This window comes from Salvelinus namaycush, chromosome 27 (genome assembly GCF_016432855.1).
Source record: "Salvelinus namaycush isolate Seneca chromosome 27, SaNama_1.0, whole genome shotgun sequence".
In the NCBI taxonomy this organism is placed as follows: Eukaryota; Metazoa; Chordata; class Actinopteri; order Salmoniformes; family Salmonidae; genus Salvelinus; species Salvelinus namaycush.
This window is the reverse complement of record NC_052333.1, coordinates 23,169,754-23,458,111: the sequence shown is the minus strand read 5'-3', so window position 1 is coordinate 23,458,111 and position 288,358 is coordinate 23,169,754. Positions and strand designations below refer to the sequence as shown.

The window sequence follows — 288,358 nt, the reverse complement described above, 5'->3', positions numbered from 1 at the left end:
CAGGCTCCAGACTGACAGCATGTATATGCAAATCAAAGAGTCTGTCACGTATACCATCACCAGCTCTCTTCAACGCCTGTCCACAACCCACAACTTACTACCTACCTCCACCCATCTTTCTATTATCGTGCTCTTTCCCTCTCTCTCTCTCTCGCTCTCTCTCTCTCGATCTCGCTCTTGTTCTCTTTCATTCTCAATCTCTCTCCCCCTTGCTCTCTTGCTGTCTTTCTCTCTCTCTGTCTATATCTCTCACTCTTGCACTCTTTCTCCCCCTCGGCCCCGTGTGCTTTCCCTCTCTCACACACACATTATGTGGGCAGAGTCAAGGTCAATGGTCTGTCAGTTTTTTTAGTCTTACCTTCAGTCACTGTGATGTAAAATATCTCAACAGCCTCAAACAGCATTCACATTTCACCCATTTCCCATCCCACATGCTCTGAGAACTTTTTAGCTTAGACTGCAATGTACTTTGCAGTGTCTTGAATTTCAGTTAAGTCATCCCGTCAGTGTTTAAGACCATCAATCTACGCCCCTGGAAATGCTCTAACTTGGACAATTTGTCTTTATAATGCAGAACTGTCAACACCTCACATCTCTGTAAAAGAGACTATCCCCAGCCCTGTCTCTTGCTCCAGGGTCTTAGAGAGGCTTGTAGATGGCCGTGGGTTTGGAACAGGGTGCAGGTTTTGAGAACGGCAGGTTTGTGTTGCTGTAGAGACCAGGTGTGTCCACCTGTCAACCATTCACATCCCCTCAAGGGGAACTGTAGTGGAGCGTCCAGGTATCAGCTTACAGCATTGCTCTCGCTCTGTCTGGGCTGTCTGTAGAGGCACGAATCTCTCAGGTTGGGAAGTGAACTGTGAGCCGGGAGGAACGCAGAAGATCTATGATCCATGAAATTAAGAGTAAGGGTTTGAGACCGACACAGAAAGGGGTTTCAGACCGACACAGGGGGTGGAGTGAAAGGTGTAGACTGGAAGGTAGTGGTTGATTGATGGCTGGGAATGGGAAACATGCAGGTAGATGAGAGGTAGGAGGAGGGAGGGAGTGGAGCAGAGCGAGGGAGCAGGGCGGGTTACAGCAGGGGGAGGGAGCAGAGCAGGGAGCAGGGCGGGTTACAGCAGGGGGAGGGAGCAGAGCGGGGAGCAGGGCGGGTTACAGCAGGGGGAGGGAGCAGAGCGGGGAGCAGGGCGGGTTACAGCAGGGGGAGGGAGCAGAGCAGGGAGCAGGGCGGGTTACAGCAGGGGGAGGGAGCAGAGCAGGGAGCAGGGCGGGTTACAGCAGGGGGAGGGAGCAGAGCAGGGAGCAGGGCGGGTTACAGCAGGGGGAGGGAGCAGAGCAGGGAGCAGGGCGGGTTACAGCAGGGGGAGGGAGCAGAGCAGGGAGCAGGGCGGGTTACAGCAGGGGGAGGGAGCAGAGCAGGGAGCAGGGCGGGTTACAGCAGGGGGAGGGAGCAGAGCAGGGAGCAGGGCGGGTTACAGCAGGGGGAGGGAGCAGAATGGGATATACAGTATATGGGTGAAGACAGAGGGATGATAACTATATGGATGTGGGTCAACTGTGTTCATGTTAGTTAAGGCTTCATTTTGTAGGGTTTAATCCCAGATTGAGGAATGGGATTTTATCTCAGAACTTTAAAGAAAATCATACGTAGATGTCCAATGGAGATTTGCGTGCAACTTTTTGGTCGCACACACGTTTCTCAAGCGATGATTCGACTCACTATTTCTACTTAATCTTCAAGCAGTGAAGGCTTTGTTTGGATTATTTACCAAGTGTTGGCTCGTAGGTGTTTATTAAAAGGTAATCTGTGACTATTAAGAACGATCCTGTCCACTTTGTCAATGAGTAAAAGGAGGGCAGCAGACAAGTTTAAAGGAAGCTCAGTGTAAACTTGACATTTTCCAGGACCACAGCTTCCTGCTTTCCCAGGCGGTTAGGGTGAAGTGTATCTGGAGGGTCACCGAGCGGGGTCTAACAGGGGAAGGCAGCCTGGCTGAGGGTCCTTCAAAAGTAGTGCACTATATGGAGTGCCATTTTGGACGCGGTCCAACATGTATCTGAGCAGCTGGAGAGCACATTGTTTTATTAACTTCTGATCTCTGCTCTCCTTTCTCCTCTCTCGCATGCCATCATCCTGCTTTGTTTACACCAAAGTCACGGCATGCTGATGACAGCATTGTTGAGACTCGACTTCCTTTGTGACTCACACCTTAGGGACTCACACCACACCATGACGACAAACACCACACCTGAAACTCTCTGACGACACACACCACACCTGAAACACCATGAGGCAACAAGTATTACAAAGACACAGTTGACAGCATGATGGACTCTTAGGTAAACATCAACCTAATACTGTTCTGTGTTCTCACTGTGTGGCATTGTGACTGATAGGCCAACTTCCTTAGAGGGACGGGCGTTGTCAGAAAAACATGCAAATGTCTGTAGTAAAATGACCTTGTCATATACTGCAGGCAACTAACGACCAACAGGGTGCTAACTGGGAAACCTACAACTAAAACAAAGACAATGTTGCATTTATCAAAACTAAACTGTGAGATTTCATAGTATTTTTTTTTATTTACTTTTGCAATACATTAAAATGCCTCATTGGGAGCTTCAACAGATGCTGGATATAAACAGATACAGTCAAGTCCACAGATCCACAGGATTCCTACTTTCTTGACATTAACAGAAGAGAAGCTCCATTTCCCCCCGGGCTCATCATCAACAGCTTTCCCCCTCCCTCCTCTCTCTTCAAGTTGTCATGGAGATGTAACCTTCTACCAAACTCTGAGTGATACCTGGGAGTCAGATCATTACAAGAACACAACGATCCTCTAAAAGGATTCATTTGTAATTCAAATCGAAAATGAATTTGTGCCGAGGTGCTTTGCATTGGCTGTGGCTAATGCAGCCGAGTTGATTTGATTAGTCTGCATGAAAGAAAGAGCTGTCATTCTCAGCAGCTGTCTGTTCCATGTTTAGCTATGTCCATATTATTAATCTCTCTATATTCATCACTCCAGCTCACCACGGAGGAGGACATTGCTGGAACATGACGATGAAGTATCATTATTACTCATCTTTCAGAGACAAACGGAAATAGATGTTTTTCTTTGACTTTATTTGATATATATAAAGTATGTTTGGCTTCCATTACTTTCACAAGGTCTGATGTTCAACAAGTCAGCACCTGATCCCGGAACAGAGTAGACTGGTAAACTGTCTGCCAGACTGGCCAGTGCCTGAGGATTAAAATGAAGAGCCAACAGTAACAATAATAAGTGTGTGGTTTACTGGAGGTTTCCGGAAGGTTGGATGCATCAGGCGCTTGTCATCTCTTCGTGGCTTTCAGTAGGAGTTTCAGTAGGAGTTTTACATAAAATCAAATTGAGATGGAGAATGAGAGTACTGGAAAATGGGGAACCAATGAGCCTCCTCCATTTAATCTCATTTACAGTCATACATCTGCAGACTACTGTGTATGAGAGAGAATTACAGCACAATCGCCCTATCTTTTTAATATCAGTGTTTTTCTCTGAGAGATACAGTCTGTCTCAAAGTCCCACAGCTTGTTATCAGATCACTGTCTTTATTTGAGTATTCCATCTCCTCTGTCTCACTCTCTCCCATTATCTTTCTCTCTCTGTGTCAGTATCTCCCTTTGGATCTTATTCTCTCTTTATTTCTTCAGAACTCTTATTTATCCCTGTTTTCTCCCTCTGACAATAAGACACGCTGTACAGTACGTTTAAACCATGATAATAAGACATGCGGTACAGTACATTTAAACCAGGATAAGACACACGGTACAGTACGTTTAAACCATGATAATAAGACACGCTGTACAGTACATTTAAACCAGGATAATAAGACATGCGGTACAGTACATTTAAACCATGCTAGAGAGCAGCAGAAGGGGTGGGGAGAAATGAGGCAGCATGTCAGGGGGAGTTAAGAGTGTGCCGTGTCCCCATCCTCTCCCCCTCTCACTGCTCTTGTGTTTACAGCCTGTCATTGAGGAAGGAGGGAATGAGGGTGTACGAGGGAGGAGGGAAGGAAGAAGTGAGGTGTATGGGGGAAGAGGGAGGGAAGAAGTGGGGTGTATGGGATGGAAACCCAAAAAGTTGGCCCCATGACAAGTGACCCCCCCCACCCCTGCACACACAGCAGCAAGAATTGCACCACAGAAAGAAAGAGAGGGACCGAGAAAGAAAGAGAGGGACAGAGAAAGAGCAGGATAAAGGAATGCCCAGCTGTAAGCTCCACAATGCAGACGAGAGTTTGGCAGGAGCTCAAAGCATCTCCAAACCACTGCCTCCATTTTCCTTCTGAATTAAAAGGCTCAGTGCTGCAAAGCTGAAGGGAGGGAGGGAGGGAGGGAGGGAGGGAGGGAGGGAGGGAGGGAGGGAGGGAGGGAGAGCCCGTAGGTAAAGTGAGAGGAGGGGGGAGGCACGGGGGATTATACATTAATGTGTTTCTTCAGCAGCTTAATCCTTATGATTACACCAAAATAAATATAATTTAGGCCTGTTTTATCTGCTTTGGTTAAAGCAGGCAGGTGCCAGCAAGGTCGTGAGGAGAGAACAGAAACAGGGATACCTACTGTTAAATATTTAAAGCTAACACCAAAGTTATAGATCTCTTGTGTATTTATGTAAAAATGTCTTGTCTTTTTTTCTATATTAGGCCTAATACAATTCTAAGGCTGCGCAGAATAACTTTTGAAGATTTGGGGTCCAATGTAGTTCATGACTGGTATGAGACTGTGGGCATTTGTTGAGCTATAGCTTGTGCATTCAAGCCCCTCTGTTGTCCTCACACACGCACGAGGTAGAAAAACCCATTTTTACTCAGCACAGACAGCACAGAGCTCCCACCTAACCCTGACTCTGACACACAGGCAACAGGCACCCACATCTACTGTACAAGGTCCTCTGTCAGATCTCTCTCTCTCTCCTCATCTCTCTGCTAAAGCCATCCATCCCACCAGAAGACAGAAATCTTTTACCTGGTGTTTTAACGGCAGAGTTTAAAGGGCCCCCTGAACAGCATGATGATTTCAGCTGGCGTGTCGCGCTGAAGGCTGGGACACATGTTGAGCTCCGGCCCCTGTAAATCCCCGGAGGTCTCAGTAGGAGATGAACCCCTGGAGGTCTTTGTACATTTCGGTTTGGGGTTATGTCTCAGTAGGGCAGGGCTATTCAACTGGCGGCCCGTTTAGTCATTTAGACTGGCCCTTTGATCAATTCTGAACAACAATAAAAGCTCTGCAAAAAAATCCCTGCCAAGATCCAACATTTAGTGCCAAAATTACGAGCACTATGGTGGTTGTCTAACTCTCTATTGTGGTTTCTAGCGATTTTTGCATTTTCTAGCGCCTATGTGGCAAAGTTGATTTCTTTTTCTTCATATGAATCTGGCTCAAGGGTTTGAAATGTTTAAGCTACAAAATAGAATAACCCCATTGCTGAAAGTTGGGACTCTCAGGAAGCATGCCTTCTCCCTCCCCTTCTGTTTCCCTCTCTCATACTCATTAGAAAGGGGTGTGACAAAAAAACGCACCTAATGACGGAGGGAAGTTAATTCAAAGCATACTTCCTTCAAACTCGAATTTGGCATTACCTGATTTGACATATCGTTGTGTTATTTATTGAGACCCTTAGTTTTCTGATTATTTTAAAATGGCCTAATTACTTTCAAGAAGCTTTTAAACTGTTGCTTGAATAAAAAATATGTTTTGAATTCTGAACAAGTTTTGCTCCTTTTCAATGATGATCACATTTTTGGGTTGCACCTCGACTCACGTTGGTTGAGCGCCCTCCACTTCCTTCCTAATTACTTTCAGCAACATTGCATTTTAAGAAAGTGCTTTATTGGTGTGTGTACTTAGCTTTTTTTATCCAGTTCTTCAAAAAAATTATTGCATGTGGAATATCCCTGCAGTATGAGATGCGTCTCGGAAGTAGGCTGCAACCTTGGAGCAAGGGGAGGAGCCAGCGGGTCAGCGAGCTCTGGGCCCGGTTTCGATGATAGCGATGATGCATCTTTCCTACAACGGCCGAAGATGTATCATGCATTTCCCAAAACACCACGCAGTAAGAACATTCGCTAAGTGCGTCGTTGGAGCGTTTGTCGAAACTGATAGGATCGAAATAAAGGCAGCTCTACTCTCTGGTCAGCTTTCTCCATTCAAATATTACCTTAACGTTATAATTATTCCACGATACTGACGACAGATCAGCTCCTAGAGAGATATCACCTAATGTCGCGAAATATTGAGGATGCTTATTCTAATTCTTACCTTATAATAATGCAGTCAATCACATATTCATTTGGCACGTTTCACACGTTACACATCATTAAATATATTGAGGCAAACATTACAGATAGTGTAGACTACAAATAGAACTCAATTGACTGAAATTACATTTATTTAAGCCTATAGGATTACTGTACAAATGTTTTAATGCACTCATCTCGGTTTCTTTTTAAGCATATTTTTATCCTTCACTTGTTCAACTACAAAGACATTGGCAAATTTGTATTTGTAGTTAATTTCTTCCAAAGTTATTGCTGGTCACATAGAGACAGATAAATAGCTTGATTATATGTTTCCACAGATCTTATGTCTTTAAAGTGATGTGGAAGGGCAAAAAAAACATCTAAGAACACATTTGGCTGTTCTTTGAGTGGTTTGAGGCAGTTGGTAAATAACGAACGTGTACAAGTGCAACTAACAATGGTTTTGGGAAACAGCTTGGAGATTTAATGATGCTCGACTAAGGTTCTCATAATGAACTTAGCCTTAAGAGGCTTTTGGGAAACCGGGCCCTGAGAGGGTAGTCGGACTGTCTATCAACACCTCACTGCTCCTGGCTGCTGTACCCCTCCACCTGTTAGAGGGAAGACAGTGAGCCCCCAGAGAGATCCCTGTTCCTCCTGACCATCACAGAGTGTATGGATGGAAAAGGTTACCGACCCTACTCACAGGCCTGACTGGCCCGGACATTCCTTTATTGTACATGACAAGCCACTTCCCTCTCTGCCTATTCTGTAGCCTGGAGCACGGCGCCGGTTTCACCAGGGAAAATCTGACTTAGGGAGATTCAATCTAATCAAATCCCTGACCAACACCCCATACACACATACACATACAAACACACACACCGAGCCCCCCTACCCACCATGACCAGGAGCTGCTGAACCAAAACCCTGATTGCGGCTGTTCTTTTAATGGTCCTCCTTATTGAAGTTCTTCCAGGACCAGTCAGAATGACAGTATCAGTGTCTCTGTCTCTGCAATTAGGATAGTTGATCCAGTGAGACTGCCAGATCTCCATAGGACCGCCGCATTGCCCCTTTTTCTATTGGTCTTTCCAGACCAGGTGGTAGAGGGTATTGGTTTACTAATCTCTGTTATGTCTGTAGGCCAGCGGCATTAGTGGAAACGATCTGGACTTAGCAGTGTGGAGCAGAGGAAGCACATATGTGTTCACCGTGTAGCGTAGCCACGTGCAGTGTTAATGGTATAGGCCAGGCACACATAGAACCAATCGGGGCTTAAGAATCTCATCCCATCCATCAACAATGTCATATTTAGTCTGGGCCTGTCTTCCACAGCAGACTGTTCTGGCCTAGGCTGGGTTCTTCTCTTCCTGGAGAGTGTTGTGTGAGCTTGTAGGTGTTCAATTAAATTAAAGAGGAAAACAAGACCTGGCAGCTTCTTGACACAACTGCCATGTAGTTCTCCTACAGCTTTTCAACATCCCTCAACGTCCTGCAGTTGTGCTGTTCAGCCACCTCTGCGGTTTTCCTGTTGGTCTTGTTTCTGACCCAGGTAGCCTGAGTTGTAGAGGTAGCCTCGGGACACATGATGAGCTCATTAAAGTTACAAACCCCAGATGAGAGTTCAGACCCAGACGGACAGACCAGAACCAGGCCTCCAGTGGTACAGCATGGTTCACTGTGTCTCCAGCTCTCTAGTGAAGCAACATGCCTGTGTGTCTCTGTGTCACCTTGAACACAGCCAACTGATTAGTTACTACTGCTCCCAGGAGAAAGTTTATTGCCCAGGAACCCCCCAGCATTCCTTTGTTGCCAATTTCCGGACACAAATTTGAAATGTTTGAAAATGCTCTGTCCCCCATCTCTCTCTCTCTCTCTCTCGGCGATTCATCTGTATTAATTGGATTTGTTAATTATCTCCAGTAATAATTGTTAACACCAGAGTGGTATTCTCCTCTCCCTCCTCTCCTCTCTGATGCTGCTGTCTAACTGGGTCATTACTGAAAGACGGACTCATATTTAGATCACTCAGGGTCAATAGATCACTCGGGGACAATAGATCACTCAGGGACAACTCTCAAGACTCTTCTCTTATAGCAGGTCTGACTAAAAAACATGTCATAAATGTCAGTACCCCCTGAAACAAAGCCCCAGTAACCTTAGACGAGGCCGGTGTAACCTTAGAGACAGGGTGTAAATGCGTACATTTTGGCAACAGACACATGTAGTTTTAATTACCTCCCCCCACGCTCTGTCTCGACTCAGGCAACCCCCCTCCACCCCATCTCTCTCTCCCCCTAACCCCCTAACCCAGGCAACCCTTCTCCACCCCATCTCTCTCTCCCCCCTAACCCCCTAACCCAGGTAACCCCCCTCCACCCCATCTCCCCCCTAACCCAGGCAATCCCCTCCACCCCATCCCCCTCTCCCCCCTAACCCTCCCAGCCTCCAGCATCACATGGGGATTATTATGGTCTGTATTTAGCAGGCAGCAGCAGCAGGAAACAGACTGATATGATATTCCACAACAATAGCCCAGTAATCACATCTACTCTGCTCCCATGTCTCAGTTTGTTCCTCTCATCATAAAGTCAAGAGTTGTTTTTCAGCCCTTGTGGGCAATTTGTTCTGCTAGCAGCAAGACACTGCAACACAATTACCAATCAGCTTGTCTCCTCTAATAAGCACTTATCCTGCGTCAGTAAGAAGACTAGTCTTTGTTTATGTGATTGTGTTTCAGGGGGAGGCCACTGGGGAAGATGTTACACTGTTACATGTGGAGGTGGGGAGGTACTCAGGAGCATCTTGTTCTTTGTAATGAAGAGAAGAACTAGGCACCACACTGTAGAGTTTCTATAGAAACAGCAAGAGAATGAAAGTTGATTCAATACACAGTGAATAACTCTGGACTGCTGTAACAAAGAGAGGTTTACTTAGAGTACATTAGAATACACTGGAGGATAACTGCTCTTCAAGCAGTTGAAGATGACGTGTTGTCACTTGTCTAAACTCCCATCAACTATATGGGACCACACATCCTGTCATGAGAGGGAAGCAACCACGGTAATTATTGACAACATGTACCACCTGTTTCCATTCTGCATGGTTGAAACACTCTTTAAGCCCAAAGAAGCATGCTGTTGATCTTCAAAGAATACAGAGAGGCAGTACTCACACGCACACAGAGACATTGGCAGTGTCTTGCAGGCAGGCAAAGAGAAAGGCAGCCAGGCAGTGGGCATGCAGACAGGCAGGGAGACCGGGGGACAGACAGGCATGCGAGCAGAGAGGTAGGGAGGCAGGCACAGGCAGGTAGGGAGACAGACAGCCAGGCAGGATCTAGAGTATAGTAGAGAGTAACTACATCACAGGAAAGAGGTTTCTATGTATCCTGCAGCCATAACCATTTTTCCAGCCAGGCAGAACATGTAAAGTCTGTAGAATTAGTCATCTATGGCAGGTCAATTGTTAATTTGTCTGTCCTCTATAGATGAAAAAGTCAAATCAAATCAAATTGTATTTGTCACATTTCACAGACCTTACTGTGAAATGCTTACTTACAAGCCCTTAACCAACTGTTCTGTTTTTTTTTTTTTACCAACAATGCAGTTTTGAGAAAAATATTTAGGAAGTAAATTAAAGTTAAAAATAAAAGAACAACAATAAAATAACAATAACCAGGCTATATACAGGGGGTACCGGTACCGAGTCAATGTGCTGGGGTACAGGTTAGTCGAGGTAATTACCACACGGACAGTGATTGAGATGGTAATGTAATGAGAGCCACATGGCAGAGGACAGCCAGCCACAGAACATGCTTTACCCTGGGAGAGAGGACTCTGGTGGCAGCCACCCTCAGACAAGCCACACTGTGGGAAACACAGCCTTAAATAAACAGCAGACAGAGAGAGAGAGAAAGGCAGACGTAGAGATCGAGAGTGAATATGCAAGGAAGTACAGATGCAGGATCTTAATTTGACCAGTTTCTCACAGCTGGAAAATAATCCTACAGTAACAGGAAATATGAATAATTGTGTGGATTATAATTAATGGAAATGTTTGTAGGGGTTGATACATTTTTTGTTTGGGCAAATCAAGTCTGACCATTTAAAGTGAAAATAGAAGCCTTTGTAAACCTTAAATACACCACAAGTTTGTATTTCCTGCACACGGTGATCAAATTAAGATCTTACATGATGAATATCCTGAGGGAAAGTTGCACTCTCTGCAGTAGATGTGTCATACATATCAAAGGGCAGGACACTTAGTCACAAGCTACTTCCTTGACCAGCCATACATCTTGGGAAATGAACTTGACTAGAAGGGCAGCAGCTTTCTGGAATAAAGTGTTTTTTAATCAACACCTCTTTGGAAGGCGTTCAGGATCCTTTCAGGGAAGTTGGTGACTTCCTGTTAGAACCTTCATCACACCTGTTCTGTAAGAACCCTCCTGATCATCATCACACCTGTTCTGTTGGCTCCTCTCTCTTCAGGTGGGAGAAAGTAAACTTCCACCGCCAGTCTCCCAAGTGTAAAAATGTTTTTAGTCTATGACTATTCGTAATTTTTGGGGGGGGGATTGATAAAAGGCAAATGTGTGGTAAGAGAATAATCGAAAACTGCTTCTGTCTTCAAAATTGCATTTAGCATCTTATTAGATTTACTGTCCTCACAAAGTTTGAGTTTTTCTGATATGTGCAACAAAACAAATCAACAGTGTTGTCAGCTATTTTATATATTCAGTTATTCCCGTTTCTCTGTTTTGGTTGAGTGTCTGCATTTCAATATCAGCCCAGGCTGTCACAGTGATTTCAGGTGAGGTAGGGAGCTGAACACTACCCAATAACAGAGACTGGCAGGCATGTCATGTCCTTTGTCTCATCAGTGGATATATTGATGTAATAGATAAGAACACATTATATTATATACTTTATCAAGTGATAAAAGCCTGGTACTTGAATCATGTCTAACAATCTAGCTGATGTGTCAGTCATTCGGTGGAGATGTGATTTGTAGCTGTTGGTTTGATGGTGTGCGGACTTGCTGTAAGGGAAATCATTTCAAAGCATTTATCTCTGTTCTTACATCTGCAATGGATTTATATTTTTATTTTTATATAACCTTTATTTAGCTAGGCAAGTCATTAAGAACAAATTCTTATTTACAATGACCATTGTGTGCCACACTATGGGACCCTCAATCACGGCCAGTTGTGATACAGCCCCCTTTATTGAATATTGAATTGACAGGATTTTTCTGTCCTCACTCAGTTACCTTCTAACACAAAATACTGGTGTAAGTCTACAAACAAACTCTCTCTCCCCCCTCTCCTCTCACTCAATTCAATTCAATTCAAGGGGCTTTATTGGCATGGGAAACATGTGTTAACATTGCCAAAGCAAGTGAGGTAGACAATACACAAAAGTGAAACAAACAATACAAATTAACAGTAAACATTACACATACAGAAGTTTCAAAACAATAAAGACATTACAAATGTCATATTATATATATACAGTGTTGTAACAATGTACAAATGGTTAAAGCACACAAGTTAAAATAAATAAGCATAAATATGGGTTGTATTTACAATGGTGTTTGTTCTTCACTGGTTGCCCTTTTCTTGTGGCAACAGGTCACAAATCTTGCTGCTGTGATGGCACACTGTGGAATTTCACCCAGTAGATATGGGAGTTTATCAAAATTGGATTTGTTTTCGAATTCTTTGTGGATCTGTGTAATCTGAGGGAAATATGTGTCTCTAATATGGTCATACATTGGGCAGGAGGTTAGGAAGTGCAGCTCAGTTTCCACCTCATTTTGTGGGCAGTGTGCACATAGCCTGTCTTCTCTTGAGAGCCATGTCTGCCTACGGCGGCCTTTCTCAATAGCAAGGCTATGCTCACTGAGTCTGTACATAGTCAAAGCTTTCCTTAAGTTTGGGTCAGTCACAGTGGTCAGGTATTCTGCCACTGTGTACTCTCTGTTTAGGGCCAAATAGCATTCTAGTTTGCTCTGTTTTTTTGTTAATTCTTTCCAATGTGTCAAGTAATTATCTTTTTGTTTTCTCATGATTTGGTTGGGTCTAATTGTGCTGTTGTCCTGGGGCTCTGTGGGTTGTGTTTGTGAACAGAGCCCTAGGACCAGCTTGCTTAGGGGACTCTTCTCCAGGTTCATCTCTCTGTAGGTGATGGCTTTGTTATGGAAGGTTTGGGAATCGCTTCCTTTTAGGTGGTTGTAGAATTTAACGGCTCTTTTCTGGATTTTGATCATTAGTGGGTATCGGCCTAATTCTGCTCTGCATGCATTATTTGGTGTTCTACGTTGTACACGGAGGATATTTTTGCAGAATTCTGCATGCAGAGTCTCAATTTGGTGTTTGCCCCATTTTGTGAAATCTTGGTTGGTGAGCGGACCCCAGACCTCACAACCATAAAGGGCAATGGGCTCTATGACTGATTCAAGTATTTTTAGCCAGATCCTAATTGGTATGTTGAAATTTATGTTCCTTTTGATGGCATAGAATGCCCTTCTTGCCTTGTCTCTCAGATCGTTCACAGCTTTGTGGAAGTTACCTGTGGTGCTGATGTTTAGGCCGAGGTATGGCAACGGTGTCTAGATGGAATTTGTGGTCCTGGCGACTGGACCTTTTTTGGAACACCATTATTTTGGTCTTACTGAGATTTACTGTCAGGGCCCAGGTCTGACAGAATCTGTGCAGAAGATCTAGGTGCTGCTGTAGGCCCTCCTTGGTTGGTGACAGAAGCACCAGATCATCAGCAAACAGTAGACATTTGACTTCGGATTCTAGTAGGGTGAGACCGGGTGCTGCAGACTGTTCTAGTGCCCGCGCCAATTCGTTGATATATATGTTGAAGAGGGTGGGGCTTAAGCTGCATCCCTGTCTCACCCCACGACCCTGTGTGAAGAAATGTGTGTGTTTTTTGCCAATTTTAACCGCACACTTGTTGTTTGTGTACATGGATTTTATAATGTCGTATGTTTTACCCCCAACACCACTTTCCATCAATTTGTATAGCAGACCCTCATGCCAAATTGAGTCGAAGGCTTTTTTGAAATCAACAAAGCATGAGAAGACTTTGCCTTTGTTTTGGTTTGTTTGGTTGTCAATTAGGGTGTGTAGGGTGAATACATGGTCTGTTGTACGGTAATTTGGTAAAAAGCCAATTTGACATTTGCTCAGTACATTGTGTTCATTGAGGAAATGTACGAGTCTGCTGTTAATGATAATGCAGAGTATTTTACCAAGGTTACTGTTGACGCATATTCCACGGTAGTTATTGGGGTCAAATTTGTCTCCACTTTTGTGGATTGGGGTGATCAGTCCTTGGTTCCAAATATTGGGGAAGATGCCAGAGCTAAGGACGATGTTAAAGAGTTTTAGTATAGCCAATTGGAATTTGTTGTCTGTATATTTGATCATTTCATTAAGGATACCATCAACACCACAGGCCTTTTTGGGTTGGAGGGTTTTTATTTTGTCCTGTAACTCATTCAAGGTAATTGGAGAATCCAGTGGGTTCTGGTAGTCTTTAATAGTTGATTCTAGGATTTGTATTTGATCATGTATATGTTTTTGCTCTTTATTCTTTGTTATAGAGCCAAAAAGATTGGAGAAGTGGTTTACCCATACATCTCCATTTTGGATAGATAATTCTTCGTGTTGTTGTTTGTTTAGTGTTTTCCAATTTTCCCAGAATTGGTTAGAGTCTATGGATTCTTCAATTACATTGAGCTGATTTCTGACATGCTGTTCCTTCTTTTTCCGTAGTGTATTTCTGTATTGTTTTAGTGATTCACCATAGTGAAGGCGTAGACTCAGGTTTTCCGGGTCTCTATGTTTTTGGTTGGACAGGTTTCTCAATTTATTTCTTAGATTTTTGCATTCTTCATCAAACCATTTGTCATTGTTGTTCATTTTCTTCGGTTTTCTATTTGAGATTTTTAGATTTGATAGGGAAGCTGAGAGGTCAAATATACTGTTAAGATTTTCTACTGCCAAGTTTACACCTTCACTATTGCAGTGGAACGTTTTACCCAGGAAGTTGTCTAAAAGGGATTGGATTTGCTGTTGCCTAATTGTTTTTTGGTAGGTTTCCAAACTGCATTCCTTCCATCTATAGCATTTCTTAATGTTACTCAGTTCCTTTGGCTTTGATGCCTCATGATTGAGTATTGCTCTGTTCAAGTAGACTGTAATTTTGCTGTGATCTGATAGGGGTGTCAGTGGGCTGACTGTGAACGCTCTGAGAGACTCTGGGTTGAGGTCAGTGATAAAGTAGTCTACAGTGCTACTGCCAAGAGATGAGCTATAGGTGTACCTACCATAGGAGTCCCCTCGAAGCCTACCATTGACTATGTACATACCCAGCGTGCGACAGAGCTGCAGGAGTTGTGACCCGTTTTTGTTGGTTATGTTGTCATAATTGTGCCTAGGGGGGCATATGGGGGAGGGAATGCTGTCACCTGCAGGCAGGTGTTTGTCCCCCTGTGTGCTGAGGGTGTCAGGTTCGTGTCCAGTTCTGGCATTTAGGTCGCCACAGACTAATCTCTCTCTCTTTCTCTCTCTCTACCACTCTTTCTCTCTTTCTCTCTCTCTGTCTCTCTCTCTCTTTGTCTCTCTCTGTCTCTCTCTCTCTGTCTCTCTGTCTCTCTCTCTCTCTGTCTCTCTGCCTCTCTCTCTCTCTCTCTCTCCCCCCTCTCCTCTCACTCTCTCTCTTTATCTCTCTCTACCACTCTCTCTCTGTCTCTGTGTCTCTCTCTGTCTCTTGCTCTCTCTGTCTCTCGCTCTCTCTTGCGCTCTCTCTCTCTGTCTCTCTCTCTCTCTTTTCCTCTTCCCTCACTCTGTTGAAATCCCTCCTATTGTTCATTAACTTACTCTTCCTATTCCAATGAAACATGTGAAATCATCCTCAGCATTAAATTGTGACATTTACATTCATTTTCCTTAATTTCTTAATTTCAGGTTTATCTGGCTGTAACATCATCGGGAGGGCTAAGCCACTCTGATCCTCCTGCCAATCATAGGAAATATGTTGAATTACTGCTTTTTTATACTAATATACTAATAATCTACCTTATAGTTTTTACAGATGCCCTGGATAATGTTGAATGGTGATATTAATCAATGTACCCACTTTTCAGAGGTGAAATGTTGTGTGTAGTAGTTAATGGTCAGTGTTACCCTGGCGTTAAGGTGTCTGTTGTGACCCTGGCAAATTAAGTCTGGAGAGTATTGTCCTGCTGCCACACCCCCATTCCAGCTGCCACACCCTCATTCAGTTTCATTGGTGTGTGTTGGAGCCCGAACGGCAGGGAATGCAAATGAGACAGGCCGTCTTATTCCAACTGAAATGCATCAGGGGAGATATTATCAGGAAGCCTCTTATGGTTGGACAACATTTCCAACCTCGGTTTTATTTCTATCAGTTAGCCTTTTGCGCTCAGATCACAATCACAACAATCTTCTTCCTGTTGAAAATACGAATGTTTAGCAGACTGTTTCTTTTGTTGTTGTGGAGAAAGAGGGATTACTGATCTTTGACCTTAGTGGAGGGGGTTTAGAGAGGGGGCTGATATGAGCTGATGGGGGAGGGGATGGCTGACCAGAGGCCTGGAGCAGGAAGTGTAAGATGATATCTGAGCCCCTCATTTGGGTCTGAAATAATGGTCTCCCATTTCTTTGGGTCTCCCATCCATGACGCCTCAAGGAACTAAACTCAACTATACACCTCTACAAGCTGTAGCCATGATGACTGGATCATTCAGGTCTCTTTAATCCTCAGGCCTAGTTCCCAAAGACAGGGTGAATATCAGGGTGAATAGGGCTTGTCCAAGCTGCGTGCGTGCATGTGTTCAACAGGCTAGTGGCTGAAATGTGTGGCTCTAAAGCGTTTCTGGAACTCCCAGTCGACCGGTTGGTGTTTCTGATGCCATGAAGACAACATCAGTGTAAGCTAATATCATGCTCCTGGTGGGACATACAGCAGGACTCAACAGATTAAGGCTTGGTGAGAGATGGCAGTTTAAGGAATATAACCATTACACTGTTACTTTAGGATTAATAGCTCTGGGCCACTATGAGGAAAGAAATCGGACATTTTGTAAGAATAATGAGCCGTGTCTCCTTTCAACGTTTAGAACAAGTATTCCAGCTTAGTCTTGTTAATCATCACATACAAAGGGGACTGCGTCTGGCTCGAAGAAATGCAATGTGCATTTTTTACATTTATGTTGATCTTTTGTATATCCAGGCGAGTCCTGATAGAAATAAATATGTTTTACCAGGGAGCCCTGTGCAAGCAGTCTCTCATGGTTAAGGTACACCATGTCAATCGAAACAATACACCGCGACTACAGGTTCAGCATCATGACCCTAGTTACTACGTCAGTGTACTAAAGGTGTGCAGTGTTCCTCCACCCCTGTAACGCTCCAGTTATATACACTATTAACTCCTTACATTGTTCTAGTTGACAAGGCATTCATTCCCTCCCATGCTGTTTGCTTTCAAGGCGTGATGTCTCCCTGCTTAAGTGGTTGCGGGTGAGAGGCTCTCCGCCAAGAGGATAAATGCATATGCTAATATCGGTTTAATGTAAAGGATGAGCAGGTTTAAGCACATCAGGGTTTGTCCTGTAGCGTCCTGACTTCAACTCTGAGTTCAGTTTTCTATACTCTCTCCATACATCACAGACCCAGTAGGCCTCATGAATCAATCAAGCTATTACATCACTATAGAATGTGTAAGCACTTCGCTATCGACTGCTTAGAATGCTGAAGCCCAGTTTTCCTGACTCCAGTGACAGGGCAAGATGTAGTGTTTGACCAAAACATGCCCTGAGCCTGGCTGTTTGTCATGTATATACGCAGTCATTTTTCTGAACTTAGAGTGTAGAGTGTGTTGTATTGCACTGTGAGCAATGCGTTTTTTTATACCAGCGAATTAAAGAGGTAGTAGGTCAATGATTAGGCCAGACAGATAGCTAATGGACCCACCTTGCTTTCTTACCTTAGTCACTATTGACTTTAGGCTGTTTAATATCTGGCAAGGCATTTGTCTACAAATGGACACGAATATGTACATCTTGTACAGTACATTTTTTTAAACAGCTTACACTGTTTAAAACAGCTTGTCCACAAGATAAATGCTCAGGCTCATTGAGAAGGAAAGGTAATCCCATTCACAGGGTTTCCTCTTACGTTGGTGGTCACAGGACATTCTTCTCTCATCTCTGAGGGCACAAAAGGTTGAGAGGTTTGAAAAATTATTCCTTAAAAGGGTCTGAGCATAAACACCAGCTTAACAGGCAGGGTATGTTTTGGCTACTCAGCAAAGATGGATCACACCTGGGTTCAAATAGGATTGTTTAAAAAAAAAAAAAATTATTCTTTGAGCATTTGATTGAGCCTGCCTGCAATGACAGATGGGCCGGTTTTGCACTTTTGGGACAATATCGTTGGTTCAATTGTGCCAGGCAAGCTCATTCAAGAGCAGCTCAAGTGTTTGAAAGAAAACAAATGTTTGAAACCGGCAGTTCTTGAAACGTATGGAGGTGGGGAGAGAGCAGGCCTGATGCCATGATGCCAGTGCCCTAAATGGTTAAGCGCCCTGAGTGCCAGTCTGAGTGCCAGTGTACCTGGCACCATGACAACTGGCACAGCAAGGTGCTTACTGAATTACATTACTGTCAGCGAGAACATTACAAACCCTGACACCGAGACGTGCTTCCATTCAAACACTTTCATTTATCGCTCCAACAGGAGGGTCTGATAAGTCTGTTCTCTGCATATGATTTCCTCTCTGTCTCAGAAATAAGACTAGTTACCGATCCATCCAAGCTTTTGTCTTGTCTTGTCTCATTCAGAGATGTGTACTGTAACGTGATCAACAACAAGACTCTTAAACGGGATGTCCATTTTTAGCACCGCTGATTGATCGCCTTCTTAATGAAGTTCTTTTTTTACTTATTTTATAGTGTGTCTCTAACATTAATTGTGTATTAACTGAGCCCTATAAGCTACTGTAGCATTCTGGCAATTCCATAGTTCTTCATATACAGTTAATCTCATCAATTTACTAAAGACTGAGCAGGCAGCCATTTTCTATCCTTCATTATAGTATAACAGTGAAGAGGAGAGTTCCCTGGTGTTCCCATTCCAGCCTGTGGTCCACAGATGTCCAGTCAAGGATCATTAAGCCTATAGAGTCTGGCCAGCGAGCAGAGTAGAGCGGTCAACTAAAGCCTGCAGCTGTACTCTGACGTGTGACTGCAGGTGTGTGTGTGTGTGTGGACGCGCGTGTGTGTGCACGTTTGTGTGTGATCTACAGGTGCAGGGCCTGGTCTGGACAGAGAGCGAACATTAGCCTCGGGCCACGGAGTCAGAGAGGCAGGAGGGGAACTGTTTCAAATGCAAATCACCACCCAACTCCAAACAAAAACTTCCTCTATGGAGCAGCTTGTCAAATACAGCACCCCATGGCTTCATTCATAGAAACACACACTGGCCAGCCAGGGCCAGAGGACAGAGTGGCCCCCTAGAACTACTCAGCCATATCAGGAAGAACAGGGAGCTCTTTTCTTAGAATATCAGTCATGTAATATGATGACTGAAATCATCTGACTGGTATAAGGCTGTTTCTCAGAGAGCGATCTTCCAGTTCGCGCAGTAATGTCCTTATAGTGATACTAATGTCCATAACGTGAGTCTAATGTCCATAACGTGAGTCTAATGTCCATAACCTGAGTCTAATGTCCATAACGTGAGTCTAATGTCCATAGCGTGAGTCTAAGTGTAACGGTTGTCTGTTGAAGGTGTGGACCAAAGCGCAGCGTGGTAAGTGTTCATGCTTTTTATTGAAACTGAACACTAATAACAAAATAACAAAGAGAATAACCGAAACAGTCCTGTCAGGTGCGAAACACTAAACAGAAAATAACTACCCACAAAAACCATGTGAGAAAAAACTACCTAAGTATGGTTCTCAATCAGAGACAACGATAGACAGCTGCCTCTGATTGAGAACCACAACCGGCCAAACACAAAGAAATACAAAACATAGAAAATGAACATAGAATGCCCACCCAAATCACACCCTGACCAAACCAAAATAGAGACATAAAAAGCTCTCTACGGTCAGGGCGTGACACTAAGGTCCATAACGTGAGTCTAATGTCCACATGATGAGTATAATGTCCACACAGTGAGTCTAATGTCCACACAGTGAGTCTAATGTCCACATAGTGAGTATAATGTCCACATAATGAGTCTTATGTCCACATAATGAGTATAATGTCCACACAGTGAGTCTAATGTCCACATAATAATGTCCACATAGTGAGTATAATGTCCACATAGTGAGTATAATGTCCAAACAGGGATACTAATGTCCATAATGTGAGTCTAATGTCCAGGTAGCCTAGTAGTTAGAGCGTTGGGCCAGTAACTAAAAGGTTGCTAGATTAAATCCCCGAGTTGACAAGGTAAAAATCTGTCATTCTGCCCATGAACAAGACAGTTAACCCACTGTTCTTAGGCCGTCATCATAAGTAAGAATTTATTCTTAACTGACTTGCCTAGTTAAATAAAGGTGAAATAAAAAATAGTGAATCTAATATTCATAATGTGAGTATGATGTCCATAACGTCAGTCTTGTAGACAGTAAACACTCCCTAGGACATCCTCTTGGCGGTGGACTGTCTCAACATGTGTCATATGTGTTACGGCCATGGTATGGTGGAAAAGGGGCCAACGAACGTGTTGAAAAGTGTCTTTAGTTTTAAGAGTCCCCAGAGTCAGCCTGTGGATACATGAAGACAGAAGAAATGTTGAGTTAGACGTTGTGCATACAGTTGTATGACACACAAGCACAGTGTCAAGTCCGGCCGATCCCATGTTATAGTAAGTATCAGAACATGAGGACATAGGGTTACATACACTGGTAATCCTTTCAACTGGGCTGTATAACACAGTGGTCTACAGGGACTATGAACTAACGTAATGGAGTGGGCTACATCCCCTCCCCAGTCAGTCCAGCCTGTTGTTATTTCTGTCAGTATCAGGCCCCTGACAGCAGTATTACAGCAGCCTAGAGAGAGAGAGGTCTGAGAATCAGGAGACTTTAGGAGACTTTCCCAGAGTGCACTGGGAGAGGAATCACCATGGGGCCTGATGGACCAAGCAGATGCTGCTCATATTATAGACGCCCTAAGACCCTGTCATAAAGATAGGGCTGTGTCGATTCACTCCAGTGCACATAAGGAACTGTACATCTAGACCTAAGCCTCTCCCTGAGTCTGGGATTAGTGCACTTAGACCTAACTTAAACCCCGCATTGAGTCTGTGCTTAGTACAATGTCATTGTTCAAAGTGACTCCCAGAGCTCTGTGATATGACGTGTTATCCATTCTGTCCTGCCTTAGCTGGAGTAGTCAGATGCACAGCAGCAGCACCAGATAGGCCTGATCACTATCCCCCCTCATATCTCCCCTCATCACTGTGTTTTAGTCTTTCTGTCTGAAACACAAAACAGAGATCAGTCTGACCGGTTCTGCTGCCAGTCTCAGAGCCGTGACAGAGAGAGACCGACTCGCTCCGGAGGAAGAAAACAAAGAGGAAACATTCAGATATTTTCTTCCTGCTTCGTGACGCTTTTCTCTGCTGTCTCTTTAAGAGGAGAATAACACAGGGGTTGTGTTTGGTTTGACAGGTCAGTCTGGTGTTTAACAGCATAGAGCTGGTAGAGTCAGTCAGTCAGTGTGTGGATCAGATATTCTATTTTCTTACATTCTTCAACCTTTAATGGAAGACTGAAAGCTGTGATATATCCAGACTGATAACCAGCTCACAGCAACATCGGGTCAGATATTGATTGTTGTTCAGATCGTTGTTCAGACTTCCTTACTAAAGCTCCTCCCAGCAAAGAGAAAAGAACATCGGTTTCGTTCCCCTTGTCGGATAAAGGCCCCTTCTGGCTTTAATGAAACAGGCCATGGTTAGATGGCTCAACATGGCTGGGTGGACTACTAATAGAGGCCTCATTGTGTTGGTCTATAAAGAGCCATAGAGTAGTTGTACTCTGGGGTAGTCATGAGACTTCTGGATGAGCATTCCTCTACAGATATCACCAGCCCTCGTTTAGAACTGATCTGCTGTGTCGATTCGCCAGAATCATCTCTAATGTGATGCCTGTCCAGGAATGGCCTCCAGACTAACAGCCGTCTTCTCTACAATCAAACAGAGAGCAAGTTTATAAATACCAGGTCTATCGTCTTTCTGTCTTCTGAGGCCTCTGCTGGTAGGGTGATCAGTCATAATTAGTCACATGGAAGAATCTGGGTTGAAGAATAGAAGCTGGAGCTGAGACCCTCCTGTTTCGTGTTTCTGATCTTGTTGAGTTTTAATATGGCTGACCAGGTCCACTTATGTTCCGTCTGTGTCATTGAGCAGTCAGCGCAGACTTTCAGCGTGTCCCTGAGGTAGCCAGTCCAGCCTTCTGCTAGGCTTTAGGCCTCAGAAGGAATGTTCAAACAGGATCAAAAACAAAAGCTTTTTATTGCTAAACTCCAAACCCCTCTGCTGCTCCTTCAGACAGGTGTGTTTCTGTGGACGACTCTGGAGGGTGATACTCAGGAGGCTGGTCGTCTGTTTCAACAGGCTGCTGCCTGGGGGGGTGGGGGGGTGGGGGGCAGACCCGCTTGGCTTAATTTGGACAGCGTCTCTAGATGAAGGTTATGTGTCTATTTTGTGGGGGTGGGGGGGGGGTAACCCCAGCTACACAGCCTCTGTCTGTAGATCTGAGAGAGAAAGAGAGAAAAAGAGAGAGAGGGAGAGAGAGAGAGTGCAGCGTATCTTGGCCAACATTCAGAGAAAGGAGAGATGAAGGGTGTTGGGAGGAAGAGCTGTCACCATCACTCTCCTGTGTGTGAGATGACGGTTTGAGAGACGAGGCGTTGTGGTTTCTCTGAGCTAAATATAAGAACCTGGAAACTGCTCTTTGCATGTCTGTTTCTCTTGACAATGATTCTCTGGTCACATGCTGATGTACTTTAAGTAGAAGTCACACTCATAGACAAGCATCATAGTGATAATAGTCAACATCATAGTCAACCAATATTTTAACATAGTTTGTGGCTTTTGCAGGACCAAGAACAAAACAACATATACAGTAATCTCGTTCTGCACTACACTGGCATCCAGACCTGTGCAGAAAATAGTTGTAATTCCTAGTTTATTTGAAAATACCAACTTTAATAATATAGTTTATATAGTTTCAACTAAAAGGCAAAAAACATTTTTATATTCAAATACAGGTCTCAGAAAAACAAATCATATTTGAAAGTATTTTGAATACCTCTCAGAAAACCAAGTAATATTTTAAGATATTTGAATATCTGCAAGCTATTTAAAAAAAATATATATATACTGTATATGTATTTGATTGCGGCCAAATATTTGATGATGAACCAAAAACTACAACAGTTAGTTGAATTAGTTAGTCATCTAACTAATTAGTTAGTCATCTCAACATTTGAGTAGACCACTTTTGCAGTTTCAATATGACTAACAAATATATATTTCATAAGGAGTGAGACAAGGTAATACAGTAACACTTGACAGTCCTTCTACATGTGTAGTAACTTTGTGATTATTACAATAGCAACATTGTTGTAACATATGGCTTTGGAAATTGCTTTATAATTACATAATAATGGAGTTATTACATAAGTGGAATAAGGAACAGTCACCATTCCTCTTGTGTACAGAAGTTTTTAAAAAACTCTCAGCTCATTGCTATGCAATTAAAACGCAATAACAAAAAAATTTATTCTGAGTGAACTATCCCTTTAATGATGCTATAGTGTTTGTTTGAAACAAGAACACTTCCCCTCAGATGGACAAGATATTTGAAGTGGATTTAGCTAAGCATCCAACTTGCGGTTTGCAATGTTAGCAAATGGCTTTGAATTACTCTGCAGTATTTTTAATTGTAGCTTTCGACCTTTTCAGTGGCATGTTGAAAGTCATGCAGTAGTCAACCGTCACAACGAATTTATACGTATCTGTATAAAATGTTATTGGTTAATTGGTTTCACTTGTGTACACCTGGGGCAACAGACATTTAGAAAATGTTCAGATATAAATGTATTGTATCAAATATAACTGTCAGATAGATTGAAACGGTGGAAGAGATGGTGTGTGCTCTTCATTCTATGTATATCTTCAGCATGCAGTTCCAGATACAGCTCTGCCATCAGTTGAAAGCAGCAAATCCAATAGTTTCAGGAAAGTACTTGATTTCTCATATCATATCTGTATTCAAATAGTTGAAAAAAGTAGTTACTTTGTTTCCCTTGGAAAAGCCTAGGTCTACTGCTATCCCACTGACATAAATCCATACAGAAAACATCCTAAAAGATAAAAAAAGAAATGCTGGACAGTACTAATGTCACTCCCTGACCTTAGAGATCCTTTATTCTCTATTTTGGTTAGGTCGGGGTGTGACTGGGGTGGGCATTCTAGTTTCTTTATTTCTAGGTTGGCCTGGTATGGTTCCCAATCAGAGGCAGCTGTCTATCGTTGTCTCTGATTGGGGATCATATTTAGGCAGCCTTTTCCCACCTGTTTGTTGTGGGATCTTGTTTGTGTATAGTTGCCTTGAGCACTGCATAGCTTCACGTTCGTTTTGTTCTTTATTGTTTTTTGCCGGTTCACGTAATAAAGATGATGAACCCAAACCACGCTGCATTTTGGTCCGATTCTTACAACAACGCTCGTGACAACTAACCATATATTTACATATGGTTATACTCTCCATGTACAAAAATAGCCGTGATCCTCTAGGACTTATCTCTCGCATGTTAATTAAATCAAATCCATTACCATATCGGCATTGTTCTCAGAAAACAACAAATTAGTCAGGATACAATAATGTTTTATACATTTATTCACAATGATTAAAAAGCATCAAACAATTTTGCTGTTATCCATTTTAAAAATAAAACACATTGTTGTTTTTCTATTTGTTAATTCATGAAATACAATTCATTATGATTACAAAGAACGCTACAGATACCAGACACATTACATGTGTGCAGTGTAATCAGAACTACCAGAACAGAATCCAAATCACCAGTGGGGAAATGAAAACAAATAGCTGTGTGTGTGTGTGTGTGTGTGTGTGTGTGTGTGTGTGTGTGTGTGTGTGTGTGTGTGTGTGTGTGTGTGTGTGTGTGTGTGTGTGTGTGTGTGTGTGTGTGTGTGTGTGTGTGTGTGTGTGTGTGTGTGTGTGTGTGTGTGTGTGTGTGTGTCTCTATGACTGTGGACCTCGGTCTGTTTCTGTATGTCTGCAGGGCATGGAGGGAAGAGGAAGAGAGGCACGAGACCTCCTCAACAGGATTAGTTAGGCCCCTGCAGCCCCTAGAAACCACAACACTTTGTCTCCTCCTTCTCCGACACACACACACACACACACACACACACACACACACACACACACACACACACACACACACACACACACACACACACAAGCTGTAGCTAATGGCTGCTCCCGCTGAAGGTGAGAGTGTTAGATTGCTGTTCTCTGAAGTCTAACATGCCAGCGTCTTACAGAGACCAGACAGCATCTAGCTGCACAACAATGAGCACTGGACTGTTGCTTTGTTGTTGACTGTGACCGACAACTTGTCGTTTTGAGTCTTGTAGTAAACTATTAGTAGATCATTTTGATTTGTCTGTTCATACCGTAACATTCAACATTTCATGGATTTAATTTGTAAGCTATACAAAAATGTCATTTTCCCAAAACAATTAGAATATAATTTTTCCCCCTCTTAATAAAACGCTTAGCTGTCATAATGTATAACATAATGTATGAGTTGTGCATAATGTTAAACTCCCAGCTGTTCTCCCCGGCCAAGATAAGCGGGTGGTTTAATTGTTATGTACACTGCACAGGAGATAACACTATTATAATATAATTGAAACGTTATCCGAATCGTATCTAAGATGATAATTTAAACACAATGTTTCTAATGCATGTTGAATTAGGCAATTACATGTGTTTAAGAGCCGGAGAATAGACTGGCTGAATTTTAAGTGTTTCTGCCAGAGTGTTAGGGTCAGAGGGCACTCAGCGCTTATAGGCATATTAGCCACTTGGTTATGATAAATTATGACTGTGTTGCCATGACTACCAACACACTTCCATTTCCCCCGCCCAGTGGCCAGACAAATACTGAATTAATGAACTTGCAGATAATAGACTTACGGTACTACAGATAGGATAGATGATCTGTACTGCATTTATAGATTTTTTTTTATATTAAAAACTGTAAACTGTCAGGTCCTTTTAAACACCCATTTAAACATCTCAGAAAATCTATTTGTGGGTGTTTCTTCAGCTCTGTGATTCTCCCATGTCTGTGTATTAAGGCTGGATTCCCCTATGTCTTTCTGTCTGTCTAGAACGTCTGCTGTCACTTATTCTATATTTATTCCCTACCAGCTAGAGGTTGAGTTTGGGGTCTGGAAGACCATCGTTGTCACTCAGCCTCGTCCCCACTGAGCCCATTAAGGAAGTGTGCCGGCTGGCTGATTGGCTGTGTTAAAATGCCAGGGACCACCCTCTATTCATGTGTGTCATGTGCTCTAGGAGGCAGTGACAAACCATCATAGAATTACCATATAACCAGCTCCACAGATTCATTAATGTTGTAATTGGAGTTTACTGAGTTGACTGTAATACTGTTCTAACCAAACAAGTGTCCACTGTACAACTACCCAGGGGGCTGTGGGTGAGGAGAGAAAGCGTGAGGAGAAGTAGAGTGAGTTACCAGGCAGTTTCCTCGTGGCACTCTGTACCATGTGACTGTTGTTTTCTAATTACAGAGAGGAATGGAGCAACATCCCCACTGCGTGCCCCCTGGGAAACGCTGAGGATTCTGGGTCAGTCAGCACTGAGTCATCATGATGATCATCCAATTCTGGACTTCAAACACTCAGCTATTATACCCAGACACGACAACACTGCCTGTTGGCTTTTCTCTATTTACTAGTTATGGGAGGTCATTCCAGTTGATATATTAGCAGTTTTCCTACATGGTGTAATATGATTCTAATGATATATCATAACAACTTTCATGAATGGACATATTATTCCTTATTAGATGTGGGCCTTGGGGTGGTAGTGGGCCGTGGGTGAATGGGGACAGTCACATGGTTCTGCTGCTAGAGTTTTATAATACTTCTAAAGGAAGCATGAAGGATGGTCTCACATCAAGGAGTATCACTGTGGTAGTCTGGTCTAACCGCTGTTCTAGCTCCCATCGTTTGTCTCTAATATGTTCATCTCAGTAGGGGTTGGAGAGGAGGCTGGTCTGGTGGGAGGGTGGGGGCTATGTGTGGAGCAGTGGGGGGGAGATGTTAGGGGAGTTAGTTTTATGGTCACACATCCTGTGGCTGCCCATTAAAGCTGTGGCATTTTTACAGTCTCATTCTGTTTAAATGGTCTCTAATACTAGAAGGCCAACAAACACTCCTCTATTTCCTCTGTCTGGCTTTGCCAGCCCTTTGTAGTTGACAAAGCTTTTTTTCTTCTTTTTGCTGAGCAGGAAACTGTCTCTCCCACTCAAGAACAGGGTGAGAGTGAGAAAGGAGAAGGGAGGAGGAAGAGGAGATAGGAGATGGGGGTGCAGTGAACTGCATCACATTGATCACTGCTAGAGCTCAGCCTTGGGAACAGGGAGGGCAGAAAGCGTTATTGTAGAGAGAACACTATTCCACTCTTCCTCTGGTAACCTCGTAGAAAACCACCAGGTCCGGAATGGCTTTCCAGGAACACCAGAGATTAGAAACCTTAACACATAAACACCTTCCGGCCTGCAGGTTTAACAAGCTGCTATCTGGGAGGACAACGGATTACCCACAGAGAGCTGCGGTGTGCTGTATGCTGGACATCTGACTGTGTACCTGGAGGACGTGAGGTGCTGCAGTGTCACAGAAGAGGAGCTAAGCTCTACTGGGCCCACTCAGCTCTGAGGCCCACTGACGCAGAATCAGATTGTTCAGAATCAGATCAGGCTTGTGGGGGCAGGACGCCCCCGGAGGGATCAATGCTATCTCTCTGTTGGGAGCACCAGCCATGTAGCCCCCAGGCCATAGTCTTTCCCACCAGGAGGGCCCAGTCAGTCCAACCATCAACCAGGCCAGTGGAGCCAGCCCGTATGAGCTCCCTACCAGCACCAGCAGCAGGAGAATAGGTTCAACTCAGATCGGAGACCCTTCCAGTGCTCCAATGCAGTCTAGACTGGACTCTACTTTTATACAAGACTGGTATCTATTCTACACGGTGCTGGTTTTACTTATAGTCCAGATCCAGATGCTAAAACAAAGGAGAGGTGGGGTGTGGGTGGGATGAGAGGGCTGTGGATGAAAGGGTGGAGTAAGGGGGAAACCCTCACAGGCGAGGGATTGTGTGGGTTGGGTTGGGAGTGAGGATCAGGGAGGGAGATAGAGGGGGTATTGGTTTATTGACTGGCTTTACAGCTGGCAGGCTTCAGATGAAAAGGGATGTTCTTCAAGTGTTGATTGCACATCTGAGGGAGAGGAAAACAAAAGAACTCCAAGAGACCCCCCAACCCAAAAACAACCCACCCACCCAACCCAACCTCCTCTCACCCCACCCCACCCCACCAATAACCTGAACCCCAAATTCTTCCCCCAGTCCCCCCACAATGAGATCTTCCTCCTCTCAACAGCAGCAGCCTGAAGTCATGAAGTCAGGCATGAAACCAGGGGAAAGTCCAACAGAATAGAATAGAGGGGTGTTGGGGAGGGAGGAGGGGCCATGGACTGACAGCTGTGTGTTTTGGGGCTAATGGAGAGCTGCATCTGCCCGCTGGTCTCTGTTGTAGACCTGTTTCATAGAGTGTCACAAATTCATTCAGGATCCTCAACCAAACAGTCTCCTCTTCTTTCTATTAAAGACACTTCGATCCAAGGACAGCTGAAGAGAGAGACAGAGACATAGAGATTGTGAGAGAATTTACAAAATAACAGAGCAAACTAGAATGCTATTTGGCCCTAAACAGAGAGTACACAGTGGCAGAATACCAGACCACCGTGACTGACCCAGGATTAAGGAAATCTCTGACTATGTACAAACTCAGCGAGCAGAGCCTTGCTATTGAGAAAGGCCGCTGAAGGCAGACGTGGCTCTCAAGAGAAGACAGGCTATGTGCACACTGCCCACAAAATGAGGTGGAAACTGAGCTGCACTTCCTAACCTCCTGCCAAATGTATGACCATATTAGAGACACATATTTCCCTCAGATCCACAAAGAATTCGAAAACAAATCCAATTTTGATAAACTCCCATATCTATTGGGTGAAATACCACAGTGTGCCATCACATCAGCAAGATTTGTGACCTGTTGCCACAAGAAAAGGGCAACCAGTGAAGAACAAACACAATTGTAAATTCAACCTATATTTATGTTCATTTATTGTTCCTTTTGTACTTTAACTATTTGCACATCATTACAATACTGTATATAGACATAATATGACATTTGAAATGTCTTTATTCTTTTGGAACTTTTGGCAGTGTAATGTTTTCTGTCATTCTTGTGTTGTTTATTTCACTTTTGTTTATTATCCATTTCACTTGCTTTGGAAATGTAAACATATGTTTTCTATGCCAATAAAGCCCTTAAATTGAATTGCATTGAATCAACATAGTCAGACAAAGAGAGTCGGAGGGAGAGAGAGAGAGAGAGAGAGATAAAAACCATTCTGCTCCATTAACTAGATACTAACTGCTGGAAGTCCGCCTGGTCTTAAAAGTGTTCCGTGCCACGTTTCTCTAAGCAGGGCAGCTCTCGAGTATCCTCTGTTCTCTTTTCACTGTCGATTTACAGAGTTGACTTTTCTTCCATGAATTTTAATGCCGTTCTGCTGTGCCGCACGTATTTGCCGTAAATATTTAAACTGTAATTGAAACTTCTTCAAATGCCTCTAAATAGCAGCTTGAATTGACACTTTCGCCCAAACTCATTAAAATGTATATAGAAAAAATCGGACCTGTATCAAATCTAAAACCAAGGAACCATTTAACGTACATCTTCAAGTAGGTCTGGCTCTATGGAAAATGTTTGATTGTTATTTTCTCTAATGATACTGTGTCTGATTACAACTCAGCACCCGGTGAAACAACAACAAAAGAATCAGCCCCATGAGGAGATATCTGTCTCGAGTGTTGTTGTAGAGGATCTGTGATGTGTTGTCCGAGGGCCTTTGTTTCGTTCGAGGGCCCTTTTGCCTATTGCCTCTTCCCTCTTGCTCTGTAATCAGAGAGACCGGCGTCTGACTGAGACTATTAGCAGAGAGGATAATGGGTAATTCCCCATATAGGATCAAGGGTCTGTCTCTGTCTGTCTGTCTGTCCGCCAGTCTGTTTCCTATCTTCTCCACAAACCTGATAATCATCCCTGATTCCTTCTCAAAAAGATAGGGACTGATCATGACAAAACTCAATGAATCAACTTGTAACATCTGAATTCTTCAAATCTTCAAAAGCTGCTATTGATGATTACTAGTGATTGTGTTTAGAGTTAGGTTTAGGGTGATGTGTGTTGTGGAGGGCTGTCCAGGCAGTGAGGTGTTGAAACTTTGGCTCAGCTCTTATCCAGCAGCTCTGTGTGTTGAGTGGATAGAGGTCAGGGCGCAGTGACCCCAGTGACCCCTGGTTTTAGAAATATCATATCCCATCAGCCCCTCGGCCCCCCGAGGCAGAGACGGGGTCTGATTAATAAACAGTCCATTCTGCCAATCTGAGCCCTGCCTTCCCCAAAACTCTGGAGGGTAATCCAATTAACATGTTTCTAAATGTTCACAAACTACACCAGAGCAGTGAGTGACCACTACACACAATATAATTTGAATCTTTTAAATAATGGTTTGTTATACTCATTATCCATGTAAAATATTATATATAATGAGTATAGAATCATTATCCATGTTACAATGGCAGAACATTCAGAATGAACACTTGCTCACGTTAGCAGTGGAGGAAATGACTTTCCACAGTGATTCCACAGTCGACACAAACGGATCTACGTAGCTCCATTTGATTCGGGTGCCAAAAAATTCAGCTGCACAAAAGTACGTAGAACTAGACTGTAGAGCCTTTTAGCTGTACAGACTTAATTGTAGAGGAAGCCAGGACACTGAACAAATTGGCTGTTTTACTGTCCAGTACTTTGTGTTTAATGCCTCCCTGCTGCACCCGGCTCTATGGCCGTATACTTTAATGGTCTGGTCTGCTCTCGGCTGGAGGTGGGGCAAGCCAGACCTGGGTTCAAATTGTATCTGAAACCAATATTTAATTTGTGTTTAATTGATCTTGCGTGGTGCAATGGAACCAATGGCATAGTCCCCTAAGTGCAAAACCCCCTGACAGTCAAGGTAGGTTGAAACAAACGCTCTTAGATTTGAAAGATGTTAAACACTGTTTGAACCCAGGTGGGTCGAGGGTCTGGCGTAGGTCTGGTGGAGGCTGGGCTCAGATATGTGGCAGGTCAGGTCCCCCAGTCAGCCATGTGAGGCTCCAGTTAGTTCCTGCCCCGGTCTCAGTAATGTAGATGTAGGGCTCAGTAACATGGGGCTCAGTCAGTAAAATGTGGAGCAGCTTTCAGTTGGCCTCCCACTGCTCCTCGTCTGCAGGCCGAGCCGACCGCTGAGCGCCATCTGTAGACCATTAGACCTTGTCCATCTAGAAGACTGTCCAAGACTACAGGACTTGCTTCAGTGCCAGTTGCATGGCGAAAAACAACATCCCCCTCAATGTCATCCCTACCATACATTATTTAATTAGAATACCCATTCCATAAAACCTGTTATTAACACTGTGTTATTATATTAACAACACTGTATGAACACACAACCTTGTAGATAAAGTGTCACCTCACCACCGCTTGGTCAGAGCTGGCTGGCTGGCTGACTGGCACTCACAGCAGAGAGAGGAGTAGAGAGGTAGAGAGCAGAAACTCTCCCAAGGCCACATGACTGCAGTAGGATTAAGGGTCACAGGTCTCTGTAACCCCAATCAGCACTAAATGGGACCTTTTCTAATAGTTAAAAATATCCAGATGATGACCTTTGAACCATGTTGCTCAGTGATGTGGAAGTCCCCTCTGGGGTCGGAGTCCTGAAACACCTCTGTTAATCTGCAGGATTCTCCCTTAATATCTTTCTCTTTCTCTCCCTTTCTCCATTCTTTGCTCCATAAAACTCTCTTTCCTTCCCTCTCTGTCTTTCGCTTGCACTATCCCTCTCGTTCTTTCTCTTTCTCTCTCATTCTCTCTCTCTCTTCTCTGTCTCTCTCTTCTTCCCGATATAATAGACAATAAAGCACAATACATCTGGTCCTTTATTGAACCCTGTAGGCTGTTCTGTTGGAAAGTTGGCTGGCTCTAACACTTTACGTTGTTTATATTTGTTTTCAGAAAATAAAATGTAACCTCAGGGTCTCAGACAGTCTCAGATAAGAGGCCAAACAAAACAATTAACAGCTCAGAACTGCCATGATCTCCTTTAACAGAGAGAGCGAGAGAGCGAGAGTGCGTGTGTGCTTATCGGAGCACAACAGAAAGTCATGCTGCTGTTCTCTGAAGTACAGCTATTCTCATTCAGTCCGCAGTCTAAATGAATTGAGCAGAATAAAAAAAGAGCACAGTTACGTCTGACCTGAATAAATATTGGACCGGCTCTGGAAACATAATAAATGAAAATGAACACATTGACCTAAGGATAGTGTATATTTTTATTGTGGACACATTCGTGTTGTTATGGTTTCTGCTAACAGTCAGTCAGACAGCAACATAATACCTCTGTAATATAAATATGATGCCGCTAATCCAGCGGATAGGGAGCTGAAATCATTCTGAGCCAGCCAGGCAGGCAGAAGCTCCTAAATATATAATACCGTTAAATCTAATTAGAGTTCAGTGTTGCCGGAACAAAACCCAACGTGTGTCTCTGCATCGAGATAATTCAATAGGAGTAAAGAGTAAACAGAGATTCATTTGGGTTAAAATGATCCATTCTAGATTGTTTCGACAAACATTTCCATCATTTTATTTAATTATATTCCAGTTTATACCAAGGCTGGGTGGAACATGACATCTCGGCAGTGTTGAGGTGTTGTCGAGGATATCATGCCTGTTTTATCTGGGTAAACACATTTCTCTCATTTGTGTTGGCAGATGAATGGTTGTACATGATGCCAGCCCCTGTGTCTGGGAGGGTGGCACTCTGCCTATAGGAGGCAAGGCCGGCCCATCGTCTCTCTCTCTCCATCTCTCTTTCTGTCTCTCGCTCTGTCTCTCTCTCCCAGATATCTGGGTCTGTTTCTGGTCTAGGTGGCTCCGCATTCATTTAAAATACACAAAGATTGAAACACACGTCATGTAGGTACACAGCATCATAATAAAGATTAGCTGTAATGGATGTATGGGTACTTTTATATACAAATGAAAATCCAATAGATTGGTCCTAATGCTAATCATGATACAACCATAGAACTGGACACGTTGTTGGTCTTCATGAAGCTAAATATTTTTCATGTGGAACTGAACTGAATGGAACTGAGTGAATCTGGAATTAGACCTGCGTTCAGCATCAGTATTCAAGGAGAACAATGTCCAATCCCCCTCCTCCTCCCCCTTCCTCCCTCCCACATCCCTGGGGGACTGCTCTTAAGGCCCTGGGCCTCTCCGCTGAACTCAGCTCTTTGTTGCTGAACCGGGCCCCTTCTCCTCTCCCCTCTCCTTACAGAGGTGCTCTCTCCCACCCCTCTTACACACACCCACACACACACTGCAACTGCAGGGTTCTCACGCATACACGCATACACACAACACACACACATAAAATAGCCAATACATCCATTAATTACCAGCCTGTCTTCCTCAGATCTCTGAGCGGCTGGAGGTCGTTGTTTCTGGACAGAGTGGATCTTTTTCACCCACATCATTTAGTTAATGAACAGCGGACAACCTTCTACAAGCTGATATTAAACTCATCTCCATAATGATATTCAAGCTCAACATCATTCACCTACAGACTCTTCAGGTTTGGGCTCAGACACACCAATAGCATTTGCTGGCCAAGAGTACTTAATTTGCGCACTGAGTTCACATCGAATTTACATGTAGAATCGAGTGAAAAAATCATGGCAGTCAGACATCTACAGCGGACACTGAACGATCGGGAGATGAATGCTAGATCCACATTTGGTGCGATGTGTGCAAACCTTTAGGATAACTAGGATGAATGCATGGCTGTTACAGCTCTCCATGAGTAAGGCTCCTAGGGCTGGGGCTGGAGGTGGGGCTGGGCCTGGCCTAGTGGCTGGGGCCTGAACTAGGGGCTGGGGCTTGAGCCTGAACTAGGGGCTGGGGCCTGGACTAGGGCTAGGGGGTGGGCTGGGCCTGGGGCTGGGGAATGGACTAGGGCTGGGCCTGGGGCTGGGGCTGGTGCTGGGGCTGGGGCCTGGACTAGGGGCTGGGGCCTGAACTAGGGACTGGGCTGGACCTGGGGCTGGGGCCTGGGCCTGGGGCTGGGGCCTGGGCTAAATCAAATCAAATTAAATTTGTCACAAGCGCAGAATACAACAGCTGTAGACCTTACAGTGAAATGCTTACTTACAAGCCCTTAACCAACAATGCAGTTTAAAGAAAATACCCCCCCACCCCAAAAAAATTAAGAGATGTGAAAAACAAATCATTTAAGAGCAGGGGGGTGCAAATAGTCTGGGTAGCCATTATTTAAAAAAAATATATAATAATTCTAAGGGGTGGATCAGTTTAATATTGCCGAGAGATTGTTGCTTCCATCAATGTAATTGTCTGCAACAGTTCCAATCCCCATATATTTTTGGGGGTAAATATATATATCCATATACATACACGTATGCCTACATATACACATATATATACATACACATACCTACGTATATAGACATACATACTCTTTTAAGAATATACCTTTATTATTCCTGCAAACTCTACCACCCTTCCCCCATTAATAAACACTTAGGCTTCTACCTTCAGTTTATACATCTTATACACATTTTACAAACACAATCTATTTTACAATAGTTATATTTTGTTTGTTTTTAGTCCTTCCTCTATTTCTGATGTCCATCCAGTTTGATTTCTATTTGTAACTGTGCTATTTCACAAAAGTTCAGAACCTATATACATTTTACAGACCCCGTATGTTTTACATTGGTTATCTTATTGGCCCCACCCTTCAGCTCCATTCACCCCCCCCCCCCCCCCCCCCCCCCCCCATCTATCGCTCAACATCATCCATTTTGGATTTCTATTTGCCATATATTTTTCAACTGTGCTGTGATGCTTCACAAAAGTACTGAACCTTTCTACTCTCATAGCTTCTACAGATTGTAAATTAAAAATAAACATTTTTGCTAAAATAATTATTATATTATTGATTGATTGACTATGGCTTTTCAAATCACCCAGTATTGCTATCTGCAGCGTTAGTTCTAGGCAAATTTGCAATTCTTCGGCCATTCCTGGACCTGTGACCAAAAACGAGCTACATATGGACAATACCAAAATAAATGATCTAATGACTCTGCCTCCTCACAGCAAAATCTGCAGAGCTGGGAAGATTGTATCCCCCATATATATAACATTCTATTGGTTGCAAGAATTTTGTATAGTAATTTAAATTTAAAAAATCGAAGTTTTGAATCCGGCGTTGTTTTGCGTATCAATTCATAAACCATGTGCCATGGAATGGGTACATCGAAAATCTCTTCCCAACTATTTTGCAATTTATATGGCACAGCTGTCCGTTTTTTTGTCCTTAAATGAAATTGGTATATGTTTTTATTTATCACACTTTTCTTTAACCATTTATGTTCTTTAATACAGGGCCGACATACAAGTTCCTTAGTTTTTTCCCCTTCTACTTGCCTCTTCCATTTTTGTGGTAATGCTGCAATTAGTTGTAATTTTGGGTAGAGCAGACATTTCCATATGTCTGTGTTAGCTGCATGTGGGACATAACTCCACCAGTCCTATTTATGATATCATTCACTAAAATTCTACATTTTTTAAACATTTCTTCGAAAAATATGTTTTTTTTATCAATTAGTATATTTGAGTTCAACCACAATATTTGTTGTATTATTTGTTCTGTCTTTTCAGGGGGATTAAACTGAAATTGCAACCAACTTTCTAAGGCTTGTTTAAAAAATAAAAAATAACAGTGTTTTGGAGATGATTTCCATTTCAAACAACCGAAAGTGAGCAGGTGTAATCTGAATAAAGGGAAAAAGGCCATTCTTGAACATAGGATGAGACATTCCTACCAATTTACTAGAGAACCAGTTTGGATTTAAGTATAACTTTTGTATGACTGATGCCTTTAGTGAGAGGTCTAATGCTTTAATATTTAATCATTTCTGCCCTCCAAATTCATATTCGTTATATAAATAAGCCCTTTTAGTTTTGTCTGGCTTGCCATTCCAAATAAAATTGAATATTTTTTGTTCATATAATTTAAAAAGCAGGCCACTAGGTGTAGGCAAAATCATAAGCAAATAGGTAAACTGTGATATGACTAAAGAGTTAATCAGGGTGATTTTTCCACAAATAGACAGGTATTTTCCTTTCCACGGTAGCAAGATCTTATCTATTTTTGCTAACTTTCTATAAAAACTTATTGGAGTGAGATCATTTCTTTCTTTTGGGATTTGAATAACCGAGTATGTCCACATCTCCGTCAGACCATTTAATTGGTAAACTACACGGTAATGTAAAATGTGAATTTATTTGTGATCGAATACGTCATATAGTACACTCTGGTTTAAATCCAGAGAGGATAGCAAAAGTATCTAGATCCTCTATTAGGTAGCGGAGAGATTCTAATTGTGGTTTTAAAAGAAAACATGAATCATCAGCGTACAATGACACCTTCGTTTTAAAGCCACGGCATTTCTAATCCCTAAATATTATTCTTTGATCTAATTTTAACAGCTAACATTTCGATGGCAATAATAAATAGATATTCCGATAGTGGACAACCTTGTTTTACTCCTCTAGATAGTTTAAAACCTTCTGAGATGTAGCTATTATTTACTATTTTACACCTAAGGTTACTATACATAACTTTAACCCATTTTATAAGAGATTCAACAAAATGGAAATATTCTAGGCATTTATATATAAACTCCAGTCGTACTTTGTCAAAAGCCTTTCCAAAATCATCTATGAAAACCAGGCCTGGTGTCCCCGATACTTCATAGTATTCTAGTAATTCCAGTACTTGTCTTATATTATCTCCAATGTATCGTCCATGTAAAAAACCTGTCTGATTAGGATGAATAATATCTAACAATGGTTTTTTAATTCTATGCGCCAAGCATTTTGCTAGGATTTTTGCATCGCAACACTGAAGTGTAAGAGGTCTCCAATTTTTTTAAATGGACTGGATCTTTATATATACCGGGTCCTGTTTCAGTAATAATGATATCAGACTTTCTTGTTGCGTGTCTGATAATCTACCATTTATGTAGGAGTGGTTAAAACATGCTAATAATGGTCCTCTGAGTACATAAAAAAACTTCCACTGGTATGCCATCCAGCCCTGGAGTTTTCCCAGCCTTAAAGGCTTTAATTGCATCAAGAAGTTCCTCCTCTGTAATTTGGCCTTCACATGAGTCTTTCTGTAGAGATGTTAATTTTACATTATTATTAGGAAAAAAATCCATAGAATTAGTTTCAGTTGGTGGAGATGGATGAGACTGAAATGAAAACATATTCTTAGAGTACTTTACTTCCTCTTTCAAAATATAATTTGCTGAACCATGCGTGACTCCATCATTTGTAACAAGTTTCAATATATTTTTTTGGTAGCATTTCTATATTGAAGATTGAAAAATAATTTGGTGCATTTTTCCCCATATTCCATCCAGTTCGCTTTATTTTTATAATATATTACACTGAATCTTTCTTTAATAAGTTCCTCCATTTCTTTTTGTTTTTCTTCTAACTTATTCTGTGCCTCTATGGTACAGATTTTATTGCTATCTAACTGTACTGTTAGTCCTTCAATTTCCTTTTTTACTTCCTTTGGCCTTATAGGCACATTTAAAAGTGTCGCATACAATAAGGGGATCTGCTGTACCTATATTATGTCTGAAAAAGTCTGTTATAAATTCTTCTGTCCTAGTTCTAAACAATTTATCATCTAGTAGGCTTTGATTAAATTTCCAATATCCTCGCCCACGTGGAAATTCTGTAAGAGTAATATATATGCCAATTATGTGATGATCCGACCGCATTCTGTCCCCTATCAACACTTTAAAAATGTTTGGTCCCAGAGAGAATGACATAAGAAAGTAGTCAAGACGACTAGCTTGATTTAGCCTCCGCCATGTATATCTCACTAGGTCAGGGTATTTAAGTCTCCATATATCCACTAATTCCAACATATCCATGACATTCATGATTTCCTTAAGTGCCTGAGGGTGATAGTTTGTAGTGTGATTTCCTTTACGGTCCACAGAGTTATTTAAAACCGTATTAAAATCCCCCACCACAATAATAGAGTCGCTTGTAGAGTTCATCAATTGTTATATATATTTTCAAAGAAGCTTGGATCGTCAATATTTGGACAGTATAGGTTAACAAGCCATATCAATTTAGCCATTGGGTATGGGTAGACAAAGCTGTTCAGGAGTCTTATGGCTTGGGGGTAGAAGCTGTTTAGAAGCCTCTTGGTCCTAGACTTAGCGCTCCGGTGCCGCTTTCCGTGCGGTAGCAGAGAGAACAGTCTATGACTAGGGTGGCTGGAGTCATTGACAATTTCTAGGGCCTTCCTCTGACACCGCCTGGTATAGAGGTCCTGGTTGGCAGGAAGCTTGGCCCTGGTGATATACTGGGCCATACGCACTACCCTCTGTAGTGCATTGCGGTCAGAGGCAGAGCAGTTGCCATACCAGGCAGTGATGCAACCACTACAGCCCCGTCGATGAGAATCAGGGCGTGCTCGGTCCTCCTTTTCCTGTAGTCCACAATCATCTCCTTAGTCTTGATCACGTTGAGGGAAAGGTTGTTGTCCTTGCACCACATGGTCAGGTCTCTGAGGCCTGGACTAGGAGCTGGGGTTGGGGTGTGAACTATGGGCTGTTTCTGGGCTCTGGGCTGGTTATAGACCACTCCTGCTCTGTGGAAAACACAACTGACACTGAAGCAAAATACTTACCCCACAAGGCCATGCTCCAGTTAGATGTTGGATGTGCTGCCATTTGTCCCACATGCCCAGGCAGCTCAGCCCACAAACCTCCAGCCCACCGGCCACCCAGCCCACCAGCACTGGTACCCAGCCCACCCCAGCCTGAGCCCATCCAGGCCTGCTGCCTGCTTTCTGTGGCTTCCCCTCCTTCTGGGTGGTCAACAATTCAAGATGCGACTCGGGATGACTCATGTGTGCTCCACATTCAATCTTCAGGGTGAGGGAACAAGAGAAAGAGAAAAAGACAGAAAGACAGAAGAGGTAGAAGGAGGGGAGAGACACTTGAAACAGTATAGAACTGTCAGACAGAATGACATTGGAGAGGACCATGTAGTGACCTTGTAATGACTTGTAGTGTTCACTTCCTAATCTAGATTTCTCTGTTTCCTGCAGAAACACACAGAGGGACATAATGTTTTTTCTTGCTGTAAATTTTGTAGGCAACTTAGACATGGTTCAGTATTGTACAGACTTGTATCATACTGTATCATCAGACCCGCAGCCCGCGGACCACATAGCACAACAGGAGCGGCTGATCAAGATAAAAGCTGTGTAAAAAAATGAGAAGAGCAGAGTTGCCTTCCAACTGCTCAGGGTAGTAAAGAGTCAGTACGATGCATTCATACCAGGCGCTTCCTACAGACCACACACACAGATACACACATACACACACACACACACACACACACACACACACACACACACACACACACACACACACACACACACACACACACACACACACACACACACACACACACACACACACACACACACACACACACACACACACACATCACTCACAGCACGGCTGCTATTTTATTACATCAGTGGGCGTTTCTTTTCAAATCATAGCGCTAAACCTCAGGAATGCTCAAACAATTCATTTGAGTAGAGTACAGCCAGCAGATCTATCGGAGACTCTCTTTGAAGTGCCTCGTCCAAATTCCATGTCGCTCGCTGGAATGTTCCACACATGGAAGGGGGTTGGGTAAGGGGAGGGGGGGGGGGGTGAAGTCAGAGGAAAGGAAACAGAGGGGAGGGGAGGAGAAGAGGAGGAGTGGTGAGAGGAAGTTGAGGAGGAGTATAGGGGGACTTTATATGGTTCTGGTTATTCTGTTGATTTAGATCTTGAATTATGTGCCAATTGAATGTTACTCATTTAACCACTAAGACAGCTATAATTGTGCATGAACTGACTAAATTTCGATTAAGGTTTACATTGCTTTAAAGATTATATTGAGACAGATCCAGGGCTGAATACCTACATCATTAATACCAATGCAAACCTTTTAAATAGCAAGTAAACATGGCTGAGATGTAGGGTTAGGGCTATATGGGCTTCCACCTGGGTAAAGAGGCTGTGTTGATCTGGGTTGAGCTGTAGGCTATCAGGTTCAGGAAGCTCTGGTTAGGACTGGGAGAGGCCTGTAGGGTGTAGGTCTGTAGGGTATATTAGGTTTAATAAAGATTACACGTGTCATTACATAAAGCACTGACTGCTGTTCTACATTTAGTAATGTAGGGCAACATAAATATTACATTAGTTCTCATACACGGATACAGCGGCAGGTCTGACACTTCATTTAGCCATGGACAGATATAATTAGCTACTGTATGTCTAAAAGGTTAATTATTTTCCCTCCCTCCCTCCCCCCCTCCCCCCCCTCCCTCCCTCCCTCCCTCCCTCCCTCCCTCCCTCCCTCCACGTCTCTCTTTCTCTAATAGTAAATGTTTATTTGCATTTCAAAGAGGAAGTGTTGTGAATTTATTTGAATGATTTACAATGATGCATTTATGCACAGGCAAGACATTGTCCCTGGCCCAGCACACACACACACACACACACACACACACACACACACACACACACACACACACACACACACACACACACACACACACGGTATGGTTATGTCAGTGTGTTAAGTGCAGACTGATTAGTAATAGGGTTTGAACAGCCTGGGGTTAATGGTTAATGATGATTAATTAACGTTGATACAAATTCATTATCTGTGAAAACACTTTTGATCTTCTAAATCACCTCCAGATGGATAAAGGAGTACATATACTGAACAAAAATGTCAACGCAACATGCAACAATTTCAAAGATTTTTGAAAGTTACAGTTCATTATAATGAAATCAGTCAATTGAAATAAATAAATTAGGCCCTAATCTATGGATTCCACATAACTGGGCAGTGGTGCAGCCTTGGGTGGGCCTGGGAGGGCATAGGACCATCCACTGGGGAGCCAAGCTCAGCCAATCAGAATTAGTTTTTCCCCCATAAAAGGCTTTATTACAGACAGAAATGCTCCTCAGCACCCCCCCTCAACCCATTCCCCCTCAGATAATATTGTTTAGCACATGCGTTCACTGCCAAAAGCAGGTGGACACCCTTTCAAATGAATGGATTCTGGCTACAGGTGTATAAAATCGAGCACACAGACATGCAAACTCCATAGACAAACATTGGCAGTAGAATGGCCTGTACTGAAGAGCTCAGTAACTTTTAATGTGGCACCGTCACGGGATGCAACCTTTCCAACAAGTCAGTTTGTCAAATTTCTGCGCTGCTAGAGCTGCCCGGTCAACTGTAAGTGCTGTTATTGTGAAGTGGAAACGTCTAGGAGCAACAACGGCTCAGCCTCGTAGTGGTAGGCCACACAAGCTCACAGAACGGGACCGCCGAGTGCTGAAGAGCGTAGCGTGTAAAAAATCTCCTGTTCTTAGTTGCAACACTCACTATCGAGTTACAAACTGCCTCTGGAAGCAACGTCAGCATAGGAACTGTTCATCGGGAGCTTCATGGTATGGGTTTCCATGGCCGAGCAGCCGCACACAAGCCTAAGATCACCATGCACAATGCCAAGTGTCAGCTAGAGTTGTGTAAAACTCGCCGCCTTTTTGCATTCTCTGGAGTGATAAATCGCACTTCACCATCTGGCAGTCCAACGGACTAATCTGGGTTTGGCGGAAGTCAGGAGAACGCTACCTTCCTGAATGCATAGCACCAACTGTAAAGTTTGGTGTAGGATAAATAAAGGTCTGGGGCTGTTTTTCATGGTTCAGGCTAGGCACGGTAGGTCCAGTGAAGGGAAATCTTAACGCTACAATATACAATGACATTCTAGACAATTCTGTGCTTCCAACTTTGTGGCAAACGTTTGGGGAAGATCCTTTCCTGTTTCAGCATGACATTTCCCCTGTGCACAAAGTGAGGTTCATACAGAAAATGTTTGTTGAGATCGGTGTGGAAGAACTTGACTGGCCTGCACAGAGCCCTGACTTCAACACCTTTGGGATTAATTGAAACGCCAACTGCCAACCAGGCCTATTCGCCCAACATCAGTGCGCAACCTCACTAATGCTCTTGTGGCTGAATGGAAGCAAGTCCCCGCAGCAATATTCCAAAATCTAGTGGAACACCTTCCCAGAAGAGTGGAGGCTGTTATAGCAGCAAAGGGGGACCAACTCCATATGAATGCCCACGACTTTGGAATGAGGTGTTCGATGAGCAGGTGTCCACATACTTTTGGTCATTTAGTATATGTAGAATGGATGGAACTCTGCCTCCTACTGCAGCTTAGCCAGCTATTTAACCTGGTTTGTCTCTGGTTTCAAGGGATAACATGAGAAAGGGTAAGCTTTAAAAAATACATGCATTCTAGGGTAGTCTGTTGTTCCAATACCAAATTACCCCTATAGTTTTGCTCTTGTGCAAACCTCAAATGTGAATATCATTGGAAGTATTGAAAAAAATGTAAATGTACATTCTAAAATGTTCCTGTAATGAATTCCATAACAACAATTTCATTTTATAGAACTCATAATAAGACACTGACACATACACTTTCAAGGGAAAGGTGGGAGAGTTCTTCTCTAGGAGAGAAGGGGAGTGTTTTCCTCTCTAGGAGAGAAGGGGGAGTGTTCCTCTCTAGGAGAGAAGGGGAAGTGTTCTTCTCTAGGAGAGAAGGGGGAGTGTTCCTCTCTAGGATAGAAGGGGGAGTGTTCCTCTCTAGGAGAGAACGGGGAGTGTTCCTCTCTAGGAGAGAAGGGGGAGTGTTCCTCTAGGTTTGAGGCCCTCAGTATTTATTGTTGGCCAAGCCTCCTGCCGGCCCAGAGAAGATGCTGGGTCAGATTATTACAAATCAACATGGCTGCTCTCTGCTTTTGAACCGGACCATGTGTGAATTAGATGGGGGGGACCCTGCCCTCCTGTGCTAAGCCCTTTAAGTCACGTGCGGTTTGTCAAGCTTTGTCAGGAATAGAGAAGAAGCTGAAAGTTGAGGGGATGTGTGTTGCAAAGTGGCTCTGTCTCCATGGTGATGATGCTAGTTAGGCAGAGAGGGCCTTGAGAGACATGACAATACAAGGACTGAGCTGTGTGTTTGTGTGTGTGTGTGTGTGTGTGTGTGTGTGTGTGTGTGTGTGTGTGTGTGTGTGTGTGTATGTGTGACAATACAAGGACTGAGCTGTGTGTGTGTGTGTGTGTGTGTGTGTGCATCCGAGCATGCGTGCAGCGTGCGTGTGTGTGTGACAATACAAGGACGTAAAAGCTCAACTGAGGAGGATGAATTAATGAGATATTTCACAGTTATTATTCCCGGCCTAGTGCGGTGAGCGCACACACGTAGGAGGGTACAGAGTTGTGTTGGTAGGGGGGAGCAGGGAGGGAAGGAAGGGGGAGGAAGGACGGAGAGTAGTAACGGGGAGGGAATGAACAATACAGTTAAATCACATCCACAACAACAGCTCTAACTGGAGGCTTAGAACTAAGGGTCTTCATCTGTCTGGATCTTTGCTTATTTGTTTGCTTATGAAGTGTGTGTGTGTGTGTGTGTGTGTGTGTGTGTGTGTGTGTGTGTGTGTGTGTGTGTGTGTGTGTGTGTGTGTGTGTGTGTGTGTGTGTGTGTGTGTGTGTGTGTGTGTGTGTGTGTGTGTGTGTGTGTGTGTGTGCACCGCACTGGGCCAGGTATAATAACTGTGAAACATCTCATTAATTCATCCTCCTCACCCTCTCCATCCTTGACACACACACAGACACACCCACAGACACACACACATACACTTCATAAACAAACAAATAAACAAAGACACAGACAGATGATTCCCCCCCCAAACCCTGACTATACCCTCCCACCTCCTCCCAGCTCCATCCATTTTCATCAGTACATTCCTTGTGAAACGGGGAATTGGGGTTCATTAGGCCTCTCTGACACCCCATGATCCCTGGAGGCTAGAGAGGGCAAAGGGTACGACCCCTGTCACCGTGGCAATATTGTTCCCAGGGAGAATATTCCCACAGAGCTGCTGTGTGTTCAGGTGCTTGATCTAAACCTGAAACATGGATCCCACTTTAAACCAACTCCAACTTAGAAAGGCTTGATAAAGCACACAAAATCTTCCTAAGCGCTAGATAGTTTCTTCACAAGTCATTTATAAGCTGATGTCATACTCTATAATAGGGCTGTTCATTGTCGATCCTGGAGAGATGATACACTTCTGGTTTTCATCCTCTCCTTCTAATAAGGGATTAATTCAGACCTGGGACACCAGGTGAGTGCAATTAACTACTAGTTAAAACCAGAAACCAGAAGGGTTTCGGCCCTCCAGTCCTGTGTCATGTACAAATCTTCTCCATCTATAAAGTGTGACATAACGGCTCCCTCCATTGGGTGTACAGTATTGCGTGGTCGTCAGGTGGTCGGGGGGGACTCTATCATCATGTCCCTGTTTGATGATATAACACATTTCCGGGAATAGTCACAGCCAATCAGTTACCAGCAGTAACAGACACACTGTACTGTGATGAACGATCTTCTTTCATGTCAGCCATTAGAACAAAGCTATCCACTCTAAGAAAAGTAATTACGCATTTTTCCTCTGAAGAAAGAGCCAAGCAAATATTGAAATCCGATTTCAGTCTAACTATTAATGCTGTATAGGGCTAAAGCAACACATGTAACAATCCCTTTCTCCTCCTGCTGCTCCTCCTTCTTCTGATCATTTTCCCCCACCTCTTCCTCTTCCTCCTCTTCCCCCACCTCCTACCTTCCTCCTCTTCCCCCACCTTCCTCCTCTTCCCCCACCTTCCTCCGCTTCCCCCACCTTCCTCCTCCCCTCAGCACTTGGGTCTGGAGTCAGGGGAACAGATGGACCCACAGGGAGAGAAAATTGTCTCACGACAGTCCCGTTGCGCTCCCTCTCTCTCCTCTCCTCCCTCAGCCCAGACAGGGAGCCACAGCGTGCCTCAGACATAGTACAGACATGTTAGACACACAGAGGTGAAATAGAGGTGAACCCTGACTCAACTGTACAGAGACAGAGAAGCAGAGAGAAACCTAAAACCCAACACTGTTGAAACAACAGGTCAAACCAGAGGAGAATGAGAGGAGAGCATGTGGTTCTGTGTCTGAAGCTCCTTACGCTGTAAATTCTAGAGACTAGAATAGAGCAAATGAGGTGGTTACACTGTCAACTGGGATTGATCATGTTTGTTCTGACTCATCAGGAGCTGAGTGGAGTCAGAGAAAGCAGTCCAGTAGGGATACAGTATGGCTCTTAGTGGAGGAGGTTAAGAGAAGCACCAGCAGGACTGCCACCGGCACCAGCACACCCCGATCACTGATAAAGACTGATGCAACCCAGCACTTAGAGGGCAGAGGGATCTGGCTCCAGCACAATGAATCACAGCTCCAACAGAACTGCCCTGGATCCTTTGTGCTCTCTTAAAGAAGTACAGACTGGGACTCTGAATTCAGTTGTCAATGATTATGCCTGTTTGCTTGTCCATGTCCCATGATGCATTGTGAGATTCCTTCCACAGATAACCCTCCTTTCTTTCTTTCTTTCTTTCTTTCTTTCTTTCTTTCTTTCTTTCTTTCTTTCTTTCTTTCTTTCTTTCTTTCTTTCTTTCTTTCTTTCTTTCTTTCGTTCTTGTTTTTTATCTCATCCCAGGTCAGAGGAGGAATGTAGACGAGTTATGGTAACAGTGTGGGTTGTGTAAATCTGTTTACGTTTCCTATCCGGTATGATCTGTAGTGAAGTGATCTGTGGAGTGATCTGCTGCTGATAACAATGATTGAATAATTGCATTGAGAGTGCCGTCAAGGAGTATTATATTGTCATTCAGATTAGTGGTGTGTGTCTGCTGCCTGGTACATGAAATGATATATCCTGTTGGTTTGTCTCTGGCAGGCAGGAAGCAGCTCTGATGGGTTGTTCCAGCAGCAGTGGCAGCAGCAGCAGCATCACATTGCTCTGAGTGTCTCCTCTCCTCCATCCATCAGAAAGTATTAGATTTTCATCAGTTCCTCAGTCTCTAGTCCGCAGGCTACAGCACTGCTACATTACTGCCGAGGAAGATCAGATTTGACAAGAGCAGCAGCAGTAATGCAAAATGAGATTCATCATTCTGAACTTTCGGTTTCTAAGGCTGCAGTTTGAGTTGATAGTTCTGCCAAAGCTTAAAATCTGGGGAAGAAAATACCTCCGGGACCTGAAGGTTTGGTAATAAATGGATGGGGATGAAGCAGGGGTGGTTTAAAGACTGTGAAGAGACATTCATAATCACTGTTTAGTGATAAAAGTGTGCTCTGTCAGGGCTGATGCCAGTAACCTCTAACCCAGTTTTTTTTTAAACCCTAATGACCTTACTACCGCAGGACAAGAGGAACAACACACAGACACACATCTTCTGTCCCCAAACGGAGCCGCCGTCGTATCATTCTGTCTACAAGGCTGTTCTTATCTTGCTGTTCAGAAGGGAGGAATGGAACTGAATGGTTTAGCTGTGGGTGTGAGTTTGGGGTGGGTGTGTGTTGAATGGAACTGAATGGTTTAGCCGTGGGTGTGAGTTTGGGGTGGGTGTGTGTTGAATGGAACTGAATGGTTTAGCTGTGGGTGTGAGTTTGGGGTGGGTGTGTGTTGAATGGAACTAAATGGTTTAGCTGTGGGTGTGAGTTTGGGGTGGGTGTGTGTTGAATGGAACTAAATGGTTTAGCTGTGGGTGTGAGTTTGGGGTGGGTGTGTGTTGAATGGAACTGAATGGTTTAGCTGTGGGTGTGAGTTTGGGGTGGGTGGGTGTTGAATGGAACTGAATGGTTTAGCTGTGGGTGTGAGTTTGGGGTGGGTGTGTGTTGAATGGAACTGAATGGTTTAGCTGTGGGTGTGAGTTTGGGGTGGGTGTGTGTTGAATGGAACTGAATGGTTTAGCTGTGGGTGTGAGTTTGGGGTGGGTGTGTGTTGAATGGAACTAAATGGTTTAGCTGTGGGTGTGAGTTTGGGGTGGGTGTGTGTTGAATGGAACTGAATGGTTTAGCTGTGGGTGTGAGTTTGGGGTGGGTGTGTGTTGAATGGAACTGAATGGTTTAGCTGTGGGTGTGAGTTTGGGGTGGGTGTGTGTTGAATGGAACTGAATGGTTTAGCTGTGGGTGTGAGTTTGGGGTGGGTGGGTGTTGAATGGAACTGAATGGTTTAGCTGTGGGTGTGAGTTTGGGGTGGGTGGGTGTTGAATGGAACTGAATGGTTTAGCTGTGGGTGTGAGTTTGGGGTGGGTGTGTGTGGAATGGAACTAAATGGTTTAGCTGTGGGTGTGAGTTTGGGGTGGGTGTGTGTGGAATGGAACTAAATGGTTTAGCTGTGGGTGTGAGTTTGGGGTGGGTGTGGAATGGAACTAAATGGTTTAGCTGTGGGTGTGAGTTTGGGGTGGGTGTGTGTTGAATGGAACTAAATGGTTTAGCTAATAACCCTGATAACATCTCCAAGGTATTCACAGCCAGGAGGATGTCACGCCCTGGCCTTAGTATTCTTTGTTTTCTTAATTATTTTAGTTAGGTCAGGGTGTGACATGGGGAATGTATGTGTTTTTTGTAGTGTCTAGGGTGGTTGTAAGGTTTAGGGGGTTTATTAGAGTAGTTGGGTTTATGTTTAGTATAGAAGTCTAGCTGTGTCTATGGTTGAGTGTATGTTTCTAGGTATGTCTATGGTTGCCTGAGTGGCTCTCAATCAGAGACAGATGTCTTTCATTTGTCTCTGATTGGGAGCCATATTTAAGGCAGCCATAGGCATCATGCATTTGTGGGTAATTGTCTATGTTATACGTCTGTAGCCTGTGTGTGCACTACGTTCATAGCTTCACGGTCGTTTGTTTGTTTTGTTAGTTTTTTTGTAAGAGTGTTTCTTTTCGTGTTACGTCTTCGTCATCAATATTAAAAGGAAGATGTATTTCTCACACGCTGCGCCTTGGTCCAATCTCTCTTATCAAGACGATCGTGACAGAGGAGAAGATGCTGCATTAGTTCTATCTCTGCAGTGATGAGTGAAATAGAACTCTGTGGTTGACAGCCAGTCTGCTTCCTCTCTCAGGTATCTACCTACACCAGGGCTCTCCAACCCTGGTCCTGGAGAGCTCCCGTCCTGTAGCTGTTGGCCCCAACCCCAATCTAGCCATCTGAGTCTAAGGATTAGCTGGTTGATAAGCTGGATCAGGTTCATTACAACTGGGGTTGGAGTGAAAACTTACAGGAGGGTATCTCTCCAGGAACAGGGTTGGAGAGCCCTGATGCATCTGATGTCATCCACCCATCAGACACCAACATGCCTAGTGTACATTCCTTTAGACAGAGACCCTGGTAAGATGCTAACCACACTCTGCACCCATCCTGCCCAGCAACCAACACACAGAAACCATCTGATAAATGTGTGGAATATTCTGAAGGAGGTTAAATGAACAAATTCATATCTGGGAAATAAGAAATGATGTTGCTAATTTATGCACATTTCAATAGATGCCGCACTTAGGCGGGAAAAAAAATTATTACATGTGTTGTAACTGTATAATAGGTGGAGGTGGAGGAATAATCAGTCCATTTGAGGTGCAGCTCTTTAAGGTGCATCTGAAAGGTGATAGATTTTATCGTGGTTACAGGGGCCAGACAGACACACAGCAGAAGGAACCTGTGATCAATGTTTGCCTCCCAGCCAGCCAGGCTGTAGGTATTAATTAACAGATTCATCTCCATCCTGAACCAAATGAACTCTACTCTAATACAGATGAATGGAGCTGGATGGAAAACTAGAAACAGACAGAAAGAAACAGAGAGTTGAGAAAGGGCAAAGCTCACCCAGAACCCACAAAATGGCCCCCTGTTTCTATGCACTATTTTTCCATGAAGATAAAAAATATATTTAAAAAACGTTAACAGGTTTAAAGATTTGAAATAACATTGACCGTTGTCCTTCTAAGTGTTTGGTGTGGCTGGGAATTGTGTTTGAAGTTTTTAATCCAGACAGAGTATATGGGAACAAAAGCATGTGTTTTTACAGAGGTAGAGTCTTTTCTCAGCAAGTCATTGCCTGCTCTGCACTGACAGATAAAGGTATTTCTTTCATGACTGTTGCAGGTTTAGGTCTCTGGATAATACTGGTGTGTCTTGTTGTTGTTGTTACACAGGGTGCTTACATGGCACTGTGATCAGTCGCACGTGTGTGTGTGTTGTATTGTGGCACCGTGGTGGTTTGACATATATTTTCCAGAGCAATCACAAACACAGGAAGTGAGATGAGCAGTCTGTGTGTTTAACCTGTTCTACAAAACCCTTCACCACTACAGTATCTATAGTATGGTTTACTTAAGTGATAATGCCCGAGATGCTGGTGTTTGGAGGATATATTGGCACAGCTGGTCATTCGTTCTATCGGTTCGGTTGCTAGAGACGTGACCCAGTCGTTCAGTCTTTTTGTTCTGTATCTATGGATGTGACCCAGTCGTTCAGTCTTTTTGTTCTGTATCTATGGATGTGACTCAGTCGTTCAGTCTTTTTGTTCTGTATCTATGGATGTGACCCAGTCGTTCAGTCTTTTTGTTCTGTATCTATGGATGTGACCCAGTCGTTCAGTCTTTTTGTTCTGTATCTATGGATACGACCCAGTCATACGTTCTAAATGTTCCATTGCCATACTGGCTGGCAACGTTCTTATCCCTTGCTTGCTAGCTAGCCAACTACGGCTAACTTACAGTTACATCAAAGAGTGCAGCCAGAATAGCAGCAAAGTAGCTGCATTTGCATTTGTTTAAGCTGTTTTCTAGTGACATTTATTTGGACACATCCATAACAGTGAGCTAATGAGGCGCGATATAGCCTAGCATAGCAAATGTGTTCACTCGTTAGGACACTGTTGTTCAGAGGAGCTAGCCAACGACACAGCTAACACAATCACTTCAAACTGAAGCTGGAAAGACTGCAAACTAGCTGCACTTTGTTTCATTTGGTCTTTTTTCAATTGACATTTCTTTGTATATATCCATAAAAATGATGCCAGCTGATTCATGATTTTGACTGGCTGAGAAACTCTGCCAGCCTGTCTGTTTCATCCCGACTCCCGACACGTTCATTACTATGGGACAGTTGGAGAAAATATTGAAACAATGTTGCAAATGTCGGAGAGACATTGTTGAAAATGAAATGTTGGTGTAAAAGAAATGCGAAATAATGTCTAGATGCTTTTTATAGTTGAGATCAAGTTTATACGTTTCTTGGCTGGGCTGATGAGACATTTGATTGCTCAATCAGACGGAACAGATTAAATAGACATTTTAACGTCATAGATTTAGCCGGTGGTAACTTGTGGAATAGACACCGGCTGGAATGTGGTTTAAACCAATCAGCATTCAGGATTAGACCCACCCGTTGTATAATGATCTATATAAATCACACATATCCCAGACAGACTAAAAAAAAACACTACAGTATCTATAGTATAGTTTACTTATGTATCTATATAAATCACACATATCCCAGACAGACTAAAAAAAAAAACTACAGTATCTATAGTATGGTTTACTTATGTATCTATATAAATCACACATATCCCAGACAGACTAACTAACTAAAAAACCCTTCACCACTACAGTATCTATAGTATGGTTTACTTATGTATCTATATAAATCACACATATCCCAGACTATGGATGAAGAGGATGAATAGGTGCCCTTGGAAGAACAGAAAGCTGAGAGAGTTTTTATGGGACCGAATGACTTACGTTAATACCATAATAACGTATTAATTCCATTAAATAGTGTCTACCAGATCAACTGAGGGTATTAAGGATAAGCAATAGAATCCCACAACCTAAACTGTTGTCTTACTCTGTATGAAATGGGCTAATATAATGGACATACACTCATCAGTTTGGCCTGCTAACCACACCTTTCTTTGTTGTAACGACATAAGCATTAAATTGACAAAAAATGTGTGCCTTTAAGATGTGATCGTTTGTGTGTGTGTGTGTGTGTGTGTGTGTGTGTGTGTGTGTGTGTGTGTGTGTGTGTGTGTGTGTGTGTGTGTGTGTGTGTGTGTGTGTGTGTGTGTGTGTGTGTGTGTGTGTGTGTGTGTGTGTGTGTGTGTGTGTGTGTGTGTTCTAGACAAAGCAGTATCGGTGTAGCAGAGAGAGGTAGAGAACAGAGGGAAACCTCACTCACTGTCTGTCTGCATCTATCGTTTACCTTGTAGTGGGCCGCTCTCAACAGTGTCTTAAACACACACACGTGAAAACGTAAAGCCTCAGAAGCACCCACATCCTGAGGCTGGGTGGGAGGTGGGCTGGTCTACAGAGGCTGTGTGAATGTCAGGCGTAGGAAGTCACTGTGGTGTGTGCACGTGTGTGTGTGCATGTGTGCGTATGTGCGTGTGTGTGCGTGCACGCGTGTGTGTCTGCGTGTGAAAACTGAGCCTCACAGAGACAGAGTGGCTGTAAGCTTCAAAGGTTGTTTGTGGACCAGCACAGGGCTGCAGACAGAGACAACCAGAGAGGAGGCAGATACACAGAGCAGAGCCAGTGAGAAGGCTGGACCTCACAATCAACATCCCAACCAGACAACATCCTGTTGACACTAACAAACCTCTGTACAGTTAAAGACTGAAACCAGCAAACTAAACCTATAGACTTCACCTCTCTACAGTAAAGGACTGAAACCAGCAAACTAAACCTATAGACTTCACCTCTCTACAGTAAAGGACTGAAACCAGCAAACTAAACCTATAGACTTCACCTCTCTACAGTAAAGGACTGAAACCAGCAAACTAAACCTATAGACTTCACCTCTCTACAGTAAAGGACTGAAACCAGCAAACTAAACCTATAGACTTCACCTCTCTACAGTAAAGGACTGAAACCAGCAAACTAAACCTATAGACTTCACCTCTCTACAGTAAAGGACTGAAACCAGCAAACTAAACCTATAGACTTCACCTCTCTACAGTAAAGGACTGAAACCAGCAAACTAAACCTATAGACTTCACCTCTCTACAGTAAAGGACTGAAACCAGCAAACTAAACCTATAGACTTCACCTCTCTACAGTAAAGGACTGAAACCAGCAAACTAAACCTACAGTATAGCCTTCCTATAAGAGCAGCGTTCTCTATCACCTGTGCATACAGCTATCTCTCTTTACTGTACAGGAGCGCCATACTCATCTAGGCTGGCGCTGGTCCACCTTCGGATGTCCCTGGGTGTGATGAAGCCATTTTGTCATGACTTAAGTCAGGGTAACAGCAGGATAAAACCTTACTAACGACCAATGTCTCCACTGGAACCTACCCTGGACTCAGTCACAGCACTCAATACTGCCTGGATAGCTAATAGCACATGTACAGTATTTCCACAGCACGTTGTCCTGCCTGTGGTGAATGATCCAGACCAGCAGATGGTGAAATGTACAACTGCAGGAGTCCAGAATAACACATGTCCAGGATCCATACAGTTATATGACAATCCAGGAGCAGGATAGGGCCTGGTATGGAAAGCTGGAGGTGTGGGGCTGGTTGCTGGGGCTAAGGCTGAGGCTGAGGCTTAAGGCTGAGGCTGGGGTTGGGGCTGGGAGGGGTGGGGCTCTGGGGGTCCGGGTTGACTTACTTTATGCTGCTGCTGCTAATGTGAACCAGACCTTCCTCGTCCGTCTTCAACCGCTGACACCTCGTAACACTGGACGGTTTCAGGAGGGGGGATGTGTAAAGAAGTGGAGGTGGTGAGGAGGGAGGAGTGAGGGGGGTGAGGGGCGAGTCCATATGTTCCTGCAGGAGACAGAGGGAAGGTGGGACGAAGGAGAGATGTGTTTTTTTTTGTTGAGTCGGCAGACTCTCCCCTTCCATTGCTGGTCTAAACCCCTGTGCCATATGGACTGTTACTCCAGTGGACCCAGCGGACTGCTCTACAGCCTGACAGAGATGCATAGCCAGGCCTCATACCTCACCTCCATGCAAATATACTGCAGATGGTTTGAATATAATGTATAATCTATCTACTTGAATACTTTATGACAATATTCTATGTTGGGGAGCACTTATATTCATAGCAAAGTTGGGTAACATTTTCAATGAGGTCCTGAAGTGTTAATTCGGGAATAAAAAGGGATTATGTTGTGTTGGAGAGCCCTGTCCCCTGCGGCCCCCTGCCACCAGCTCAGCTCAGCTTTGATGGAGTGTGTGTGTGCGTGCGTGAGTGAGTGCGTGTGTGCAAGTGTGTGATGGAGTGTGTTTGGGCCTGCATAATAAAAGGCAATCAGCCAGCAGCCTTTTTAAATGAAGGCAGCCGCTGCACGGCGAGAGAAAGAAAGGAGAGAGAGGGAGAGAGAGTAGGGGGATAAGAGAAAGAGAGGGAGGAGGAGGGGGAAAAGCAGCAGAAGAAATGGGGACATGTTTACCTCTGTTCTCCAGAGGCCACTGCTCCGTGTCCTTACTTGGTGGGGGTGAGGGGGGATGAGAGGCGGGTGAGAAGGGGTGAGGGGACTTTCAGGGGGTTTACTCCTCTACTTCTCCACTCCTCCACTGCTCTTTCAGCTCCTCTCCCCAGGCCTGTAGTGTTCAGCAGGGTTTGCTGTGAAAACACATTAAGAGAAGCCAAGTCATGCCCCACCAGCCTCCCCTTTCACCCCCTTCTACCCCTATCCTCCCCTACACCCCCATTACACACGCACGCACGCACGCACACACCCAAAAACCCCTGCCAACAAAGAGGGATAGGGGGTGGTGAGGGGAGGGGTAACAAAAAAAAAAAAAAAAAAGCAAGAGAGAGAGAGAGGGAGAGAAGGAGAAGAAGGAAAACCTGTGCTTTACTAAGTCCTGCATTCTAGCCTCTGTGGTTCTTTCTCTTTTCTTTGGTTTGGAATAAAAGCAGCATTGTTTCTCTGAGCCTCTGACCTTGACATCCACACACACACACACACACACACACACACACACACACACACACACACACACACACACACACACACACACACACACACACACACACACACACACACACACACACACACACACACACACACACACAGGCACTGAGCTGCTGATCGCAGATTGATGTTGTTTTGGTTCAATCAGGGAGTCCGAGAGCTCCAGCTTGCAAATAAACACTCTACTGGGATCCTGCTGCAGCCTACACACAGCACCCCTTTCTCTCTCTGCCTCTCTCTCTCTCTGCCTCTCGCTCTCTGCCTCTCTCTCTCTGCCTCTCTCTCTCGCTTTCACTCTCTCTCTTACTTTCAGTCCCTCTCCAGCTGACTTTCATGCTATAATCAAATCAAATTGTATTTGTCACATGTGCCGAATACAACAGGTGTAGTAGACCTTACAGTCAAATGCTTACAGTCAAATGCTTAATAAAAGCAGCATTGTTTCTCTGAGCCTCTGACCTTGACATCCACACACACACACACACACACACACACACACACACACACACACACACACACACACACACACACACACACACACACACACACACACACACACACACACACACACACACACACACACACACACAGGCACTGAGCTGCTGATCGCAGATTGATGTTGTTTTGGTTCAATCAGGGAGTCCGAGAGCTCCAGCTTGCAAATAAACACTCTACTGGGATCCTGCTGCAGCCTACACACAGCACCCCTTTCTCTCTCTGCCTCTCTCTCTCTCTGCCTCTCGCTCTCTGCCTCTCTCTCTCTGCCTCTCTCTCTCGCTTTCACTCTCTCTCTTACTTTCAGTCCCTCTCCAGCTGACTTTCATGCTATAATCAAATCAAATTGTATTTGTCACATGTGCCGAATACAACAGGTGTAGTAGACCTTACAGTCAAATGCTTACTAACAAGCCCTTAACCAACAATGCAGTTTTAAGAAAAATAAGTGTTAAGAAAGTAATTACTAAAATAAAATGAAGTAAAAAACTTCAGTTTTTTCAAGAGCAACAATAAAATAACACTAGCGAGGCTATATACAGGGGGTACTGGTACAGAGTCAATATGCGGGGGCACAGATCTCTGTCTAAGCCAAACCCTCCAACCCTCTGTGAGTCTGCCTATCGGCTCTGTCCTTGGTGCAGTAGGCCTGCTGTGAGGCAGGGGTCATATCAACCCCTAACCTTCATATCTTCCACCTCTAACCAAACGAACCAAACTGCTGTCAGTCCCTGTACAGATGACTGAGTTCTATGAAGCCTCTCCACTTAGGGGAGCAGTCTGTTACAGGTTTGGTGTGTGCGTGCATGCGTGCGCGTGTGTGTGTTTATGAAGACAGAGGGTATCTTTTTGTGCAGTACACTGAGTAGATAAGGGGATTTGTTTGTAGCCCCGGAGATGTTTGTCATCATGTTTACCATTACACTCAGCACTGTTTGCTCTGTGAGCCCACACCACCCTGTACAGTGCTGCTCAGACATCTTCCTCTCATCTGTGTCGGCTGTGATGTGCTCAGCAGGGTGGTGTTTGCTCTGCACTGTGTGTCTGCTCCTCTCAGGCTGCACTCGGCGCATTGAATGAGGGCGCCCGCTGAACAAATGAGGCCATAACAATAATGACGATGATTATTATGGGACGCAGAGAGAGAGGACGAGATAGATAACCTAGTTGAAGCAGGCAGGGACCGGGTTCTAGGGTTATAGAGCTGTAGAAGGAGAGGCAGGATCTCCCAGTCTGGTAGTAATTTACAAGAGAGCAGGTAGCAGACAATTAACCTCACTTCCTGATGATGTCACTTCCTGAGTAGGAAGAGTATGAAATGATCAACTTAAAAAACACACCAAGGGGGGGAGAATGGAGTTCCTCTATGCTTTTATACTGCAGCCTTTCAACTCTGCAGTGTGTCGTTAATGTTTAATGCCCACTCTGTTAGCAGACAGACTGCAGAGCTGTGGTCTCCAAGAGATAGACAGAGACAGAGACAGAGACAGAGACAGAGACAGAGACAGAGACAGAGACAGAGACAGACAGAGACAGACAGAGACAGAGACAGAGACAGACAGACAGACAGACAGACAGACAGACAGACAGACAGACAGACAGACAGACAGACAGACAGACAGACAGACAGACAGACAGACAGACAGACAGACAGACAGACAGACAGACAGACAGACAGACAGACAGACAGACAGACAGACAGACAGACAGACAGACAGACAGACAGACAGACAGAGTGGTGCCAGAACCATGGAGTCAGTAACTTCAGAGGGTTTCCATCTAGCGGTGCAGAGAAAGGACGTCTCACGCCACCATGCCTGCTCCCGACCAGGACAGTGGAACCAAAACACAGCAGTATAAAAGTTGATGTTGCAGCAATAGAAATGTGTTGTCAATCACCGCCGGCTCTGGGGGAGGCCGTAAAGTACAGCTTTGCTTACATTGAGCAGCTCCACTCTGTCTCTCCCTCTATGAGATCATGATCATGACTTCTACACAGAGACAGTGTCACGTACGGCAGAACTCCTTAATCAGAGAAACAGAGATTCAGAGGGTAGAGGGATGGAGTGGTAGAGGGGATGATTTGGGAGGTTCCCCCTCCTCCTCCCCCATCGTTCTCATGACTAGCTGGCAGTGGAGTCGTCTAAATACTCTCGATATATTTCCGGATGTTCCTTTGTGATTCAACATGGCCTGATTAGATCTCTTAATCTGCTGGGATTCAGTTTGACCCAGAAGACCACTGTACTCTGACATGTGGTCCAGTAATGGAGAGAAGAAAAGTGGCTTTAAGACTCAGATTGCTGTCTGCCTTCAGGGGCTGTGTCTTTGTGTAACACCGAAACCAGTTAGAGGAAAGAAGAAGAAGAACAATGATCCTCTTCTAGGGAGTAAAAGGGAAAGTTACTGTACTGCTTTCAGGGAACTCAGATCCATTCTTTCCTGCAGCAGGACTGGCCTCCAGCTCCAGTAGCAGGATATGATGTGTTTAGTCTTGGCCAGAACATTGTTGTTTTCTCTGCCTCAGTAAACAGACAGCTGGATGATGTATTACATGTTTACTGTGTAATATTGGGTTTATCTGTTATCAGTTAGGGCACCTACAGAGCAAATAAATAATGTTGTTTAATAATGTACTCATGTAATAATGTAGGCTGGTCCTGTAATATGTGATTGTGATTGTAAACATCTCAGGGCGATGCTACTTCTCTCTTTATTTCTCTCTCTCTCTCTCTTCCCATCCCTCCCTCACTCTACCTCCCTCCCTCCCTCAGTCTCTCTCAACATCACTGTGTTTCTCTGCCTCTCTCCCATGAATGTAAACATTGTTAGGGCTACTGAATTCTAGTGTCAAGGAGAGAGAAGAGAAGTTTTTACACTAATATTGTCCTGTCAGACAGTAAAACACTCTCAGCAGCTACTACAGTCATAGCAACATTCTCAGAACCAGAGAATACTATCTTTTAGTTTTGACCGTTTGACCCAGCAGATGCGTGTGCATCCAGACACTCTTTAAATTAGTCTGATTCCCTGATGAGCTCAGTCTATTTATGTTTCTTAGCTGGGAAATATAATTTGATAAAAACAGATGTTTTGTTTGATTTTACTCCCTTTAACCTTCAGTGAACTCTCTGATGATGTTATTGGAGCCTAATCAGGACTGGGCCAGCATGCTTTGTGATGAATTAATAAACTGAAACGGAGTATTTCCATGGTCTGTTCTGTATGCAGACCAGCCTTCATGTCTTATATAGTTGTAGTGACCTCTGCTGGCCATGTGATATATTGTAATTAGGTTTCATTTTGAAAGGTGCAACAAAAACTACTACAACAAACAGCTATACCTAGCTTTAGTCAATTGATTTAATGTATTTTTTAATGCAACAGGGCAGACGTGTGTGGAGCTGTAAGACCGACCAAGAGAGTGCACAGACAGAGCGGGCTTAATGCAGAAGAAATAGTGGAATTAAATACTCACCCGTCATCTTTACTGTTTAGTTTTGTGTCTAGCAGTTGTGTAAAACACTTAAGTAAAAATACTTGAAAGTATCTGTACTTCACAATTACATTTTTGAAAATGTTTACTTTTACTTCACTACATTCCTAAAGAAAATAATGTACTTTTTACTACATACATTTTCCCTTACGCCCAAAAGTACTCGTTACATTTTGAATGCTTATCAAGAGAACATCCCTGGTCATCCCTACTGCCTCTGATCTGGCGGACTCACTAAACACTTGCTTTATTTGTAAATGATATCTGAGTGTTGAATCGTGCCCCTGGCTATCCATAAATGTAAAAAAGAATAATTATAATGGTGCCGTCTGGTTTGCTTAATATAAACTATTTATACTTTTAATACTTAAGTATATTGTAGCAATTACATTTACTGTTGATACATAAATATATTTAAAACCAAATACTTTTAGACTTTTACTTAAGTAATATGTTACTGGGTGACTTTCACTTTTACCTAAATCATTTTCTACTAAGGTATCTTTACTTTTACTCAAGTATGACAATTGGCTCCTTTTTCCACCACTGGTGTCTAGATACATGCTCTGGGTGAGTAGGCGTAGATTTACTTTGGATTAGAATATCACATTCGTTCAGATACGTCTAGCTAAGGTGTGCCACATTAGTTGTTTTGCAATACTTCAAACCTTCCTGATGCCATACCTGGGCGTTTGTTTTCCACTGCCACCAAGCTCTAATATTTATTCATCATCTACCAGGCACTATTTTTGGACTGCATGGCTGTACTGATACTGGGTGAGGTTCCCTAAAACATAAATATCATCTTTACCCAAATTATAAAATGAGACCATCTGTGCTGCATTCTGTATCAATGTCTGGGCTGGGGCTTCCTATGCCAACCTATTAAAACTGTGGTGCACATGTGCAATGACCTCAGAAGACACACGCCCCTGCGTATTTACTTAGACAGTGAAGCTGAAACTTTTCATTTGACTCTATACTCCAGCATTTTGGATTTGAAATCAAATGTTTTATATGAGGCAACAGTACAGTGTCACCTATTATTTGAGTGTATTTTCATACATATCTGTTTTACCGTTTTGAAATGAAAGCACTTGATGTATCTAGTCCCCCATATGAAGGTGTTATAAGTATTTGGACCAATTCACTTATTTGCGTATTCAAGTAGTCAAAGGTTTGGTATTTGGTCCCGTTTCCTAGCACGCAATGACTACTCTATATCAAGCTTGTGACTTTGCAATCCTGCCTGGATCCATTTGTAGTTTGTTTTTGTTGTGTTTTAGATTATATTGTGCCAATAGAAATAAATGGTAAATAATGTATTGTGTCATTTTGGAGTAACTTCTACAGTAATGTGGATGCTACCATGATTCTGGATAATCATGAATGAATTGTGAATAATGATAAGTGAGAACGTTACAGAGACAAAAAGATCAAACCCCCAAGGCATGCTAACCTCTCACGATTACCAATAATAGGGGAGGTTAGCATTTTTGGGGGGGGGGGTGCATTTGTCCACATTTAGAAACTGTCAGAAGGTGAGTGTAGCTGGTGCATGAAGTCAGGCGCAGGAGAGCAACATGAATGAGCAACTTACTTTACTCAAAAATAAAGTCACAAGGTAAACAAATACACTTGACCAAATACAAACGGTAAATAATACACACGGGGGGAAACAGCACCCGTCGAAAAACCAGCCATCATGAACCGAAATGAACAATGAAACAATCACGCACAAAAACATGGGGGAAACAGAGGGTTAAATACATGAACATGAAATTGGGGATTGAAACCAGGTGTGTAGAAAACAAAGACAAAACAAATGGAAAATGAAAGGTGGATCAGCGATGGCTAGAAGACCGGTGACGTCGACCGCGGAACGCCACCCGAACAAGGAGAGGGACCGACTTCGGCGGAAGTCGTGACAGAAACATATTCTATTCTTATTTACAATAAATTGACTCCAAAATGACACAATACATTATTTACCATTCATTTCTATTGGGCTAAAAATCATCGGAAACAACCAAAACAAACAGAAAATGCACCCAAAATGTTTGTAAAGTCACAACCTTGATGTAGTCATTGTGAGCTATGAATATGGGACCAAATACTTAACTTTTTACTACTTGAATACTTTATTTGAATTTGAATTTGTCCCAATACTTTTGGTCCCCTCAAATGGGGGGACTATGTACAAAAGTGCTGTAATTTCTAAACAGTTCACCCATGTGAAAGATACACATATGCTTAAAGGGTAAATCTGTTACAAAACAGACTGTAATAGTATTTTTTATATAAGGAAAACAAAAAACACACACACACAAAATATACATTTGTACTTTTTTTAAAGGAAAGAAAAATTGAAATAGAGAAGCGAAAATAGTAGATAAGAGTGGGAATAAATTGTTCAGGTAATCTCACTAGTCACATTAGAAGGAATCGTTTGTTATCTATTCCATAGAGGCAGTCTAGGTCAACATCATGAAACATATGAGACTCAAATCATAAAGGAGCTAGCTAAATGTAATTGCCTATAGTCTACTAATTTAAGTGTGGCAGTTTTTCAATCAATAGGAAGAGAAGAGAAGAGAGATCCTCAAAGTATGAGATAAAGGGTTGCCAAAGTGAGTAGAACCTGTCTGTTGATCCTCTCAAGGTGAATTTGATATTTTCTAATTTAAGAAAAAATATAATGTATTTGAACCACACAGGGAGAGGGAGGGACTGAGGATTTCCAACTCAGCAGAAGTCTGTGAAAAGAAAGAAGAGTTGTGAAAATCAATAATATCTGTGTTTGGATGATATAAGCGTGGGGTCTTCTACAGTTCCAAAAATAGTAACATGGAGTGATGGTTGAAGTTGAATAGTTCTGACCTGTGACAACATTTCAAAGACGGAAGTCCAGAAGCTTATCAGTTAGAATCAAAACCAGAATGTGTGTGAGGTTAGCAGGAGAATGTGAGCAATGTTCACACTTGTCTAAATCAGGGTATATCTCTGCTAGTCTGGCCTTGCTCATATGAACTGATGGAGGACCTTAAACTGGATGATTCCAAGTCAAGCACAGGAAGAAGACAAGTTTACTCGTTTTTATAGCGCTTTTCCCCCAGTCCTCCGCAAGTTCAACTCAGCTTCCCACCTCTCCCTAGTTCTGTTAAAGGAGTGTTATGGAAACCCAGAAGACATGAGTATGAGATTAACTTCTGGCCAGGTAGATTTTTAAGCTGTTTGTTCCATGACAATGCCACCGGCAGGTTGGGAAAAGAAGGATATTTTTTATTTAACCTTTATTTAACTAGGCAAGTCAGTTACGAACAAATTCTTATTTACAATGACAGCCTACCCCGGCCAAACCCTAACGACGCGGGGCCAATTGTGCGCTGCACTATGGGATTCCCAATCACGGCCGGTTGTGATACAGCCTGGAATCTAACCAGGGTCTGTAGTGACGCCTCTAGCACTGAGACGCAGTGCCTTATACCGCTGCTCCACTTGTGAGCCTCAAAATGAGTATGAATGCAGTGCCTGACTTGAAAGTAGCAAAAGAGGTTGTTTTAAGTGACAAACCATGTTTGGAACAAAGATCTTTAAAACTGCAGAGGTCTTTGAAGCTTATCAAGCCTTTATTTTTCCAGATAGAAAAGGCAGAATCCAAAGTAGTCTGACATGATAATCTGAGTCTATTCATATTTCTGGGCTGGAAATTAGGATTTTATGAAACAGTAGTTTTGCTTTACTCACTTTAACGTTCAGTGAACTCTCCATGATGGTGTTATTAGAACTTAATCAGGACTGAGCCAGCACGCTTTGTGATGAATCAAAAAAGGTTGCTGGACTAAACTGTAACTGGGTATTTCCTTGGCCTGTTCTGTGTTGAGACCAGCTTTCATGCCTAAATATCTGTGGTTATAGTGATCTCTGCTGGCCATGTGATATATTGTAGTTATGTTTCTATTTTGAAAAGGAACAACAACAACACCAACAATAGCAACAAACTACTGTACCTAAATTACATAAAAAATTAAAGCTAACACTTGCAACGATTTAGTCTCAGAGTTAAGAAGTAGTCTTAAAGATAATATTCAGTTTGTCAAATCTCTTTATTTATTTTTTAGATACATCTGGGTTAACATCTGGAGGCATGAGTTTGGCATGTTCTCAAAGCAGAGCTAAAACCATTGTTTTATTTGATCTGGACAGACTGGTCAAAATCACCCTTCTGCAAGAACAGAGTTGATATTATTCATCAACAATCAATACACATAAGTACTTTACATTTTTGCTCATAAAATGTTCTGGTATCCACTGCCTCTGAATATCACTGGTGAATTGACAAAAAACGTATCCTGCAGATCATTCTGATATCATTTCATTTAAAGGTGCGCTATGCAGAAATTGCTCCTCCATTTCCCGTCTTTTATTTTCGGTTTTGTACATCAGCTTCAAACAGCAGAAAACAAAATGTTTTGAGATATTTCACAGCGGTTTCAACGGTTTTTAATCACATTAATGGAAATTAGGCAAACTCTTAGAACTTTTGCAACCAGGAAATGGTGGAGTGATTTCTGCATTTCTGCTGTACAGGCTGCATAGTGTACTGGCCACGCAAACTAGTCTAATACTGCAGTAAACAGTGGAGTGACTCACATAAATTGATAAGGCATTTGGAGATCACAAACACAACTGCAACTACAGAAAACCTTGCCCCAAGTCCAAAGAGATCAAGGAATGAAATGCTTAAAGTTACTCCTGCCACAACAAGAGAGTAACCGTTGGGTCCATTGATGCAAACGTTGTCAATTTTTCTGGGGAGAAAGAATACAGATTTAACTTTTGATTTCGTAAGCACTTTCCTTTAGTAAGCTATCAGACAGCTATCATGTTCAGATATGTAGATGGGCAGGCAGACAAGCAATTAGGCAGAGTTTATTTTGATTGATCAATAGATAAACAGGAGAGCAGAGGTCTTTTAAAGGAGAGTAAAATGAAAAGATCTTACATGTTTTGTTCTATGAGATAATCTTCATCAGCTAATGTCATTTTTTGTGAATTTTGAAGAATTGATGTAACAAAAAAAGCACATATAGGCTTCATAATTCATGAAGGTCATGTTAACTGCATGCTATTATTAGACCACTGGGAATGGCTTTGATCACATAAATAAACTCTCTGAAAGGTATTGGAAACTCATTCAATGTTATAAATTGTTCATATGTAAGAATATTACCCCTGTTGTCAAAAACATCAAGAACAAAGTCAACATTCCTCTCATGCCAGCTGGGGTAGAACAATGAATTTTTCCTTACAGTTATGTCTGAATTTTTCCACAAAAGAGCATTATATGTGTGTGTGAACACAGGCTGCTATATGTGTGTGTGTAAATGTGACTGCAAAGTGCTTCCTGTTTCAGCCTGTCATTGCTGCACAGGAAATGTAGTCCGAAGCTGATTCTTCTCAACAAACTATAGGACCGAGGCAAGTAGTACTGATGTGACCTCGGGTCCACATCAGGGCTATGTGCCACATCTTAGACAATGTATACTAAGAAAAGTAAAACAGATCTAGACACTATTTTTAGGAAGTAGCGCTAAGTCTGAGCTATCACCAAGAACACGTATCCAGACATAAAACTACACTAAACTAAACTAAACTAAAGATGAATGCATGTACTGTATGGTGACGTATTGCAGACAAAATATTTTCTCTATTACTATTACGAGATAAGATTGTGTTATTAAGAAATGATTCAATAACTCGTTATAACGAGAAAGATCTCATTATTCCAAAAAATATCACGTTACAACGAGAAAGATGTCGTTATTACGAAATAATCCAGTTGCATGTTATTATGAAAACTAGCCTTTATTATGCTGAAATGTTAGCATAGGCTACTCTGCAATCTTGGCATCCTCTCGTGCACAGGTTGGCATTATGGCCGGTTTGCTTTGAGTTGATCAACTTTTATTTTCTCCTCAGTTTGAGGCATTGGTAGATATTACTGTCATTGAGAAATATAGATGGTGTTGTCATTAGTTTACTTACATTGCTTACATTACTAGATACCTTACCTTTACTACCAAGAGGGCAAAGAGGAACAGCTTGAGTAAGTGTCCTTTTTGATTTCACATTTGGAAGGTGCACTGAAACAATTAGCTAGCACAGTGCTGCGAACTTCCAAAGATAGTTTGGAGTGAGATTTTCTACCATAAATGTCATTGCTCCACCCCTGGCCATGAACTGGCCATGACTGACCCAGCAGATCCGGGCCAGCTGCGCGACTCCATCTCCTCCCAAGGAGCCACCATCGGGAGACACGAGGAACTGCTTCGTGGCCTTATGGAGGGGGTACAAACATTGGCTGAACGCCATGACCAGGCATTGGACGGTTTGCTGGAGCAATTCTACTGGTTGTCTGGGAGGCAGCCCACCACGGTGGTAACCCCACAGCCCCTCAGTAACCCAGCGAGAGTCGAGCACCTATATAGCACCTGTCGGGCACCTGTGGAGAGTCGAGCACCTGTCGGGCATTTCTAGCTCAGTGCGCCCTCATTTTGAAGCTTCAGCCCTCCTCCTTCCCCTCCGATCGCTCCAAGATAGCCTATCTCATCATGCTGATGTCCAGGAGGGCTCTCACCTGGGATACTGCTGTATGGGAACAGCAGCCGGCCATATGCGTTAGTCTGGAGGGATTGGTGGCAGAGGTGAGGAAGGTTTTTTACACCCCATTCTCCAGGAGAGAAGCTGCCCGGAGGCCAATTCAGCTTCGGCAGGGCTCCTGCAGTGTGGCTGACTATGCAGTGGATTTCCACATGTTGACAGCGGAGGGTGCTTGGAACCACGAAGCACTGTTCAATATGTTCCTGCACAGCGTCTCGGAGGAGGTCAAGGACGAGCTTGCTGTGGGGATACCAGTCCAAATCTCTCTGGGTTCTCATTGACTCTGGGGCAGAAAATCGTTTTTTGGATGCTACACTGGCGTTCGAGCTGAACATCCCCACAAAAGCCCCTCTCCATTCCTATGGACGTTAGAGCGCCCGACGGGAACTCTATAGGCCGATTCACCCACAACACCATTCCCATCCACCTACTGGTGTCAGGGAACCACAGCGAGGCTATGCAGTTCCTGCTCATCAAGTTCCCTCTGATTCCCGTGGTATTGTGATTCTCCTGGCTCCAATGACACAATCCCCTCATTAACTGGTCTACTGGTGCCATCATGGGCTGGAGCCCATTCTGCCACGCACAACCTGCCCCGGGGCTTCTTCCTGGGGGCTAGGATGGTGCCCCAGACCTCTGCGCCTGCTAGCTAAGATTTTGAAAGTATGATGTTGACATGATCAGTCCAATCAAAGCTACTGTACAAATAACGTAATTTGTAATTTTATCTGTGGCCAATGACCTTGAGCCTTCTTGGATGTGTACTTCTATGGCAGCAGCCGAAGGGCTATAATTTTCAATGTCTCCTCATACACTTGGCAGTGACGTAAAGTCCTCATGAGTGACAGAACACTGAGCCAATCACAGCGCAAAGTTCCATATTTTCTGCTGGCTTGCCCCACCACCACAGAAAGCACTGAGCTAGGCTGAAACACCTGTATTTTGGACCTGCCTTACTCAAGTAAACAAAAAAAAGAGACCATGTTTGTATACGGCTTTATTAACTCAATGATAAATTGAGCTCAAAAAAATAAAGGTAACACTTAAACAACACAATGCCAGTTTGTAGTCCTAAAACCCGGAAATTAGTTATCTCTGGTTTGTTCAACCATCCCTATGGGAAAAATTTATGAGGGAAGAATAGGATTTTGGAATAAACACAGAAAATAAGGTCTGTATCATGACACAAGGCGAGACCCAGATGCAGATACAGGAGGCAGATGGTTGGAGTCTTACAATATTTATTAATTCAATAGGGTAAGGCAAGAGAATGGTTGTGGACAGGCAAAAGGGTCAAAACCAGTTCAGTCCAAAAGGTACCGAAGGGCAGGCAGAATCAAGGTCAGGGCAGGCAGGATGATCAGGCAGGCAGGAAAGTAGTCCAGAGTCAGGCAGGGGTCAAAACCGGGAAGACTATCAAAAGAGAATAGCAAAAGGAGTACGGGAAAAACACGCTGGTTGACTTGACTAACATACAAGACCAACTGGCACAGAGAGACAAGAAACACAGGGATAAACACTGGGGAAAATAAGCGACACCTGGAGGGGGTGGAGACAATCACAGGAACAGGTGAAACAGATCAAGGCGTGACAGTCTGAGGTTAACACAGTCTTAGGATATCTTATATGTTTTGTTATATGAGATAATAGCAGTCAGTTAGCATGACCTTTATGAATTATGAAGCCTTTGTGCTTTTTTTCCAAACATTCTTACAAATTCACAAAAGTGACATTCGCTGATGATGATTATCTCATAGAACAAAACACATAAGATCTCCTAAGCCTGTGTTTCCCACAAACATTATTTTTGGCGCTTATCTGAAAACCCTCCAAATATGCCATTCACTTTCCCCATAGGCTTTGTCCAACGAACAATGGCAGAGTTAATGCGTACAAACAGACGCCATTACAATTTCTCTCTAAAAATGTATCTAAAGGAAAGTGAAACAGAGCTCAACACTTTTTATTTTTTAGGACCTATCACCAGAATGCTTAACTAGCCACAAGGCTAAACTAAACTCAAACTAAACTAAAGGAAGGGTGAGTATTTTGTTCCATTATTTTTGCTGCAATTGATTAATTTGTCTGTGAACGTATTATTTTACAGTGAGTGCAATGATATAACCTTGCCTCTCAGGACCAGCACTTCCCTTGTTAATAAAAAAAATAAATACAAAAATGACAAAATGCTTTTCTGTATGCCCATCTACATATCTGAACACAATAGCTGACTGAAAGCTTTCTAAGAGAACGTGCTCAACTGAATCAAAAGTTAAATCTATATTCTTCCTCCCCAGAAAAATTGACAAAGTTTGCATCAATGGGACTCCCGAGTGGCGCAGAGGGGTTCAACTACAGCCTGGGGTTCAACCCAGCTATGACTGGGAGTCCCATAGGGCGGCGCACATGTGGCCCAGCGTCGTACGGATTAGGGGAGGGTTTGGTCGAAGGGTTTTCCTTGGCTCATCGCACTCTAGCGACTCCTTGTGGCAGGTTGGGCGCCTGCAAGCTGACTTCAGTCCTCAGTTGACCAGTGTTTCCGGGTAAAGCGAGCAGGCGTTAAAAAGCAGCGCGTCTTTTTCCGTTCATGTTTCGGAGGACACATGACTCGACCTTCGCCTCTCCCGAGCCCGTTGCGGAGTTGGAACGATGAGACAAGATTGTAACTACCAATTGGATATCAACAAAAGGGGGTAAAATTACAACAAAAACAAAAGTTTGCATCAATGGATCCAAAGGTTATTCTCTTGATGTGGCAGAAGTAGCTTTCACCATTACAGTCCTCAGTCTCTTTGGACTTGGAGCTGGGCTATCTGCAAGTGCAGCTGTGTGTGTGATCTACAAACGCCTTATCAATGTATGTCAGTCACTCCACTGTTTACTGCAGTATTAAATTAGTTTGCATAGCCAGTACACTATGCAGCCTATACTATATAGCAAAAATGCAGAAATGCAGAAATCGCTTTCCTGGTTGCAAAAATTCTAATAGTTTGCCTAATTTCCATTTATGTGATGAAAACAAGAAATGTATAGTGTAGATAATCATTCTACCATCTAAACCGCTGTGAAATGTATTTTCAATACCCCAAAATATTGTATTTTCTGCTGTTTGAAGCTGTTGAACAAAACCCGAAGTAAAAGACAGGAAATAGCAGAGCGATTTCTGCATAGTGAACCTTTACTTATATTAATTATTTTTGTCAATTCACCAGTGATATTCAGAAGCAGTGGACACCAGACCATTTTATGAGCAAAAACTGAAAGTACTTATGTGTATTGATTGTTGATGAATGATATCAACTCTGTTCTTGCAGAAGGGTGATTTTGACCAGTCTGTCCAGATCAAATAAAACAATGGTTTTAGCTCTGCTTTGAGAACTTGCCAAACTCACGCCTCCAGATGTTTACCCAGATGTATCTAAAAAAAAAAAAAAGAGATTTGACAAATTGAATATTATCTTTAAGACTACTTCTTAACTCTAAGACTGAATTGTCTTAAGTGTAAGATTTCATTTTTTAAATGTAATTTGGTACAGCAGTTTGTTTCTATTGTTGTTGTTGTTGTTGTTTTTCAAAATGAAAAGGATTCAAGGTCTTACAAAAACAGAAACATAACTACAATACATCACATGGCCAGCAGAGATCACTATAACCACAGTTGCTACTTCCAAGTCAGGCACTACATTCGTACTCTATATCCTTCCTTTACCAACCTGCCATTGGCATTGACATGGGACAAACTGGTTAAAAATCTACCTGGCCAGAAGGGGTTAATCTCATACTCGTGTTTAATGGGTCTCGATAACACTCCTTTAACAGAACTAGGGAGAGGTGGGAAGCTGAGTTCAACATAGAACTTGCGGAGGACTGGTGGGGAAGCGCTATAAAAAAAGTAAACTCGTCTTCTTCCTGTGCTTGACTTGGAATCATCCAGTTTAAGGTCCTCCATCAGTTCATATGAGCAAGGCCAGACTAGCAGAGACATACCCTGATTTAGACAAGTGTGAACATTGCTCACATTCTCCTGCTAACCTCACACACATTCTGGTTTTGATTCTAACTGATAAGCTTCTGGACTTCCGTCTTTGAAATGTTGTCACAGGTCAGAACTATTCAACTTCAACCATCACTCCATGTTACTATTTTTGGAACTGTAGAAGACCCCACGCTTATATCATCCAAACACAGATATTATTGATTTTCACAACTCTTCTTTCTTTTCACAGACTTCTGCTGAGTTGGAAATCCTCAGTCCCTCCCTCTCCCTGTGTGGTTCAAATACATTATATTTTTTCTTAAATTAGAAAATATCAAATTCACCTTGAGAGGATCAACAGACAGGTTCTACTCACTTTGGCAACCCTTTATCTCATACTTTGAGGATCTCTCTTCTCTTCTCTTCCTATTGATTGAAAAACTGCCACACTTAAATTAGTAGACTATAGGCAATTACATTTAGCTAGCTCCTTTATGATTTGATTCCCATATGTTTCATGATGTTGACCTAGACTGCCTCTATGGAATAGATAACAAACGATTCCTTCTAATGTGACTAGTGAGATTACCTGAACAATTTATTCCCACTCTTATCTACTATTTTCGCTTCTCTATTTCAATTTTTCCTTCCTTTAAAAAACGTTTTTTTTTTTTTACTTTTCCTAATATAAAAAATAATATTACAGTCTGTTTAATAAAAACATTCCCTTTATGCATATATGTATTTTTTACATGGGTGACCGTTTAGAAGTTACAGCACCTTTTGTACATAGTCCCCAAAAGTATTGGGACAAGTATGTTTGTATTAAAGTAGTAAAAAGTTAAGTATTTGGTCCCATATTCATATCAAATCAAATCAAATCAAATGTATTTATAAAGCCCTTCTTACATCAGCTGATGTCACAACGTGCTGTACAGAAACCCAGCCTAAAACCCCAAACAGCAAGCAATGTAGGTGTAGAAGCACGGTGGCTAGGAAAAACTCCATAGAAAGGCCAGAACCTAGGAAGAAACCTAGAAAGGAACCAGGCTATGAGGGGTGGCCAGTCCTCTTCTGGCTGTGCCGGGTGGAGATTATAACAGAACATGGCCAAGATGTTCAAATGTTCATAAATGACCAGCAGGGTCAAATAATAATAATCACAGTGGTTGTCGAGGGTGCAACAGGTCAGCACCTCAGGAGTAAATGTCAGTTGGCTTTTCATAGCCGATCATTCAGAGTATCTCTGTTCATCCTGCTGTCTCCAGAGAGTTGAAAACAGCAGGTCTGGGACAGGTATCACGTCCGGTGAACAGGTCAGGGTCCCATAGCCGCAGGCAGAACAGTTGAAACTGGAGCAGCAGCACGGCCAGGTGGACTTGGGACAGCATGAAGTCATCAAGCCAGGTAGTCCTGAGGAATGGTCCTAGGGCTCAGGTCCTCCGAGAGAGAGAAAGAAAGAAGGAGAGAAAGGGAGAAAGAGAGAAAGAAAGAGAGAAAAAGAGAGAGAGAATTAGAGAGAGCATACTTAAATTCACACAGGACACCGGAGAAGACAGGAGAAATACTCCAGATATAACAAACTGACCCTAGCCCCCCCGACACATAAACTACTGCAGCATAAATACTGGAGGCTGAGACAGGAGGGGTCGGGAGACACCGTGGCCCCATCCGACGATACCCCTGGACAGGGCCAAACAGGCAGGATACAACCCCACCCACTTTGTCAAAGCACAGCCCCCACACCACTAGAGGGATATCTTCAACCACCAACTTACCATCCTGAGACAATGCCGAGTATAGCCCACAAAGATCTCCGCCACGGCACAACCCAAGGGGGGCGCCAACCCAGACAGGAAGATCACGTCAGTGACTCAACCCACTCAGTGACACACCCCTCCTAGGGATGGCATGGAAGAGCACCAGTAAGCCAGTGACTCAGCCCCTGTAATAGGGTTAGAGGCAGAGAATCCCAGTGGAGAGAGGGGAACCGGCCAGGCAGAGACAGCAAGGGCGGTTCGTTGCTCCAGTGCCTTTCCGTTCACCTTCACACTCCTGGGCCAGACTACACTCAATCATAGGACCTACTGAAGAGATGAGTCTTCAATAAAGACTTAAAGTTTGAGACCAAGTCTGCGTCTCTCACATGGGTAGGCAGACCATTCCATAAAAATGGAGCCTATAGGAGAAAAGTCCAGCTGTTTGCTTAGAAATTCTAGGGACAGTAAGGAGGCCTGCGTCTTGTGACCGTAGCGTACGTGTAGGTATGTACGGCAGGACTAAATCGTAAAGATAGGTAGGAGCAAGCCCATGTAATGCTTTGTAGATTAGCAGTAAAACCTTGAAATCAGCCCTTGCCATAACAGGAAGCCAGTGTAGAGAGGCTTGCACTGGAGTAATATGATCAAATATTTTGGTTCTAGTCAAGATTCTAGCAGCCGTGTTTAGCACTAACTGAAGTTTATTTAGTGCTTTATCCGGGTAGCCGGAAAGTAGAGCATTGCAGTAGTCTAACCTAGAAGTGACAAAAGCATGGATACATTTTTCTGCATCATTTTTGGACAGAAAGTTTCAGATTTTTGCAATGTTATGTAGATGGAAAAAAGCTGTCCTTGAAACAGTCTTGATATGTTCGTCAAAATAGAGATCAGGGTCCAGAGTAACGCCGAGGTCCTTCACAGTTTTCTTTGAGACGACTGTACAACCATCAAGATTAATTGTCAGATTCAACAGAAGATCTCGTTGTTTCTTGGGACCTAGAACAAGCATCTCTGGTTTGTCCGGGTTTAAAAGCAGAACATTTGCAGCCATCCACTTCCTTATGTCTGAAACACAGTCTTCCAGGGAGGGCAATTTTGGGGCTTCACCATGTTTCCTAGCACGCAATGACAACATCAAGGTTGGGACTTGTTGGATGCATTTGCTGTTTGTTTTGGTTGTGTTTCAGATTATTTGTGACCAATAGAAATGAATGGTAAAAAATGTTTTGTGTAACTTTGGAGTCACTTTTATTTTAAATAGACGCCAATAACACCATCAGAGAGTTCACTGAAGGTTAAAGGGAGTAAAACAAAACAAAACATCTGTTTTTATCAAATTATATTTCCCAGCCAAGAAACATAAATAGACTGAGCTCATCAGGGAAGTCAGACTAATTTAAAGAGTGTCTGGATGCACACGCATCTGCTGGGTCAAACGGTCAAAACTAAAAGATAGTATTCTCTGGTTCTGAGAATGTTGCTATGACTGTAGTAGCTGCTGCGAGTGTTTTACTGTCTGACAGGACAATATTAGTGTAAAAACTCTCTTCTCTCTCCTTGACACTAGAAATCAGTAGCCCTAACAATGTTTACATTCATGGGAGAGAGGCAGAGAAACACAGTGATGTTGAGAGAGAGTGAGGGAGGGAGGGAGGTAGAGTGAGGGAGGGATGGAGAGAGCGAGAGAGCGAGAGAGAGACCTATCAACGCCCTGAGGTGTTTACAATCACAATCACATATTACAGGACTAGCCTACATTATTACATGAGTACATTATTAAACAACATTATTTATTTGCTCTGTAGGTGCCCTAACCGATAACAGATAAACACAATATTACACAGTAAACATACATCATCCACATTATCCAGCTGTCTGTTTACTGAGGCAGAGAAAACAACAATGTTCTGGCCAAGACTAAACACATCATTTCCTGCTACTGGAGCTGGAGGCCAGTCCTGCTGCAGGAAAGAATGGATCTGAGTTCCCTGGAAGCAGTACACTAACTTTCCCTTTTACTCCCTAGAAGAGGATCATTGTTCTTCTTCTTCTTTCCTCTAACTGGTTTCAGTGTTACACAAAGACACAGCCCCTGAAGGCAGACAGCAATCTGAGTCTTAAAGCCACTTTTCTTCTCTCCATTACTGGACCACATGTCAGAGTACAGTGGTCCTCTGGGTGAAACTGGATCCCAGCAGATTAAGAGATCTAATCAGGCCATGTTGAATCACAAAGGAACATCCGGAAATATATAGAGAGAATTTAGACAACTCCACTGTCAGGTAGTCATGAGAACGAGGGGGAGAGGAGGAGGGGGAACCTCCCAAATCATCCCCTCTACCACTCCATCCCTCTACCCTCTGTAGTGGTGTAAAGTACTTAATTAAGTAGTACTTGAAAGTATTTTTACTTAAGTCGTTTTTTTGTATCTGTACTTTCCTTTCTATTTCTGACTACTTTTACTTTTACTTCACTACATTCCTTAAGAAAATAATGTACTTTTTACTCCATTCAGTTTCCCTGACACCCAAAAGTACTTGTTACATTTTGAATGCTTAGCAGGACAGGAAAATGGTCCAATTCGCACACTTATCAAGAGAACATCCCTGGTCATACCTACTACCTGATCTGGCACACTCACTAAACACAAATGCTTCATTTGTAAATGATGTCTGAATGTTGGAGTGTGCCACTAGCTATCCGTAAATTAAAAAAAACAGAAGATGGTGCTGTCTGGCTTGCTTAATATAAGGAATTTGAAATTATCTATACTTTTACTTTTGATACTTAAGTACATTTTAGCAATTACATTTACTTTTGATACTTAAGTATTTTTAAAATCAAATACTTTTAGACTTTTACTCAAGTAGTATTCTTAGTGACTTTCACTATTACTTGAGTCATTTTCTATTAAGGTATCTTTACTTTTACTCAAGTATGACAATTGTGTACTTTATCCACCACTGACCCTCTGAATCTGTTTCTATGATTAAGGAGTTCTGTCGTATGTGACACTGTCTCTGTGTGGAAATCATGATGATTAGCTGGAGAGGAGAAGGAGAGACAGTAGAGTGGAGCTGCTCAATGTAAGCAAAGCTGTACTTTACGGCCTCCCTCAGAGCTGGCGGTGATTGACAACAATTTTCTATTGCTGCACCGCCACCTTTTAAACTGCTGTGTTATGGTTCCAGTGTCCTGGTCAGGATGGAGATGAAATGCGAGCAGGCATGGTGGCGTGAGATGTCCTCTCTCTGCGCCATTGGATGGATACCCTCTGAAGTTACTGACTTCATGGTTCTGGCACCACTCTGGGGTGGTGCCAGAATGTTGCTGAACAGAATGTTGCTGCACAGCTATTTTCAGGTCCCACTAGAGACGTTCAATCGGGTTCAAGTCCGGGATCTGGCTGGGCCACTCAAGGACATTCAGAGACTAGTCCCGAAGTCACTCCTGCATTGTCTTGGCTGTGTGCTTAGGGTCGTTGTCTGTTGGGAGGTGAACCTTCGCACCAGTCTGAGGTCCTGAGCGCTCTGGAGCAGGTTTTCATCAAGGATCTCTCTGTACTTTGCTCTGTTCATCTTTGCCTTGATCCTGAATAATCTCCCAGTCCCTGCCGCTGAAAAACATCCCCACCGCATGATGCTGCCACCACCATGCTTCATCGTAGGGATGGTGTCAGGATTCCTCCAGACGTGACACTTCGCATTCAGGCCAAAGAGTTCAATCTTGGTTTCATCAGACCAGACAATCTTGTTTCTCATGGTCTGAGAGTCTTTAGGTGCCTTCTGGCAAACTCCAAGCGGACTGTCGTGTGCCTTTTACTGAGGAGTGACTTCCGTCTGGCCACTCTACTGTAAAGGCCTGATTGTTGGAATGCTGCAGAGATGGTTGTCCTTCTGGAAGGTTCTCCCATCTCCACAGAAGAACTCTGGAGCTCTGTCAGAGTGACCATTGGGTTCTTGGTCACCTCCCTGACCAAGGCCCTTTTATTTTTTTTATTTTTTAACCTTTATTTAACTAGGCAAGTCAGTTAAGAACAAATTCTTATTTACAATGATGGCCTACCCTTCTATCTCGATTGCTCAGTTTGGCCGGGCGGCCAGCTCTCAGAAGAGTCTTGGTGGTTCCAAACTTCTTCCATTTAAGAATGATGGAGGCCACTGTGTTCTTTGGAACTTTCAATGCTGGTACCCTTCCCCAGATCTGTGCCTCGACAGTAACCTATCTCTGAGCTCTATAGACAATTCCTTTGACTCATGGCTTAGTTTTTTGTTCTGACATGCACTGCCAACTGTGGGACCTTATATAGACAGGGGTATGTCTTTCCATGTCCAATCATTTGAATTTACCACAGGTAAACTCCAATCAAGTTGTAGAAATATCTCATTGATGATCAATGGAAACAGGATGCACCTGAGCTCAATTTTTGAGTCTCTGGAGAGACCTGAAAATAGCTGTGCAGCAATACTCCTCACCCAACCTGACAGAGCTTGAGAGGATCTGCAGAGAAGAATGGGAGAAAGTCCCCAAATACTGGTGTGCCAAGCTTGTAGCGTCATACCCAAGAAGACTCGAGGCTGAAATCATAGCCAAAGGTGCTTCAACAAAGTACTGAGTAACGGGTCTGAATACTTATGTAAATGTGATATTTCAGTTTTTTTGTTAAAAAATTTGCAAAAAATTCTAAAAACCTGTTTTTGCTTTGTCATTATGGGGTATCGTGTGTAGATTGATGAGTAAAAAATAACAATCAATTTTAGAACAAGGCTGTAATGTAAAAAATTTGGAAAAAGTGAAGTGGTCTGAATACTTTCCAAATGCCCTGTACTACCATACCCCGTTCAAAGGCACTTACATTTTTTGTCTTGTCCATTCACCCGCTGATAAATCATTATTTAATCTGTCTGCTATCCTTCATCTACACTGATTGAAGTGGATTTAACAAGTACCATCCATAAGGGACCAAGCTTTCACATGGATTCACCTGGTCAGTCTATGTCATGGAAAGAGCAGGTGTTCTTAATGTTTTGTATACTCAGTGTACAGTAGCCTACACAGTACAGCATTTAAATATTTTAGAATCTCCCACAGGTTGGGTTTTTCAATATATTTGTGATAGTGATATTCAGAGGCAGTGGATACAGGGACTGTCACGCCCTGACCGTAGATTGCTTTGTATGTTTCTATTTTTTGTTTGGTCAGGGTATGATGTGGGTGGGCATTCTATGTTTGTATGTCTATGTTTTGTATTTCTATGTTTTGGCCTGGTATGGTTCCCAATCAGAGGCAGCTGTCTATCGTTGTCTCTGATTGAGAACCATACTTAGGTATCCTGTTTTCCCACTGTTAGTTGTGGGTGGTTGTTTTCTGTTTTGTGTGTATACCTTGCAGAACTGTTCGTTTGTCGTTTTGTTGGTTTTTGTTCAAGTGTTTCGTATTTATTAAAAGTAATATGGACACTTACCACGCTGCACCTTGGTCTTCTTCTCCTTCTCCCGACAATGTTCGTTACAGAACTACCCACCACCAAAGGACCAAGCAGCGTGGAAGGATGGACTCCTGGACATGGGAGGAAATTTTGGACGGCAAGGGACCCTGGGCACAGCCGGGAGAGTATCGCCGTCCGAAAGAGGAGCTGGAGGCAGCTAGAGCGGAGTGGCGACACTACGAGGAATTGGCTCGAGGTAACGTGAGCGAGAGGCAGCCCCAGAATTTTTTGGGGGGAGGCACACGGGGAGATTGGCGGAGTCAGGTAGGAGACCTGAGCCAACTCCCCGTGCTTACCGTGGCGAGAGAGTGACCGGGCAGGCACCGTGTTATGCGGTGAAGAGCACGGTGTACCCAGTGCGCACGCATAGCCCATGGCACGAAGCTCCTCGAATCGGCCGGGCTAGAGTGGGCATCGAGCCAGGAGGGATGATGCCAGCTCAGCGCATCTGGCCTCCAGTACGTCTCCTCGGCCAGGGTTATACGGCACCAGCCCTACGCACGGTGTCCCCGGTTCGCCAGCACAGTCCAGTGCGCCTCCACGGCCCAGTGCATCCGGTGCCTCGGCCAAGGACAAGGCCTCCTGCATGTCTCCCCAGCCTGGTGAGTTCTGTGCCTGTGCTAAGCCCTAACCCTCCTGCATGTTTCCCCAGCCTGGTGAGTCCTGTGCCTTCTCCCAGAGCCAGGCCTCCTGTGTGTCTCTCCACTCCAGTGATGATCCATGGTACGAAGCCTCCAGTGATGATCCATGGCAAGAAGCCTCCAGTGGGGATCCATGGCACGAAGCCTCCAGTGATGATCCATGGCAAGAAGCCTCCAGTGATGATCCATCGCACGAAGCCTCCAGTGATGATCCATGGCAAGAAGCCTCCAGTGGTGATCCATGGCATGAAGCCTCCAGTGATGATCCATGGCAAGAAGTCTCCAGTGATGATCCATGGCACGAAGCCTCCAGTGATGATCCATGGCACGAAGCCTCCAGTGATGATCCATGGCACGAAGCCTCCAGTGATGATCCATGGCAAGAAGCCTCCAGTGAGGATCCATAGCACGAAGCCTCCAGTGATGATCCATGGCACGAAGCCTCCAGTGATGATCCATGGCACGAAGCCTCCAGTGTTGATCTATGGTACAAAGCCTCCAGTGAGGATCCATGGCACGAAGCCTCCAGTGATGATCCATGGCAAGAAGCCTCCAGTGAGGATCCATGGCAAGAAGCCTCCAGTGATGATCCATGGCAAGAAGCCTCCAGTGAGGATCCATAGCACGAAGCCTCCAGTGATGATCCATGGCACGAAGCCTCCAGTGATGATCCATGGCACGAAGCCTCCAGTGTTGATCTATGGTACAAAGCCTCCAGTGAGGATCCATGGCACGAAACCTCCTGTGAGGAGTTATGGCACGAGGCCTCCAACGAAGGCCGTCAGTCCGGAGCCTCCAGCAACGCCCTCTAGTCCGGAGCCTCCAGCGACGCCCTCTAGTCCGGAGCCTCCAGCGTCGCCCTCCTGTCCGGAGCAGCCAGAGTCTCCCTCCTGTCCGGAGCAGCCAGAGTCTCCCTCCTGTCCGGAGCAGCCAGAGCCGCCCGTCAGTCCGGAGCTGCCAGAGCCGCCCGTCAGTCCGGAGCTGCCAGAGCCGCCCGTCAGTCCGGAGCTGCCAGATTCGCCCGTCAGTCCGGAGCTGCCAGAGCCGCCCGTCAGTCCGGAGCTGCCAGAGCCGCCCGTCAGTCCGGAGCTGCCAGAGCCGCCCGTCAGTCCGGAGCTGCCAGAGCCGCCCGTCAGTCCAGAGGCGCCAGAGCCGCCCGTCAGTCCAGAGGCGCCACTCACTCTGAAGTGGGCCGAGCCAGAAGTGGAGCGGGGTCCACGTCCCTCTCCAGAACCGCCACCGCGGAGTAATGCCACCCAGACCCTCCCCTATAGGTTCAGGTTTTGAGGCCGGAGTCCGCACCTTTGGGGGGGGGGGGGGGGGGGGGGGGGTACTGTCATGCCCTGACCGTAGATTGCTTTGTATGTTTCTATTTTTTGTTTGGTCAGGGTGTGATGTGGGTGGGCATTCTATGTTTGTATGTCTAGGTTTTGTATTTCTATGTTTTGGCCTGGTATGGTTCCCAATCAGAGGCAGCTGTCTATCGTTGTCTCTGATTGAGAACCATACTTAGGTAGCCTTTTTTCCCACTGTTAGTTGTGGGTGGTTATTTTCTGTTTAGTGTTTGTATCACCTGTCAGAACTGTTTCGGTTATTCCTTTTGTTATTTTGTATTTAGTGTTCGGTTTCGAATAAATAATATGAACACGTATCACGCTGCACCTTGGTCCTCACCTTCTTCTTCTGAATGCCGTTACAGGGACATATTATGAGCAACAATACACAGTACAATTGATTGATTGTTTACTAATAATATCAACTCCATTGTTGCAGAAGCAGAAATAAATGGAAAAAGCATACTGGTCATTCCATACAATGACTTCCAAGACCAGCCTATCGAAGTCATGATAGAATTAGCCCATTCCAATGAGATACATGGACACTGAAAACACATATTATAAAAAAGAAAATATATTAATAGTATGTCAGTCAATGATTGTCAATAATGGTTCTATGGATGTGTGTGTGTGGGTGGGCGAGAGGGTGTGAATGGGTGTGTGAAGGCGTGGGGTGTGAATGAAGGAGGATGGATGAGTGGGTGGATGTGTAGAGGGGTGTAGAGGTGTATGAGAAGAGGGGAGTGAGGAAAAGACAGAGGTTGGGATGAACTGGGCCTGGGTGGGTAAGGGAGGGCAAGGACTGAAGGTGGTGATAAGCTTGGGGCAGGGCAAGGGTGGGTAAGGATGGGAGAGTAGGATAAGCTTGACTTGGGGGGTAAGGGGGAGTTAGGATGGGAGGTGGGGATAAGCTTGGCTAGAATGGGGTGGGGGGGGGGCGGAGAGGGGGGGGTGGAGATGGATGGATTTGATTGGGGAGAGAGAGAGAAGGAAAGACTTCATTATAAATGAGTGAGAGTGCTGGCCAGCTTAAGAAAGGATGTCAAATCATTATTGTTTTTTGTTTGTCATTGCTAGGATTTGATGGTGGTTGTTGGTGAGAGTGGAGAGGATCTGTGTCCGGGGGGATTGCGAGGAGGTGACTGGTAGTGCATTTAAGGTTTATTTTAGATTTTTGTTTTTTCAGTAGTGGGATCAGTGAGCGTAGCATCTATTGTTGATCGCTAGGTCTGTGCATGTATTATGAATTTACCTTTCATTATTGATAATCTTGTTTTATGTTGGACATGCTTGGACAATCTAATTGTTATTTGTCCAATGATTTATTCTGCCTAATTGCTTGAACATATAATACAACAATTGATTTTTATGCTCTGTGGCTCAATGATTTCACTCGCCGTCATTAGTTACTGTAAAGGATCGGAGTTGGGCTGCCTGTATAAACGCTGTCAAACTGTCCTGTGACTAGGGCCCTGTATTGTGGTTGATCTTGTCTAGGGCCAGTTGGTTCGATAAGTGTGCGGCAGGTAGCCAATGTGCCCTTCAGCAAAGCACTTAACCCTAATTGCTCCTGTAAGTCGCTCTGGATAAGACTGTCTGCTGAATGACTAAAATGTAATTAGTCCTGTAATATATGTCCATTATATTAACCCATTTCATACAGAGTGAGACAACAGTTTAGGTTGTGGCATTCTATTGTTTATCCCTAATACCCTCAGTTGATCTGGTAGCCTGGCTGGCTGGGAGACAAACATTGATCACTGGTTCCTTCTGCTGTGTGTCTGTCTGGCCCCTGTAACCACGATAAAATCTATCACCTTTAAGATGCACCTTAAATAGCTGCACCTCAAATAGACAGATTATTCCTCCACCTCCTATAATTATTATAGTTACAACACATTTTATATTTTTCTTTCCCTCCCTGAGCGCGACATCTGTTGAAATTTGCATAAATTAGCAACATAATTTCCTATTTCCCAGATATTAATTTGTACATTTAACCCCTATTAGAATATTCCACACATTTATCAGATGGTTTCTGCGTGTTGGTTGCTGGGCAGAATGGGTGCAGAGTGTGGTTAGCATCTTACCAGGGTCTCTGTCTAAAGAAATGTACACTAGGTATGTTGGTGTCTGATGGGTGGATGACATCAGATGCATCAGGGCTCTCCAACCCTGTTCCTGGAGAGATACCCTCCTGTAAGTTTTCACTCCAACCCCAGTTGTAATGAACCTGATCCAGCTTGTCAACCAGCTATTTCTTAGAATCAGATGGCTAGATTGGGGTTGGAGCCAACAGCTACAGGACGGGAGCTCTCCAGGAACAGGGTTGGAGAGCCCTGGTGTAGGTAGATACCTGAGAGAGGAAGCAGACTGGCTGTCAACCACAGAGTTCTATTTCACTCATCACTGCAGAGATAGAACTAATGCAGCATCTTCTCCTCCTGGCTGTGAATACCTTGGAGATGTTATCAGGGTTATTAGCTAAACCATTTAGTTCCATTCAACACACACCCACCCCAAACTCACACCCACAGCTAAACCATTTAGTTCCATTCAACACACACACACACCCCCCAAACTCACACCCACAGCTAAACCATTCAGTTCCATTCCACACACACCCACCCCAAACTCACACCCACAACTAAACCATTCAGTTCCATTCCACACACACCCACCCCAAACTCACACCCACGGCTAAACCACTCAGTTCCATTCCACACACACCCACCCCAAACTCACACCCATAGCTAAACCATTCAGTTCCATTCAACACACACCCACCCCAAACTCACACCCACAGCTAAACCATTCAGTTCCATTCAACACACACCCACCCCAAACTCACACCCACAGCTAAACCATTCAGTTCCATTCAACACACACCCACCCCAAACTCACACCCACAGCTAAACCATTCAGTTCCATTCAACACACACCCACCCCAAACTCACACCCACAGCTAAACCATTCAGTTCCATTCAACACACACCCACCCCAAACTCACACCCACAGCTAAACCATTCAGTTCCATTCAACACACACCCACCCCAAACTCACACCCACAGCTAAACCATTCAGTTCCATTCAACACACACCCACCCCAAACTCACACCCACAGCTAAACCATTCAGTTCCATTCCTTCCTTCTGAACAGCAAGATAAGAACAGCCTTGTAGACAGAATGATACGACGGCGGCTCCGTTTGGGGACAGAAGATGTGTGTCTGTGTGTTGTTCCGGATTCCATTTATTACCAAACCTTCAGGTCCCAGAGGTATTTTCTTCCACAGATTTTAAGCTTTGGCAGAACTATCAACACAAACTGCAGCCTGAGAAACCGAAAGTTCAGAATGATGAATCTCATTTTGCATTACTGCTGCTGTTGCCACTGCTGCTGGAACAACCCATCAGAGCTGCTTCCTGCCTGCCAGAGACAAACCAACAGGATATATCATTCCATGTACCAGGCAGCAGTCACAGCAGACACACACCACTAATCTGAATGACAATATAATACTCCTTGACGGCACTCTCAATGCAATTATTCAATCATTGTTATCAGCAGCAGATCACTCCACAGATCACTTCACTACAGATCATACCGGATAGGAAACGTAAACAGATTTACACAACCCACACTGTTACCATAACCCTTCTACATTCCTCCTCTGACCTGGGATGAGATAAAAAAAACAAGAAAGAAAGAAAGAAAGAAAGAAAGAAAGAAAGAAAGAAAGAAAGAAAGAAAGAAAGAAAGAAAGAAAGAAAGAAAGAAAGAAAGAAAGAAAGAAAGAAAGAAAGAAAGAAAGAAAGAAAGAAAGAAAGAAAGAAAGAAAGAAAGAAAGAAAGAAAGAAAGGAGGGTTATCTGTGGAAGAAATCTCACAATTCATCATGGTACGTGGACAAGCACACAGGCATAATGATTGACAACTGAATTCAGAGTCACAGTCTGTCTGTTTCAAAGAGCACAAAGGATCCAGGGCAGTTCTGTTGGAGCTGTGATTCGTTGTGCTGGAGCCAGATCCCTCTGCTGTTACGCTCGTCGTTTGAATGAGGAGACCAAGGTGCAGCGTGGTAATCGTACATCATTTTATTTGATGAACGCGAAAAAAAAACAATAAACTACAACCGAACGTGAAGCTACCAGCAGTGCAGAACGCAACTACACACAAACAAGATCCCACAAACTAAAGGTGGTAAAAGGCTGCCTAAGTATGATCCCCAATCAAAGACAACGATAGACAGCTGCCTCTGATTGGGAACCATACCCGGCCAACAAAGAAATAGAAAAACTAGAATGCCCACCCAAATCACACCCTGACCTAACCAAATAGAGAAATAAAAAGGCTCTCTAAGGTCAGGGCGTGACATTTGCCCTCTAAGTGCTGGGTTGCATCAGTCTTTATCAGTGATCGCGGTGTGCTGGTGCCGGTGGCAGTCCTGCTGGTGCTTCTCTTAACCTCCTCCACTAAGAGCCATACTGTATCCCTACTGGACTGCTTTCTCTGACTCCACTCAGCTCCTGATGAGACAGAACAAACATGATCAATCCCAGTTGACAGTGTAACCACCTCATTTGCTCTATTCTAGCCTCTATAATTTACAGCGTAAGGAGCTTCAGACACAGAACCACATCCCCTCCTCTCATTCTCCTCTGGTTTGACCTGTTGTTTCAACAGTGTTGGGTTTTAGGTTTCTCTCTGCTTCTCTGTCTCTGTACAGTTGAGTCAGGGTTCACCTCTATTTCACCTCTGTGTGTCTAACATGTCTGTACTATGTCTGAGGCACGCTGTGGCTCCCTGTCTGGGCTGAGGGAGTAGAGGAGAGAGAGGGAGCGCAACGGGACTGTCGTGAGACAATTTTCTCTCCCTCTGGGTCCACCTGTCCCCTTCACTCCAGACCCAAGTGCTGAGGGGAGGAAGAGGGGGAGAAGGTGGGGCAAGAGGAGGAGGTGGGGGAATAGGAGCAGGAGCAGGAGGGGGAGCAGCAGGAGGAGATTGTTAAATGTGTTGCTTTAGCCCTATACAGCATTTATAGTGAGACCAAAATGGGATATCAATATTTGCTTGGCTCTTACTCCAGAAGAAATAAAAAACTCTTAGAGTTGATACCTTTGTTCAAAAGTCTGACATGAAAGAAGATCGTTCATCACAGTACAGTGTGTCTGTTACTGCTGGCAACTGATTGGTTGTGACAGGTTCCGGAGATATGTTACATCATCAAACAGGGACGTGATGCTAGAGAGAGTCTCCTGATTACTGCTTTACACCCTATGGAGGGAACTGTTGTCACACTTTTTAGAGCAGGGCTGTTCAAGTCCAGGCCTGAGCGCACGCACGCACGCACGCACGCACGCACGCACGCACGCACGCACACACACACACACACACACACAGACACAGACACAGACACAGACAGATGAAGACCCTTAGTTCTAAGCCTCCAGTTAGAGCTGTTGTTGTGGATGTGATTTAACTGTATTGTTCATTCCCTCCCCGTTACTACTCCCCGTCCTTCCTCCCCCTTCCTTCCCTCCCTGCTCCCCCCTACCAACACAACCCTGTACCCTAAATACACCTCTGTTGTCTTCAACCAGGATCTCAGCGATCACTGCCTCATTGCCTGCGTCCGTAATGGGTCTGCAGTCAAACAACCACCCGTCATCACTGTCAAACGCTCCCTAAAACACTTCAGCGAGCAGGCCTTTCTAATCGACCTGGCCCGGGTATCCTGGAAGGATATTGACCTCATCCCGTCAGTAGAGGATGCCTGTTTGCTCTTTAAAAGTGCTTTCCTCACCATCTTAAATATGCATGCCCCTTTCAAAAAATGTAGAACTAAGAACAGATTTAGCCCTTGGTTCACCCCAGACTTGAATGCCCTTGACCAGCACAAAAACATCCTGTGGCGTTCTGCATTAGCATCGAATAGCCCCCGCGATATGCAACTTTTCAGGGAAGTCAGGAACCAATATACACAGTCAGTTAGGAAAGCTAAGGCTAGCTTATCCAAACAGAAATTTGCATCCTGTAGCACTAATTCCAAAAAGTTTTGGGACACCATAAAGTCCATGGAGAATAAGAGCATCTCCTCCCAGCTGCCCACTAGACTGAGTTTAGGAAACACAGTCACCACAGATAAATCAACAATAATCGATCATTTCAATAAGCATTTTTCTACGGCTGCCCATGCTTTCCACCTGGCTACCCCTACCCCGGCCAACAGCTTTGCACCCCCTGCAGCAACTTGCCCAAGCCCCCCCCCGCTTCTCCTTCACCCAAATCCAGGCAGCTGATGTTCTGAAAGAACTGCAAAATCTGGATCCCTACAAATCAGCTGGGCTTGACAATCTGGACCCTCTCTTTCTAAAATTATCAGTCGAAATTGTTGCAACCCTTATTACTAGCCTGTTCAATCTCTCTTTCGTATCATCTGAGATCCTCAAAGTGTCACGAATCCCGCTTCCTGAGTCTGGGTTTGCCTGTGTGTCTGTCCTGGAGTGTGTTTCAGGTGTCCTGGAACGCACCCTGTCTGGTTGCCGGGCGAATTAGCTCGTTGGGAGATTGATGTTCACCCGCACCTGTTTCCCATCAGTAATCTGCACACCTGTCCTGATCATCATCTCTTCCCTTCAAAGGCTCTGACCTGACTTCCATTCCCTGCCGGATCGTTAGCCATGAACAGTATGTTGTGCCTGAGTACCAGACTCCAGTTGGATAGTATTTGTTTTGTTGTTTTCATTTACGTATTGCTTGCCTTGAACTTACCTCCGTTTGTTTTGCCTTCAGTTACTCACCTGGATCATTCACTCCATTCCCGCCTGGTTGACAGAGGATTCTACTACTACATTGGATTCACCTATTTCCCCTCATCTATTCACCACCGCTGCCCGCTACGCCATCTGGATATATCTACCTTTTCACATTTAATTGTAAATAAATACTCACCTTCTTCCTACGCTCCTTGTCCTGGTCTGCTTCTGGGTTCGATCTTGAAAGATCGTGACACAAAGATTGGAAAGCTGCCACGGTCATCCCCCTCTTCAAAGGGGGAGACACTCTAGACCCAAACTGTTATAGACCTATATCCATCCTGCCCTGCCTTTCTAAAATCTTCAAAAGCCAAGTTAACAAACAGATCACCGACCATTTCAAATCCCACCGTACCTTCTCCACTATGCAATCTGGTTTACAAGCTGGTCATGGGTGCACCTCAGACACGCACAAGGTCCTAAACGATATCATAACCGCCATCGTTAAAAGACAATACTGTGCAGCCGTCTTCATCGACCTGGCCAAGGCTTTCAACTCTGTCAATCACCACATTCTTATTGGCAGACTCAATAGCCTTGGTTTCTCAAATGACTGCCTCGCCTGGTTCACCAACTACTTCTCAGATAGAGTTCAGTGTGTCAAATCGGAGGGCCTGTTGTTCGGACCTCTGGCAGTCTCTATGGGAGTGCCACAGGGTTCAATTCTTGGGCCGACTCTTTTCTCTGTATATATCAATGATGTCGCTCTTGCTGCTGGTGATTCTCTGATCCACCTCTTTGCAGACGACACCATTCTGTATACATCTGGCCATTCTTTGGACACTGTGTTAACAAACCTCCAAACGAGCTTCAATGCCATACAACACTCCTTCCGTGGCCTCCAACTGCTTTTAAATGCTAGTAAAACTAAATGCATGCTCTTCAACCGATCGCTGCCCGCTCCTGCTCACCCGACTAGCATCACTACTCTGGACGGTTCAAACTTAGAATATGTGGACAACTACACATACCTAGGACTCTGGTTAGACTGTAAACTCTCCTTCCAGATTCACATTAAGCATCTCCAATCCAAAATTAAATCTAGAATTGGCTTCCTATTTTGCAAAAAAGCCTCCTTCACTCATGCTGCCAAACATACCCTCGTAAAACTGACTATCCTACCGATCCTTGACTTTGGCAATGTCATTTACAAAATAGCCTCCAACACTCTACTCAGCAAACTGGATGCAGTCTATCACAGTGCCATCCAATTTGTCACCAAAGTCCCATATACTACCCACCACTGCGACCTGTATGCTCTCATTGGCTGGCCCTCTCTACATATCTGTCGCCAAACCCACTGGCTTCAGGTCATCTATAAGTCTTTGCTAGGTAAATCTCCGCCTTCTCTCAGCTCACTGGTCATCATAGCAACACCCAGCCGTAGCACTCGCTCCAGCAGGTATATCTCACTGGTCATCCCCAAAGCCAACACTCCTTTGGCTGCCTTTCCTTCCAGTTCTCTGCTGCCAATGACTGGAACGAACTGCAAAAATCACTGAAACTGGAGACTTATATCTCTCTCTCTAACTTTAAGCATCAGCTGTCAGAGCAGCTTACCGATCACTGTACCTGTACTCAACCAATCTGTAAATAGCACACCCAACTACCTCATCCCCATATTGTTATTTATCTTCTTGCTCTTTTGCACCCCCGTATGTCTACTTGTACATCTATCCCTCCAGTAGTAATGCTAATGTCACGTCCTGATCTGTTTCACCTGTCCTTGTGATTGTCTCCAGCCCCTCCAGGTGTCTCTTATTTTCCCCAGTGTTTTTATCCCTGTGTTTCCTGTCTCTCTGTGCCAGTTCGTCTTGTATGTTTCCAAGTCAACCAGCGTTTTTCCTGTTCTCCTGCTTTTTGCATTCCCCTTTTTCTAGTCCTCCCGGTTTTGACCCATGCCTGTTTCTGGACTTTGAACCCGCTTGCCTGACCATTCCGCCTGCCTTGACCACGAGCCTGTCCGCCACTCTGTACCTCCTGGACTCTGATCTGGTTTTCACCTTTTGCCTGTCCACAACCATTCTCTTACCTACTCCTTTGGATTAATAAACATTGTAAGACTCCAACCATCTGCCTCCTGTGTCTGCATTTGTGTCTCGCCTTGTGCCTTGATAGCTAAATTGTAGTTATTTCGTCTCTATGGCATATTTATTGCCTTACCTCCCATATCTTCTACATTTGCACACACTGTACATAGACTTTTCTATTGTGTTATTGGCTGTACATTTGTTTATGTGTAACTCTGTGTTGTTGTTTTTGTCACACTGCTTTGCTTTATCTTGGCCAGGTCGCAGTTGTAAATGAGAACTTGTTCTCAACTAGCCTACCTGGTTAAATAAAGGTGAAATAAAATAAAATAGATGTTGTACACATGAAATGTTATGCACTGTGGCTTAAGGACTTCACTTGTCATTGTTAGTTACTGTAGGAAGAAAAGCATTCCTACACTACACTTCAATTAGCCCTGTAAGATACACTCACCACCCTGTTCACGAAAATGGATCACTCTTACAGACAGTGAGTGAGTCACGTGGCCATGGCTTACTATATAAAGCACACACACACATACACACATACAGCTCAGTCCTTGTATTGTCACGTCTCTCAAGGCTCTCTCTGCCTAACTAACATCATCACCATGGAGACAGAGACGCTATTTAACATACCCCCCGTCAACTTCACACATGGTACGGTTGTAATAATATTTTTTAAATAATTTGTAAGCATCTTCTCTGGACTGGTAGGAGGCTTGGCCAACAACACATAGAAAAAAATACTGAGGGGCCTCAAACCTAGAGGAACACTCTCCCTTCTATCCTATAGAGGAACACTCCCGATTCTCTCCTAGAGAGGAACACTCTCCCTTCTCTCCTAGAGAGGAACACTCCCCCTTCTCTCCTAGAGAGGAACACTCTCCCTTCTCTCCTAGAGAGGAACACTCCCCTTCTCTCCTAGAGAAGAACACTCCCCCTTCTCTCCTAAAGAGGAACACTCCCCTTCTCTTCTAGAGAGGAACACTCCCCTTCTCTCCTAGAGAAGAACACTCCCCCCTCTCTCCTAGAGAGGAACACTCCCCTTCTCTCCTAGAGAAGAACACTCCCCCCTCTCTCCTAGAGAGGAACACCCCCTTCTCTCCTAGAGAGGAACACCCCCCTTCTCTCCTAGAGAAGAACACTCCCCCCTCTCTCCTAGAGAGGAACACCCCCTTCTCTCCTAGAGAGGAACACCCCCTTCTCTCCTAGAGAGGAACACTCCCCTTCTCTCCTAGAGAAGAACACTCCCCCTTCTCTCCTAAAGAGGAACACTCCCCTTCTCTTCTAGAGAGGAACACTCCCCTTCTCTCCTAGAGAAGAACACTCCCCCCTCTCTCCTAGAGAGGAACACTCCCCTTCTCTCCTAGAGAAGAACACTCCCCCCTCTCTCCTAGAGAGGAACACCCCATTCTCTCCTAGAGAGGAACACTCCCCTTCTCTTCTAGAAAGGAACACTCCCCTTCTCTCCTAGAAAGGAACACTCCCCTTCTCTCCTAGAGAAGAACACTCCCCCCTCTCTCCAAGAGAGGAACACTCCCCCTTCTCTCCTAGAGAGGAACACTCCCCTTCTCTCCTAGAGAGGAACACTCCCCTTCTCTCATAGAGAGGAACACTTCCCCTTCTCTTCTATAGAGGAACACTCCCCTTCTCTCCTAGAGAGGAACACTCCTCTTCTCTCCTAGAGAGGAACACTTCCCCTTCTCTCCTAGAGAGGAACACTATATCTCTCTATAAATGGAATAGATCTGTTTTCTATGTATATGTGGTAATTGAAATTATTACAGGAAAATTGTTGAATTTTTATTTTCCTTTCTTCAATACTTCCAATGATATTCAAATTTGGGGTTTGCACAAGAGCAAAACTAAAGAGGTAATTTGGTATTGGAACAACATCATACCCTAGAATGCCTTCTTTTTTAAACCAGTGTTTTATCCATTCTACAGATGTGCAGAACAATCTTCCACTACTAAATATATATACTCCTTTAGGCATATGTAGGTCATTTAGTACTATATATATTACTCCTTTATCCATCTGAAGGTGATTTAAAATATCAAAGTGTTTTCACAGATAATGAATTTGTATCAACATTAATTAATTGTCATTAACCCCAGGCTGTTCAGACCCTATTACTAATCAGTCTGCACTTAACACACTGACATAACCATACCGTGTGTGTGTGTCTGTGTGTGTGTGTGTGTGTGTGTGTGTGTGTGTGTGTGTGTGTGTGTGTGTGTGTGTGTGTGTGTGTGTGTGTGTGTGTGTGTGTGTGTGTGTGTGTGTGTGTGTGTGTGTGTGTGTGTGTGTGTGTGTGTGTCTTGCTTGTGCAGAAATGCATCATTGTAAATCATTCGAAGAAATTCACAACACTTCCTCTTTGAAATGCAAATAAACATTTACTATTAGAGAAAGAGAGACGTGGAGGGAGGGAGGGAGGTAGGGAGGGAGGGAGGGAGGGAAAGAGAAGATAATTAACCTTTTAGACATACAGTAACTAATTATATCTGTCCATGGCTAAATGAAGTGTCAGACCTGCCGCTGTATCCATGTGTGAGAACTAATGTAATATTTATGTTGCCCTAGATTACTAAATGTAGAACAGCAGTCAGTGCTTTATGTAATGACACGTGTAATCTTTATTAAACCTAATATACCCTACAGACCTACACCCTACAGGCCTCTCCCAGTCCTAACCAGAGCTTCCTGAACCTGAAAGCCTACAGCTCAACCCAGATCAACACAGCCTCTTTACCCAGGTGGAAGCCCATATAGCCCTAACCCTATATCTCAGCCGTGTTCACTTGCTATTTAAAAGGTTTGCATTGGTATTAATGATGTAGGTATTCAGCCCTGGATCTGTCAAGTGTGGTTTGACTGCTTATCTAAATATAATCTTTACAGCAATGTAAACCTTAATCCAAATTTAGTCAGCTAATGCACAAGTCCTAGTGGTTAAATGAGTAACATTAATTGGGACATAATTCAAGACCTAAATCAACAGAATAAGCAGAACCATATAAAGTCCCCCTATACTCCTCCCTCATCTTCCTCCTCCTCCTCCTCCCAGCTCTCCTCCTCCTCCTCCTCCTCCTCCTCCTCCTCCTCAGCCTCCCCCTCCTCCTCCTCCCCATCATCCTCTTCCTCCTCCTCAACGTCCTCCACCTCCCACCACTCCTTCTCCTCCCACCCCTCCTCCTTCTCCTCCCCCTAATCCTCCTCCCTCCCCCTCGTCCCCCTCCTCCTCCTCTCCTCCTCCTCCCACTCCTCTCTGTTGCTTTCTCTCTGACTTCACCCCCCTCTTCCATGTGTGGAACATTCCAGCGAGCGACATGGAATTCAGATGAGGCTCCTCAAAGAGCGTATCCGATAGATATGCTGGCTGTACTCTACTCAAATGAATTGTTTGAGCATTCCTGAGGTTTAGCGCTACGCCCACTGATGTAATAAAATAGCAGCCATGCTTTGTGTGTGTGTGTGTGTGTGTGTGTGTGTGTGTGTGTGTGTGTGTGTGTGTGTGTGTGTGTGTGTGTGTGTGTGTGTGTGTGTGTGTGTGTGTGTGTGTGTGTGTGTGTGTGTGTGTGTGTGTGTGTGTGTGTGTGTGTGTGGTCTGTAAGAAGCGCCTGGTATGAATGCATCGTACTGACTCTTTACTACCCTGAGCAGTTGGAAGGCAACTCTGCTCTTCTCATTTTTTTACACAGCTTTTATCTTGATCAGCCGCTCCTGATGTGCTATGTGGTCCGTGGGCTGCGGGTCTGATGACACAGTATGATACAAGTCTGTACAACACTGAACCATGTCTAAGTTGCCTGCAAAACTGACAGCAAGAAAAAACATTTCCCTCCATGTGCTTCTGCAGAAAACAAGGACATCTAGATTAGGAAGTGAGTACTACAGGTCATTCATTACAAGGTCACTACATGGTCCTCTCTAATGTCATTATGTCTGACAGTTCTATACTGTTTCAAGTCTCTCTCCCCACCTTCTACCTCTCCATCTTCCTCTCTTTTTCACTTTCTCTTGTTCCCTCACCCTGAAGATTGAATGTGGAGCACACATAAGTCATCCCGAGTCACATCTTGAGTTGTTGACCACCCAGAAGGAGGGGAAACCACAGAAAGCAGGCAGAAGGCCTGGATGGGCTCAGGCTGGGGTGGGCTGGGTACCAGTGCTGGCGGGCTGGGTGGCCGGTAGGCTGGAGGTTTGTGGGCTGAGAGGTCTGGGTGTGTGGGACAAATAGCAACACATCCAACATCTAACTGGAGCGTGGCCTTGTGGGGTAAGCATTTTGCTTCAGTGCCAGTTGTGTTTTCCACAGAGCAGGAGGGGTCTATTACCAGCCCCAGTCCCAGCCCAAGCCCCGGCCCCAACCCAGTCTTAGTTCTATTCCTAATCCTAGCCCAAGCCCACCCAGCCCAGTCCGAGCTCCAGCCCCAACACAGCCTTGCCCATGGGGAGTCCTGTGGTCCTAAGAGCAGAGTTGTTAAAGCCATGCATTCATCATGGTCAATGCTATTCACTGATGACATTTTGAAGGTTCGCACACATCACACTGAATGTGGATTGAGCGTTTTATACTGTATGACATGATGTCTGTTTGAATCTTTTTTTGTGTATTTTAAAATAATACGGAGCCACCCAGACCAGAAACAGACACAGATATCTGAGCTAGGAGAGAGAGACAGAGCGAGGGATGGAGAGAGAGATGGAGAGAGATAAGGTGAGCCAGCAATGCCTCCTGAAACTGGGCAGACCTTACAGTAGGCCACCCTGCCAGACACAGAGGCTGGCATCATGTACAATCATTCATCTGCCAACACAAATGAGAGAAATATCTTTACCCAGATAAAACAGGAGTGATATCCTCGACACCGCGACACCTCAACACTGCTAAGATTTCATGTTACACCCAGCCTTGGTATAAACTGGAATATAATTAAATAAAATTATTGAAATGTTTGTCGAAACACTCTAGAATGGATCATTTTAACCCAAATGAATCTCTGTTTACTCTTTACTCCTATTGAATTATCTCGATGCAGAGACACACGTTGGGTTTTGTTCCGGCAACACTGAACTGTAATTAGTTTTAACGGTATTATATATTTAGGAGCTTCTGCCTGCCTGGCTGGCTCAGAATGACTTCAGCTCCCTTTGATGCTGCAGCATCAAATGTATATAACTGAGGTATTATGTTGCTGTCTGACTGACTGTCAGCAGATACATAACAACACGAATGTGTCCACAATAAAACGATACACTATCCTTTAAACCCCCTAGAGTCGATGTCCTCGCCCCCACAAAAATCAAATTAGCATAATAAAAACATTCCCATAGGGAGCAAGAAAGGGAAAGAAAGAGAGAGAGAGAGATTAAGGGAGAAAGAAAGGCTGCTGTGTTTTTTATAAAATCATGGGCATTAATATGGAGTTGGTCCCCCCTTTGCTGCTATAACTGTCTCCACTCTTCTAGGAAGGCTTTACACTAGATGTTGGAACATTGCTGAGGGGACTTCCTTCCATTCAGCCACAAGAGCATGATGGATGTCGGGCACTGATGTCGGGCGACTAGGCCTGGCTCGCAGTCGGCTTTGTGCACAGGGGCAGTGTCATGCTGAAACAGGAAAGGGCATTCCCAAAACTGTTGCCACAAAGTTGGAAGCACAGAATCATCTAGAATGTCATTGTATGCTGTAGCATTATGATTTCACTTCACTGGAACTAAACGGCCTGAACCATGAAAAACAGCCCCAGACCATTATTCCTCCTCCACCAAACTTTATAGTTGACACTATGCATTCGGTCAGATAGCGTTCTCCTGGCATCCGCCAAACCCAGATTCGTCCATTGGACTGCCAGATGGTGAAGCGTGATTCATCACTTCAGAGAACGTGTTTCCACTGATCCAGAATCAAATAGTGGCGAGCATTACACCACTCCATCCGACGCTTGGCATTGCGCATGGTGATCTTAGGCTTGTGTGTGGCTGCTCAGCCATGGAAACCCATTTCATGATGCTCATAACGAACATTTCTTGTGCTGACGTTGCTTCCAAAAGCAGTTTGGAACTCGGTAGTGAGTGTTGCAACAGAAGATTTTTATGTGCTTCAGTACTCTGCGGTCCCGTTCTGTGAGCTTGTGTAGCCTACCACTTCTGGGCTGAGACGTTGTTGCTCCAAGATGTTTCCACTTCACAATAACAGCACTGGCAGTTGATTGGGCCAGCACTAGCAGGGCAGAAATTTAAAGAACTGACTTTTGGGGAAGGTGGCATCCTAATGATGGTGCCACGATTAAGTCACTGAGCTCTTCAATACGGGCCATTCTACTGCCAGTGTTTGTCTATGGAGATTGCATGTCTGTGTGCTCGATTGTATACACTTGTCAGCAACGGGTATGACTGAATTGGCCAAATACACTAATTTCAAGGGGTGTCCACATACTTTTGTAGTGTTGCTCTCAAAGGGGGTTGGCCACCTCTTACAAATACCGGGGGTTTGAATATGTTCATGTTACATTTGATTCCCACAAATTATTTCACATTCAAGATAAATCTAATGAATATCAGTCGTCAGTTGATTGAGGCTGATTTGCAAAACCTTTTCATCATCTTACTCTACACAAAGGCAACATCTTTTGCGACTTGAGAAAAAACACTTGCCTCTAGACTTCGAGTTGAGCATCTATGACTCGTGACTTAACTTGGACTTGAGCTGTATGACTCAGGAGACTCTATTTGTAATCTTGTGCACTATGCAAGCCTACCTGTCCTTTATATCGGAGTGCTGCAGGTCCTGTGTGTTCTGTGTGTTCTGTTCTGTGTCTTGACCAACCAGATTCACGTAAATCACTGGTTGAGCAGGTCAGGCACAAAGCACATTATCTAGCAAAGTGCGCACCGCTCCACTGTCCTCCGGTATTTATTTAGCAAACGTGATAACACATCATGCCCAACATACACAAGCAAGAACTCTTCACAGAAATGTTGCAGCAGCCTACACCTAAACTGTATGTGAAGAAAACGAAATGATTTCTTTCTGATCAACTAGACTACTGATAACAACTACAGCCAGCAGCTGCATAGCCTACAGACAATGCACACTGTCCCCTCTTGCCCTCTTGCCAGGGTTATGTAGCCTATTTATAGCCAAATTATTTGTGTTATGAAAAAAATGTGAATATGATCAAATTGGATTTTGGCTATATTCAGATGTGAGCTGGCTAGCTAGGCTACCTTGACCTTTTCAATCCATAATTCTTAACTGATATGAATGAAACAACACAATACTGATTGTGGCGGCAGGTATCCTAGTGGTTAGAGCATCGGGCCAGTAATCGAAAGGTTGCTGAATCGAATCCCTGAGCTGATGAGGTAAAAATCTGTAGTTCTTGCAGTTGCATAGGCCTATGTGCTGAAAGTTCAGCCCTGTGAGTTATTTTGTCCAATTGCAGTGTCTGTGTAAAGTCTCATTTTAAAACATAATTCATAATAACAAGTACAAGGTTGCTGGAGTTTGACAGGGTTTTCATCCTCCCTAAAACCATGTGACCTGTTTAGAAAATATCTGTATACCTAGGCGGCAGGAAGTGAAAGGTCATGGGTTCAAATCCCTGAACTGACTAGGTGAAAATGTATCGGTGTGCCCTTGAGCAAGGATCTTAATCCTAATTGCTCTGGATAGGAGAGTCTGGTTAAATTACCATAAAGTAAATTTGGTTGCATTGCCCATACAACTACTTAATCACATTCAGACCCTACGGGGTTATGATTTATACCTGGTTAGGTTACTAGAATAGGAAAAGCTCCGGGCCCAAGGGGAAACAATTTGCCCCACCACTCTAGGGCCTGTAGTGCCACCTCCGCATATGGGCATCATCAGTTCCCAAAATTGTTGCATTCGGTTTCAAAGACTATGTGGTAGTGGGGGAAAGGGATGCAGTTTGTAAAACCTGTGGGTCCAAAATCACTGATGCATTGCAATTGCAAAACACTTAACCTTTGACTTGAGGATTCGAAATCCAAAATTAGGGACTTGTGACTTGACTCGACCTGAGCTGTGGAACTTGGGATTTTCTCCGGTGAGAGCGTTTCAGCAGAGGACGAGGCTAATCGAGAGGGCTCACTCGCCAAAACCTGTCCAGAATAAGCCCAATGCGTTTCCATGGGCATAATATCCAGCCATAAACTTGTCGCCTGCCTTCCCGCCTTATGGGACACGCTATTGTTAGGGTGGAGACATGAGCATCTCATCATTATATACAAATATCTGGTTTCAGCCTCTTGCGAATTGGAAAGGAAAGTTGGTGGGGTTTGCAATGCACTGTTATCATGCTGGCTTCCCATAAAGTAAATGTAAGTTTTGCCCAAATTATATAAATGCTCCTGTCTAAATAAAAACAAAAAATATATACTTCACCAGAGAACATGACTTAGCCAGAGAGGATCGTTAGCTTTTTTTGTGTTGCTGTGGATTGTTTCAAATCACAATTGTGTAGGCCTTTGCCTATTTGGGAAGGCCACAATTTGGGCAGCGTGGGTTGAACCGTTTTGTAATTACAGCACTTTTTGTACACAGTCCCCCCATTTTAGGGGACCAAAAGCATTGGGACAAATACATGTGTATTAAAGTTGCAAAAAGTGAAGAATTTGGTCCAGTATTCATAGTACGCAATGACTACATCAAGGTTGTGACGCTACAAATATGTTGGATGCATTTTGTTTGTATCTGTTGTGTTTTAGATTATTTTGTACCCAATATAAATTAATGTTAAATAATGTATTGTGTAATTTTGGAGTCACTTATTGTGATTAGGCTCCAATAACACCATCATAGAGAGTTCACTGAAGGTTAAAGGGAGTAAAATCAAACAAAACATCTGTTTTCATCAAATTATATTTCCCAGCCAAGAAACATAAATAGACTGAGCTCATCAGGGAAGTCAGACTAATTTAAAGAGTGTCTGGATGCACACGCATCTGCTGGGTCAAACGGTCAAAACTAAAAGATAATATTCTCTGGTTCTGAGAATGTTGCAATGGCTGTAGTAGCTGCTGTCATGACGTTGGGTTGGGGGTAGGTTTATGACAGTCATAAATACCTCTTTCCCCCTTTTTCTCTCTCCCTACTATAACTGATGTGACATAAGAAAACCCCTTGGTTAACATAGAGATTCTGGGAACATCAGAAGTGGGGGGAAATGAACTATATTCTGGTAATCCGACCAACTGAACATATGCGGTGGTACTTAAGGTATATTATGTCAGTTCGGTTGCCCTCTGACACATTCTCATCAATGATAGAATGACATAAACTCTACTGTGGAAAGTCTAAACGTCAGAGGTATCGGATTCACATGGAATTGTTGTTTAATTCAAATGTTTGAATATGACATTATTTGTGAAGAGGTGAAATGTAATTTTAGCTTCCAAATGAGAGATCTGGGCTTTCATAAGTTTTCCTCTGCTCACAGTGGCCCGCCCCTGTGAAGAGGCATGGGTTATAAACTTTTCAGACACACCCCTCTCCCTCCACTATAAAAGCCATTGACAAGAATATAACTTCCTGTTCCGGGCACACCAGGATGACGATCCGGTGTCAGAATGGTTCAGATAATAACTACAGAACTAAGCCAACAGCAGCATGGACTTTGATTGTGAATGGTATGAACTTTGAACTCGTATTCACTACAGAAGTGATATCTCCTAGCCGTTGAGTTAGCAACAGTTGCTACAAAGGCAGGTTAGGAAGGACAGTCCGAGTATCCCGTCTACTACACACAACGTTACTCCAACGTATCCAGTGACTACCAGAGACATTCTTCAAAGGACAGAGGAATCGGGTTGGCGACACGGTCCATCTACCACCAACCTACTGAAGCGCAGCTCAGAGTAAATATTTATTGCATTTTCCTTTTCAAATGGGCGGTAATTTAGAATGCATAAGATACTGTATTTACGATAGCACAGCTTCGCCTCTGTTCCAGTCTCCCGCTCTTTCACTAAGATCCCGGCCCTTTTCTTTGTGTAACAAGCTGTCATGTCGATTCCGCCCGCTAGGGACGTTTTTCTGTATGACGTAATTTGTGATCAAGTTATGATTTCATTGTGTATGTGTGATTCTGTGTGATTAGTTAGGTATTTAGTAAATAAATAATTAAACCCAATTTTGTATTGCTGATTCAACTTGTTGGCCAGGATTCTTGCAGATAATCAAGGATTTACAACTTTCAGATGAGACTGAATAAAATGACGATTAATGTGACTGTTATGGATGTAAAATCTTACTAAATCTTCAAGAGTTTATTCGAAAGATAACAGCTCTATAAATATTCTTTCGTGGTGTCCCTCTCTAGTTAATTAACATTTACATGATTAGTTCAATCAGGTAATATTAATTACGGAGAAATTATTTTATAGAATAGCATGTCATAGCAATTAATCTGGCATAGTCAAAGACACGACACTGCTGAGAGTGTTTTACTGTCTGACAGGACAATATTAGTGTAAAAACTCTCTTCTCTGTCCCTGACACTAGAAATCAGTAGCCCTAACAATGTTTACATTTATGGGAGTGAGGCTGAGAAACACAGAGATGTTGAGAGAGAGTGAGGGAGACTGAGGGAGGGATGGAGAGAGAAAGAGAGAGAATGACAATGCCCTGAGGTGTTTACAATCACAATCACATATTACAGGACTAGCCTACAATATTACATGAGTACATTATTAAACTATATTATTTATTTGCTCTGTAGGTACCCTAACTGATAACAGATAAATCCAATATTACACAGTAAACATGTAATACATCATCCACATTATCCAGCTGTCTGTTTACTGAGGCAGAGAAAACAACAATGTTTTGGCCAAGACTAAACACATCATGTCCTGCTACTGGAGCTGGAGGCCAGTCCTGCTGCAGGAAAGAATGGATCTGAGTTCCCTGAAAGCAGTACACTAACTTTCCCTTTTACTCCCTAGAAGAGGATCATTGTTCTTCTTCTTCTTTCCTCTAACTGGTTTCGGTGTTACACAAAGACACAGCCCCTGAAGGCAGACAGCAATCTGAGTCTTAAAGCCACTTTTCTTCTCTCCATTTCTGGCCCACATGTCAGAGTACAGTGGTCTTCTGGGTCAAACTGAATCCCAAACAGATTAAACTGATCTGAAGAGATCTGATCCAGCCATGTTGAATCTGTAAATACGAATAAAATTGTTAAATTATGAGCCTAATTGGTTAAGCCACAGAAAAAGCCAGAAACCTTCCCACTAGCCATGATTGGCTGAGATAATGAGTGGGCTGGACATGTTGAGAGTGGAGTTCAGATTGGTCTGCCATATAGAAGGCTTCTGTCTATTTGAGCTGGTCAGTCTGTGTTGGTAATCCTGTCGAACGCTGCTTTTTCAAAAAATGTATTGTGTAGTGGAGCTGCATAAGTGTTGATCTCCACTTTCTGGAGGATCGATTTTGGAAATCAGTGGAATTAGAGTATGATAGCTAAAGAGATGGAGAAAACACCTGTCTCCGGATTTCATCTTCAAACTAAGGGCAACCATGGCATGGCATCGTGACATGATGCTGTATACGGGTAAGATAGTCTAGCTAGCTAAATTTTCAGATATTACACATTTCTAATATTGACAGAAAGTGTTTCATTTCAAGCTAAAGTGTACTGTTAGCTAGCTAGCTGATTTTAGCTGGCTGGCTCCTTAGCTAACGTTACGTGTATGATGTTATTATTCATATCTCAGAGCCGTTTGCTTTGCTAGTTAGTGCCTAATGTTAGCTAGCTAACATTGAACCTGGGTAGATAGCTACCACTACCAGTAGATTCATGCAAGGCATGGTAACAATATGATTTGGCACTATGTTCATTGTTGTTTAACTAGCTAACGTTAGCTGGCTGGCTTGCTACCTAACGTGACGTGTATGATCTTACACGTTGTTTACCTAGCTAGGTACATTGTTTACCTAGTTAGCAAGATACATGTCTTAACAAAAGACTCCACTATGCAAGTAATCATTTCGGGTGCGTTCGTAAATTCAGTCTGAGTATGCAAGAGCGCAGAATAACTGATGAATTTACGAACGCACAACACCCGTTGAATATGGCCGGTGTCAGTAAACGTCGGCAAAAAAGCGTAATGAAATTGTTTCCTGCAAAGCTGGTTATGCTGTTTTCATTGCATCCAGAGGTAAACAAATCATCGGCCAGAGCATCAAGTGTGCGCTCGGAACACTCCGAGAGTGAAATGAGATGGGTGGGGCTAAAGCTTAAGAGGGTGTGAACGATACTGAATGGGTGTAGACAAAGAAGAGCTCTTCACTAGGTACCAAAACATTCAAAGGCCATTTACTCAAAAGTGATTTTACAAGTTGATCAACATTCAAAGCAGAATTACTTTCCCGTTGTTCCTCAAAAATGCAGTGTATGATATACCATTCTGTTGCTCTGAGTCTCTACTTATATCCAATCTAAAAAACACAATTTCAAATGTTGCTACATAAGACGGATTTGAACCGGTCGGTCACATATGTGGGAACTCCTTAGAAAAGCATTCCAGGTGTAGCTGGTTGAGAGAATGCCAAGAGTGTGCAAAGCTGTCATCAAGGCTAAGTGTGGCTACACTTTTTTGGTTACTACATGATTCCATATGTGTTATTTCATACATGAAGGGAACATTTTGGCATTTGCTGTATGGTTGATGAGAAACTCCATATTGCAAATGTACGGTCCCTTACTTGACGTCCGCGAATGTTTGTAAAATTTGCGGACGATGGCGGGCCGTGCACCGGGGCCAGATCTCCCGGGAAGTCATCGAACGAAGTCTCTTGGACATTCGGTTTCCGTTTTATAAAATTTTAAAATGTTGGTAATTTTTCCGCTATCCCGGTAAATACCACCAGAGGGCGAATGGAATCTTATTGCAAATGTACAAAACATCACCAATCACGACGTGGCCATTTCTCTTAAACGGAAAATACTTCGAAGACGAAACTTGGTGAGCATAGGTTTGGCATAATGGGCAGTTGGCCCCGAACAAGATGGCGTCGAGGCCTCAATGCTTTTTGAGTTAAGGCCATTTTTCTGGGATTAAAGGTCAAAAACGAGGCACCTAATCTAATCAGTAACTAATCATAAACTTGACTAAAAAATACAGGTTGGACAGCAAATGAAAGATACATTAGTTCTTAATGCAATCGCTGTGTTAGATTTTTAAAATTAACGTTACTACGACATACAGCGTGCGTTAAAGCGAGACCGCACCGAAATTAATGGCGGAATATGAGTTTTACATTTTTCAACAGAACAACGAATTAACATCATAAATAGTTCTTACTTTTTGATGAGCTCCCATCAGAATCTTGGGCAAGTTGTCCTTTGTCCAAAAGAATCGTTGCTCGGTTGTAGATTGTCGCCTTCAACTTTGGAATTAGCAGTAAACATTAGCCATGTGGCCCAGACGTGCCCAACTCACCAGAACGCAGCACAAATAAATACCCGAAAATCGCAATATACTGATATAAACTGATATAACTCGGTTTAAAATAACAACATTATGATGTCTTTAACACCTATATCGAATAAAATCAGAGCCGGATATATCTAAGGGCTATAACGGGAGCTTTCTAGAACGCCATCCTGAGGTCTGTCTTGCGTCATGGCGAACGAAGGAAAGAGAGGACCCCACGTTGCCAGCCCATTTATAAGGCCTCAGATCTGCCTAGCAACTCCATTCCAATTCTCACTATTTGCTGACATCCAGGGGAAGGCGTATGCAGTGCATCTCAACCAATAGAAGACATGCAAATTAATAAACTGACCTCAGAACAGCCTGCAGATTTCAGATTTCTCACTTCCTCATAGGAAAATTGCTCCAACTTGAGTTCTGTTTTACTCACAGATATAATTCAAACGGTTTTAGAAACTAGAGAGTGTTTTCTATCCAATAGTAATAATAATATGCATATTGTACGAGCAAGAATTGAGTACGAGGCAGTTTAATTTGGGAACGAAATTTTTACAAAGTGCAAACAGCACCCCCTATTGAGAAAAGGTTTTAAAGCAGTCTTATGATGGCTTGGGGGTAGAAGCTGTTAAGGAACCTTTTGGACCTAGACTTGACGCTCCAGTACTGCAGAGAGAACAGTCTATGACTTGGGTGACTGGAGTCCTTGACAATTTTTTGGGACTTCCTCTGACAGTGCCTAGCACATAGGACCTGGATGGCAAGAAGTGATGTACTGGGCCATACGCACTATCCTCTGTAGCGCCTTACAGTCTGATGCCGAGCAGTTGCCATACAAGGCGTTGATGCAACAGGTCAAGATGCTCTCGATGGTGCAGCTGTCGAACATTTTGAGGATCTGGGGACCCATGCCAAATCTTTCAGTCTCCCGGGGGGGAGGGAATGTGTTTTCGTGCCCTCTTCACAACTGTCTTGGTGTGTTTGGACCATGATAGTTTGTTGGTGATGTGGACAGCAAGGAACTTGAAACTCTCAACCCTCTCCCTCAGGTATCTGTCACCTTTACAACCCCTGCTCTAGTGGGACTAGGAGCAGCGGCTGCGGTAGGATCAATTGGGTACAATATTGTAAACAAACCTGCCCCTAGCCCTAACAGTAAGTCACACCACAGACTTTTTACTACAGTATTGAATTACTTAACGTAGCATATACAGTATGTGCCCCATAGTTTTAGTAGGTTGGCAAAGGAAGTCCTAGCACTGCCATCTATACACAGTACAGTGAGTATGTATACAGATTTGGGATGAGTTTCCCAAAAACATAAAGATCATATTTAGCAGTGAGGTAATGGATGAACAATGATCTGCTAAAGATGATCTTTATGTTTTTGGGAAACACCCAGTATCAATACAGCAATGCAGTCTAAATCAAGTGTTTCGTAGATAGTTGATCATCACCCAATATAAGAGCTTGGTGGCAGTGGTAAGAATACACCCAGGTATGGCGTCTGGAATGTATAAAGGTATGCAACACAACTAGATTTTCCAGGTGTGTTCTTGTAAATGTTCCACAATTTCGAATTTATATTAGAACGAATGTGAAAGAGACTTTTCAGGTATAAACACTACTGGAGGCAGCATCCTAGTCTGATTACCCACAACACATATCCAGAAACAAAACATAACTAAACTAAAGATGGACTTGTGAGTATTTTGTTCCATTATTTCTACTGCATGAAGCCTACTCTGTCTGTGAACTTGATATACCCTTTTCTGTCAGGACCAGCATTTCCTTTGTTACTTTAAAAAAATATATCTCTTAAATTCCAAATTGACAACCAGACCTGTAATAATTTATACTGGCTGAAAACAACATTTTAAAAACGAATAAACTTTGTATTTTTATCTCTTGTTCTGTCTTTTCTATTTCCCTAGATTTCTACTTCTGCTTTATCTACTCTTCTTAGCTGATCTCTCCTGGTTATCTATTGATCAATCAAACAAACAAGCTGCCTGTTTGTCCATCTACATATCTGAACATGATAGCTGTCTGATTGCTTACTAAGGGAAAGTGCTCAACTGAATCAACAGTTACATCTGTATTCTTTCTCCCCAGAAAATGTGAAAAAGCTCATATCAAGGGACCGAACGGTTACTCTCTTGTTGTGGCAGGAGTAACTTTAAGCTTTTCATTGCTTGGTGTCATTGGACTTGGAGCAGGTTTTTCTGTAGGTGCAGCTGTGTTTGTGATCGCCAAATGCCTTCTCAAATGTTGTGAGTCACTTCACTGTTTACTGCAGTATTAAACTAGTTTGCGTAGCCAGTACACTATGCAGCCTATACTGTACAGCAGAAATGCAGAAATCGCTCCACCATTTCCTGGTTGCTAGAAATCTAATAATTTGCCTAATTTCCATTTATGTGATGAAAATAAGAAATGTATGATGTAGAGAATCATTGTACCATTTAAACCTCTTTGAAATATCTCAAAATATTGTATTTTCTGTGGTTTGAAGCTGGTGTACAAAACCGAAAGTAAAAGACGGGAAATGGCAGAACTATTTCTGCATAGTGCGCCTTTAAATGAAATGATATCAGAATGATCTGCAGAATACTTGTTTTGTCAATTCACCAGTGATATTCAGAGGCAGTGGATACCAGAACATTTTATGATAAAAAATTGAAAGTACTTATGTGTATTGATTGTTGATGAATATCATCTCTGTTCTTGCAGAAGGGGGATTTTGACCAGTCTGGTCTGCATGGGGATGAAGCCAGATCAACTAAAACAATGTTTTCAGCTCCACTTTGAGAACATGCCAAACTCACACCTACACACCTACACCCAGATGCATCTAAAAATAAATAATTAGAATTGACAAATTGAATATAATATTCAAGACTACTTCTTAACTCTGAGAATAAATCGTCTCAAGTGTTAGCTTTTGTTTTTTTATGTAATTAAGTTACAGTATTTTATTGCTATTGTTGGTGATGGTGTTGTTGTTTTTCCTTTTCAAAACGAAAAAGATTTACAGTCCTACAAAAAGAGAAACATATACAAAACTACAATATTTCACATGGCCAGCAGAGGTACTATAACCACAGGTAATGAGACATGACAGCTGGTCTCAACACAGAACAGGCCAAGGAAATACCCAGTTACAGTTTAGTCCAGCAACCTTTTTTGATTCATCACAAAGCGTGCTGGCACAGTCCTGATTAAGTTCTAATAACACCATCATGGAGAGTTCACTGAACGTTAAAGTGAGTAAAGCAAAACTACTGTTTCATAAAATCCTATTTTCCAGCCCAGAAACATAAATAGACTCAGATTATCATGTCAGACTACTTTGGATTCTGCCTTTTCTATCTGGAAAAATAAAGGCTTGATAAGCTTCAAAGACCTCTGCAGTTTTAAAGATCTTTGTTCCAAATATGGTTTGCCACTTAACAACCTCTTATTATTTAGCTTTCTCCTTCATGATTTGACTCCCATACCATTTCATGATGTTGACCTAGACTGCCTCTATGGCAGTAGATAACAAACGATTCCTTCTAATATGACTAGTGAGATTACCTGAACAACTAATTCCCACTCCTATATACTACTTTCTCTTCTCTCTTTCAATTTTTCTTTCCTTTAAAAATCCAAAGGGTTGGATGGGTGGGATGGGATGGGGTATGTTTCATATATGGCTTATTTTCATTTTTCATTTTTTTGTTCTTTGTTGCTTGCTAGGTCTGTGCATATATTATAAATGTACGTGCTCTGACAATCTAATTGTTATTTGTCCAATGATTTGTTCTGCCTATTGCTTGAACATATAATACAACAATTGATCTAAAAACATATTTTTATGCTCTGTGGCTCAATGATTTCTCTTGCCGTCATTAGTTACTGTAAAGGATCGGAGTTGGGCTGCCTGTATAAACACAGCCATATTGTCCTGGGACTAGGGCCCTGTATTGTGGTTGATCTTGTCTAGAGCCAGTTGGTTCGGTAAGTGGGCGGCAGGTAGCCCAGCAGTTAGGAGTGTTGGGTCAGTATCCAAAAGGTTGCTGGTTCTGTCAATGTGCCCTTCAGCAAGGCACTTAACCCTAGTTTCTCTGGATAAGAGTGTCTGCTAAATGACTCAAATGTAATTAGCCCTGTAATATATGTCCATTATATTAGCCCATTTCATACAGAGTAAGACAACAGTTTAGGTTGTGGGATTCTATTGCTTATCCTTAATACCCTCAGTTGATCTGGTAGACACTATGTAATGGAATTAATAGGTTATTATGGTATTAACGTAAGTCATTCGGTCCCATAAAAACTCTCTCAGCTTTCTGTTCTTCCAAGGACACCTATTCATCCTCTTCATCCATAGTCTGGGATATGTGTGATTTATATAGATACATAAGTAAACCATACTATAGATACTGTAGTGGTGAAGGGTTTTTTAGAACAGTTTAAACACACAGACTGCTCATCTCACTTCCTGTGTTTGTGATTGCTCTGGATTGCTCTCTATGTCAATCCACCGCAGCTCCTCAATAAAACACACACACACGTGCGACTGATCACAGTGCCATGTAATTACCCTGCGTAACAACAACAACACCAGTATTATCCAGAGACCTAAACCTGCAACAGTCATGAAAGAAACACTGTCAATGCAGAGCAGGCAATGACTTGCTGAGAAAAGACTCTACCTCTGCAAGAACATATGCTGCTGTGTGTCTGTCTGGCCCCTGCAACCACACAAAAATCTATCACCTTTCAGATGCTCCTTTAAGACATATTATTCCTCCACCTCCTATAATTATTATACAGTTACAACAGATTTAATATTTTTCTTTCCCTCCCTAAGTGCGACATCTGTTGAAATTTGCATAAATTAGCAACATCGTTTCCTATTTCCCAGATATTAATTTGTTCATTTAACCTCCTTCAGAATATTCCACACATTTATCAGATGGTTTCTGCGTGTTGGTTGCTGGGCAGGATGGGTGCAGAGTGTGGTTAGCATCTGTCACGTTCCTGACCTGTTTTCTGTTGTTTGGTATGTGTTTAATTGGTCAGGGCGTGAGTTTTGGGTGGGTAGTCTATGTTATGTGTTTTCTATGTTGGGTTAATGGGTTGCCTGGTATGGCTCTCAATTAGAGGCAGGTGTTTGGCGTTTCCTCTGATTGAGAGTCATATTAAGGTAGGTTGTTTCACATTGTTTGTTGTGGGTGGGTGTCTTCCGTGTCAGTACATGTTACCACACGGGACTGTTTCGGTTTGTCTGTTCCTGTTCGTGTGTTCTTCGTTTCATGTAAGTTCGTAAGTTTAGGTCTGTTTAGTTCGTTTTGTTATTTTGTATTTCTAAAGTGTTATTTCGTGTTTCGTCGTTTTTGTCTAATAAATCATTATGTCAACATACCTCGCTGCGTGTTGGTCTGATCCATGCTCCTCCTCATCCGAGGAGGAGGAATATGACGACGAGCGTTACAGAACCACCCACCAAACCCAGATCAAGCAGCGGGTTAACGGACAGCAACGACAGCAGCAGTGGGTCAAGGAGGATTGGACATGGGAAGAGATTCTGGACGGAGAAGGACCCTGGGCAGAGCCAGAGGAGTGTCGCCGTCCCAAGGCGGAGCTGGAGGCATCTAAAGCGGAGAGGCGACGATATGAGGAGGCAGCACGGAAGCAAGGCTGGAAGCCCGCAAGTACAACCCAAAAATTTCTTGGGGGGGGGGGCTAAAGGGTAGTGTGGCGAAGTCAGGTAGGAGACCTGCGCCAACTTCCCGGGCTTACCGTGGAGAGCGAGAGTACGGGCAGACACCGTGTTACGCAGTAGAGCGCATGGTGTCTCCTGTACGTGTTCATAGCCCGGTGCGGGTTATTCCACCTCCCCGCACTAGCCGGGCTAGAGTGAGCATTGAGCCAAGTGCCATGAAGCCGGCTCAACATATCTGGCCTCCAGTACGTCTCCTCGGGCCGGTGTACATGGCACCAGCCTTACGCATGGTGTCCCCGGTTCGCCAACACAGCCCAGTGCGGGTTATTCCACCTCCCCGCACTGGACGGGCTACGGGGAGCATGCAACCAGGTAAGGTTGGGCAGGCTCAGTGTTCAAAGGAGCCAGTACGCCTGCACGGTCCGGTATATCCGGCGCCACCTTCCCGCCCCAGCTCAGTACCACCAGTGCCTACACCACGCACCAGGCTTCCAGTGCGTCTCCAGAGCCCTGTTCCTCCTCCACGCACTCTCCCTGTGGTGCGTGTCTCAAGCTCAGTGCCTCCAGTTTCGGCACCACGCATCAAGCCTCCTGTGCGTCTCCAGAGCCCTGTACGCACTGTTCCTTCTCCCCGCACTCGCCCTGAGGTGCGTGCCCTCAGCCCGGTACCTCCAGTTCCGGTACCACGCACCAGTCCTATAGTGCGCATCGAGAGTCCAGTGTGCCCTGTTCCTGCTCCCCGCACTAGCCTTGAGGTGCGTGTCTCCAGTCCGGTACCACCAGTTCCGGCACCACGCACCAGGCCTACTGTGCGCCTCAGCAGGTCAGAGTCGGCTGTCTACCCAACGCCGCCTGCACTGCTCGTCTGCCCAGCACCGTCTGAGCCATCTGTCTGCCCAGCACCGTCTGAGCCATCTGTCTGCCCAGCACCGTCTGAGCCATCTGTCTGCCCAGCGCCGTCTGAGCCATCCGTCTGCCCAGCGCCGTCTGAGCCATCCGTCTGTCCAGCGCCGTCTGAGCCATCCGTCTGCCCAGCGCCTTCTGAGCCATCCATCTGCCCAGCGCCTTCTGAGCCATCCGTCTGCCACGAGCCATTAGAGCCGCCCGTCTGTCCCGAGCCATTAGAGCCGTCCGTCAGTCAGGAGCCGCTAGAGCCGTCCGTCAGTCAGGAGCTGCCAGAGCCGCCAGCCAGTCAGGAGCTACCAGAGCCGCCATCCAGTCAGAAGCTGCCAGAGCCGCCAGCCAGTCAGGAGCTGCCAGAGCCGCCAGCCAGTCAGGAGCTGCCAGAGCCGCCAGCCAGTCAGGAGCTGCCAGAACCGCCAGCCAGTCAGGAGCTGCCCTACAGTCATGAGCTGCCCTACAGTCATGAGCTGCCCTACAGTCATGAGCTGCCCTACAGTCATGAGCTGCCCTTCAGTCATGAGCTGCCCTACAGTTATGAGCTGCCCTACAGTTATGAGCTGCCCTCCAGTCATGAGCTGCCCTCCAGTCATGAGCTGCCCTCCAGTCATGAACTGCCCTCCAGTCATGAGCTGCCCTCCAGTCATGAGCTGCCCTCCAGTCATGAGCTGCCCTCCAGTCATGAGCTGCCCTACAGTCATGAGCTGCCCTACAGTCATGAGCTACCCTACAGTCATGAGTTGCCCTCCAGTCATGAGCTGCCCTACAGTCATGAGCTGCCACTCAGTCCGGAGCTGCCACTCAGTCCGGAGCTGCCACTCAGTCCGGAGCTGCCACTCAGTCCGGAGCTGCCACCCAGTCCGGAGCTGCCACCCAGTCCGGAGCTGCCACCCAGTCCGGAGCTGCCACCCAGTCCGGAGCTGCCACTCAGTCCGGAGCTGCCATTAGTACAGAGTTGTCCCTCTGTCCTAAGCTACCTCTCTGTCCGGAGCTACCTCTCTGTCCGGAGCTACCTCTCTGTCCTGAGCTACCTCTCTGTCCTGAGCTACCTCTCTGTCCTGAGCTACCTCTCTGTCCTGAGCTACCTCTCTGTCCTGAGCTGTCTCCTCTATGTAGGAGGGGCCTTAGTGAAGGTTCCTGGACCATGGTCGGGGGCGAGGGTCGCCACTCAAAGGACGCGAAGGAGAGGGACAAAGACAGTGGTGGAGTGGTGTCCTCGTCCACCGCCGAAGCCGCCACCGCGGACAGATGCCCACCCAGACCCTCCCCTTGAGTTGTAGGGGTGCGCCCGGAGTTCGCACCTTGAGGGGAGGGTTCTGTCACGTTCCTGACCTGTTTTCTGTTGTTTGGTATGTGTTTAATTGGTCAGGGCGTGAGTTTTGGGTGGGTAGTCTATGTTATGTGTTTTCTATGTTGGGTTAATGGGTTGCCTGGTATGGCTCTCAATTAGAGGCAGGTGTTTGGCGTTTCCTCTGATTGAGAGTCATATTAAGGTAGGTTGTTTCACATTGTTTGTTGTGGGTGGGTGTCTTCCGTGTCAGTACATGTTACCACACGGGACTGTTTCGGTTTGTCTGTTCCTGTTCGTGTGTTCTTCGTTTCATGTAAGTTCGTAAGTTTAGGTCTGTTTAGTTCGTTTTGTTATTTTGTATTTCTAAAGTGTTATTTCGTGTTTCGTCGTTTTTGTCTAATAAATCATTATGTCAACATACCTCGCTGCGTGTTGGTCTGATCCATGCTCCTCCTCATCCGAGGAGGAGGAATATGACGACGAGCGTTACAGCATCTTACCAGGGTCTCTGTCTAAAGGAATGTACACTAGGTATGTTGGTGTCTGATGGGTGGATGACATCACATGCATCAGGGCTCTCCAACCCTGTTCCTGGAGAGATACCCTCCTGTAAGTTTTCACTCCAACCCCAGTTGTAATGAACCTGATCCAGCTTATCAACCAGCTAATCCTTAGACCCGGGTGGCTAGATTGGGGTTGGAGCCAACAGCTACAGGACGGTATCTCACCGACAAATTTACCTTTTAGACCAGGGGTGGGCAACACCAGTCCTCAAGGTCCTGATTGGTGTTTTCTCCATCCCTAGCAAACACAGCTGATTAATCAAATTGCATTCTAAACTGAAGATCATGATTAGGTGATTATTGGAGTCAGGTGTGTTAGCTGGGGTTGGGGCAAAACTGTGACACCAATCCGGCCCTCGGGGACTGGAATTGCCCAGCCCTGTTTTAGACATACAGTAGCTAATTATATCTGTCCATGGCTAAATTAAGTGTCACACCTGCCGCTGTATCCGTGTGTGAGAACTAATGTAATATTTATGTTGCCCTACATTACTAGATGTAGAATAGCAGTCAGTGCTTTATGTAATGACACGTGTAATCTTTATTAAACCTAATATACCCTACAGACCTACACCCTACAGGCCTCTCCCAGTCCTAACCAGAGCTTCCTGAACCTGAAAGCCTACAGCTCAACCCAGATCAACACAGTCTCTTTACCCAGGTGGAAGCCCATATAGCCCTAACCCTATATCTCAGCCGTGTTCACTTGCTATTTAAAAGGTTTGCATTGGTATTAATGATGTAGGTATTCAGCCCTGGATCTGTCAAGTGTGGTTTGACTGCTTATCTAAATATAATCTTTAAAGCAATGTAAACCTTAATCGAAATTTAGTCAGCTCATGCACAATGTTAGCTGTCCTAGTGGTTAAATGAGTAACAATTAATTGGCACATAATTCAAGATCTAAATCAACAGAATAACCAGAACCATGTAAAGTCCCCCTATATTCCTCCTCCTCTCCTCCCCTCCCCTATGTTTCCTTTCCTCTGACTTCACCCCCCCTCCCCTTACCCAACCCCCTTCCATGTGTGGAACATTCCAGCGAGCGACATGGAATTTGGACGAGGCACTTCAAAGAGAGTCTCCGATAGATCTGCTGGCTGTACTCTACTCAAATGAATTGTTTGAGCATTCCTGAGGTTTAGCGCTATGATTTGAAAAAAAAACATCCTTTAATGTAATAAAATAGCAGCCGTGCTGTGTGTGTGTGTGTGTGTGTGTGTGTGTGTGTGTGTGTGTGTGTGTGTGTGTGTGTGTGTGTGTGTGTGTGTGTGTGTGTGTGTGTGTGTGTGTGTGTGTGTGTGTGTGTGTGTGTGTGTGTGTGTGTGTGTGTGTGTGTGTGTGTGTGTGTGTGTGTAGGAAGCGCCTGGTATGAATGCATCGTACTGACTCTTTACTACCCTGAGCAGTTGGAAGGCAACTCTGCTCTTCTCATTTTTTTACACAGCTTTTATCTTGATCAGCCGCTCCTGATGTGCTATGTGGTCCGCGGGCTGCGGGTCTGATGACACAGTATGATACAAGTCTGTACAACACTGAACCATGTCTAAGTTGCCTACAAAATTTACAGCAAGAAAAAACATTATGTCCCTCTGTGTGTTTCTGCAGGAAACAGAGAAATCTAGATTAGGAAGTGAGTACTACAGATCACACCATGGTCCTCTCTAATGTCATTCTGTCTGACAGTTCTATACTGTTTCAAGTCTCTCTCCCCTCCTTCTGCCTCTACCTCTTTCTCTCTTTTTCTCTTTCTCTTGTTCCCTCGCTCTGAAGACTGAATGTGGAGCACACATGAGTCATCCAGGGTGGCAGGTAGCCTAGTGGTTAGAGCATTGGGCCAGTAACCCGAACGGTTGCTAGAATGAATCCCCGAGCTGACAAAGTAAAAATCTGTTGTTCTGCCCATAAACAAGACAGTTAACCCACTGTTCCTAGGCCATCATTGTAAATAAGAATTTGTTCTTAACTGACTTGCCTAGTTAAATAAAGGTTAAAATAAAAATAAAATCCAGAGTCTCATCTTGAGTTTTCGACCACCCAGAAGGAGAGGAAGTTACAGAAGGTGGGCTGGAGGCTTGTGGGCTGAGAGGCCTAGGCATGTGGGACAAATAGCAGCACATTTAAGTGGAGAAATGCCTTGTGGGGTAAGCATTTCACTTCAGTGCCAGTTGTGTTTTCCACAGAGCAGGAGTGGTCTATTACCAGCCCAGAGCCCAGCCCCAGTCCGAGCTCCAGTCCCAACACAGCCTTGCCCATGGAGAGTCATGTGGTCCTAAGAGCAAAGTTGTTACAACCATGCATTCATCATGGTCAATGCTATTCACTGATGACATTTTGAAGGTTTGCACACATCACACTGAATGTGGATTGAGCGTTTTATACTGTATGACATGATGTCTGTTTGAATCTTTGTTTGTGTATTTTAAAAGAATACGGAGCCACCCAGACCAGAAACAGACACAGATATCTGAGCTAGGAGAGAGAGACAGAGTCGAGAGATGGAGAGAGAGATGGAGAGAGATAAGGTGAGCCAGCCTTGCCTCCTGAAACTGGGCAGACCTTACAGTAGGCCACCCTGCCAGACAGAGGGGCTGGCATAATGTACAACCATTCATCTGCCAACACAAATGAGAGAAATGTGTTTACCCAGATAAAACAAGCATGATATCCTCGACAACACCTCAACACTGCCGAGATGTCATGTTCCACCCAGCCTTGGTATAAACTGGAATATAATTAAATAAAATGATGGAAATGTTTGTCGAAAGAATCTAGAATGAATCATTTTAACCCAAATTAATCTCTGTTTACTCTTTACTCCTATGGAATTATCTCGATGCAGAGACACACGTTGGGTTTTGTTCCGGCAACCCTGAACTATAATTAGATTTAACGGTATTATATATTTAGGGGCTTCTGCCTGCCTGGCTGGCTCAGAATGACTTCAGCTCCCTTTGATGCTGCTAGATTAGCAGCATCAAATGTATATAACAGAGGTATTATATTCCTGTCTGACTGACTGTCAGTAGATACCATAACAACACGAATGTGTCCACAATAAAAAAGATGCACTATCCTTAAAACCGATGTCCTCGCCCCTGTCAATTTAAGGAAAGAGAGTTGTAGGGATCAAGGAATGTAGAAAGGGAGAGAAAGAGAGAGAGAGAGATATTAGGGGAGAAAGAAAGGCTGCTGTGTTCTGAGCCCCTCACTAATCCTGCACATTTACAGAGGTGTTTCAGGACTCCGACCCCAGAGGGGACTTCCTCATCACTGAGCCACATGGTTCAAAGGTCATCGTCTGGATATTTTTAACTATTAGAAAAAGTCCCATTTAGCTCTGATTGGTGTTACACCAAGCCCCCCGAGACCTGTGACCCTTAATCCTACTGCAGTCATGTGGCCTTGGGAGAGTTTCTGCTCTCTACCTTTCTACTCCTCTCTCTGCTGTGAGTGCCAGTCAGCCAGCCAGCCAGCTCTGACCAAGCGGTGGTGAGGTGACACTCTATCTACAAGGTTGTGTGTTCATACAGTGTTGTTAATATAATAACACAGTGTTAATAACAGGGTTTATGGAATGTGTACTCTAATTAAATAACGTATGGTAGGGATGACATTGAGGGGACGCTGTTTTTCGCCATGTGGTTATAGATGTGGTCCTGTTGACTACATGGACAGTCTTCAAGATGGACAGGGTGTAATGGTCTACAGATGGCGCTCAGCGGTCGGCTCGGGCCTGCAGACGAGGAGCAGCAGGAGGCCAACTGAAAGCTGCTCCACATTTTACTGACTGAGTCCCATGTTACTGAGCCCCACATCTACATTACTGAGACCGGGGCAATTACTAACTGGAGCCTCACATGGCTGACTGGGGGACCTGACCTGCCACATATCTGAGCCCAGCCTCCACCAGACCTACGCCAGACCCTCGACTCACCTGGGTTCAAACAGTGTTTGACATCTTTCAAATCTAAGAGTGTTTGCTTGAGCCTGCCTGGACTGTCAGCTGAGTGGGGGTTTTGCACTTACGGGACTCTGCCATTGGTTCCATTGCACCACGCAAGCTCAAATAAACACAAATGAAATATTGCAAAGGTTTCAGATACTATTTGAACCCAGGTCTGGCTCGCGCCACCTCTCCAGCCCAGAGCAGACCAAATCAAATCAAATCCAATTTTATTGGTCACATACACATGGTTAGCAGATGTTAATGCAAGTGTAGCGAAATGCTTGTGCTTCTAGTTCCGACTATGCAGTAATATCTAACAAGTCATCTAACAAATTCTTCCTTTTTTTTTGCATCAAAAAAATACTAACTGTTTTTGCTTCATCATTATGTGGTATTGTGTGTAGATTGATTAGGGGGGAAACAATTTAATCCATTTTAGAATAAGGCCGTAAAACGTAACAAAGTGGAGAAAGTTAAGAAATCCGAATACTTTCCGAAGTCACTGTAAATAGAAAAAGGGTGAATATCCACTCACTGTTATACTGCTCCCAAATACTCCTATTGTTTATGAACATAATCATATGAACACATCTCCAGAAGCCACGGACGTTGTCACAATAAAATCAGGAAGGTGAATCATTCTAATAAGTTTGATTGTAATAAAATTAAACGAAAAACAAGCAATCAGTTATTATTTTAAAACAACAACAATAAATAAATGTAAAATGTAATGATATCATAAAATCGCATAATAAAAAAGCCTCCATTATGGTAGGCCTAAGGGAGGGCTTTGGTTTGAACATATCAAACAGAAAATAAGCAATTTTTTACAGGTTACAGATAACTTCTAAATATGAGGTTCACCGGTATTCACCACGGTTCTCATCTTCATGATGTGCATGGACACGTAGCCTATATCATGGAGGGGGTTTCAAGCGCGTCCAAAACGAGACCTGCATGGCTAAAATAATGTGGGCCTGCCTACCTTGCATAGATAAAAAGGGAATGACAGCTCACTATTTTCCTCCTCTCAAACTTGATATTTTAATAAAGCTTTGGTGATTAAGATGTATTTACAAGCGGTCTCAGGAGCCAATCCTTTTACTAACATTCTTGACTACTTTGTGATAGCAATGGGCAGACAAAAAAGCGTTCATTAAGAGGAGGGGAGGCTATGCTTGGTTTTTAATACATCATTAATAAAAAAACATCTGTTGTTTATGTTTCTAAATACAAAGTATACAGGCACCAAAAGCACATTAGGCTACTCTAGGTCCATGAGCATATGGGCAGTGTAAGTCATGGCTGGATAGGCTGCGTTTCCGCTGTCAACATTTGTAACCTCTACGTCATCACCCTCCCGGATCCGGGATCCTCCTCATCAAAAAAGCTGACTAGCATAGCCTAGCCTAACAGGACAGGGATATCATATAATATAATTTTCATGAAATCACAAGTCCAATACAGCAAATGAAAGATAAACATCTTGTGAATCCAGCCATCATTTCCGATTTTTAAAATGTTTTACAGCGAAAACACAATATGTATTTCTATTAGCTAACCACAATAGCCAAACACACAACCGCATATTTTCACCATGTTTCCACCGCATAGGTAGCTTTCACAAAACCGACAAAATAGAGATAAAATTAGTCACTAACCAAGAAACAACTTCATCAGATGACAGTCTTATAACATGTTATACAATACATTTATGTTTTGTTCGAAAATGTGCATATTTGAGGTATAAATCATAGTTTTACATTGCAGCCACCATCAAAAATAGCACCAAAGCAGCCAGAATAATTACAGAGAGCAACGTGAAATACATAAATACTCATCATAAAACATTTATGAAAAATACATGGTGTACAGCAAATGAAAGATAAACATCTTGTGAATCCAGCCAATATTTCCGATTTATTAAGTGTTTTACAGCGAAAACACAATATAGAATTATATTAGCTTACCACAATAGCCAAACACACAACCGCATTTATTCACCGCAAAGGTAGCTTTCGCAAAAAACAGCAATAAATATAAAATTAATCACTAACCTTTGGACAACTTCATCAGATGACAGTCTTATAGCATCATGTTATACAATACATTTATGTTTTGTTCGAAAATGTGCATATTTAGAGCTGCAAATTGTGGTTATACATTGTGAATACGTAGCAACATTTCCCCAGAATGTCCGGAGATATTTTGGACACTCACCTAATCTGACCAAAGAACTCATCATAAACTTTACATAAAAATACTTGTTGTATGGCAAATGAAAGATACACTGGTTCTTAATGCAACCGCTGTGTTAGATTTTTAAAAATAACTTTACCACAACATACAGCTTGGGTTATTGTGAGACAGCGCTCACCAACACGGCGGAGAATAGGCATCAACATATTACACAGAAATACGAAATAACATCATAAATGTTGTCTTACTTTTGCTGAGCTTCCATCAGAATGTTTACAAGGAGTCCTATTTCCAGAATAAATCGTTGTTTGGTTTTAGAATGTCCATTTCTTCTGTCGAATTCGCGCCACAATGCTAGCCAAGGTTGCTAACATTCCCATCCTCTCTTGGCGCAAAGAACGGAAAACTCCAAAAGTCCCAATAAAAGTTGAATAAACTGATAAAACTCGGTTGAAAAAACCTACTTTATGATGTTATTATCATATGTATCAAATAAAATCAGAGCCGGAGATATTCGCCGTGTATACCGAACGCTTTTCAGAAGACAATGTCGAGGTCCCTCGCGCGCCGTCGAAGACAAAGAAAATACCGGACCTGTCACTCTAAAAGCTCTTGTTCGGCCTCAGATCAAGCTAGACACCCCATTCCACTTTCCGCTGCCTGTTGACATCTAGTGGAAGGCGTATGAAGTGCATACATATCGATAAATAAAAGCCAGTTGAATAGGCAGGCCCTGAAACAGAGCCTCGTTTTCAGATTTTTCACTTCCTGTATGGAAGTTTGCTGCCAAATGAGTTCTGTTTTACTCACAGATATAATTCAAACAGTTTTAGAAACTTCAGAGTGTTTTCTATCCAATAGTAATAATAATATGCATATTGTATGATCTAGAACAGAGTACGAGGCCGTTTAAATTGGACACGATTTTTTCCAAAGTGAAAACAGCGCCCCCCTATTGACAAGAAGATAACTAACTGTGTTACCGCTAAAACCAGCTTTTGGTTGGTCTTAAATATCCCTACCAGCACTGTTTGAAATTAGCATTTTGGATCATGTTTTTAAACTTCAAATATTTTTTATGGACAAAAATGTGCTTTACTTTCGAAAGCAAGGACATTTCTAAGTGACCCCAAACTTTTGAACGGTAGTGTCCATATTTCCCTGGTATATGACATAATTTATGCAGCAGCATTGTTGTGCTGTGCTCACTTGAACAGAAAGGTGGCGCAACAGTTGTTCTTGTGGGCAAATTTTGTCATGAAACTTTGTCATCAAAGTCTGGCATTCTCTGGATTTATGGTGCTTTCAAGACAACTGGGTACTCTGGAAAAGAAAAGTTGAATCATGACATCAGTGGTCTTCAGGCCAGAGCTCTAGAAAAAAGCCTGAGTTCCTGACTTGTTGTGTAATGTTTATGGCCGATGAGCACCGATATGTTTTATCTATAACTTCTCTTCATATGACAAGGATTGAAAAGGATTTGCCAGTAGAATGTCGACTCGATTCTTCATGATGACTGCTTGTCTAGCTTGGTAGCTAAGATTTTGAAAGTATGTTGTTGACATGATCAGTCTAATCAAAGCTACGGTAGATATAATGTGATTTGACAATTTTATCTGTGGCCAATGACCTTGAGCCTTCTTGGATGAGCACTTCTAATGTAAATCTACGGCAGCACCCAAAGGGCTTGAATTGTCAAGCTCTTCCTGTAAATTTTGCAGTGATGCAGTGTCCCCATAAGTGACAGAACACTGAGCCAATCAAGGCACAACTAGAGAACATTACCAAGTCCTACACTGTATTTTCCGCTTGCTGCTCCACCACCACAGAAAGCACTGAGCTGGGCTGAAACACCTGCATTTTGGAGCTGCCTTACTTAACAAAGCAAAAAAGAGACCATATTTGTATCCGGCTATATTAACTCAATTATTTTTTACATTGTTTGCAAAACAGGCAACAACAAAAAAATACAACAAAAAAAATTAAGTAATATATATATATATATATATATATATATATATACGCATAAATATGTTTGCTAAACAGGTAAGGCTCAAAACAGGTGGCTGAACACAAATATATTAAGTACTGTTTATTTTTGCTCATAAAATACAATACTGAAACAAATCAACCGTGGATTTACTGCCAGGGGTAGTTTTGTAGATCATAACCCCAATTGCACCTACAGAAACCACTGCTGTAATTGCAACGAGAGCAGGGCCTGTAACAGAGCAAGTCGCGGCTGTAACGGCACCACTAGCGACTGCAACAGACACAAATCTTCTGGAGAAAAACAAATACTTGATTATATTGATTCATTTCAAAACTTTCCATTTGTAACCGATCAGTAAACTGTCAGACGATATTCAGACCTGGAGACAGATGGAAGGCAGCTAAGATTGTACAAATTCACCAATAGACAGAACTGACAGCAGGCAAAGGCATATCATTACAGTGTCACTGTAAAATAATCATTTCAGAGAGAGGATGCTAATGCAGAGTAAATAATGAAACAAATTACTCACATGTAAATCTTTAGTTTAGTTAAGTATAGTTTGGTGTCTCGATAGTTGTTCTTGGTGATAGCTCTGACTTAGTGCATCCCTCCGAACAATTGTGTCTAAATTGGTTTCACTTTCCTATACATTTGTCTATGGTGTGACCTGGTGTTGAACAGAGGTCACATTGGGGCTATGTGACTTGGTCCCATAGTTGGACTGCTGCGGTTGCTGCAGGGAACAGCAGATTGTTGGTTTAAACCCATAAAGGAACAGACCATCTTCCTTGTTACACACTCATACAGGAAAACTCAAAGTATTCCTGCAAATGTATCTTTATAATGTAAATATAATATTAAACTGATACTATCTGACTTTGGCTCAGACTGTTGATCACGCTCTCTGTAGCGGATGTGAGTAAGACCTTTAAACAGGTCGACATCCACAAGGCCACAAAGCCAGACGGGTTACCAGAACGTGTACTCCGAGCATGCGCTGACAAACTAGCAAGTGTCTTCACTGACATTTTCAACCTGTCCCTGACTGAGTCTGTAATACCAACATGTTTCAAGCAGACCACCATAGTCCCTGTGCCCAAGAACACTAAGGTAACTTGCCTAAATAACTACCTACCCGTAGAACTCACGTCTGTAGCCATGAAGTGCTTTGAAAGGCTGGTCATGGCTCACATTAACACCATTATCCCAGAAACCCTAGACCCACTCCAATTTGCATACCACCCCAACAGATCCACAGAAGATGCAATCTCTATTGCACTCAACAATGCCCTTTCCCACCAAGACAAAAGGAAGACCTACATGAGAATGCTATTCATTGACCACAGCTCAGTGTTCAACACCATAGTGCCCTCAAAGCTCATCACTAAGCGAATGACCCTGGGACTAAACACCTCCCTCTGCAACTGGATCCTGGACTTCCTGACGGGCCGCCCCCAGATGGTAAGGGTGGGTAACAACATATCCACCACGCTGATCCTCAACAGGGGGGCTCCTCGGGCGTGCATGCTCAGTGACCTTCTGTACTTCCTGTTCACTCATGACTGCATGGCCAGGCACGACTCCAACACCATCAAGTTTGCCGATGACACAACAGTGGTAGGCCTGATTACCGACAACGATGAGACAGCCTATATGGAGGAGGTCAGACCTGGCAGGATGGTGACAGAATAACAACCTATCCCTCAACGTGATCAAGACAAAGGAGGTGATTGTGGACTACAGGAAAAAGAGGACCGAGCACGCCCCCAGTCTCATTGACAGGGCTATAGTGGAGCAGGTTGAGAGCTTGAAGTTCCTTGGTGTCCACGTCACCAACAAACTATCTTGATCCAAACACACCAAGACAGTCGTGAAGAAGGTACGACAACGCCTATTCCCCATCAGGAGACTGAAAAGATTTGGCATGGGTCCTCAGATCCTCAAAAGGTTCGACAGGTGCACCATCGAGAGCAACCTGACTGGTTTTATCACTGCCTGGTATGGCAACTGCTCGGCCTCAAGCTTACTGCCATCCAGGACCTCTATGCCAGGTGTTGTCAGAGGAAGGCTCTAAAAATGGTCAAACTCCAGCCACCCTAGTCATAGACTGTTCCGGAGGGCCAAATCTAGGTCCAAAAGGCTTCTTATTAGCTTCTACCCCCAATCCATAAGACTCCTGAACAGCTAATCAAAGGGCTAGCCAGACCCCTCTCTTACGCTGCAGCTACGCTGTTTATTATCTATGCATAGTCACTTTAACTTCACCTACTTGAACATATTGCTATTGTTATTTTACTGCTGCTGTTAAATTATTTCACTTATAATTCACTGTATCACAATTCCAGTGGGTCAGAAGATTTCATACACTAAGTTGACTGTGCCTTTAAAGAGCTTGGAAAATTACAGAAAATTATGTCATGGCTTTAGAAGCTTCTGATTAGCTAATTGACATCATTTGAGTCAATTGAGTCAATACATTCACAGGTTTGACTCAAACAATTGCAGGTTTGAGTCAAACCTGTGAATGTATTTCAAGGCCTACCTTCAAACTCAGTGCCTCTTTGCTTGGCATCATGGGAAAATCAAAAGAAATCAGCAAAGACCTCAGAAAAAAATTGTAGTCCTCCACAAGTCTGGTTCATCCTTGGGAGCAATTTCCTATTGTGCAAACAATAGTGTGCAAGTATAAACACCATGGGACCACGCAGCCATCATACCGCTCAGGAAGGAGACGCGTTCTGTCTCCTAGAGATGAACGTACTTTGGTGCGAAAAGAGCAAATCAATCTCAGAACAACAGCAAAGGACCCTGTGAAGATGCTGGAGGAAACCGGTACAAAAATATCTATATCCAAAGTCAAACAAGTCCTATATCGACATAACCTGAAAGGCCGCTCAGCAAGGAAGAAGCCACTGCTCCAAAACCACAATAAAAAAGCCAGACTACGGTTTGCAACTGCACATGGGGACAAAGATCATACTTTTGGGAGAAATGTCCTCTGGTCTGATGAAACAAAAATAGAACTGTTTAGCCATAATGACCATCGTTATGTTTGGAGGAAAAGGGGGAGGCTTGCAAGCCGAAGAACACCATCCCAACCGTGAAGCACGGGGGTGGCAGCATCATGTTGTGGGGGTGCTTTGCTGCAGGAGGGACTGGTGCACTTCACAAAATAGATGGCATCATGAGGAGGGGGAAATTATGTGATATTTTGAAGCAACATCTCAAGACATCAGTCAGGAAGTTGAATCTTGGTCGCAAATGGGTCTTCCAAATGAACAATGACCCCAAGCATACTTCCAACGTTGTGGAAAAATGGCTTAAGGATAACAAAGTCAAGGTATTGGAGTGGCCATCTCAAAGCCCTGACCTCAATCCTATAGAAAATGTGTGGGCAGAACTGAAAAAGCATGTGCGAGCAAGGAGGCCTACAAATCTGACTCAGTTACACCAGCTGTGTCAGGAGGAATGGGCCAAAATTCACCCAACTTATTGTGGGAAGCTTGTGGAAGGCTACCCAAAATGTTTGACCCAGGTTATTAAACAATTTAAAGGAAATTATACCAAAAACGAATTGAGTGTATGTAAACTTCTGAAATAAATCATTCTCTCTACTATTATTCTGACATTTCACACTCTTAAAATAAAGTGGTGATCCTAACTGACCTATGACAGGGAATTTTTACTAGGATTAAATGTCAGGGATTGTGAAAAACTGAGTTTAAATGTATTTGGCTAAGGTGTATGTAAACTTCCGACTTCAACTGTAAGTAAGCATTTCAGTGTAAGGTCTACACAGGTTGAATTAGGCCCATGTAACAAATAACATTTGATTTGATTTGACTGTCCGTTGAGTGATCAGTTTTTTTCTATTTTTAAGGACTGTATATTTTGTTATGTTAATTATGTAATAATGTAGGCTACTCCTGTAGTATATTATTGTGATTGTAAACACCTCAAAGCAATGCTGCGTCTCTCTCTTGCTCTCTCGCTCTCTCACTCTCCATCTCTCCCTCACTCTCATGAATGTAAACATTGTTAGGACTACTGATTTCTAGTGTCAGGGGGAGAGAAGAGAGTTTTTACGGTAATATTGTTCTGTCAGACAGTAGAACACTCTCACTGCTGCAGTCACACTAACATTCTCCAAGCAGAGAGAATAGAATCTTTGAGTTTTGACCGTTTTGCCCGGCAGAGACATGCGCCAGAAACTCTTTAAATGAGTCTGACCTAGCTGATGACCTCAGTCTGTTTCTGTGTCTGTACTGGAAAACAAGATTTCATTTTTCTCCTCTTCAACCCTAAGTGTTATTAGAACTTAATCAGGAATTAGACAGCATGCTTTGTGATTAATCAATTAAAAATTGCTGGATTAAACTGTAACTGGTTATTTCCTTGGCCTGTCCCTCATGGTTGTAGTGACCTCTGCTGGCCATGTGATATATTATAGTTATGTCAAATCAAATGTTTTGTGGTTCTATTTCAGAAAACTATTTGTATTTTTAAAGGTGCAATAACAATAACAACAACAACCACAATACACACAAAAAATTACTAGTTTTAGTCCAATCTCTTTATTAATTGTTGAATGCATCAGGGCAAACATGTGGAGCCTTGAGTTTTGCCTGGTCTCAAAGGAGAGCTGGAAACATAATTTCAGTTGATCTGACTTCATCCCCATGCAGGTTAGGCTGTTTAAAATCCCCTTTCTGCAACAACAGGGTTGGTATTATTCATCAGCAATCAATACACATACACAGTGAGGTCCAAAACTATTGGGACAGTGACACATGTTTTGTTGTTTTGTCTCTGTACTCCAACACTGAATTTGAAATGATACAGGTCCGGAACCTCCTGAGACGGTCTACGGTCCGGAAACTCCGGAGACTGTCTACGGTCTGGAAACTCCGGAGACGGTCTACAGTCCGGAACATGCTGAGATGGTCTACAGTCCGGAAACTCCTGAGACGGTCTACAGTCCGGAGCCTCCGGCGACGGTCCCCATTCCGGAGCCTTCGGCGACGGTCCCCAGTCCGGAGCCTCCGGCGACGGTCCGCAATCCGGAGTCTTCGGCGACGAGCCGCAGTCCAGAGCCGCCGGCAACGATCTGCAGTCCGGAGCCTCCAGTGGTGGTTCCCAGTTCAGAGCCTCTGATCCATGGTCTGGCCTCCAGCGACGAAGTCTCCAGCGACGGTTGGCGGTCCAGAGCCTCCAGCGACAGTCGGCGGTACAGAGCCTTCAGCAGGGGTTCTCGGTCCAGAGCCTCCTGCGACGATCTACGCTCCGGTTCCTCCGGCAACGATCCACGGTCCGGAGCCTCCGGCGACGACCCACGATCCGGGGCCTCCAGAGACGACCCACGGCCCGTAGCTTCCGGCGACGATCCACGGTCCGGGGCCTCCAGAGACGACCCACGGTACGTAGCTTCCAGAGCTGTGTCCAGAACCAGAGCCGCCACCAAGGGTAGATGCCCACCCGGACCCTCCCCTATAGGTTCAGGTTTGCGGCCGGGAGTCCGCACCTTTGGGGGGGGGGGGTACTGTCACGCCCTGACCTTAGATATCTCTGTTTTTCTATATATTTTGGTTAGGTCAGGGTGTGACTAGGGTGGGTACGCTAGTTTTGTATGTCTATGGTTTTTGTATGTCTAGAGTTTTTGTATGTCTAGGGTTTTGTATGTCTAGGGTTTTGTATGTCTAGGGGTTTTGTATGTCTATGTTGGCCTGATATGGTTCCCAATCAGAGACAGCTGTTTATCGTTGTCTCTGATTGGGGATCATATTTAGGTAGCCATTTTCCTCGTTTGTGTTGTGGGATCTTGTCTACATTGAGTTGCCTGAGTGCACACCTGTAGCTTCACGTTTCGTTCGTTCGTTCGGTTGGTTGTTTGTTGTTTTGTTAGGTGAGTTTCAGTTGATAAAAAATATGTGGAACTCTACTCACGCTGCGCCTTGGTCTCATCTTTACGACGAACGTGACAGCCTGTCTGTCTCGTCCTGTGTAACGATCGTCGTAATCCTCCTCGTCTGAGGAGGATAAGTTAGAAGGATCGGAGGACCAAAACGCAGCGTGGTATGTATCCATATTTATTCGAACACTTATTCAACACGAACAAAAACAATAAACAAAACGAAACCAACGACGCTACAGTCCTGAACATGTGAACCTATAAAACAAAGAACGCAACGAACAGGAACAATCACCCACAAACAAACAGTGAGAACAGCCTACCTAAATATGGTTCCCAATCAGAGACAACGTAAAACATCTGCTGATTGAGCACCATATCAGGCTAGTTAGACAACCCTAAACCAAACATAGAAACACATAACATAGAATGCCCACCCAGCTCACATCCTGACCAACTAAACAAAGACTGAACAAAGGAAATAAGGTCAGGAACGTGACATCCTGACTCCTGACATGTTCATGTCTTTGAATATTGAAACAATGTTGCAAATTTTCGAGAGACAGAAAGCAAGGTTTATACAAATCTCTGGGGTTGAAAACTAAATGTTAGTCTAAAAGACATGTGAGATAACATCTAGATGCTTTTTTTGTTTATTTTTATTTCACCTTTATTTAACCAAGTAGACCAGTTGAGAAAAGTTCTCATTTACCTGGCCAAGATAAAGCAAAGCAGTACGACAAAAACAACAGCACAGAGTTACACATGGAATAAACAAACATACAGTCAATAACACAATAGAAAAGTCTATATACAGTGTGTGCAAATGAGGTAAGATAAGGGAGGTAAGGAAATAAATAGGCCATAGTGGCGAAATAATTACAATTTAGCAATTAAACACTGGAGTGATAGATGTGCAGAAGATGAATGTGCAAGTAGAGATACTGGGGTGCAAAGGAGCAAAAAAATGAATAACAGTATGGGGATGAGGTAGTTGGATGGGCTATTTACAGATGGGCTATGTACAGGTGCAGTGATCTGTGAGCTGCTCTGACAGCTGGTGCTTAAAGTTAGAGAGGGAGATATGAGTCTCCAGCTTCAGTGATTTTTTATAGTGGAGATCAAGTTTAGAACTTGCCTGGCTGGGCTGATGAGACAGTGGTTTGCTCAGTCAGATGGAACAGAGTAAATAGGCATTTTTATGTCATACATTTAGCCGTTGGTAACTTGTGGAAAAGACACGGGCTGGAATGCAGTTTTAACCAATCAGCATTCAGGATTAAACCCATCCGTTGTATAATGCTTAATTATAAACTGGGTGGTTTGAGCCCTGAATGTTGATTGGCTGACAGGTGTGGTATATCAGACCGTATACCACGGGTATGACAAAACAGTTATTTTTACTGCTTTAATTACGTTGATACATAGTTTATAATAGCAATAAGGCACCTCAGGGTTTGTGATATATGGCCAATATACCACGGCTAAGGGCTGTGTCCAGGCACTCCGGCCCTTGGCCGTGGTATATTGGCCATATGAATCAAATCAAATGTTATTGGTCGCATACACATATTTAGCAGATGTTATTGTAGGTGTAGCAAAATCCTTGTGTTCCTAGCTCCAACAGTGCAGTAGTATCTAACAATTCAGTACAATACAAAAATCTGAAAGTAAAAGAATGGAATTAAGAAATATATAAATATTAGGACGAGCAATGCCGGAGTGGCATTGACTAAAATATAGTAGAATAGAATACAGTATATACATATGAGATGAGTAAAGCAGTATGTAAACATTATTAAAGTGACTAGTGATTCCGTGTCTACAGTATGTACATAGGGCAGCAGCCTCTAAGGTGCAGGGTTGAGTAGCCAGGTGGTAGCCGGCTAGTGATGGCTATTAAACAGTCTCTGATGGCCTTGAGATAGAAGCTGTTTTTCAGTCTCTCGGTCCCAGCTTTGATGCACATGTACTGACCTCGCCTTCTGGATGATAGCAGGGTGAACAGACCCTGGCTCGGGTGGTTGCTTAAATAACCCTTGCCGAAGACCAAAACGAACAAAAACGTCACAAAATGTCATCATTGTCACGCCCTGACCATAGTTTGCTTTGTATGTTTTATGTTTTGTTTGGTCAGGGTGTGATCTGAGTGGGCATTCTATGTTGTATGTCTGGTTTGTCTATTTCTATGTGTTTGGCCTGATATGGTTCTCAATCAGAGGCAGGTGTTTTTCGTTGTCTCTGATTGGGAACCATATTTAGGTAGCCTGTTTGGTCATTGTGGGTTGTGGGTGATTGTCTATGTGTAGTGTTTGTGTCAGCACGATTGTTCATTAGCGTCACGGTTGTCACTTTGTTGTTTTGTAGTGTTCAGTTTTCCATTAAAATGACGAACACTTACCACGCTGCGTATTGGTCTGACATTTCTTACTCCTCAGATGAGGAGGACGAAGACAGCCGAGACAATCATAATATATGCAGGAACTGTTCCAAACTGTTCCGGCTGGAAAGGATGCGAATGCCTAAAACTAGGAGCCGGTATGCCGGCGACAGGCTACTACAGAACACAATTACACCTAGAACAGACACTGCTGTCAAAGTAATACCCCAGAGTCCAGTGGTGAGAGCAACTTTGTTGCATTTTCTTGGGAGAAAGAATACTTTATTTAACTTTTCAGCATTGATTTAGTTGAGCGCTCTCCCTTAGTAAACTATTAGACTATGTTCAGATACACAGACAGATGTAACGGATGTGAAATGGCTAGCTAGTTAGCGGGTACGCGCTACTAGCGTTTCAATCAGTTACGTCACTTGCTCTGAAACCTAGAAGTAGTGTTGCCCCTTGCTCTGCAAGGGCCGCGGCCTTTGTGGAGCGATGGGTAACGATGCTTCGTGGGTGACTGTTGTTGATGTGTGCAGAGGGTCCCTGGTTCACGCCCGTGTCGGGGCGAGGGGACGGTTTAAATTTATACTGTTACATTGATGCTGTTGACCCGGATCACTGGTTGCTGCGGAAAAAGGAGGAGGTCGAAAGGGGGGTGAGTGTAACGGATGTGAAATGGCTAGTTAGTTAGCGGGTACGCGCTAACAGCGTTTCAATCAGTTACGTCACTTGCTCTGAAACCTAGAAGTAGTGTTGCCCCTTGCTCTGCAAGGGCCGCGGTTTTTGTGGAGCGATGGGTAACGACGCTTCGTGGGTGACCGTTGTTGATGTGTGCAGAGGGTCCCTGGTTCGCGCCAGACGTAAAATTAAAACTGTTACACAGACAAGCAATAAGTCAGATTGTTTGTTTGATTGATCAATTGGTAAACTGGAGCAGAGAGGTCAGCTAAACACCAAACAGAAGTAGAAATGAAGGGAAATTGAATTGACAGACCAAGAGATAAAGAGACAAACACTATCAGTTTAGATGATTACAGGTCTGGTCATCAATTTTGAATTTCTTTGTTTTTTCTTTGAAAGGGAAAGGGGGATACCTAGTTAGTTTTACAACTAAATGCATTCAACTGAAATGTGTCTTCCACATTTAACCCAACCCCTCTGAATCAGTAACAAGGGAAGTGCTGGTCCTGACCGATAAGGTTATATCATTACAGTATCACTTTCAAATAATATGTTCATAAACAAAGTAGACTAACGCAGCAGAAATTATGTAACAAAATACTCACACCTCCATCTTTAGTTTAAGTTAAATGTAGTATTGTGCAGTATTGTGTATTGTGCTCTGGAGATAGCTGTGACTTCCTAACAATTTTGTCTAGCTCTTTCACTTTACTTTAGACACATGTATAAAGGGTGTGGCACAGGTAGTCGATGGGGAACAGAAATGGACAGTGTTAGTAATAATCCTTGGAACCCAACATTAGAGTCTGCCCGACTGCAGGTGTTGCTGAGGGGACCAGAAGATTGCTGGTTCGAGCCTATTGAGAGACGGACATAATCTACTCTGTCAAAAACACAAGTAATAAAATATTCCTGCAAATTCATCTTTATACTATATATAGTATCATACTGATACTATCTGTAGACTGTAAGTTAGGCTATTTTATAAACGTCTGTCTAGGTCCTCATGCCGACCGTGCCAACATCCCAAAAATATGGGCACATGTGCAATGACATCCACAGTCCACTGGACTGCAGTCTAAGCTTGGGACAGGTAGTTTTTGACACATAGTCTAGTTTAGTAGAATGTCAACTGGTTCAATACCAGACCAATATGAACTACATTACCTAACATCTGATATATTTATTTCTGGTCAGTCCATAACACTCAATTTGTAACAATGATTAATGTTTTAAATATTACTTTGACAAACATTGTTACTATCAAAGTGACACTTCTGATCTTGACCAAACTGTTATGATCTCAAATAATACAATTATTATAGATCCTACATAACATAGTAATATCTTAAAGTTATGGATATTTTTCAGATGCAACTTTAGGCCTAACTCCCACATTCTGTTTGAGGCCTTAATCAGAATGAAATGATATTCACTTTTGGTTTCTTTATAGTACACACAATAACACAACAGGCCTAGAGTAGAAAAACATTAGTGTTTAGAATGATGTTTACAGTGTGAGGGGAGGAGGTAGCTTCACACACAGAGTCAACAGACACCCAGCAGGTCAAGAGATGCTCCCGTAACCTCGCAGCTTGGAGCAGAGGGCTGGGCTGCAGCTGTTCCGTTCTGCAGGCGTCTCCATGCCGCCAGAATGCAGACAGTAAACCTGCAGACACAGCTTCACACTTACATACGCACACACACACACACGGGCGCGCGCACACACACACACATAAACACACACACCATGACCATGCTGCTTTATACAGTTACAGAATTCTCTATCCTCATGGCTGGCCCTGAATAACTTGGTGTCTCTTGTCTTTCTTGGCACATTATGTGGATCTCTCTACTAAGCCTATAAATTATTTCTGGTGAAAAAATAGGACAAAGGGGTGTAAACCATTTTGTATTATTCAGTGAGCGAATGATGCATGATTTTTAAACTAGGTTATTGTTCTCAGTCAGATTGAATCGTTTCAAAGTGCTTAGGCTATAAAGCAATAATGCCCGAGGGGGTGTGGTATATTTAAGCAATAAGGCCAGAGGAGGTGTGGTATATGGCCAATATACCATGGCTAAGGGCTGTTCTTATGCACGACGCAACGCAGAGTTAGAGCAGTAAAAATACATGTTTTGTCATACCCGTGGTATACGGTCTGGTATACCATGGCTGTCACCCAATCAGCATTCAGGGCTCGAACCACACAGTTTATAATGCTTATTATAAAACAAAAATAATGCTTATTATAAACCAAGTAGTTTGGGTCCTAAGTATTATAAACTGGGTGGTTCGAGCCCTGAATGCTGATTGGGTGACAGCCGTGGTATATCAGACCATATACCACAGGTATGACAAATCATGTATTTTTGCTGCTCTAATTACTTTGGTAACCAGTTTATAATAGCAATACGACACCTCTGGGGTTTGTGGTATATTGCCAATATACCACGGCTAAGGGCTGTATTCAGGCACTCCGCAAGAACAGTCCTTAGTCGTGGTATATTGGCCATGGCATCGCGTCCCCTGGCGTCTTGGAGGACGGTTGTTTTGGGAGGGTTGAAAGCTGAAAACGTTCATACAGGAGCTCGATGATGTCATCTGCGAACTCACTCCCCCAAGTCAGAGGCACCGATTTGTTGTCTTCGTTTTATTTCCCCACTGAAGTTTCTCCAATGCGTCGCGGACCGCAGCACAAACCGAGGAAGTCAGATAACTAAACTTTGCTGTCTAAACGACGTGGGATTTAAGGGATTTAGCGACTGGACATAGACCCGAACAGCCCCTTTTCTGTGGGCGAGCGCGTGAACTTTTACTGGAACCGCAAAAATGAATCGGAGTTTTAATAAATCCCAATCTTCCCTGCAATATTTTGATTGCATCGCGGTTGAAGTGAAAAGCAAGGTAAGCCGACTAGCCTATCGATGGAACACATTTAGACACCATCATGACAATTTTCTTTGAAGTAGGCTAAATAGTTAGCCTAAGCTACTTCACATGCTCTGGAATGGGGTTTCTGGCTAAATAGACTCGGCTGTGGTGGAAGAGGTAGTAGACCGTACTGCTACTTGTCTAGTTTTGACCTGCCACATGCAATGGGAAAACTCACAAACTCTCAACAATTAAGCCACAGTTGGTTAGTTGATGAATTGGTTGTAAACTACTGATGAATTGGTTGTAAACTCAAATTTCTAGTGGAAAACCCGCTGAAGTTTGGGACTATTCATGCGAATCCTGATGCCATGGCAGATGTTCTAGAAAAACTGGTTTTGCATTGAGGAAGGGTCGATTAAATGTGTTAATTATTCTAAAGAAAGTCTCCTGGTAATTCGCAAGAGTAGCGGTCGAGATATGGTTATTTTTTGCAACATTTGTTGCAACTACACTTGATTGTTTTGCTACTAACAGAGTTGACACTGACAGCGTGTTGATTTCAACACAACAATACCCCGACTGACTTCACAAGATTATAGCCGAGCTTTCTCAACCAAATTACATTCCAATAGACCTAACACCGATTTATTTAGTTATTTTAACACAAATATGCTCTCTCATTGTTGCAAAACTAAAATGTAATCGTCTATCGATGTGGGCTAGATACCGAGACATGTTGTATTTTAGTTATTAGGACAAGCAGCTCTTGACCTGCTGGGTGTCTGTCTGTCTCTCTCTCTCTCTCGTGTGTGTGAATCTACCTCCTCCCCTCACACTGTAAACATCACTCCAAGCCTGGAGTGTGTGCCAGTTGCCTACCAACCAACAGACACTGGTGGGTGATAAGACGAAAATGTGCCGTTGAAACCATTAGTGGAATAGATCAGTTCAGACGACTAGATCTCTTCACTACTGTCCCATGTCGTGTCCTTCCTCCATTCTGACATGTCAATATATTGTACTGATAGTATATTCTTCTACTACTATGATATCTGTTGCTCAGGTTATGTTCCTCCATCATTCCTCTCTTTCCTCCTCTCGTACAAGGTTTAGGATGGAGCTGGTGCTGATGTTTACTTCATCCTCAGGTGGATTTCACAGCCTGTACACTTCTTAGGCAGGTTGTATAATCTTTGTGTAGTATTGTGGCTGGCAGTGTTTTGACGGCTCAAGGCTCTCGTTGGTGAAGTGCATCATGGCACCATGCCTGCCCGCCGCAGAGCTGATCCCCTTTATTGTTTCAGAGGGCTGAGTGAGTATTCAGCTCTAATTCAGAGTTAATATTCAGTCTCACTAATTCATACCGGGGCTGGAATGCTGCTGACCCATTGTCTGTCTCTCTGTCTGTGGTGAAAGGAGGTCTTATTTCAGGAGCCCTATCAGAGGGTTAGGGCCCCCTTCTGGCTTATCTCTCCTGGGAACCCCTTAAGGAGCAAGCAGTTTAAAGTTTTGTTTGTGTGTTTAAAAGAACCTCTGACAGGTGGAGAGGAAACTTGTCATCAAGAGCCATATTGGGTTGGGCTAGGTAGGGCAGGACTAAACGTGTCATCACAGAACTAATTGGCTGTTGTAGTGAGTCAACCAGTGTCATCCTCTAGTGACACAACAACCTAACTCACCATCACCACTCTATTCAGGCCTGTTGGAGTGTGACCTCAATCAGGCACCATCTCTCCCCACTGAGGGAGTGAATCGGTATCAGTCTTTTAGTGATGTCATAAAGGACTTTAGTTCCTGTTTATCACTGACCCAGGAGGAAAACCTGTTCTCAGGAGTTGTTCTGATAACACCAGACTAGAACAACGTGGCTTCTCAAAGATGAGCTGTGTTGCAACGGGCTGGTTTGTCTCAGCGCCAGGTGCTCTCTGTAGAGATGTCTTTAGATGGTACTGTAGCATGTCTTCACTCACCCGACAGTATCTACCTCACCCTCTCCCTCCCTCACGCATCATGGTTCATTTCTCAACCACTGGAATTTGCATCTCCATACAAAACTGTCCGTAGGTCGGCTGGGTAGTTTAGATTGTCACACGGGGAAGAAACGTGACAAGACAGAGAAGCCATTAGCAAACTTAGTCTAGCCTCCATCCATGTCAGTCAGTGTGTCGGCCTACTGCTTGAGCAGCTCAGCCTGTCAGTCTGTACCTGTCTGGACCCGTTAACATTCTCCTGTGAAAGAGGAGGAGGTACTCTTTGTTAGTGTGATGTATTATTTTCAGGTTCTGATTCAAATTTAGCTCATGATCTTGTCCAGACTTGTAGCTGGCTGATTCCCTTTAGGCTGTGTTCATGTTTTAAACACAGGCTGGTTTAACAGCTCAGTCACACGGATGACACGGTAACATACTGAAACTGAATAAAATACACTGACCTCTACTTTTCAACAGCTAACATATCTAGCACTTTTAGGATTCTGTTTTTGAATCTATTTTATTTCGTTTTTTTTATCATAAAATCATATCATGACTCAGTGGTTTTCACAAGACCTCATTAGCCCACAAGCAGAGGGAGAACAGTCTGTCACAAACTCATCACTTATTGCTAAATGTAGGTTTCATTTGATGATTTATTTTGGTCTGTCTGTCTGTGTGTGTTTATTCATGTTGTGTTTGGCATCAGTATGAGTTGGATAACACACCTGGCATCACACTGCCTCGCCAACATATTCAGACGATATTTCACGTTGTAATGACAAACTGCATGACAGGCCCAGTCTAACACAAACCTCCCAGCAGTCAAACCTAGGCCTTCCTCTAGGACAGACTGTCATCCGGCCTTCCTCTCTGAGCAGATAATTACCGCACCATAGCATAGTGCAGCACAGTGCGCCACCATCCACAAGTCACTACTGTTGTAATGTGACTGCTATTGTCAGAGACAAAGCCTAGCTTGTGTTATGCAGGCCCAGTGCCCACGCATACAGTGATGGAGTTTCTAATGGCTATGTCAGTTACATGACCAGAGCTGTGACCCCTGGGTCACCCCAGCTGCTCTCCATGGTGGTCCAGTCTCTCTCTCTCTCTCACACACACACACAGACATGCCAGTACAGACAATCACGCCTCTGGGCATCCTGTTTGAGTAAACCATGGTGTGTGTGTGTGCATGCTCAGTCAGTTTGTCCACCCCCATATAATGTTGTTCTGACCCGAACTGTTTTGTCTGTTGGCGTCATGTCATCCAGATAGGCTTGTTTACTGCTGACTCATTCACCTGCATTGTTCCTTTGTCTCATGCGCCTTCCCAAATGGCACCCTACTCCCTATATAGTGCACTACTTTTGACCAGGGTCCTTGATCAACAGTACTGGACTACAGTGAGCTCCAAAAGTATTGGGACCGTGACAATGTTAATGTTGTTTTGGCTCTGTACTCCAGCTCTTTTGATTTGAAATAATACAATGACTATGAGGTTAAAGTGCAGACTGTCAGCTTTAGTTTGAGGGGTATTTTCATCTGTATCAGGTGAACCGTTTAGAAATAAAGCACTTTTTTGTACATAGGTGGCATCCACGTTAACGTAGAAGTGTTTAGAAACATTCTATTCTTATTTACAATAAAAGTGACTCCAAAATGACACTATTTACTATTAATTTCTATTGGACACAAAATAAACTGAAGCACAACCAAAATAAACAGCAAATGCATCCAACAAGTTTGTACAGTAGAGTCACAAGCTTGATGTAATAATTGCGTGCTGGGAATACGGGACCAAATATACTAAACTTTTGACTACTTTAATACACACAAGTGAATTTGTTCCAATAATTTTGGTCCCCTAAAATGTTGGGACTATGTACAAAAAGTGCTGTAGTTTCTAAACGGTTCACCCGATATGGATGAAAATACTCTCACATTAAAGCTAATTAACCTCATGGTCATTGTATCATTTCAAATCCAAAGTTCTGGAGTACAGAGCCCCCCCCCAAAAAAACTATTGTCACTGTTCCAAAACTTTTGGAGCTCACTGTGTATTTAGGGAAAAGGGTGCATTTGGGACAAGCCTAAACCTCCACTTCCCCATTGCTTCAGTAGGATAAATGGAAGACATGGACATAGCAATTACGGCTCTTTTCTTTACCTGTGTCGTGGTTTGTTTTGAGCGTTACGTTGTGTAAATTAGTTTTATTGTGGTTAAGAGAAATCATCTTCTTTAGACGTCCTGAAGGAATATTGTGTCTGTCTGCCGATTCTGTTTTGGCTGAGCATCGTCTAACCTTGGTGGTGGATTAGAGAACAATGTGAAACAGTTGTGACACTGTGATTACTTAGTGTTTTAGGACTCTGTTCCACTGAGGTCTCTTATGTCTTACTATACGTTTATAGGCCAGGTCGATATTGATCGAGATTCAAGTATAAGGTCGGCTCAAATTGTGTTCAGTGCTGTGCTCTGTCACCAAGCAGCTGTCTTGCTAACTCATCCCTCTGTCTTGTCCCTGCAGTACGGAGCAGAGTTCCGTCGGTTCTCCGTGGACCGTTTCAAACCGGGGAAGTTCGAGGAGTTCTATAAGCTCATCATGCACGTTCACCGCATCGCCAACATGGAGGTCATGATTGGCTACGCTGACATCCACGGAGACCTACTGCCAATCAACAATGACGACAACTTCTGCAAGGCGGTGTCTACGGCCCACCCGCTGCTCCGAGTCTTCATACAGAGACAAGGTGAGGATGAGCTAGACTAATATATGGTGTTGCAGTTTGCTCTATCAGAAACAATCGTTTTCTTCTACGTAGTCATTGGTTATGTAATGATTAGGGTCTGTTTTCTCACCTAGCGGTCAGGATCCTTTTGTTTCCCTCACACTGGGGGGGTTACTGACCTGTACTGCTGGTCCTCCATGTGTGTGTGATGGGTCAGTCCTGTGTGCTAACTAAAAGGGAAATGCTTGCAGGCGAAAGCAGCCAATAGAAAGGAGGTCGATGGGAACATCTTCTTTCATGCCAGACATTACTGAGAACTAAAGCCCTGCTTGAATGAGATGCTCCTCACTATGTAGGGCTGAACTGAGCGCTGCTCATCCAAAGGCACCGCTCCTAAACACTGAATGGCAGCCGGCATCCTTCCCCCATATACACAAGGCCTGCGGAGGCCTCTTCCCCTGTATACCAGGCATGGGACCAGGCATGGGGAGCCGACTGCAGCCGGCCCCAGCATACAAATGCATCCATCACCTTTCATGTGGAATGTTCACGTCATTGGCTGTGTTGTGTTTCCTGGTGTACTGTCCCGCTACGAACTGCTACAGTTCGTGTTATGACAATACTCCCAATGATTGTAATACAAGAGGCTGAACAAAGTGGGGTGTTATCATGGCACATTGCTGACACAAAGGATTTGTGTGTTGAAAGGATGCCGCTCCACTAGGAAGGAAGATTATACAATGCCTCTCCTAACAAAGAGTTTTCAGGTGTTTTTTTGTTGTTGAAGAGTTAAGTAATGATAGTGAAGTATTCATATGTGTGCAGCAGGTTAAGGTGAACTTATTGCATTGGAACTCATGGTGTAAGCGTGAGTACTATTTACAGGAATTCACCTTAGTTACTTTGGAGATGAGTCAGCATTCTGGAGCTGTGTATTGAACCTTACTGGAGGCCATTGTTCTAACGTCTGGTCATACTGAGGCCTATTCCTGCCTGTGTATCTGGGAGTAAAAATCCCCTGTGATGAGTAGCGCTGGGTAGTACCAACCTACAAGCACCACAGGCTTCCCGTCAGTCACGCTGTCCAAGCATCTCCTGACCACCATGAGAACAATCCTGGCCTCTGTCAGAGACGGTCAGTAGTTAGAACTACTGCCATCTCTCAGGGCCTCCCACAGAGACATTAGTTTGACTCAGCGTCACGACTCTGTCACTCTGATCACACTGATCCTATTCTAATGCAGTATGGGTCGTCTGGACCCGCAGACTGACTGAACAAGCACTTAACTAGACCCTAACCTCACAGAGACAATACTGCTCATAACGGCAACAGACTTAAACATTGTCCCTCTCTATGTTTTGCGAGAAAGCTGGAAAGGAAATTCTTTATGCAAAACACCCCTCTGAGTGAAATTCTGGAATGGGTTTATAAGACTGAACAGAGCAGGTAAATGTCCCTGACAATGGAGGTCCAAAGCCCAGAACCCCTCACTGTCTGTCAATTTATAGTCTTCTCTCTCCCACCACATGACCTCGGACCCAGCCAATCACAGTAGAGACATAAAGTCAGATGAGGCCCCTGGGGCCAGGGTAGGGTGGTCACTAGATCACCTCCATGGTCCACTGCCATGACAAGGACCCATTTGATGTGCTGCTGCACAGGTGCACTTCTCCCCTCCGCCCGGGACCCACTAAGACCCTCAGATCTCTGGGTAATGACTAATCTGAGTCCAGGGGGGAACTGAACCTGGAAGAGCTCTGCAAAGGGCCCACTTCCTCCTGGTTTAATTTGAACTCACCACCCCACCCCCTACCTTTCCCCAACCCCCTCCCCCGTGTGAGTTTGGAGACCTTGCTGCTGCTTTTACAAGGTTGTCTCTCTCTCTCTGACCGGTAACCAGGCCTGTCGTTAGTTTAGAGGGATCAGTCAGTAGCCACATGCATCATTGCATCTGGCTTTCACCCATCCTGCCTGTGCTCTCCGTTGTTCAGTGAGTTATGAGGTTGTAGGACAATCAACATCAGACTGAGGAAGAGCGGGTTAAGGATCTTTCTCCACCTGCTGTTATACAGTAGTTTCCTGTTAAACGGGGAGATCCAGGGAGATTGGAATCATTTCTTTGCATAATTTACTAATCCTGTTACTGCAAAATCATGATTAATAAAGTGCAGAGATGGGGAAGCTGTGGCCTCGACTAGTAAGCTGGTTACGGAGGGGGAACAGTATTAGGATTGTCCTGTAGACGTATAGAGCAGAGACAGTTGAACTCTGGAACAGTCTATTCTAGTGTATAACTGTTACAGTTTGTGAGCTTTGGAAGATACAGCATGAGTATGAGAACAGAGGGGAAAGGAGTAGTGGAAAGCATGCCTGTATTCAGGCTCCCTGCCTGAGACAATGTGTGGGTGTGATTGTAGCTGTCCAGTCATGTGGAGCCTGCTGGTCACTCACATTAGCTCTGGGTCAGAGAGCTGCAGGGGTGGAGCTTTGTCTGGCCTCCCTTGTTCTGCAGTGGTGTAGCTTTAGTTTGTCTCTGAAATGTCACCATATTCACCATATAATTCACTACTTTTGACCAGGCCCCTATAGGGAATAGGGAGCCATTGTGGAAGCGGCCTTAGTCTGGCCTTCTCTTTTAGACCAGCTCTGGCATGACCACTTCTAATGTAGCTCAAGCTGCTAATTGCTGCATAGGGTTAAGGTTCAACTTGTGAGTTGTAACTTTTAATAAAAAATCTTTGCCACAATGCAAATTGAGTCAAATTGCATTATAAATACAGAATGAAATAGCTGGCGCTCATGGTATGTATCAGGGGTAGGCAAACAGATTCAGTTGTGGGATGATTTTTGTCAGAGTGAAATGTCGTGGGGGCCGGAACATAATTATAATAATTTGTACACTGCAAATTGACCAAAAATAAATTGTATTTGAAAATAACAATTTCATACAGTGCCTTCAGAACGTATTCACAACCCTTTTCCCACATTTTGCTGTGTTACAAAGTGGGATTAAAATGTAATTTTTTTGTAAATGTTATACACAAAATACTCAATGTCAAAGAGGAAGAAAAATTCTAACCTTTTGTAAAAAGAAAATCATTAAAAGTAAAACACTATCTCCATAGATAAGTATTCAACCCTCTCAGTCAATGCAAATTAGAATCACCTTTGACCGTGATTATAGCTGGAGAGTCTTTCTGGGTAAACCCATTTTATTATTTTCAAAAATTTTCATGCTCTGTCAAATTGGTTCTTGATCAATGCTAGACAACCGTTTTCAAGCAGATATAGGTAATCTGTAACTCGGCCACACAGGTGCATTCACTGTCTTGGTAAACAATTCCAGTGTAGATTTGGGCTTGTGTTTTAGGTTATTGTTCTGCTGAAAGGGGAAATCATCTCCCAGTGTCTGGTGGAAAGCAGACAACCAGGTTTTCCTCTAGGATTTTGCCCCTTGGCTTCATTCCGTTGATTTTTTTATCCTGAAAATCATTAAGTAATGGGGAGTTTAACAGGGCCCGGCTGGCGCAGCTGTCTAAGGCACTGCATCGCAATGCTAAAGGCATAACTACAGACCTGAGTTCGATCCTGAGCTGTATCACAACCGGCTGTAATCGGGAGCCCCATAGGGCGATGCACAATTGGCCCAGCGTCGTCCGGGTTAGGGGAGGGTTTGGCTGGGGTAGGACATCATTGTAAATAAGAATTTGGTCTTAACTGACTTGCCTAGTTAAATAACATTTTTTTTATACAATCGTACCCCTAACATGATGCAGCCACCACTATGCCTCAAAATATGGAGAGTGGTACTCAGTAATATGTTTGGGGCAAATCCAATATTAGCACAGTGAATTGCTTTGCAACATTTTTTGCAGTATTACTTTAGTGCCTTGTTGCAAACAGGATGCATGTTTTGGAATATTTTTATTTGCTACAGACTTCCTTCTTTTCACCCTGTCCTTTAGGTTAGTGTTGTGGAATAACTGAGGATGGATCAACAACATTCTAGTTTTCTCCTATCACAGCCTTCCTCTCCGGGAACTGAGTTAGGAAGGACGCCTGTATCTTTGTAGTGACTGGGTGTATTGATACACCATCCAAAGTGTAATTAATAACTTCACCATGCTCAAAGGCATATTCAAAGTCGGCTTTTTTTATACATACACACACATACACAAACAAACAACTTTGGGGGGACAGAAATAAATGACTCGCTGGCTGATTTTTGCGACAAGGGCCACCTGTTGCAATCACTGGTATACATGCAAAGCATAGATTTGGGTTTTATTGTTTTGCATTGGGTCAATTCCACAATAATGGAATTTCAACTTTTAACAAACCATACAACTCTATGCACAAGGACTACTTTTAACAATTTCCACAAAAAAATGTATTAAAAAGAATTTAGTGGAAGAGCTGTGCTGATGTTGTGCTCATCGCTGCAACTCCCGTACGGACTTGGGAGAGGCGAAGGTCGAGAGCCGTGCATCCTCCGAAATACAACCCAGCCAAGCCGCACTGCTTCATGACATAATGCCTGCTTAACCCGGAAGCCAGCCGCACCAATGTGTCGGATGAAACGCAGTACACCTGGCAACCGTGTCAGTGTGCATTGCTCCCGGCCCGCACAGGAGTCACTAGAGCATGATGGGACAAGAACATCCCTGCCAGCCAAACCCTCCCCTAACCCGGACGACGCTGGGCCAATTCTGCGCCGCTCCATGGGTTCTCCCGGTCGTGGCCGGCTGCGACAGAGCCTGGACTCTAACCAGGTTCTCTAGTGGCACAGCTAGCACTGCAATGCAGTGTCTTAGACCACTGTGCCACTCGGGAGGCATCTGCTCTGAATTAACATGACACATAGAAAAAAATCGTTTTTGGTTATTGAACTACAGTAAGTGAAGTGGATTTACACCCAGTAACGGAATTACGGTAATGGAAATGCATCACGGGTCACTGATCTGTACTACACAGAAATGCATAATTATGGATATGAATGAGATTCTCCAAACGTCATGTTTCACAAGTTTGGACAGCGCAGCAGAACAGAGTAGTGTACTGCACTGTACAGAACCATCTAACAGAGTATACTTTACTGTACTCTTTCTTTACTGTATTGGACTGTACTCTGCTCACTGTATTGTACTGTATTGTCCAAACTTGTGAAATAAATGTCTATGATAGGTTCAGATTTGGTCCACTCCGTCTGTGGACTGACCAAATTTCAACTGCTTTTCAACGTCCATGGATGTCCGGTGCTCAGTGGGTGAGGATGCTGGTTACAGTAAATGGAAAGAGAGGGGGGTGGCTCATGGGTAGGTGAGTGAGTGAGATTCTCCAGACTCTTAACACTCTTGGTTTTACCAAAGGACAACAGAGAGAACTGCTATGAGCTGAACATAAGTATGCCAGTGGAAGGGAGGACAGTAGCAGGTGACCCAACTGTGGTTTGTGACAATTATTTCCTATTGTAGCCAATTTACTTGTAGTAATTCTGTTACTCAATCTAATTTATTTATAAAGCCCTTTTTACATCAGCAGATGTCACAAAGTGCTATACAGATCCCAGCCTAAAACCCCAAACAGCAAGCAATGCAGATGTAGAAGCACAGTGGATAGGAAAAACTCCCAAGAAAGGTAGAAACCTAGAGAGGAACCAGACTCTGAGGGGTGGCCAGTCCTCTGCTGGGTGGAGATTATAAGAGTACATGGCCATTAATGCTAGATTGTTCTTCAAGATGTTCAAACGTTCATAGATGACCAGCAAGGTCAAATAATAATCACAGGGGTTGTAGAGGGTGCACCAGGTCAGTACCTCAGGAGTAAATGTCAGTTGGTGTTACTAATGTTTTAAAATTATAGTATTATTATTCTGAATTTTAATCACTTAATAATTAATAAACAAAATTGAAATCAGTTAAATCACTACAAGTAATTGGTAGGTCGACCATTACTTGTTACTTTTGTGAACTTTCATTATCCTCTCTCATGAGGGTGAGAAATTAGAAAATATCTTAAAGATGAGTGGGATTTTGATAATTGAATTACAAGGAAATATTTCTTACATTTACAGAAGCTAAAAAAATTCTAAAAAACTAAATATAAGTGTTGATATTAGTCGGCATGGCTCTTTACGTCAACATGTTTGTGTTTTGATGTATTTCTCATATGGGCATTTCCATGTAAAAAGACCCATGAACACCAACATGTGAAGTTCATAGAAGCATTTCAAATTTGGTGTCAAATAAATGCTAAGAGTCTCTATATTTCAGGGAAATTAGGGCATATATACATTTTTCAACCATTTCCATCCTAAAAATTAGGACTAAGCAAAAGGCTTTGCTTTCTGGTCGAAACGGAAAACATCTTCCAGGAAAAAGTCTTAAAAGGTATTAGAAATACAAAGCACAGTGATGTTGAAGTAAAGACCCCTGCCAACAAATATCAACACTTATATTTCGTTTTGGAGATATTATTCTGCCTGCTTTAATTTTAATAAAAATTGCCTTGTGCCTTGAAATTCCATTACCAAAAACTTTGTCAGGAGATGCTTGGACAAAAACTTACCCAAATCTTTAAAATAAATTATAATTACTCTCCCTTATGGAGGATAATGAAAGTTCACAGAAGTAACAAGTAAAGGTAGACATCAATTACTTAGTGTTTTTACTATCACTTTTGTTTATGAATTAAGTGATTAAATTGAATCCCCAGTCGTTAGCGAATGATTGGAATTCGGAACTTGAGAACTGCGGGCCATTGTCGGAGTACAGTTCAGACGCAACCCCATGTCTTGCGAAGACTGATTTCAGGTAGGTGATTACAGCTTTGCTGGAGGTAGTTGGCAGTGTTGCTACTTCAGGGTAGTTTGAGTAGTAGTCAGTAACAAAAATGTATTTTTTGCCTTTGCAGTCAAAAAGGTAAACTCCAACTTTGTAGTAGGTTTGGTTGGGTCCTGGATGAGGCATTAGCGGTTCTGCTTGCTGCTTTGGCCTGTAGGTCAAACACAGTTCACATGAAGCAGGTGTCTGGCTGATTTCCTGGTTCGTTCTTGGCCAGTACATTACTTCTCATGCTAGTTGTTTGCATTTTACCTCAGCCAAGTAGCCCTTGTGTGTTTTCTGTAGCATTGCTTTGCGTAGTGTCATGGGAATGACAATTTTGTTGCCTTTGAACACTGTCATCCACAACGGTGAGCTCTGCTCTGCACATCCAGCAATCCTGTATTCTCTTTGGACAGTTGTTTTTCTGTGTGGGCCATCCTATCAGTGTTGTTTCTTTCAACTCTGTCATTGTTTGGTCAGCTGCTTTCTCTCTTTTGATCTGCTCCATTATCTCAGAAGACACAGGAAGTGATGCTATGATCATATCGACATAGGCCTGAATCTGATTTAATGTGTGTCGGCGCTCTCTTTCTTGTCAACTACTCGAGAAAGAGTGTCAGAGGCAGACATTTCACTTTCACGGTGTGTGTATCATCTTCACGTCATACTTTTGCAGTCTGATCAACATTCTCTGGATTCTCATTGGACAATCATTCAGTTGCTTAGACATGATTGACACCAGTGGTTTGTGGTCAGTTTCTACTTCAAAGGCTTGTCTGTAGACTTATTGGTGAAACCTTTTGCAAACGTATGTTCGCCAGTAGTTCTTTCTCTATTTGTGCATACCTTGTCTCTGCGCCTGTCAAGGCTCTGGATGCATAAGCAATGGGTTGCCATGTGTCGTCATGCTGTTGCAGAAGAACTGCTCCCAGGCCAAACTGTGACACGAATGCAGAAATCCTTGTGCTTTTCTCTGGATCATATAACCTTAGCACTGGCTCTTCTGTGATTGTCTTCAGGTTGTTTTTGAAGCAGTTTTCCTGCTCATGAGTCCATATCCGTTTGTCTGTTCCAGAAGACATCTGAGTGGTGTGGACTGTGCTAACAGTTGAGGTATGAATTTTGCAAAACTTTTCAGACGCTTCGTGCCCGTGAAGCGTCTGACGTTGTCCTTGTTCTTCGGGTACTCCATATTGTTGGTGGCTGATGTTTTTCCTCGGGTTTGGTTTGACTCGATCCTCTGAAAGTACGTCTCCCACAAAGGTATGTGTTTTCACACCAAACTCGCATTTGTCCTTGTTTAGTTTCAGGTTGACTTTCCGTGTCAGGTCCAGCACTTGTCTCACTCTCACGTCATGTTCTTCTTTTGTGGACCCCCAGACGATGATATTGTCCATCATGGTCTCTAGTCCTGGAATGTGCTCATAGATTGTCTTGTGGTAGGCCTCTGGCGCTGAGAGAATCCCATATGGTAGACAACGAAATCTGTACCTGCCCTCAGGTGTGTTGAATGTGCATAGCCTTGAGCTTGCATCATCTAGCGTCATTTGCCAGAATCCTGATGAGGCATCAAGCTTACTGAACCACTTTGCTCCAGCAAACTGCAACATTACCTCTTCTCTGGTTGGTAACTTGAAATGCTCTCGCTTGATTGCTTTTTTGAGATCTCTCGGGTTTAAACATATCCTGAGATCGCCGTTCTTTTTTATCACAATAACCAGTGAGCTTACCCAATCTGTAGGTTCGTCCATGTTTGTGATGACGTCCATCTTTTCCATGCGTCCAAGTTCCTCCTTGAGCTTTTTTCATGCACAACTGGAGTATTTTTGTCATCAATACATATTTTGTGTTCTCCAGGTTAACATCCGAGACCCTGAAACACGTCCTTGTACTCAGTCAGTAGTGATTCTTGGTCATTTTCAGTCTGTCACTACATACTCTTTTCACCAAATTTAGCTTTTCACAAGCACTAGGATAAGCTGTACACTCTTTTCCACGTTCAGCAGCTGTGCTTTGAAATGTTTTCCTTTGTGCTGTAAAGTTACTATGTAGCTTCCTTTGACTGCTACGTTCTTCCCAGTATAACTAGTAGCCTTGATTTTCATAGGGTGTATTTTGCTCTTCACATTCAGTGTTTTGTAGTCATCCAGCGACAACAGGTTTACCTGTGCTCCAGTATCAAGCTTGAATGGTATTATAGTTTCATTCGCAGTTAATGGCACAATCCATTCAGCTTTTGTTATATAATTTGCCATATGCAGGGCAATTTTTTGGCTTGTGGATAACTCCACATTTTCCACATGTGGTGTTTAGATTTTTCTCTTTTGGTTGTTTTTGTTTTGTGTGTGTGTGTGTGTGTGTGTGTGTGTGTGTGTGTGTGTGTGTGTGTGTGTGTGTGTGTGTGTGTGTGTGGCTCCTCTCTTTGTATTGCATGCACTGACGTCTCATCCCTGCACAGCTCTTTAGCTTGTGCTCTGGTGGTTTCAGCTGCTCGACACATTCACTGCTTTATCCAAAGTCACATCTTGCTCACGCAGCAATCTCTCCTTGAGTCAATTATCAAGTATGGCACAGACAATCCTGTCTTTCACTAGTGAATTTGAAAATCTGAAAGACTCGCATGTTTTGCTCAGTGTGTTCAGCTCAGCCAAGTACTGGTCAACTGACTCCCTGTTTCTGAACTTTTATCTCTCAAACGTGATGTTCTGGCTTGATACAAAGTACTCCTCAAATTTAGCCATGAGCACTGTCAATGTCAAGTTTGCCTCGTCTAGCTGAAAGCTGTTGTAAATGTCCAATGCATCCCCAACAATAACATGCTGAAAAATGGAAGCTTTCAATTTATCTCCCCTTGCTCCACTGGTTGCTATGTAGATATTGGATTTCTGCTTGAAACGTTTCCATTTGTCGGCTAGATTGCCTGTTAACTGCACAGGAGTAGGAGGACTAAGCCTATCCATGACCGGGAAACGGGTACAGTTTCAATATCTCTTCGGTAAGTTGCTCAACTTGCTCATCAACATATTCCAATGCAGTCATTCTTCGTATGATGACAAACCGGAGCGTAGGTTTAACTACTTTTAATAAACAGATACTTCAGCTAGAAATGTCCTTGAAGTATGCCTTGTATGGCTACACAACTCCCCCACCCTCGCATAGCCTGCTGGGTGACAGTCTTAATGTTATTAACTCGTAACAACACAACTTATGCTTAATTCTTAAGATGGAAAATGGTTCAAATGTATCTATGCCTTCATTTCTCAACAATAAAGACTTCACTTTCCTTTGACACCCAATTTGATATGCTCCAATGAACTTCACATGTTGGTGCTCATGGGTCCTTTTCCATGAAAATGCCCATAGACATTTCACTTAACATGTTACTGAGGTGCACACAGTCAACAAGTTTTCCTTAAGGGTCTTATTGACCTGCATTGTCAGGTACAGTTAAGTGTTTTTCTTCTGGCTCAAAGCACTGCTTGTTTGACGTACCGGAATCCCCTCCAGTGCAAGGAATTCATTAAAAAAACAAAAACACACTTATGTAGAGATATATAAAGTTAATTTTGAATGTGTGCCAGTCATAATCCTACCTACAACTACACGAATGTAGCGGACTTCCTGCCTTCAAGCAAAATATGTTTTTGCTTTGGTTTTGGGGGAAATGTTTTTAAAGACAATGCCAGCGCTGAACAGACTAAACTTTAAACAGATGACAAGAGCACCTCTTTCGCAAAACCCACACTTTAAATAAATACTGGGATGTTGGGAACTAGGTGGGTGATATAGGCCAAGGTTGTCTCGGTGGCAGTGTAGCTTGTTTAACATGTGGTGTTATGGGTACATAACCTGATTAACCTTCTGGAAACCCACCTGGGACACTAGACTGATAATAGTGTTAGCAAAACAGTGTCTCTCTTGTTTTAGTACAAATGCACAGTACTGGCTGTCAGAAGGAAACTGCTTTATCAACATTTAAGTTGAACTCTTAATGCATCTTTAAGCGTTAAATGTGGATGAGCTATTGTAGAAATCTCTTCGCCATTTCCTGGTTGCAAAAATTCTAATAGTTTTCTGAATTTCAGTTTGTGACAAAGCAAGCAAGGATAGTGTAGAGAATCATTGTACCATCCAAACCGCTGTGAAATATATTTTGCATAACCAAAAATATAGTATTTTCATCTGTTTGAAGCTGGTGTACAAAACCGAAAGTAAAAGACACAAAAACTAAACTTAGGAACCGGATTCATAGAACTAGTGCACATAGAACATATATACCGCTTCTTAGACTTGCTTTCAATGAGAATGACAGATCTATAACACACACACATTTTTATGTGGGTTTGGTCAGGTCGCCCAAAAAGTTTAGATATTGCAGCTTTAATGTGGCAAGGAGAACTAAAATTCAGTCCGTCATAGTGAACCAATTGTTACTATTGTTTTTGCTGCTTTTAGACTCAAACGTGTATTGAGTTGCTTGCACAGCAGACGTTCAGGGAAAGTATTATTGTAATTACACTGAGTATACAAAACATTAAGAACACCTGCTCTTTCCATTACATAGACCTACCAGGTGAATCCAGGTGGAAGCTATGATCCCTTATTGATGTCAATTGTTAAATCCACTTCAATCAGCGTAGATGTAGGGGAGGAGACAGTTTGAAGGATGTTTAAGCCTTGAGACATGGATTGTGTATGTGTGCCATTCAGAGAGTGAATGGGCAAAACATAAAATATAAGTGCCTTTGAATGGGGTATGGTAGTGAGTCCCGGGCGCACCGGTTTGTGTCAAGAATGGCAACGCTGCTGGGTTTTTCACTCTCAACAGTTTCCTGTGTGTATCAAGAATGGTCGACCACCCAAAGGACACCCATCCAACTTGACACACCTGTGGGAAGCATTAGAGTCAACAAGGGCCAGCATCCCTGTGGAACATTTTCAACACCTTGTAGAGTCCATGCCCTGACGAATGTATACTCCAGTGTATAGACTCTATTTCAAGCATAAATCGGTTGTTGAGGAATGTAGCTGGGCATTGTCTGAATAGAGGAATGTCATACACACTGCAACAGAACCCTGCTGTGTGGCAGTGACTGGACTGAGTGAACCAGCTGCTTTGTTATATTTCTGTAATTGCTAATCAAAGTGTGGTGGTGCTTTACAAAGTGTTGAAAAAAACAACCCTCTCCAGTAAGTATAATTGAATTCCCCAGAGAGGATGTGATCCAGACCAGTGTCTGAAGTCCCAACAGAGGTCTGAGATGGAGAGCCAAGACTGCAGACTGTATTGGCCAGCTAGAGACATAGAGAAGGCCCAGACTGACAAATAACCCCTCAGATGAGATCTAATTGGGTTGAACTCGTAACAAGATGGAAGTAAAATTGTTATTGCCATTTTAGATATTAATTTTAACCATAGTTAATCTTCCGTGACATTGTTTTTCTTAGATCCATAAGTTTCTCCTTCTCATCATGATAATGTGTTATTGTTGGAGGAGAGTCCTTTTGGCATTTAGCACGCCTCTGTTAGCAACACGTCTCATTTCCCCCCGGTGTAGCTCCCCCACTCCCCCCCCCCCCCCCCCCTGGGCTGGGTGTTATTTGTGTCTGTGTACCACAGCAGCCAACCACGGGGTACTGTCTGAACATCTGGTCTACCCAGACCCAGACCCTTCATGACGACGGGGCTTCCCGAGAACGCTCCCTGGAACAGGACCACGATTTGTTACCCCCGTCATTGTACTGGACACTCCTCCTGAAGAGAAGCACACCTGACAGATGTGTTTTCACCTCTCCACCAGTGTAGTGTACAAAGCTGTGCCCTCTGAGCGTTTTGAACCAGGGTGTAGAGTCATATAGCATTAGCCCTTTATCCCCCCCAGTCAGGACAGTGACAGCAGAGCAGGGTTAGGGATGTCACTCCTGTGCTGAGCTCGGATTAGATGTCTGATTAGTTTAATGTAGTATTTATTCATGCGAGAGTTCTGCCTTTCTCCTCCTCTCCAGGCCTTATGTAAGTGTGCTACTGGATTATGCAACTCACATGCTGCCTGGCCAGAGGAGAGGACTGCAGCAACCCTTGTATTATCGGCCATGGCTCCCTTCCAGAGGACAAAAGAACGGCTACAGCATGAAAGTAGAGGCCTGCTGTCTGGGCCACGTTGACTTGAAATAAAAAAGAATCTGAGCAAGAGATGGACAATGAGACAAGTCTACTGCACAGTTAATTAGTGATGCACCGATATGACATTTGTGACCGATATCCAATATTTTCCTTGCCCCAAAAAAACTAGAACAATTTATTTTGACATTTTTGCGGCTTTTACGTATTCTAGTACAGTTAAATAGTTAAAACACACACACGGACGCAGCGGTCTAAGGCACTGCATCTCAGTGCAGAGGCGTCACTACAGTCTCTGGTTCGAATCCAGGCTGTATCACATCCGGCTGTGATTGGGAGTCCCATAGGGTGGCGCACAATTGGCCCAGTGTCGTCCGGGCTGTCATTGTAAATAAGAATTTGTTCTTAACTGTCTTGCCTAGTTAAATAAAGGTTACATATACATACATACATACACACACCACACTGACACAAAAAAATATTTTGTTGCCATTTTACGTATGTCCCCATTACCAGTAAAACATAATCAAAACCTATTTCTTTCACTTACTTGCTGTTTCGTTGTTCAGTCGTTTCATTCTCAACCAGGATTTCTATGGAACGGTTTGGGTCTTTGCATGTCAAAAAAGATACACGTCAAATAACACGACGACATCTGTTTCAGTAGCTATAGTTAGCTAGCTAACTATATAGCTTGGGGTCATCTAAAATAACCCTAATTTATAAGACAGTTTTTTTATTTGATTAATGGTGGTTGGACCCATCTATGTGAAGCTAGCCACAATAAGGATTAGCCACAATAGTGGACTTTGCTGTTAGCCTTCAAAATAAAGTATGGCATAATTCTACTATTTGTATTCACTGTCAATGACATACTTTTATTTTGAAGGCAAACCGCAAATTCCACTATTGTGCCTGATCCTTATTGTGGCTAGCTTCACAACTCATAACCAAGTCCGGTCGAGCTTCACTAGCCAGATGAAGCTAGTTGGCTGCTTATAACTTTAGTTTTGGACAACAGGGTTAAGTAGCTGGCTAGCTATTTATTTTTATGAACTGAAGTTCAATTTCAATAGGTGAACAACAAGTGGCAACCTAGCTAATACTTACTCACAAGGATTCCTAAATCATTGCTAAGAATAATGAAAATGACTGCAGTTTTTACTGGTCATTGTTTTCAGGCTGGTTTTATTGGTGCTAGCTAGGTATCAAGCTAAAGCTAGCTACCCCAGATGTTGCGTTTTTTTTTGTACAGCTTTGACAGTGCCACTGTATATTTTTTGACACGCAAAGACCCAAACGGCGTTTCATAGTATGTATGCAGTGACGCTATCACTGTGTAACTCCGGTAGGGAAACATCTGAAAAATAGCACACTTGGTAGTGTGTACTGGTGCTCGACCAGTCATCGGAAGCCAACATCACCCATGACAGAGAACTGTTGGTTGTCAAGGGCAATGAATTCCATTATCTTGGCTTTGATGTATTTCACATTTGAGTTGTCACGATGACATTTTCTTACACTTTCAAATGACTGCTGGACTTGTTGACTGCTCGATCCACACAGCAGACATTGTGGGCTAGGTTAGGAATGCTGTGTTGCACGTGTAGCGCAACATTTTACGTGGTGTCATTACGTCATGTACCTACATCATATAGATATGCACGGTAGCTTTTACATCGGTGTTAAACTAGACATCGGGCCGATACCGATGTTGGCATTTTTAGCTAATGTTGTCCAATTTTCGATATGTTCACCGATTTTTATATCGTGCATCCCTACAGTTAATGCATTTCCGATGTCTGAATGCTCTGCAGGGATTAAAAGCCTGGTTCTGTTTGGGATAGAGTGGTTATGAAATGGGTCCATATGTATGAGCTGGTCCACATGTTGCTCTGGACAAACAGACAGGCTCTTGAAAGGGGAGGAAGAGAACCAGCTGTCAGTAGCCCCTCCACCCCTGTGCCCCTCCCCCACTCCCCAGCATTAGGTTTCTTTCCTCTCACTTTGGTAAAAGTGCTGAAGCTGACAGTATGACCGTTCAGAGAAAGTCTGAAAGAGGGTGAACCGAAAGGGAGAGAATGGCCTCTGCAGGTTTAGGCTAGTCCAGTCTGCTGTGGTTCTGTTATTCCTCTGTCAGGCATCAGACAGCCCTGTCTGGGTCATTGGTAATCCCAGTCATATCCAGAGGGGAGACGGTCTGAGCATCACAGCACCATGCTGGACAAATAACTCCCAGAGAGGGGGGACACTGGCTGGCTGCAGATGAACAGACCAACATGCTGTTCATTGAAATACCTTATACCTTCCTATTTGTTTCATAGCAGGTCTGTATTTGGCTTACCTCTACAGTATATTTGGTTATCCTGCCTGCTTCTTGTAGTAGGCTGTCCTGTGTGTTCCTGGACCATGTCAAGTGTATCTTCTCTAAGGTGGCATGGCCAGAGCAGTTAAAAGTGGTTGTGTGTGTGGAAGAGGGGTCGTTTTTCTCCTGTGCTCCTCACAGAGAGCAGTAGTTGGAGTGTGATGGCACTGTAGCTACCTGCTAGGAGCAGCATGGAGGGGTAGCTTCATGCCTGATTGGGACAGGCCCTCTCTGTCTGCCTGCTCTGTTGTAGCAGGACCATTATCGACAGTTTAGATGGGCCCTAAGTCAACCCACTTGTTAGGGTCTCAGTCGTGCCACACCACCCCCTCCTCCACCCCTGCTCTTCCCATCAACAGGGGCCAAATTTGGTTTAGTTTACCCAGGCAAGTTTTTTTCCCATTGCTTTACTTTGATTTCCCCTGTTTGTGTCTTGGTGTTTGTTGGTGTTTTGTAGTTTAATGGTTGTTTGTGGAGTTAGTCATTATACGTTCATGGCAACAACACAGCAGCTGCTTGTTGTTGTTTAGGAGTTTCACGGGAGCAGGGATGGTTGGGATGAGAGCAGACGTGTGGAGGATTGGTGAGAGGAATCTGCACTCCTTCCTTTTTATTAATATCCCCCCTCATTGGATTCCTCCTTCCTGGTCGCCTCTCTCCTCTGTCTGCTCCTGAGATCACACACACACACACTCCTTCCCATCCTCTCCCTCTGATCCATAAACTAGAATGGAGGGAGGAGTGTGTTCACTTTAATTAAACTCTAAACGTCTGTTGTATTTGGCAAACTTTGAGATGTTTTTTTTTTTCTCTCCCTGCTTTGTTTGATTTAACGACCTGCTTTGAAAAGGCCTCGCTGTGTCAGCTCCCACAGCCTATGTTTCCAGACACACTGCCATGATTCCTGTGTGAGTTTCTCTCCCACATAATCTGAGACTGTTTCTGTACCAATACATGTTAGCCTATACGACCTGTTGTGATTAATATGGCTGTAGTTCTCCCAGAGACTAACAGTTTAACAACCACCACCAAACCCTTTCTGCCAGCTGTCAGCTCTGTAAATACAACTGTCTACCTATTCCTTCTAACCCTGCAGCAGCTTGAACCGTGAGTGTATGTTTTTAGACCGGGTAAAGGAGGGGAGGTTAAGCCTAGAGCAAGGCTATCGTTGTTTATAGCCCCAGCCAGGCTGTGTTTAGTGGATTCTGGACCCGACCCAGTCACATGTGGTTTAGGAGAGAACTATCCCTGTGCTAGGCGAACCCTGGAAGAGGTTCATTGTGGGTGCTGGTTGTGGAGAGAAGCGTTTAGTGTACTTTGTCTGTGGGCTGTTTGAGCAGAGGAGAGGTTAGGATGGGAGCAGGCAGTGTATCTATGCAAACCAGAGACCAGCTCTCTCTAGTTCCTCTAATTACTGATCTACTGTAGGACGAGGCCGTGTGTGTGTGTGTGTGTGTGTGTGTGTGTGTGTGTGTGTGTGTGTGTGTGTGTGTGTGTGTGTGTGTGTGTGTGTGTGTGTGTGTGTGTGTGTGTGTGTGTGTGTGTGTGTGTGTGTGTGTGTGTGTGTGTGTGTGTGTGTGCCGTCACAGCTGAGAACAAAAGTACGTGCTTGTGTGGGGATTATGGTGCCCTTAACCTAGTTCCTTCTCTATCTTGTTTTAAAGTCTCGCTGCATTCACTGTAAATTGGCACGGACATGCCTCATCTCCTGTCGAGTGCTGTGCTGAGATGACGTCCTTTATTCTAGTTCTCACATTTTTTTAACCACGGAGTCTATTTCTGTTAGTTTTACTGTCTCGTACATCGTGGTAAGACTATATTAAGGTTAACTTTTGCAGCATTTTCAGCATTTTTCTTGTCTTTCACAAAAAAAATGGTCTCTCTCTAAAGCATTCTGGAATGCTGTAAACATTAATATCTCTGTCCCTGTAGAATCCTGTGGTGTTTGATGACCGGGCAACAGAGATGAGTTCTGTAGCAGTCGTAATCAGCCTCGTCTCTCTCTCAGGCAGCACAGCTACATGTGCTACAGTGTCCTGGCCCTTTAACAGTCCCAGCAGCTTGGGAACACATATAAAAATATATATTTTTAATGTAATCTTTTATTTAACTAGGCAAGTCGGTTAAGAACAAATTCTTATTTACAATGGCGGCCTACCGGGGAACAGTGGGTTAACTGCCTTTTTCATGAGTTTGAGCTGTGAGGAAAAAGTAGTGCGAGAGTCAACGGAGCGGTGCAGGGAGAGTTGTTGTGTTCTAAACATCGCCACTGCCTCCTCTGCCACCGTTTTTATTTCTGGAGGACATAATTACTAAGGAGGGCCTCTCCTCCTCATGTACTCACAACACCAAACACCCAGCAACACACTGGTCTGTCTGGGAAGCAGAAATATGCTATGGACCATGAAACAAGGAATTAGAAGAACAGAATTGCTCTAGGAAGTTTCGATTTTATTATTTAGGGACGTCCACATGTATTTGTTGCAGTATTGCCCGATACCTAGCATGTAGGGATCCGCATATCCCGTCACCTGAAAGCCATCACATCTTCATCCACAAGACAAGCCACCCTGTGTACTTGTTGGCGGCAGTCAATATCTAGTCCATGAAGCAATGAGAAAAAACATATCTGCATGGTCCCAAATTCACTTTGCCTGCTCAAGCCCTGCTGGGGGGGGGGCTCTCGCTACAGCCTCTCCCCCTCCACCCCCTCTCAGTGAACTAACATGATTAGCCCTGATGCAGCGGTTCATTGGGCACAAGTAAAATATCTGTTTTTCCTAGAAAGGCTCAGTTGTGACTTGCAGTCAGATGGGGTGTTCTACAGGGTGTGTTCTACGGGGTGTGTTCTACAGGGTGTGATTATTCATCTGCTTTATTCTGGATCACCTTGGCGATAGCATGTTAAATTCGGATTGTCTGTTTGTCCTTGTTTCGCTGATCTCCAAATGGTGTTATGTATAGATTAAGTATGAACAGGCTAAAACAACACTCTTCGGACTGTAGTATGGGCTTCTAGTCCACGGTTGGTGTTTGGGGGTGGTGGTTGGGGGGGGTGTATGTGTGTGCTGAATCTGCTGAAGGGGAAGTAAAGGAACAATTAAGCTGAGTTTAGAATGTGTTCAAAGAAGAGGCATATATAGGTCATCGTGCTGTAAAACAATGAGACAGCCTGCTGTGCCATACCCCCCCCCCTCTTAACTCTAACCTCCCCCACCCCACAAGGACCAGGGAGGCACTTGTTCAATGTTTGATTGGCTACAGTGGATCAGGAGAGCTGTCAATCACAAAAATATATTTGCTGACTGGCTGAGCTGGGACATGCAGGCAGGTGACAGACCTGCACATGAACTTTTGAAATAAAACAATGATGCCCAACCTCTTTAGTCATATTGCAGAAAATATATTTTAGAGGAGAACAATTTCAGTTCTGGGATGACGGGAGGAGGAGAAAGGAGCTCCAACTCTTCTCAGATGACTAGTGGAGACTAGACTTGTAGACAATATGAATCGTTTAGATTTGTAGATGATAGATACTGACAGCTAGAAGCACTTCAGTTGATCATACAGAAGTTTGGCTCAGCAATCTGGGGAAGTTCTGATGCTACATTATAATACCTCCATTTATTGAGTACAGTTTATGTTCCTGTCTTATCGCTGTTGTTAGCAGTCCTGACTTTTAAAGTAGAGGCCTTCACTGGTCCAAAATTGGGTCTTAGGTATTCGGGTACAGGTGGATCCGTGACGACCACTACTCTAAACTCTTCGGATATTATCTCAGGGAGCCCATTGTAGAAAAATAGTTGTATTTCACTTTTTTGCTTTGTTGGAGAAATTGTGATGTGGGCAGGGTAGGATCTCGTTAGTGTGTGTCATCGTCTGCAAACAGAGTCAGTGGAGCCTGGCAGGAGTGGAGAACCTGACACTTCAGAAGCACACAGGAAGCAGTCTGGTTGTGTACAAAGGTGTGGATGGTTCAGGTGTAGCAGCAGAGATCCAGACCAGTCCTGTTGTTGTTTCAGGTGTAGTTCTAGCCCGGGCCTGTCCCAGCATGCAGCCTGCCTAACGGCTACCCAACAACACCCAGGGACGGTGAGCCTCAACTGGGGAGGAGAGAGGCTGACACTGCCCCGTGTGGACAGAACCAGCCTCTGTGTCTTACACAATGTAAACAGGGGAATTTCACAATGTGATACAGTATTATGGCTAAGGAACATAATGAAATATATGCTCTGCACAGTAGGACTTAACATACGCAGGATATTATCAGATTATCTCACGTTGTTATGGAGATGTGATTTACAGACAGTAAATTGAATTTCATATTCTTGTCAACCACCGAATAAGATGCACCTCTCTCTGAGAGGGAATCATAGTGACAGCAGTTTTACTGTGGTTGAATTAAACCCTAATCAGCATTAGCTTACTGTGAGTCTCTGTCTCTCTGTGTGTGTGTGTGCTTTGTCTTTCTTTAATGGTGGATGAAACATGAAGCTTTGCTACCATTAGACTGCAATTATCCATCCAAATCCCTTCTTTCCCGTTCCACCCCCCCTATTATCGTTTTAATGATACGTACTAGTTCACTTCTCCCTGTGCCTGACATGAAAACCACACGTTAATAGGCTGCGGTGAAGTCCCGACTCCACTTGGCCGCTGGTGTAATTCTCACTAGTACGTGAGTTTGTGTTTGCCAGTGTGAGTCGTGTGTGTGTTTGCCAGTGTATATTGATAGAGCTGGTATGTGAATGTCAACCTGGATTGTTGTGCTTGGACAGGCTGGGTATTAGGATTAACATTGGTAACCAGGATCCTGTCCTGGTAACACTCCACATTTTCAGAAACAAATACATTACAAGACCCGGGAAACATTTCCCCCCTATGTCACACTAATGCAATTCCCCAAAATACACATGTGCAGTAGCAGATTAGCAAAACAATAAAAGAGCACATTATCCAAACAGGTTGTAGCGTGGAAGCCACAAAGTCGCCATAAATTCAAAGCGCACGCTTAATTGACACTGCCGACTACACACGTGACCCAAATGCAGCTAATAAAACCCTACAAGAAACCCCTACAGTATAGCCAATCAAATGTGTGCCTCTGATCTGTCATTGTGACTCTTCAGACAGTCCCAAATGTGATCGGCCTATGCACAATAAACCACTGTTAACAATTCAGAGAGACATGAAGGAAAATGCTATTGTCCTAGAACCTAGGCTATTTTTCTATCCAGTCCCAATGCCACTGAAACCCAAAATCATGACTCATGTCTTGCATGAAAATTCCTAACTTTATTCTGTAATCCATAGGTTGCATTATCAAAGCATGTCTCTCACCTATGCATGCGATCAACAAACGGTATGAGAGTAGTTATGAATATTTTTAAAACGCAGTTGGACACCGTTAAGACAGCTTGCTATTTAAACGATTTCCACCCTTCGTCTCACTGTTTATTCATGGGCTCATTCATTTGGATGTTCTCTAGCAAGTTTAGCAACTTTGGTAATTTGACAAAGTGTGTGTGATTCTATAACGCTATAGGCTTACCCGGGGTGCGCCCTGAGCGCTCTCTGTGTCGAGATAACTGACTGCTGAATTAATTGAGGAAGATGATAAAGCTCTGATAAGGCCTGCTTGGCAATTCACAGCAATGTCATTGGTGTTCAAAGGTAGTTACTCTATCATTACTAAACATCAGTTTAATTTACGCTGAAATCTTCACATAGTGGCACAGCCAATCCTTATTTTGGGAGAACCCTAGCATAGTGACCATATTTTGGTTTTAAACCCTTTAAATTTCCCGGGACTCTCGGGATACATGAATTATTCCCGGTATTAAAACATGGTAGATTTTCGGTCAAAATATTAATCCCTACTGGGTATAGAGCACCATGTGGCATGGTAGTCAGACTCCCCAGATCCTCTCTGATGAGGGGGAGAAGTGGGGTCAGGAGGAGATGTTGGATGGGGATAGAGAGAGATGGGATGTCTGTCGGTGGGGGTACAGTCCTTATCCTAACTTTTCTCAGGACCTGTTAGTTGTTACCCAGAACCTGGGGAGATTAGAGAGAGGGTTATGAGGAGGTTAGGTTTAGGAGGTCTGGCTCTGCTCACTGACAGAGACAGCCAGGCTGGTGAGGGGGTGGAGAGAGGTCAGGCTAGGCCAGACCAGACCAAGCCAGGGAGAGGCTGTATCTAGTGTCCAGGCAGGGATGGGATCATCGGTACACCCTCATTGACCCCCACACTGAGTTTATCAGTTGGCCCTCTTCCTTTCCCTCCCTGGCTGCCCAGGTAGATGTCTCACTGGGACAGTGGTGGAAAGACTTCTCTTTGGAGTTTAGGAAACTCCATTATTGGGCACTAATCAAATGGCGCACCCTCTCACCCCCTCCCCTGAACTAATAAACCATTCTGAAATCCTTACTGGAACATCCAATGATGCCCTTGATTTACAGTCTAAATGAGGCTGTCTATGACTAATACAGCTCTGTGAGTCTAGTTTATTAGGTTACTCCTCTTCAGCCTGGATCAGTGTAAATTACTTCTAACGTATCCCCTAAGGACACATACATGCTCTCTCGTAATGAACAGTGTGAACCAGATCGAATAGAAATCTAATCTTTCAATCCAGGAGCTGGTTAAACATTATTAAAGGACTAAAGAGTCTGAAGCTCTCGCTAATTTAGCTGTCCTCTGTCAGTGTGCTTTGTCTGACTCCTACTCTATAGTGCTGTCTCTGTCTGTCCCTTCCTGCTCTGTAGTGCTGTCTCTATTCCTAAAGCTAAAAGCTCTATTGTAGCAGGCTAGAAACGGCAGCAGTCTCCTGCTGTTGTGGTTCAAATAACATCTGTCCCCAATGCACCATGTCTCCCCTCACTCTCACGCTCTAGTGGACTAAGATGGCCATGAGCTCTAAATGTGTCATTTTTTACAAAGAAGATTTTTGGACATCCTTTTTGGAAGATTTTAGAAATCACTTTTTTCCCCATTTTTGGAAAGTTGGACTCGCTCCCTCAGATGGACTCCCTCCCTGGCGAGGTCCAGACTCAGATGTCTATTAGGAGAGATGTATTCCTGCGTTTTCCCTCTCTCTCCTGTCTCTCCTTCCAGTCTCTCTGTTGTTTGTAAACAGACAGGTGGCCCTGACTCCCAGTATGCCACTGTGATTTAAGTCACCCTGCTCCGATAAGCTGCCAAAATCTGTCCCACAACCTCCTCTGTTTCTAAATTCTGCTGTGTTTGGCTGCTGCTGTAAATGCAATGCTATTAGCCTGTATTCACAGATCACCTGAGATCTAGGATGAGCCTGTTATTCAGTTTGATCTAAATGGCAAACTCAGATGTCAAATATGGGCCCTGAACTCCCAATTTACTGCTAAAAGCCTCGCCTTCCATACTTGTGGAGCTTATGGACAGTGGTAAGAAAACACTCAACATTAACCGACAACACGTGTTCTGACTATTCTGGGTGGAGACCATTTATCATTTAACCCCCCCCCCCCCCCCCCCCCCCCCCCAACCACTAGACAAGTCGGCAACTATGACCTGTGTTAAAAAATGTGATGCGTCTGAAAAAGAGGAGGAGAGAAGGCTAATCCTCCCTCGTAGTGTTGCCATTCCTATTCTCCACCCTGATCTCTTCAGCAGCAGCCCCCTAACTGGTCCCAGATGTCTGGTGGTAACAGGCAGGGGGGAGAGGAGGAAGGGGGAGGGCCGTGCTGCTGACTGTGCACTCTCAGGGAGCACGAGCTCCTCCCTCGCCCCGTCTGTCTCTTGAGAGTATTTGAGTAAAGTCAAATCTCCAGAGGCTTTCCGCTGTCTTCCCTGTCTCCAGCTTCTAGCTCTGCTCCCAGTTCTGGAGGAGCAGTGGTTGGAAGGGGTCAGACCAATAGTTCTTGCTCGGATTCTTTGAACTTTGTGTGTGACGAGCGAGACGACAGGATATTTCTGTGGTTATGGTGGAGCTGGAACTTAAATAACTTCCTCCCTCACCTGCCACTCTAGCTGTCATCTACTATGTATGTGCTTAGGCCCCTAAACATTCCCCCCCTGACCCTGCTACCGTGGCAAACATTGCTTATTTTAAATTCTAGGTGATTCCCTTTTTCCATATTAGTGTTAAAGGAATAAGGGATGCCTTGGCAGCAGTCTTCCTGCTGCATCTCAGACCTCCCCGATGCTGGACGGACAGACGTGATCACACAGGTTTTAGAACCTCTAACTGACCTTTTTCCCTGCAGGTGATGCAACACCTCTGGTGGCTGGTGTGGAGATGAGTGGATGGGGAATTTCTCGAGTACTCTCTGGCCAGGGCCAGGCTAGCCACGGCAGCCAGGGACATAATGGAAAAGACAGCTGTGTCCCGTGCCCTGCATACCTTCTATACACCTCTCTGTGGTGGTTATGGTCTTTACCACGTGTCAAACTCATTCCACGTCGGGTTGTTGCTCCTCCCTTGCACTTGATTGATTGAATTAAGGTCACTGAAGAACTCCCCTCACCTCAGGTCCATGGAATGAGTTTGACACCCCTGGTCTATACTGGCAGTAAGAGCAGTTAGTCACTGTTTAGTCTGTGGGTAGTCACTTTGTTCCTGTGGTGGTGGAGGAAAGACCCTTTTTATTGTCTCTATGGAAGATGGATAGCCTAGCTGTGTTGTGTGAGTGGTGTTTGCGTAATCCAGAGTACAGCCAGAGTAGTTTGTTGGCCCAGAGTATTGGTTACCCATGCTGTTTTTAAAGGAGGCTCTTGATCTTTGAGGTCATGTGTTCATCAGTGAGCTGGCTGTTCAGGCCTAGCAGGGGTCTGTAGCAGGGTCACGTCTAAATACTAACATCTCTTCAAGTGGTCACTCCCAGTGGCTAACCCAAGCCTGGCCTGGGGGGAGGATGTTCTCACCCCTCTCTCTCCCTGACCTCCAACCTCCGATCTCTCACACCAGCCTGGCAGAAACCTGCTGGTTTGTTCCTCTGGCTACTGCTCGCTGACCAACATGGTTCTGAGGAGTCTATGTTTAGTAATGTATTCAAACTGAAGGAACATTCAGGGTCTAGTTCCCGTAGGCGACACCCGGTGAGCAGAGGGGATCCTAGATGCCTACAGTATACCTGGTGAACAGAGAGGTACTGAGATTCCCAAACATCTCTGCATGATAACTGTTGCGTAACAGAGGTGTAATATGCCACGTGTTGTCGTCCATCACAAACACCAACTAAGACCCTGAATGTTCCCTCAGATCGTTAGGCTCACGTCAGACTAATTACTAAACAGATTATGCAACGGAACAAGTCAACATGTGATTTATGTTGCTTATTAATGTTCTGTAAAGCCAGGCTTATGAGTGGTTTGTCACAGAGGTGTAGAATGTTACCAGTCTTTTTTGTGCAGTTTATTTTTTACATTACATTTTTTTGGGCATTATTTAACTAGGCAAGTCAGTTAAGAACAAATTCTTATTTACAATGAAGGCCTAGGAACAGTGGGTTAACTGCCTTGTTCAGAGGCAGAACGACAGATTTTTGTCAGCTCAGGGGTTCGATCTAGCAACCTTTCAGTTACTGGCCCAACGCTCTAACCGCTAGGCTACCTGCCGCAACATTATACAGAGCCGACAGATTAGTCTAGACTAATGTATGTTAGTTTTCCCATCAACGTGAACTTATTATCACGACAGCACTACATCACAACAATATGCACTGTTCTTAGATTTGAACTGAACAAATGGGCTCAGAAATAGTGGCTCAAAATATAACATTTTATTTTCTACTTTGTGTTTATCGTTGTACTCTGTGCTGGCCAGTAGGCTACATTCAGCTTTCTGGCCAACACATTCTGCTTGCTGGCGAATACATACATTCAGCACTAAACGCACAACAAGGTGTTTGAGAACAAAGCACATGGGGAGGCCTAATGACTGATCATCAAACCCTTTATTGGACTTGAAAGGAGGCTCTTTTTCACAGGTCCAGTTAACAAGGAGGAGAGTACTATGTAGGAAATAGGATGCCATTTCAGACCTAGCCCAGCCTAAAGGGATGCAGGATTAGGACTAGGCAAGGCTAGAGTAGCCACAGCTACAGAAACTGAGTTAAGTTAAACCTGTCCAGAGATATATCCATCAAACGCCACATTCCTGACTGGTGAAACCCTACAGAGCCAGCCTGGCAGTCTGACCGGATTGTGGGTGGGAGGCCCTCTCGGCCCTCTTACAAACAAAGGAATTTAGGCACTTCACCTTTAATCCCTAAACCCTGACCCATACTGGGATGGGAGAGCCAGGTCAGGTGACTGGCCAGCATCACATGGCTTGGTTGAGGCTGTTTATTGTTGTTGTACCTTCGAACTGAATTCACTGTGACGCATTTGAAATGGCACCCTATTCCCTAAATGGTACAGTGCTTTTGACCAGAGCCTATGGGGATGCCATTTCGGGTGCCACCTAGTTAGTTTTCAGATTAGTTCTCTTGGGGAAGATGGTAAAGTTTATTTGGTTCATGTCAGTGTTTTCAGTTCCATGCCAAACTATTTAGCTGTATTCCCTTGGCTCCGCATTAGTACCTTTATTACATGTCTTGTTTTGTGCTGCGTCAGTCAACATCCGGCTGAAGGTATTGACTCTGGAAGCATTCAGACTTTTTCTAAATTCCTTTTCCCCCCGATGCTCTAGAAGCCACATAATCATCATGCTCTGATGATCATTCTCTTTTATCCAACAGGGCTGCAGCTCTTACATTACTGGGCTAATTGTACTTCCATCTTACCATCCAATTATTTGTGTTTGTATAAATTGTCTTTCCATTCTAGTCAGCAGTCTGTTCATGTGGCCTGGATCTTGGTGAGATGCCACCCTTTTTGCTCTCTCTCTCGCTCTTGTGTTTCTCAGATAGTTCAGAGTCTCTTTCTTGACCCTCAACTGTTAGTTTGGAAAGGACTTTGGGATTAAGTGGGGGGAATGTGTTGTTCAGTTTCATCAGTGTGTCGCGTGCCTGGGGTTTTGGGACTAAAGGCGGGACAGTGGAGGGAAGTGTTGGTACACCAGTCCACCTCGGTAATGAGATGGAGCAGTACAGCCTCAATGTGTTTCCCATCAGCAGACTTGCACTTGTGGCATAAATTCCTCCCCATAATAAAAGCCTGTCTGGCTTCAATCTAAATAATTATACTTCCTGCTGCCTCGACCGACAACTGAGAATAATTTCGGCACCCTACTTTGATGATATTCAGAAGCTTTGGGAAGCATTCTTAAAAACAAGAGTTGAAAGCAGCAGTGAAACAGAAAAGGGTGTCTACAGGTATTTTCCAGCCTCTCTCTGACAGGGTGGGCAGGGCAGGAGCTGGAGCTGGCAGGGTGGGTTCTATATGAAAATCCACAGTAGAGCTGGCCAGACTGGGTTCTGTGGCTTGTGGTTCTGTATCTTTTATAGCTGTGGCTAGAGTTGCACATGTTGGGGAATATTCAGAGGTGGAAACTTTCTGTGGGAATTAATGGGAATATATGGGTATTAATGGAGATATATGCAAATTCATATTAATATCATTTAAATGTAGATGTTTTTTTGCATTGGGTATATTTACCATATCATATGGAGACAAACATAAACCTTTTACCTTATCATAAGTAGACATAATTGCAAATTATTAAATCCTTCCAATAGAAATTAAAAAAGCAATTTCGTTACGAATTGAACTTGAATTAAATGAGTTGACGCATCACATGGGATGATTTCCCTGAACAACAAAAGAAAGGGAATATTGACTGATCCCCAATGATCCATCGCATCTCCCAAAAACATTTTCAACATACATCTGTAAAATGATTTAACTAAAGCTTTGGTTGTCTTCCTCTCAGGCTTCCATGTCTTCTCCCTAGACCTCCTCAATGTCCACCTCTTGAACATCAGACTCTGAGGCCTTATCTTCACTGTCACTTTCCAACCTTGTTGAGGATGGCTCGTTGTCAGGCTCAAAAAGCCTCAAATTTGCCCGGATGGCCACCAATTTTTCAACTCTTGTATTGGTCAGCTTTGGTGTGTGTATTCCCAAACAAGGACCAGTTGCGCTCTGAGGTGGCTGTTGGTGGTGGGATTTGGAGGATGATGGAGGCAACGGGAAAGAGCCTCAGATCCACAAAGTCCCACCAGGTGGCTGATGAGATATGTTGAATGTTTGTTTATGTGTAACTCTGTTGTTTTTGTCACACTGCTTTGCTTTATCTTGGTCAGGTCGCAGTTGTAAACCAGAACTTGTTTTCAACTGGCCTACTTGGTTAAATAAAGGTGAAATAAAAAATTACAACTTTGCCAGACTGCCAAGAACCTTGCCCTCATCCAGGCCAAGGTGGCGAGACACGGTAGTATTGACACCATAGGCCTTGTTGATCTCTGCACCAGACAGGATGCTCTTGCAAGCATACTTGGGGTCCAACATGTATGCTGCGGCGTGTATGGGCTTCAGGCAGAAATTCACACTTTTTAAATGTATTTCAGAACTGCAGTTTCCTCTGCTTGGAGCAACAGTGAAGTGGGCAGGGCAGTATGGATTTATTCTCTTACATCTGCAAGCAGAATCTGAACATCAGACAGGAAGGCATTGTCTCCCTCAATCCGTGCAATGGCTACTGCTATAGGTTTCAGGAGTTTCAGGCTGCTTACCACTCTCTCCCAAAATACATCATCCAGGAGGATCCTCTTGATGGGGCTGTCCATATCGGTAGACTGTGATATGGCCATTTCTTGGAGAGACTCCTTCCCCTCCAGGAGACTGTAAAACATGATGACAACACCACCCCAACGGGTGCTGCTGGGCAGCTTCAATTTGGTGCTCTTATTCTTCTCACTTTGCTTGGTAAGTTAGATTGCTGCCATAACTTGATGACCCTTCACATACCTAACCATTTACTTGGCTCTCTTGTAGAGTGTATGCATTGTTTTCAGTGCCATGGTGTCCTTGAGGAGCAGATTCAATGCATGAGCAGCACAGCCAATGGGTGTGATGTGAGGGTAGGACTCCTCCACTTTAGACCAAGCAGCCTTCATGTTTGCAGCATTGTCTGTCACCAGTGCAAATACCTTCTCTGGTCCAAGGTCATTGATGACTGCTTTCAGCTCATCTGCAATGTAGAGACCGGTGTGTCCGTTGTCCCTTGTGTCTGTGCTCTTGTAGAATACGGGTTGAGGGGTGGAGATGTAGTTAATTATTCCTTGTCCACAAACATTTGACCACCCATCAGAGTGGGTACAGTCTGCTTTCTCTATGATTTGCTTGACCTTCACTTGAACTCTGCATCCAGCAAATGAGTAGATAAAGCATATCTGGTTGGAGGGGAGTATGCTGGGTGAATAACATTCAGAAATCTCTTCCAATACACATTGCCTGTGAGCATCAGAAGTGAACCAGCTGCATACACAGCTCGAGCAAGACATTCATCAGCAATTCTCTGACTACGTTCCTCCATTGAGTCAAAAAAAGCTTCTGATTCCAGGAGGACCATGAGCTGTTGCAATCGATAAGGTGTCTGAATCATCATTTTCACCTTGAATAGAAGTAGAGGGACTTTTGTCAGAGGTTGCTTGTTGTAAGTGCTGAGGGAACTTTATGCATTTGGCCAGATGATTCTGCATCTTTGTTGCATTCTTCACATATGATTTGGCACAGTATTTGCAAATGTACACAGGTTTTCCTTCTACATTAGCTGCAGTGAAATGTCTCCACACATCAGATAGTACCCGTGGCATTTTCCTATAAAGATTAGACAAAAAAGAGTTTAAAAAATATATATACAATTCCATGTACAGATAAATAGTTAGGCAAATTTGATTAAACTCCTTTGTAAGATAAAAAAAAGTTTAAAAATGAAACATGTATGGAAACAGGTGAATTAACACTCCTCAGTTAGCAGGCTCAAGCAAGCTAAAACCCACATGGTAGCAAAAACTTACTAGCAGAAATTGTTAACCTCTCTAGGGTATGTGGGACGGTAGCGTCTCACCTCGTCAACAGCCAGTGAAACTGCAGGGCGCCAAATTCAAAACAGAAATCCCATAATTAAAATTCCTCAAACGTACAAGTATTTTACACCATTTAAAAGATACACTTGTTGTAAATCCAGCCACAGTGTCCGATTTCAAAAAGGCTTTACGACGAAAGCACACCAAACGATTATGTTAGGTCAGAGCCAGGTCACAGAAAAACACAGCCATTTTTCCAGCCAAAGAGAGGAGTCACAAAAAGCAGAAATAGAGATAAAATTAATCACTAACCTTTGATCTTCATCAGATGACACTCATAGGACTTCATGTTACACAATACATGTATGTTTTGTTCGGTGAAGTTCATATTTATATCCAAAAATCTGAGTTTACATTGGCGCGTTATGTTCAGTAGTTCCAAAACATCCAGTGATTTTGCAGAGAGCCACATCAATTTACAGAAATACTCATAATAAACATTGCTAAAAGATCCAACTGTTATGCATGGAATTTTAGACCCACTTCTCCTTAATGCAACCGTTGTGTCAGATTTCAAAAAAAGTTTACGGAGAAAGCACACCATGCAATAATCTGAGTACAGCGCTCAGAGACCAACACAACCCAAAGAGATATCCGCCATGTTGTGTAGTCAACAGATGTCAGAATAGCATTATAAATATTCACTTACCTTTGATGATCTTCATCAGAATGCACTCCCAGGAATCCCAGTTCCACAATAAATGTTTGTTTTGTTCGATGAAGTCCATCATTTATGTCCACATATATCCTTTTTGTTAGCGCGTTTAGCCCAGTAATCAAAATTCATGACACGCGATCACTAGGTGCAGACAAAGTCAAAAAGTTCCGTTACAGTCCGTAGAAACATGTCAAACGATGTATAGAATCAATCTTTAGGATGTTTTTAATGTAAATCTTCAATAATGTTCCAACCGGAGAATTCCTTTGTCTTCAGAAATGCAATGGAACGCAAGCTAACTCTATCACGTGAACGCACATGGTCAGCTCGTGGCACTCTAGGAGAGATCTTACTCATTCCCCGCTCATTCGCCCCCACTTCACAGTAGAAGCCTCAAACAAGGTTATAAAGACTGTTGACATCTAGTGGAAGCCTTAGAAAGTGCAATATGACCCTATGACCCCATTTCCACTGTATCTTGGATAAGCAAAGAGTTGAAAAACTACAAACCTCAGATTTCCCACTTCCTGGTTGGATTTTGTTCTCAGGTTTTTGCCTGCCATATGAGTTCTGTTATACTCAGACATCATTCAAACCGTTTTAGAAACTTCAGAGTGTTTTCTATCCAAATCTACTAATAGTATGCATATCCTAGCATCTGGGCCTGAGTAGCAGGCATTTTACTCTGGGCACGCTTTTCATCCGGACATGAAAATACTGCCCCCTACCCAAGAGAGGTTAACAAGTTAGAAATTATTTAAACACACTTTGCTGTAGGCTACTATTTACTAGTTAACAAAAAATCATGTAAGTCATATAAAATATATTCATCCCACCCAGTATTGTAATCAAAACTTACCAGAAAGCATGTAGTCCTTGACTCAGACAGTGTAGTAGTGTGGGCTCAATAGCATCTCATTAGTGTGCAAGATCTTGAGAATCAGCTGTACATGTGATGGAAGAATGCACTGTGCATGCAGAGGGTTGCAATTCCATTGAATTGGGGATAGTTTAACCAAAATGACACAATATCTAGAGTTGCCTTATATGTATCCCACAAAAAAGGTTCACTGTTATTAGCTAACTTTTTTTTTTTATGAATTTAAGCAAAATTCCCCAAATTCCCGGGCTTAACTTCCCATGGAAAATTTCCGGGAAAATTCTGGAAATTTACCGGAAAGTTACCGACCCTTTGCAAACCTAGCTGTGGCCATCTGTATCTGTAGCAAGGAGTGCAGCAGTTTGCTTTCAGAACAGTGTTATTAAAACAGTGTGTTGTGTCCTGTCATTAGATTCCGTCATTAGTGGGGAGGAGATGCAGAAAGTCATTAGTCGGCCTGGGAGGTAAGGTTCAGTACAGTGGTGCACAAAATACTCCCACTGAAACTATTAGCACAGAGAATTGGCCCCCAAAAATACTTTAGCATAGGAAGTAACACACTTTTCCAGCAGAGGGAACACATCTATACCATGTAACCATATGGTTATCCCACTTGCATATGCTATAATGTCAAACACGTTCACCCAGGCAAGTGTCCACCCCAGTAGGGACTATGACTCGTGGCCCATTGCCATGGAAGTGGTGGATGTCCCCCCGTAGGACCTCTAGTTCCTGTTCCTGCAGCACTGTGCTTCACACTGTCCGGACAAACTTCCTCCTTGGATCTGGATCAACACAGCTAGCAGTACAGACATGTCCTGAGAGGAAGGTCACAGGATGAGTTTATTATGCCTGAGCAGTCCTCTCACTATCATACTGTATCTCTGTTTCTGGCATTCTCTGTCTCTCCATGTCTCTCTTTATTTCTCTTCCTGTCATTGTCAAGTTGGATAGATAGTAGCTACCTAATGTCATTTTCTTTTTTTCTCTTTTTTTTTCTTTTTTTAAATTTTATCCCATTTTCTCCCCAATTTTCGTGGTATCCAATCGCTAGTAATTACTATCTTGTCTCATCGCTACAACTCCCGTACGGGCTCGGGAGAGACGAAGGTCGAAAGCCATGCGTCCTCCGAAGCACAACCCAACCAAGCCGCACTGCTTCTTAACACAGCGCGCCTCCAACCCGGAAGCCAGCCGCACCAATGTGTCGGAGGAAACACTGTGTACCTGGCCCCCTTGGTTAGCGCGCACTGCGCCCGGCCCGCCACGAGTCGCTGGAGCGCGATGAGACAAGGATATCCCTACCGGCCAAACCCTCCCTAACCCGGACGACGCTATGCCAATTGTGCATCGCCCCACGGACCTCCCGGTCGCGGCCGGCTGCGACAGAGCCTGGGCGCGAACCCAGAGACTCTGGTGGCGCAGTTAGCACTGCGATGCAGTGCCCTAGACCACTGCGCCACCCGGGAGGCCCTCCCTAATGTCATTTTCAGTGAGTGTTTACATTTTACAAGCGGAAGTGAACGAGAGAAATTGTGCAAATGAACAAAGTTGTGATGAATGCTTTTCTGAAGGAAGAGCATTTTATGTACAAGGAGCAGAGGGGAGAAGAAAGGAGGAGAATGGGAAAAAACGCTAATAGGAAGCACAGGGAAAAAAATGGCACCTGTACAGAACTCATCCAGAGCTTTTTGACTTCTCAAACATGGCAGAAAGATGTAAGATATCTGATGGCAAAAATGTAGTAGTGCAGGTGTAACTTCATCACCTCATGTGCGCTGCACAACAGAGACTCACTATAGACATACAACGCTATGGACTCACCAGCTCCTGCTTTCTCACGTTGTGCTATTTACAAACAAACACGTGACTGGTTCAGCTGTTCATAATGTGAGGGGTGGAATGAAAAAGACAATCTGCTTTGTCTCCTAAAGTATTGCAAAAGTTGACTGTAGGTATTAACTTAAAAAGTTGCTATAAATATTCAAATGTATTGAACAACTTCAAATAAGTAGTTTTGACGGTATTGAAAAGCCATCCTGTGTTTTTTTTTTCAAATACCTAAGGCCATTACCTAAGCCTAGACATATTGGGTTGGTTGAAATGTTTTTATATATTTTTTTGAACTGTGAAAATGGTTTTGCGTGAACACACTTCGTTGCCCTTGCTTGCAGACAGCGAGTCGTGTACAACTGAAGATCAGAATGATCGGTATTCCAACTGTAATCCCATCCTGGTGTTTGGTTTGATTACAACTGTTTTTCCTGTGGCTCTGTTGTTCCACCCCACTGACTGCAGAGCTACACCAGACCAGCACAGCACTCGTCAGACTTTCTCTATGGCCCAGAGTGCAACAGGGTCTGCCACAAGTTCAGCCCAGTTAAAGCTTTGTTCTGAAGTGGAGGGAAAGGCTTTCACAGTAAACAAGCTGAGGAGTTTTAATGATAAACTTCCCATTGTCCTCAACTCCTTGTGTGGGTGTTTCTTTAGAGTGGGACTGGTAAACAGTCAGTACGCTGTGACTCTGGTCCCATTTTGGCCATGGTTTGGCTTGGCAGGCAGGGCCTCCCCAACAGCAGCTGTCTAAGCAGTACCAGTAAAGCGGGACAGCTCTGTCAGCACAGACAGGAACGCCCCACACACACACCCCCACACTGTCAGCTCTGCTCTGCCCTCTCAGCGTTTTATTAATGACTCTAGGACTGCAATCTAGAATGTATTGGCAGCTTCACTATTCTGTTGTGTTGATGTCCCAAGTCTGGAATAAAGTTAATCTGTGTTCATGTTGTCATCTTGCAGTTTTATGTGTGTTTTGGTCATTTGTCCATTTTAAAAACATGAAGGGTTTATGCTTGCTTTACCCAGGGGTAGAGTTAGAGGAGTTTGGACTAAGACCTGTTGACGTGTATGGTAATGAGCGCTGCGTACATTTCTTGCTACAAATGAAACCTTTATGTATTGTGTTCTTTCTAAGGAAAACATCTGCTCACCATTTGAGGCTCATATGCTTCAAGTGAAGTGTTCCTGAGAGCTAAGCTGTTCTAAGTAGTTCTGTTCCGTGTTTCAGACATAGTTCTGAGCAGTTGTTTTCTCCTGTCTTCCAGAGGCCTTAAGGGGTTCTATATTTTCTGTGTTTCAGTTCTTAGCAGTTCTGTTCTGGGTTTCAGAAAAGGTTCTAACCAGTTCTATTTCTCCTGTTGTGTTTCAGAGGAGGTCGACTACAGCAGCTATGGGACTCACTCTCTGACCCGAAAGAAGAAGGCTGTGGTGGCCCTGCGGAACGACGTCAACAGGAAGCGACCTCACATCCGCATTGGCATGCCGCAGGACTTCCGGCCAGTCTCCTCCATCATCGATGTGGACATCTTGCCAGAGTCCCACCGCCGCGTTCGTCTCTACCGCCATGGTTCTGACAAACCCCTGGGGTTCTACATCCGGGATGGGACAAGCGTACGGGTGACGCCCCATGGCCTGGAGAAGGTGCCTGGGATTTTTATCTCCCGCATGGTGCCTGGGGGCCTGGCTGAGAGCACGGGCCTGCTGGCTGTCAATGACGAGGTCCTGGAGGTCAACGGCATTGAGGTGACTGGGAAGACGCTAGACCAGGTAACGGACATGATGATCGCCAACAGTCACAACCTGATTGTCACAGTGAAGCCGGTGAACCAGCGGAACAATGTGGTGCGAGCCAGCCGGATATCCGGCAGCTCCGGTCAGTCGTCAGACAGCAGCGGTTCCACCGGCTACCCCAGCCTGTCCACCGCAGCAATGGCGACCGGTGCCCACGGCTACCCCGACGAGCTGGAAAGCGATGAGGAGTCAGACATCGTCATCGAGAGCAGCCTCAAGCGGCCGTCGAGGCGCTCCAGCGCATCAATGGTGTCCGTGGCTTCAAGAACGTCACGCTCCCATACCCAAGCCCCTCCCCAGGCCCCCGTGGAACCCACCAACCCCCCGATCCGACCCCTCTCTGTGGTTTCCACCTCCTCCTTTCACTCCCAGCCCTCCTCCCACTCCCAGGCCAGCCTCAATGGCCTTTCCCACCACGGCAGCCTCAGCTACATGCTGCACAGGGACCTGAACCTCCAGCACCCCCAGTTACAGACCCCCCAGCATCACCAAACCCAGCACCACAGCAGCAACCCAGCCCTCCGGGAGAGCAACAGCAGCCTGCACAAAATCCTCAGCACCATGAGGACGGACCCTCGACACAGCCTGGCCCTGCCCCGGGGAGGGGTGGAAGAGGATGGCACCGTCATCACCCTATAATACACACACCTACACTAATAATACACACAGACACACACACATTGGACGTGAGCTGGAGCATCCCCTGCCCGGTATACCCACCATGAGAATGAACGTTGTCCCTCAAACCTCCTACTAATTTTGTTACATTTTTTTATAAAACAAATAAGGACAGTTTATTCTGTATTGTTTGAGTTTAAGGTTTTCTATGTCTTGTAAATTAGCATTTTAGGCCACTAATGTGTAAGCCTGATGGGATTCACCTGCTATCCTTTAGTGGCCACTTTTAATCTGAACCTCTATCTCCTTTTTGGGACCAACTATGAGCTTTTGTTTTTAAGAACAATTCTATGTTTCTGTACAATGCTGCCTGTCTACTGATTCTCTGTATTTTACCTGTGTATTCACAGATTTATCTTCTCAAATAAATTATTCTAAGCTTTAATAAGGAGAAGTGTTGGATCAACACATGTACTAAAACTCTTACTTCCCTTACCAGCAGTCATTTATACCTGGTACATTTTGAACTGCTATCAAGCAATACTTCCTACACTGAACATAGTCTATATCCTGTTTCGTCTTCTCCACTGGTTGTCTGTTTTTGGAGCTCCAGGAATGCAACATGCTCTCTGGAAAAAAGCCACTATCTGACTAGCACCCCTCTCACTTCACCGCTAATGAATCCTTATCTTTACTGTTTACTCAACTCATCTGCTTGGCTGTGAACCCTGTTAGTTACCGCAGGCAGGGGGATGTGAACCCTGTTACAGCAGGCAGGACTGCTAAGAGGTGAAGGTGATAACACCTGAATCTGCATCTGCTTAACCTCACTCATTCACTTTCCTACACTGTGTTGGGCACACGCATTGAGATCCATGTACGGATCCAGTGGTACTTTGGTTTACAAACGTAATCTATCCATCCATGGTATGGTTAACTTTCATAGAGTACATGGATTCAGTGGGACACTAAGCCATCCATCGGTGGTTTGATTTTTGTATGGGATTCTTCTCACCATTATTCACATTGTAGTTCAAGGCTTTTAAGCTGTCAAGGTTTGCAAAGTCATTTTTTTTTTGAACAGTCTTATTGTTTCAACTCTTTTAAATCTCCATGTTAGTACCAGGATTAACATTGTATTATCACCCTATTTTGGTTCACAAATATGTCATTTTTGTTGCTCTTTCCTTTTCCTCTCACCATAGGCTGCTTTGGTTACCTTGGCACTGTTCTTATGACCATAGTGAGGTTATTCCATGCATATCTTTACTATGCACAGTCAGTTCAACCCTATTGAGTAGTGCTATAATGTTTTGGTCACTTCCCCCTTCTGGTAGTACCCTGTACCATCGACTCAGTGTGAGCCAACATATTCACGCCTAGGAAATATTACAGGTTTTATATTTATTACAGAAACGTCTAGTTTTTTTCTGGAATAATGTCTATTGTTTTACTGTCTCTTTTTAATGTACATAAGGATTTTATAATAGATTTTTACAAGGGAAAAACAATGACATATGAACATAATTCCATGAGGTATTATGGTACGAGGATGATTATGATGGGGAATATTTCAGCATATCATGTAAACTGGACTGTTTTTATTCTATGAGATGGTGATGATGCTGTACAGACATTGCTATACATTCTCCACACATATTGGAGAAAAGGTTTGTAAAACACTTTGTGCCTTTTTAATTCATTTTAGTCCAGATATGTACTGAGCACTCAAATGTAAACAATTGAATGGATATTAGGGCTTGATCTGTAATTGCTCAATCAATATTTAGTAGGCCTAGTTGCTCTTTCAACATAGTAAACCGTAAGTATCACTTCAACTAATTTCCACAGTTGAAATTCAAACCCTAAATGCAATTAATTTGAATTGTATTGTGAATATTGTGTTTATATTTTCTTACTGTTTTGTAAGTTTTGGGAGATACATTTTAAAATAAAGGTTTAAAATGCACTTGCTGTCCAGTTTTTCATTCCCATTTTCTATTGTAGAAAGTTGACTCATGGTTTCCTGTGTTTTTACACGTTTCTAATGGCAATTGAGTCATCAGATTTCAGTATTCAACTTTAGAGGAAATTAGTGAGAAAGAGACCTTATTTAAAATTGCGCCTTTTCACTTAGCTCTACTTGATCCTTGTAAGCCGCCATCAGATTCAACCACGTGATTTAATCAGCTGACAATCATAACACGGTAGCTGAAAACAAAAATAAACAAAAGGGGGAAAAGATGGAACCTAGGATGGAAAATAGGGTAGATGTTCTCTCCCCGCTGGAGGAGTCCAGTGCCGAGGTGAGTCGGGACAGTGGCATCGTGTCGCAGAGTGTGAGCAGTTTATCCATGTTGAGCGAGGCCCTAAGCAATGGTACCGTGTCGCAAAGCCCCAGCTTCGACCCAGCAGTCTTGCGGAGTCCGAGCTTCAACTCCGAGGAACCCGACACGGACCCAGACCACAACGAGGAGGATGAGATACTGAGACACACTGCCCTCAGTTACTCCTCTTACATCAGAGATACAGCTGAAGACGAGGTTAGAAAGAATCAACCTTTCCGATGGATGTAAAATATATCATCCTGTCTATGCTGGGAGGTGCAATAGCGCTAGCCAAAGCTAGCTATAACTGGATACGCGTGATGAGAAATGTCACTTGACTGGTTATAACCATGTCCTGCTTTCTATACCCCACAGATCCTGGGTTTGGAGAAAAGTCTGGAGGAAATGCTTACTAGGGTGGATGAATTTGTTGGAATGCTTGACATGGTACGTGCTCAGAGATCGGCTGTATTTGAAATATGTATTTCGTTTACTTGAGTAATTTGTATTACACAAGGCTGAACTGCACTCTATTGTATTTTTTAACAAGATACTTTCAAGAGCTGTAATTTGTATTTTCAAAATCCTTTTCTATACCATTTTTTTTTTTATAGCGCTTCAGTTTTGTGGGCACCTCTCACCCTGCATTGGTATCAGAAGTCTGATGGCACTATGGTGTGATAAGAGAATCTGCGAAATCAGGGCTGTCCAACCCTGATCCTGGAGAGCTACCATCCTGTAGGTTTTCACTCCAACCCTAATCTAGCACACCTGATTGTAATAAGTAGCTGGTTGATAAACTGAACCAGGTTAGTTACAACTGTGGTTGGAGTGAAAACATACAAGAAGGTACATCTCCAGGAACAGGGTTGGACACCCCTGTGCTAAATGAACTAAATATAATTGTATATGTAAAAATTGGCATTTGCAAAGCATGCTGAGTATTATTCTAATGAGTTCTGCCTGACATGGTCAATAATACCCAATGTGCTTTGCAGTTAATTTTGCTATGTTCATTTTCATATTTCTATTTTGGTCATTTAACAGACGCTTATCCAGAGTGACTAACAGTCAGTGCATTCAACTAAAGTAGATAAACAACATATTACAATTAGAGCAAGTCAAATGTTTCTGTAACTGTTACTGAGAATGTTGTTGCTGTTCGGTCCTACTACTTGGAAATGTATTTCTGTATTTTGTAGTTTGATACATAGCTTTTTATGGTATATTGCCATTCTTGCACATCCCTGTATGCGCTGCTCTTGTCGTTGTCCTTGAAAGTGGGTGAGAAATGTAATTTTCTTCCACTGGTTATAGATCCGCAACGACACATCACAGATTGTCAACGAGAACCTACCTCAAATACATAGAAAATCAGAAGATATGAGACAAATATACAGAAAGATTGACAAGTTGGATGTAAGTGTGATTTACTTAACGTAATTGTTAATGACCAGGATGATGTCATTGAAATCCTGACATGATCTGTGTAGCAAATGGCACCCTATTCTCTATTTGGGGCACAGGTATGGTAGTTCTGTATCTGACCCTGTTCCCTGGTGTTGTGTCCAGGTGTTTGTGAAGATGGTGGGTGCCAATGTGAATGTCATGGAGGAGCATGTCACTCAGGCAGAGAAGGAACAAGGAACCCTGCCGGGCGCCTTCAGAAAGATCTTCCGTACCATTAGTGTCCCGAGCTTTCTAAATGTGAGGATTCAATCAATCAATGCACATCTCAGTCAACCATTAAGGCAATATCCATTTGGAGTGTAAATGCTGTATTCCTATACTTAATCACTATCCCCCTGAACCAGTATCTCTGTGTTTTTTATTTTATTTAACCTTTATTTAACTAGGCAAGTCAGTTAAGAACAAATTCTTTTTTACAATGACGGCTTACCCTGGCCAAACCCTAACCCGGACCATGCTGGGCCAATTGTGCGCCTCCCTATGGGACTCCCAATCACAACCAGTTGTGATACAGCCTGGAATCGAACCAGGGTCTGTAGTGATGCCACTAGCAAAGTCTTCTCTAACGCCCAAGAAGCTCCGACTCAAACTGTCATTCACCAGCTCTGCAAGCGTTATAATGTCAAAATACGTTCGCTGATCACCAAATGTGGAGTTTTGCTGAGCAACTATCTTCATTTACTCCCGTTTATGCCAGTATGTACTTCCAAAAAAAGGTGTAAATAAAAATTTACAAGCATCTGAAAAAAAGCCTATTTGGCACCTCCAATCATTCATTATTGCCACGCACAGGTCGAAAGTCTACAACAGCTCAAAACATTGGAGGTGCCGAAGAGGCATTTTTTTCAGTTGTCCATAACGGGAGTACATCAAAATCAAATGTTATTTGTCACATGGAGGCGGCAGGTAGCCCAGTGGTTAGAGCGTTGGACTAGTAACCGAAAGGTTGCAAGATCGAGCTGACAAGGTAAAAATCTGTCGTTCTGCCCCTGAATAAGGCCGTTAACCCACTGTTCCTAGGCCGTCATTGAAAATAATAATTTATTCTTAACTGACTTGCCTAGTTAAATAAAAGTAATACAAAATACATGAAATGCTGAATACAACAGTTGTAGACCTTACTGTGAAATGCGTACTTAAAAGCCCTTAACCAACAATGCAGTTCAAGAAATAGTGTTTAACAAATATTGACTAAACTAAAGTAACAATAAAATAACAGTAATGACGGGGCTATATTCAGGGGGTACTGGTACTGAGTCAATGTGTGGGGCTACAGGTTAGTCGAGGTAATTTGTACATGTAGGTAGGGGTAAAGTGAGTAGCAGCAGTGTGAAAACAAAAGCGGGGGTGGATGTACATAGTCCGGGTGGCCATTTGATTAATTGTTCAGCAGTCTTATGGCTTGGGGGTAGAAGCTGTTAAGAAGCCTTTTGGACCTAAACTTTGCGCTCTGGTACCACTTGTCGTGTGGTAGTAGAGAGAACAGTCTATGACTAGGGTGGCTGGAGTCTTTGGCAATTTTTAGGTCCTTTCTCTGACACCACCTGGCATTGAGGTCCTGGATGTCAGGAAGCTTGGCCCCAGTGCTGTACTGGGCAACTATCATCACAAAGATGGTTGCTCAGCGAAACTCCATATTTGGTGATCAACGAATGTATTTTGACATAACACTTGCAGAGCTGGTGAATGGGAGTTTGAATCAAATCTTTCTGGGCTTTATAGAAGTCTCTAAAGTACAGATACTGGTTCATATCTCCCCCTAATTACAAATTTTGTAACTTTTTACCCATTTTTCTCCCCCAATTTTGTGATATCCAATTGATAGTTAATCTTGTCCCATCACTGCAATTCCCGTACGGACTCGGTAGAGGCGAAGGTCGATAGCCATGCGTCCTCCGAAACACGACCCTGCCAAGCCGCACTGCTTCACTGCTTGCTTAGCCCGGAAGCCAGCCGGACCAATGTGTCATAGGGAACACCGTACAACTGGCGACTGAAGTCAGCGTGCATGCACCTGGCCCGCCACAAGGAGTCGCTAGAGCGCAATGGGACAAGGACATCCCGCCCGGCCAAACCCTCCCCTAACCCGGACGACGCTGGCCCAATTGTGCGCCGCCTCATGGGTCTCCCGGTCGTGGCTGGCTGCGACACAGCCTGGGATTGAACCCGGGTGTGTAGTGACGCCTCTAGCACTGCGATGCAGTGCCTTTGACCGCTGCGCCACTCGGGGAGGCCCCATAATTGTTATTATTAAATGGTAGTTGTTCTGACCTATAAATTGCTCTCAATGGATGTATTTGTATTTTCAGAACTGCATTGTTGGTTAAGGGCTTGTAAGTAAGCATTTCACGGTCTACAACTGTTGTATTCGGCGCATGTGACAATTGTATTTAATTTAAATCCATAACTTTTGTCTCTACAGAAACCAGCCAGCCCCAGAAGGCAGCAGCATCAGGAGCTTCCCCCAGTGTTGAGAACAGATGATTATTTCACCCCACACCCAGGACACTGAAAGTTTGTCTCAAATAGCACCATATTCCTTACATATTGTATTACCCATTGTTTTCTGGTCAACAATAGTGCACTATATAGGGAATAGGGTGCCATTTTAGGAGGCTACTTGAAACAGATGCCTACAGCTCCCACACATCGCACATGCAATGGTCAGCCTGACTCCTCTAGGTCAGGTGACCTCAGTCTGCATGGCTGTCTTGACTGGACCAGAGCCATAGATGGATATGGCTCTGGACCTGACTATAGACAATAATACTAGTGTCCTCTGAACTGGAGGATCTGACAGTTTCAACAAGCAATATAGTGTTGGCTCTCTCACTATCAAGTGGCTGTGAAGACGCTGAAGAAATCAGACTGGATGCGGACACCTGAAAAAGGAAAATTGTGTTATTGATCTGAAGACCTTTCTTCTTCAAGACTCTGTTTTTCAAGTGCCTCTGAGTGTTTCCCTTTATTTTATTGTGTGGTCACCTGTTGAATTAAATTGCTATAAGGAAAATGTTATTAATCATCACACTTGTACTCTCACCAATAGTATGATTTGAAGTATATGATGTTCAAGCTTGAGTAAAACTTAACATGACGTTTTTATACTGCTATTGTTTCCTGTTTGTATGGCCTAATACTGGAGTGGAATTGGCACTTTGTAATTCTCAACACACTGCACCAAGCAACATTTATTTGTTGAACATATTTTGTCATAGTTGTATATTATTTGATACTTTTGTCACTAATGATCATCATACTAAATAATTATCAACAAAGTTGTTTCTTATTGACTTTATCAGTAAACCCTCATCTGGAAAGCTGTTACTGAGTTTCACACCACCACAGATATCAAAATATATCAGAGGAATACACAGCTAGCTGCTACATAAAGCACTTGTTGAAAACTCAAATATTTTATGTCACTTTCTCTTGGCTACAAAGAGCTCATGTGTGAAATAACTAACTAAATAAGAGTTTGTTCTTAACTGACTTGCCTAGTTAAATAAAGGCTCAATTTAAAAAATCTGAATCTCAATGCTATACAAAAGTATACATTGTCATATCCATTAACTCAGTTGTCCATGTAGGAATTTGTTCTTAACTGACTTGCCTGGTTAAATAAAAAGTATTCTCAATGTTATACAAAAGTATACATTGTCATTAAACGTAACATTTCATATTCATTTCATTATCAATGTGCTGAAAATAATTGAGCTACCAAGGTTGGTTGCACTTTGGTATTTTCTCCCATATCATTTTGATGGAAACGCCCATTTGGGTGCCATTCATGCTCGTAGGTACCCGTCAATCAAACCGAAGAGCGCATCTATTGGTTGTTTAGCCCCTGTATACGATAACACAAGTTTTTTTTCCGGATGAAGCGGGAGAGACTTGTTGTGCATCCACACTGGATTACTAGCAAGTTGCATATTAAGGTAAGTTTCATATTACGTTTTAAACAACTATTCAACAATAAAACATGTAGTTTATAGGGGAAATTATTCTTTGCAACACAAAGTAAAAGTTTAGCTGTCTTTTTCTGAGTGGAATGATGTACTGACATTAAACTAGTTAGTTCGCGAGCTAGCTTGCTACTGTATATAAAAAGTTCGCTATGTAACTCAGTATTCATTCCGTTAACTGACGTTAGCTAGTGTTTCCAGTTTTGAGATCTAGCTAGCTAGTTAGCCATTCTCGTGCTCATGTTCTCTTGATAAGTGGATAAATACATGATGACAAACTGAAGTTTTATCTTTTCCATTCATTATAATTCCAATAATTCAGAATGATTCTTCAACACGTGGAATGTGCTCATCAGAGATGCGCTTTTGGCTACGTCATATTCAAGTCGCATTTTCCTCTCCAGATTCCAACCTGCACTTTGAATCATGGCAAGCAAACCGGTTTGGGAGCAGATAGGTGCAGGCTTTGTTCAACATTATTACCAACAGTTTGATTCTGATAGAACCAAACTCGCTGATCTCTATGTGAGTATTTACATTTCAACACAGTTAGAGATGTGTAATGGTGTTTCATGGACCAACCTTGTCATCTGGAAACCTGGGGTGACTCTCCTCTCTTAATTCCTTGCTTCCTTCACTTGGACTTTCTCCTTCAAATAACCCTACAGTTTTCAGCATTGCTCATGTGAACCACAATCCCAACGCTGTGTTTTAACGTTTAGAAACATCAATCATTGCTTACAATAGGGCTTCCGAAACATATGGCCCTTTCATCATCGAAAAATAATCCTTCAAATAAAAAAGATACACTTACTGTTGCAATTTTGCAAGATCCATACAGCTATGGGTACTGCAAGCGATGTGTATTAATGTTCAGTTTGAGTGTCAGGACTCTTAACAACTCCCCTGTACAGAAGACGCCCACGTCCAATGACTTATGTGTAATGGATTGGAATTTAGAGTCATGTTCAAGGGCTATCCTCCAAATTGCTTTGAGATAGTGGCATGGATGGAGAGGATAGAAGGAATCGAGGAAAGACTTTTGAGATGGACCCCTGGGGTGTATTCATTGGTCAGATTCCGTTGCAAAACATAACCGTTTATTCCAAGCGGAAAACATTTTACAACGAAAACAAGAATTGCTATTGGTCAAATTCAGGTAGGTCCCTCCCATTTCGCAAAGCATCTTGCAACGGAATCTGACTACTGAATACACAGCTGCTCATGTTGTTTAGTGTGTAACTGATGTGAGATCAGTGAGAGCTCACTGTCTTAATAAATTATTGATGTTTGTGTGTCCAGACTGATGCGTCATGTTTAACATGGGAAGGAGTTGGTTTCCAGGGGCATAAAGCCATTATGGAGAAGATCACTGTAAGTGACATCTTCATTTAAACTTCAAAGTAATTATAATGTATAGCCTAATTAATTTAACATGGTACAGACATAAAATACCTCTTCTCTCCCTTACTGCAGAGCTTACCGTTCCAGTCAATTCAGCACAGCATCACCGCACAGGACCACCAGCCCACGCCAGACAGCTGTGTAATGAGCATGGTGATGGGACAGCTCAAGGTAGATCATTTCAAAAGTAGTGGACACATGTTGAGTGACTTGCTGGTGTAACAGGGAGATCATATCAGAAACTCACCCACAGCTTGAGGTGGCGCCAGTGATTTGCATCCTTTTCAGTGGCACAACTGGTGTATATATTGTCAAGTTGACAGTCACGTGTGTTAACTGTTTGTGTAGCAGAGGATTGTAGTCAAGCCAAGTCAGAGGCGAGTTGAGAGAAAAAGCTAAGCTAACACAGTGACGCGGGTTACAGTGGTGCCGTGACCTGGATTCACAGTTAAGCTTAGATCAACGGCTGGGGTCACCGTAGTGCAAGTTTAGAGGGGCGAGAGTAACTGAGTGACATCGAACCAGAAACTCACCAACTGCTTGAAATGACCCTACTTTAAGCCCAGTCAAAGGCAAGTTGAGGGAGGGAATGAAGCTGCTAAGCTAGCATAGTGATGCCGGTGAACCTGGGTACAAAAAAGTCATGAAATAAAGATGGATATCTGCACACTTGGGCTGAAACATTCATCGGTGTCTTTATTTCACCGCTGAACATGGGAACATGGAAGGAGCTGCTCCTGTTTTCATTTTAATACCACCTAAAGACACTTGTTGAGCTTAACTGTAATCAATTTTAAAATCAAATCGATGGTTCTTATTGTGGTTAATTTCTACTGTATGTAATGATTAGGGTTGCACATTTTGGGGAATATTCAAAGGTGGAAACTTTCTATGGGAATTAATGGAAATATATGCAAATTAATATTAATACTGTTTAAATGTAGATGTTTTTTTGCATTGGATATTTACCATGTTATATGGAGACAAACATTTTTACCTTAAGTAGACATAATTGCAAATGATTAAATCCTTCCAATAGAAATAAACAATTTAGTTATGAAATTAACTTTAATTAAATTAATTGACTCTTCACATGGGAGGATTTCACTGAACAACAAAAGAAAAGGAATATTGAATGATCCTCAATGATCCATCGCATCTCGCAAAAACATTTTCAACATAAATCTGTAAAATGATAGTCAAGAAACTAAGGCTTTGGTTGTCTTCCTCTCAAGCTTCCATGAGTTCTCCCTGGACCTCCTCAATGTCCACCTCTTGAACATCAGACTCTGAGGCCTCATCTTCACTGTCTCTTTCCAACCTTGTTGAGAATGGCTCATTGTCAGGCTCAAAAAGCCTCAAATTTGCCCGGATGGCCACCAATTTTTCAACCCTTGTATTGTTCAGCCTGTTGCGTGCTTTGTTGTGTGTTCCCAAACAAGGACCAGTTGCGCTCTGAGGTGGCTGTTGGTGGTGGGATTTGGAGGATGATGGAGGCAACGGGAAAGAGCCTCAGATCCACAAAGTCCCTTCCACCAGGTGGCTGATGAGATATGTTGGCACGACGGCCATATTGCATCTCCATCCCAAAGCCCTTGCATGGAAGTGTACTTCAGTGATCGGCAGCTTACCGATCACTGTACCTGTACACAGCCAAACTGTAAATAGCACACCCAACTACCTTATCCCCATATTGTTACTGATCCTCTCTCACCCAGTATCTCTACTTTCCCATCATCATCTGCACATCAATCACTCCAGTGTTAATGCTAAATTGTAATTATTATTATCCCTACTCTTCTACATTTGCACACTGTACATATATTTTTCTATTGTGTTATTGACTGTACGTTTGTTTATTCCATGTGTAACTCTGTGTTGTTTTTGTCGCACTGCTTTGCTTTATCTTGGTCAGGTCGCAGTTGTAAATGAGAACTTGTTTTCAACTGGCCTACTTGGTTAAATAAAGGTGAAATAAAAAATAAAAACTTTGCCAGACTGCCAAGAACCTTGCCCTCATCCAGGCTAAGGTGGCGAGACACGGTAGTAATGACACCATAGGCCTTTTGATCTCTGCACCAGACAGGATGCTCTTGCCAGCATACCAACATGTACGCTGCGGTGTATATTGGCTTCAGGCAGAAGTCTTCATGCTTTTTGATGTATTTCAGAACTGCAGATTCCTCTGCTTGGAGCAACAGTGAAGAGGGCAGGGCAGTACGGATTTCTTCTCCTACATCTGCAAGCAGTCTGAACATCAGACAGGATGGCATTGTCTCCCTCAATCCGTGCAATGGCTACTGCTATAGGTTTCAGGCTGCTTACCACTCTCTCCCAAAATACATCATCCAGGAGGATTCTCTTGATGGGGCTGTTCATATCGTCAGACTGTGATATGGCCAATTCTTGGAGACTCCTTCCCCTCCAGGAGACTGTAAAACATGATGACAACACCACCCCAACGGGTGTTGCAGGGCAACTTCAATGTGTTGCTCTTAGTCTTCTCACTATGCTTGGTGAGGTAGATTGCTGCCATAACTTGATGACCCTTCACATACCTAACCATTTCCTTGGCTCTCTTGTAGAGTGTATCCATTGTTTTCAGTGCCATGATGTCCTTGAGGAGCAGATTCAATATATGAGCAGCACAGCCAATGGGTGTGATGTGAGGGTAGGACTCCTGCACTTTAGACCAAGCAGCCTTCATGTTCGCAGCATTGTCTGTCACCAATGCAACTACCTTCTGTGGTCCAAGGTCATTGATGACTGCCTTCAGCTCATCTGCAATGTAGAGACCGATATGTCTGTTGTCCCTTGTGTCTGTGCTCTTGTAGAATATGGGTTGAGGGGTGGAGATGTAGTTAATTATTCCTTGCCCACGAATATCCGACCACCCATCAGAGATGATTGCAATACAGTCTGGTTTCTCTATGATTTGCTTGACCTTCACTTGAACTCTGTTGAATTCTGCATCCAGCAAATTAGTAGATAAAGCATGTCTGGTTGGAGGGGTGTATGCTAAGCAAAAAACTTTCAGAAATCAGAGGTGAACCAGTTGCATACACAGCTCGAGCAAGATATTCATCAGCATTTCTCTGACTACGTTCCTCCAGTGAGTCAAAAAAACTTTGATTCCAGGAGGACCATGAGCTGTTGCTATCGATAAGGTGTCTGATTCATCATTTTCACCTCGAATAGAAGTAGAGGGACTTTTGTCAGAGGTTGCTTGTTGTGAGTGCTGAGGGAACTTTATGCACTTGGCCAGATGATTCTGCATCTTTGTTGTGTTCTTCACATATGATTTGGCACAGTATTTGCAAATGTACACAGCTTTTCCTTCTATATTAGCTGTAGTGAAATGTCTCCATACATCAGATAGTACCTGTGGCATTTTCCTGTAAAGATTAGAAAAAAGAGTTAAAAAAAAAACACAATTCCATGTACAGATAAATAGTTACGGAAATTAGATTAAACAACTCCTTTGTAAGGTAAATGTTTTAAAATGAAATATGTATGGAAACAGGTGAATTAACACTCCTCAGTTAGCAGGCTCAAGCCAGCTGAAACCCACATGGTAGCAAAAACTAACTAGCAGAAATTGTTAACAAGTTAGAAATGATTTAAACACACTTTGCTGTAGGCTACTATTTATTAGTTAACAAAAAATCATGTACAGTGGGGCAAAAAAGTATTTAGTCAGCCACCAATTGTGCAAGTTCTCCCACTTAAAAAGATGAGAGGCCTGTAATTTTCATCATAGGTACACTTCAACTATGACAGACAAAATGAGGGGGGGAAATCCAGAAAATCACATTTTTTATTTATTTATTTGCAAATTATGGTGGAAAATAAGTACTTGGTCACCTACAAACAAGCAAGATTTCTGGCTCTCACAGACCTGTAACTTCTTCTTTAAGAGGCTCCTCTGTCCTCCACTCATTACCTGTATTAATGGCACCTTTTTGAACTTGTTATCAGTATAAAAGACACCTGTCCACAACCTCACAGTCACACTCCAAACTCCACTATGGCCAAGACCAAAGAGCTGTCAAAGGACACCAGAAACAAAATTGTAGACCTGCACCAGGCTGGGAAGACTGAATCTGCAATAGGTAAGCAGCTTGGTTTGAAGAAATCAACTGTGGGAGCAATTATTAAGAAATGGAAGACATACAAGACCACTGATAATCTCCCTCGATCTGGGGCTCCACGCAATGATCACAAGAACCACACGGGGGGACCTAGTGAATGACCTGCAGAGAGCTGGGACCAAAGTAACAAAGCCTACCATCAGTAACACACTACGCCGCCAGGGACTCAAATCCTGCAGTGCCAGACGTGTCCCCCTGCTTAAGCCAGTACATGTCCAGGCCCATCTGAAGTTTGTTAGAGAGCATTTGGATGATCCAGAAGAAGATTGGGAGAATGTCATATGGTCAGATGAAACCAAAATAGAACTTTTTGGTAAAAACTCAACTCGTCGTGTTTGGAGGACAAAGAATGCTGAGTTGCATCCAAAGAACACCATACCTACCGTGAAGCATGGGGGTGGAAACATCATGCTTTGGGGCTGTTTTTCTGCAAAGGGACCAGGATGACTGATCCGTGTAAAGGAAAGAATGAATGGGGCCATGTATCGTGAGATTTTGAGTGAAAACCTCCTTCCATCAGCAAGGGCATTAAAGATGAAACGTGGCTGGGTCTTTCAGCATGACAATGATCCCAAACACACCGCCCGGGCAACGAAGGAGTGGATTCGTAAGAAGCATTTCAAGGTTCTGGAGTGTGGCCTAGCCAGTCTCCAGATCTCAACCCCATAGAAAATCTTTGGAGGGAGTTGAAAGTCCGTGTTGCCCAGCAACAGCCCCAAAACATCACTGCTCGAGGAGATCTGCATGGAGGAATGGGCCAAAATACCAGCAACAGTGTGTGATAACCTTGTGAAGACTTACAGAAAACGTTTGACCTCTGTCATTGCCAACAAAGGGTATATAACAAAGTATTGAGAAACTTTTGTTATTGACCAAATACTTATTTTCCACCATAATTTGCAAATAAATTCATTAAAAATCCTACAATGTGATTTTCTGGATTTTTTTTCCTCATTTTGTTTGTCATAGTTGGAAGTGTACCTATGCTGAAAATTACAGGCCTCTCTCATCTTTTTAAGTGGGAGAACTTGCACAATTGGTGGCTGACTAAATACTTTTTTGCCCCACTGTATGTCATATAAAATATTCATCCCACCCAGTATTGTAATAAAAACTTACCAGAAAGCATGTAGTCCTTGGCTCAGACAGTGTAGTAGTGTGGACTCAATAGCATCTCATTAGTGTGCAAGATCTTGAGAATCAGCTGCACATGCGATGGACGAATGCACTGTGCGTGCAGAGGGTTGCAGTTCCATTTTATTGGGGACAGTTTAACCAAAATATGCCACATATTTGCCTTCCATATGCCATATTTGCCTTACATGTATACCACAAAAAAGGTTCACTGTTATAAGCTAACTTTTTGATGAATTTAAGCAAAATTCCCGGTCTTAACTTCACATGGAAAATTTCCTGGACATTTGCGGAAAGTTTCAGACCCTTTGCAACCCTAATAATGATAGATTAGTAAATTATATTTGTAGAGGATGATGCTGATCTGTTCTCTTTTCTTTAAAAGGCTGACACGGACCAGGTGATGGGTTTTCAACAAACGTTCCTGCTGAAGAACGTGGACAACAAATGGATCTGCACAAATGACATGTTCAGATTGGCACTACATAACTTTGGAGCATAGGAGGAAATGGAAGGATCACGTACCTTCCACAGAGTTAGCTTTTTATATTACTTTTCAACTTTACGTGTGTGTGTGTGTGAGAGAATGATTGTCAGATTCTTGTCTTCAATAAACTCATTAACCAGTTATTCTGTATTAGGAGGAAATTGAAACAAATGTGTTCTGGACAGTTAACTGCATACTGTTACAGTGGTGGTGAATTGTGATGTCCAGACATGGTACACAGGAATACAACATAATAAATTCATTCCCAAATAAGTTTCTGGAACGATTTGCCTTATTCTGTTATTCAAACTATACCTATTAGTTCCCAATATTGGATAACATTTCATCCATACATGCCTTGTTATTAGCAAATGGCACCCTATAAAACACTTAAACTCAACTTTGGACCTCGAAGCCAGTTCCACTGCATTTTTTCATTGTTCCTTTATAATCAGGGACTGATTTAGACCTGGGACACCAGGCATGAGTAATTCAGGTAGAACAGAAAACCAGGAGGCTCCGGGCCTCGTAGGGTAAGAGTCGAGTATCCCTGCTATAAAGTATAGGGTGCCATTTCAGACACAGTTTAACTGGGGAAGATCTCAATTGGATACTCCTCGCGTCCTCTCATCTCCTCAAAACCAATTAGATGAGAAAGCCAGAGGTCCCTCCCCTCTGACCTCCAATGGGTTGAGAAGGAGACTAGTAGAGGATGTGAAGGATTATGCAATTGATCTTCCCATAGTCTCCTGCAAAGGTATAAACTGCCTCCTACGTGCAGCCAGCTGCAGCTGTACACAGCCCATCTGTAAATAACCCAACCAACTACCTACCTCATCCCCATATTTGTTTTTCTGCTCTTTTGCACACCAGTATTTCTACTTGCACATCCTCATCTGCACATATCACTCCAGTGTAAATTGCTAAATCGTAATTACCTCGCCACTATTGACCTATTTATTGCCTTACCTCCTTACTTCATTTGCGCACACTGTATACAGATTTTTCTATTGTGTTATTGACTACGATTGTTTATCCCATGTGTAACTCTGTTTTTGTTGCACTGCTTTGCTTTCTTGGCCAGGTCGCAGTTGTAAATGAGAACTTGTTCTCAACTGGCCTACCTGGTTAAATAAAGGTGAAATAAAAAATAAAAAAAATAATTCACTAGGCAAGTCAGTTAAGAACAAATTCTTATTTACAATGACTGCCTACCCCGGCCAAACTTGGACGACGCTGGGCCAATTGTGCGCCACCCTATGGTACTCCCAATCACGGCCGGGTGAGATGCAGTGCCTTAGACCGCTGCGCCACTCGGGTTTGATGCTGATCATGTGAAGCACATGCTCAAATGAAGGCTAGTCAGCTTCATCCTCACTGTTTTCAGTTTCCTTTTCGTGTTATGAAGATCCCTTGACCCACAACCTTATACACTTTTATAGTAATGCATGTCAACCATCATGTAAACTCCTATAAGTTGACCAGGCTATGCGTATGTTGTTCTGCAACACAAAACAAATGTCTGCTTCTGAAATGGCACCGTATATACCTCCTATATGGTGCAATATTTTTGACCAGGGCAAGTAGTGCCCTATATAGGGAATAGGGTGCCATTTCAGATGCAGTCAAGGAAATTATGACGGCAGGCTCTAGCTTAAGATCAAGACATAGGCCCAGATGACCTATTGACCCTGGTAGTAAATGCAACCCAGACACCAAATCCTCTGACAGGAAGATGAGCAAAACTTTGTGAATGCATTCTGCTACAGTACTTAGTTTGTCACTTCTGAAACAATGTACATCAGGGGTGTCCAACTCATTCCGCGGAGGGCATAGTGTCTGCGCGTTTTAGTTTTTTCCTTTCAATTAAGACCTAGACAACCAGGTGATGGGAGTTCCTCACCTGGTCATCAATCAAGTACAAGGGAGAAGCGAAAACCCGCAGACACTCGGCCCACCGTGGAATGAGTTTGACACAATGTACACTGTCATCTCGCTACAATGACTGGCCCCTTGTTCACATATGACACATATTGAGTAATTTCACACTCAAGGCCATTGTGCTGAGTATTGCTCTTGAAAATACATTTCCATCATGAGGAATACAATAACACGTAAAGAATGCAGAGTTTTTATTTGAGGAGATAATAGTAGCCTGGAACAATTTTGGGCTAGGTCAGCAATATTAGTGTTGGCCTCCAGGGGGCGATCACAGTTGGCCAGAAGTTATTTATATTCAACTGAAGGTGGCGATTTGAAGAGACATTGTGGCGATGCAATTGTTGACAATATAACACTGACTATAGGAGTGAAAGTTGAGGAAAGTTCAACTTTACGAAATGTATCAGCAACATGTTAACCAATTGGGTTGAATTGTTTAATTATGTTTGATTTGTGCAAATAAAAGGCCTATGCGCAAAAATAGTTGATACGGTTGTTTTAAGGGCCTTCAAGAGATGGTTGCCTAGTGACTGGCGAGTGACTATGGCGTTAGTGCACCAATCAAGACATTTACAAGCATATATGATGAACCAATTAACAATTTGTAAATCTGTGTTTATGTCTCATTACCTAAGATAGTTTATAACAATAATGTTATCCCAGATTTGTACCTTTCAAATACCATTGCAATTTTATTTTAGCCATTTATAACACACATTACTTCATTCTAATAAAGATAGCTACGTACTCACGTTCTTACAAAAACATTTTCTTCAAATAATGGACTGGAAGAGTCGTCTACCATTGGCTGATGAACAGTGGCATGATATGACGTCACCATACTCTCTTTGGCCCTCCCCTTTGCCTCAATTTCCGGACAGCCTATTGGTTGTTTTGAATTGTACCATGTGACTAGCTAGCTTTTTCCAGAGCCTTCATTTTGTCTGTAGCCACTCCCACATCTCTTTAGTGCTCTTATATAAATGTTTATTAGCCCAATTAACTAATCAAATAAGCGTGAAATTGAATTAAATCTCTACGAAACTTCCAACTATGTTTGGAACGTTCATCAATTTAGTCCACAGCTAACTTCAATCTCATTGGTCATCTTCCGTATATGCTAATTAGGGCCCAAACGTCATGTCCTGAACACAGCGCCATTTTTTTTTTATACTTCAGGAGGAGGGTGAAACAGCATAATACATCAATTATTTCACTTTAATGTAAATCATTTTTTCCTGAATTAACTTTGGCGGCTGCATGTTGTCTGGAGAGGTAAGTGGCAGAGCATTGTCCAGGTGGATTGATTGCACACTTCCGTGACACCGAGACTGAAGCGCTTGCGGATTGGTGAAACTATCCAGATAGGGGGAAAAAAGACGCGACAGCCATCCTTTTATAACCGGAGACGCCAAAGCGAAGGTAATTTTATGTCATGTGAGCATCCTCAACAGTTCATCACAAATCTACACCTATTGTAGCCATTGTCAACAGTTGCGCAGATCCGCTGTCACAAATCAGCCAACCAGGCATGTGCGTATGCAGTTCAACCAATGATTTATCATTGCGTTCAACACAACTAGCTAGCATTTTAGCTAATGTGTTTTTATTCCCGCCAATGCGTACAATTCGATGGGTTTAGTTATATTTTTGTTCTCTGGTCCCCCGGCCGCTTTTGATTACTGTTAATGGCACAGACGTCCCATTCGAATGGTAGTTGCCCTTTCAACTTCCATGGTAGTTTCTGTGCCTACCTAAATGGTGACCACGGGTAACTGCGAATCAGGATTTAATTCCGGAGAGGGAGTCTGGAGAACGTCTACCACATCCAGGGAAAGCACCAGGAACGCAAATGATCAACTCCGGAGTCAGGGAGGGTAGTAACTAACGTTAGCCAGCTAGTGATGAAAATAGCAATACTGGACCTTTTGGAGTTCCTGTAATTGGAATGAGTACACATAAAATACTTGAATGAGGATCCATTACTGATTTTTAGAACTGATGTTTAGAGTCATTTTTTTAGTGGTCAGAAATGTACATGTATGTTTTAAAAGTAACATTTGACTGCCAGTTTTGTATCCGTGTGACAATGTCCAAATTGGTTCACGCCAAAAAATGAAAGCAAAATAAGTGAAATAAAAAATAATTTAGTATGAGGCAGGTAACTTTTTATCGCGGTTTAGTGAAATTACTACGAATCTTACCCAAAATGTAATAGCGGGAATTTGTGTTTTTCAATTGAAATGCCAGATTATGATTACCGATTTTAAAGACTGAAGTTCTTGTCTATTTGGGAATCATTCGACCTTTTTATATTAACATGCATTGTAATGTCACACCAGATGACACATTCAAGGCACCAATACATACATGAAATTGGATATTAAATTGGATATAAACTAAACATTTAAGGTGGCCAGTTGTTTAGACATATTTTTTTCACTTTTGTTTTGGACATATGGCAACTACCCAATTTTTCATTTTATCTTGCAGTGGGTTGTGTGTTTTGATTTGGAGAGTAGCTATATTAGCTAAAGGATGATGCTGGGTGAGTGTAACGTTATCTAGCTTCATGAATGCATTTACAATTCTTAAAATTATGTCACTAGGTTATATGGGCCATAAACACATGAATCCATAGGCTACATTCATGGGTGTATTTTCATTTAGGCCTATCCATGTTAACAATTTGAAATGGACCCAGGTTGTTATACTAACCATGTCCCCAGGCTTATTTTTATGGTACTTTTATGCACAGTTTATGATAAACTAGTAGGCTAACAGATCTGGGATAACTGAGTTAATAATTGTAAAGTGTACTGTGGGTTATATTACCTGGCCTAACAAGATGCCTCTCTCTTTTAGGAAGCTGAGGAACAATGTATCAAGTCCCTGTTGGAAACTTGGAAAACATCAGAAAAACAAGGAGAAAAGTTAAACATATTTTGAGTGACTTTGGACTGGAGAATTGTAAAGTCCTTCTGGAAGTAGGTATTTGTTATGCAATTTTTATGTTTAAAACTATCAGATCAGTGGCCTCCCGGGTGGCGCAGTGGTCTAGGGCACTGCATCGCAGTGCTAACTGCGCCACCAGAGTCTCTGGGTTCGCGCCCAGGCTCTGTCGCAGCCGGCCGCGACCGGGAGGTCCGTGGGGCGACGCACAATTGGCATAGCGTCGTCCGGGTTAGGGAGGGTTTGGCCGGTAGGGATATCCTTGTCTCATCGCGCTCCAGCGACTCCTGTGGCGGGCCGGGCGCAGTGCGTGCTAACCAAGGGGGCCAGGTACACGGTGTTTCCTCCGACACATTGGTGCGGCTGGCTTCCGGGTTGGAGGCGCGCTGTGTTAAGAAGCAGTGCGGCTTGGTTGGGTTGTGCTTCGGAGGATGCATGGCTTTCGACCTTCGTCTCTCCCGAGCCCGTACGGGAGTTGTAGCGATGAGACAAGATAGTAATTACTAGCGATTGGATACCACGAAAATTGGGGAGAAAATGGGATAAAATTTAAAAAAAAATAAAATAAAAAAAAAAACTATCAGATCAGTGTAGCAACTATTGTTTGGCTGCTAGATGAATGCCTAATTATTGCCATTTTCCCCATTGTTTAGAGTCATGATTGTACTTTTCCCATAACTTTTAAAGACTCTGTGTCCCATATGGCACCTTGTTCCCTATGGGCTATATAGTAGTGTACTATAAAGGGGATAAGATGCCATTTGGGATGCACGACAGTGGATGATCAGAGATCATTGATCAGTGTTGTTTTCTTCCTGTGTCTGTCACCATCTTCCAGGGGCTGCAGAAGGAGTCCCATATGGCACCTTGTTCCCTATGGGCTATATAGTAGTGTACTATAAAGGGGATAAGATGCCATTTGGGATGCACGACAGTGGATGATCAGAGATCATTGATCAGTGTTGTTTTCTTCCTGTGTCTGTCACCATCTTCCAGGGGCTGCAGAAGGAGAAGGAGAAAAACTCTGATTCTGATGAGGCGTTCCAGGAGACCGAGTGGGTGGACCTCAGTGAGCCCTTTCCAGGCAAGAGAAAGAAAAAGGTACAATAGCACCTGGAAAGATTAGCTAGCTGATGGGGATGTCAACAAACCAAGCAAGTGTTTAAATTGAAACAGAATAGTTTATAGTTCAACTGATTGATTAAATGTGCCAATATTTCTGTGGTCTGTCAAAATGGATGTGTGTGTGTGTGTGTTTAAAAAAAAAAAAAATTGTTGATTCAGTTCTTACTGAATCAACTGAAATGGATGCCTATTCCCCAAATTCCCACCCTATCCCCATAGGGCTCTGACAAAAGTGGTGCACTATGTAGGGCACACCCTTTCAGACAAAAATGAATGAACATTCATTCCTTAGAGTGAAGTAAACAATCTTCTTTTGCTAATCACTTGTTGTCTGTGCATTTACTTCCCCAGTGGCCATACCGCACGCGGCTGTTGTGCTGCACCCTCTGTAAGTACTCTACACGGAACTGGTACTCCTACAAGAGTCATCTGCAGCGGAACCATGAGTATGAGAGAAAACTGTGTGTCCTGGCTCCCTGCCAGATCTGCCCCTTTGTCGCCCACCCCCGAGTCCTCAAGAAGCACCTCCTCCTCTTCCATGGCTCTCCGAACGTGGACCAAGATACAGAGTCTCTGCATTCAACTACCAAGAAAGGGGACCGGTTTAAGTGTCGTAAGTGCCGATATGTGGACTCAAACCTGTTCTCAATGAAGAAGCACGTCCTGCTTAACCACCTGGAGAAGCTGTGGCACCACTTCTCAGGACGGATACCAGACACTAAGTTCCCCCATACAGCCTCCAGGCAATTCTGTAAGGTGTGTAAGCTGGTCATTGAAAGCACGGAGCACATGCTGCACCACATCCTGTCCTCTCCCACTCACCAGTGGGCCTGCGCTCAGATAAGGACCTGGATCTTAGAGAACACTCAGTACGTCAAGCCTTCAAATTACCAAACACTGGCCCCTAAAAACCAGTTGCCACAGGTATCCAGTCCTGAGCAGCTGGCCGGGGCCAAACAGAGCTTCCTCCCCCCACAGGCTTCAACCCTGGTTCACCTGGCCAGTGCTGAGGCTAAAGGCCTCCTCCAGCCTGGTGCTACTGTCAACCTGCAGAGTGCTATGCCACAGGGGGCCATCTCAGCCCCCATGCCCATCGGCCAGACCATGGTCAGACTGCCCTCTGGCACCTCACTACCTGGTGCTCCTCACAACCAGGTGCCTTTCACCATAGGGGTCCAAGGTCAGCAGCAGCCCCAGCAGGTCTTCCTGCCCCCGAGGGTGCAGATCAGCATTCCAGGGATGTCCCAGTCCCTCATGATGACTCAGCGCCTCCCCCTGAACCATGGGACCCCCCAGGGTACCATGCTCCAGAGCACCCCTCAGGGCACCATGTTGACCTCCCAGTCCCTCCTCAGCCACCTCATCCCCACGGGCAACAAGGTCAACGGCATGCCCACCTACACTTTCGCCACGCCAGTGGGCATGCCCGGCCAGACGAGCAACGTCCAGCTGATGAGCAAGGCTCCTCAACCCATCAAACCAGCAGGTAACCCTGCTCTCAACGCCAAAGCCAAGAAGTGGATCACCTGTCCCATCTGTAATGAACTGCTCCCCTCCAATGTCTATGAGGCTCACCAACAGGCTGCCCACAAGGCCCAGCCCAGAACAGCCAAGCAGCAGGGCCTGGCTGCCCGCGCTCCCTTCCTCAGGAAGATGCCTGACAAGACAGTCAAGTGTTTGAAGTGTAAGATCCTCCTGTCTGAGAAGGGCCTCTTTGAACACCTGCTGCACGGGCTCAACTGTCTCTACTGTCCTGGGATGTTCTACTCCATCCAACAACTGGTTGAACACACAAACACACAACACAACCCCACACAGAAGGCCAACTGTGACTTCATGAGGCGGGAATATAGACTGTACACAGACGACAGCGGTAACCTTCTGTTCCCCTACTTTGACATTAACACCACGGCCCCCAAAGAGATCCTAGGAGACGCAGAACTGAAACTAGCTCTGGTCACAAACTCCCTGGACCTGATCTTCCTCAAGATGCAGCCTGGTGGTAAACAGGAAGTGTGTCGGAACCCCAGTAAAACGACTCGGACCGACTGCCCCTTCTGTGAAGAGAAGTGTGTCACAGTGGAGAACTACCAGGGCCATCTGAGTGGGAAGCACTGCATTGCGCCCACCGTCCATGCCATCCTCAAGACTGCAGCATTCAAATGCATCTACTGCAACGGCGTTTACACAGGCAAGACCACGCAGAAAGCTATAATCATCCATCTACAGCGGTGCCGCCGTGCACCCAAGACCCCTAAAGATGCAGACAGTCTCCAGTCCACCCCCACCAACGGACGCCAGCAGCAGGTCATGGCCTTTAACCAGATGATCCGTGTGCCAGGTCTGTACTCTGCCCAGCTCCCTCCCGTCCCCATGGCAGCGCAGGCCTCCGTCCCCATCCCCCAGCCCTCCGAGTCTCCTGCTGAGCTGCAGAGCAAGCTGAGGCTGGAGGCGGCCTTCAGGGAGGCCATGGAGGCCAACAAGAAAGAGAGGAATGCGCGGGCAGCCTTCCGTAAACAACGAGAGAAGGAGAAACGAGAGCAGGCACCCCTGACAGACCCCTCTATTCAGCTAGCACTGGACCCCAGTGGGATGGAGAAACGCCCCTCTGAGGAGCGGAAAGACTTCCTCACCAGATACTTTCACACCAAGCCGTATCCCACAAAGAAGGAGTCTGAGGAGCTCTCCAAGAGGCTGTGGCTGACCCGGACTGAGGTGTCCACCCTGTTTGGGATGAAGCGCACCAAGTGCATGAAGGCGATCCAGAGGAACAACAGCCCTACCATCTTCATGGGCTTCAACATGACTGAGCTGAAGAAACTTAAGCACGACCTCCTCATCCCAGACGTGGAACCTGCAGAACCTGAGAAGATGGCTGAAATGGAACCAGAACAGGCAGGTTCTCCAGAAGGGGAACCAGCAGAACCAGAAATGTCTCTTCCAGAAGAAGATCCTTTAGAACCACATCAGAAGGATGTTCCAGAGATGGATCCTTTAGAACCAGAGCCGATGGCTATCTGAGTTGTCACTTCAGAGTTCATGTACAGTGTATATAGATCCCTTTACCTGGCTGACTGCAGCTGATTGCAGTGCCCTGAAATGTATACTTTTATATTGATGTTGATCTGCCTGCTAGTGTTGTCAAGATTAAATGTCAACTTAATTTTAGGTGTTTACTTATTATTCTCCTTTTCGTAGAACTGTAATTCAAATGTTGACATTCTCACAGGCTACATGTTAGAACAAACCTCTGTATAAGTGTAAAAAATATAAAGCCAGGATTTTATTAGTTCAACGAAGGGTATTGATTCTGAGTGACACTCTGTTTTCAGGGGTTTGTTACGAGAGCTGTGTTACATACAACCAACACATGGTTAAATCCACCATTTCTTTCTAGGGGGCATCTTTTAGAGATGTTTTTCAGCACATTGACCATGATTCAGTTTGAAGGATATTTTACTTGCTGCTTGTTTTGAAATACGGTCTTAACTGTTAAAGCTATAAAGTATACCTGTATTATGGAATACTCATACTATACAAACTGGGATAATTGATTACTGACTTTTTAAGCAACTAAACTATTAACTCTCCTGTTCAAAACATAATGAACAGTATGTGTAAATGTTTATCAGAATTTCTTTTTTTCTGTTAGTGATGTCATTTTGTATGATAGTTACTGGTCATCGTTCTCAATAGAAACTCAAATCTATTACGTGGTTATGAGTCCATTGACCAGATGAGACTGAGTATAATCATAACTGTAAGATTCTGTCTAGCTTTTTTCTTTTCAGAATGTGTATCAACGGCTATGCTATTCTTCCCATTATTGAAACTACGTAATAGATCGTTATGAGTTCGCTCAGATACTGAATTTTTCCATAGCCTCCATCACTTTCAACTTTGCTTTCCTCACCCTTGTTAATTTGATGTTTTGTCCACTCATTTTGTTGAATGTTATTATTTTTGTAAAACAGAATACCTCACCTGGTGTTTTTACCATTATTTTCACATGTTAATTAATCTATGGCAAGGATGTCAAACTCATTCCATGGAGGGCCTAGACTAGAGTCTGCTGGTTTTTTTATTCTCAATTAGGACCTAGACAACCAGGTGAGGGGAGTTCCTTACTAATTAGGGACCTTAATTCATCAATCGAGTACAAGGGGGAGTGAAAACCTGCATACACTCGGCCCTCCTTGGAAGAAGTTTGACGAGTTTGTTTATTTTTTTGTCTTTGTTTCTACTTCTTCCTGTCTCATTTGCAATTTATTGTTAGGTGTATGTACTGTATACCTGTTGGGTTTTCTATGGTTTCAGTCCTTGAGAAGCAAAACATATATTTAGTCTTGAAGGTTTGAGCCTGCTGATGCATTGTGGAAGAATTGTGCAAAATAAAAACTTTTTCCAATAAATAGATATTTTACTCCTGCAACTTATTTCTCTTGAATGGCTGTCCATCTGAGAAAGTTGGTCTCTATCCAAAGTGGGATATTGTAAAATCAAATAATGGCTAGCTTTTATTTCTATCTGTAGAAACAGAATTAGGATCTCTTATCTGTGTAGCCATTAATTGTCTGACAAGTACCAAGGATAATTTAACCAAGATACACCACAGCCCGTCGTTTCAAATGGAAACATACGAGTCATAGTGGGCAGAACAAGCAGGGAGATGGACAGAGCCAAGCACGAACTAGTGAGATCCTATTTGCGCGTTCTAGCATATATTAAAAAATTTTCGTTCAGAGTAGCTGAAGTGCGCGTGTGCAATATATCAATTCGCCTTTGCGCTCCTAAATGACGCAACAACTTTGGCAAAGAGTAAAGTCTACAAAACGTAGATTGCAGTTTCGGGAACAGAAAACTGTATTGAGATCAAATGTTGATTTGATGAGAAAATTAGCAGAATCTCGGCCAAAATCCGTGTCGTTCCATCCTCTCCCACTGCCGGACACCATATTTGGTAGAGAGTGGAAACGCATAGCGGATGCTTCACATTTATACATCCGGTGAAATATCTGTCTGATTGTTCTATGCATGTACCGACTCGTCTGGTATGCGCCGGCCATTCATATTGTCGCTTATTTGTGACGTAATCAACAGGATTTCCACTAGATACAAAGTCAACATTTCTATATCGTAACAATTCCTGAAAAAAAAGAATGTCGCTTTTGGTCTTAATTTAAGGTTAGGCTTAGCAGTGTGGTTAAGGTGAGGGTTAAAATCAAACGTTAAAAATATAAATTGTAGAAATAGGCGGGGTTTATGACTTTGTGGCTGTTATAACTATACGACCAAAATAGAAGCCACTTTCTTGTACAGACCCAGGCTACCGGTTTGTTTCAATTCACGCTTTGGGGCTTGAATAATTTCATACGGTAAGCGTGTTTTTGAAACCTTAGCTACCTCTATATTTTCAATGCTGTAATTTTACTTGAGTTCTTTCAACTTTGACTTTCTGGAAATTTCCAAGGCAGTGCTAGCTAACGTTATCTAGCTAGGCTTCCAACAGTGGCAATAGTGCTTTCTCGCTTTTTAGCCTTTTATCTAATTTCTATCTAAAGAAACGGGTGTTCCGCTGTTAAATATAGTTAATAACAACATTTTGATATTTCTCCATAAAACTAAGTTGTACCAAATCGTTTTAACGTTAAACGTGTTACTTTCCAACATGTCTCTCCCAGGAGATACGCGCTAACACTGCAGCATCAAGATGTCGTACATGCTACCTCATCTCCACAACGGCTGGCAGGTCGACCAAGCCATTCTATCCGAGGAGGACAGAGCCCTGGTTATTAGGTTTGGACACGATTGGGACCCAACATGTATGAAAATGGACGAGGTGTTGTACAGCATAGCTGAAAAGGTAAGATGTATGTTATTGTACCAATGTTGATGTTTGTATTTCACATTTGTGAATACGTTTCATTGAACGTTGCTATTTTCACAGTACCAACATCACTATTCCTCCCTACAGGTGAAAAATTTTGCAGTCATCTATTTGGTGGACATCACAGAGGTGCCGGACTTCAATAAGATGTACGAGCTGTATGACCCTTGCACTGTCATGTTCTTCTTCAGGTGAGTTTTAAGTTATCCTGTCCGCCTTCACTTCAGAGCCCTGCAAACCAATTTCTAGTTTTGACTTGCTAAATTAATGCAAATGTTCAACAAAAATGGGTATTGTGAACACAGTCCGTATAGGCAAGTTGTGAAAAGCAAAGGGATGCTCAGCTTTAAACAGCCCCACGCTGCTGTTTTTTTGTCCTGCATGACTGAAACTAAAATATTCCTTCCCTCGACCTCTGCACTGTTCCAGGAACAAGCACATCATGATAGATCTGGGGACAGGTAACAACAACAAGATCAACTGGACCATGGAGGACAAGCAGGAGATGATTGACATTGTTGAGACCGTTTACCGAGGGGCGAGAAAAGGACGAGGTCTGGTCGTATCTCCGAAGGACTACTCCACAAAATACAGATACTGATTGGTTCTTCCCATTGCTTTGTGTGATGCCCAATGGGAGCAAATCTGTCTTTTCAATATTAAACTTTATGAACAGCTGGACTACAGACAGGCTCTCTTTTTATGTTACTGACAAGTCACCTTTTTTCCATCGCAGTTATTAAAACCATAATTTGTTATTTTATTTAATGTTGTGTTCATATTTGATACTGCCATTTAGTTATCACTTCACAGCCTGTATTCTCAGACCCAGAATAAGGCTTGTCCTCGATTAAAAAAAAAAAAAAAAAAAACATTCTCAATTGAAAGTGTTTCAGTTCAGGGTGGCTTAATCTGGAAAATTAGCGCATATGTTTAATCTGTGGTGTATATGTGATGTGCCTGGCTGCCTCGCGCTCCCTTCCTCAGGAAGATGACTGACAAGACTGTCAAATGTGTTGTAAGATCCTCCTGTCTGAGAAGGGCCTATTCGAAAACCTGCTGCACGGGCTCAACTGTCTCTACTGTGCTGGGATGTTCTACTCAACCCAACAACTGGTTGAACACACACAAGACAACCACACACAGAAGGCCAACTGACTTCGTGAGTTGGGAGTATAGACTCTACACAGATGACAGCAGTGACATTCGATTCCCCAACTTTGACATCAACACCATGTCCCCCAAAGACATCCTAGGAAACGCAGAGCTGAAACTGGCTGTGGTTACCAACTCTCTGGACCTGATCTTCCTTAAGATGCAGCCTGGTCATAAACAGGAAGTGTGTTAGAACTCCAGTAAAATGACTGCCACTTCAGTGAAGAGAAGTGTGTCACAGAGGAGAGCTACCAGGCCCATCTGAGTGGGAAGCACTGCATCCTGTCCACGCCGTCCTCAAGACCACAACATTTAAATGTATTTACTGCTACGGCGTCTACACAGGCAAGACCACGCAGAGAGTGGCTTCTCTATATGAACGCAGCTGCCACTTCAGTAAAGCTGTTGGATGAACTGCATCTGGGCAGCAGGTTTAGTACTCATCTTAGCATTCTTTCCAGAATGTTTTTTTTTTCCCCCTCTGTCACGTACGTCGATACATTACTGTGTTTTCATTTATAAAGCCCTTTTCCAAAAACTCACCCTGTACCGAACATCATCACTAACCTTAAGACATTTACCACACCCGGTCTCAGCAAAGGCTAACTGGAAATTCCTGTGTACTGATTTAGGTAAATATGTGTGTTGGGGTGTCAGTGTAACTGTGTGGGTAGAGTCCAATGTGTGTGCGTAGACCGTGCAAAAAAGGGGTCAATGCAGGTAGTCTGGGTAGCCATTTATTTAGCATTAAAGTTTAGCAGTCTTAAGGCTTAGGGCAGTGGTACTCTGGGCAGAGCAAAATTCAGTTGGTGGTACAGTAATCGGAAAAGGTTGGGAAGAACCGCTTAGGGGAAGCTGTTCAGGGTCCTGTTGGTTCCAGACATAGAGAACACTATGGCTTGGGTGGCTGGAGTCTTTGACAATTTTTGGGGCCTTCTTCTGACACCACCTGGTATAGTTGTCCTGGATGACAGGGAGCTCGCCCCAGTGATGTACTGGTCCGTACTTGGCACCTTGCAGTCAGGTGCCGTACCAAGTCGGGAAGCAGCCAGTCAAGATGGTGCAACTGTACAACTTTTTGAGGATCTGAGGTCTCTGACCTGCTCCCTATAGGCTGCCTCATCGTCGGTGATCAGGCCTGCTACCGTCGTGTCGTCAGTGAACTTGGTGTTGGAGTTGTGCATGGGTGAATAGGGAGTACAGGAGGGGACTAAGCACACACCCCTGAGGTCTCCCCATGTTTTATAAAATGAAGGTTAAATAAAAAAATAAATGGTCATCCATCTACAGCGCTGCAGAGCAAGATGAGGCTTGAGGCGGCCTTTAATGAGGCCATGGAGGCTAACAAGAAAGAGTGGGAGGCCCGGGCAGCCTTCCGTAAGCAATGAGAACAGGCAGCTCTAGTACAGGCCTAAACTGCTGCCCAGTCTGAGATTTAGCTAGACCCCTCTATTCAGCTGCCATTGGACCCCAGTGGGATGGAGAAACACCCCTCTGAGGAGTGTAAACATTTGCCTGGGCTGCGTACATTAAAACGTAATAAAACGTTCAAGTGAACGGAAATGGTGCTGTACTGAATGGACAGTTGAAAAACGTGGAGGGGTTGGGTTGTGGGTTCAAAATGCACAGCTGTGCTTTAAATACATCATTCATTGCTTGAAGCCATACCAAGGCACACACACCTTACTGAGCAAACTTATCTCAAAGTCTGTTCAAGAACGTACAAGAACATTTTGGGGAAATGTGTTGGTCAGTACAAACCGTTCCGAAACATAGCAAACGTTCAAGCGAACTGAACACACCCCTGGCTATCCAAACTTCTTGCTACTCCACGCCCACGGACGTTCATTTTTTTTCTCTGCAATGAGTCTGGATCTGAGTGCCTCCTTGACGATTTCTAGAACACATTCTAGCCGTTCCGATTGGTCCCAGAAACCGATGACCTTGTTTTGTACAACACTCCTCATTTTGACGTCACTTCAACGAAGTGGCAGTCTAGATTGAAAGTATTAGATTTTTATTTAGTCACATACATTGGATCACAGATGTAGTTGCAGAGTACAGTGACATTCAGAAGTGCAAGTGTGAATGAAACAATAAAAATATAATACATATTTTTAACTGTGACAATGATAAATATATATTCAGCATGATAAATGTCCATTGGGGTGGTGGCATGGTAGATGTCTGTTCAGCTCCTCGGAAATGTGTACGCAGAGGAACTTTTTTTGACCGCCTCCACAGCAGCCCCGTTGATGAGGATGGGGGTGTGCCAAGCCTGGTTCCTCCTGAAGTCCACAACCGGCTCCTTTGTTTTGCTGACGTTAAAGGAAGAGGTTGTTTACCTGGCACCACACCGTCAGAGTGCCTACCACGTCCCTGTAGGCCGGCTTGTCGTTGTTGGTAGTCAGATCTACTACAGTTGTGTCGTCAGCGAACTTGATGATGGAGTTGGAACTGTGTGAGGCCACGCAGTCTGGGGTATACAGGGAGTACAGGAGAGGACTGCGGCCGTACCCTTGTGGGCCCCCCGTGCTGAGGATCCATGTGGAGGGCGTAATTTTGCCTAACTTCACCACCTGGTGGCGGCCTGTCAGGAAGTCCAGGACCCAGTTGCACAGGGAGGAGTTTAGTCCCAAGGCCGTGAGGTAGGCGAATTGGAGAGGGTTGAGTGTGTCGGGGAGGGTGGAGGTGATGTGGTCTTTCTTTGACTAGACTCAAAGCACTTCATGATGACAGAAGTGAGTGCTACGGGTTGGTAGTAATTCCGTTCATTTACTTTCCCTTTCTTGGGCACGAGATGATAGTGAACATGTTGCAGCAGGTGGGGATAACGGCCTGAGCTAGAGAGAGATTGCAAATGTCAGAAAACACAACAGCTAGCTGGTCTGCACATGCTCTTTGGGCACGACTAGGGACTCCATCTGGGCCGGCAGCCTTGTGGGGGTTAACACGTATGGATGATTTATATACATCCTCCGTGGAGCCCGTAAGCATGTAGCAAACATAGAGCAGCGGAATAATTCAGTTTGAGTTGTCAGGCAATGTAAAGACTTCACCAGATACAGTACTTCCACACCAAGCCGTATCCCACAAAGAAGTAGTCTGAGGAGCTCTCCAAGAGACTGGCTGACCTGGGCTGAAGTGTCCACCCTGTTAGAGATGATGGCTGACCAGGAACTGAAACCAGAGGAACCAGAACAGAAGAACAGACATCTAGATACCTTTACCTGGCTGACTGCAGCAGAATGCAGTGCCCTGAAATGTATACTTGTATATTGATGTTGCTCTCTCTGCTAGTGTTGTCGAGTCATTGTCGACTTAGGTGTAGATGTTGACTTATTTGTTTTTTCGTAGAGCTGTACATCTAATGTTGACATTCTCACAGGCTACATGTTTACGACAAACATCTGTATGCAAATGTAAAAGTGAGGATTTTATTAGTTAAGCTATCAATTCAGGTTCAACAAAAGGTATTGATTCTGAGTGACACTCCATTTTCAGGGGTCTGTTTTGAGCGATGTGTTACATCATACAAACAGCTCTTCTAAATACACAATTTCTTCCTCGGGGGATATTTTTTCAGCCCATTGTTTAGAGCCCTTTGACCATGATTCAAATTGAAGAATCTTATACTGGCTGCTTGTTTTGAAATGCTGTCTTAACTGTTAAAGCTATAAAAGCACACCTGTATTTGGTATTATGTAAGTATACAAACTTGGATCATTGATGGCTGACTTTCAAACAACTAAACAATTAACTCTCATGTTCAGAACATAATGACCAGTGTTTGTCAATATTGTGTTTTTATATTACCATCAGAATAACTCTTTTCTGTAAAAAATGTGTCATTCTGTATGATAGTTAATGTCCATGGTTCCCAATAGTAACTTAATCTATTATGTGGGTACATGGGTCTATCAACCAGATGGGACTGACTGTATTAACTACTGTAACTGACCTTGTACTGTAATTACTGGTTGGCCAGCTAACTTATTTACAGAATGTGTATCAACAGCTATTCTTCCCTCTATTGAAACTATGTAATGGATTACATAGTTCACTCAGATACTGATTTGTGCCATAACCTCCAAGTTCACCTTTGTTTTCCTCACCATTGTTGTGTTTTATGTTTCTTTATTTGTTTGCTTCTTTGTTTTTGTCTACTCATTTTGTTGTATGTTATTATTTGGTGAAAACAGACAACCTCTAATGTTGTTTACCATTATTTTAATATGCTCATTCGTCACTTCTACTTCTTGTGTCACTTGCAATTAATTGTCAGTTTTGTACTATACCTGTTGAGTTTAATGGGTTCCTTCTTCAGAAGCAAATTTGTATTTAGACTTGAAGTTTTGAGCCTGCTGATGCATTGTGGCAGAACTGCAGAATCGAAACAAACCTTTTCTTATAAATAAATGTTTCACTGCTGTGACTTATTTCTCATGAATGTATGTGTAACGGATGTGAAATGGCTAGCTAGTTAGCGGGTACGCGCTACTAGCGTTTCAATCAGTTACGTCACTTGCTCTGAAACCTAGAAGTAGTGTTGCCCCTTGCTCTGCAAGGGCCGCGGCTTTTGTGGAGCGATGGGTAATGATGCTTCGTGGGTGACCGTTGTTGATGTGTGCAGAGGGTCCCTGGTTCGCGCCCGTGTCGGGGCGAGGGGACGGTTTAAAGTTATACTGTTACATATGTCCAAGTTAGGCGGTCTCTAAACAAAGTAAAAATACTGATGGAATGCTTCCCACAGTCGTGTGAAGCTGGCAGGATGTCGTTTGGGTGGTGGATCATTCTTTATACACACAGAAAACTGCTGAGCGTGAAAAACCCAACATTGTTGCAGTTCTTGACACAAACAAACAGGTGCATGTCCTGTGAAAGGTTGTTTTGAATGGTCATCCAACACGGAATTCCTGCTCGGCATCTTTTCTAGAGCTGTCTTTTTGACCTGAAGATCACTGACGTCATGACTTGATCTATACCGCGATCAAAGCAAGCTCCGACTGGGGAAAATCTATTTGAAAGGTCATCCAACTCAGAATTCCAATTTGAGAACTCTTTCTTAAGCTCCGACTTTCGACCTGAAGATCACTGACGTCATGATTTGATTTCATCTTTTTCCGAGTCCCAGTTGTCTTGAGCCTCATACCCTTGCTAGTCGGAACTACGAAATTTTGATATTTTCGACTTGCTAACTGGTTGTAGTCATACACGTGCCGCGTTCAAAGATTAAGCAAGTCGGAAACTTCCAATTCCAATGTAAATGCAGCATTGAAAGCGCCATAGAGTTTGCCAGTTTGTATTCCTAAAACCCGGAAATTAATTACCTCTGGGTAGTTCAGTCATTTTTTTTTATTTAACAAGGCCATGGGAAAAATGGAATGAACTCAGAAAATAAGGTCTGAGGGTAACACAGGCTTACGAGATCTTATACGTTTTGTTCTATAAGATAATAACTGTCAGTTAACATGACTTTTATGAATTATGAAGCCTTTATGTGCTTACATAAATTCTTCAAAATTCACAAAAAGTGACGTTGGCTGATGAAGATTATCTCATAGAACAAAAGGTATAAGAACTCCTAAGCCTGGGTTTACCAAATACCCTTTTTGGGGTTTATCCAAAAACACTATTTTCTCTATAGGCTTTGTCCAATGAACCACGGCGGAGTTTGTGCCTACAAAAAGACGACATATACTGAAACAAATTGTAGGGCTTTATATGCCGTTTTGTTACTTTTTAGTGACGTAATGCGCAAGCGTAAATAACAGAATTCGTATTTTCACCAACAGACCCAGGCTACCAGTTTGGTTCAGGGCTTTGGTGCTTGTGATCATTTTATAAAGGTAAGCGTTTTTGACCGAGGTAAAGGCAGTTTCAGGTTGGATATTCACCTGTAGTTTTCCTTATGTCCACCAACAGCAGTTAGGGATGGTCAACATAGTGACAAATCACATTTTTCAAATTTCAATAGCTCTTTAACCATTACTCCAAACACTTTCAGAACTGGTTGTAGCTAACCCGATGGCATAGACACACATTGCACACTCTTTAGTTTGTCCATTTTCATCTCACATGGTTTTACATGAATTTTTCAAAATGTAGGATTTCAATAGCTCCTTAGTCATGTGACCTAGTGACTTCAAACAAGGTTCAGAATGTCCACTCAGTGGGCCTACACATTGCACACCCTTTAGTTTGTCCATTTTTCTCTCACATGGTTTTCCATGAATTTTTCAAAGTGTAGAATTTCAATAGCTCCTTGGTCATGTGACCTACTGACCTCAAACAAGGTTCAGAATGTCCACTGACTATACCTTCATATTGCACACTCTGATGTTTGTCTACTTTCATCTCATGCTATTAGACTTAAATCTGTAAGCTTTGCAGGCCTTCATTTTACATGGGTGTTTAAAAAAAACATTTAAGTCAACAAATGTTCCATCCTCGCAATAACTATCTTTCACATGGACACTGAAAAGATCCGCAAATGGCTCTATGTGGAATGGATGAAGGACAGGAGAGGTGTTCAAACAGAGGTGCGTAAAGGAAGGCGCACAGGTAGGCCTTATAAAAACAATGTTTCATATGCTCTTTTTAATCACGGTAATAGGCAGTGATTTGTCAGTCACAGTGCGCTTGGTAACGTGAAAGAATCCTTTTTATAGCATCACTTTCATATACTGTACATTAAGACAAATCCTTCTACGTTGAGTATTAGAACGCAGTTTACATAACCTGATAATGACTTGATATTTGAGTGCATTCACAACAAGCCACCTGCAGACAACTTACAAAATGCACTATTGCATTTGAGGGTTTGTTTTTCTGATAGAAATAGTAGGCCATGCATCAAATAACTATTTTCAACTGGGAAAATAAACTCCTATGTCTTTGTGAGTAAAATCCTTTTTTCCAAAATTGATTTAGGTACATTTTTGTGAAGAGGTATGAGGGTTGTGATATGGGTCATTTAATAGTAAAATCATTTAAGGGATCAATACATTTCTATTTTGCTTCCCCAGTATCTGCATGAACCATCAGGCCCAGTGTTTTTGGTTGACCCTGCTGGACAGAAAGAGAAGGAGGAATCGGAACACGCTGCATTCAAATTCAGGTCTTAGTTATTCCATTGTACTGGATCTAATACATATTAGCATTTTACATACATTCATCAGTGTAATACTTTTTTATGACATACTGTCAAAAACTCTCTTGGCTGCTGGCTCTGTCACTTTCAGACATGAGCAGAGCAGACTTGAACCACAGGGGTTCTCTGTAAAGAGAGAGTAATCCAAAAGGCACAGACACACCCCTTGACTTTTAATTGGCACCTGTATGTATTCTCTCCTGATTGGCTCTGTGATGCACAGTCTGGCAGTCTGACTAAAGCGCCAGAGGTATGAGGAGAGACATCCTCCTTTGTATATATGGAAACAAATATATCCTAACACTTTGGATCCTATTCTTGGACAGTTAGAAGACACAATGCATCAATGCAACAACAATCTTTTTTTACTAATTACTGTCCATGAGTAACCTCAACCTTGTGGGTCTATGGGTGTTTGGGCCAATAAAGTGCCAACTCAATTCTACCACTGACTAGTCTCTCATGCCCCTATGAACGGGGACACAGGGCAATAGTTTTTATCTAAACCTCTAAACCAGCCCTTTTTTACTGGAGTACACTAACCCCTAAATGGGGCTCTTTTCTTGACATATAGTAGCAGTTTACCAGATAACAAGTCAAGAAGATCAAAAATCTGATTGTTGTAAGGGTGTATTACATCCTGTGCTGGCCCCATTGTCATATCCATTCTGGATTCTGAGTGGTAAAATCATAGCTGATTTTGGCAGCCATAATCTTTAGGGATTTCGTGGGTTATTGTCTATGTGTAAGTTGCCTGTGTCTGCACTTTTCGTATATAGCTTCACGTTCGTTTTGTTGTTTTTTGTATAGTTTGTCAAGTGTTCTTCGTTTCGGTAAATAAATAGAAGAATGTATTACTATCACGCTGCGCCTTGGTCCTCCTCTCTTCATCCAAACGACGAACGTGACAGATCCAAGCACCACCCTCCTTTTGAAGCTTCCAGTCTGTTACTTTAACTCTACCGACATGTACGTATTACCTCAATTACCTCAACTATCCTCGCTACTGTTATTTTACTTTAATTATGTTATTTATATTTTTTACTTATCTATTTTTTACTTAACCAACAATGCAGTTAAGAAAAATAAGTGTTAAGGGCTTGTAAGTAATACGTACATGTCGGTAGGGTTAAAGTGACTCTGCAGAGAAGAATGGGTGAAATAGCCCAAATACAGGTGACAAGCTTGCAGCATCATACCCAAGAAGACTCGAGGCTGTAATCACGGCCAAATGTGCTCCAACAAAGTACTATACTGAGTAATGGGTCTGAATATTTCTGTAAATGTGATATTTTAGTTTTCTATTTTTTATAAATTAGCAAACATTTCTAAAACCTGTTTTTGCTTTGTCATTATGGGGTATTGTGTGTAGGTTCTGTACCTGTTGTATTTAGCGCATGTGACAAATAAAATTTGATTTGAGATCCTCTCAAGTTCTGTCAGGTTGGATGGGGAGCGTTGCTGCACAGCTATTTTCAGGTCTCTCCAGAGATGTTCAATCGGGTTCAAGTCTGGGCTCTGACTGTGCCACTCAAGGACATTCAAACACTTGGCAAATCAAGTTTTGTTTGTCACATGCACTTAATACAACAGGTATAGATAGACCTTACAGTGAAATGCTTACTTACAAGCCCTTAACCAACAATGCTTTAAGAAGTTAAGAAAAATAAATACAATAAGTGTTAAGTAAAAAATAGAAAATAAAAGTGACAAATAATTTTACAGCAGCAGTTAAATAACAACCAAGGCTACATACAGGGGGTATCGGTACAGAGTCAATGTGCGGGGGCACCGGTTAGTTGAGGTAATTGAGGTAATATGTACAGTTGAAGTCAGAAATGTACATACATCTTAGCCAAATACATTTAAACTCAGTTTGTCACAATTCCTGACATTTAATCCTCGTAAAAATTCCCTGTCTTAGGTCAGTTAGGATCACCACTTTATTTTAAGAATGTGAAATGTCAGAATAATAGTAGAGAGAATGATTTATTTAAGCTTTTATTTCTTTCCTCACATTCCCAGTGGGTCAGAAGTGTCACGGCCATCAAAAGAAGTGGACCAAAGTGCAGCGTGGTAAGCGTACATATTCCTTTTATTTTAGAAAATGACGCCAACAAAACAACAAACGAAGAAAACAACCGTGAAGCTTAGAGGGCTAAATGCCACTAACAAAGATAACTACCCACACTGAAAGGAGGGAAAAAGGGCTACCTAAGTATGATTCCCAATCAGAGGCAAAGATAGACAGCTGTCCCTGATTGAGAACCATACTCGGCCAAAACATAGAAATAAAGAAACATAGAAAACAAAGCATAGAATGCCCACCCCAAATCACACCCTGACCTAACCAAATAGAGACATAAAAAGGTTCTCTAAGGTCAGGGCGTGACAAGAAGATTACATACACTCAATTAGTATTTGGTAGCATTGCCTTTAAATTGTTTAACTTGGGTCAAACGTTTCAGGTAGCCTTCCACAAGCTTCCCAACCAGAAGTTGGGTGAATTTTGGCCCATTCCTCATGACAGAGCTGGTGTAACTGAGTCAGGTTTGTAGGCCTCCTTGCTCGCACACGCTTTTTCAGTTCTGCCCACAAATTTTCTATAGGATGAGGTCAGGGCTTTGTGATGGCCACTCCAATACCTAGACTTTGTTGTCCTTAAGCCATTTTGCTACAACTTTGGAAGTATGCTTGGGGTCATTGTCCATTTGGAAGACCCATTTGCGACCAAGCTTTAACTTCCTGACTGATGTCTTGAGATGTTGCTTCAATATATCCACATAATTTCTCCTCCTCGTGATGCCATCTATTTTGTGAAGTGCACCAGTCCCTCAAATCAAAGAGTATTTGTCACGTGCGCTGAATACAACAGGTGTGTAGACCTTACAGTGAAATGCTTACTTACAGGCTCTATCCAATAGTGCACAAAAGGTGTTAGGTGAACAATAGGTAAGTAAAGAAATAAAACAACAGTAAAAAGACAGGCTATATACAGTAGCGAGGCTATAAAAGTAGCGGGCTACATAAAGACACCGGTTAGTCAGGCTGATTGAGGTAGTATGTACATGTAGAAATGGTTAAAGTGACGATGCATATATGATGAACAGAGAGTAGCAGTAGCATAAAAGAGGGGTTGGCGGGTGGTGGGTGGCGGGACACAATGCAGATAGCCAGGTTAGCCAATGTGCGGGAGCACTGGTTGGTCGGCCCAATTGAGGTAGGATGTACATAATGTATAGTTAAAGTGACTATGCATATATGATAAACAGAGAGTAGCAACAGCGTAAAAAAAGGGGTTGGGGGGGCACACGATTCAAATAGTCCGGGTAGCCATTTGATTACCTGTTCAGGAGTCTTATGGCTTGGGGGTAAAAACTGTTGAGAAGCCTTTTTATCCTAAACTTGGCACTCCGGTACCGCTTGCCATGCGGTAGTAGAGAGAACAGTTTATGACTGGGGTGGCTGCGGTCTTTGACAATTTTTAGGGCCTTCCTCTGACACCTCCTGCAGCAAAGCACCCCCACAACATGATGCTGCCACCCCTGTGCTTCACGGTTGGGATGGTGTTCTTCGGCTTGCAAGCCTCCCCCTTTTTCCTCCAAACATAACGATGGTCATTATGGCCAAACAGTTCTATTTTTGTTTCATCAGACCAGAGGACATTTCTCCAAAAAGTACGATCTTTATCCCCAAGTGCAGTTGCAAACCTTAGTCTGGCTTTTTTTAATGGAGGTTTTGGAGCAGTGGCTTCTTCCTTGCCGAGCGGCCTTTCAGGTTATGTCGATATAGGACTTGTTTTACTGTGGATATAGACACTTTTGTACCGGTTTCCTCCAGTATTTTCACAAGGTCCTTTGCTGTTGTTCTGGGATTGATTTGCACTTTTCACACCAAAGTACGTTCATCTCTAGGAGACAGGACACACCTCCTTCCTGAGCAGTATGATGGCTGCGTGGTCCCATGGTGTTTATACTTGCGTACTATTGTTTGTACAGATGTACGTGGTACCTTCATGCGTTTGGAAATTGCTCCCAAGGATGAACCAGACATATGGAGGTCTGATTTCTTGGCTGATTTCTTTTGATTTTCCCATGATGTCAAGCAAAGAGGCACTGAGTTTGAAAGTAGGCCTTGAAATACATCCACAGGTACACCTCCAATAGGCTAATTGACATCATTTGAGTCAATCAGAAGCTTCTAAAGCCATGACATTTTCCAAGCTGTTGAAAGGCACAGTCAACTTAGTGTATGTAAACTTCAGACCCACTGGAATTGTGATACATTGAATTATAAGTGAAATAATCTGTCTGTAAACAATTGTTGGAAAAATTACTTGTGTCATGAACAAAGTAGATGTCCTAACCGACTTGCCAAAACTATAGTTTGTTTACAAGAAATTTGTGGAGAGGTTGAAAAACGAGTTTTAATGACTCCAACCTAAGTGTATGTAAACTTCCAACTTCAACTGTACATCCCTGGGGCCAATCTTCCTGTCCCGAAGCCACTCCTGCATTGTCTTGGCTGTGTGCTTAGGGTCGTTGTCCTGTTGGAAGGTGAACTTTTGCCCCAGTCTGAGGTCTTGAGCCCTCTGGAGCAGGTTTTCATCAAGGATCTCTATATACTTTGCTCCGTTCATCTTTCCCTCGATCCTGACTAGTCTCCCAGTCCATGCCGCTAAACAACATCCTCACAGCATGATGCTGCCACCACCATGCTTCACCGTAGGGATGTATTTATTTTATTTTTATTTTTTATTTCACCTTTATTTAACCAGGTAGGTCAGTTGAGAACAAGTTCTCATTTACAACTGCGACCTGGCCAAGATAAAGCAAAGCAGTGCGACACAAACAACAACACAGAGTTACACATGGAATAAACAAACGTACAGTCAATAACACAATAGAAAAGTCTATATACAGTGTGTGCAAATGAAGTAAGATTAGGGAGGTAAGGCAATAAATAGGCCATAGTGGCAAAATAATTACAATTTAGCAATTAAACACTGGAGTGACAGATGAGCAGAAGATGAATGTGCAAGTAGAGATACTGGGGTGCAAAGGAGCAAAAAAATAAATAACAATATGGGGATGAGGTAGTTGGGTGGGCTATTTACAGATTGGTTATGTACAGGTGCTGTAACGGCTTTCGTCCTCGTCTGAGGAGGAGTAGCAAGGATAGGACCAATGTGCAGCGTGGTAAGTGTCCATAATAGATTTTTAATAAATTAAAATGAACACAGAACAAAAATAACAAAACACGAACAAACAACCGAAACAGTCCCGTATGGTGCAAACACTGAAACAGGAAACAACCACCCACAAAACACAATAGAAAACAGGCTACCTAAATATGGCTCCCAATCAGAGACAACGACTGATACCTGCCTCTGATTGAGAACCATACTAGGCCAAACACATAGAAATATAACAGAACAAAACATAGAAAAACAACATAGAATGCCCACCCCAACTCACGCCCTGACCAACTAAAATAAAGACATATAAAAAAGGAACTAAGGTCAGAACGTGACAGGTGCAATGATCTGTAAGCTGCTCTGACAGCTGATGCTTAAAGTTAGTGAGGGAGATATGAGTCTCCAGCGTGACCAGTGAAATATACCTGCTAGAGCATGTGCTACGGGTAGGTGCTGCTATGGTGACCAGTGAGCTGAGATAAGGCGGGGCTTTACCTTTAGCAGAGACTTATAGATGACCTGGAGCCAGTGGGTTTGGCGACGAATATGAAGCGAGGGCCAGCCAACGAGAGCATACAGGTTGCAGTGGTGGGTAGTATATGGGGCTTTGGTGACAAAACGGATGGCACTGTGATAGACTGCATCCAGTTTGCTGAGTAGAGTGTTGGAGGCTATTTTGTAAATGACATCGCCGAAGTCAAGTATCGGTAGGGTAGTCAGTTTTACGAGGGTATGTTTGGGTGCATGAGTAAAGGATGCTTTGTTGCGAAATAGGAAGCCAATTCTATATTTAATTTTTGATTGGAGATGCTTGATGTAAGTCTGGAAGGAGAGTTTACAGTCTAACCAGACATCTAGGTATTTGTAGTTGTCCACATATTCTAAGTCAGAACTGTCCAGAGTAGTGATGCTAGACGGTTGGGCAGGTGCGGGCAGCTATCGGTTGAATAAGAATGTTATGATTGACAGTCGATACGGTTGCGGAGGCCAGGTCGATGAAAACAGCTGCATAGTATTGTCTTTTATTGATGGTAGTTATGATATCGTTTAGGACCTTGAGCGTGGCTGAGGTACACCCATGACCAGCTCAGAAACCAGATTGCATAGCGGAAAAGGTACGGTGGGATTCAAAATGGTCAGTGATCTGTTTGTTAACTTGGCTTTCGAAGACCTTAGAAAGGCAGGGCAGGATGGATATAGGTATGTAACAGTTTGGGTCTAGGGTTTCTCCCCCTTTGAAGAGGGGGATGACCGCGGCAGCTTTCCAATCTTTAGGGATGCTTATTTAAGATGGTGAGGAAAGCACTTTTAAAGAATAACCAGGCATCCTCTACTGACGGAATGAGGTCAATACCCTTCCAGGATACCCGGGCCAGGTCGTTTAGAAAGGTCTGCTCGCTGAAGTGTTTTAGGGATTTGACAGTGATGAGGGGTGGTGGTTTGACCACGTACCCATTTACGGATGCAGGCAATGAGGCAGTGATCGCTGAGATCCTGGTTGAAGACAACAGAGGTGTATTTAGAGGGCAGGTTGGTCAGGATGATATCTAAGAGGGTGCCCGTGTTTACGGATTTAGGGTTGTACCTGGTAGGTTCCATGATAATTTGTGTGAGATTGAGGGCATCTGGCTTAGATTGTAGGACGGCCGGGGTGTTAAGCATATCCCAGTTTAGGTCACCTAACAGTACAAACTCTGAAGATAAATGGGGGGCGATTAATTCACATATGGTGTCCAAGGCACAGCTGGGGGTTGAGGGGGTCTATAACAAGCGGGAACAGTGAGAGACTTATTTCTGGAAAGGTCAAACTGTTTAGGCACAGACCTGGATAGCATGACAGAACTCTGCAGGCTGTCTCTGTGGTAAATTGCAACTCCACCCCCTTTGGCAGTTCTATCTTGGCAGAAAATGTAGTTGGGGATGGAAATTTCAGAATTTTTGGTGGCCTTCCTAAGCCAGGATTCAGACACGGCTAGGACATCAGGGTTGGCGGAGTGTGCTAAAGCGGTGAAAATAAAAAAAACTTAGGGAGGGCAGGATGGTGCCAGGTTTCTTCCAGAAGTGAGGCTTGGCATTCAGGCCGAAGAGTTCAGTATTGGTTTCATCAGACCAGAGAATCTGGTTTCTATCTTGTTTTTCATGGTCTGAGGATCCTGTAGGTGCCTTTTGGCAAATACCAAGCTGGCTGTCATGTGCCTTTTACTGAGGAGTGGCTTCCATCTGGCCACACTACCATAAAGGCCTGATTGGTGGAGTGCTGCAGAGATGGTTGTCCGTCTGGAAGATTCTCCCATCTCTACAGAGGAACTCTGGTGCTCTGTCAGAGTGACCATCAGGTTCTTGGTCACCTCCCTAACCAAGGCCCTTCTCCCCCGATTGCTCAGTTTGGCCGGGGGCCAGCTCTAGGAAGAGTCTTGGTGGTCCCAAACTTCTTCCATTTAAGAATGATGGAGGCCATTGTGTTCTTGTGGGCCTTCAATGCTGCAGATATCTTTTGGTACCCTTTAATATAGACAGGACTGTGCCTTTCCAAATCATGTCCAATCAATTGAATTTACCACAGGTGGACTCCAATCAAGTTGTAGAAACATCTCAAGGATGATCAATGGAAACCAGTGGTGGAAAAAGTACCAAATTGTCATACTTGAGTAAAAGTAAAGATACCCTAATAGAAAATGACTCAATTTAAAGTGAAAGTTACCCAGTAAAATACTACTTAAGTAGAAGTATTTGATTTTCAATGTACTTAAGTATCAAAAGTAAATGTAGTTGCTCAACTATACTTAAGTATAAAAAGTAAAAGTACAAATAATTTAAAATTCCTTATATTAAGCAAACCAGATAGCACCATTTTCTTGTTCTTTTAAATGTACAGATAGCCAGGGGCATGGTCCAACACTCAGACATAACTTACAAACAATTGGACCATTTTCTGTACTGCTAAGCAGTTAACATTTAAATGTGGTTGTCAGGGAAAATGAATTGAGTAAAAAATACATTTATTTTCTTTAGGAATGTAGTGAAGTAAAATAAAGTAAAGTACAGATACCCTAAACAACTATTTAAGTAGTACTTTCAAGTATTTTTACTTAAGTACTTTACATCACTGATGGAACTTTGAGTCTCATAGCAAAGGTCTGAATACTTTTATTTTGAATGAACTGGCAAACATTTCTACGAACATGTTTTCACTTTGTCATTTTGGCGTATGTGTGTGATGGGATGTATAGACAATATGGTTAGAATATGTAGCTACAGCAGTAGTTAAATAGGATAGTTCTTGACTAGAATACGATATATACTGTACATATGAAGTGGGTAAAACAGTATATAAACATTATTAAAATGACCAGTGTTCCATGACCAGTGTTCCATTTCAATGAAGAATCTCCATTGAAAGTGTGTTATAGTTCAGGACTAGACTTAATCTGGGCCTGGAAAATTGTCCCTTATGTTTAATCTGTATGTCTTTGTGACCTGTTTCTCCTGAAATGTTATGGGTAGTGCTGTGATGACAGGAAGACTTGGAATGACGATTGTTTACATGGTGATATCCCATTAAATGATATAGCAAATGCCATAGGCTGATGTAACACAACAATAGATCAGTAATAACTAGCCTCTGTGTAGCCCTTTGTCAAGGCATATCTTCTGTCCCAGAAATCGGGTGAAGTTAGCCGATCTGATATGTGTTAACCCGAGGGCTTGGTCACTTAGAAGTCTGCTGCTCCTCCATACCAGCCTGGGTCATCAGGTCAGCAACGTTCTTCTCCAGGCCATCAATTCCAGTCCCCACGTCATCCAGTGGGTTGGTTAAGGGCAGTCTCGCAATATATGTATTTACATTATTATTATAATACACTGTGCATAGTTAGGTTGTACATGAAACAGTATTTCTTAACAGAGAAAATAAATGAAATGCATATTTTATTCTCTGAAAAACCACTGGATTTTCATAAACCCTTTTTTAATCTCTGATTAAAAAAACAGCTGCAATTTTGAGATTAGGTCTATTGCTTGAATATCCTATTTGTATGCACCATAAGCTCAACGGCAGCTTTTACATGCTGTTCTTCAATAGCAGAGAGTCATTCTATACAACAGTTGCTAGTAGTAGGGTATGATTAAAATGATATTTTTTAGAAACAATCTTGTCAGAGATGATTTGAAATGTATTGTGAAGTTTCTGCATCGTCGCTTCCATCTGTGGGAGAGACAACACAAACAATCATTTCTTAGATACAAATGTTACCATCGGCGTAAGAAAAACGCTACACAGATAAGAAACTTACCATTTCTGTCAATTCATTTGCGGCTTTTGAGTTGGATTCGGACATCCTGATTCAGCCGTGGTTTCAAAGTCAATGGGATTTGTCTATGAAGTTGTGCGTCCCTGTCCCTGCGTGTCATTCTTGGCAACAATGTTTCAACTGAAACGCACAGGCGGGAGTTAAACATTACTTTGGGAGACCTTTACTAAAGAGTGTGTATGTAGTCTCCATACAATCTATAGAGTGTGTACCTTTTCATAAATCATTAATTAGGCTAACAATCAGATGTTTTTCAACAAAAGACATGTCTAATTCTGAAAATTATACTGAACAAAAATATAAACGCAACATGTAAAGTGTAGGTCCCATGTTTCATGAGCTGAAATAAAAGATCCCAGAAATGTTTCATATGCACACAAATATTATTTCTCTCAAATGTTGGTGCGCAAATGTGTTTACATCCCTGTTAGTGAGCATTTCTCCTTTGCCAAGATAATCCATCCACCTGACAGGTGTGGCATATCAAGAAGCTGATTAAACAGCATGATCATTACACAGGTGCACTTTGTGCTGGGGACAATAAAAGGACACTCTAAAATGTGCTGTTTTGTCACACAACACAATGCCACAGATGTTTAAGGGAGCTTGGAATTGGCATGCTGACCGCAGAAATGTCCACCAGAGCTCTTGCCAGAGACCACATGTAACCACGCCAGTCCAGGACCTCCACATCCGGCTTCTTCACCTGCTACTTCACCATGACTGCACCCTTGTTCAGTCCTGTGAAGTCCATAGATTACGGCCTAATGAATTTATTTCAATTGACTGATTTCCTATGAACTGTAACTCAGTAAAACCGTTGAAATTGTTGCATGTTGCATTTGTATTTCTGTTCAGTATAGTTAATGCATTGTGGCCTACTAGGCGTGGTTATACAGCACAGAATGGTTGGTAGTCAAACTGAAACGAAGTTTAAGAGGAACGGACTACAGAACGGTAGGCTCAACTTACTTTTTTGTTTCAGTCTCGTTTTAAACACCAATTCCTTTCTGTTGCTGTCTTTTACCAAGATGTTCCAGCTTTGTGATGAGTGATGACCTTTAGGCATTTCTCTCATGACACCAAGTTAAAACCCTTAGATGCACCTCTGTGTTGATCTGATCTCAGGGGATATTTCAGGTCCTTTGGGACTCTCCATGACAGTTTTTTATATAAGAGACCATCCATTTAGAATGTTATTCTCTGACAGATGACAGTCATCCACCATTATGTAAACTCAGCAAAGCTTCTTAATCCGGGCTCACTGCAATCATCCCTTATTCTCATCATGATAATGATGTAAGAAAAGTACAAATAAATAAATATAGGCCAATGTACAACGTCTCAAAATAGGACAAGTACAATAGGCTATACATATACTAAGAAGTGGTCGATGTCCCCTTCCAAATTAATTCTGTCTAGGACCATGAAACCAAACTCAGATCTTGGCAAAACAGGGAGTGACGATTTTGACGCACAAGGAAGCGCTGCTCGAACTTTCGGTTTGTAGGGCGGGGAGAGGCGGTGGACGCAGGTGTTTTAGCACTTTCGGGTCAATTCATGCTCTCTCGATTTTAGCTGGAATGATATTTTCCAGATAAAAGGGATTTGTTTGTAAATAACAGTCATGTGCTGCACGGATTCCTGCTGCCGTCCAGTTAAAACTACAAACCCACCCAGAGCACTGGGGATTTGAGTCGCTTCGACTAGCCTAGGGACAACTAACTGTAAAGGAAATGTCGAGCGTCGACTATTTTAGGTTTCTATACAAATCGCGATCAAGCCAGTAAATTGAAGCTGCTTTTAAATAATATTGCATTCATTTGATTGGTCGACCGACCCGCTGCAAGTTTGAGTTCTCTGGCCGACGATGTGCTCAATTGTAACGTTTAACTTGTTACATTGTGCTATTCTAACCTAATTTACATTAGTATCAGTAGCGCCACGTGAATGTTTATTGATACATGATCAACTCGTCATTTCTTCTAAGGTAGACCCTCTGGATTTTACGCTAAACTGTTCAATAGAACATAATTGATGGACATAGTTCTTCCTGCTTTACATCCGGGTTGAAAGAAGGGACTACATTTTCTTCCAATGACATCATTATGTCCCCTTCATTGGTTATTGATCCAGTAGTTGACTGTAAATAAGCATCCAAAGGCACCACTCTATCCACATTCTCTGACTAGGCTACACCACATTTTTGAAAAGCAAGTGCAGTTCACTAGAACTTTGCACAGCCCTTTGGCACTTTCCATGTTTTGCTGTGCCCTGGTAGACTAGATAACAGAGAGAGAACATGGAAGATGAGATGTTTGAGCAGCTCATGTATGTCCTGAACCAACTGGTGACATGGATCACTGCGGGGGCCATGGTGTTTGGTGGAGTGGTACCTCACATCCCCCAGTACAGGGACATCAGACAGACACAGAAAGCAGAGGGATTCTCCACCTATGTCTGCCTCGTCCTACTGGTGGCCAATATTCTATGTATACTGTTCAGGTAAGTTTTGCCACAGGTGTGGTACACTTGTTGCATATTATTACAAATATGCATTGATGCATGTGAAGGCTGTAAACTAAGTGCATTTTAAAGAACAGACAGACGTCAACTATTTGGCCCTTCAGAATTTACAGTGTTTGAAAATGACACTGCCTCTCACTGAATAGTCATATTAGTTTGAATAGCACAGTTCTGGTTTGGTTTCAACAAATGCCTATTGTCTCCAGTGCGGGAACTTTATTACTGCCCTTGAGCCTGAGTAGTCCCTCCCTCCCGGTCTTCTCTTTCCAGGTTTGGGCGCTACTTTGAGACACCACTCCTGTGGCAGAGCATCGTCATGATTGCCACCATGTTGATCATGCTCAACCTGTGTACCAACGTCCGCGTGGCCACCGAACTCCAGACTAAGAAACGTTCATTCACAGGTCAGTATCCTCCTCCCTGGCCTGTCCCTACTCACCTCTTTACACGTGTCTTTAACCTCCCGGTTCCTAGCTCCTCTTTGTGGCTTTATAATCAGTTTATAACCTCTGTTCGCATCATGGTGTGAACTACTGCTAATGCTTGGTTTTATCACCAACCTGTAGATCAAACATGCCTCTGACATGTAGCTGGGTGTTTATCTCTGTGAGTGTGTGTGCAGTTAGAGTGGTTTAGTGGTTTGTTTAAGCAGTAAATCATATTATGTCACATGTTGGCTCTTCATGACATTTTCTATCTGCAATGTTTGAAACCATTTGCCTACTGAACGTGGCCTTGTACTGTACACCTCTAGTTCGTCTTTGTAATAGGAATTTCCAGGTGAACGAAAGAGAAGAGCAGTCATAGATAAACTCAATAAAAAATCTATCCAGTTTATTACAAGTTTGCAAAATGGAGAACAATATCCCGCACAGGAGCAGAGAAATATCTAACTGGCCTCTTGGAGACAGGCCCTTAATATCCTAATCAGACAGCACCACATGTTCTGTAAACACCAGCCCGAGAGGCTTGTCGGGAAACAAAAAGGCATTGATTTGTTAGCTGCTGCAGAATCAGTGTCACAAAATACAGTAATAATCAGTGTGTCCTCGGCCCTTGCACCTTCAGTCTGGTGTCAAATACTATCAACAGAGATATGAAAACAATTCAGAATATTCACACTGATGAAGCAGGGGGATGTCAATGTCTTGACCCCTAGTTGCACCACACTTTCCCAAACCATCTTCCTGTTCAATGTGTAAATGGATGTTTAAAAACAAAAGTGTATTGCTGTGTGTTTATGTTGTAAATGTGTCTGCAACTTTGTGTGCTGCTATTTTCGGCCAGGTCTCTCTCGTAAAATAGATTGTTAATCACAATGAGACTAATCTGGTGAAAAATAAAATTCACCTGCACCTTGCACAAACAGAACACTGGTAGATTCATGTGTATTACAGACAGGGAAAATATAAAATACTAAACATTAACTAAACATTCTTCATCTTAAATATTGCCATTACAGTCATAATAACAGGATGTTGATCATTTGTTGCAGAACTAGAGGGGGCTGGCTGCTGTATCTGGCTCATAACGCCCTTCCTCAGCCTGTTGGCTATATACACTCACTGACTGACTGACTGACTGATCTACACCTGTGTTTCTCTGCCAACGCAATATTAGAACATTAAACGCTCAGTGCTGCACTCATGGGGCCTCAATCCAGAGTTTGGTAACCAATCAAATTGGCAGGATCAGGGGAGGTGGGTCAGTTGGTTTGAGATCAGTCAAACTTTTAGTCGAACGTAGAGGTTTCAACTCTGTCAGACGTAAAACAAATGTTGAGGTTTCAACTCTGTCAGACATAAAACAAACGTTGAGGTTTCAACTCTGTCAGACGTAAAACAAACGTTGAGGTTTCAACTCTGTCAGACGTAAAACAAACGTAGAGGTTTCAACTCTGTCAGACGTAAAACTAACGTAGAGGTTTCAACTCTGTCAGACGTAAAACTAACGTAGAGGTTTCAACTCTGTCAGACGTAAAACTAACGTTGAGGTTTCAACTCTGTCAGACGTAAAACAAACGTTGAGGTTTCAACTCTGTCAGACGTAAAACAAACGTTGAGGTTTCAACTCTGTCAGACGTAAAACAAACGTAGAGGTTTCAACTCTGTCAGACGTAAAGCAAACGTTGAAGTTTCAACTCTGTTAATTCCTACAGGGAAGTTATGGAGGTCGTCCTTTTGAAATCACTAACCGTATGTCAAGAAGAAACCCCTCCTCACTTGACACTGTGGGTCAGTACTGGTCTGTAGCACAAGGTGAAACCAAGCTCTCTTTAAGCTCTCTTTACCTCTCTTTAGAGAAACCAAGCTCTTTTCTCCCTTTCCTCTTATTTAGTTTTGTCTGTAGTAACAGTCACTAAGGAGGAGGTCAAAGTCCCTAAGAAGTTCTTTCTGGGTAGGTGCCATCTGTCTCTCTCTGCCATCCAGTCATTCATCTTCCTTCCTCCCTTAAACTCGCTCTTTCTGTCCTTACTACATGTGCCACTCCCTCTGTTATAGCTCCATTTACAGTGCTAACTGCCACTAACTCATCAGCATCATCCTGCATTAACCTGGCATGCATCCTCCTGCATCACATGTGATCCTTCCTTGTCATATTTGTGATTCATAAAGAACCAATATAGTTGTTATAGTGTTCGCATGGAAGTTCACAATGCATGTTAGCTATAGTCAATAGCTTGAAGTGTGTTGGTGTGTAAAAACTCTTTTTATGCTTCTGATATCAGTTTACTATAGCATGCATGTTTACTATAGTATTGCAGTGATTGTTCATGGAAATTGAATTTTGCTTCAGTTCATTGAGATGTCTGATTGTGATGACTCAGATTCTTACTCAGAACATTAAAATGCATGCATTCTAGACTCCTATATATTGATTAACCATATATATTAAGACTTTGATTGTTGCTCTTTACTTAATGTTATTGACCTTGAGAGACTAACTGCTCGGCTATTTTGTGGCTAGAAAAGTCACGACTTGACTGTTTCTTGGTTTGAAATGAACTATGCTCAGTGTTTTTTGTTGTCGTTGATAGCGTTACAACAACAATTGTATTAAATGCTGCATGTGAAAGCTAATGTGCACTACCCACGGCCTCTCCTCTGTGGTCCTGTCTGGTAAAACAACAATGATGATGACTTGGATTCACACCAGCTTGCTGAAGAGGCACAGACAACTCAGATGGGACAGTTTATGAGACTGTGGTCTTCCTAACTCTGTCCTTATTATTCTACCTCTATCTTTGCCCTTTGTTTCAACTCCCTCTTGTTACTGTATTGCTCCCTCACTCAGGCAGCTGAGAGGGGCTGAGGACCAGCTGCTATAATGTTGAGAGGACGGAGTCTCTCAACCTTTCAATCGATCAATTGTACCTGTTTCATTGTGCTGAGAACTTTGTTTGTGTGAGTAGCGTGTGATGCCCATCATAAATATGGATTTACTAACAGTGGATCTCAATGTTGTGTTTAGTTCTAGTTAACACTGCTGCTTTGTACTTGGGGAGCAGTTGCTATCCTCTATGTGAACAGTAGGTGGAGCTGGGAAATAACTAATGCCTACAGTGCCTGTGAAGATGCAGTAATGCTCTGTGTTGTATATTGGCCAGAGTCCTCACTGACAGTGATGTAATTTACCTTCTCAGAACTGCTATCCATCACGCTGTATTGGGTTCACTCGTCTTCTCTCTTTGATTGATTGTGCATTGTAGAATCCAATGATAGTTGCAGAGAAAGCTGCAGACTGTCTGAGATATTCATTTCAGCAATCCAAAATAATTTTTCACCCTTTATTCAGCCTCTGTGTTTGGAGTTGTGTGATTGGGAACTAGGAGTTGACTGGCGGAGTTGCTGCACACTTCTTACAACTTATCACATTGTTTAAACCCAGCATGTTGTTGTTCTACAGCACAACTCCAGTGGTATGGTAAGCTGGCTTTCTTCTCATCGCAGTAGAACAAGCTTAATTCTGACTTCAATTTACCTCATCAAATGGGCTCCCGAGTGCGCAGCGGTCTAAGGCACTGCGTCGCAGTCCTAGAGGCGTCACTTCAGACCCTGGTTCGATCCCGGGCTGTATCACAACCGGACGTGATCGGGAGTCCCATATGGTGGCCCAGCGTTATCCGGATTAGGGGAGGGGTTGGCCTTCCATTGTAAATAAGAATTTGTTCTTAACTGACTTGCCTAGTTAAATAAATAAACACATTTTAAAAGCTGCCGTTTTGTGTGCCACGTGTATGATCATGGTTCTGGACTGTACATGAATCAGTTGGCAGTGGAACCAGAGTACAGTTGGCACGTTTCTTGGCAGTAGAGCTGGAACCAGAGCCAGGCTGTGTTCTCCTTGGCCTCTGCCTGGCTTTGGGCTTTGGGCTGGATCTGGAGCTCAGCCTCTCTGCTCTCCGGGCTCTCTGGATCTCTGTCTCCCAGACTTTCTTCCTCTTCTCTGATTCCGCCTCTCTCTGCCTCTCTCTTTGCCCCTGCCTCTACCTCCTTGGCCTGTGCGGCCTTTCTCAGCCGTCTTCCTGGCCTCTCGCAGTCCCTCTGGCAATCCATCACCTCTCTCTGCCAACCTTGATTAGCATTGACAGAACTGTTGCTTGTCTGTCTGCTATATACACGTATGGGTCTGTTCATCTATTGATTAATCCAGGAGGAGATATGAAGGAGAGGCATGTTGTAATCCACTATTGATGAGAGAGGAATTCCTCAGCCAACAACTCTCTGCCGAACTTCCTAAAGGGAGATTGTCTCAATGTAGTTTGTGTAACAGATAGTTCTGAAGTCTCCTTATCTTTGTTGGGGTTTCAGGCTTTGATGAGGTTGGCTACAATTGAGTATTTCAATATCATTTCACCTGCTTTCACTGAAGTTTGTAAATGTGAGTCTCAAACTGAGACCGACAGTATTCTGACACATTACATGAAGTGTAATGCGGACCCGTTGAACCAGTATATTTCTGTATATTCCTAACGTTGTTGTTGTGTGTGTGTTCTGTGCTTGTATTGAACTGTTTGTACATCACAGTACGAACAGAGAACAGAGCTGGCTTCCCTCTGTGGCTCTCTCTCCAGGCTCCATTATCACGGCAGGTTGTCCAATCAAAAACGATTATGTCCCAATCACTCTGGAGAAGTGCATTAAGCTCCCTCCCTGTGAGTTCAAACTAACAGCAAACTCTTTCCCCCCTCCCTGTGTCAGTGGACTGTTTGTTAGTTTGGAACCTGTTCTGGGTTAAATTGGCTGTGAATTTAGGGTAACGACTTCACAAGACAATTATGTCTCTGTCTCCGCCCCTGTCGTTTGGTACTGTGTGTTTGTGTGTCGTGCGTGCCAGCATGCATACTGTACCCTAGATCTCAGCATATCTGTTGTTAAAAATCCTCAAGGTAGATATGGTAGTTCTGGTATTATGAAGTTAGTGACTGGTTATGATAGGATCTTAATCTGGTTTATGAGACGGCTATCAAGCCGAAGGGAAGGTTGACTTTAAAGAGATTATTCAGGTTAAGAGAGCACGTTGTTTCGGTGTATAAATAAACCTACGGATTACCTACCCAGGTGGAAGTCAAATGTATCAAGCTGCTCAAATGGCGGTCTAGTTTAGATAATCTTTCTCAGCTTTGTTGTAGTGTTCTACAGATCCAGGGATAGGCTACATTTTGTTTCACTCTGCTTTAAAATTCTAATTCAAATCACATGCTATTGTTTGTCTTCTATTCTGTTCCCTTATAGGATGTCTTTGTTGACAGTTGGACCAGCGAATAGGAGCATTGAGCAGTATTTGGCACTACCAGAGATGTGAGGGGAGTTGGTTACTAGGCCTGTGTACTGGTAAAGGGCCAGTCAGGGAGGACAGGGCCAGTCAGGGAGGACAGGGCCAGTCAGGGAGGACAGGGCCAGTCAGGGAGGACAGGGCCAGTCAGGGAGGACAGGGCCAGTCAGGGAGGACAGGGCCAGTCAGGGAGGACAGGGGCAGTCAGGGAGGACAGGGGCAGCGAACGGGGCATTGAGAATAGTCTACGTATATAATCTTTTGATGCTTATTAGTCATCAGTCTCTCCTGTATGGTGTGATTCATTGGAACCATTCAGATTCACATCCTACTCTCCTCACACACCTTGCTTTGACTTAGCCACAAAAAGCAGGCTCTTTTTTTTCTATACAATTTTTTTAGGTAGCTGTTTACCCTGCATGATTATGGACTATAAATTACTTGATTGACAACGTGATTATGGGAAGTGTAGACCTGGCAGGCTAAACGACACCCTCTAACTAATGTCCTGGGGAGATAAACTACTGCAAAACAATATCTAGCTCTGGCACATGCCTGCCTGCTTACACATTTACCATTGCTCAGTGATCAGAAAGCGTGTGTGCGTGTTGTGCATGGGCAGCAAGGGGTACATTTTGACATGAAGCCAGCTCTCTCCCCCACACTGTCCCCGTGGTGAGGACGGCGCGCACACACACACACACACACACACACACACACACACAGGCACCGTGTCAGAGTAAACAGAGGGAGGAAAAAGGAGAGGAGGAGGGGAACGAGAGCACCCCAGGGTAGATGAGTGGCACAGTTGGGTGTCGCACGCTAAGGTACTGCTGTTAACACCTGAAACAATTATCTTCTACTACTACAATAAGCCAGTTCCCTCTAATTTCTCTCACGTTGGGAACCAGGAACTGTGTTTATGGAAGGAACATTTCTATTCTGTGGTGTGTCTGCGGAGGATGGGTTTTAGTACTCTGACAGACAACCCCTTTATGTTATCCCCAATACACTCATCTCTGGGCATACATTTCCTTTAGATCCTATATGAACAGGTCAGACTGCTAGCATGACCCTGATTGGGTGATTTTGAGTTGCAGACATGATGATCGATCACGCACACCCTGACTCTCACATGCACACAAATACACCTGTCTGCCATGTGCATTAGTCAGAAATCCCATTTAAATCTCAGAACCGTTTATCATCAGTATTTCAATAAAATGAGTTCAATTGAAATGTCAAACCTAGCAGTTGTTCCACTTTAGAATGCAATCAGTCTCAGTAAGTCAGCAGGACGGGTAATGTAACGTGTCGTACCTCTTCGTGTGTGTCAGAAGGCAATGTGATTATGGAAAAGGGTAGGAAACCAAATCAACCATGTCATTTTAGACGAAAGGGGGATATCTAGTCACTTGTACAACTGAACGCGTTCACCTGAAATGTGTCTCCCGCATTTAACCCAACCCCTCCGAATCAGAAAGGTGCAAACTGCATGAGTTTGTTCAAATTGCTCACTTTTATTTAGTTTAGGTGTGTTGGAGTCGGAATATCAAGGTGCTTGTCTTTTAGATCAGTGGAATCTCATTTCATCATGAAGGTAGAGGGTTGTAAAAATCCTATTGAAGATACTGCACAGTGGATTCCCCCCTCTCTCCACCTCCCCCCCCGTTCAGCGACAACTTCATTTCCTCAATGTATTCTTCTCTCCTCTAACGTTGTTTAGAGCAGGGTCAGGCTCTGAGAAATATTAAAATACGTTAAATACAGCTCAGTGTTGACCTCCCAGATATAACGGCAGGGTGACAATAACGTTTGACATTTTGACATAACATAATCCTCAGCACTCCAAACAAGGATGCATCCTCATCGCTAACCTTCTTATCCGTTCACTGGTCGTGTTTACGGTTGTTTTTGGGTACTCGTATAGGTTAGAGGTGAAAGGTTGAGGCAGCTGAGATGTCACTATAGATTGTATTGGAGGCCTGCAGTTGTATAATCTTCATGTTGAATTCATGACTTAAACTGAACTTAGTCAGTGTTTTTGTTTTGTTTATTCCCCTGATGAAAAGGGAACAAAGCAAAAACGAACTTAAGGGATCATTTGGTGAGGTAGAAACATTTTAGAGTAAATCATTCAGGGTTTCCCAAATGTATTCCAAATGCATTTTCCATGCAGCTATGTGTCCTTGTCTCACGTCACATGCAATGCTTTCATTATAATCTTCTCAAGCCAGTGTATTATTATGGAGATAAATCGAGCTGAAAGGGTTTATCACTGTTTGTAGTGTCTTACTTGTCTCCTCTCTCCGCATGTGTCTGTCTGCCTCAGACTTTGAATGGAGCCACTTCTGGTCGTGGAGTCGTTTCGTGGACTACATGCAGTGTGTGGTGGCGTTCACCCTGCTGGCGGCCTACATCACCTACCTGCTGCTGGACTCGTCTGTGTTCGTAGAAACCCTGGGCTTCCTGGCTGTCTTCGCTGAGGCCATGCTGGGGACGCCGCAGCTCTACTGTAACTACCAGAACAAGAGTACTGAGGGGATGAGGTGAGGACGTAACACACTACAGCCGCCATTCAGTTGTCTTCCCTTTCTCTCACTTGATATTCACTGTCTTTCATCCCATCTCTTGCTTCCTTACTCTTCATATCCCAGCTGCTGAGCTTCAGTGGTTAATTTAAGCAATAAGGCCCGAGGATGTGTGTTATATGGCCAATATACCACGGCTAAGGGCTGTTCTTATGCACGATGCAACGCGGGGGGGCCTAGACACAGCCCTTAGCCATGGTATATTGCCCAGATATCACAAACCCCCGAGGTGCCTTATTGCTTAAATAAACTGGTTACCAACGTAATTAGAGCAGTAAAAATAAATGTTTTATCATACCTATGGTATACGGTCTGATATACCACAGCTTTCAGCCAATCAGCATTCAGGGCTCGAACCACCCAGTTTATACTTCAAACTGTTCTTTTCATTTTAATTTGCAGACCTGTGTATAAATTCTCTCTCATTTCTGGAACACTTAAACACTTGGGTATGTAATTCACAGACCCGCCTGGTACTGAATTTAGTTCATTCAGTGAAAGGATTTTCTACTAGAAGTGAAGATATTGTTTGGTTTATATGATTTAAACTGATGACTTTGTTTTGAACAGGAAGCCTCCTTAGATTTGTCTTTAATTTAACAACTTATTGGCTTTTTACTGCCTTCATTCCCCCAGCGATTGAATCCTTAGGCAGGATTCACACTGAGACAATTAAATACATTTAAAACATGAACCTTCATTGTTAATGCTCCGTTCTAATGCTGTTATCATCATAATGATTATGGAAATGTTCAGTAATGCAAGCTTTAGTGCCGTTGCTGTCATCATCATTTAGTTTTGTGGATCTGTTCCCCGAGTTCTTATTGTGAGTCATGCAGTAGTGACTGGTCATGACCAACACGCATACACACTCACACATATACCCACATAAATTAAATGGTCTCTGAATGATCACGCGTCAGACTAATATGGGCAAAATAATATATCACTAAAAATGGAAAGATTGAGTAGCTCATTACCATATCGATTATCAAGGACGCATGATAAGAAATATACCTTTTTATAGAATAATCAATGGGTTAAGCCAAACCTCAGAACATGCCATGCCAGTCAGGTCCAGAGATGGTTAATGACAACAGAACTGCATCCCAAATTGCACCCTATTCCCTATATAGTGCACTACTTTTGACCATGGCCCATTAGGGAAAAGGGTGCCATTTGTGACAACTGATGCTAATGATGCTATAAGCATGCTTCTGCTTTTCCATCACCACCTGTCAGAGCCAGGCGCAAGACCCCTCTAGCAGACAGTTACCAAACAGATCATTACTACAAGACAAAGCGGAGGGCGACTGGGGGCCATAGGTGACCCAACATGGCTGCTATAATGGTGGATGTTGGCTGGGGGAAGAGATGATAGGGGAGGCTGGTCTACAGGAAGTGAATGCTGATCTGTCTTGTCATGGTTTGATGGGAAATGAAGTTCAAAGTTGATGTAAATATAGTCCTCCATTTCTATAGCTACAGTACAGCTTCAAATCATGTATTTACTTCAAGGCTGTCAAGTCAACCCCATTTCTGCTGTGTGTGTGCACACCTGTGCCTGGCTCGGTGTCTGTGCCTGGCTCGGTGTCTGTGCCTGGCTCGGTGTCTGTGCCTGGCTCGGTGTCTGTGTCTGTGCCTGGCTCTGTGTCTGTGCCTGGCTCTGTGTCTGTGCCTGGCTCTGTGTCTGTGCCTGGCTCTGTGTCTGTGCCTGGCTCTGTGTCTGTGCCTGGCTCTGTGTCTGTGCCTGGCTCTGTGTCTGTGTCTGTGTCTGTGCCTGGCTCTGTGTCTGTGTCTGTGCCTGGCTCTGTGTCTGTGTCTGTGCCTGGCTCTGTGTCTGTGCCTGGCTCTGTGTCTGTGTCTGTGCCTGGCTCTGTGTCTGTGCCTGGCTCTGTGTCTGTGCCTGGCTCTGTGTCTGTGCCTGGCTCTGTGTCTGTGCCTGGCTCTGTGTCTGTGCCTGGCTCTGTGTCTGTGCCTGGCTCTGTGTCTGTGCCTGGCTCTGTGTCTGGCTCTGTGTCTGTGCCTGGCTCTGTGTCTGTGCCTGGCTCTGTGTCTGTGCCTGGCTCTGTGTCTGTGCCTGGCTCTGTGTCTGTGCCTGGCTCTGTGTCTGTGCCTGGCTCTGTGTCTGTGCCTGGCTCTGTGTCTGTGCCTGGCTCTGTGTCTGTGCCTGGCTCTGTGTCTGTGCCTGGCTCTGTGTCTGTGCCTGGCTCTGTGTCTGTGCCTGGCTCCGTGTCTGTGCCTGGCTCTGTGTCCTGTCCCCAGTACAAACAGACTCCGTGAAGAGCAGATCTCAGTGTGACGTTATCTGCTCAGCAGTGGCTCTGCCTGTTTAGTCATGTTCCCTCTCTCTCTCTCTGCCTGTTCTGTCCTGCTCCCTCTCTCTCTCTCTGCCTGCTCTGTCCTGCTCCCTCTCTCTCTCTGCCTGTTCTGTCCTGCTCCCTCTCTCTCTCTCTGCCTGTTCTGTCCTGCTCCCTCTCTCTCTCTCTGCCTGCTCTGTCCTGCTCCCTCTCTCTCTCTCTGCCTGCTCTGTCCTGCTCCCTCTCTCTCTCTCTGCCTGCTCTGTCCTGCTCCCTCTCTCTCTCTCTGCCTGCTCTGTCCTGCTCTCTCTCTCTCTCTCTGCCTGCTCTGTCCTGCTCCCTCTCTCTCTCTCTGCCTGCTCTGCTCTGTTAGGTGTCAGTACTTCGTCCGCCCCCTCTCTCTCCCACTGTTTTGTACCTGTTCAGCCAGTTTATGGACTGGGGTTTATGGTAGGCTGTTGCTAGGTTACTTTACCTCTGCACTCTGTATTTGTTTTAAAGGGATGAATGAGAGTTCTGATTAGCTGAACGACCTCGAGGAGGAAATGTTTGTTCTAAAGCTCCATTGTCAAACTAAGCTCCAAGGTCAAAACAAGCTCCATGGTCAAAGACAATGAATGAATTTTAATTTGAGGCTTAACTACAGGGCTGTGTGAACTGTTTGAAGATGAAACTCTGTTCCACAGTAAATTCCGAAACACATAATGATAATCCTGCTGCATGTATTCCCTGTGACCACTTTAGATGAGCGGTATTATGTTGTGAATATTTCCTGGTGTGGTGATTTAGCGTGGGGCTGGTTTGACCAGTGGTTTTGGAGACAGATGTGTGTAGTGTGTGTGTGGCTACCCCTCTCAGCCTCTCTGTGTGTAGAAATGATGGCACTTTGTTCTAGGTCGGCTGGCATAATGCCAGTCTCCAGTGGTGTGTGGGTGTACATGTGTCTGTGTGTAGCAGGGTACCGATGAACCGATGACGTTAATGTCTATGAGTAGAACGGAGTGTGTTTTGGTGTTATGTTGAGAGACTGGTCCAGACTGGGGTGGGGGCGAGCGAGGCAGTGGAGACTGGGGTGGGGGCGAGCGAGGCGGTGGAGACTAGGGTGGGTGGGAGCGAGGCGGTGGAGACTGGGGTGGGTGGGAGCGAGGCGGTGGAGACTGGGGTGGGGGCGAGCGAGGCGGTGGAGACTAGGGTGGGTGGGAGCGAGGCGGTGGAGACTAGGGTGGGTGGGAGCGAGGCGATGGAGACTGGGGTGGGGGCGAGCGAGGCGGTGGAGACTAGGGTGGGTGGGAGCGAGGCGGTGGAGACGGGTGGGTGGGAGCGAGGCGGTGGAGACTGGGGTGGGGGCGAGCGAGGCGGTGGAGACTAGGGTGGGTGGGAGCGAGGCGGTGGAGACTGGGGTGGGTGGGAGCGAGGCGATGGAGACTGGGGTGGGGGCGAGCGAGGCAGTGGAGACTGGGGTGGGGGCGAGCGAGGCAGTGGAGACTGGGGTGGGGGCGAGCGAGGCGGTGGAGACTGGGGTGGGGGCGAGCGAGGCGGTGGAGACTGGGGTGGGGGCGAGCGAGCGAGGCGGTGGAGACTGGGGTGGGGGCGAGCGAGCGAGGCGGTGGAGACTGGGGTGGGGGCGAGCGAGCGAGCGAGGCGGTGGAGACTAGGGTGGGTGGGGGCGAGCGAGCGAGGCGGTGGAGACTAGGGTGGGTGGGAGCGAGGCGGTGGAGACTGGGGTGGGTGGGAGCGAGGCGGTGGAGACTGGGGTGGGGGCGAGCGAGGCGGTGGAGACTGGGGTGGGGGCGAGCGAGGCGGTGGAGACTGGGGTGGGGGCGAGCGAGGCGGTGGAAACTGGGGTGGGTGGGAGCGAGGCGGTGGAGACTAGGGTGGGTGGGAGCGAGGCGGTGGAGACTAGGGTGGGTGGGAGCGAGGCGGTGGAGACTGGGGTGCTGGTGTCTGGGCCCCTGGCCTGAGATAAAGGTTATGAAACATGGAGGGACAGGTTCTGCAGACCTCCTACTGACTGACTGACTGCCCTTATAAGTCCTCTCTGTATAAGCTGTTTCACAAGGACAGATGGCACTCTGAGAGACTTCCTTATTTAGCCTGCCGTCTGACTGTTGTTTGACCATTAAATCAATTCAGTATACAAGTCTCTGTCTGCATTCAACAACACTACATCACGACCTTGTCAGACTAGTCTACGACAACTTGTCTAAGCAGAAACATACCCCCCTCGGCTTTGGAGCTGCTGATTACCTGATGAAATGCAGAGCATCTTTCATCCTCCACCACATCCGATACATACAGGCTTTTTTTACCTTCGAGTCAGTCTTCTGTAAGTGGCTGGGGACTTCTAGAATCATCTCCCAGGCATTTTCTGACTCCGTCCCCGACCTCCCAGCATTCTCTCTGAGTGTGTCCCCCAAATGGCACCCTATTCCCTATATAGATGGGCTTTGGTCAAAAGTAGTGCACTACATAGGGTGCCCTTTGGGACGTAGACAGTCAGCAGGAGGACTGATAAAACCCTCAAACCTGCTTTCACATCATTGCACACTGGGCTGGCCCAAACTGTATGTCAGCACTCTGAGAGAAAATAAAGAAATGTTGCTCCTCTTCCCCAGGACTAACAAGTACCTTGGAGGGAGAGGGGGAGGATGGAGGGGGAGAAAGATGCAAGGAGAGGCAGGCAGGGAGGGAGTATGAGTAGATGCAGGGCAAGGTTATTAAAAAGTTTGTTACAACTGAAAGGGCTAAATGGGAGCTAGGTGAAGATGGAGACATGAATAATGTAGAAGATTTGACAGGTACCACTCCTCCTTCTCCCATCACCCTGTGGGTGCTAGCTATTAGGCAGCCTGCGATGGGGGCTGTGTTTGGGTTGAGGGGTGAACCTGTACACTGTAATGAGCCTGAAGATAATTACCTCCAAACCCTTCTGAATATCTGCTAAGTGGCTTCTGCTAGAGAATAGTCTTCTTACTTTGAAGCCACCATTGTGGCCTCAATGCATCACATCATCAATTCATTTCACTTGTATGGATCATTGAACATGTTACCTCCCCAATAGCATTGATTTAGGGTCAGACAAATTACATTGGGAGAGTGGTACCATATTAGAAGTATTGGCAGTGTAGTCAATACTAGGCTTGGGCGGTATCCAGATTGTCATACCTTCATACTGACGTTGTGCCATACAGGGATATTCGGTAATACTAGCACTGAACACAAGGGGAGCTGTTTTCAAACCCATCTTAAATCCGAAGGTTAGCAATGATTTTGATTTAAAGGATCCCCATTAGCCGACGCCAATGGAGACAGCTAGTCTTACTGGGGTCCGACACATAACAAAAAAGACTCCATTTTACATTCACTACATGGTAATGTTTTTAAATGTATGTGTGCATCTATAAGTTACACATACATGTCAGTACATACACACAACAAGTAGGGCACATGGGGAAGAGATGTTGTGCCGCGAGGTGTTGCTTTATTTGTTTTTTGAAACCAGGTTTGCTGTTCACTTGCGCTATATAAGATGGAATGGAGCTCCATGCACTCATGGCTCTGTATAATACTGGACGTTTCCTGGAATGCTAACAAGTACATGTAAAATCCCATAGAAAATGCTAACTAACTGCTAACGAGCACATTGCGAACATTTTATACAGTTTCTGACCTAAACTATACAAGTAACTCAAAAATGCTACTCACGGTTTGCTGCACGCACAAAACAGGAGGGGATCTTCTGCTGTTACCAACCGAATGCTGGATTTTGGAAGAAGCTAACCACTTAGCTAGATTAGAAAACAAAAGTACATTTTTAGACAATTTAAATTAATAGTTATAAGATATCTAGCTGGCAAACATGTCGTTGTGAATTCCATACTGCAACTAGGTCACCTGGTGCATGCTGCACAACAGTGAGTCACTCACACGGTCTTCGTGTTCTTCATCATCATCGTCTGGCATCCAGTTTTACATTACAGCTCCCAACTGAACTATAGTATAAATCCATTACACTTTGGGATACAAAAGGGGGAAAAACAGCTTTCACTATTCTGGGAAGGCTTTCCACTAGATGTTGGAACATTGCTGTGGGGACTTGCTTCCATTCAGCCAGAAGAGCATTAGTGAGGTTGGGCACTGATGTTGAACAATTAGGCCTGGCTTGCAGTCTGCGTTCCAATTCATCCCAAAGGTGTTCGATGGAGTTGAGGTCAGGGCTCCGTGCAGGCCAGTCAAGTTCTTACACTCCGATCTCGGCAAACGATTTCTGTATGGATGTCGCTTTGTGCACGGGGGCATTGTCATGCTGAAACAGGAAAGCCTTCCCCAAACTCTTGCCACAGGAAGCACAGAATCGTCTAGAATGTCATTGTATACTGTAGCGGTAAGATTACCCTACACGGTATACCGCCCAAGCCTAGTCAATACTAGACATTAATGTATGGTTATGACCCAATCATTATAACCTCACAGATACAGTATAATATTCATAGGATGTATATTGGATTTATTGTGGATTCATTTATTAGGCCTAGTACTGCATACCATGATGGAATATGGCATCAGTGTATTTGCTTAGGGCAGAAACCCTTTCCCTGTAACGCCTAGAAATGTTTTGTCTGAATAATTATTTTTAATTTAAAACGTACACGGCAACCATACAACACCCTACCCAGGTCTTCCCTTGACACCAATTAGATTAAGCTTCCCCCCTCAGCCTCTCCATCTCCCTCACCCTTTAATGAATGTGTTTATATTCAGATTAGCGTTCTATCTGTTGATTTATGAAAACTCCTGTGGTCTACACAGTAATAGTAAGTCCTGACATGTCAGGTTTGGCTCTGGCACTCAGAGCAGAGGTCCCTACTCCAAAATGTCACGACACGACAAAAGGCAGGTTGTATTAAGAAGAGCAGATGAAGGATGCATCTGCTTTCAGAAAGGAGTGTTGTTGTGGTAGGCAGTTATTGTAAACGCTTCTGAAGGCTGAATGCTGTTAGCTAACTGTGTTTGCCTCGGTCCTAACCTTGTCAGCGTTTACCTTCCGTCCTCGTCTTCAGAAGCCTGGCGTGACAAACAAAGAGGAGAGAGGGAGGGTGGAAGAGGAGTAGCTGGGGAGACTGTCAGTCTATTGTGCTTCATCCATAATCACCAACACTCTGTCAAGGCTTTTCTCGTTTTAATAAACAACTCTGAGTAGAGCAGAGATCCTGGGAACCCAGCTTGCCATGAAACTTTACATTTACCCATTATAATAAGCAATGCCGTTTTCTTCATCTAAGAAGGGGGTTGTCAAAGCTGTGTTTGCACAGTAGACAACATGCATAGAGAGGCCTCCTGCTGTACCACCCTTCTACTGTAACTGTTAGCGTTTTACTTCCCTATCCGCTCAGTGACACCGAGATGAGGAACCACATCTCACCCTAAAGTAGGGCTCTCCAACACTGTTCCTGGAGAGCTACCGTCCTGTAGGTTTTCGCTCCAACCCTAATCTAGCGTACGTGATTCTAATATTTAGCTGGTTGATAAACTGAATCAGTTAGTTTACAACTGGGGTTGGAGCGAAAACCTACAGGAAGGTAGCTCTCCAGGAACAAGGTTGGTGAGCTCTGCCCTAAAGGAACACTCTCGTCGCAAACTAAAATCCAGAAGAGTTGAGGTGGCAAATTAACTTGAAGGAATTCCAGTTATCTTTCCTTTTTAAAAGTTTGTTTTGGAAATAGTGGGTCAGTATCCCCATCTGAAACTGTTTGGTCTGTTATTGTGTTAATCTTTTCCCATGATTTCCATGATGTCTCTTTCTGTCAGGATTAAGGCAGTGTCCGAATGCCTCTAGTTGCGTTCTAAATAGTAAGCTTTTTTGGTATGCGAAAATAGAACGTTTTATAGTGTGACATTTTGAAAATGTAGTATGCTTTACATGCCAGGATGTCATACTCGTTTTGACTTTTCATTTAGTAGAAATCACTGCACACTATTAAGGAAGAAAAAACATGTTTTCAGACCCACGTGTTTGACAACAGCTGATAATCAGTTGATAACTAGATAAGAGGACAGGCTGTAGCAAAACGAACGAATGGCGGGAAACAACGCAATTGTGCATTAGGTGACGCATTCTCAGTATGGATGAGCATGTTAATTTGTTGCTTACTGCATGCTAAACAGTATGTAATAAATAGTATGTAGTATGATTAGTACACAGTATGTCGTTTTAGTAAGTTTTAAGCAAGACACGTTTTGTACACAGCCACTGTCTCTAGCTCTGGCAACATTGAAGTTCTGTTTGTCACCCCCTCTGTTCTCTCGCCTCCCTCGCTCCCTGCAGTATAAAGATGGTGATGATGTGGATGAGTGGGGACACCTTTAAGACGGGTTACTTCCTGCTGACCGAGGCTCCTGTCCAGTTCTGGACCTGTGGTCTGCTGCAGGTGGGAGTGGACATTACCATTCTCCTCCAGGTGTACTACTACAGCCGCTACCCGCAGAAACCCGTCTCACACAGTGCGTCACACACAACCAAGGCACTCTGACACCCCTAACACACACATCGTTATCAGTCGGTCATGAAGCACAGTTTCAGTGTAACTTTGCCTGAAGAATTCCTGCTGAATGACACTTATTACGTTTCATTTCAAAACAGATGGGACGTCCAGTTATGTGTATGTGGTGCAGATGGTTATACAAATATATCCCTAAGAATGTATCCCTGTATACGAATATACCTAAGCATACATACAAAATTTACAATGCAATCATGCAGAGTGTGTGTATGGATGAACACTCAAGGACATGTGGACCAGCTTTCTTGTCCATAGACCTGCATGAAAAACCTTCAGACTCACAAAGGGCTGGTTACCCAGCCAGTGATAACAATGTACAACCCATCATCAAAATAACTAACAGAAACCTCACTGAATGTACAATGGAATTATACTTTTTGTGGAATTTAAAATCTACATTTAGAATCTACATTTCATTTAGATAGCTATTTCTTGGTCTCAGTGGATTGATGCTGGTCAGTTCTCCACTGGTCTGGTCTGTCTGACTGAGGCCTCTTCTGATCTGGTCTGGTTGGAAGATGACCTGCTGCTGCTTGTTGGAAAATTCACAAGATGAATTCAGATGAAAGCAATTGAACTTCATTTTTGGTAAAACTGCTAAGGCTGTAAGGGCCAGGTTCCTGGGAGCCCAACATGTTTCCTATATATATATATATATATATATATATATATATATATATATATATATATATATACATATATATAGCCAGCAGTATATATACATGTGTATATATACAATCTCATCTATAGACATACAATATTTCTGCAAATGTGGTCACAATCAGAATGTGGACAAGATCAAGAATGCATGTTAGCACCAGGTATAAACAAGGCTTCTGAGGACTGTTTGCTGGTCTGTGGACACCTCATCTTTAGTCTCCTCCCCTCCCTGCTCCTCTCAGCCTCAAGCACCTCTAGAAACCTTCCATTTGTTTAAATGGGATCTTTTTAATTTATTAATTTATATTTATTTATTCAGCTGTTAAGTGTTTTCGATGTCTGCTTTGGGTGGGAACAGTGGCTGAATCAGGAATCGGTTAAGGGTGACCAAATCTTACCCTGCTGAGGGCTGGTGTGGGTGGGAACAGTGGCTGAATCAGGAATCGGTCAAGGGTGACCAAATCTTACCCTGCCAAGGGCTGGTGTGGGTGCAGGGTTTTGTTCTAGCCAAGCAGTAAGTGTGTCCAGACTCTACCACTTGGTATGTTTGACCATTAGGTCAGTAGAATCTCTCTGGGTGTAACCAAGACTATATCAGCGCTACAGCTGTTATACTCCCCTCTGGACTGCTGGCTAAAACGTAGTTGGTGGTTGCGTCCAAAATGACATCCTATTCCTTGTTTATTGCTCTACCTTTTGACCAAGTAGTGCAGTGTACAGGGAATAGGGTGCCATTTCAGACGCAGATTGAGTTTCACGCTGGATATTGTATTTATTTTTATTTAACCTTTATTTAACTAGGCAAGTCAATTAAGAACAAATTCTTATTTACAATGATGGCCTACCCCAGCCAAACCCGGATGAGGGACTCCCAATCACGGCTGAATGTGCACAACCTGGGTGGTAAACTTTCTTTTAATCACTGGTGATTCATATTTGTTTTGTTATCTATCTTTTTATAATCCTGAAATGCCAATATAATCACAAACCTTGTACACTTGCCCTTTTATCAAGCTATTTTTCATGATGATGATGATGGCGGTGCATGTCAAATGGTGACAGTTGTTGTAATTGTATGAAGAAGTTGTGCACCTAGTGACCTCTGGCTGTGTCTTATCAACAGGGCAAAAATAGCCTCAACCCCTCACTGTTCCATATGTTTGTCATGTTAAGTGGTTATTCAGTTTTATTTGTTCATGGGTAAAACTGCCAAACTTTTCCTCTGTTCGTGTAGAATGTAGACGCTTATCAAACAATGCCAAACCTTCAATCCTTCATTTTTTAAAAACTAGTTTTAGGTCAGGATTCAAGCTAAGGCGTGTTATAGCGCAGCACAATGGACAGCTGACAATGCCCCTTTTGAAAAGGCAAATTATGCTGTCCTGCGAACGCGGGGGAAATTGCCTTTAAAATACGCATTGTCGGCTGCCCAGTGCAGTGCTCTGGAAGGCACCTTGTACTGAATCAAAGCCTCGGTTTATGTACCAAAACATATATATTTTTTGTATGGTTATCAAAAATGTATGTTTATCAAACCCTTTTGTGTTCTGAAAAAATTTGCAGTTTTATATTTGATTATTTATTTTTTACACAGTACATTACCAAAATATGTTTTCCATAGAATGGCCAGTTCTTTCTATAGAATTGCCAGTTCTTCATCAATAGACACATTTACAGTGCAGGCGGAAAGTATTCAGACCCTTTGACTTTTTGTTAAGTTACAGCCCTAGTCTAAAATGTATTACATTGTTTTGTTCCCCTCATCAAATCTACACACAATACCCCATAATGACAAAGTAAAAACAGTTTTTTAGAAATTTTACATAAGTATTCAGACCCTTTAGTCAGTACTTTGTTGAAGCACCTTTGGCAGCGATTACAGCCTTGCGTCTTCTTAGGTATGACGCTACAAGCTTGGCACACCTGTATTTGGAGAGTTTCTCCCACTCTTCTTTGCAAATCCTCTCAAGCTCTGTCAAGTCGGAAGGGGAGCGTCGCGTACAGCTATTTTCAGGTCTCTTCAGAGATGTTCGATCAGGGTTCAAGTCCGGGCTTTGGCCACTCAAGGACATTGAGACCGAAGCCACTCCTGCATTGTCTTGGCTGTGTGCTTAGGGTCGTTGTCCTGTTGGAAGGTGAACCTTCACCCCAGTCTGAGGTCCTGAGCGCTCTTCATCAAGGATCTCTCTGTACTTTGCTCCATTTATCTTTCCTTCAATCCTGACTAGTCTCCCAGTCACTGTCGCTAAAAAACATCCCCACAGCATGATGCTGCTACCACCATGCTTCACTTTAGGGATGGTGCCAGGTTTCCTCCAGATGTGACGCTTGGCATTCAGGCCAAATAGTTCAATCTTGGTTTCATAAAACCAGAGAATCTTGTTTCTCATGGTCTGAGTCCTTTAGGTGCCTTTTGGCAAACACCAAGCGGGCTATCATGTGCCTTTTAACTGAGGAGTGGCTTTCGTCTGGCTACTCTACCATAAAGGCCTAATTGGTGGAATGCTGCAGAGATGGTTTTCCTTCTGGAAGGTTCTCCCATATCCACAGAGCTTTGTCAGAGTGACCATCAGGCTTTTGGTCATCTCCCTGACCAAGGCCCTTCTCCCCGATTCCTCAAGAAGCAGCGCAGCTTTGTTGTGTTGTGTTTCGGGGGAAAGCACGGCTCTCGACCTTCGCCTCTCCCGTATGGGAGTTGCAGCGATGAGACAAGACTGTAACTACTAATTGGATACCACAAAATTGGGGAGAAAAGAGGGTAAAAAGTAAAAAATTATTATAATAATAAAAGATTGATCAATGTAAACAGGATGCAATTGAGCTCAATTTCGAGTTTTCATAGCAAATGTTCTGAATACTGATGTGAATAAGGTATTTCTGAATACTGATGTGAATAAGGTATTTCTGAATACTGATGTGAATAAGATATTTCTGAATACTGATGTGAATAAGGTATTTCTGTTTGTTATTTGCAAACATTTATAAAGCCTGGTATCGCTTTGTCATTATGGGGTATTGTGTGTAGATTGATGAAGAAAAACATTTATTTAATCCATTTTAGAATAAGGCTGTAACGTAACAAAATGGAAGGCGTCTGAATACTTAACGAATGCAATGTAAATCAACCTCACTATGGGCCGTCTTATACTGTTACTTGTTGTCGTTAGCCAATATGGGGTAATAATGTTAAAAAGCCAATATTCATGACAGCTCTGTGGCGCTGTCGTTAAAGACCAATGTAAAAACGTTTATCCTACTGTTCTTTGTGTAAATGTATTATGTTGGTGACGTTTGCATGAAGTGTGTATCTGAAATGACACCCTATTCCCTAAATGGTACACTCATTTGTACTAGAGCCCTGGGGAAAAGTAGTGTGCAATACAGGGAATAGGGTACAATTTCTGACGCAGGTCTATTAGCACTGTCCTGATAATACTATTCCATCAACAATGGAGACCTGGTTAGCATCTTCTGTCAGAGGAACTACTGGCTCACCAACCACGGTCCATGTTTGGGCTCCAGGCATGTGGCCTCCACGGCTATCAACAACATACATGGTAATGCACCTTCGCTGTGTCTTCACAACACTGTGTTGACCACACTATACCAACATTAGTCAAAATGATTTACGAAAAGCGTATTGTAAACAAACAGGAATGTGCCGGTCAGCCGCACAGAACTAGTCCAGGGGAAATTATACTGAGTGTCACTTCCAAACGGGACCCTATTACCTACATACAGTAGTAGTACACTACCTTTGAGCAAAGTCCTATGGGCCCTGGTCATAAGTAGTGCACTGTATAGGATAAGGTGTCCCCTTTGGAAAACTGGGAGGAACAAAAGAGCTGCTGAAGATGCCGCCATGCTTGCCCTCTTTTTTTTCTCTTTTTTTTCTAGACACGACGTCAGCGGTGCAAGGGAACATTTTCCCCAGTCGTATCCTGGTATTTACTAAATTACGAGATGTGATCGTAGCATTAGTCCAATCTGATCCTAGGACGAATGGACTAATGCTGCGATCACATCTTGTAATTTCGTAAATACCAGCATACAACTGGGAAAAATCCGCCTGAACGTCCCTCCAATGCACCGCTGACGTTATTTGTCTACAAAAGAGGGCAGTCATGGCGGCATCTTCAGCAGTTGTTTATGGTAAGAACAAAATACTAATTGTTGATAGAAAATGAATTGTCTTAATCTTCCTTTTGATTTAGATAGGGAACATCTCTGGATATACTTTAAGGGCAAAAAAGAGCAACACAATCACAAGCCTTCTAATGACCTCCATGTTTGATGGTATTCATATGTAAATGCACCCAACTCGTATTTACGACTAAACAACTGGTAATTACCACCTTCCCACTTGGTTATAAACACAGCATTGTACCGCGCAAGCCTAATTATAAATTCTAGTAAACATACAAATTAAATCAACTTTTTTTGAGGGGAGGAGGATGATTTCAATTAGTGTACAGAACCCACTGGGTCAGTTCAACGTGGATAATTGGGTAATATTTGGTTGAAACTGGTCAACGAGATTAGAACCTTTAGTCACCCACTCAAAAAGACAGCCAGAAGTTAGTTGAATTTCCTATGTGTTATCACTGCGCTTTCAACCATCTAAAAGCACAACCAAAGTTCAAATGGGAATACAATGTGATATTTTGTTTATTTATACAGCATATTAATGTGATGTCACTGTGCTTCATCTAATAGCAGAACCAAATTAACTGGATTGCAGTTGAAATTACATTAAAAGTTAATTGTGCAAGTGATCAATGACATTTGAGATTCTGCACAGATTATTACCGCAATTGTGAAGCTCTCCACAGACCTGTGATGACTTAGATGTTGGATCTTGATTTGATCACCTTGTTGCAGGACATTCAAAACTTGTGTATTTAAAAAGGCTTCTGAAATTTAATTTCCATTTAGACATTTCAGATTGGGATTTTTTTTTTGAATGGTCATCCAAGTCGGGAGTCTTGTCACGCTACTGAAATGGACAAGTGTAGTGTTTGTAATGCCTGTCTCTTGTCAGAGATTGCGTTTATTTTGGGAGATTGCAAAATGACCCTTTCATTCAAGACATGATAAATACACTCAGTGGCCAGTTTAATTAAGTACACCACCCCGTTCACGAAAATGGTTAGCTCCCACAGTCAGTGAGTCACGTTGCCATGGCTTGCTATATAAGGCAGGCAGGCAGACAGACATTCAGTAACTGTTAGATTTAACATTAGAATGGGCAAAATGAGTGACCTAAGCGACTTTGAGCGTGCTATGATTGACGGTGCCAGGCGCACTGGTTCCAGTATCTCAGAAAATGTCAGTCTCCTGGGCTTTTCCACACACGAGAGTGTTTAGGGTTTACCGAGAATGGTGCGACAAACAACATCCAGTCAGCTGCAGTCCTTGGGGCGAAAACAGCTCATTGATGAGAGGTCGAAGGAGAATGGCGAGAATCGTGCAAGCTATTAAGCGAGCTGCAAATAGCGGCGCAGAACGGCACCACGGAACGCACAACTCGCCGATTCTTGTCACAATGATTGCAAGAACAGCTGCTCACCGATTTGACAGCTCCAATGCATTTCCACCACCAAAGCATCTGCTATGCAGGTGTCTGCTATCGCCTGTTAACGCTTGATCTGATATTTTTTTTTATTCTAGGCTTTGATTTTCTCTTAGGAAAATGTATAAACGCTTAAACATTTCCATTAATTGTAATCCACATAAATCCATTCCTGTTGCTACAGGATTATAATTTTCCTGCTGTAGCAAACTGGCTCAAATTAAGATCCTACATCTGTATCTACTGCTTTCCACATGAGCCACTGGCTTAATCCCATTTATTTTTGGTTGAGTTGGAGATATGAATCAACATATCATTTGTTGACAAGTTAATTGGCTATTTATCAACATTTGTATCTTCTGCTTGGATAGTTCCATCTGGATAGTTCCACTGACTTAGTCTGGCTTTAATTCCAGTTTGTCTACAAATTAATCAATTGTATTCACGTCTCCATCTCAACAAAAAATCTAAATTATAGAATAGGACTAAATCAAATCAAACTTTAAATGCACTTTTGATTAAACACACAAGGTCGCCAGTTCGAATCCCAATGCACCTTTTGTTTTCCAAACTTACTCATCATATTAAAGGGCAGCTGAACTCAACTAACTTATCTGGTTGAGAATGGCCTGTTACATCAATATTAGTCAGAAAAATGTATTATAGTGTAGAGATGTACTACTAAGTGTAAATAGCATAATTTTGGTTAGTATCTACCAAAACGGATATTTGAGAGATATAGGGAAGCTGTTATATTCTTATCTCCATTTCCCGAGCTAAGCTTACACACAGGTGTTCAGAGCATGCTAATTAGCACAGGTGTTCAGAGCATGCTAGATAGCTAATTAGCACAGGTCATCGCCTCGTCTTCTGTCTGTTTTGCCGTAAACAAGCGCTGTAACATGGAGATATGGCTGAGTGGGAACACTAACCCAAACTATGCACTCTATTCAATCATATGGCAAAACCTACAGCCAGTGAAACAGAACTGTCCACATTACGCAGTGCCTCGGTCTTGTTGACATAAGACAACACATAGTCAATGTATTATTTTAGTTAAACTTGGGAAAATGCGCACTTCCATCCCAACTGTCACTTGATAATATTAAATTCAAAACCCATTTCTCTAGCATCGTGTACCGCTGTGACCTGTTTCGTAACATGATTCGCTATGAAACACGGACTCACTCCAGTAATACATAGTGAGAAAGTTGCACCAAAGTACTTTGCCACTCGCCCGTGACTTAAGTTGATTTAGCCTGCTCAATGTGCCTGCTAGCTACGTTGACAAACACAGAGATGGAACTTAGCTAGCTAAGAAGTCATTTAGGTTACTAATAAACACCATGTAGCTTTGCTTTATTTACGATATTTTGACAGCTTGCTGATGACGTTGTAGACATGTTCTTAGAAATCAGTAGAGAGCGCAGCAGCAGCTGACTCGATACTGTCTGCAGTGCACTACTAGCATTCATGCACATTGTTTTACTTGAGAAGTAATACACCAAACACCTTAGCTAGATGTAAAATTGTGCGACAAAGACCTCTGCAAAAACGTCCAAATGACAGATTTCTTGAATTATCATATTCAGAGATCGAAAGGTTTCTACCGGGACTCAAGAGGGACAAAACAATAACTGCGGGTAAGATATAGCGAATATAAAACACCCTCATCCAATCACACCCCCAAGACGCAAATCATATTTTTTTGATGAGCAGCAGAAAAACATACGGAATCAGTGAGTTCAGCTGCCCTTTAACTAATCACATTTCTCATCTACTGACATTCCAATGACTGATTTAACAGCTTTATGTATGTGGAAATAACAATGGTGATGCCCTCACCCCTACTAGCTCAGTGGACTAGGCACTGGGATAGGGACCAGAAGGTCACAGGTTCTAACCTTGCCCATGCCCTTCCTCAAAAAATGTATATTTATAGCCCTTTTTACACCTTTAAATTAACACCCGATTCTCTAGATCTGATCAAGATTGTGTTTTAATTTGTTTCTAATCCCTTTAGTCGGTCTGTTCAGTCCATATGGGTTTACATGATCTAAGCCATACAATTATTCGTCATCCTTTCGATACTTATTAGATGCAGGGGCGCAACTTTCACTAGGGACGGGGGGGGACAACATGTCCCCTCCACATTCTGAAATTGCATTTTTGTCCCCCGATGTTTTATCATTTGAATGTGATACAAAACAAGGCAATGGTCTGCTTCATGACCATGCGGATGCCTCTATGGAGTGTTTATCCGACTGGATAAAAAATAATAATTGTCCCCCCCCCACTTCTAAAACCAAAGTTGCGCCCCTGATTAGATTTAATATAACATGTCTGGAGCCAAGGCCATTATTATTCAGAGCAGATGTGAAATTGGAGGAAAACCTCCAGACAGAATCATGGGATGAAATTAATTTAATAAAGTGTAGAATCATACATTGCATCAGCCGAGGTCATGGCTTTCTTACATTTATTAAAATATGCAGATCCTGAGTCTAAATAGACGCAAACTAAGCATTCTGAAATCTGTAAATGTGTTGTTTATAGTCAAATAATCTTTCTTATTGCACTTATATCTTGTTGCAATATTTTCTTGTTGCAATATATACCAAAATTATAATGTTTTAGGTGTTTTTTCCCTTAAAATAATAGCTTTATCATACTGAATATGTGAGAGAAGCTTTCTCCCCATGCTGTGCTGTAGGGCTATACTCCTGTGTTGTAGGGCTTCTATACTCCTGGGTGAAATGTCCTTTGACCACAGATAACATGTGTTTTTATATTGTGGTCAGCTCTACACCAGTAATGTCAGCAAAAAGACTTCTGCAGCTGTCTTATAAAATCTTGAACACACTCTGATGGACAGAGCTATGGAGGTTCACAAAATGTTGGAGCTCCTTTTCTTCTTAAGCTTGAGAAAAGCGTCCCATCCCTGTTTAGATCCTCCAGCTTTAGTACGAGTTTCCCACAGTGCACTCCACACCCCCAGGCTCTCACGTTGCACACACACTCAGTCTTGAGTCTGCATGGCCCTCCTCTGTGACGCAAGGGCAATGGACTTCCTGCGTAAAGCAGAGGCGGCGACTTCAGTGATGCCATGTTAACTGTCCGTCTCGGCCGAGTCCTCGCTGTTCTGAGACTTGCTGGAGTCCTGGAAGTCTGGTTTCTGTCTCAGTGTTCTGTTCTGCTCCTCCTTCAGCTCCAGGTAGGACCGAGAGAATGTGTGGAAGATGGAGGTGACGGGGAACGCCATGAGGAGTATCCCACTGAGGATGCTGCTGAGCGCCACCACCTGACCCGGGATGCTACGCGGCACCATGTCCCCGTACCCCACCGTTGTCATGGAGATCACCGCCCACCAGTAGGTGCCAGGGATGCTGGTGAAGTCGTACTTGGCGCCCATCTCGCTCTCCGCCAGGAACACCAGCGGGGAGAACAGTGCCATGGCAACACACAGGAACAGGAGGAGCAGGCCGAACTCGCGGGTGCAGCGTCGGATCGTCAGGCCTAAGGTCTGCAGCCCCAGGGAGTGGCGCGCCAGACGCATCACGTAGAAGATCCTCAAGGCCCGGAGTACCCGCAGCACCAGGCCCACCTTCTCCAGGTAGTTGTTCCCGCCGCTGGGCTTCTCCCCTCCCTCAGACAGAGAGTCTACGATCACAGTGATGTAGTAGGGGAGGATGGCCACCACGTCGATGATGTTGAGAGGCGTCTTCAGGAACACACACTTACTCGGCGTCTGGATGAAGCGCAGCAAGAACTCCAGAGAGAACCAGGCCACACACACCGTCTCCAGGACAAAGATATTGTAGCACCTCTGAGAACACTCACCCTGGAAGACAGAGGAAACAGTGTGAAGAAAAACTCACAGTAGAAGAGTGAACACACAGTGTTAAGGGTTAACAGTGTTAAGGCGAGCAACAATTATAATGCAAGACATTGGTAGGAAATGACAATACATTCACTATTATAAAACATTCTGGATAACTGTTTCCTAATCACACAAGTTGTCAGTTGTTCCTATCCGGCTTGAAGGACCAGTTCAACAGCCACCAGTGGCGTCAGACTCCTCTACACCAGCAGGGGGCTCCAGGGGGGGGTGAGGGGGTAGAGATTTGGGGAGGAGAGGGAGGGTCCTAGAGCAATGTTTCGAAGGAGAGCTGGAGAAGCACATAAACCATCTGAACATCCCTGTTAGTTGATTGGGATCATAAGGAAAAGAGATGAGTAACTTTTATCAAACAGCTTGAGGGATGTTTTTTTCTTCCTGTGTATTATAAAATAGACAGGCAGTCTGTCAGCAGTACTTTACATGATTTATAAAACTGAGGAGAGGCTTTGATGATTCCTTCCTTTAATTGGCAAGGCTAAGATGGGCTGTACAGTACAATGCATTTATATTATTATAGGCTCTGTTTGTAGACTGTCAATTCCTTTAGACAAATCACCCTGGTAGCAATATCTGGTCATACATTCAGAATCTTTGTACCCAAAAAATAAATTACTGGTGTCCATCCACAATAAATAAAGTCATACAAGTGTGCCATGAGACAGATCCATAGAACTCATGCAGCCACAATGTCAACAGCAACGTGAAGCTGAGGAGAAACCATTGATTCCTTCCCTTTCCTCCCTCTCTCTCCAATCTGACTGTTATTAATGCAACTTCATTAAAGGAAATTAATTTCCTTCCTGGGATCAGCGGGGACTAAGCTAAAGCCAACCTCGACTACATTATAAATATATTATAAATACTTTAATTTACTTCTGGCATGATGAAATATCCTTACTTCCTGTAGTGTAATCAATTTTCTGTCTGCTCTAAATGGGCCCATAAATATTATATAACTGTATTTACATGTGATTATGAAAACAGACCCAGAAGGAGAATGAGGAGCAAGGGGGAATGTGTAAAGGTTTATACTGTACAAACATCTATAATTTATTTGTATGAAAGAAAGAAGCCAAGCTGTCGGTCTCCTTTTATTGCACTCTCGCTCTGGGGAACCTAGCTACGCTTCATCAACATGTTTAGGAAGAAGTAAGCATGAAATAATGTCTTAATTACTTTTGCCAACTTTTTAGTAACTTTCCTCCAGTTAGGACTTCCTTCCGTTCCATCATAGTCTCCTCAATAGCTCCTTAAATGTTATTAGGGAACACGTGTTTTTGACCAGCGGTTGAGCTCTAACCTGTTAGAGAATCATCACTTGTGAATAAGATGCTCGAGGTGCTTAAAAAAAACAACCAAGAGAATATGCATCTTAAAAACCACTCCAGTGTATCCTTGGAGACATGCAAAGTAGTGGAGTGAGGGAGTGTAAGAACCGGGCTGGGTGACTTTTAGCCTCTCATTATTCTAGTAAATATACTTTAATCAAAGCAAAGCTGTATTTGAAAGGCAAAAGGCAGCACAGAAATCAGCATTCAAAAATATAAACCAGAGGAACATAAACCTTTCTTCCACGTTTACTAATCCAAACAACATGCACCTGCTTCACTATGCTTCCTTATTCACAGAGCACAACAATAAACCCACTGGGCCCAGACGTCATTTCAACATGTAGTTTTGATTTACAATTGGTTGAGTTACCAACTAACGTGAATTCAACGTGAAATCAACAAAAGATGTCACCATGTCATCAATTTTCAATTCAGGCTGTAACACAACAAAATGTGGAGTACTGTAAGTCAAGTGGTATGACAACTTTCTGAAGGCACTGTACATGGCTACAGTGGATCAAATGAACACACACACAATAATCAGATTCAGCAAACACGCTACTCACCACATCAGAGCTCCAGACAGGTGTGTAGCAGCCATGTCGCGCGTTGACTAAACAACACGGCCAATCACCACAGGAGGACGCGGACGACCTTTGGTCCCCAAGGTGTGTGTAAGTGGGCATGATTTCAAAAACAGGCTAAGCGTAATGCTGAGCTGGCTGCTATTATAAACACACACACAGTTTTTAAATGGCTTTAGTCAATTTGTTTACCTCAGCCCTTATAACACTCATCTCATTCACCTCACTGGGCGGGGCAGGGCTGGGCTGGGCTGGGAGAGGAGTGTGTGAACATAGGAGCTACAGAACATGGCCATATTACATTTCAAGAGTTCCCCATACGAGAACACCCATTTCTTTGGTCTAGATTCTCCAATTGGTGTTAAATATTAGTTACCACAATAACAACACACCACGACTTGTCAGCAGTGTAGAATGTGGTAGATGATCATCTGTTAGTTGTTTCATCGAATTGCTGTTAGAGCTATGGTACATTCTCTGTGTGAAGGAGTAGCCTTCCCTGTCATTTCTATAAATGTATTTATTGTGTGTTTATATAGCTAGGATCCTAAAATGTCAATTCATTATCACATGTAAATCCAGTTAATTGATCTTTTCCAATCAGCTCAACCTTTTCCTGTTTGTTTCAATGTTAGATTGAGTGGAATCCCACTGAGCACACCACGTCATTTCAACGTGGATAATATTTGGTTGAGACATTGATTAATGATTACAACCTATATTCACCCACTAAAAAAGACAGCCAAAAGTTAGTTGAATTTCCAGTGTGTTATCACTATGCTTTCAACCATCTAAAAGCACAACCAAATTCCAATGGAAAAACTATGTCTTTATTTTCGGTTTAGTTGTCATCCAAATGTCTATCCCTACTCGTTGAACCATTTCAAAATGCACCATAAAGTACATAGTGCAAGTGATCAATGTCATTCAAGATTTTCTGCAGATTATAACAGCACTTGTGAAGATCTCCACAGACCTGCGATGACCTATGCATGCTATCCTGAACATGCACGCTTTATATGATTACATAAGTAGAAATGTATAGTTACAGTAACCTCAATGTGGCCATTTTAAGGTTGAATGTTACATTAGTTTGAAAGATAGGCTATTTACGTATTACAAAAGTAATACTGAATTGTGTTTGGTTGACAATGCAACCAAATATCAACATTTAAAGGAGATGTATCTACTGCTTGGATATTTCCATCTGAGCCACTGGCTTAATCCCATTCTTTAACTTTTATTTTTGTTTGAGATGTGAATTCAACATATCATTTGTTAACTTGACAACAAGTTAATAGGCTATTTATTGTATTTCAAAAGTGATTCATATTTCCATCTCAACCAAAAATTGAAGTTATACATTAGGACTAGATCAAATCAAACTTTAAATGCGCTTTAAATAATGTTTTATTTGATTTAGTCCTCTTCTTTCACTTTTATTTTTGGTTGAGATGGAGACGTGAATCCAACATATCAATTATACATTTTTAGACAAACTGGAATTCAAGCCAGACTAAGTCCGTGGCACAGATGGAACTATACAAGCAGAAGATGAATCTCCTTCAAATGTTGATATTTGGTTGCGTTGACAACCAAACAATTCAACATTGCTAAATATCATACAATTTCAAATCAACCAGAGCTTGAAATCATAGGTCTATTTTATTGTCTATTTAGTTGAATTATGGGTTATATTAAAACAATAGCTGTTGTTATATAGGTCTATATAGCATCATTGATGGTATATGATTGATAAAGTATGGTTACGTTTCATTTGCACTGTTTAACCTACCCTTTGGAATGACTTTGATAGTGAATCTATTTCATTTTTAAATGGAGATCTATTAACAATCATTCTCACAATAGCACATTGGTAATAGTTAGTGACAATATTATAGCTAAGCTGGGCTGGGCTTTGTTAAAACCCTGGATGGGAGACCAAAGGGTAGCCATAGATAGATCAATTCTCCAGTAGGTGGTGCTGTCCAGCCTATTGTTGTTTTTCCTGATAGTGGATATACCTGACATTGGTTTAAAAGGTACAAATTCAACATATTTTTCTACAAGGTTTCTCTGTTGAAATTGAGTTACCATGATTACATAACCATGTGATGGAAATCTCACCCTCAAAACAATAGTTTAGACTTTTTTCAAATCCAACATATTTTCCCCTTAGATTCCACATCACAATACATTGACAAATTACATTGAAACAATGTTGATTCAACAAGTTTTTGCCCAGTGGGATGTCCCTTTAATTGTCAGTTGACTGCTTGCAAGCTTTGCTAATTATCTAATTGCACACCTGTGGCCTCCTCCCTCAAGCGCTGCAGTTTCTTTTAATGGGAAATGGTGTTCAGTGTGAAGGTTACTGCTGGTATGTCATGCAAGTTAATAAAAATAACTTATTTATTATAAAATGATCATCTCCTTCTCATCAATGTGAGAGGGCACTGGCCAGCTATCTCACACTCAGTGAACAGAAGAGCCTGCACCTTGTGATTCTGAAGGCTGCTGTGGTTTAATGTTAAGATGTTAAAGGTGCTACACATAGGATTTTTTTAAATTGTTGCATTGTAATTTCTGAAAATTTCCATAATATACAGTACCAATCAAAAGTTTGGACACACCTACTCAGAGATACTTTTGATGTCTTTATATTATTCTACAATGTAGAAAATAGTACAAATAAAGAAAAACCCTTGAATGAGTAGGTGTGTCCAAACCTTTGACAGTTACTGTATATCTGTTGGTAATGATAGTGTTTCACAGTATTACTTGCCCACCAGTGTTGTGAATGGCTGTGATATTCACCTATTGATTTCTACCGCCGGAGCAGCAACTGTTGTCAAAATGGGAAAGCTGTTCTGATTTTGTGGCTGTATTATCTAGTGGAAATTGCTCTGTCATTTCCTGGTTGCTTAAATTCTACACTGTTTGCTCAATTTCAGACTGTGGGCTGACACACCGGATTTGTAGACTGCATTGTACTCAGCACTCTATTGTCCCTCTAATCAAACACTTCATGAGAGCCCATGAGCTCATGTTGCGCAACGTTTCAATAGGCGTGAGAAAACAGAGGGATGGCCTCTACTAAAAATAGGAGGCTCAGTTTTCTATAGGATAGGCCTACTATATTTGTTTCTCAACTTTCCTAATATTAAGCACATTGCTTATATTTACAACAGGAGTATAGGCTACCTGGCTGGCATGAGAATAAACCATGGGGAAAAGCGTCCTCCATTCACTATTTAAGTGCATAGATGACATATGTTTTCCCCGCTGACCCGGTTTCAATACAGGTGCATGATAATGGTCCATTCTAAATCAAAACAAATTTCACACATTTACTAAATAATATATGTAAAGTCAAGATTAAATCAAGAATAGTCTGATGGCTGACAATATTATCCACTCACTTGTGAATTATATATTATCACGTGAATTATGCCCAGCATAAGAAACAAAGTATTTTTTATGTGACTTTTTCTAATCATAGTCGCACACCTCATGTAGCCTAGCTCATAGGCCTATATGTTTTAATACGGTTTGGTATTACAACTAAAGTGGCCAAATAACTTCTTAAAATTAAGCACATTAACCCACTTTACAAGGGGGGTAGAGCCTAACTGGCATACATACATAAGCAGAGTGTGAGTTTCAAGTTTGGGGAAGATAATTGTCACCATAAAAAAGCACCTTCATAATAAAAGCATTACATGCATAATTGCATTTGCGGTTACTTTTGATAATGGTGTTTTACGCTAATGGAACATTTGTGCTTATAGCCTACTACCATCGCTTATAATGTGAAGAAATAGCTTAATAGTTCATCAACATTTTAAGCTAAACGTTCTAATCTGTTGCATCAGCCACATTGCGTAAAAAAGTTTTTGGGATGCTAGTGGTTGTATTAATGTGGGTGCATTACGGACACACAAATGGGATGTGCCGTGAAATTCTAGGCATTATCAAGTGCTTGTCAAATTGTGAATGAGTGACTGATGTAGTGTGTACAGCCTGCGCAAAAAAACCAAAGCAGAGCTCATGCCTTTCAAGCCACTATTTTCAAATCATCATTAGAGTCACATCATGCAGCTGTACAACGTATTAAAAATCAAAACATATAGCCCAATGTTTGTAGAACAAATAAAGTAAAATTAATAACTCTATATTAAGCATATAGGATTACCTATTTCTTTGTTAACAGCTCAACACAGAATAGCTGCATGTTCACACTCCCTCAAATCATTTGGAGAAAATATCCTTTCTATTTTATTCAGCTTTGTTCAATTGTATTCTTCATTACTATCAAATAACATAAAATAATGTCACGGAATTCTAAGCAAATCTTGTCTGCTAAATGACCTAGTGTCGCCCGCAGCCATTTGGCACAGCCAGATCAGGACCTAACATAGGGACAACTCAGAGTATGCTATTCTGTTCTTCTGAAATAGACTACATGTCATGCTTCTTTAGACCTGTCTAATATAAATAATGGATTTATTGGGAAGGTGTAGGCTATATTACATGGATTTATTATAGATATAGATGTTCCAAAGGTCTGCATCAGTGGCTTGTAATCCATGTGTGGAAGCCAGGAGATGCAAAATGTGTTGATGTTAATTAACGGTCAATTACTGTGAGAGTTATTTGCTTGACAATTACCGTCTGACAAAGCTTCATGACCACCACAGCCCTAACCAACACACATCTATTTTTGTAACTACCTGGACCTACCATTCGGTTTCGAAGTATTGAAAGTATTTGAATGAAAAGTTTGAATGAAAAGGTGACTAAGAAGTGCTCATCATTTCAAATAGGCTACATGAATGTACTAAACAGCATATAAACATTAAATAAGTCAATAGCCAGACAGGTAGCCTAATTAAATAGGCTATACTATTTAAATTATTTCAAGGTTTTAGTCTACAAAGAAATATATTTTGAAGCATTTGTGAGTGTGACACACTAGGCTAGCAGAGATATTAAGCACTCAGCATTTAAACAACATTTCATTGTATTAAATCATTATAGTCTATAAATTGTGCATATAGGCTGTGACTTGCTTACAATTAAATACAAATTAAACAAAAAATGCCTTATTAGGCTCAGTCTACAGTGTCTTTGAATTAATTTTTAGAAACACGAGTTTGACCAGAGTCTGTGGCTTCAGGCTCATGCGATGGTGCCTGGAGAGCAGGCCAGCAGTGGAGAATATTCTCTCCACACTTGCAGAGCCACTGGGATGCTAAACACCCTTCGGACTACTCTTGCCAGGCTGGGCAGGATGCGTAGTTTTTTTTCTTCTGTAGGTAAGCCCAAAAGATTTTAGGTAAAATAACCCGATCAAAATGGAAAGCTCCTTGAAAGAGGTAACATGCCAGGACTATTGGGCCAAAATCTATGATGGCCTATTGTATAAGAGGTCAGATTTTTTTTCATAAATACTTTGCTACAATGACACATTTAGCTAGCTACCCACCTCATTCCTTTCTGTTAGCATGTGCATGTAGTAAGTACACTATCCTGCCTTTGGGATATGTGTCTTTTCAGATTCCACAATGATTCTTTAGTTGTGGACACTACATCACCACACTTTGTCTCTTGCTCTTGGTCCTCCTCATATTGGTAAGTCACCTTGATCTGTCACCTGTGTGTTTTATTCGTTTCTTTATGAAAATATTTAGGATACTTGATGACAGTAGCGAAAGCAAGGGGCTATAGCAGCACACAAGTAGACTACAAATGCATGTCCTGAGCTCGTGAAGTGAGCGCTACTGGAGTGAAATTGAAGCGGACTAGAAGGCCAACGCTCCAAATTTTGGGAAACTCGCTCCACACTCCAGTCAAATTGGGCACGCTCCAGCTCCACTCCGTTCACATACTCTGACACCTGGAAGCATTTTTCCACAGCTGGCCATGCTTTCCACCTGGCTACCTCTACCCTGGCCAACATCTCAGCACCCCTTGCTGCCAATGACTGGAACGAATTGTAGAAATCTCTGAAGCTGGAGTCTTATATCTCCCTCTCTAATTTTAAGCATCAGCTGTCTTAGCAGCTTACTGTACCTGTACTGTACCTGTATATAGGCAATCTGTAAATAGCACACCCGACTACCTCATCCCCATATTTTTACTTACCCTCTTGCTCTTTTGCACCCCAGTATCTCTACTTCCACATCAGCATCTGCACATCACTCCAGTATTAATGCTAAATTGTAATTATTTTCGCCTCTAGAGCCTATTTATTACCTACCTCCCTACTCTTCTACATTTGCACACACTGTACATAGATTTTTCTATTTTTCTTTTATTTTGTGTTATTGACTGTACAGTCGTGGCCAAAAGTTTTGAGAATGACACAAATATTAATTTTCACAAAGTTTGCTGCTTCAGTGTCTTTAGATATTTTTGTCATATGTTACTATGGAATACTGAAGTATAATTACAAGCATTTCATAAGTGTCCAAGGCTTTTATTGACAATTACATGAAGTTGATGCAAAGAGTCAATATTTGCAGTGTTGACCCTTCTTTTTCAAGACCTCTGCAATCCGCCCTGGCATGCTGTCAATTAACTTCTGGGCCACATCCTGACTGATCACAGCCCATTCTTGCATAATCAATGCTTGGAGTTTGTCAGAATTTGTGGGGTTTTGTTTGTCCACCTGCCTCTTGAGGATTGACCACAAGTTCTCAATGTGATTAAGGCCTGGGGAGTTTCCTGGCCATGGACCAAAAATATCGCCACTAAGTTATCACTTTGCCTTATAGCAAGGTGCTCCATCATGCTGGAAAAGGCATTGTTTGTCACCAAACTGTTCCTGGATGGTTGGGAGAAGTTGCTCTCGGAGGATGTGTTGGTACCATTCTTTATTCATGGCTGTGTCCTTAGGCAAAATTGTGAGTGTGCCTACTCCCTTGGCTGAGAAGCACACATGAATGGTCTCAGGATGCTTTACTGTTGGCATGACACAGGACTGATGGTAACGCTCACGTTGTCTTCTCAATTGAACCGCTCTCTTTGAAGTTCTTGATGATCCGATAAATGGTTGATTTCGGTGCAATCTTACTGGCAGCAATATCCTTGCCTGTGAAGCCCTTTTTGTGCAAAGCAATGATGACGGCACGTGTTTCCTTGCAGGTAACCATGATTGACAGAGGAAGCTTTTGAAGCTTCCAGTCTGTTATTCAAACTCAATCAGCATGACAGTGATCTCCAGCCTTGTCCTCGTCAACACTCACACCTGGGTTAATGAGAGAATCACTGACATGATGTCAGCTGGTCTTTTGTTGCAGGGCTGAAATGCAGTGGAAATGTTTTGGGGGATTGAGTTAATTTGCATGGCAAAGAGTGACTTTGCAATTAATTGCAATTCATCTGATCACTCTTCATAACATTCTGGAGTATATGCAAATTGCCATCATACAAACTGAGGCAGCAGACTTTGTGAAAATTAATATTTGTGTCATTCTCAAAACGTTTTGCCACGACTGTACATTTGTTTAGGTGTAACCCTGTGTTGTTATTTTTGTCGCACTGCTTTGCTTTATCTTGGCCAGGTCACAGTTGTAAATGAGAACTTGTTCTCAACTGGCCTACCTGGTTAAATAAAGCTGCCTAAGGAGGCACTCAACTCACAGAGATGCTGTTCGAGACAGCAGGAGATCCAGAGGATCAAGGTGCTGCCCGCCAGCCATGCTGTGTGTGTACGTGTGAGAGAAAGTGCTTGAGGTTAGATGGCCTCAGGATCCTGGTGTATGATCAGAGCAGAGTGATAGTAGCTGTCTCATTCCTCTCCAAAGGGTGTGTGTGTGCGTGCCTGTTTCTGTGGAAGCCTTGTCTTGGATGATTTTGTTATTGGCAAAGTGTTCCCCATATGATGACTAACACACTAATCCAATACAATGACTGAGGAACAGACTTTCTCCACAGTAGAACATTTCTTTAGACTTTCGAAGTCATTGATATTTTTCATTAATCTCCCACATTAAATCATCTATTTCCGTGGCTTCTTTTCCAGTTATTTAAAAAATGTATTATGTTTCTTAAATGTATTTGTTTCTCACTAGACTGAAATAACTCACTGGAATAATTCCCATAATTCACGCTGGCAATCAATTACATTGCAGCAGACGTACGCTGGCCTCAACCCAGGCGGTCTTGTTGCCTGTCAAGAGAGATTCTTGGGGACATTCAATGCTGCAGAATTATTTTGGTATCTGTGCCTCGACACAATCCTGTCTCGGAGCTCTACGTACAATTCCGTCGACCTCATGGCTTGGTTTTGGCTCTGACATGCACTGTCAACTGTGGAACCTTATCTAGACAGGTGTGTGCCTTTCCAAATCATGTCCAACCAATTGAATTTACCACAGGTGGACTCCAAGTTGTAGAAACATCTCCAAGGCTGATCAATGGAAAAAGGATGCAGCTGAACTCAATTGAGTCTCATAGCAAAGGGTCTGAATACTTACGTAAATAATGTATTTCTGTTTTTATTTGTTTTTTTATAAACAGTCATTATTGATCATATTGTGTGTAGATTGATGAGGACCATTTTTTATTTAATACATTTTAGAATAAGGCTGTAACGTAACATAATGTGGAAAGTCAAGGGGTCTGAATACTTTCCAAATGCACTGTATTTATCAGAGAGAAGAAAACGGATAAAACAAGTCCTACATTTCCACAGACGTTTACAGGGGGAGAAATAAGCCATTTTGACATTGAGGTGTGAAAAGACTGAAATTGACACACAAACTTAGAGGACACACTACTTAGAGCAGCGTTTCCCAAACTCGGTCCTGGGACCCCAAGTGGTGCACATTTTGTTTTTTTCCCTAGCACTACACAGATGATTCAAATAATCAAAGCTTGATGATAAGTTGGTTATCTGAATCAGCTGTGTAGTGCTAGGGCAAAAACCAAAACATGCACCCCTTGGGGTTTCATGGACAGAGTTTGGGAAACACTCTACTCTGAGGGGACACACACACACACACACACACACACTTTAATCCTCTATTCATCCAGATAGAGGCAATAAGCACACCCATAAAACTCTTCATGTGTGTACGTGCAGCTGTTATGTGGGCCTGAATCACTGAGCTGTATTAGAACAGACAAGCTAAGTGCTTTCCATCACCACCTTGGTTTTGTCCTCTGATGCTTTTACAAAAACCACAACTTTTTTTTCAGTTTTAATGGATCCACAACTGCACACAGGCAAAGGGATATGAAGGTTAGAGTCTAACTGAGTCTGGAAGACAAGGGTTGTCAGAACATCTCTGAGCAGGTGAGACAAGCCTGCACTCTGGACGGAGGAACAACAAGCTAAATTCATAAACAGAACGTAACATTTAACATGGTTGAGGACGCCAACTCTTACTGTAAGACTACAAATGTATTAGATTATTATCCTGCTGGTCTAGTTGGTTCATGAGTTTAGCCTATAGCTGAAACATATCATGATAAACGGCCTCTGAATCTACACTGAGCAAAAATAAACACATCATGCAACAATTTCAAAATGTTTACTGAGTTACAGTTCATAAGGAAATCAGTGAATTAAAATACATAGATTATGGCCTAATTTATTGATTTCACATGACTGGGAATACAAATATGCATCTGTTGGTCAAAGATACTGTACCTTAAAAAAAGGTAGGGGAGTAGATCAGAAAACCAGTCAGTATCTGGTGTGACCACCATTTGCCTCATGCAGTGTGACACATTTCCTTCGCATAGAGTTCATCAGGCTGTTGATTGTGGCCTGGAATGTTATCCCACTCCTCTTAAATGGCTGTGCGAAATTGCTGGATATTGTCTGGAAATTGAACACGTTGTCGTACACGTCGATCCAGAGAAATGGGCGGCATGTCTGGTGAGTATGCAGGCCATGGAAAATCTGGGATATTTTCAGCTTCCAGGATATGTGTAACAGATCCTTGCGACATGGGGCTGTGCATTATTATGCTGAAACATGAGGTGACGGCGGCGGATGAATGGCACCACAATGGATCTCAGGATCTCGTGACGGTATCTCTGTGCATTCAAATTGCCATCGATAAAATTACATTGTGTTTGTTGTCCGTAGCTTATGCCTGCCCATACCATAACCCCACTGCCACCATAGGGCACTCTATTCACAACGTTGACATCAGCAAATCGCTCACCCACACGATGCCATACATAGTGGTCTGCCATCTGCCCGGTACATTTGAAACCGGGATTCATCTGTGAAGAGCACACCTATCCAGCGTGTCAGTGGCCATTGAAGGTGAGAACAACACCCAACTGAAATCAGGTCAAGACCATGGTGAGGACGACGAGCACGCAGATGAGCTTCCCTGAGACGCTTTATGACAGTTTGTGCAGAAATTCTTCAGTTGTGCAAATCCACAGTTTCATCAGCTATGCGGGTAGCTGGTTTCAGACGATCCCACAGCTGAAGAATCTGTATGTGGAGGTCCTGGGCTGGTGTGCTTACACGTGGTCTGCAGTTGTGAGGCTGGTTGGACGTACTGCCAAATTCTCTAAAAGGACGTTGGAGGTGGCTTATGGTAGAGAAATGAACATTTAATTATCTGGTAACAGCTCTGGTGGACATTCCTGCAGTCAGCATGCCAATTGCACACTCCCTCAAAACTTGAGACATCTGTGGCATCGTGGTGTGTGACAAAATGGCACCTTTTACAGTGGCCTTTTATTGTCCCCAGCACAAGGTGCACTTGTGTAATGAGCATGCTGTTTAATTAGCTTCTTGATATGCCACTCCTGTCAGGTGGATGGATTATCTTCGCAAAGGAGAAATGCTCACTAACAGGGATGTAAACAAATTTGTTCACAAAATGAGAGAAATAAGCTTTTTGTGCGTATGGAACATTTCTGGGATCTTTGATTTCAGCTCATGAAACATGGGAACAACACTTCACATGTTGCGTTTATATTTTTGTTCAGCATACACCTCAATAAAGACAGCGTCCTAGGGATTTCATTAAATGTACATCCATAGTGGGAAGATCTATGCTGATCACCATCAAAGCCTCCTCCTGTTAATGAATATTAGCTAAACTAACGGAGGAGGATGGTGGGCGGACTCCATTCAAACAGCTCAGGTTATTAGCTCTCACTAATGAAGATAGTTGATTTGGATATCTCTGAAGTGTTTAGTCACAATATTGCTCTGCTTAACATTAACACATACAAAAATACAGCCCGTAGCGTAACCTACAACATGGGTCTAGACAACCCTCCTTAACCTTCAAACATGGCCATGAGAATAAACAGAGAACATTCCATAGATACTGCTCCCTATCAACAAGTACAGAGTATTCTTGGCCGTTTGTCAAGTCTCTCTCTCCCTCTCATTGTAACACAGCATTTGTATATATCCTTGCCTGACCTTTGTCTCCCTCAATCACTTACAGTTTTTACTCTTTTAAAGCTCAGCCAGTAACCTCACCTAATAGGAGATGAGTGCTCCAAGAGAAGGTATTGTTTGGGGAGTTAGCTCGCTAACACTAACACTCCTTGTAGCTAGCTCGCTAACCCTCCTTGTAGCTAGCTCGCTAACCCTCCTTGTAGCTAGCTTGTTAACCCTCCTTTCACTCTGATTTCCACTTTGAAGATACAGCACATCCTCAGCCCCCTCAGCCCCTCTCCACCCTCCTCTCACCCCGACGCAGAGGTCTCTTTGGTAGCGGGAGAAGCCTGTGGAGGTTCTCTTTAAATCATTCTAAAGCTTTATTGATGTCATTCAGGAGGTTGACTGTGTTGCCCCACAAAGACACTCCAGCAGTAACACTGAGGTCTCAGAGGCACAACTACTAGACATGAAACACCCAGAAGAAGAAGATAATATAATGACTTATCTCGGTAGTGAAATTGGTGCAGTAACATTAGGTGGCTACTGGCCAAGTGCTAAGCCCTATGGGACCCCTGAGGATCACAAGAGGACAACCTCTGGCCTAATGTACTGATTATTCATCTACAGTGCCTTCAGAAAGTATTCATACCCCTTGACCCCTTGTCGCGGGCCTACACACACACACACACACACACACACACACACACACACACACACACACACACACACACACACACACACACACACACACACACACACACACACACACACACACACACACACACTATCACAATGTCAAAGTGGAATTATGTTTTTAGAAATGTTTACAAAATAAGTAAAAATGAAAAGCTGAAATGTCTTGAGTCAATAAGTATTCAACCCCCTTGCAATGGCAAGCCTAAATAAAGTTCAGGAGTAATAAAGTGCTTAACAAGTCACAGAGTACCACAGTATGTGTCATAATACCCATAAAACTTAGCGGTCAAACAGGGAAATGGTTCTAATTGTTTTTACACCATACATTTTTCCCATAGTGGATTTTAGAAACACTTAAAATAAGCGCTGTGTTTCATGTAAGCTCACCCTTGCCCGTTTTGATAACCATTTAAATCTCTCTCGGACAAGATGATTTTTTAAATCAATATATTTGCCTGTATGTACCTCCCAAAATAAAATGCTAATTAGCTGCTACTGTGGATATCATATACAACTACAAATGCCATGATCTGGACGACACTGCTGAATAGAGGTAAAGTCTGGATTAACTAACTAAATGTAGTAATAAATTGGCTAGATTTACACAATATCTGTTAGTAAAGGTGTTAGCTAAAGATGATGTGCAGAAGCTTTCAAGGATTTGTTGTCTTGCATGATGTCTACTTTGATGCTAATTAGCATTTTCGAATAGAGCCAAATATATTGATAAAAATCATCTTGTTGGAGAGAGATTTACACGGTTATCAAAATGTCACGCAAGGGTAAGCCTACACAAACCACAGCCCTTATTTTAAGTATTTCTAAAATCTCCTATGGGAAAAATTAATGGTGGAAAAACGATTGGAACCATTTCCCTGTTTGACCGCTAGATTTTATGGATATTACGACACGTCCACTGTGGAGCTTTATAAGTTGCATGGACTCACTCTGTGTGCAATAATAGTGTTTAACATGATTTTTTATTGACTACCTCATCTCTGTACCCCACGCATACAATTATCTGTCCCTCGGTCGAGCAGTGGATTTCAAACACAGATTCAACCACAAAGACCAGGGAGGTTTTCCAATGCCTCACAAAGAAGGCCACCTATTGGTAGATTTAAAATAATTTAAGCAGACATTGAATATCCCTTTGAGCATGGTACAGTTACTACTAACACTTCAATATACCCAGTCAATAAAAAGGAAATCACTCAGGGATATCAACCTTGACGCCAATGTTGACTTCAAAACGGTTCGAGTTAATGGCTGTGACAGGAGGATGGATCGACAACATTGTAGTTACTCCACAATACTAAACTAAATGACAGAGTGAAAAGGAGGAGGCCTGTACAGAATAAAAACATTCCAAAACATGCATCCTGTTTGCAATAAGGCACTAAAATAATACTGCAAAAAAATTGGTCTAAGAAATTAACTTCATGTACAAAGCGTTATGTTTGGAGCAAATCCAACACAACACATTATGTTATGGGCGTGCTTGTCATTCGCAAAGACTATGACTTTTTTATGATAAAAATAAACGGAATGGAGCTAAGCACAGGCAAAATCCTAGAGGAAAACCTGGTTCAGTCTGAAGTTGCTTACCAAGATGACATTGAATGTTCCCGAGTGGCCTAGTTACAGTTGACTTAAAATTGGGTTGAAAATCTATAGCAAAACTTGAAAATGGCAGTCTAGCAATGATCAACAACCAACTTCACAGAGCTTAAAGAATTGTTAAAAGAATGTGCAAATATTGTACAATCCAGTTGTGCAAACCTCTTAAAGGCTTACCAAGAAAGTTTCACAGCTGTAATCACTGCCAAAGGTGATTCTAACATGTATTGACTCAGGGGTGTGAATACTTATGCAAATGAGAGATTTCTGTATTTCATTTTCAATACATTTGCTAATATTTCAGGCTGTAACAACAAAATATGGAATAGGTCAAGAGGTATGAATAGTTTCTGAAGGCACTGTATATTATATGTTAATTATTCCTTTATTGCCTGAATAAGAGCAAGACGAGAGTGCCTTAACAGCAGCAGCAGCAGATCTGGCAAATGGAATAATCTGGTATTAATATGATTGGAGTTGTAGCGTGGCAGTTGTCCCTGACAACATCCCTGAGCCATCACATTACCTCTGTGAAGATTAGTTACTATTAGAGGGAAGACTCACTATGTGGAGGTTGTCCCTCAAACATCATCCAACTAAGAGCAGAATGTAGATATGGATGTGCCCAGAGTTTCCAGGTCTGTAACTCGGTTAGGTCAAACTCCTGGCCCTATGTATAACCCACCCGAGTGTGACCCAGAAGTAAAACCCTGTGAGTAGGGAGTAAACAGGAAGTGAACTTACCCTCTCCTCCTCCTCCCTGAGGTCGGGCATGGTGCTGATGCAGAGCGTTACTGCGGTGATGGCCACAAACACCACCGACAAGAAGGCAAAGATCTTTCCAGGTAGTCCAGATTGAGGGTTCTCTACCATGTCGTGCAGCCTGCGCATACACCCCGCCATGCGGCTCTCCTCCTCCTCCCCCCCTCCCTCTCCGGCGTGCCCCTGCCCATCCTCACAGCTCTGAGGGGTCAGGGTTGTGGTGAGCTCTGCCTCCTCCATCCTCAGCTGTTCCTTGAGCTCCTCCTGTCTGATGCGTAGCTTCCTGAGGCAGCACCACTCCAGCCTGGTGTCCTCCACGCCCCAGTAGACCAGCTCCTCCTGGAAGGACAGGGCACACATCTCCCTCAGCAGCCGCAGCCGCCCTGCCGCTAGGAACGTCACAATGGTGCGGAACGCAGATGGGCTGCGGTCAAAGAAGTACTCCTGGCACCCGTCGTCGTAGTCGTCACACACCTCCATGATCTCGTCCAATGAGCTGCAGCCCCTCAGCCGGCCCAGCCGCGTCAGAGGGAACTCCTCCAGAACGGACCAGGGGATACGGTACCTGGTGAGCAGAAAACACACAATGTTACCACTGCACAACGACTTTGCACAATAGTCACTGAAATACTCTTCAAGTTATAATGCTCTTTAGCAGCAGCAAAACCAATGCCTGGATTATATGCCTTTTAAATCTTGCACCCAAAGACTTCTGATTATGGACTATTGATTATCGAGATGAACATAGCAACTCTTGAGTCTGTTGGTATTGTACCTGATCCCGCCCACGTTGATGACGGCTGATAGGTCGTTCTCCTCCTGCCCCTCATTGGGCCTCCGCAGCAGCCGTTGCCGCTTGAAGAACACACCCTTCTTAGTTACCACCTCCTGCTGGTTCTCAATGGGGAAGTGGAAGGGCGTGAACTCTTTCTCCGTGCTGCCCGCTAGGAAGGCCACCTCCTGGTACATCCCTGATTCTCCTCTGGAGGACCTAGAGGGTCCTGGTTGGGAGGCGAGGGGTGGGTTTCACTGGCCGAATGGGTTGGCAGGGACCTCACCCATCCAGGAGCTTGGCTGGGCTCTATGGAAACAAAGCAGATGAAAGAAAGTTTAGACACTGTTAGAAATGACTTCCACATGTTTATTGGGACGAATTACTTCAGAATCTCAGGATGAACCAGATACAAGTCACTCTTCAGGCTCCTTTTTCCCCCTCTTTCTCGTCACACCAACAAGTTTTGCATCAGCAGGAACCCCGATGCAGAAAGAGGAATTTGTTAAGTTGTTGTGGTATTTAATGCATCGCTGAGGCCCTAAATGAGATGCTTCTCTTTAAAGGATTGTTTATCAAGGTTCACTAAATGAAAATAAATACAGAGCAATTAGCTGTGGAATGTCGACAAAGAAAAGAACAAACTGTTTGGATATACTTGGTAAAACTTCCGATGATTAATCTTTCACGGCCATTGACTTTGTTAAAGACAACAGAAAAAGGGCAATTAATTCTGCAGCAATAATGTCTTGTTTTAATCTTCTTATTCCAACATAGATTTTTACATCAGTACAACCACAGCTTCAGCTGATGAAACAAACCCCTAAAATGTGGCACTTTCCAATGGCACCTTCCAGTCTTAAGACTGACAGAATGCAGCTCTGTGGAGCGAGGGTTAAATGATTCATACAAAGCCAAATTAGATCACAGTGAACTACCATCAGCCACAAAACTCCTCCTCATGATGCAGCATCACACTAAAACTTTAATCAGTTTCGTTCACGAGAATGTTCTGAACCTCAAAACAGGACACATTGTGACTGTTGGTGAATAAGAGGAAAACATTACAAACTCTTCCAAAATCTTTTGAGAAACTCATATATACTGTACAGTTGAAGTCAGAAGTTTACATACACCTTAGCCAAATACATTTAAACTCAGTTTCATAATTCCTGACATTTAATCCTAGTAAGAATTCACTGTCTTAGGTCAGTTAGGATCACCACTTTATTTTAAGAATGTGAAATGTCAGAATAATAGTAGAGAGAATGACTTATTTCAGCTTATATTTCTTTTATCATATTCCCAGTGGGTCAGAAGTTTACATACACTCAATTAGTATTTGGTAGCATTGCCTTTAAATTGTTTAACTTGGGTCAAACGTTTCGGGTAGCTTTCCACAATAAGTTGGGTGAATTTGGCCCATTCCTCCTGACAAAGCTGGTGTAACTGAGTCAGGTTTGTAGGCCTCGCACACGCTTTTTCAGTTCTGCCCACAAATGTTCTATTGGATTGAGGTCAGGGCTTTGTGATGGCCACTCCAATACCTTGACTTTGTTGCCCTTAAGCCATTTTGCCACAACTTTGGAAGTATGCTTGGGGTCATTGTCTATTTGGAAGACCCATTTGCGACCAAGCTTTAACTTCCTGACTGATGTCTTGAGATGTTGCTTCAATATATCCACATAATTTTCCCCCCTCATGATGCCATCTATTTTGTGAAGTGCACCAGTCCCTCCTGCAGCAAAGCACCCCCACAACACAATGCTGCCATCCCCGTGCTTCACGGTTGGGATGTTGATCTTCGGCTTGCAAGCCTCCCCCTTTTTCTTCCAAACATAACGATGGTCATTATGGCCAAACAGTTCTATTTTTGTTTCATCAGACCAGAGGACATTTCTACAAAAAGTACGATGTGCAGTTGCAACCCGTAGTCTGGCTTTTTTATGGCGGTTTTGGAGCAGTGGCTTCTTCCTTGCTGAGCGGCCTTTCAGGTTATGTCGATATAGTACTCGTTTTACTGTGGATATAGATACTTTTGTACCTGTTTCCTCCAGCATCTTCACAAGGACCTTTGCTGTTGTTCTGGGATTGATTTGCACTTTTCGCACCAAAGTACTGTCATCTCTAGGAGACAGAACGCCTCTCCTTCCTGAGCGGTATGACGGCTGCGTGGTCCAATGGTGTCTATACTTGCGTACTATTGTTTGTACAGATGAACATGGTACCTTCAGGCATTTGGAAATTGTTTCCAAGGATGAACCAGACTTGTGGAGGTCTACAATTTATTTTCTGAGGTCTTGGCTGATTTCTTTTGATTTTCCCATGATGTCAAGCAAAGAGGCATTAAGTGTGAAGGTAGGCCTTGAAATACATCCACAGGTACACCTCCAATTGATTCACATTATGTCAATTAGCCTATCAGAAGCTTCTAAACCCTTGACATAATTTTCTGGAATTTTCCAAGCTGTTGAAAGGCACAGTCAACTTAGTGTATGTAAACTTCTTACCCACTGGAATTGTGATACAGTGAATTATAATTTAAATAATCTGTAAACAATTGTTGGAAACATTACTTGTGTCATGCACTAAGAAGATGTCCTAACTGACTTGCCAAAACGATAGTTTGTTAACAAGAAATTTGTGGTGGTTGAAAAACTAGTTTTAATGACTCCAACCTAAATGTATGTAAACTTCCGACTTCAACTGTATATATATATATATATATATATACACATACACACACATATACATACATACATACACTACCGTTCAAAAGTTTGGGGTCATTTTGAAATCTCCTTGTTTTTGAAAGAAAAGCAATTTTTTGCCCATTAAAATAACGTCAAATTGATCAGAAATACAGTGTAGACATTGTTGATGTTGAAAATGACTATTGCAGCTGGAAACGGATGATTTTTAATGGAATATCTACTTAGGCGTACAGAGGCCCATTGTCAGCAACCATCACTCCTGTGTTCCAATGGCACGTTGTGTTAGCTAATCCAAGTTTATCGTTTTAAAAGGCTAATTGATCATTAGAAAACCCCTTTGCAATTATGTTAGCACAGCTGAAAACTGTTGTGCTGATTAAAGAAGTAATACAACTGGCTTTGTTTAGACTAGTTGAGTATCTGGAGCATCAACATTTGTGGGTTCGATTACAGGCACAAAATGGCCAGAAACAAAGACCTTTCTTTTGTCTATTCTTGTTCTGAGAAATGAAGGCTATTCCATGCGAGAAATTGCCAAGAAACTGAAAATCTCATACAACGCTGTTTACTACTCCCTTCACAGAACAGCGCAAATTAGCTCTAACCAGAATAGAAAGAGGAGTGGGAGGCATAGGTGCACAACTGAGAAGAAGTACATTCAAGTGTCTAGTTTGAGAAACAGATGCCTCACAAGTCCTCAACTGGCAAGACTGTTGGAAAAGCATTCCAGATGAAGCTGGTTGAGGGAATGCCAAGAGTGTGCAAAGCTGTCATCAAGGCAAAGGGTGGCTTTTGACTGGTAGTGTGTGTTTGTGTATGTGTGTATATAGTCCTTAACTGGCAGCTTCATTAAATAGTACCCGCAAAACACCAGTCTCAACATCAACAGTGAAGAGGCGACTCTGGGATGCTGGCCTTCCTCTGTCCAGTGTCTGTGTTCTTTTGCCCATCTTAATCTTTTCTTTTTATTGGCCAGTCTGAGATATTGCTTTTTCTTTGCAACTCTGCCTAAAAGGCCAGCATCCTGGAGTCGCCTCTTCACTGTTGATGTTGAGACTGGTGTTTTGCGGGTAATATTTAATGAAGCTGCCAGTCTAATGTCCATTGCTCATGTTTCTAGGCCAAAGCAAGTCTCTCCTTATTGGGGTCCTTTTGTAGGGGTTTCTTTGCAGCAATTCGACCATGAATGCCTGATTCACGCAGTCTCTGAACAGTTAATGTTGAAATGTGTCTGCTACTTGAACTCTGAAGCATTTATTTGGGCTGCAATTTCTGAGGCTGGTAACTAATTAATTTATCCTCCGCAGCAGAGGTAACTCTGGGTCTTCCTTTCCTGTGACGGTCCTCATGAGAGACAGTTTCATCATAGCGCTTGATGGTTTTTGCGACTGCACCTGAAGAAAATTTTTAAATTCTTTAAATTTTCCGGATTACCTGACCTTCATGTCTTCAAGTAATGATGGACTGTCGTTTTTCTTTGCTTATTTGAGCTGTTCTTGCCATAATATGGACTTGATCTTTTACCAAATAGGGCTGCCTTCTGTATAGCACCCCTACCTTGTCACAACACAAGTGATTGGCTAAAACGCATTAAGAAGGAAATAAATTCCCAAAATTAACTTTTAACAAGGCACACCTGTTAATTTAAATGCATTCCAGGGGACTACCTCATGAAGCTGGTTGAGAGAACACCAAGAGCATGCAAATCTGTCATCAAGGCAAAAGGTGGCTACTTTGAAGAATCTCAAATATAACGTATATTTTAATTTGTTTAACACTTTTTTGGTCACTACATGATTCCATATGTTATTCCATACTTCACTATTGTTCTACAATGTAAACAAAATGTCAGTCCCTTCTCCTGCAGCTGAAGTAGAGCGTTGAAAGCTGCTACACTAATGGCAAAGATGACAACCTAACGAGCTAGGGACAAGACTACAAACAGAGAATGATTTGACCTGGACACAATTTACTGCTGTGACAGGACAGACAGACAGACAAACAGAGGTGCATGGATTGAGAGAAAGGGAGAGAGAGAGAAACAGAGGGAGAGAAAGAGAAACAGAGAGAAAGACAGACAAGGTGACAGCACGACAGAATATATTTATTAATGCTGTAATGTGTATGCATGAAAGACAACTGCAGATTTAGAAAGTCCAGAAAAAAACAAGGTTGAGCCAGGAGTATCCATCACCTGCTGATTAAACACAGTGAAACGTGTCAGTGCGCTCCAGTGCCTGGGTGGTTTGGCTCAGTAACGCTCCTTTCACACGGACTGATGTGACAACCAAGGGGAAAATAAGCTCCAGATAAAATGTCTGCCTTATGTGTTCTAATGTACTTACCACATGCTCTTTGTTTTATTTTACAATGGGCAAAAGGGGCACAAAAATGGGAATGGATTCAGGGTCAAGTGCAGATAATTGAGTGTGTTTGTCCAGAGTTGGGTAGGTTACTTTCTAATTCGATACATTTACTCGTTACCTGTCATCATAGTGGTCTCGCTCATGTGGAACAAACTTACATTTACGTCTTTTTTCAATGCTGAATTGAATATCATTGACAAAACAGAAAGGTGTCATCATGTATTTTTTTGCAAACATCCTTTCTGATTTTAAAAGTAATCCAAGAAGTAATACTCTAGTTTTTCAAAAGTATCTGCAATCTGCTTACAATATTTTTCCGGGTAACTTAACTGATAACAATTTGTTTTTTTGTAATCAGATTACATGTAACTACATGTAATCAGTTACTCCCAACCCTGTGTATGTCAATAGATTTGCAACATACAAGCAGGTGGATAAAAGTCTTCTGTGTAGTGTACACAAATGTCATTGGCCCCTCCCTCTCTCTCTCTCTCTCTGGGGGCTCAGAAAATGACAGGTCGATAAATGCACAGAACACCACCCCTGAGAGGAGGAGGTTATGGACCGTAACATAACACCCAGGAGACCTAAAGACCAGACGTTGTCGTCACTTACAGGTGTAACATCTTACATTTGATCACTCTTACTGCTGACAATTTTCCTGCACTGCAGGACATGCAGATTAACGCAGTGATTTACATAAATTAACTGAAAACTTGCACTAACACACAGTTATATTAACAGAGTTGCACTTTTCATGTAGCCTACTTTTGTCCAGCTAATAGCCTAACCACCGATCAAGCAACAGTATGGACTAAATGTTAAAATGCTTTTGCTGCAGGATTATTTTGCTACAACAATATTGGTCAAATTAAGATCCTACATCTTTATAATGGACCATGTATTCATACATATAGGACCTTTGACTAGTAGTCAACATAATAATGAATGCTGAGACAGTAGCCTGGTCCCAGATCCGTTTGTTCCGTCTTGCTAGTTAGACAGATCATCAATCTGAGGGTACTACAATGCTTGGTCCTACATACAGGACTACTGACAGATATGAAACACAAGTTAAGTCCTCTGTGACTTTGCACTGATGGCAAGCTATAAGTAGCATCACTCAGGTAGTGCTCACCAGTTGTGACCGCTGGAGAGACTATACCATCCTTTTCAAAAAGGAGTCCTGTGTAGTCTATGTAGTAAGATATTGTATCATAGCAACATGTCTACTCTACATATCCTGCCATACTAGAGTGATTTGGGCTTCCAACTTAACCTGTGAAAGTGTCTGTAACAGTGCTCTGATGGTTTGGGGAAGAAGCCAATATCCATATTTGAAGGACTAAACGTTTATCTGCAGAGATAACAGAGAGCTGCTGCACTGCTCTTTCAGTCATGGCTGTTCTAACATTGTGGAATTGATTCTTTCCTTCTTAGTGCTGCTGGTGTTTGACTGAACTACTGAAACATGGAAGCATAGTCCTGCTTCACTAACCACTTTCACAAATCCACATTTCCCATAAACATTCTGAAAGCCCAAGATGGGGTAATGAAAATTACAAAACCAAAAATCCATTCTAATGAATTCACTTCAAATAAAAGTTTGCAGGTTCTAAAACTCATTTTCTAAAGTGCATTTCTTGCCCCGGGGGGTTATAGAAATTAGTTTGTGTCACTCATTTCCTTGGATGAATGATAATTGTGACCTATTTAGGCAGCCCTTTAGGGTGCATTCGTAAATTCACTCTGGCTATTTACTCCGATTTCATAGCACTCTCGTCTGAGCGTGCCAGAGCGCAGAATAACTGATGAATTTATGAACGCTCAACACCCGTTGAATATGGCCGGTGTCAGTAAATGTCGGCAAAAAAGCATAATAAAATTGTTGCCAGCAGCACAGTCACAGTCCCCAACGCTCTGGAGAACATGAAAACAGCCTAACCAGCTCTGTTAGGGTAAGTAAAATGGTCAGAGTGAAGTGTTTTCTCATTTGTGTCTGGAATTAGCTAGCAAGCTAGCCAACATTAGCCAGTTAGCGTGGGTGCTTGACTACCGTTGTGAAGTCAGAACTCTCGGATCAACCCTGCTCCTTGGCAAGAGCGTCCAGTGTGCGCTCTGAATGCTCCTATCAAATAAAATTTTATTGGTCACAAACACATGGTTATAGCAGATGTTAATGTGAGTGTAGCAAAATGCTTGTTCTTCTAGTTCCGACAGTGCAGTAATATCTAACAAGTAATCAATTTCCCAACAACTACCTAATACACACAAATCTAAAGGGGTGAATGGGAATATGTACATATAAATATATGGATGAGCGATGGCCGAGCGGCATAGGCAAGGTGCAGTGGATGGTATAAAATAGAGTATATACATGAGATATGAGTAATGTAAGATATATAAACATTATTAAAGTGGCATTATCTAAAGTCACTAGTGATCCATTTATTAAAGTGGCCAGTGATTGGGTCTCAATGTAGGCAGCAGCCTCTCTGAGTTAGTGATTCCTGTATAGCAGTCTGATGGCCTTGAGTTTGAAGCTGTTTCTCAATCTCTCGGTCCCAGCTTTGATGCACCTGTACTGACCTCGCCTTCTGGATGGTAGTGGTGTGAACAGGCAGTGGCTCGGGTGGTTGTTGTCCTTGATGATCTTTTCGGCCTTCCTGTGACATTGGGTGCTATAGGTGTCATGGAGGGCAGGTAGTTTGCCCCCAGTGATGCATTGTGCAGACCACACCACACTCTGGAGAGCCTTGCGGTTGAGGGCGGTGCAGTTGTCGTACCAGGCTGTGATACAGCCTGACAGGATGCTCTCGATTGTGCATCTGTAAAAGTTTGTCAGGGTTTTTGGTGACGAGCCACATTTTTTCAGCCTCCAGAGGTTGAAGAGGTGCTGTTGTGCCTTCTTCACCACACTGTCTGTGTGGATGGACCATTTTGGTTTGTCTGTGATGTGTACGCCGAAGAACTTAAAACTTTGCACCTTCTCCACTGCTGTCCCTTCGATGTGGATAGGGGGGTGCTCCCTCTGCTGTTTCCTGAAGTCCATGATCATCTCCTTTGTTTTGTTGACTTTGAGTGAGAGGTTGTTTTCCTGACACCACACTCTGAGTGCCCTCAACTCCTCCCTGTAGGCAGTCCCATCGTTGTTGGTAATCAAGCCCACTACTGTTGTGTCATCTGCAAAATTGATGATTGAGTTGGAGGTGTGCATGGCCATGCAGTCGTGGGTCAACAGGGAGTACAGGAGAGGGCTGAGCACATACCCTTGTGGGGCCCCAGTGTTGAGGGTCAGCGAAGTGGAGATGTTGTTTCCTACCTTCACCACCTGGGGGCAGCCTGTCAGAAAGTCCAGGACCCAATTGCACAGGGCGGGGTTGAGACCCAGGGCCTCCGGCTTGATGATGAGCTTGGAGAATACCATGGTGTAGAATGCTGAGCTGTAGTCAATGAACAGCATTCTTACATAGGTATTCCTCTTGTCCAGATGGGATAGGGCAGTGTGCAGGCGATTGCATCATCTGTGGACCTGTTGTGGCGGTATGCAAACTGATGTGGGTCTAGGATGGCCGGTAAGGTGGCGGTGATATGTTCCTTGACTAGTCTCTCAAAGCACTTCATGATGACAGAAGTGAGTGCTACGGGGCGGTAGTCATTTAGTTCAGTTGTCTTTGCCTTCTTGGGTACAGGAACAATGGTGGCCATCTTGAAGCATGTGGGGACAGCAGACTGGGATTAAACCTGCATATTTAGTTAAAAGGAATTCATGTTTGCAGGCAATATTAACTAGAGAAATTGTGTCACTTCTCTTGCGTTCTGTGCAAGCAGAGTCAGGGTATATGCAGCAGTTTGGCCACAAGGCTTGTTGCGAACTGTGTGAAGACCATTTCTTCCTAACAAAGACCGTAATTAATTTGCCAGAATTTTACATAATTATGACATAACATTGAAGGTTGTGCAATGTAACAGCAATATTTAGACTTATGGATGCCACCCGTTCGATAAAATACAGAACGGTTCCGTATTTCACTGAAAGAATAAAACATTTTGTTTTCGAAATGATAGTTTCCGGATTTGACCATATTAAATGACCTAAGGCTCGTACTTCTGTGTGTTTATTATATTATAATTAAGTCTATGATTTGATATTTGATAGAGCAGTCGGACTGAGCAATGGTAGGCAGCAGCAGGCTCGTAAGCATTCATTCAAACAGCACTTTCCTGCATTTGCCAGCAGCTCTTCGCAATGCTTGAAGCACAGCGCTGTTCATGACTTCAAGCCTATCAACTCCCGAGATTAGGCTGGAAATACTATAGTACCTATAAGAACATCCAATAGTCAAAGGTATATGAAATACAAATGGTATAGAGAGAAATAGTCCTATAATTCCTTTAATAACTACAACCTAAAACTTCTTAACTGGGAATATTGAAGACTCATGTTAAAAGGAACCACCAGCTTTCATATGTTCTCATGTTCTGAGCAAGGAACTTAAACGTACGCTTTTTTACATGGCACATATTGCAGTTTCACTTTCTTTTCCAACGCTGTGTTTTTGTATTATTTAAACCAAATTGAACATGTTTCATTATGCTTTTGAGACTAAATTGATTTTTATTTATTTATTATATTAAGTTAAAATAAGTGTTCATTCAGTATTGTTGTAATTGTCATTATTACAAATATATATATATAAAAATTGTCTGATTAATCGGTATCGGCTTTTTTTGGTCCTCCAATAATCGGTATCCGCATAGAAAAATCATAATTGGTCGGCCTCTACTTTGAATGCATTGCGGAAGTTAGAGTAGCAGTGATCGAGTGTATTACACCTGCGCATAGTGCCATCTATATGCTGATAGAATTTAGGTAGCTTTGTTCTCAAAAAAAATTTTTTTCATCCTCAGCTACAGTAAATGCAGCCTCAGGATATATGGTTTCCAGTTTACATAGAGTCCAGTGAGTTCCCTGAGGGCTGTCTTGGTGCTTGCTTGAGGGAGAATGTACACCGCTGTGGCGATAACTGATAATTCTCTTGGGAGATAATATGGCCGGCATTTAATTGTAAGGAATTCTAGGTCGGGTGAGTAAAAGGACTTGTGTTCCTGTATGTTGTTATGATTACACCATGAGTCATTAATTATGAAGCATACACCCCCGCCCTTCCTCTTCCCAGAGAGGAGTTTCTCTCTGTCGGCGGAATGCATGGAGAAGCCCGGTGGCTGAACCGATTCCAACAACATATCCCGAGAGAGCCATGTTTCCGTGAAACAGAGAATGTTACAATCTCTAATGTCTCTCTGGAAGTTAACCCTATCTCGAATTTCATCTTCCTTGTTGTCAAGAGACGGGACATTGGCGAGTAGTATACTCGGAAGCGGTGGGCGGTGTGCACATCTACGGAGCCTGACCAGGAGGCCACTCCGTCTACCCCTTCTGCGGCACCGTTGTTTTGGGTCGGCTTCTGGGATTAGGTTCATTGTCCTGGGTGGTGGTCCAAACAGAGGATCCGCTTCAGGAAAGTCGCATTCCTGGTCGTAATATTGGTAAGTTGACATCGCTCTTATATCCAATAGTTCTTCCCGGATGTATGTAATAAGACTTAAGATTTCCTGGGGTAACAGTAAGAAATAATACAGAAAAAAACGAAATACTGCATAGTTTCCTAAGGACTCGAAGCAAGGCGACCATCTCTGTCGGCGCCATCTTGCAATGTCGGCGCCATCTTTCAATCCTAGAGCTAAAGGCTCTGAATTTAAGAATGGACAATCTGACAACGCTCTGTATTTACGAATGCCCAGAGCGCACTGAGCGCACTATAGTACTCCAGATTGAATTTACAAACACACCCTTAATTAAAGCAATTATAAACTGCACCAGGTGAAAGTAGATATTCAAATTCTTTTACGTGTATCAGATGTGAGCTATCTAGTGGACCAATACTCAGATGATCTATTGAAACAGAAAGGAATGGAATCTTAGTAGTTGGGTAGTTTTGTTATTAAAAATGTGATACTTTGTTAATTTGCAAAGGGCTTTAGAGAGAATGCAAGGTACAGTATCAGATAAATAACCTCAAGGTAAAGACTTAGAGACGCTGTTTGATGCCCACTGAGATGCACAGTAGAGCACTGGTTTCTGTACAGGCACCAATATGAGAAGTCCATCAACAATAACACTTTCAGGCAAGTCTCTCTATTTTCTCACACATTTGCATCTTTACACAACCACACAAAACAGTGGTTGTTTTTCTATTGGTAGAATGTGATGTATGAAATGTAGGTGGTCTATAGTGGCTGTATCATGTAGTTTATAGATAGATATCATAGCTGCACTAAGACTAATTTCCCCCTTGAGGGCAATAAAGTTGATCTTACCAATTGCATCGGTCTTGAAGGTAATCATCTCTTCCTGTAAATCCTCACATATTACATGGTCTGTCTATGTGGTTCCAGGAAACGTACAGGACAAATGGGAGAAGTGTCAAGTGTACCAGCCTCCCGACCCCCAGTCCACATCCCTATACTTCCACCCTAACCCGACCCCCAGTCCAGTCCACACATCAACAAGTTAATGAAATGCGGGAGGAGTGTAAAATATATAGATAATCCATACAGGCAGTAAAAGGAGAGCCCTTCGAGAAGGTAGGAGCTGTTTTAAAAGGTAGTATAACCCATTGACTTGAAAATAACTCAATCTCCCATGTATTGACTATTCACCTGTAAAAACAAATAGTCTGTATGGTGGATCCTCTGATAAGGGTCCATGATAGGTTCAAGACAGAGTTAGCCTAGAGGGTAACATTTAGACGCCTACAATAGAAACATCCTTTCTACTGCGTTATATACAGTTATAGCCCCATTTGTTTTGGGGTTATACAATTATTGGCATCCAGAATGCTTGCACTGAGCCAAGCTGGTCAAAACCCGAATACTCCGGTTTAAAAGCCTATATTTGAGAAATAATCTAGAGATTCATTTTATATAGGAGACAACTTTCAACCTGTCTCCGTCAGATTTTGCCCATCTTGCAAAAAAGAGCCGCTGCCGTAGCCTACCGTGCTTAGGGATATGAGAGGGGGGGGGCGTTGGACAAGTAATTCATTGTAAGGGAAGGTTTAAAATGCCTTTTTTTTCATCCACACAACATGCACCGTGAATAAACATTAGGCTAGCTAGCCTATAATATGGATGGACATTACAGCATAGCCGGGTAGCCCAAATTCGCCGCGCACTCCAACATTTACAAAAATAAATGCTGAATAAATATTTGTCTAAGTGTCTGTACACCCATTGAAATATCATTCATGATTATCACACCTACCCGCTGTGTTCGGCTTGTGTCCATTGGCAGAGAACTTCCCCACATTTCGATATCAGTTATGAAAGCACATACTGGTCAACATAAAATACATGATCCAATCTACTCCGTCCTCTGTATAAATGGTCCTAACATGGTACTTGACTTTATACCAGGGCAGGTGCACTCAATCCCAGGTAACGTCACGTGCTTTACTTCCGAACCATTAGGAGCAAGTTTGAAGGTTTGGTAAACTTGCTGCACACCCGCATAGAAGAATCAAAATACTGAAAACTACTTTGATCGTTTTAAATCGAAGAAACTGAAATTAACAAAATAACCCACTCAACCGGACGAAACTCACGATAGAACAGTTGGAAAAGATGCCGCGGATTTGAGAAGAGCCCAGCGTGAATGAATGGGTGTTGCTGCTCTGTAATAATTCCAATGTTACGTCTCTTCTCTGACTGTCTTGGAGTCGGACACTCTGCTCTGCTCACGCGACAAAATCGCGCTCCGCGGTTTGCTCACTGCTCTGCTTCGCTTCTTCCCGGAATTGACTTCTGCTTCCAACAGCCAATTCAAGTAGCTCACTCTGTGATTGCAGAATTAATTTTAAAAATCATGAGGCATACAAATTATTAAATGCGCACAAGTGGATTGTGTGCGTACAAATACAATATAGGTTATGCATAATTCGAGTTTGGAACTTTCTGTGAGTTATAACATATCGACGGGATAAACACAGCTAGGAGTACTAAAGTTATGTTACTGCATTATTACATGGTTATAGCCTCCCCATTGTCCTATAATGGTGTGGGACTACCGTGGACTACGGTGTAGGCCTATGAAATAAATGGTTTAGAGCGATAGCACCAAATCGAGGGAAACCTAATAGATGAGGGGAAGTGAAGGATGGTGAGGCAGTTGCTCCTCCTTGATTGATAGGTGTGATGATCGATGCCTGATTTACAAAGCAGGTAGCAGCCAGGCACAGAAATACATCATTTGTCTGTTCATTTCAGTGTTCGAGTCTGTTACAACATATATCAATACTATAGGACCCATCTGCGTCACAAGGCTGTAATTGCTTAATGTGTTTGATGGACGAAGAAACAAAGCAGCCCCGATAATGATTACATCACTAATGAGGGTCTGAAGGATGGACCTCTGTAGATGAACAGCCTGGTAACCGATGAGGGTTGACACAGGGCAGGTGATGACACTGGCATTTTTACACTGATACTGTAAGGCCTATTCACCAGCACACCAATGACTGGAATGAATAATAGCCACACAGTGGTGACTGGATTGAGTTAGCCTTTCAAGAAATATTACAGTAAATACAAATATAGAAATAGAGAGTTGGGGCCAGGAGTTTTTCCTGACCCGGTAACTCTGGACCCTAGTTATGATGAGGTGTAACTATGAGAGCTTGAGCATTGGTACCTTTCACTGTAAAGTCATCAGTCAGCAGCTGACAGGTCCGAGTCCCTCACCTCTAGAGGGAGACAGAGAAGTCTATGTTCAGTGATGATTAAAAGTGTTAACTAGCTGTTACCACTATGGCATATCAATGAAATAAAATCATTTTTTGGTGAATGATGACTCGGGTTATGATGTAATTCAGCTTCACCTGAAGATGTGAGCCCCAGTGGAATAATTTTACTGATAAAAATGCAAAACTTTGTTGAGGATAAAGTTAATTGGATTTTCTACATTGGGACATCACAAAGTCTCATCTCAAAGAAAACATCCCTCAGAAGTATCCAGCAAGAGATAATAAGTAGTTAGATACGATCTGGAGCAAATGCCTCCTTTTGTCTAGGCTTGATTCGTAATGTCCCTCAGACATTTAAATGTCTCTGTAACTTTATGGTGATACCAAAATGTCTCAACTTTGGTGAAAAAGATAACGTTTTAGAGACTGTTCCCTAAAATAAAAGTTTTTTGGGGTTTGCCTGGAGCTAACCTTGTCCCCAGCCTCAAATTGCTGAGAGAAAGCTGACTTGTGGACAAGATTAACCTTGAACTATATGAAATGGGAAGAGATTAAGTTGTGTTAGAAGGAGTTATAGTCTATTGATTGTTTGTTAATTACTTCTAAATGCTTTTATGTCCTCAGGAGGTTTTCTGAGTGCACATTACAGGTTTACCTCTTCCTACCACCCTGTACAAGAAAGCAACAAATCAGCAGAAACTAGATTACACTAAAATGAGTAAACGTGAATTACATTACAGCACTATTAAACGGCCCCTACGGTTTGTGACATTGACGAATTACGGTGTTTAGAATGTGCAACATCAGCTTGGGAGGAGGTACAACATCAACTCTGGTTCCACTGTCTCTGTCACCACTCCTCCTGTCCAACCAACCCCTTTTAGGGAGAATCTACTGACTCCATGAGGCTCGTTGTGAGTTTTTAAAACCATGATTATGTTTACACACTCTCAGGGTTGTGTCGGAGGTTTAGGATGGAGGGATGGAAGAGGATGAAGAGGCAGAGAAGGGAAAGTAAGATGAGGGAAAGCCATAGACATAAAGTATAGAGGAGAGAAAGACTGTCTGAATGGAATACAGTGGTCCTGTATGGCTCAGTTGGTAGAGCATGGCGCTCGGAATGCCAGGATTGTGGGTTTGATTTCTAGGACCACACATACGTAAAATGCATGCACCCATGACTAAGTCCATTTGGATAAAAGTGTCTGCTACGTGGTATATATAATTATTATTATTATTACTTCTACAGTATTTGGGCTCCCGAGTGGCGCAGCGATCTCAGGCACAGCATCTCAGCATCTCAGTGCTAGAGGCGTCACTACAGACACCCTGGTTCAAATCCAGGCTGTATCACAACCGGCCGTGATTGGGAGACCCATAGGGCGGCGCACGATTGGCCCAGCATCGTCTTGGGTTTGTCTGGTGTAGACCGTCATTGTAAATACAAATTTGATCTTAACTGACTTGCCTATTTAAATAAAGGTAATATATAATTTCTTCCTATTTTCACATGTACAAGTGTGTATTAATACACAGGTGTGAATTGGAAATGTGCTTTTTTGCATATCCCAGAGAGTGGGTTCATGGCCATGGTCTGCTATTATCAACGGCGACCCTGGAGCAATTAGGGTTAAGTGCCTTGCTCTAGGGCACATCGGCAGAATTTTTACCTTGTCGGCTCAGGCATTCGAACAAACAACCTTTCGGCTACTGGCACATCGCTCTAACCGCTATGCTACCTACCTATTCATTTATAGTCTGTTGTGAGTCCAAAATGGCACCCTATTCCTAATATGACCAGATGGCCAGTCAAAAAAAGTGCACGATAGGGAATAGGGTGCCATTTAAACCAGTGTGTTTCCACTGAGGTTAAACATGCAGTTCTGTTTGTTCTGAACTAATGACTCATAATGATGCTGCTCTCAGTATCAGGTATTGATTAACCAGACTAGGCTGTTCCCAGCCATTACGGATCAATGATATACAGGATGAGGGGAGTTTAAACCTTTAGAATGGAACTATCACAGCAGGCTCTCCTACAATGTCATGCTGGCCAACCACACTGGAAACATCTCCTAATTAGGAATAATCAAGGACAATACTATAGATAAAAGCATTAGCTTGGGGAGATAACGCAAGTGTTCAGGTCACGCGTAAATCATAAAAGCTTGGGTCACTGAACCATCATCCTCCCTTGCTGTTTGGACTAATCCCAGTTAATCCAGATATCAGATGTTTACGTAGTCTATCCACAAGAGATTATGTTTGGACAAACCATGCCCTCATTAGTAGTATGTCAAAATATCACTTCTTCAGTTCTGCTCTGTGCAAATGGAGAGGCACAAACACGATGACCACATTTTCACTGTAATTGTGGCGCTCTTGACCCATATTAAATTGACACAATCATAATTAGCTCCAGAACAGTGCCGACACGGTCTGGCTATGCATTATAATGTTTAGATTAGTTTGTATTATTGGGTTGCTTTATTCTCTATGTACACACACACACACACACACACACACACACACACACACACACACACACACACACACACACACACACACACACACACACACACACACACAGTACCAGTCAAAAGTTTGGACACACCTACTCATTCAAGGGTTTTTCTTCATTTTTTACAATTTTCTACATTGTAGAATAATAGTGAAGACATCAAAACTATGAAATAACATATGCAATCATGTAGAAACCAAAAAAGTGTTCAACAAATCAAAGTATATTATATATTTGAGATTCTTCAAATTAGCCACCCTTTGCCTTGATGACAGTTTTGCACACTGAGCACTTGTTGGCTCCTTTTCCTTCACTCTGTAGTCCAACTCATCCCAAACCATCTCAATTGGGTTTAGGTTGGGTGATTGTTGAGGCCAGGTCAACTGATGCGGCACTCCATCACTCCCCTTCTTGGTCAAATAGCCCGTACACAGCCTGGAGGTGTGTTGGGTCATTGTCCTGATGAAAAACAAATGATAATCCCACTAAGCACAAACCAAATGGGTTGGCGTATCACTGCAGAATGCTGTGGTAGCCATGCTGGTTAAGTGTGCCTTGAATTCTAAGTAAATCACTGACAGTGTCACCAGCAAAGCACCCCCACACCATCACACCTCCTCCTCCATGCTTCACGGTGGGAACCACACATGCGGAGATCATCCGTTCACCGACTCTGCGTCTCACAAAGACACGGTGGTTGGAACCAAAAATCTCAAATTGTGACTCATCAGACCAAAGAGATTTCCATCGGTCTAATGTCCATTGCTCGTGTTTCTTGGCCCAAGCAAGTCTCTTCTTATTGGTGTCCTTTAGTAGTGGTTTCTTTGCTGCAATTCGACCATGAAGGCCTGATTCACGCAGTCTCCTCTAAACAGTTGATGTTGAGATGTGTCTTGAACTCTGTGAAGCATTTATTTGGGCTGCAATCTGAGGCTGGTAACTCTAATGAACTTATCCTCTGCAGCAGAGGTAACTCTGGGTCTCCCTTTCCTGTGACGGTCCTCATGAGAGACAGTTTCATCATAGCGCTTGATGGTTTTTGCGACTGCACTTGAAGAAACTTTAAAAGTTCTTGAAATGTTTCGCATTGACTGACCTTCATGTCTTCAAGTAATGATGGACTGTTGTTTCTCTTTGCTTATTTGAGCTGTTCTTGCCATAATATGGACTTGGACTTTTACTAAATAGGGCTGTCTTCTGTATACCACCCCTACCTTCTCACAACACAACTGATTGGCTCAAATGCATTAAGAAGGAAAGAAATTCCACAAATGAACTTTTAACAAGGCACACCTGTTAATTGAAATACATTCCAGGTGACTACCTCATGAAGCTGGTTGAGAGAATGAGAAGAGTGTGCTACTTTGAAGAATGTCAAATATAAAATATGTTTTGATTTGTTTAACACATTTTTGTTAACTACATGATTCCATATGTGTTATTTCATAGTTTTGATGTCTTCACTATTATTCTACAATGTAGAAAAAAGTACAAATAAAGAAAAACCCTTGAATGAGTAGGTGTGGCCAAGCTTTTGACTGGTACACAGTCAATATTTCACAAATGCATTTCATGGTCACACATAATAATGAGAAATATTCACACAAATAAACCGACACCCACACAAACGTAAAGTACAAATCTCTATTCTAAATAACATTTATGACCAAATCTGCCTTTTATTCTGGCTAAGCTTTCAACCCTATTGCCTTCTACTTCCCGAGAAATGCATGGAGAGAAACTATCACTTAAAGGCAGGATTGAAATGAATTATAACAAGCTAATAAAAATTAATAGTCACAACCATTTGAATAAAGTGCCCATTTGGATAATGTAAGTCTGAATCATAGATAATTTCTCATTTTCAATTGCTCTACTTTGAAATGTTACTTCCGTAATGACTTGGAGCTGGGAGTGCATTCAGCAGGGATCCATCATAGACAGACCTTGGAGGAGAGTTGACTGGAGCTGAGTTGAGGCGAGAAATGTTCATTCCTGCTCTTTACTCAAGTTCTCCGTCCATCAGAGAGAAATTAAAGGGTGCTGAGCGAACAGCTAATGTGATTGACAGGTTCTGAGTCAGCTGTATTAGTCATATTAACTCTCGCCTCCCTACAGCAGAGGAGAGAAGAGAGGGATGTATACATGATAGGATATCTTTCCTTTCATAGCCTGCTGTGAGGTTGGAGCTCAACTAGGATGTCATCCAATGACATACCGTTGGTCTAAACAGGAAGACTGGTTGCCATTCCTTCAATTCTGTCACATGACACGAAGTACAAGGAGTGGAATGTTAGCTAAACAGAGACTGGCAACCAGGTCTTAGAAGGAATCCCCTGTGGGTTATATCTGAGATCTGAATATAATGACGAGATGCTCATGTCTCCGCCCTAACAATAGGAGTCATTGTCCCAAAGGCGGGAAGGCAGGTGACAAGTTTAGGTCCAATTTAAGCCCCATAGGAACGCATTGGTGTTATTTTGGACAGATGTTGGCGAGAGTGAAATCTCTGGCTTCGCCTCTGCCTCTCTGGTTATATTGATAAAGAGCCAACAGGCACCAACCACTAACAGAGACCAGCTTTGCATATACATCCATAACACTTGTAAATATGCCTCATAAAAAATGCACCCCATCCAGTTCCATGAAACTTTAATTGATTAGATGAAATTAGATTAAAAGTAGGCAAACGCATTCAAACACACTTTCACAAACATGGTACCATGTATAGATTCTATATTGTCGAAACCTAAGAATAGAAGTGCAAATGTATAGTAAAAATTAACAGGTATGTGGCAGCTAAAGATCTATGTTCCTCAATTGTTATTATTAAGTGTCTTGGTATTTCCTAACTAGATAACTGAATTGCCTGCACAACCCTCGTTTACAGGACAAGGAGCACAATAATGTCATCTCTTCCTATAATCTCAGCTTCAATTCTCAGAACCTATTTATCTGTAACCTCTTCAAAGACGACGATGTAAACACACCTGACCACGGGGGCCATCGCTACAGGACTACTGAGACGCTACGGAGTGTGTGTTTGTTTTACTGGAGCGTTGAGAGTTGGAGAGCAAGAGAAGGGAAGAGGAGAGGAGCGAAAGAGAGATGAGAGGGGGAACTGTGGCATGTCTCTGGGAGGAGTGTGTGTGTGTAGTTTTGTGGCACATCTCAGAGAAAAGTGTGTGTGGAGTTTGTAAAGTAGACATGAAGGTGCAGAACAGATTCAATAATGCAGCATCTTACTGAGAGCATCCGTGTGATGTCAGAACCCTTCATCTCCTGATTGGTCCTGTCTGAAAGGGAGACTTGTGTTGTGTAACACTGAAGAGCGTTGTCTGCACTGAGGGACGAGTATCACGCAGGAGTGATGCCATCTGACGTAAGACAATGACTGAAGAGAGAAGAGTGAAAGAGAAGACCCTGGTAATTAGTAGGTAGGCCTACTGTACATGTGACGTATGTAAAATAAAAGTTTACCAGGATGTACAGTATGTATATGAAGGTGAAGGTATACTGTCTGTATATCAGTATAGTAGCTCCTTTAATGGCATTTGATATCACATTAAGAACAAGCTCTCTCTGTGGCGGACAAATAAATTATATTCCTGAGATGAATCATGACTCATGTCCAGCTAAAAAGGAAAGATTGTAATTCACTCACCCAAATGTATTTACAGCAAAGTATTTACAATGAAATAAATCCAGTTAATTTACAACTCATGCCACTACAGTAGCCTGCTGCTGAGAGGCAGTTTTTACAAGAGGCAGTTCTGACCCTCCACCTTCTACAAAAAGACAACGTCACACTAAAGGACCCAGACTTTTTGGTAGGCTGCTGCTGTGGGCATCATCATCCTCCTCCTCCTCATCTTTCTCCACCTCACATTTAACCGCCAAACAGTATACTGTATACTACAGCTACTGTCATGGTTCTTACGAAATGTCTTATGCTGCAGATGTTAGAGAGTTTCTGTCTTTCTTCTGTCTTCTTGTCAGCCCACCTATTATAAGGTCCTGTAATGTATGGAAGGCTGTTGGAATCATGTATCACAGTGTGACGACAACAGCATCTGAGACGTCAGCACTGTGTACTGCTAGTTTTTCTGTGAGGCTCAAGTATTCAAGCACATACTGTGTAAGTTTCCAAGAAGCTGGGGAAGCCAACATTAATTAAGAGGCTACACAGCACTTGAAAAGGAAAACCATGATGATCTCTCACGTCCAAACATTAAAGCCTCAAATTCTCTCTAAATATCTCCAGGCGCTATGCTACCCTAGAAGCTTCTCATCAATTGAGCCGGTCTGGAGTCGTTTGCACTTTGGGGACTACGGCATTGGTTCCATTGCACTAGGAAAGCTACACTGATCAAAAATATAAACGCAACATGTAAAGTATTGATCCCATGTATCATAAGCTGAAGTAAAATATCGCAGACATTTTCAATATGCACAAAACACGTATTACCTCCCTGTAAGTGAGCATTTCTCCTTTGCCAAGATAATCCATCCACCTGACAGGTGTGGCATATCAAGAAGCTGATTAAACAGCATGATCATTACTTAGGTGCACCTTGTGCTGGGGACAATAAAAGGCCACTGTAAAATGTGCGGTTTTGTCACACAACACAATGCCACAGATGTCTTTGAGGGAGCGTGCAATTGGCATGCTGACTGCAGGAATGTCCACCAGAGCTGTTGCCAGATAATGTAATGTTAATTTCTCTACCATAAGCCGCCTTCAATGTCGTTTTATAAAGTTTGGTAGTATGTCCTACACGCCTCACAACTGCAGACCTCGTGTATCCACGCCAGTCCAGGACCTCCACATTCAGGTTCTTCATCTGCGGGATCGTCTGAGACCAGCCACCCGGACAGATGATTAAACTGTGTGTTTGCACAACCAAATAATAATTTCTGCACAAATTGTCATAAACCGTCTCAGGGAACGTCATCTGCGTGCTCGTCGTCCTCACCAACTTCAGTGGGCAAATTATCATCTTCAATGACCACTGGCATGCTGGAGAAGTGTGCTCTTCATGGATGAATCCCGGTTTCAACTCTATTGGACAGATGGCAATTCACGCATATGGCGTCATGTGGGCGAGCGGTTTGCTGATCAAATCAAATCAAGCTTTATTTATACAGCACATTTCAGACATGGAATTCAACACAATGTGCTCACAGGAAAAAAAATGAAATAAAAACAATGAAAATAAAAACGGAAATATTTACTACAAAACAAACATAAGAGGATAAATAACAAAAGAATAACAATGAAAACTGAACGACTAAAAAACACCCTAAGGAAAAGCAAGGGCGAAAAAGGTGTGTTTAAAGATCTGTTTTAAAAATGTCCACAGTTTCAGGCCCCCTCAGGTACTCTGATGTCAACAATGTGAACAGAGTTCCCCATGGTGGCGGTGGGGTTATGGTATGGGCAGGCATAAGCTACGGACAACAAACACAATTGCATTTTATCAATGGCAATTTGAATGTACAGAGATACCGTGACGAGATACTGAGGCCCATTGTGGTGCCATTCATCCACCCCCATCACCTCATGTTTCAGCATGATAATGTTCGGCCCCATTCCGCAAGGATCTGTATAAGAATTCCTGGTAGCTGTCCCAGTTCAAGGCCTACATATACTCACCAGACATGTCACCCATTGAGCATGTTTGGGAAGCTCCGGATCGACATTTACACCAGCGTGTTCCATTTCACGCCAATATCCAGCAACTTCTCACAGCCATTGAAGAGGAGTGGGACAACATTCCACAGGCCACAATTAACAGTCTGATCAACACTACGTGAAGGAGATGTGTCGTGCTGCATGAGGCAAATTGTGGTCACATCAGATACTGACTGATATTCTAATCCACGCCCCTACCTTTTTTTAAAACATATCTGTGACCAACAGATGCATATCTATATTCCTAGTCATGTGAAGTCCATAGATTAGGGCCTATTTAATTTATTTAAATTGACCGATTTCCTGATATGAACGGTAACTCAGTAAAATATTTGAAATAGTTGCATGTTGCGTTCCTATATATATTTTTAGTGTAAACCAAGCCCAGCTGAAGTACCGTGCCTTCGGAAAGTATTCAGACCCCTTGACTTTTCCAACATTTTGTTACTTTACAGCCTTATTCTAAAATTGATTAAAAAAAATAAAAAATCTTGAGCAATCTACACACAACACCCCATAATGACAAAGCTTAAACAAATTCATTAAAAAAAGACTTATTTACATAAGTATTCAGAACCTTTGCTATTACACTCAAAATTGATCTCAGGTGCATCTTGTTGACATTGATCATGGACTCTAATCATTCTTGAGATGATTGGAGTCCACCTGTGGTAAATTAAATTCATTCGACATGATTTGGAAAGGCACACACCTGTCTATATAAGGTCCCACAGTTGACAGTGCATGTCAGAGCAAAAACCAAGTCATGAGGTTGAAGAAATTGTCCGTAGAGCTCCGAGACAGGATTGTGTCGAGGCACAGATCTGGGGAAGGGTACCAAAAAATGTACGCAGCATTGAAGGTCCCCAAGAACACAGTGGCCTCCATCATTCTTAAATGGAAGAAGTTTGGAACCACCAAGACTCTTCCTAGAGCTGGCCGCCCGGCTAAACTGAGCAATCGGGGGAGAAGGGCTTTAGTTAGGGAGGTGACCAAAAACCAGATGGTCACTAAGACAGAGCTCCTCTGTGGAGATGGGAGAACCTTCCAGAAGGACAACCATCTCTGCAGCACTCCACCAATCAGGCCTTTATGGTAGAGTGGCCAGACAGAAGCCACTGTTCAGTAAAAGGCACAAGACAGCCTGCTTGGAGTTTGCCAAAAGGCACCTAAAGGACTCTCAGACCATGAGAAACAACATTCTATGGTCTGATGAAACCACGATTGAACTCTTTGGCCTGAATGCCAGGCGTCACATCTGGAGGAAACCTGGCACCATCCTTACGGTGAAGCATGGTGGTGGCAGCATCATGCTGTGGGGTTGTTTTTCAGCGGCAGGGATTGGGAGACTAGTCAGGATTGAGGCAAAGATGAACAGAGCAAAGTACAGAGAGATCCTTGATGAAAACCTGCTCCAGAGCGATCAGGACCTCGGATTGGGGCAAAGGTTCACCTTCAAACAGGACAACGAGCTTAAGCACACACGCAGGAGTGGCTTCGGGAAAAGTCTCAGAATGTCCTTGTCTGCCACAGCCAGAGCCCGGACTTGAACCTGATCGAACATCTCTGGAGAGACCTGAAAATAGCTGTGCAGCAACGCTCCCCATTCAACTTGACAGAGCTTGAGAGTATCTAAAGAGAAGAATGGGAGAAACTCCCAAAATACAAATTCCCTCAATGTATAATATCTCACCATCAATGAAAATATGATTATTCCCACTAATAATTTACACTGCAGGGATTCTTGAAAAATGTATAAGCCAATCACTATATAAAATGAAATGATCTTCATTGACTGTCTGTGTATGATGAGCTAGCCTTGTAAGAGCTAGCGGATAAAAACACAGAAGCCATCTGAGAGAGAGGATATTATAAAGGGAATGTTGTTGTGTGCTTGTTAGCTCTGTCAGAATCCTTGTGAAGCGACCTAGTGAAGCATGGTGATAGGCGACTGTGTGGTGGAACAAGGATATGGCCACCAGGACATTTACAGGACCCCTCAGACCTCTGGTTCTGCTTTGAGATAAACTTCATGATTCTAAAGGTCAAGTTCAGAAGGGGCATCAAAGACATGGCTCCAGGTGTTACCTAAAATACAGGGTTCCTGGTATTTTGGTTCAAGGTTAATCTTATTTTAAAGGGAATAGTGAATTGTGCAAAGACTAAAGGCAATTTCGATGGATTTTGTACAGTGAGAGGGAAATTGCACCACAAATAATCTAGAACATTTCGGTTGAAAATATACACAGCTACTATAAAGAAATCAAATGTTCCTAGAAGGTAATATTGAGGCTAATGATCCCCTAATGTCTCTGAGATAAAGAGAAGAATGGTATCTGCACAGCACTGTCAAATCTCCAAGTCCAACTATTTCTTACTGAACCCAGTATAGTTCAGACAAAACATTTCTAATGCAACATATAGTGTTTTTCCCAGTTCCATCTGTGATGTCACAAGGGGTCCACTCAGGGCTTTCTACCTGAGTTCTGGTGACGTTATTTTATTTTAATGCCTCCATTACATTGTCAATTCATGAATTTATAAAGTCAAATAGGTGCATGCTGCCATAATGTACTCCACTTTAATATTTAAAATAATCACCAGCTAAAACGCTACTCTGCAGTTGGACAAAAATACCCACAGCATTAACAACCCACCGCTGTATTACTGGAGGAGCGGAAATTGGCTGTTGAGGTCTGGGATTATGAATAATATGCCCTGTCACTATGGCTGACACGAGGGACAGAATCAAAGGCTGACAGACAAAGAGGGATATGTAATAAGCATGTGAGAGGGACATGACTGAGTTACAGAGCAAAAATAACAAAGTCATTTTTCATTCACTTTGACAGTAGCACCGCTGGCACGGAATAGTTGCTCCTGAACCAGCACACACACACACAAACAAACACACACGAGCTGCTGTCTTGTCTTGTTGAACTGACCCAGTTATTACCAGCAGCACTAAACACATGATCAGCTTTACACTGCAGCTATTCAAATACAGTCCAGGAGTTATTTTGGGAACCTAAGACTAGGAAGCACTCAATAGCCCCAAAACCATGTTTTCAAAAGTTGGCTTTACTCAGTCTGCAAGCAGGACAACCAGGAAACAGGCCATCTCCAATGACACCTTATTCCCTTTGAAGTTCACATGACTTTTGGCCAGGGCCCATAGGGGTCCCACTTTATAGGGAATAGGGTGCCATTTGGGAAGCATACACAGCCCCTGTGAGAGGCAGCTGGAGGTTCACTCAGAAACTAGTCTAATCCTGATGTTAACTTGAAAAAACATTCAAACAGAAGTTGAGAAACTTGCATGGCGGCAGTATGTTACTGATCTATGACAGTAAAGCCCGGCCGGGCAATTTGAACGCTATTGCATGATGATTGAATGTGTTCTGTCATGCGTCTGAACGGCATCCCTCCATCATCTGCTGTGTTAATTAAGGGAGCAACACTCAGAGTTGATTTACTGTAGTACCCTCACACACCCTTGCCAACCCAACCAATTTATGCAATACATCGTCGATTTCTTGCAGTTTCGATAATTGACAATAAAGAAGAATGACGCTTTATTCAAAAGTATATGCCACACATCCCCACATATATTCTCATGACAAACCACACACATTGATTGTAATGGATTTGAGTAATAACTTTGATGCTCATGCTGCTATATTGGTGAACTCAGGGTGCTCAGTCATCCTCAATCTCCCGTTAACAGAACCTTTCTGTTTGAAGACCTTTCCACTAACAGCCGGTTTGGTTTCCTCTTCCTGGCCTACATACAGGAGAGCAAAGCCTGACATTCTAACAACCCTGTTTAAGGGTGGTATCTTGGGATGAGGAGAGAGCTGTGGGACATAGGAGATCTGTAGGATGGCTGACTTGCTCACCAACAATATGTCTTTACCGTCAAGAAAGGTTAAAGTTCATAGGGGAAACTGCTACCTTTAAAGAGTAGAGGACAAGATACTATGAAAAGAGTAGAGATACCCTGTTCTTACAGAAGCTAAACATATCATAGTTGACAGCTCATGTAATCTCGGAACGCAGAGAGGCTACAGCTCATGTAGCAAACTTGCCTCCCTTGAACTAATCTCTGAAATGGCAGCCTGTCCAGTTTACAACTACAGGTATATGGAGACAGCAGCAGGTTGATGAGGCAGTACAGACGGTAAAAGAAAGAAGCAGAAGGCTTCTCACCATGTAGAAACAGAGACGGCCTGAGAGACTTCATGTTTTAATCTGTGAAACCTAACCATCAATGATAGTTTATGTAGTCTCATCTTCTCTTATATTACCTGTATTTATCCAAGTAAGACCCTGAGGTTAGAAGCGCTTCTTCTTCTGTGGTCTCCTCTTCTCTCTCTCCTCTCCACAGTGATTTACCGTCTCAAGTACTCCCGCCCCCAGGGCGCCTATACCTGCTGAGATAGGTTGGTCTTGTCAACCAGACCAGAGCGACCATTGGCTGGGAGTTTTGTCAGTTAGGCTGGAGACAGATGTGAGCGACATCTAAAACAGGAGAAAAGACAGCAGAACAGAAGATATGAGCAGAAAAGCCAACTCGGCAGAATCGTGGAATGAACGATGAACCATCTGTCAATCATCTGGGACAGGAATGGAGGGATTCCGGTATGAAAGAGAGGATTCGTCTGAGTGATCTTTTTGCTCACCTACCCGGTCACTCTAAGACCTCCTGACTAAGGGGGATGGATGGAGAGAGAGATAGAGGAATGGGGGGATGGAGAGAGAGATGGAGGGATGGAGAGAGAGATAGAGGAATGGAGGGATGGAGAGAGAGATAGAGGAATGGGGGGATGGAGAGAGAGATAGAGGAATGGGGGGATGGAGAGAGATAGAGGAATGGAGGGATGGAGAGAGAGATAGAGGAATGGGGGGATGGAGAGAGAGATGGAGGGATGGAGAGAGAGATAGAGGAATGGAGGGATGGAGAGAGAGATAGAGGAATGGAGGGATGGAGAGAGAGATAGAGGAATGGAGGGATGGAGAGAGAGATAGAGGAATGAGGGATGGAGAGAGATAGAGGAATGGGGGGATGGAGAGAGAGAGGAATGGAGAGAGAGATAGAGGAATGGAGGGATGGAGAGAGATAGAGGAATGGGGGGATGGAAAGAGAGATAGAGGAATGGAGGGATGGAGAGAGAGATAGAGGAATGGAGGGATGGAGAGAGAGATAGAGGAATGGAGGGATGGAGAGAGAGATAGAGGAATGGAGGGATGGAGAGAGAGATAGAGGAATGAGGGATGGAGAGAGATAGAGGAATGGGGGGATGGAGAGAGAGATGGAGGGATGGAGAGAGAGATAGAGGAATGGAGGGATGGAGAGAGATAGAGGAATGGAGGGATGGAGAGAGAGAGCTGGAGAACCATAACCAACACCTCACCTGGTGAGATCAATGAGACCATCTCTGAAGAAGATCAGTTACAACAAAACGCTATGTTATATTCTAGGCTCTTTGTCTGGAGAGTAAGAATATGGTCAAAAGGAAAATTATAATGAAAATGCTTTGGAAGTCTCATGTTTTTCTCCCCAGTTACAGTCCCTTGGTCTCCATCCCCTTCCCATCATTACAAACTACTAATCAACTTCTACATGATGACTCCTGCTGTGTAATGTACATTCAGATAATGAGACTCTCTGTGATGATGAGAAACCCAGAGGTGCATTTCAGGTTCCATACATTAGAATGGTCTCGAACGGCACCCTACTCCCTATTTAGTGCACTGGTAATGCAATATATATAGGGAATAGGGTGCCATTTGGGATGCATAGGTACAATAAACTCCATTCGTTACATATCATTACACATGCATCAATTATAAGTCGTGTGAGAAGGATGTCTGGCACAGGGCCTAATGGTCGCTAGGAATGGATTTCTTTAGATTCAATCCATTTCCATTCATCAACAATGTCAAAAGGTGCAATTAAAACCGTGTGAATACAGGTCTATTAGTGAGTAAGCATTTCGAAGACAGATTGAATTGTAATATTACTCGTTAAAAAAATCCCAAATCAATACGCATAAATCAGCCGAACTGAGGGAAAAGTAGTTTGCTGTTAAGGCATTTTTCAGTACCATGTAGGTAGATAGACGTCAGTCTGTCAGACGCCACAGAGCTTCAGTAGACATACTGACTGAAGCTAGGGATAATTAATTCACAACCCAAGAAGCCACAACAACAAAGTCTCAGTTCATATCCAATCA

At 43.2% G+C, this 288,358-nt stretch overlaps 7 protein-coding genes across 11 annotated transcripts; 6 read left to right on the top strand and 1 right to left on the bottom strand.

Moving 5' to 3' along the window:
• The first annotated feature begins 128,251 nt into the window (after nucleotides 1–128,251).
• LOC120022222 (partitioning defective 6 homolog gamma-like) lies at nucleotides 128,252–170,306 on the top strand. The gene is made up of 3 exons (XM_038966102.1): nucleotides 128,252–128,554; nucleotides 133,026–133,248; nucleotides 167,298–170,306. The coding sequence occupies exons 1-3, from the start codon at nucleotides 128,480–128,482 to the stop codon at nucleotides 168,356–168,358; spliced, it is 1,359 nt and encodes a 452-aa protein (XP_038822030.1). The 5' UTR covers nucleotides 128,252–128,479; the 3' UTR covers nucleotides 168,359–170,306.
• A 214-nt stretch (nucleotides 170,307–170,520) lies between these two features.
• On the top strand, nucleotides 170,521–175,239 carry LOC120022254 (biogenesis of lysosome-related organelles complex 1 subunit 4-like). 2 transcript variants are annotated; one of them, XM_038966139.1, is made up of 5 exons: nucleotides 170,521–170,880; nucleotides 171,040–171,111; nucleotides 171,982–172,083; nucleotides 172,237–172,371; nucleotides 174,557–175,239. In XM_038966139.1, the coding sequence occupies exons 1-5, from the start codon at nucleotides 170,581–170,583 to the stop codon at nucleotides 174,644–174,646; spliced, it is 699 nt and encodes a 232-aa protein (XP_038822067.1). In that variant the 5' UTR covers nucleotides 170,521–170,580; the 3' UTR covers nucleotides 174,647–175,239. The 2 variants fall into 2 exon arrangements, with proteins under 2 accessions (XP_038822067.1, XP_038822068.1); XM_038966140.1 differs by lacking the exon at nucleotides 171,982–172,083.
• A 749-nt stretch (nucleotides 175,240–175,988) lies between these two features.
• LOC120022558 (nuclear transport factor 2-like) lies at nucleotides 175,989–183,539 on the top strand. The gene is made up of 5 exons (XM_038966509.1): nucleotides 175,989–176,072; nucleotides 176,504–176,624; nucleotides 177,402–177,473; nucleotides 177,576–177,674; nucleotides 183,174–183,539. The coding sequence occupies exons 2-5, from the start codon at nucleotides 176,526–176,528 to the stop codon at nucleotides 183,288–183,290; spliced, it is 387 nt and encodes a 128-aa protein (XP_038822437.1). The 5' UTR covers nucleotides 175,989–176,072; nucleotides 176,504–176,525; the 3' UTR covers nucleotides 183,291–183,539.
• Nucleotides 183,540–186,239: 2,700 nt separating this feature from the next.
• LOC120022207 (activity-dependent neuroprotector homeobox protein 2-like) lies at nucleotides 186,240–193,709 on the top strand. 4 transcript variants are annotated; one of them, XM_038966082.1, is made up of 5 exons: nucleotides 186,240–186,638; nucleotides 187,710–187,764; nucleotides 188,082–188,203; nucleotides 189,165–189,269; nucleotides 189,645–193,709. In XM_038966082.1, exons 3-5 carry the CDS (start codon nucleotides 188,096–188,098, stop codon nucleotides 192,312–192,314), a joined length of 2,883 nt encoding a protein of 960 aa, XP_038822010.1. In that variant the 5' UTR covers nucleotides 186,240–186,638; nucleotides 187,710–187,764; nucleotides 188,082–188,095; the 3' UTR covers nucleotides 192,315–193,709. The 4 variants fall into 4 exon arrangements, with proteins under 4 accessions (XP_038822010.1, XP_038822012.1, XP_038822009.1 ...); XM_038966084.1 differs by lacking the exon at nucleotides 187,710–187,764 and having other exon boundaries at nucleotides 186,240–186,491; XM_038966081.1 differs by lacking the exon at nucleotides 187,710–187,764.
• A 679-nt stretch (nucleotides 193,710–194,388) lies between these two features.
• LOC120022241 (thioredoxin-like protein 4A) lies at nucleotides 194,389–195,943 on the top strand. Its single transcript, XM_038966123.1, has 4 exons — nucleotides 194,389–194,668; nucleotides 194,975–195,156; nucleotides 195,268–195,371; nucleotides 195,610–195,943. The coding sequence occupies exons 2-4, from the start codon at nucleotides 195,004–195,006 to the stop codon at nucleotides 195,779–195,781; spliced, it is 429 nt and encodes a 142-aa protein (XP_038822051.1). The 5' UTR covers nucleotides 194,389–194,668; nucleotides 194,975–195,003; the 3' UTR covers nucleotides 195,782–195,943.
• Nucleotides 195,944–214,510: 18,567 nt separating this feature from the next.
• LOC120022243 (solute carrier family 66 member 2-like) lies at nucleotides 214,511–243,070 on the top strand. Its single transcript, XM_038966125.1, has 4 exons — nucleotides 214,511–215,500; nucleotides 215,792–215,925; nucleotides 223,629–223,845; nucleotides 242,188–243,070. Exons 1-4 carry the CDS (start codon nucleotides 215,298–215,300, stop codon nucleotides 242,195–242,197), a joined length of 564 nt encoding a protein of 187 aa, XP_038822053.1. The 5' UTR covers nucleotides 214,511–215,297; the 3' UTR covers nucleotides 242,198–243,070.
• LOC120022242 (potassium voltage-gated channel subfamily G member 2-like) lies at nucleotides 241,625–260,320 on the bottom strand. Its single transcript, XM_038966124.1, has 3 exons — nucleotides 260,026–260,320; nucleotides 259,233–259,815; nucleotides 241,625–242,820 (listed from the first exon to the last, which is right to left on the bottom strand). Exons 1-3 carry the CDS (start codon nucleotides 260,217–260,219, stop codon nucleotides 242,089–242,091), a joined length of 1,509 nt encoding a protein of 502 aa, XP_038822052.1. The 5' UTR covers nucleotides 260,220–260,320; the 3' UTR covers nucleotides 241,625–242,088.
• Nucleotides 260,321–288,358: the final 28,038 nt, after the last annotated feature.

What these genes read in the sequence shown, in the direction of transcription:
- LOC120022222 (XM_038966102.1), top strand. Translation starts at nt 128,480, where the DNA reads ATGAATCGGAGTTTTAATAAATCCCAATCTTCCCTGCAATATTTTGAT. An exon ending in CGGTTGAAGTGAAAAGCAAG is followed by an intron (nt 128,555 to 133,025) that starts GTAAGCCGACTA and finishes TTGTCCCTGCAG; the next exon opens with TACGGAGCAGAGTTCCGTCG. An exon ending in AGTCTTCATACAGAGACAAG is followed by an intron (nt 133,249 to 167,297) that starts GTGAGGATGAGC and finishes GTTGTGTTTCAG; the next exon opens with AGGAGGTCGACTACAGCAGC.
- LOC120022254 (XM_038966139.1), top strand. Translation starts at nt 170,581, where the DNA reads ATGGAACCTAGGATGGAAAATAGGGTAGATGTTCTCTCCCCGCTGGAG. An exon ending in GAAAGATTGACAAGTTGGAT is followed by an intron (nt 172,084 to 172,236) that starts GTAAGTGTGATT and finishes TGTTGTGTCCAG; the next exon opens with GTGTTTGTGAAGATGGTGGG. An exon ending in GTGTCCCGAGCTTTCTAAAT is followed by an intron (nt 172,372 to 174,556) that starts GTGAGGATTCAA and finishes TTGTCTCTACAG; the next exon opens with AAACCAGCCAGCCCCAGAAG.
- LOC120022558 (XM_038966509.1), top strand. Translation starts at nt 176,526, where the DNA reads ATGGCAAGCAAACCGGTTTGGGAGCAGATAGGTGCAGGCTTTGTTCAA. An exon ending in CCATTATGGAGAAGATCACT is followed by an intron (nt 177,474 to 177,575) that starts GTAAGTGACATC and finishes CCCTTACTGCAG; the next exon opens with AGCTTACCGTTCCAGTCAAT. An exon ending in TGGTGATGGGACAGCTCAAG is followed by an intron (nt 177,675 to 183,173) that starts GTAGATCATTTC and finishes TTTCTTTAAAAG; the next exon opens with GCTGACACGGACCAGGTGAT.
- LOC120022207 (XM_038966084.1), top strand. Translation starts at nt 188,096, where the DNA reads ATGTATCAAGTCCCTGTTGGAAACTTGGAAAACATCAGAAAAACAAGG. An exon ending in ATTGTAAAGTCCTTCTGGAA is followed by an intron (nt 188,204 to 189,164) that starts GTAGGTATTTGT and finishes ACCATCTTCCAG; the next exon opens with GGGCTGCAGAAGGAGAAGGA. An exon ending in CAGGCAAGAGAAAGAAAAAG is followed by an intron (nt 189,270 to 189,644) that starts GTACAATAGCAC and finishes TTACTTCCCCAG; the next exon opens with TGGCCATACCGCACGCGGCT.
- LOC120022241 (XM_038966123.1), top strand. Translation starts at nt 195,004, where the DNA reads ATGTCGTACATGCTACCTCATCTCCACAACGGCTGGCAGGTCGACCAA. An exon ending in TGTACAGCATAGCTGAAAAG is followed by an intron (nt 195,157 to 195,267) that starts GTAAGATGTATG and finishes TCCTCCCTACAG; the next exon opens with GTGAAAAATTTTGCAGTCAT. An exon ending in ACTGTCATGTTCTTCTTCAG is followed by an intron (nt 195,372 to 195,609) that starts GTGAGTTTTAAG and finishes GCACTGTTCCAG; the next exon opens with GAACAAGCACATCATGATAG.
- LOC120022243 (XM_038966125.1), top strand. Translation starts at nt 215,298, where the DNA reads ATGGAAGATGAGATGTTTGAGCAGCTCATGTATGTCCTGAACCAACTG. An exon ending in ATTCTATGTATACTGTTCAG is followed by an intron (nt 215,501 to 215,791) that starts GTAAGTTTTGCC and finishes TTCTCTTTCCAG; the next exon opens with GTTTGGGCGCTACTTTGAGA. An exon ending in TAAGAAACGTTCATTCACAG is followed by an intron (nt 215,926 to 223,628) that starts GTCAGTATCCTC and finishes TGTCTGCCTCAG; the next exon opens with ACTTTGAATGGAGCCACTTC.
- LOC120022242 (XM_038966124.1), bottom strand. Translation starts at nt 260,219, where the DNA reads ATGTACCAGGAGGTGGCCTTCCTAGCGGGCAGCACGGAGAAAGAGTTC. An exon ending in ATCAACGTGGGCGGGATCAG is followed by an intron (nt 259,816 to 260,025) that starts GTACAATACCAA and finishes TCTGCTCACCAG; the next exon opens with GTACCGTATCCCCTGGTCCG. An exon ending in TCAGGGAGGAGGAGGAGAGG is followed by an intron (nt 242,821 to 259,232) that starts GTAAGTTCACTT and finishes TCTGTCTTCCAG; the next exon opens with GGTGAGTGTTCTCAGAGGTG.